Source organism: Scleropages formosus, chromosome 5 (genome assembly GCF_900964775.1).
Source record: "Scleropages formosus chromosome 5, fSclFor1.1, whole genome shotgun sequence".
NCBI lineage: Eukaryota > Metazoa > Chordata > Actinopteri > Osteoglossiformes > Osteoglossidae > Scleropages > Scleropages formosus.
Genome location: NC_041810.1, coordinates 15078137 through 15294257, shown reverse-complemented (window position 1 = coordinate 15294257; position 216121 = coordinate 15078137). Strand labels below are relative to the sequence as shown.

General features: G+C 43.5%; 6 protein-coding genes and 1 non-coding gene across 8 annotated transcripts; 2 read left to right on the top strand and 5 right to left on the bottom strand.

Annotated features, from left to right (window-relative positions):
* Positions 1 to 35027: 35027 nt before the first annotated feature.
* tmem271 (transmembrane protein 271) lies at positions 35028 to 36266 on the bottom strand. Its single transcript, XM_029252440.1, has one exon. The coding sequence runs from the start codon at positions 35855 to 35857 to the stop codon at positions 35066 to 35068; it is 792 nt and encodes a 263-aa protein (XP_029108273.1). The 5' UTR covers positions 35858 to 36266; the 3' UTR covers positions 35028 to 35065.
* A 16189-nt stretch (positions 36267 to 52455) lies between these two features.
* Positions 52456 to 61296, bottom strand: fnta (farnesyltransferase, CAAX box, subunit alpha). Its single transcript, XM_018759576.1, has 9 exons — positions 61111 to 61296; positions 60534 to 60619; positions 59552 to 59666; positions 58171 to 58275; positions 57901 to 58027; positions 56145 to 56293; positions 55870 to 55932; positions 54685 to 54856; positions 52456 to 53090 (listed from the first exon to the last, which is right to left on the bottom strand). The coding sequence occupies exons 1-9, from the start codon at positions 61242 to 61244 to the stop codon at positions 52941 to 52943; spliced, it is 1101 nt and encodes a 366-aa protein (XP_018615092.1). The 5' UTR covers positions 61245 to 61296; the 3' UTR covers positions 52456 to 52940.
* A 358-nt stretch (positions 61297 to 61654) lies between these two features.
* gstp1.2 (glutathione S-transferase pi 1.2) lies at positions 61655 to 65371 on the bottom strand. Its single transcript, XM_018759568.2, has 7 exons — positions 65230 to 65371; positions 64017 to 64052; positions 63717 to 63823; positions 63234 to 63321; positions 62801 to 62904; positions 62528 to 62629; positions 61655 to 62011 (listed from the first exon to the last, which is right to left on the bottom strand). Coding segments are annotated over exons 1-7 (627 nt in total). The 5' UTR covers positions 65231 to 65371; the 3' UTR covers positions 61655 to 61822.
* Positions 65372 to 70828: 5457 nt separating this feature from the next.
* Positions 70829 to 70900, bottom strand: trnap-ugg (transfer RNA proline (anticodon UGG)). The gene has a single exon. It is a non-coding gene; the product is annotated as a tRNA-Pro (tRNA).
* A 1609-nt stretch (positions 70901 to 72509) lies between these two features.
* trpc3 (transient receptor potential cation channel, subfamily C, member 3) lies at positions 72510 to 93162 on the bottom strand. Of its 2 annotated transcripts, none has more exons than XM_018759565.1 (12): positions 93008 to 93162; positions 87624 to 88389; positions 82993 to 83178; positions 81551 to 81715; positions 80570 to 80786; positions 76829 to 77062; positions 76411 to 76675; positions 75321 to 75516; positions 74767 to 74976; positions 73843 to 73932; positions 73656 to 73731; positions 72510 to 73346 (listed from the first exon to the last, which is right to left on the bottom strand). In XM_018759565.1, the coding sequence occupies exons 1-12, from the start codon at positions 93160 to 93162 to the stop codon at positions 73204 to 73206; spliced, it is 2703 nt and encodes a 900-aa protein (XP_018615081.1). In that variant the 3' UTR covers positions 72510 to 73203. The 2 variants fall into 2 exon arrangements, with proteins under 2 accessions (XP_018615081.1, XP_018615082.1); XM_018759566.1 differs by lacking the exon at positions 93008 to 93162 and adding an exon at positions 88546 to 88667.
* A 6969-nt stretch (positions 93163 to 100131) lies between these two features.
* On the top strand, positions 100132 to 164032 carry kiaa1109 (KIAA1109 ortholog). The gene is given in 87 exon segments (XM_018759655.2): positions 100132 to 100285; positions 108079 to 108193; positions 108895 to 109011; positions 109505 to 109583; positions 110336 to 110400; positions 111358 to 111532; positions 111626 to 111707; positions 112114 to 112307; positions 113085 to 113164; positions 113255 to 113402; positions 114423 to 114579; positions 114975 to 115053; positions 115201 to 115292; positions 115629 to 115746; positions 116889 to 117044; positions 117555 to 117652; positions 117949 to 118130; positions 118529 to 118635; positions 119096 to 119280; positions 120082 to 120291; positions 121677 to 121814; positions 122953 to 123129; positions 124168 to 124296; positions 124751 to 124870; positions 125415 to 125695; positions 126390 to 126637; positions 126867 to 127095; positions 127183 to 128014; positions 128331 to 128401; positions 128808 to 128981; positions 129196 to 129316; positions 129487 to 129633; positions 131143 to 131270; positions 131396 to 131598; positions 131829 to 132026; positions 133559 to 133776; positions 134071 to 134222; positions 134434 to 134584; positions 135042 to 135194; positions 135411 to 135636; positions 135742 to 135890; positions 136344 to 136563; positions 137134 to 137295; positions 137684 to 137859; positions 138340 to 138515; positions 138961 to 139667; positions 139887 to 140135; positions 140509 to 140602; positions 141324 to 141374; positions 142190 to 142396; positions 142502 to 142740; positions 142982 to 143226; positions 143304 to 143409; positions 143652 to 143749; positions 143853 to 144038; positions 144701 to 144869; positions 145322 to 145533; positions 145911 to 146109; positions 147009 to 147068; positions 147226 to 147452; positions 148646 to 148702; positions 148704 to 148777; positions 148978 to 149101; positions 149451 to 149560; positions 149936 to 150020; positions 152078 to 152328; positions 154031 to 154231; positions 154481 to 154661; positions 155236 to 155431; positions 155749 to 155910; positions 156158 to 156297; positions 156465 to 156633; positions 156774 to 156971; positions 157233 to 157409; positions 157724 to 157861; positions 158105 to 158308; positions 158431 to 158504; positions 158506 to 158585; positions 159406 to 159563; positions 160112 to 160304; positions 160753 to 160970; positions 161104 to 161355; positions 161568 to 161771; positions 162052 to 162252; positions 162381 to 162515; positions 162757 to 162922; positions 163485 to 164032. Coding segments are annotated over 86 exon segments (14814 nt in total). The 5' UTR covers positions 100132 to 100285; positions 108079 to 108096; the 3' UTR covers positions 163702 to 164032.
* Positions 164033 to 165621: 1589 nt separating this feature from the next.
* Positions 165622 to 171850, top strand: adad1 (adenosine deaminase domain containing 1 (testis-specific)). Its single transcript, XM_029251739.1, has 11 exons — positions 165622 to 165873; positions 166528 to 166722; positions 166843 to 166980; positions 167756 to 167954; positions 168484 to 168674; positions 168873 to 168996; positions 169138 to 169308; positions 169399 to 169631; positions 170013 to 170244; positions 171252 to 171384; positions 171696 to 171850. Exons 2-11 carry the CDS (start codon positions 166548 to 166550, stop codon positions 171807 to 171809), a joined length of 1710 nt encoding a protein of 569 aa, XP_029107572.1. The 5' UTR covers positions 165622 to 165873; positions 166528 to 166547; the 3' UTR covers positions 171810 to 171850.
* Positions 171851 to 216121: the final 44271 nt, after the last annotated feature.

The window sequence follows — 216121 nt, the reverse complement described above, 5'->3', positions numbered from 1 at the left end:
AGAGGTTGCACTTCTTCCTTCATCCTGCAGCTTGGGCTCGACAGCAGACGTCTCCCATGTCGCCATCATATGCGAACGTTGGACAAGCAGGCCTTCGGGAAAGGAGGGAATTCCTCGGCCGCTTTCTTCCAGGGCGTCGGTACCACGCTGTTCCCAGCCTGGGGTCAGCGGGCCGCGCTCCCTCAGCGAGTCCCCTCCTGTCCGCCGTCCGTACCTGCGGGACGTCACGGCTGCCTGGCTTTGCGTACCGCGTTGACGGGGATCCGGCACCAAGCGCTACTCCCCCCGCCTGTCATCAAACATCTGCCACCACATCTGCTCACTGTAAGCTGTCCCGCTGCCATCATCGTGCCGCTCGGACATCACGCCTCCGCGCACCCGGTGGAAGGAAAGCCCCTGGCAGGATGGTGGGAACACGCGCCACTTGGCTCCGCCTTCTTTCTGCCAGCTTGTGGGCTCACGGTGGCCCTGCGGCTGCCAAGCGGAAACCCCCAGCATCACCAGGGAAAGCGCAGCTTTTGTTGCGTGCTGCTTTAGTTCTCCCTCTCTAGGCTACCCTTCACCTCCGTTGATGCTGACCCTGCAAAGGTCAAAGGTCCTAACTGCTAAGTAAATGACATTTTTGCTGGGGGGCCCTGCTGAGCACTTTTTTCCAAAACAGCTCACAATGTGAGGTTTGTGCGTTGTTACTGAGTAATTTATCCATTTATACAGCACAGTCATTTTTACTGCATCAGCTCAGGGTAAGAACCCTGATCACTGGCTGGGGATTCGAACCCGGGTGTCTCGAGTATAACGTGTCGTCTCTAGTCGCTGCTCCACCTGTTCCCCCGGGAAACATAGATGCCAAGATCACCATTATAATTGAGTTCATAGACGGAGGTTAAAATGTGTACACATTTACTGAAAAAAAAAAAGAAAATCTTGTTGCATTCATTTTTTTTTTTTTAATTTTTTATATAATGATACAGCTGTCCTTTTCAGTGTCTGCATTACTGGATAGGTTACTAGCAGAGTCAGTGTGTTTCTGTTTATAATGTGGTAATTATCATTTTATCTCCACTCTTGTTACCTTGCTTACAAACAGATTTTAATTAAGCAAATCAAACCATTTCCTTTTGAACTTGTACACCCCCCACGGAGAAAACGGTCTGTTTGTCGTGCACCACAGGAGTCGGGGTCAAACGCTGCGGCTGAGTTTTCCCTTCAGAGGGCTCATGTAACAAGTATCTGGTTTGACGTTATTTAGCTTCTGAGCAAATCTTAAACTGCTGCATTAACTGTTTTTAGAACGTGTGCCGTATCAGAGGACAGTACATTACCGCAGTAAATTCTCCCTCGTATCATGGTCCAGTAAACAAATAATGAAATAATACCTCGTTCTAGTAATAAACAAAATTAATTAGCAATTAATTGTGGATAATGTCACTGACAGAGCAACAGCATCATGATCGCAAACCAACGGAAATGATCTTCAGTTTTTAGAGGCGCTGTAATTCCGGGTTATTGATGGGTTTTGTGGACAGCGGTGATAATAAACTGTGGCCTGGCTGTCTCCATCGGGTCTTTCGCTGTATTTAGCAGCACTTACAGCCATCACCTTCTAGTTAGAAGGGCCTGGGTTCAAATCCAGCTTCGGTACCCTTGATCAAGGTACTTACCCTGGATTGACATAGTAAAAATGACCCAGCCGCTTAAATGGGTAAATCAGTACATGGCCCAGTGTAGAACCCCAACATTGTAAGTTGCCATGGAGGAAGCTGTCAGGTGAACAAATAAGGGTGTGTTTAATTCAGCGCTCTATAAAAGGGAGGAGGTTCAATCAGAGTGACAGATCCCACCCAGATTCCTGCAGGAGGCTCAGAGCAGTCGTTTCCCCCCAGAGCGAGGAGCTCCTCCAGCTGTGCACTTTCACAGAGTCGCTGTGCAGCAGTTCCAGCGCATTGGATGATAGCAATTAAAATTTTTTTTAATTTTAAATCAAATATTTGCCATTTATATTTGTCACCACAATTCATTAGGATATAATACCCCGTATAATATCTGTCTGCAGTATGATTAATAGTTAGTCAGATGGGGAAAACAACTCCTAATTATACATGTAAATATTGTGCATCATCAGTAAGAAATGTTAATTACAGCTCATAAGACGATTCTGAGGGTTGTTTTGTGTCTCAGCGAGCTCACTGACGGTGTTTCTTGTTTTATGCACAGGTGTGGCACGCTCATTCTCTCCCAGGCCTCCTCGCACCGCGCTGCACCGTGCTTCCCCCCCGATGAGGATCGCTTCGATTCACTTGAGCCTTTCGGTTGAACTCAGATGTTCCCGAGTCGATGTACAGACCCAGTAATTACTTTCTTCCCCACGATTCGGTGCGATACATGTTCCGGGCGTGTGAATTGTTGACCTGCGGATGAACGCCTGCATGTCCGCGTCACCGTGCGCCGCTCTGCGGTGCCCCGTCCTCCCTGTCCATCTCTTATTATGTTCTAAATAGAAAATTAATTCGTTTCTGTCGAAAGCACACTCGCAAATGAGTTATTTGACTCGACAGCTCCGAACTGTCAGGAGAGCTCAAATATGCTTCCGGAGGCGCGCTTGATAACGCGTTCGGCCTTGGTGAAATCCGAGCCCGGAACACGATATAAGCCGAGTGAAGTCGCGTTTAGTGTTCGTCCGAGGGAAACGGAAGGACGAAAGCGTGTAGCGGAAAATCCCGGTGTAAGAAATGTAAGCCTTGGGCAATTTCTGTGAAGTGTGAGAAAGTTAAATATCCCAACGTGGTGAGAGACGGCAACGCGAAGTCTGGTCCATAATGGATGCTTCGAAGAGCTCCTGCACAGGGCCATTTAATTACTGTACATACGTAGGCACGGCTTAATTACATACACACGAGGTTTTAGCCCGACGCGCCCTGTAGATCCCAATTTAAACAGCGTTTCAAATCACCGGTCGTACCCGGATGACGCGAGGCGTGAGGCGGCAGGCGTGGTAAAGAGAAGAGTACCAAGGATCCTATTCGCTATGGATACCGTGTGAGGAGGCCTTCCAAAATAGGCTTGTGTCAAGTTTTATACCATAATGCAAATTCTTTCGAAAGAATTTCAGGTATAAAAGGGTTTCGGTGCTGCGAGCGAATGGCAGCCGTCCGCAGGTTACGGTCATCTTGGGAAACGACAGGAAACTAATGCGAAGTAGCAGTAATCTGTCTGCGGCACTGAAAAAACTCTTGCGTCCTGATGCTGGGCGATGCCGCCAGGGCGATGCCGGCATGTAAATCGTTCCTCGGCTTCAAGAACAAACAGCGCTATTCCGGGGCACGTCTAATGCCAGATCTCCTGGAGGTCTCACGCCCCCCGATTTAGCAGGACCCCGCTTGTTTCCAGCAGGGGTCCAGACTCCGATTACTGGCCAGCACTGTTTCCATGGTGACCCCCAGCTGCAGGTCAGAGCGCTAATTCCTGTTTTGATTAGGTAGATCAATAGTGCTGTGATGGGCATAAATTAGAGAAAAGTGGAGGAACCGGCGTGGGGGTCGGGGCTTGTCAGTGAAAGATTGATGCTGGCATATGAACCTGAGTCATCTCTCTGCTGGACAAGAAGGAATTTTACTCCATTCAGTCATGGATTTCGTAGGTCTTCCATCATAATGAAGAAATAATAACTGAAAAAGAGGAAGATGCATCCAATAAGGTCAAAAATGAATGAACCGCTTAGTGGCTGAAGGCACAGGTTTGTCACCTGTAGGTTTTTGGGCAACTTTGCAGATGGGACTGTGCTGCAATGCTAAAATTAATGTTAACTGCTCCAGTAAAATACCCTGCTGTGCAGATCCAGCTATTTTAAATCTAAGGTAATTATAGGTAAAAGAGGAAAATAGAAACCACAGGCAGTTATTAAGGCACCGACTCCGTTCTCAGACTAGGGAATCTGCCCCCGTCTCCAGGTAGTTCAAAGCAGGAGTTGAGGGCTCCATTCTAGCCGCTCCGCGGAGACACAATGCGGACCAAAAGATAATTGTGCCTTTGTCACCCGAGAGCTGTAATTGCCTGCTCTGGTAGAGTGACACTGCCACTACCTGTTCCTGTCTCTAGCGTTGAGTAGAGGCCACTCTTCTCGCTCCGAGTCATTGTTCTCGTGGCGATTGATCTGTTTCCAGAGATGGGGGACTTTGTCACTTTGGGAGACAATCACTGGAACAAAGTCATTCAGAGTAAGGGACATGAAGGGCCGCCGGACACATGGGAGTTGGAAGAGTCCAATCCGTCCCTTTACCTATAAAGTGGTAAAATAGAGGGAGGAGCTCATGCACAGCACTGAACACGTTACTCTGCACTTAAGAGCAGAACCACAAATGAGGTTTTTAATCCTGCTACCTTAATGTTGTTTGTATGTGGGCAAACTTAATGGTACAGAAATAAATCACAGACACACACTTGGGGAATATTAGTCAAGCGGTGCCTTTCCTGTGTTATATTTACACACTCTTAGCATGACAAGGTACAAGGGCACATGTAAAAATAAAATGTGGACAAACGAAAGCAGGGAAACAAATACGAAATGCTGTAGTGCAGAAAAGGCAGGTCCTGAGATAGTCTTTTCTCTCTGTTCCCGGGGCCCACTTATCAATCCACACACTTCCTTAACATCCTCATGGCCCACAACAACGAAGGCTCAACTATTCTTCTCAACATTTCATACAGTGTGATGGGGAATGGTCAAAACCTCCAAGTGCTGTGGTGCCACATGAGGAACCAGAGAAAGAACCCCCCCCCCCTCCGTACATAAGATTATGAAATGTAAGAAGTGTGTTGATGTGTATATAATGTACGCATGATGCTATCCAAAAGCCAATAAAGCGAGCTGTTACAAGCACAAAGTGCCGTTCTGCGGGTGCCGAGGAAAAGCTCAGACAAGGTTAAAACAGTCTGAGCCAGTATATTACATTCCTGCGGTGCCTTAACAAAGTGATTTCAAAGCCAGCTACACCGAGTCTCTGGAGCCATGTGAGAGGAATGACTGAGGCCTCGGCTAGAATTTAAAGTGCAAATGCAGCGAACCATCAAGGCGCGTGTTCCGCCTTCCTCAAGTGTTTTTTTCTTTTTTTAAATGTGGAACAAATCAAATGCGTCTACCGAAATCTGCAAAGCCACTTCCGAGTTAACGTTCTCCCTCGAGGCCACGATTTGGTTTGCGGACGCCGCGCGGTTTTGACACCGAACCCATGAATGCCGGCGTTTCTCGTGCGTTCGACTGCGCGCTGCTCTGCCTTTAGCGCCAATGAACGGCTCAGCGGGGCCAGCCGAAGGTTCGCCAAATCACATTTCTTTTGAATTATTAATTTTATAAACAGTACAGGGTCACAGAAACGGTGCGGCGAGAAGGTACCGATACATCCAAAAACATAAAACAAGGGCTCAAGGTCGGAAGGTTAGAATATGTCGCAGGTGTGATCATGAAGCATTGTGTAATAAATTCCAGAAGGGTGTCCCGACATTCCAGAATTAATTGGAATTGCCACGCAAATCAAACGCGACTTTTTTTTTCCCCCAATGCAAGAAAGTGGGCCTTCGATCATGCACATATGCACAGGTGTCTAAGCACCAGGCTGAGGCGTCTCCACAGGGCGGCGTCGCAGGGGTCTACCGAGTATCTACCAACATTTACATCGATTCATTCGGCACACACTTCTTTCCAAAGTGTAACGTTCAACTCAATGATTAAATACAGAGGCCATACCGAAACACACAGTACGTATAGGGATTCGTGCGGCCCGCACATCTAAACGTTTCACGTCACGATTGCAAACAAGTATAAAACGCTATGCGCCGCGATGGTACGATCCCAGGACGGGGCGGGCAGCTCCCATGAGCCTCTACAACACCGCTTCGAGCAAACTGCTTCTGTTTGGCCATGAGAACGCAGGAGATGATACCCCAAAGAGGCTGTTTGGAGAAACAGCGGCGGCAGCAACATTCGAATGATGCGGAAAAAGTAAAGGTGAGTACCGCGGTATTGCACGTACACGCGGTTATAGAAACAGCAAGTCAGTTTTTACCCAGAGAGGGAATAACAAACTGTCAGCTGTAGCCCCATGGCCTAACTGTGTGTGTGGGCGCATACCCACCCGCAATGGTGCCATGTAGTGATATTTGGAGCGTACCTTGTTGCCAGCGTGCAGACGGTGGCCGTGTGTTCCTCTACGCCGGAACAGCCCTCTTTGACTCGTCGGGACTCAACCGACACCCTTTTCACTGCAGCGTTTAGTCCTAAAACACGGTTCGGCGACCAAAAAAGGCCTGCGGAATGAGTCGCGTCGGCTGTTCGTTTGCCGGGAAAGCCGCTGTAGCGGCGTGACCGTGGGAAACGTAAAAAAGCGGAGGGAAACGCGTACTGTGTTTGCACTTTAGTTGCAGGAGAGCCTTCCGAGGGAGCGCCGACTGCTGTTCGACAGAGTGTGGGCAAACAAAACAAATGGCACTACATCACGCAATCAGTGGGGATCTTCTCTGCTGGAAACCATCACGGCAGAGCGCTTTTACAGCGTTTTTTTTTTTTTTTTTTTTTTTTTTTTTTATTTTATTTTACTTCAACTCGATTCCTGCCCTCTGGACGCGGTCCCTTCAGTACGCATTAATTCATGCGCTTCAGCCTCATTTTAAATACAGCATTACCCTTTCGTGCCGAAACGTAAAATCACGCTGTAAAGTCCTCCAGAGTCCCTGTTAAATGTCTTTAATACTTCTAATCAGGTTCTGCCGAGCATATAAAAACCGCTAAATGGAGCCCGTTAAAGCAATGATTTACGTTCGAGTCGACTGTGATTCTCGGAACTGCGGAGGGCAGCTCTGCAGTTAAATGCTAGAAGGCTCGACGCAGTAGTCGGAGTAATTCACGGTTATTCTTGCGGTGTGGCGTCGGGGCCCTAGGCCGGCCGTGCGTTCTGGAACGCGACGCGCGCCACGCGTGCAACTTGAGCTCAGCCGGCATAAAGTCACCAAAGGAGAACTTGGCCCCCGTAACGTGTAGCTTTATATGCGCTATGATTTGGACATTTTAGGGATCAGATTGGAAAGAATTTAAAAAGCTGGCTGGCTCAAGGCCGATTTAAAGATTGCAAAGCATGTAAAGTAGTTAAAGAGGTGTTTGTTTACACAAACCTGCATTTTAAGGAAGGCAGCTATCGGCGATTTGAAGGAAGCGTGAGAATGTGGCCGAAGCACAGCGTTCGAATGAATAGGTGATTAAGGCTGAATTTGAAACAGGTATGAGAATGTGGCGCAAACCTGAAGTGGTGATTGGATAAGTGGGTAATCAATTAGTGTGGTAATCTGGGCAAACTTGTACAGAACTGCAGGAGAGCCTGAAGTAGAAAACAATGAAGGAATGAAAATGCAAAGGCTGGTTCTGTGTAGGAATGAGCCGTTGTGCTTTTTTTTCCTCTTTTTGTTTTAGGTTGCTTAATTTTATTTACCCCCAAAAGGGGTAATGTGCCCATCCAGGTAATTTTTTTTGTATCAACCCCTTATGTCTTTGTGAATCATGTGGAAGAAGGATAATTTTTTAGTTTCATATATGAAATAACTACACTAATTAAAAAAAAAAAAAAAAAAACTTTGACCTAATCATTCTAATACCTCTGCCTTTTACACTAAGGCTTACAGGGCGATCAAAGTCGGAATTAAAAAAAGTCTCACCGATTTGAATTTTTGATTAAACTGTGAAAAAAGATGGAGGATTGTGTTGATTTAATTGCTTCATTTTTTCCATGACAGCAGATTGGGAATATTTATTGAAGAATTCTTCGTATAGAGTGCATTGAGTAAAGGTTTTTTTTTTTTTTTTAACTCTTGTTAAATTCATCAAGGAGCTTAACAAAGAAATAAATTAAGGAGGTTCATTTTTTCACTGTAAACATCAATTTGATATGATTGTTCTGAGAGAAATACAGCCAATGAGAAGTACTTATCTGCATTTTAAAAATACACTAAATGGTTGAGACTCTTATTTCAGAAAATTGCCTGTTATTCCATGACTGACTTGTTCTTCCCTTGAATACTATAGAAAATAAACTGTTTTCTTTATTGATCTCGAGGGCGACATAGAAACAGCATTGTGTGTTTTTCTAGGAAATCTTTTTAATTCTCTAAATAATGGATCAATGTATGAAATGACCAGACAAATTTCTTACAATATGAGGAAAATAGAGAGATGTCTCCATGAATGTAAAGAAGAATTAAGTGACTTCTCCAGGCAGCGCAGTGGTTAGAGCTGTCATCTAGTGATTTGAAGGTCCTGGTTCAGATCCCACCTCCTTCTCTAATATCCTTGGTCAAGGTACTTAGCCTGAATTGATACGGTAAAAATTACCCTGCTGTTTGAATGGGCAAATAATTGTAAGTATCATAACATTGTAAGTCACTTTGGAGAAAAGCAGCAGCTAAATTTGTTCAAGTTCATTCCCTAAAATTATAAGGTGTCACAGACAGACATTTATTTTACTAAATAAAGTTTAGTAAATGGTTATTTCACCTGACATCCTCTCTCTCGATAGTCAATGAAGAACGCTGATTGAGAAATCGTTTACCGTCAGTTTTTTGTACTGGAGCATCTTGTTCCCCTTCACTTCATGAGGTTTAGTTCAGAGTCATCTTGGGCCATGTGGTATTAAAGAGTAATAATACATTCACATGTTTAAAAATTCCTGACTATACACATTTCACATAGATGTTGAATAAAAATTTGGATGTTTTGCTGAAGAAAGCAAACGTGAGGAATGCGATGGGGGAAAATTGAGAAACGATCAAATACTGTAAGAGACGAGGGAGGAAGAAGAAAATTGAATCCATTTGATTCACTGGAGAATGGAAAAAAATTCTATTTGTGCGAATATCTGAGCAGCTGAATGGATGGGAAGGAAATGGGGAGACTATCGGAGGCCACAAATATGGTAACAATCTAAAAGAACTGGGATACCTTCGAAGGCCAAGGGAGCGAGTAGGAGATGCGAGAGAAGATCTCGAAGAGTCAGGGGACAAAAAGTAAATGGGGAAAGTGCCGGAGAAGGATAAGGAGATTCGGGGGGAGGGGTGGGGGGCACAGAGAGGGGACGAGGAGTTCGAGCAAAGAAGGATGAGGAGGGTAAAGAAAGCATTGAACTGGCTGAAAAAAGGACAGAAAAGAAGGTGCAAACACAGAATGGTATAGAGCAGGTACTTAGAAAGATAAAGGATGAGGAACCTTGGAGATTCACTCTGGGCAGGAGACCCTCAGGGCAATTTCAAACTGAAACACACAGCAACGTACAGAATTCTTGTAATACCGTGACACAGAGCAGTAGGAAATGTTTTTTACAGTGTGTGTGTGTGTGTGTGTGTGTGTGTGTGTATATATATATATATATATATATACTATATGTGTTGTAATATGTGCGATATTGCAATATATATATATGCATTCTCAAAAATTATTGATATATATCATCCATATCTCGACACTTAATGTCATTATAATTACCTGTTGTTTTTCAATTGCGGAACAGTATTAATATCTGCTTACTAGTGTGGCTCTGCCTCTGAAATGTTTTTAATATTTTCAAGTACTGTACCTTTAGTTTAACAGATGTATTTAATTTAGTAAAAGTGTATCATTTTTTCCCCCCCCAAAAGTGTCCTTACACATACGGATTTTTTTAAACAATTTTTGCCTACCTGCACACCATGACATTTGCAGAGATTGTTTGGTTTCAGCATCTTTCTAAAAAAAACACTGCAACAGTTTATTTAAACATCCAGGTCTCATTCTGTGTGCGTGTGCGCGTGTGTGTGTGTGTGTGTGTGTGTGCGTGTGCGTGCGCGAGAGAGACACCGTGCCCTTATTATTGTGCATGCTTGTGAAATTTAGTGCAATGTTGTGTAACATAATAACTGTGTGCCAGAGGGCCTTGGCCTGGGGATAGAGGGGCTGGGGGGCTGATGAAGCACTCTGGGAGTTGGAGGCAGGAAGGTCCAGGGGTGGAGTTTTGACTTCAAAAGGAGCGTGAACCAATAAACAACATCTGGTTGCACACGTGGGCAGGATCCTCGAACGCAGGCTGCGACTGGTGCAGTGAAGGGAACTTGGTGCCATTCGGTTATGCCCATCTGATGTCTTAATTTTTAATTTGTCTATTAGACGTTTTTCTCAAAAGCAACTTCTAATGGTTACTATGTAGTGTTATCAGCCCACACACCTTATTCACCAAGGCGACTTAAGTTACACTGCTAGATGCACTACTTACAATGGGCCACTCATACTCTCTCTGTATCATTCACACACTACGGGGGAACCTGAACAGCATGTCTTTGGACTGTGGGAGGAAACCAGAGCACCCAGAGAGAACATGCAAACTCCACATAAACTAAGTGGGCATCAAACCCACATCCTCTTGCACCACCCAGACACTCTGAGGGAGCAGCTCTACTCACTGTGCCACTGTGCCGCTATCTTCAGGCTCAGTGGAGCTGTGAAGGTCCACCTTATATATTTCACTCAACACTTTTTTCTGTGAAAGATTACCTTTTTTGGGGAGAATTAGTATGGGAGGGTTCTGTGCCCCCCCTCCCAAAGCAGGTCTATAAACATTACTTCTGTCCTTGGTGTCGTTTGCCGTCCAGCAGACGAATACTATGCCCAACCAAATCCGTCTGCTCAGTGCCGATTTCTGTCACGGGGTGGGTTGATTTTATGCTTGTCCTGTCTTCTCCTCTCCATTCCATTTGTGAATTAAGCAGCCCCTCTCGCCCTCCCTCGACATCCAAGGATCTCCGGGGGCTCCTCCGAGAGGCCGTAACCTTTGCAATCATTTGTTATGCTGGGGAACTTGCTGTGCTCAAGGACATAGAGCTATCTTCCTTGGTGCGTGAATGAGGAAGCTGAAATACCTGGTTGTGTGCAAGGCCTGGTCTGCTGACAGGTGGCCGCTGATGCCTGAGTGAGAACAAAACCAATGGGACCCTACGTTCAGGGGTGTGAACAATCGGATCTCCAAAACTAAAAGCAGTAGAGCTCACAGGGTTCTCCACGGAAAGCACAAGGTAAGCACCAGCTACCACCTGGTTGCTTCCCTTTTCCTTTTCCTTCAGCGTTGTGGCAGCTGTTGGGTGCACGGAATGCGTGTGCCGTGTTCCAGCAATGAGTGTGACCGTTATCAGCCTGCTGAGTCTGTAGCGTCTTCATGGTGGTGAAGGGTACGCGGTGGGTTCTGTCGTCTTGTTGAGTAACACTCCGATTTCACATTTCGCACCCGTCTTTACTGCCATTGTTACAACCCACCCACGGACCGAGCGTCCTCTCCAAGTCTGGCTCTCTCCAGTCTCTTAGCAGTGCAGCACCTGCTTCAAAGGCCGCATATGCCTGCTAGAGTGAATGGATTTGCAAGGGCAGGAAATCCACTGTAAGCGGCTTTCTCTCATTTTGTTTTTTCTCCCCCAGGCCGCGGATTCCAGAGAGCCGTAGGTTATTACCGTGTTCGAGCCGTCCCGTACCCGCGTGCGATCAGTCTACGGGCGCCCTTTCTTACAACGTAGGTTAGTGTGAATTGCTTTGAATGGAGTCGGCCTCACCTTCATCTGATGTACATTCTTCTTTGCATTGTGGTAGATGCTGGAAAAGCTATCTAGAATGGAGCATGTTCCCATCTGAGCTAGAAGACCTCTTCTCAAGGACTTGACCTATTCATACTCGACCAGTCCACGGTCAGATCCGGACCGCTCTTGAGCAGTCTTTGGCTCTTAGTAAGGAGTCACCTATGAGAAATCCAAGATCCTGACACTCATAATTCCAGCAACACCAGGGTTTTACAGTCAACAGCTTGTCTGAGGTCATAATACTCACTGACGTGTGCTGTCAGTCACATACGAAGCAGAAAAGCCTGTGAGGTATAAGCCATGATCTTCATGAGTCATTTTCCTCAGAGACAGCAGTCAGTCTTACGGCATCCTCCCGGACAGATGAAAACACCCTGGGCCTGCTCCTAACCCTTTGTTTCTTTGCAGTATGCCTAGAAAGCGTTGCCAATTTTGGGGAATATGAAGCTCTTCGGAGTTCCAGAGATCCACTGGCGTCATGAACATTAGCTAAAGTACAGGCAAGAAATTAGCTACTTCATCGTTTTAGAACTCCTTTTTTTGGAACCTGGATGTCCATTCAAAAGAGAAGAATCATCGGTCTGTTTTCCAGACATTTTCAGTGTCCATGTTGTTGGAAATATTTTCATGTATATGTTTATGCCTCTCCTCACCGCTGTATGATCTACGGTGCTCTTCTGGGTGAGCTAAGTCTGATCCCGGGTTCAGCGGATCAGAGTTCTCTTCTGAGTGCTCATTTTGGCTTTGTGTTGGGGACCCGGTGTCTATGGTGTCTATACAACGTTGAATAATTCAACAGGGATCAAAGGTGCCTCTTTGTGTGCGTGGAAAATGGAGTTCGGCTGAAGGTGGAGAGAAAATGTTACCGGCAAAACAACAAGGTAAAGGAGCCAGAAAAAAAGTGTGGGACCGTGAGCTTTTAGAAGAGCCTAACAATGGAAGAAGTCATATCTGAGGCAGGAGCTGCATTTGGGATAGAGAGAACAATCCATTTTTCCCCGATGCGTGTTGAAGAGCCTGTGTTTGTGTGCGAGGACGTCGCTTGCGTTCCCCCCCGACGCGTGCTGAAGGGCCCAACAGTTGCCAGGCTCTCAAAGAGGCTGTGCTTGACAACAATCGTGCCTCAGAGAGCCGTACTCGCTGCAAGGATCTTATCTAGAAAGACGGGGAAAAGGCAGTATCGCGGTAACAAACACGTTTTTGCACGTTATCGCTTCGCACCTTCGGCCGGCGCTGCGTTGACTAGCGCGCTACGAGGTCCAAGGTTTAAAACGAGCGGAAAACGTTTTAAGGATCGGAGCGGGAACGACCGGTGACAGGACTGCGCGTTTGTACGGGCGTGTCGTCGTAGTAGTATTTACCAACGCGAGTACAAGCTCCATTTCATGGTTAGGCGGTGGAGCTTTATTTATGCCTTAAGGCCATGTTTGACAGCTTAGTAATAAGCCCCGCTATGCCAGGAGGTCTTGAGAATCGTTGCGGCCGCCCTCCCCTCGCCGCGTCAGAAACGCCGGCTTGCCGAACCGAACCGGGTCGGTTCGGTGTGCTTCCGTCCGGTTCCCCTTAGAGACGTCTGATCGTGCGAAGCCCTGAATGTCACAGATTAGCTCTGTTGTCCTAGCACGCCGAAACGCCCTCCTTTCCTCTCGCTTCCCACCGTTATTAAAGTTTATCAAAAGATTTGTTGTTCTATTCCATCACGTTCCTCATTTATTTATTTAATTTCTTTTCAGTTCCTTCTTGAAATTCTAACGCTCTCACTCAGAAGACGTCTATAAATTGCATGTGGGACATAATCTTCTGCAGGAGATGCAATATGTCGTTTCGTAACAGTCTGACAGATAAATAATGCTTCTCGGGATGCAATGCGTATAACCTTTGTTTGTGTAAAACCAGTTAGTAGCACACTCCAGAGGGGAAATGGGAAGCCAAAGCCTCCTTTTAGTATGAATACCACATTTTGAAAGCTTATTCGGAGGCCTGTTAGCCCTTCCAGTACAGTTCAGCCTTGCGCACTTCGGCTTTCCAACTAATGAAAGCACTTCCAGTCCAGCGTAACGAGTCGGTCTCCCGGGCACCCAGTACTTCTCCGCGCAGCGGGTGACATACCTGCCTGTCCAGCATGCTGTTGCCTGGCAACCAATTGTCTTTCAGCAGCTGCATGTTCCACCCCAGCTGTGCTAATCAGCATGTAAGCCTGCGGACTGGCGCCAGCCAGTCGTTTCCTATTCATACGGAGCCACAGAAAGCCATGTTAAATCAGCGTGGCTCCCTTGTCTGCGCTAGTCCTGAACTCCAAGCCCCAGGCTCCCGTTGGCTCGGCGCACGAGACACCGAAAAGCAGCGCCGGATGGCCGCGTAATCAGCATACCAACTGGCAGGCCGCTAGGCCGACCACATGTGCCCGTTTCCAGTCACGACTCGCAGCGGGTTAGAACCCGGTTAGTGCTTTAGCGCCCCTTCCACCGTTTTGACTTTAGATTTCCACGGCCGTGCGGGTGCCGCAAGGCTCGAGGTGATATTGTTCGTGCCCGGAGGAGAGACCTGCTGGCATCTTAACCACATGAGGGAACGCGGGCCAGGTGGTGTTTCCTATGCCTCCTCGCCGCAGATAACGCAGCAGCAGTGACTCAGCCCACAGCATCAGTGCAGAGGCACATTTTTAATTGGTTTGAAGGCAGAAAGAATATTCATGTTCCATCAGAATGGTTCCCGTTTCGCAGCACTGAGAGAAGTTGGCAGGTTTGTCCACCCCGAGCAGTAAAGCCACTTCCTTGATGTCTTCCTCCTCTTGGCTTAGTGTCCATGGAGGACCTCAGCTGCTGAGTGACGTTAACCTTACCTGCTCCTGTAAAAATATCAAGACATATAAATAGATAATTGTCTTTATTGGATAAAAGCATGGGCTAAGCAGCAATATGTTGAGTGACAACTTTCACAGGCAGAAGTAACACATATGAATCCCCAGTGTCAAAAGGAATCTAATGGAATGCTCTTTGTACATCTTTTTAAAATTTTATTCGATAGATGGTAAATAGTATGTGCAAAAGATTGCTCTTTTCTTTCTGTTTATGCAATGACTCATCAGGAGGAACGGAGGGGGAAAATACCCAGAACTTGTTGAAATGCAGTCTGGCAGACTTAATTATGCATTGTCAATTGCCAGGTTAATACAGTTTCCAAAGTTCTGTAATGCTGAGGTACCTGGACTTGCTCAAGCATTCGTCAGCAAAGTGAATCCGGATGTTGCGTGAAACATCTCACTGGACACGTGTCATCGAATAGCTGTCGCAGATGACAATGCTGAAGGCAACAACGAGGAGGACTGCAAACATGTACGAAGGGCTTTCAAATTTGTCTCCGGGTTGCCACTAATAATGATATGGTAAATATGTAGTACTGCGTTCAAGAATACGTTGCAGCGGATAGTGTAGCGAATCTCACCTGCTGATGCGGTTCCCCCGATCAAGGCACTTACCCTGAATTGCTCCGGTACGTTACCCAGCTGTATAAATGTGGTAAATCACTACAAGCAGTCCGACACTGTATGTTGCCTTAGAGAAAAGCTAAATGAATGAATGTAAACATTAATGAGCTGTATAAATGGGTCAATAATCATCAGTAGCTCACTGTAGAAAAGTAAGTTGCTTTGGAGAAAAGGGTCAGCTAAATGAACAAATCTGTTTACCAGATGTCCATTTTGATGACATTTTATTATAAGAGTTGGAGACTCCAGCCCTGTGGGTTACTTGTGCCCAGGGGCTACTGAGGGATGGAACTGGCCAACCTCATTGTAGAGGGAATGGAAAAACTCTGTCAAAAATGCCTTAACCCCCGCAGTGTTGAGTCCAGCAGGCCATTTCTGCCCAGAAGGATTCCTCATCAGTCTCCCACACATCAGTGTGGTTTAAAATGGCACTGGACAGCTAGAAGCAGTGATTTCAGCTAAAGAATGAACATTCAAGGAGTTGTAAGAGATTAAAAGATGCTGTCTTGACTGGTTTCCTGGCACCAGACACCCCTGAGGCTCTGAACTCATTCCTACTTAGAACCACAGCAGATTGCTCTTCACAATCTCAAAACGAATGATCCATCCATCCGTCCAGTTAAGCCAAATGTTGCTGTGTCTTCTCAAAAACCATGGTGAACATACCCCGGGGTTGAGGAGCATCAAGCACCGTCATCCAGTCCTGCCTTCGGACGGACCGGGGCAGACGTGGAAGTGAGCTCCGCTGCTGAACACCAGCATCTCTCATCTGCTTTCACTCACCTCTATCTATCTTTCATTGCTCCTCCAAAGCTCTTTTCTCAAGTGCAGAGACTTGAAAAGTAAGACCCACTCGTGGATTATTGCAAATGTGTATTGATTTTTTCAGAAGGTAAGAACAGCACAACACACAGCTTGTTTGCTGGGTATTTTCAGCTGAGCCGCGAAAGAGGAAAAAAACACACAATTAGTGTAAAGTGTATTTTTTCTGGCAGTCGAAGCTTGTTTGTGTGCAACTGAACTTGATTACTTTCTTTACCAAATTGTCAGCTGGACAATTTCACCTGGGGCTTCAGAGAGAATGAAAATGTTGGGCATAAAAATATGAACCTTAACATTCATTTAATGGCAGGAAATGTCTACTCTTAAAAGAACATTAGTGCGGTATTTGTTTGTGTGAATGTAATAGTGCTAAACCGTAATAGTACAGCAATGGATTTCTTTGTTTCTCTTAAGTAGAAAATTAAGGTTTTGGTTTACTGAGATTCCATTAAGGGAAGTGACTGCAGCTCGGAGGCAGTGTAGGGGGGGGATACCAGTGGCAAATGACAGCTCTTAGGTTTTGGGTTCAAATCCCCAGCTGTTTGCATGTTTTCTCTGGGTTTCCTCCTAAAGACCTGTGGTTTAGGTGAGCTGGCAGCTAAATTGCCCTTGGTGTGTGTGTGTCGGGGGGGGGGGGTATGATATTAAAGCAGAGGCCATGGCTCAGGGAACCGACTCGTAGCTCTCACCCATTATGCGACGCGACTAAACTTTGTTCCCCACCACCCGCAACAACTGCTGGCCGTTGTCGTCTTTTGTTACTTGATCGTATGAAGACGTATGACCAGATTAACTCATGCGGAGAGGTGCGTGGATCCTTGGCAGGTTTTCTCCTATTTGGCAGTGGGACACTGCTACTTCAGCAGGTCGCTGTGCCCAGGCGGCACCCACCCCACTTGGGAGGGCACAGCGGAGGGGAGACCACACGGCTGCCAGCAAAGCTCCCGCCAAGCATTTAATTGCTCGGCAGAGGCCAGAAGCAGCAGGGAGGCAGCGGCGAGATGGGAAGGGGTTAGGGATCCCTGCCAGGCACGTGGCTGCTGCCCGCTTCGGTGCGGGAGTTTCGGGGGCGCCCTGAGAGCCATGGCTGTGAACCGAAATTATTACGTGTCCTGCACAGTGCACCACTGCCCGTCAGTATAGCACAAGCAGTCCTTCCAGCTTCCGAGGTGATGAAAAATTAAGAAATTGTTATTGTCTGTCTTTCTAAGGATGACGGCACTCGCACCAAGGCCGGTCGAGAGTGAATATTAGACTGACCAGAGACGCAGGGTTGCCAGAGAGTTTCTTCCTTTCAGCCTCAGCGTATTTGGTCGTTGATACAAGTTCCTTGTAAGAGCTCTAGAAAAAGAACACAGACAATGGTGCATTTGTACAATCACCAACAACTTTATTAGGTATAGCTACCTGGTAACGGGAGGGGTCCTCTTTTGCCACCAGAACAGCACAAACTCATGCCACACGGTTCTTGGTCCATGCTGGCTTGAGAGCTTCACAGCGTTTCTTCGGTTTTTTTTGGCAGCACATTGATTCTGCTAATGTCACATTCTACGTCACGCGAAGATGCTCTGGTAAGAAGTGGGGGCCTCTCTTCCCTCCATCACACACATTTACCCCACACGCTGCATCCACAAAGCCGCCGGCATTGCGGATGACCCCACGCACCCCTCACGCAAACCTTTCGCCCTCCTGTCATCTGACAAGAGGTACACAGTTTGGTCATGAGGACCCCAGTGCTTTGGTAACAGTTTCTTCCCCGAGTCATCGGACTTCTCAATACCTAGGGACCGGACTGACACAAACCCATGAACACGCGCACACACACCCATACTCAACTGAACACCATTCGACTCCCTTTGCAGTTTTTTTGCACTCTCTTAAATTGATGCTAAAACCTAACTAGTATGTTTACATTTACAGTATTTATTGTATATTTGCCTATATTTGTGTTTATATATATATGAATATTTATTGTTTATTGTGGTAGTAGCTCTGAGTTGTTCCTATGTAGCACCATGGTCCTGGAGGAACATTGTTTCGTTTCACTGTATACTGTACCAGCTGTATATGGTAGAAATGACAATAAAACCACTTTGAGTTTTGGGGCTGAGCAGGCTTTTCGAGTAAAGGCACGGTCCTGTTTGCGGAATCATCTTGAGTACATCTGCTATGTGACACGACATGTTATCCTGCTACAAGTATCAGCTGGAGAAAGGCTGAAAGGAAGGGATGAATCTGGTCAGCAACTTTGTAGCATTCATACAATATTCAGGTGGCACTAAAAAAAAAAAACAGGTTCATTCATTCTTTCTGAATCCAGTGTGGGATTTCAAAGCCGAGGGAATTTTTTCTCTCTCTCTCCTCCCCTCCCAAGTCATTCTGTTTTGGTGTCTATGTCCACTTTGAACCTCATGTTATTGTTCTGAGCTCACAGTAGATGAACATGGTCTGCTGGTGCTGTAGACCATCTGCTTCAAGGATCAATGAGTTGTGTGTTCTGAGGTTCTTTTCTGCATTTCACTGTTTTGCTAAGCCGTTGCTTTGCACTTGTGACCTTCGTGTTAGCTTTGACAAGTCTGGCCATTCCGCTCTGACCTCCCTCCCTAAGAGTCTTTTCATACAGGGAAGTGCTGCTGAGTTGATGCTTTTTGTTTATCGCACCATCCTCTGTTAACTGTAGACGCTGTAGGGTGTGAAAATCCCAGGAGTGTGTGGTTGTTTCTGCAATGTTGGAATCACCACATAAGGTACCAGCAACGATACCATATTCAAAACTGTTTAGCTCACACCCACTTTGGTGCTTAATCCAATAGTAACTGAACCGCTCAACCTTGTCTGCATGTTTTATGTGTACCGAGTTGCAGCCACACAATTCATTGTTGGGTGGCTGTTTGCGTTGAGCAGGTGTACCTAATAAAGTGGCACGTGAGTGTACGTTCATTTCTGCCAGAATCACTGGTTGGAGCTGTTAAAGCAACCTTCACACAGCTTTCCTTCCTTTCTCTCCAGTGTCCGTCTGTATAATAAATGCCCGTATCCTTCCGTGTCGCTGTGGCGCATGCGGAGTTAAGGCCGTACATTCAGGACACGTCCTAGAGCTAACAGCTCCTCAGCTGTTCAGGAGATACAGATAAGCACTAAATTCCCTTCCTTCTGAACAGTCAGCTCGTGCACTGAGCCTACGCTGTGAATTAGAGTTTACACCAATGCTGGCTTTGTACCGTTAAAGCCCTGCGAATCCTTGCCAGTTCGCACAGATGTAGGACGCTTGTGATTTGCATTGCTTTCACTTTTTCTGCCATTTGTGCCACACGAGCATCCCTCAGGTTGTCCTGGTGTCCTCAAAGTTCTGACTGCTGCTGTACACTACAGCGATCGCACTCCAGCGACTCGGCTCCCTCGCTCCCATCCGTGCTCCCGGCCGCCAGTCTGGAGTCAATCGGGGCACGAATTGGACCGTCTCCTTGACGACTACTTTAACCTGATGAGTGGCAGACAAGTATATTCCAATCAGAGCAACGTGAGAGGAGATATTTATGTGATCCATCCTCTAAGTCCAACAGATATTCACGCGCTAGAAGACGATCACTGGCACTTAGAGCTGCTGCTAAGCAGACAGTTGTGCATATTGTGTACGTCCCTAGTCCCACTGAAAGTGACAGGAGACTGAAGCCTTTGAACTGCTACTGACTGATATTCCGACAGGTTAGAGCACGAGTATTCTGTTAATTTTGGAACATGCAGGCGGTCGATCATTACACACGTCTCCTTTCTGAGTTGAAATTCAGTGGCTCAACAGGGGACCTGGGTTTCTCCCCATGATTCATGGAGAGGCCTCCCCAGTTTTGCGTTGGCAGGATGCTGCTCACCCAGCGCTCTTTTGGCAAAACAGCACACGGCACAGGCTTTCATTAGCCTCTTATGCCTAGGAGAGAGAAAATGCCCTTAAAGTGATGTACCATGGAGGAGAAAGCAGTTCGGGATCTGCCATCAGCTTCTGTGTCGTTGGGTTCACTCTCTGCTGAGAGCTCCTCACTCCTGTCGCAGCAAGGGCCTGATTACTTGTCACACGCTTGTTCCCATGACATTTAAGGGTCTCCGCGCTACCCTCGTATGTCCGACTGCGACTGCCGGAAGCTTCCGTCAAGGCAGAAACTCGGGACGGCAGCACGGTTTGGTTTGCGGTTGAGCGCCCGTCCTTCAGTGACCCATCGGAGCATGTGTGAGCATCCAAGTACATTTCCATTTATTCATTTAGCAGGCACTTTTGTCCAAAGCGACAAATATTACCACGATATTCCCAACATAGGCGCTGTCTGCTGAGATCCCTTTCTTCCAGCTCGTCTCCGTCTGAATGTTCGCTCCAATTAATAAAAGCTTATTTCCTTTTTTTTTTTTCCCCTATCAATTGCATCATTGTAGCATGTTTGTCCTGCGGCGTCATCAAGGACTTTCACATAAACGGGCGCCATGGGCTCTTTGTGATGGGTTTCATTTTCTTCAGGACTCTGCTCGGAGCCACAGAGAATCCGAAAACCCCAAAAAGTCTCACTGGTTTGCAAATAACTGGAACGCAAAGTATACCGACTTGATCTTCTGGCGTGCTGCCGCGTTGCCGTCCCACCAGGGTTCCAGACTCGAAAAGGAGGGAATATTTGGAGATGACTCGTGAACACATTCCAGCGAACTGCATTTTAAGATTATCCGGTGGTTCCAACTGGGTGCAGCTCTGTGCTGCTTAATTACCACGATGTGCCCAACATAGGCGCTGTCTGCTGAGATCCCTTTCTTCCAGCTCGTCTCCTGCTGAACGTTCGCTCTAATTAATAAAAGCTTATTTCCTTAAATTACACTTCTGCCTGTTGCATAAAGATGTTTTTTTTTTTCCTCCTGATCTGTGTGCCGAGGGAATTAACTGGAAGCAACTTCAAACAAAAGAAGGAAATGCATTTCAAGCAAATACATTTCTGCTATTTTCTACCTTGCAGAATTATTTATTGTGTATAATTTTCTATTTTTTTTTTTTTTCCCCCAGACCTGAATCCTGCTGGGATGCATTTACGTCGTACGTATGCTGTGAAACGTGGGGGTCCGCGTTTTGGTTCCATCTATGATATTTCTATACTCGTTTGACATTCAAGCGCAAGTGTGAGAAATAAAGACAGTTTTCTGTGGAAGCGAGAGTCTATTGTTGCTCTAGCTCCTTCTTTTCCTCTTCTCTCGTTTACATTTTGCAGAGGATGTTCAGTAAAAATAAGTTACATCGCATTATCGTTTCACCCATCGTTTCTTTTCTTCTGATAACGAGAGGCCGGACTTTGCCCAGCATTTTGGGTGCGACGTTTCCTCGGCAACCGCGAGCACGTCGGTGTAACAAAACTGCAACGCGACGACTCCTGCCGTGTCGTGCGTTTCTGTAGCAGCTCTGATCTGCAGCGTGTCTCAGTAAACTGACCTTCGCAGAGAGTAAGACACCATGGAGAGAAATAATCTGCAAATGGGGCCGTGCCGACTTGGGGGAAGGATTTATGAGAGATTGGTTTTTCATTATTTGCAGAGAGGCCACTTTGTGCCTCCCCCCACCCTCCTGTATTTAGCGTGTGAAGTGAAGTAGAAGTGTGACCTTCCGTAATTGAAAAACAAATCGGTTGTGATCCGAGCGCGTTCGGTGAACCTGTCCGTCTTGGCCACTTCTCACATTCACGATCACAGATATTACAACTCATTAACTGCCAGGATGCGGGTTCACGAGTCTAGAGATTTCAGTTTGTACGCTACTTGGCACACTCAAACACTGATGCTGAATTTTTAACTCCAGCAATAAATGGTAGGATTGGCATAACTTAGATTTGCTCAGCATAACTTGCAATTGTTTACTCATTTAAACAGCAGGGTAATTTTTACTGTATTTCAGCAAGAGTGGAGTTCACACTCAGGACCTTGTGATCACAAGTAACCAGTACACTTCCTGCTGCCTTTATACAAGTGTTTAATCATCATTATCAAAGTATTAATGTATTAATATAATTTTATTAAAGTATAATCTATATTCTAAATAGCAGCACGGAGCTACAGCAAGTAGCGCTACCACCTCACTGTGCCTGTGCTGTCTGGGGGTAGGTTTGAATCTGGTTCAGTCTGTGTGGAGTTTGCATGTTCTCCATGTCTGTGTGAGTTTCTTGCGGGGGTGCTCTGGTTTCCTTGCACAGTCCAAACACATGCAGTTCAGGTGACTTGATCAATCACAAATTTGCTCAATTTGTGAGTGGCAGTGTGTGGGTACACTCCGATGAATTGGCATCCTGTCCAAGGTGACCCCCCCCAGCCTTGTGCCCAGTCATTCCTGGATAGGCTCTAAACATCTGCAACCCTGATCAAGATTAGCAGTTAATAAGGATGGATGGATGGATGGATGGATACTAAATATTTCAAAACTTCCTCATTCGCTGTCAGAAATGTCTCGTTGGTGGGGAGCCTATCCCGGATGCATAAGGAGCAAGTCTACAGAGCACACCCTGGACGGGACACCGGCTCGCTCGCACACACAGCGATTTAGGGTCAGGTGTTTCGCTACAGAAAAACATACGTCGATGTTACGTTTGCGCGTTGCAAAATGAATATATAAGAAGTGTCCCACTTACACTGTTGGAACGGACTGAATGTACCACGAGTGGGCTGGAATGTTCGGTTAGAGGCTGTGAAATGTAGTCATCTGCTTCCTCTTCTCCTTTAAGGAATGTTTGATTCATTAACTGCATCTATTACTTAGTGTAAATGTCAAACTTCGTAGGCATCCACATCGTTTCCCCGGTGACCATTATTTTTGCTCTCGGTCTGTGCTGGCCGAATTTAACTTTGATGCACGTTTCCTCCCACAGCTGATCTGTTTTATTGGCAGTGATAAACACGAACCTTTGTTTTATTAAAACCGCTTTGCTCTGCTCGGCCCGTTTCCCCATCTCTGGCAGCTCCGAGAAAGCTGAGCGTAGAGGAGAAACGTAAATAATGTCAGGCAGGAAGCTCAAAGTACCGCACGTCGAACCATAACTTAAGACCCATCCCACATTAGCAGTTGTGATAAAGCACCGATACTTCTTATACTTGACATTGATACAGTTGGTCAGGGTGAGGGACTGGGGGTTAGAGAGATCCAGAGAGGTTGACTCTGATAATCACTAGCATTTTCTTTGTTCCGTTTATACTGGGCTTTCTCACATTCTTTGCAGTCAGTTTAATGTTGGGGTTCAGTTGCTGTTGAATTGAACTTCAGGCTTTAAATCATATGTCCTTATTCCCTTGTTTCGATGGCATTTTGTCTCCATTGCTCCGCGGACATCTTTTGATTAGAGTGACTTCTCGGAGAAATCTTTTGAGGAAAAAATCTTGGACAAACCTTGAAGAAAAATAAACGAAGCTGATGGCAGGAGCTGCATTGTTGCCCGTGATGAGCCAGTTAAACCAGGGGTGATGGTAAAACTGTCAGTTCTGGCACCTCCAGTTTTATTTTTTCTCACCAACAGACTGTGTTTTTTTTTTTTTTTTTTTTTTTTGGAAATTTCATCCTCAGGACCCAGATGCACTTATATTCCCGTTGGTTTAGTTGTTCCCACAAATCCTCTTGTGGAGAGTCTGGGTCACATGTTCTGGTCTTGGGCGGTGGACCACTGAGTCTTCGCTGTTGTGGATCCAAGCCCTGGCAAATGAAGACCAACGGCTTTTAAGTCCACTGGAGCTCTTCCAGACACGACTCGCTGCAACAGCTACGCTTGGACAAATGGATATGTGTTTGATGAAAGCCTTTTAGAGGTATTGATTTTATTTCTTGCAAGTGTTGCAGAATTTTACCCTTGAGGTATATTAGTGCTGGGGAGCTACATTTTGGAGCCACTTTTAGGTACTGCCAGTTAAACACTTTTTGAGTCCCCCCCAATCCCAGATTACCTGTTGGAAATACTGATGACAAGTGGTGAGAAGAGCTTTCATTTCCTGGTGTCTTCATCTAAGTCATTAAAAAACAGCTACAGTAAATACCAGTTATCTTCAGTAATAGTGGTCTGAGGTGGAGTTTTGATAATTTTTTTTTCCACCAGGAGTAATTATTGGACTAATTAATAATACTGTGGTGCACTAGTGTCCCATCCAGTGTATACTCTACATCAAATCGAATGCTTCCAGTACAGGCTCTTTACCACTGCCGCCCTGCCATGGACAAGGGGCTTTTGAAAGCGAGTGAGTGAATTAATGAATGAATGATGGATGTCTGGCTGATGGATGAATGAATTATTCGCCTCTCAGAAAGCCAGGTCAGGCAGCATAAATCAGAGCTTTACTTAGTATCAAACCCTTTGCCAGGTCTCAACATTCCCCCAACATTTTGAGAAATGCACCAGCGCAATCCCGCACCATTTAATAAGGACACTTCCCATAAAGGTACCTGGGGATGGATTGGCTTCATCTGCAAGTCAGCAAATCTGGTTCAGGCGATGTGGAGCGTGATTAACCTAATGCACTGCTCATCCAAAAAAGCCTCTCGAACGACAAAGAGCTCCGAGTTTTAACCTATCATGAGTTTAAAAAAAGCATATCGCGCAGCTAATGGCTCCCGCTCTATCTTTAACCCTGATATGACTTTGCAGCAAAATCCTAATTATGGTTATAAACCCTTGAATCTGCCTACCATTAAGTTCTGTGTTTCATTTTAGGACAATTCAATTGTTAGGTCATTGTGATCTCTGGGAGCCGCGATTCAGTGCGTACTGACGGCATACGTGCAAAGACGCTTAACGTCTGCATGTTTTCACATTGACGTATAAGAGCCTGTGTGGTTTGACAGAGTTGCGCGTTAGGTCTGCTACACACGCACACCAGGGCAACTTGGCTTACGGCCATAACATGACTGGGCAACACAGTGAACCAAAGCAGTCAAGATTCCTGGGTGGGCTGACAAATACAGTATTACCTCATTCCCCTGAATGACAAGCCACGCCCACTGGGAACACATGACAGTGCATGGATTTTGCAAAATGCACCTGTTCTTGTTTTTAGTGGCAATATGAAAAGAGAATGAGTAATTAAAACGATGCCTACATTTCTAACGGTGGCACAGGTGAGGAGCAACTGTGAAAATGTGTGTAAAGAGCTGAACGTAATGAGGTCCAAAGTACCAGTGTGAATAAAGTAATTCATGCAGCTGACACCCCCTGCACTCAGTCCTACACCCATTATGCAGCTTTTGAATGTTGATGCCTTCCCACTTTTTAGTTTGTTTTCTTCACATTTAGCTTCCCATTTTAGTTACTTGTATATGCTTTTGGGAGGGACAGAGGGCAAATTTTACATTTTCCTGTTTACTGTTAAAATCACTGTGGGAAATATATTCATATTGCTTATTACAACTAAATTTGCTGTAGGCAGTAGACAAAAAAAATGTTGGTTTTTGATATCTTGTATCTTTTATTTATACTATAATTTTGCTTCCACAAAGTGGATTAAAAACAGAAAATGCCCAGTAACTCGGTGAAAACCACATACAGAAGGTGGCGTGACCCAAGGAATATATAACTGTATATAGGGAACAGCTGTCACAAACAAAACGCAACTTGGAGCAGACAAGAAAAATCGTGCGCTGTGCCGTAAAATGACTTTGCTGAGCATCCAGCTCAAAAGTGATCGACAGAGATGAAAGTCGCAAGGCAACTGAAAACTTTGCGAGGGGCGAACGCTGCCCCCCACCCTAAGTGGAGCGTAGCTATGGTGAAACGGCACCACGGGAGGATTTAAATCATGCTGTTGGAATTCCAAGTGTGAGACAATGGGATCAAACCAGCACGGCGGAGAGGTGTGGGAATCCGCTGCCAGGGAATAGATAGCGTGCCCGAATTCTGCCTTTCAGCCCCAGCCAAACCGAAAACACATGAAAGTACGCTCTTCTGGGCGTCTCATAGCGTGCTGCTCTCCTCGTAGGCTTTCCCTTAACGCTTCCATTATGCAACGGGAGAGGCGAGTCTTGCGTTCGACCAAGTACAACTCGGCTCAAAGCGTGCGCTGTAGGGAAGTCAGCCTCATTTTCCTTATTATGAACATTCTGGTTTTCTTTTGTTGTTAGATCTGTCAAATATTAATTTTTCTGCAGGAACACACTGTGGCTTATTAGCCTGCGCTGCCTACGTCCTGCTCTTACTCTACTCGCTATGGCGTCTCCGTTTCCAAAACCAAAGCTCAGCTGAAGCCCTGAACTCAAGTAGAGACTCGGGAGGAGGATCCCACTTTCCTCAGATGAAGGAACATCTCGAGCTGCAGCGCTGACATGTACTGTCTATTATATGGCACCATTACCAATGATGCAGTTTAAGAAATGTGCAGTGAACCTACAAAAAAGACTTATTTTTGCTTACGAGGCAGTAAATTTCAGTCATTTAAATCATGTTGAGTGTCAACAAAATTTTTCAAATCGCGTTATCTGGAGCCGAAATGGCTTCATCCCCAGTTAATCAAAAAGAGGAAATATCCTGAAGTTTAATTTCGGGTCACGTAGAACCATCACTGTTTTCCAAGGCAAAACACCTAAATATTTGTGAGGCGCTTATCTTTTCGTGAAATAGAGATGAAACAGACAAGCAGTGAGAATATTTAGCATTCCGCGTGTTTAGCTCTGAGAAGAGGAATTAATGAAAAAAGAAAATAGCTGATTTAAAAAAAAAAAAATCTTTTCTTTACTCCCCCCCCCCCCACCTCCTGCCAGCCAAATTCAAACAATTATTTACTGTGTTGATAAAATAGCAGAAGTAGTTGAGTGAAAGATGAATATCATTTGGAGGGTGCAAAGCACAGTGAGATTACCCAGGAGGGGACGTAACTTGTTAAAATGAAGAGATCGGCAATAATTAAGCTGAGTAAATAAACAAATTTTCTCAATAGAAATGTAATCCTTTAGAGGTGAAGTAAATCACATTTACTAACAGTCTGCTATTTCCAGTTAATATGAACCATCCATCTGTCTTTTCAACTTAAACCAGTTTATTCGCATTTACCGATCACATGTACAGCACTTTCGTTTTGGTCAGAGGCCCACAGAGCAGCTAGGGGATTATGTGAAATTAATCCCTCCAAGGTGGGATACAGTGATAATGTGTCAATGACATCAACCGATCTCCCATGTGGTGTGGTGATATCCATCAAATTGCCATGGGGTTGTGACTGAGTCCCATCTGAACCAGCTAAGGCAAACCAAGTCGTAACACTTACACGGGATAACTTGCCAAGGATCATAGACAAAGACAAAAAATGGCAGGTTTGAGACTGATGAGCACAAAAAAAAATGTTTGTGACGTCCACGGCAAGACACTCAACAGACCAACCCTAAAACCCTACTTGCACTTGTCTGACCATTACATTATGCGCGAATGACTTTTAATTTCCTTTGTCACTACAACTTCTCAAAGACCATTCTCACATCATCATTTCACGTACTACAGAGCCAAACCTTGATAAATGACCGCGAGTCATTGTAGAGAAAGGCTTCTGGCAGGAAGTTTACAGCCGTTTCTGATCCGCAGACCCCACTGATGGTAATATCTGTCCTTGTGAGTCTACGGCTCTTGTCAGACTTGGCGCTGACTCTTTGTGGAAAATGTTTCTCTGTTATCTTAGATATGATGCAACATGACTCAGGTTTTTATTAACCTGAGAAAAGGAACCAATAGTCAGAGGACAATGACACAAATACTTGAGGTACGGAAACAGTGGACCGTTTGTCTATTCTGACTGAGACACACTTGGCAACATTCTGTGCTTTCCTCCTACTCATCACTACGTAGTAACTTGGATCTTTCGTTCAGAAGCATATATTATCACTTACACTTCTACTGAGTGTCAGTTTAAAGAGAAAAGACCAGCAGAGTCATTTTCTCACTGTAAATGTGAGCCACAACAAAATATGTCTTTCATAGCTGTCCACTGACGCAGCTCCCTATGATGCGACGCAAATCATTGACTCAAGAAGTTTCAAGATAGGCCAGTGAATATGCTGGAGTATGTTGGACATGGAAAATCTTCATAAATCTAGCAAAGGCAATACTGTAAGGAGGTATCCATTTCTCTGAGTAATTCCCTGGACAACTACATTAGTCGTGACCTCATGTCTTTGGCAACAAGAACGTGTCTCTTTGCACAAGTCACAGTTGAAAAAATAAGTAATCCTAAAAGACAACTTTGTAGACGGTGTGCTGAAAAAGTATTCAGACCCATTAAATGGTTCCTAATGTTACTGGAATATATTTTTTCCATTTTTTCATTGCAAATTCCGATACCCAAGCAGAAAATGTATAAAGGCAAAAGTCAATGAACTGAAATACACTGTTTGTGTAAAAAGTCAACAAAATACCCTTGATATTGGCCTCTGCCTGTGCAACACTAAAGTCAGTTACATTTGTTCAGTCTTCAGAGGTCGTTAGCGAGGTAGTGAACCTGGTGAAAACCTGAGAAAATGGCAAAGAAGAATATGTAAAGTTAGGTGATGAAAACAGATCATGGGAAGGATACAAAAATATCAGTACTTGAGCATCTCAGTGAGCAAACACTGGATCAGTAACAGAGAAACTGCATCAAACCACCCAGACTCCACCTGGAAAGACTCACGCTCAATCCTCAATACCAGAGCAAAAAGCAGACTTGTTCAGGGAGCCACTGAGCAACCGCCAATCACTCTAAAAACACCTACAGAGTTCCGTGGCTGAGAGTAAAGGTGTATCAGTGCACAATATCAAGCGCTCTGCAGAACACTGTGCTGTATGACAGCATGCTTAGAAAGATACTGTTACTCAAAAAGAACCTTCTCAAAGTTTATCTCGAGTGTGACAGGCATCAGGAGAATGATCCAGCTGAGATGAAACAGATGAGACAAACATAGTTTTTAGACACAAAGTGAACATTATCTATTGCCCATGAGTCACACCCATACAGCGATGGTGGTGGTAGTATCATGTTCTAGGGTTGATTATCACCAGCGAGGACTGAGCGTATCATAAGTCGAGGAAAAAAGGGGAAAAGTACAAGAAATAAGAGAAATTCAGATTTCACAAGGGCAGTAGCTCTAACACAGAGCCAAAGCCACACTGGAGTGTGTCAAGAATGAGATGGTAAATGGCCCAGTCCATGTGTTAGCTTCAGCAAGGTTCTGGGTTACAGTTTGAAAACTGCACTCCACAAGTGCTGTCTGAGAACTTCAGACAGCCTTGGGCAAAACCGAGCTGGTAGACACCTCCTGCACACGAGGTCAAGCTTTCATTCTGGCTCTGAATTATTCATATGTATGGTGTGAACATTCATTCATGTTCATTTCAAGTTTCTGATTTGCTATAAAGTAGCTTCTGACAAATAGCGATTTTTTTCTGAAACTGCGTATGTGCGTTTACAACGAAAGGATGCACTGAAAAAGATATTCAACATTTATATTCCATCCACATTTCAAAGCTTTCAAAGGGTCTAAATACTTTTGCAAAACACTGCATATAAATGTAATCAGCAAATAACCACCTAGAAGGCTAAAGATTGCTTGTAAAAACTAGCTAAAAAAAAGTGACTATTAAAGCGGAAGCTCTAAGATGGTGATACTTTAAGTTGTAGTATGGGATTATTACCTAGAAGCTTTAAATATCTGTATGAAAATTATTTTTGTCTAGGCCTGGGAGTCTATTACCGCTGTAAATGTGCCTTTGTTACTTTACATGTAATTTCTTCTCACATCAAGTGATACACAGTAAGGAAGATCCTGATTATTTCTTTCCATACTCCATAATATCTTCCTCCCCTTGACAACACCTGACAGGGATGTTCTGAAACTGTTTCTAAAAAGACCTTTCAGCATAATACCACATTCACAGGCTTATTATAAAGGAGTTCAGGATTTCAGTGATATTATCCTCCTCCTCCCACACACACATACACTCACACACTCGTTCCACCATGTGAAGTGGGTGTAGTTTACGGTCACCGTCTAGGCCTTTGGAAAAAAAAAAAATTGAATTACAGACAAGCTGCGAAACAATTATCACAAAGCAAGAATGGTGAAAACAACCAAAGGGAAGGGGAGGAAAAGACAAAGTGTTTCCCTCATTTCATGCTGAGCTGTAAACGCGCAGCAGCCCGAGTATCTGCTCCAGAGCTCGGGTTTAGGCCTGTGATTTGCATTCTGGGAACTCTATGCTACTGCGGGTCAGGGGAGGCAATGCATTGATACGCATTCAAAATTTGCTCCACCGTGGTAAATCCCTTTGCTGCCTTGGTTTAATTCAGGCCCATCCTTCAACAGATCTCTGTCTGGTCAGCTTTTATTCATTGTTCATGATAATTATTTATTTGCTATACCAGATGCCCTTGTTAAGAGTGACTCTTCGAATCCACTCCCCTTACATGTTAAAAATGTCCCAAATATGTGTACATTTTTCCCATTCTCTACTGCGGTGGATGGCAAAACAAGTGTCCCGGCTCCCATTCTCTTGATGGCAGGGCATTACCGAGCTGAATCCGCACGGCTAAACCACACACAATTTCTGAGCGGAGTCATTAATCGATTGGTTCACATTTTCACTGAACTAGGCACGAAGGGTGTTTTTATTAATGTGGAAATGCAGAGTAGTGCCTGCGTTGCTCCTGGGCATAACAAGGCCTTGTCTGCAACATGCACCCATTCCAGCCTTGATCAGCTCCATGGCTTGCAGACGAGCAACAATGATCACACTCAACCAAGCTGAGACTTGGCAAAAATGCCACAGTGGTACAGAGTTCTGCTTGATCACAGCTGAAGCTTGACTGAATTGTTTTTCTTTTCTTTTTTTTGCTTCATCCTCAGGCTAAAGGGAAAAGTAGCATTACAGACAGCAGTGAACTTCAATTTGAGCCACAAATCCTTCAGTCATGCGCTAGAGAGCTGATTCTGAAACGTGAGACCCGCTAGCATAATATTTAACGATACAGATGGATGACCTGAAGGTTGCTGGTTCAACTGTTTAAGCTGTTGAGAATGACACACATTGTCCAGTATCATATCCTATGCAGGCTGGGAAAGCAGCATTTAAGCAACAAATGAATGATGCCATTCTGTTAACACAACCTTCAGAAACTGCAAGATCTTTAATGTTCAAGCAATTGGGGGCAGCAAGGAAGTTGTTTAGGAACTTCATCTAGCAGGGAGCCTCAGAAGCATTATCCTCACAAAGATCTTCTTTAAATATACAGGTATGGATAGGGGAGGATGCGATGTAATCTGCTGTACAAAATGCATCAAGTTTCACTGTTGCCAGGCATATATTTTGCATGACTGGGGTAGAACTCCAATTCGAACCGCCATGTCAGAAACCGCCAGGAAGTTCTTGTGCAACTTCGAGGTGTGTTTCAGGCTGTTGGCTTCATACAGAATGGAGGACGGCCCAACTAACCCTAACCCTACTGGGACGATGCGCTTCTCGAGTATCCTGTCATGGCCGTGCAACTTGAGATGGCCGTGTACTTTGTAAAGATCACCAACTCTGTGACCAGAAAAGCAGCCCCACACCATCACGCTGCCATCCCCGCACTGGGCAAAGGAAGCACACAGGCACAACCATACCCTCACTCACTCTGTTTTTTGTAAAAGCTTAGGAGCTTGAACACATATTTGAAATTTTGACTCATCGATTTACATGAAAGTTTGAAAGCAAACCGTGTACTCAAACTTTTGACTGGTGCTTTGAAGATCCGAGTCGTAAAATGTATGTATCATGTTGGTTTACTGTTTGATTTGTACCGTCTCCAGGCCGTTGTAATGAAAGGGAAAAACTGTCAACACTATAGCATAAGGATCGATAACGGGAAAAACCGTCTCAAGGTAGGAGCCTTAAATAATGCAGAATATGACTTTAGAAAATGTCGCTCTTTCAGACATTCCCTTGACTGTAAGAAAAAAAAAAAAAAGTACATTTCCTAATACTCTCACAACCTTTCCAAGCACAAGAAAAAGGGTGGGATTCGCACTTTAAGTTAAATTTCACAAAGTAGACAAACCGCAGAATGAGATTCATTCAAGCTGTGAACTGAACAAATAAATAAAAGATGAGGCTATAAAACAATTTACAGCATTACTTCAACAGCTGGCTTAATGCATATATATTGAATCCAATTTAGGTGTAGTCCCATATTAATGTTTCATGAGAGTTTGATGAGAGAGAGATATATGAAGCACAAGTGTCGTGGCGAGAAAATCATTTACCTCCATAGCATTTAATTTCAAAGAGAGGCGTAATTCTAAAGGAGCTTTTCTGCAACCAGGGGACATTGGACCTGTGCTTCAACTCTGAGGTTAGACTGTTGCTTCTACTCCCAGCTGTCGGTACAGTGTCCGGCTGACCTCTCAGAAGGCATGGCTTCTGGTCCCTCTGCTGGAGCGCCAGTGATGCCACCGTGCTCATCAAGGTGCTGTAGGAGAAAGGCACCTGCTGCTTGGCAACCGCCCGAGTGCCACTTGAATGCTGACAGGTGCGGGGGGGGAGGGAGGGGTTCACGCTCTAGTAGACACTGGTGCAGAGCGTGCTGTCGGAGGGTGGTGTCAACAGCTGAGCACTCGCCCTCCGGAGCGAGGCTGGCAATTCCCAGCCGATTCCTTGTGCACTGGAGTAGTCGAATATCTTTAGGAATCTGTTTTCAGCTGGAAAAATTGTAAGCTGAGCCCTAGCTTCCTGAAACAGCCACTGAACCGCGGTATGACCGTAACTGACGTGAACCATCGCGAACGTGATCTTGTGTTTTACGTGTTACGAAGTGGACCTGTGTTCAGTCGCAGGCAAGGGTGGGTTTATGATACATAAAATCAATTTCTTTCACATGTCTTTCTTAGCCATCAGACACAATTTCCACACAGCCGAAAGTCACCGCAGTTCACTACAGCCAATTAGGTGAGGGATGCTTAGGGTAGCGCTCTATTGCGCCTATCAGCCGGGACACATAGGAAGCCAGTCTCGTGTTTATGATTCAGAGAGAATTTAATTATCATTTTTGAAAGCTCCTGGCATGTCCCTTTGAAAATGAATTAAAAACAGCCCAATACATTTTTTGTCTTGGTCATTTCAGTAATTGCAAAGTGCATTGGGTGAAGACAAAAACTGAATTACATTACATTAGCTAAATTGCACATTAGTGGAATTACCATAGGGGGAATACGTTTCTTCAAAAGACGAAATCTTCCAGTTATTCCCCCAAAACCAAAATTAAAGACCCTCCCCCTCCCCCTCACCTCGGTTGCATCTCCACTTTGCTGTCTAGAGTTTTTCGGGGCTTGTCTGCATGTGCAAAAACAGAGATTCAACTGAGAAATTATCTCACGCTCAACGCGTTTCTAACTTAATCCTTCACACTGTGGTCCTTAGTGTCTGTGCATGGCACGTTTCACCTTCCGAAACACTCCCCTTTCTGTTCTTTCGTCATCATCAGCTGAAATTTTCCCATGAGTTAAAACCAAGAACATCTCAGCAGCAGCAGCAGCGGCAGCAGCAGCACACATCAGTCTTAGGGATCACATGCAATCAGGAGGCTTTGTGGATGAGGTCTCGCTTTTGCCGATTTGATTGCTGACAGGGGAGGTGTGTTTTAAGAGGTAATCTTTCATGCCCCTCGTTCCTTTAAAATGTTTACCATACAACAATAAGATATGTCGAGATATTATTATGTGGACTATAAAAAATAAGCAGAGGCTTTGGCCAGAGGAGCACCACTGAGGTCTCTGTTGGCCCAGAGGTTCAGGCACATTGATCGTGACAATCACTATATTTTCCGACATCTTAACCCTGCTTTGAAAAGCACCCTTCTCACCCCTTTGGGAGCATGTTGTCTTGCAGCCAGTTGAGCTTTCTCAGGGCACAGTTCCTCCATTAGTAGGCTACTTTTGCTCAAACAGCTGTTCATTCATACCATACTGTACACACAGTAAAGCATGATCAAAATAAGTCGCGGTGTAATTAGTTAGCAGTGTGCAGTGGTGACATTTCAAAGCGTTTTACTGTTGGCGCACGAATGCGGACTGATGTGCTGTATTTAAACTTTTTCTGTGCCATCTTCCCAGCTTAACAGAGCACTTGAAAATGCCGAGTGAAAATATACTTGTACGCAAGTCATCATGTTTGGTGGTTGCTATTCATACCCATTTCATTAGGTGTTCCTAGAACATATGCAGCATTTTATATTACAGGTAAAATCAACATTGTCCAGAGCAGTTTGATCCACACAGAAAAGATCTGAGTCGACCGGTATTGATAATGCCAAGCTTGTTTGGGCAGTACCCTGGTGTCACAAAAAATAATTTAAACAATGGCTTTGTGCTTTGCTCTACTCAACATTATTTTACCAGAGAAAATTGTACTTCCTTATAGCTGACTGGAGGATTTTTCTTTTTTTTTTTGGCTGTATTTTTTACTGTAATTACAAATTGGGATTTGTCTAAGGGGAAATTTAATAAATTTAGTCCATGTAAATTTAATAACGGATAAAGACAAATCGGAAAAATAATCATCACTGGTATATTATTAATAAAAGTGCAGTGTACAGTTATATGCTAACAAGTAGTACTGGTACACACTTTTATTAATAGCTTAAAAGGTATGTAATAATATGAAATGAAACTACACATTATTAACAACAAACCTTATGGTTGGAGAAAGTGCAGTTGTCACAATGTCCCTTCAGTATCTGCCAGCATGTAACCCTTTGCTCTGTGCATTTTCCTTTGAAACGTTTGCTGTCTTTGCCACAAGAATGAGAGCATCCCGGTAAAAGAAAGTCTACTGCTGCAACAGAAGCAATCATACTTTAAAACAAAACAACAAAAAAAAATTAGGATAATAATAATAATAATAATAATAAAAGCTACCCACCCTGGGAATAATGGACATGTGAGTGAGATTTCTCCAGTTTTGTCTCATTAGTTAGCAGTTCTGGGTGACACTGTGACACAAAGGTGGTTTTAATTTCACATGGACATGACTTGGTCCAGATTTGAGAGGGAAATCCAGAGATTGTCGGGTTTCGCATCCTGCACGTGGGAACTTTTCTTTTTTTTTTTTTTTTCCCTTTCTTACTTTCCTTTCCTTTTCTTACGTGCACCTATCATTTATTACTGCTTTCCCCCGGGAAGATGTCCTCGTAGGCGGGGGGCAGCTCGTTGGGAAGCGGGTACGAGAAGGGGTACGAGTGGTTCAGTTCGGGATCCATGGGGGAGTAACCCGGCAGCTCGATGGACGGGTGCCCCCCGCACTGTACCTCCACACCCGCCTCGTCCAACACGTGGAAGACCCCCAGGTTGATGTAGGACACGGGCTGTAATTCCGACACGGGGGGGTCCTGCTCCTCGGTGAAGAGGATGCCCCGCGCGCCCTGCCTCTGCGCCAGCCTCCTCCGGTAGAACTGCGCAGTCTGGTACCTCTTGATGATCACCAGGTTCAGGAGCCCCAGGAGACACTCGAGCGTGTTAAGGATGGTGGACACCACCAGACCCCTCTGATAATCCTTGAGCTGCTCGCAGATGGGATTTAACCCTACGGAGTCCAGGCAGTAGTGGGAATATTTGCGCTCCACCAGCGACACGGTGTCCCCGTCCACCACCGCGCCCGAGAAGGCGGTGAGGACCCCCAGCATGAACACCAGGACGCCCACCAGGAAGAAATTCCGGCTGCCGGGCTTCCCTCTGCAGCAGAGCAGGGCGAAGCCCAGCAGCACCTGGCCCAGTCCCACCAGGATGCCCGAGTAGAAAGCCCCCGCGGCCGTGCCCAGGTGGAAATGCACTTTGACTCTGGAGCCCAGAGAGAAGCACCTGAAGCCCACGACCACGGCGCTCATGGCGCACAAGAAGAGGAGGCTGCCGGACACCACGGTGCACAGTCCTTTCCCACTCAACTTCATTATATTCCTCCTCTGCCTCTCCCGCTCCTCCTGCCTCCTTCATCCTCCCTCGTCCTCCTCGTCGGCCCTTCTGGAAGAGCTGTCAGATGGTGACATGATCCGCCGACGCCGGATGCTCTTCAGCACGAGGACCTCCCGAGCGTCCGCGCGCTCTTCCCCCCCACCGCCGCTCCCGTCGCTCCCGTCGCCGCCGCCGCCGCCGCCGCGTCCACCACGCCGATTAATTATTGATGGGGAAAGGGGGCTCCGTGCGCAGCGCCGACTGCCGAAATCCGAGCCGGAGGTGCCCACCACCCTCATGACCCCCACTCCCCCAACCGCAGCCCCTCCATGCGAGCATCCGCGCACAGAAACGAGCCCGAGTCGGAGGAGAGCGCGCCTCCGTATCGAGCGTCTCTCCCACTAAAAGGTCTCATTTCCCACTGACATCATTGAGAGCCCGAGCCGACTGCCGAGTGCGCGCTGCGGGAACGCGCAAGAACTCAGTCTTGGGGGTGGGAGTGCGGGAGATTGGAGGTGGGGGCTGAAGCTGGACAGACTGGACAGAGATGGTGCGCCGCGCGCCCCGTCTCTCTCTCTCTGTGTGTGTGTGTGTGTGTGTGTGTGTGTGTGGGGGGGGGGGTCCGTCCGCTCGTGCTGTCCACTCGGGAGTTTGGCTCCCACACACAACTTGAACGCCGTTCACGCTCGCTGGCGCGCATCTGTGGCCTCGCTAAGAGCCTCCAAATGTAACACCTCAAGTCGGAAATGTGAGAAGAGATGCACACGCACGCACACACACACACACACACGCGGCTCAGCCAGCGATGTAACGCGTTTCTCAAAAGTATCCCTGTTCCGTACTTTGTTGTGTAAACTCTATTCTGACAACGAAGGGTTAACGCAAAGACACCCTCCTCGTGTCCTTTACTCTTATCAATAAAACAAACATGTTTTCTATTATGTCTTATAATCAAACTGCGCGCGTGTGTAAGTTAATGGGAATAGTTTTCTCCTCTCAGTTTATTTCCCCAGTAAATATCTGGATTAGCTAAATGTAAAAAGTATCCATTTGCCATGATTTCATCTGCCTCTGACTTCCTTCTCTCTCTTTGACTTTGTGGATCGATTTGTTTCACAGACTTGCTCAACATCTTATTCCTAAGAACACAAAAGAAACGTTATGCAGGGCATTTTAGTCACTTAAAATGTTGTATTTTTAATCAGGATATTCAATATTCCTTTTAAGGAAATCAATAAGGATTTTCATAATTTATGCTGCCTTGTAGCCAGACATCAGTTTGCATTTTAGTGGAGGAGCGAGTCCAAAAAACAGAGAGTAAGGAGTATCTTATAAAATTAACGGGAAGGAATGAGCTGCTGACTTTTAAGACGTGCGTTCCTGGTGTTGGTGTAAGCGGAAAGGCGTGGGGAATGGAGAAAAGCTGGGATGACCGGTGCTGTGCGGGGTCTGCGCAATGCCCCGGTACGCCATGAGTAGCCGGACGCCTGGGGAGCGCCAGCCACAGGACGCCAGTTACACGCTTGCAATTGCAGGATTCCAGTTACAAAATGCCAGCTGTGCTGTGCCAACAGCAGCAAGCGAATTGCAGGGTCGCTCGTAGTGTCACCCCTGTAAGTCGCTTCGGACGAAGGTACTAAATAGTAGTAATAATCTACAGGAAGGAGTATTTCACTCTGTCCTTCTCTCTTCGGGCAGTAAAATGATGGTTGCAGCATTATTTGCGTTACAGTTGGAATTAAAAAGGAGTGAAGGACCGAGGATTGCAAGAGCTATCGAAGTCTATATCCGGAATATGGGGATCTTTATTTTATTCAGTGGCACAGTTGGGCTCCGTCAATGAGTCCAGACCCTATTGAATGGTGCGGAAGTGAATTATCGTGGCTTTGAAAAGAGTTTATTTGCTGTAAGTCCGGCTTAGGCGTTCAGCAGGCAGGCAGATCGCCATCGTAATTTATTAATAAGATGCGTAGCAGAAGTTTTCATCCAAATGGACGTGGATTTAATCTGTTGAAATGCATCACTTCAGAAAAGATACCTTGTCCCGGGCGACCACAGGTGTCAGTGCTAGATCATACTTTGTACGTGTGGAGCGGGGTTTGAACCAGCAACCTTCAGGTTATAAGGTCATGCCTTTAATTGTGCTGCCACCTGTTGCTCTTTCCAAGCAGCAAACTGTAAGTACTTGTGGTCTTGAAACAAGCGTTCTCATTTGCAGCCACCAGCTCAGACGTGGTGCAGGAATCCAGGGCTGCGTGTGGTCAGAAGGTGGGGGTCGGGGGGTTAAGTCCCAATCTGCGGTCGTTGGTCCCACATGCATTCCTGTGCTGCGTAGACCCTGCAGAGCAGCGGCGTTCATCTCCTGTAGATCTCCGCACGCGCCCCGACCGCTGTCTGATGTGCAAATGATTCATCTTGTGCTGCCACTTCAGAAAGGCAACGTGACGCGCATGAGCAATGTGAGAGCATCCTATTTCGGGGGCTGCTTTGTGCCTGACGAAAAGTGATGCTGGAGGGGGTGTTTGGAGACAGAACGGGAGCGTTTCGCACACCCGTGCTCGGGCTGCTGCTCGCATTGCGAGACTCGTTCTGCGTGAAAAAATTGCCTTTGTGGCACTTCTGATTTGCGCGCGGCTTCCTGTATGTGCTGGAGCCACGTGAAAAATGTCAAACTCATTACGAGGCCAATGTTTCCGACAGATCTCATTATGCACGGATGCTGTAATGCATCGCATTGTTTGCGCACTGTTTTTAGAGATCTGCAGTCTGCAATTCTTCATTTTGAAGGGGTGCCCTCACTATTTCTTTTCCGTTTGTGACTACAGTGCACGGCTTATCGTCAGAAGCAAAGCTCCGGGTAGAATCAGGTGAATCTTTTTCAAAGGGTGTGTTGCACCCTATATCCTTCTGAAAACAATCATTCACTTTGGCCTCCCTCATTAAATATGCAAATACAGTGAACATTCATTCATATCAAGAGCAGGCTTCTTTTTAAGAAAACTGTAACACAATGGCAGTACTGTACTTGCTGATTAATTTACATTTATTCACTTAGCAGATACTTTGCTCCAAAGTAACTTCCAATGAACTCTATGTAGTGTTATGAGCCCACACACCTTATTCACCACGGTGACTTACACTGCTAGATACACTACTTAGAATGGGTCACTCATCCATCCATACATCAGTGGAACACACTCTCTCTCTGTCACTCACACACTATGGGGGAACCTGAACAGCATGTCTTGCGACTGTGGGAGGAAACCAGAGCACCCAAAGACTTACACTACTAGATACACTGGGTCACTCATCCCTACATCAGTGAAACACACGCTCTCTGTGTCACTCATACACCTGAACAGCATGTCTTTGGACTGTGGGAGGAAGCCAGAGCACCGAGAGGAAACCCACACAGATGGGGGGAGAACATGCAAACTCCACGCAGACCGAGCAGGGATCAAACCCACATTCTCTCACACCACCCAGGCACTGTGAGACAGCAGCGCTACTCACCGTGCCACCCGATATTATTTACAGCATGGAGCATAACAGAGCACTCGCCTTGCAAATGTCAGGTTTATATCCCAACTCCTTCTGTGGTCCTTACCTTGAGTTGATACAGTGAAAAGTACCCTGGTGTAAAAAGGGGAAATGACTCTTGACAAGCAGACCTAGCATTTTGGTTAGTTTGGAGAAAAACAGTCAACTAGACAATAATTACCCGTATTTAGCGGATTTTCTTTTTTTTTTCACGGACATGTTTCCCTACATGAAGCAGTGCTCTCTTGTGTCCCAGACAACCCTAAGTATTTAGTAGTACGTTCACCGCTTGTAACCTTCACTTGTCGATGATGTCAGCTGGAAGCATTCCAGTATAAAAGAACGCTGAAAATTAGGTGAAGTAGGAGGGAGGTAGCAGGTGATGTGATGGGCGAAAAAAGCCGAACAAAGGATCCAAAGGCTGCAGCTTTAGCCCTACCTATCGCTTCTTTCGCTGAAGTCTTGAACGCGGTATTTACCCTGACGTATCAGATTTGTTTAATCCGATATCACGACATCACTCCTCAATACTCAGGGACTGGACTGACACCGGAACTATTGTCCCGTTTCAGTCATTCTTGTAACGTCTAGCACTGTTTGCACAAGTCTTGCCAACGTGCACTTTATGTAGTCTGCGTAAGTAGCTTTGCGTTTTACGTCGCGCCACGGTCCTGGAGGAACGTTGTTTCGTCTCGCTGTCTACTGTAGCAGCTGTACACGGTTGAAATGACAAAGCCTCTCTTGTTGTCGATCTATTATCAAGCGCTTTTTTGCGGACGCTTCTGTCCAGCGTGACCCGCCGTGTTACCTTGGGGATGATCAGCTTGACAGCGATTTACCCATTTATACAGCTGGGGTACCGTGTGCTCTGTCAGTTAAGCACTACAGCAGGAAGATGCACTTGAAGCTCCTGACTGCAAAGTAGCAACCTCAACCACTATGCCATGTGCTGTGCCCAGAAATGACAATAAGAATGTGATGAGTTGGGGCAGACTGTACTCGTATACGCTGCATACCGTATACGGCGAAACAAAGTACGGACCGCCCGTCACCGGAGCTGCTTCAGTAGTTACGGGCAACTCCGGCGAAGCATCGCGGAAGATGTGGCAAAGTCTCCCATTTCAATAATAGCCCCTTAAACGCGCAGAACACAAAGTTTCGGCTGGTGAAACTAACAATTATTCCCACTGAGCACATAATCAGCAAAATTAGCTGCTGATCCTCACGTCAGATTGATTTGTAAGCGCCCGTGGCGCATCATCCAGTTGCCCGGCACTTGAATTGTCTGTCTCAGACTACTTTGATCTTTATCTGGAGATGCGGACTGTGATCTGACGACAGCCATTGTTCCACTCTAATGTGCTTAATGCTGCTTGTCATTGGGACATCAGGACGGGAAGGAGTTGGGGGATGTGTGTGTGTGTGTGTGTGTGTGTGTGTGTGTGTGTGTGTCTAGGAGAGAGAGAGTGATTTTCTCCAGCCGAAGGGAGCACAAGTCAAACTCAGCCAACAGGCCATGCAGATTCTGTCATTGTTCGCTGACATTTGAAGCTGGAGCATGTTCCAGAGACAGCTGGTAAACAGGAAGTAGGGAGAAAGATCAGAGATGTCCACCGCCCCCCCCGCCCCCCCTTCCCCATCTGCCTTCACAATAGAGGGGCCTTGTGCAGACCAGCTGCACCGTGACTCGGGTCCAGCGGGAAACGCGTGCGCGCTTCTCCATCGCTGGGTGTCAACCGCTGCACCGTAGCCCGGGACGCGAAGCCCGTGGACTCGGCCGAGTTCCGCCGCTTCCCTGGCTGCGCAGATTCCCGCTCGACAGCAGCGGCATTGTATATCTTACACGCTGGTGTTATCGTACTTTAAAAAAAAAATCTCCCCGTTAGTTGTTTCGCAGTCTGTTACGTGCCAGTTTTCTCCATAACTTCGGCGGTTTTTGTACACGTGAACGTTTATTATTGTCACGCACTGCTGTTTCCGCTCTTTTGAATTCAGACCAGAAACAAAAGAGACAAAATCTTGCTTGGCATCCGTTATGACCCGTCTGTTGCATTATCTTATTTCTGCAGTTTGCTCTTCCTAAACAGTTACTGTTGCTGCGTTAGAAATGACTACTTGTATTTTTTCAAAAACGATGCATTGCAAGCTAGACGTGAAAAATAAAGGAAATGTGTCCAATTGTACGCCATATTTGGAAGAGGGCTGCACTAAGTATGCCGAATGGATTTGAATCCTCAAAACAGGGTGTATAAACAGTAACACTCAAAAGTTTGATTGAACTTTGCTGGAAAATAGTTGGTTTCCAAGACTCCTTCAGTTAACAGGTTTGATGAGGAAATGATGCTCCATCTTCCCAGCTGTTCCCAGAAATGTAGGACACTTAGGGGTTGCTCTGCGCTCATTCTTCTGTCCCGTTTGTCCCGTTGAGGTATCGGCCAGGTCGCCCAGCTGGAATTACACTTCTGAGTGCCATTATTTTAGTGGGAAAAGAACTGTTGGGCAAAGACTGATAATGAAGCAGCTCATAAGTTGTGTTTTATTGTTGTTGATCTGGAGATGGGTTGCCATGGCGGCAGAGAAACCTTCTTTCCATTAAACATCCAGCTAAGACTGTCGTGCTCCTTGGTGCCGACGTAAATCAACATGTTGACACATTCCACAAATAGGCTCTTTCCTGAGTGAGGGGAGATGTAGAGGCGCCAAGCGGTCAACAATATGAATTGCCTGGCTCAAAGAGTGCCTCTTTCTAGGATATACGGGATCCAGCCTCTTCTCTGTGCCTTAAACACGCCTGTTCCTGCACTATAACTGCTATCCCTTGTGGCCGTACCATCTTCTCCTTCTGCGTTGGGGGTGGTGTGGGAACATTTGGTTCAAAAGTATCTTTTTTAAAAATGATTTTCCCCTCTGCTTGATGGTGACCCAGTAGGACAGAGGAAGCTATTTGGCCGACATCCCCAGGATGACCAAGCAGTGCTCTTAGTTAGGGGCAGGATGGGGTGCTGTTCCACCGCAAGCCATGAGGTATGATCCTCCAGGGTCTTGTCCACCTATGGTCAGAGCTTCTGAAGGAAGCTGATCTTCTCTCTGTCATTATTTCTTTACAGATGATACCTTTCGTACTCAGCATTCTTCACTCCATTCAACTGGAACAACAAGCATCCACCCCGTTACCAAAACTGATTGTCTTCATAGGTTTGAGGTTGATGTTCATGTAATTGGCTTGCATCTTGTTAAACACGCTAAGCAGGAAACCACATTGGTAAGCATGACAGCAGGCATCAGAGGAAATGATGGAAAAGACAAAGCGGTGTCACATCAAGTTCAGACTTGGTCTTGTAGCTGTAATTATACATCTGGAGACTATCGTATTGTTAGGTGATCGTACCCAGAGGTTCTGCATCCCTGAAACATGACTGGCATTCCTCCGCTTGGTATGGGATCACCTCCTAGCGGTCTGCGAACAAGAAGGTGTTCAGAATAGATGAGTGTAAGAAGTTGTTTAATTAGTGCAGGAGTGAATTTGAAAACGTACAAAAGGGGCGGATGGGAAGAAAAGCCCACAGCGAGTTTAACTGAACGCCACATCTCTATTACCCGAAGCCACACAGGCCATTTGAAGAGTACATTTATCCAGGGGTGGTTAAGCAACTAGTCGGCCTTGGAACCCTCAGTGCTATTTCCTCCAGAGTTTAGGCAGGCAGGTTATTTCTTCCTCAGTTCATTGCCTTCCACATGCTGTTGAGCACAGGCCTCCTTCAAGGCCACATTTAAGCCCTCTATACTGTATGTACCAGCCTGACGACAAGGTGCGAGCCTTTGAAAAACAGACGACACCCTCCGGACCAGTGTGTGTTCCTTTCCACTTGGTAAGCTGAAACAGAAGAGTTTTGTCTCTTTCAAATCACACAACAGCCTGCGATGCGCTGTAGCACTGTTTGGGAGGAAGACCGTGAGGAGAGTTTCCATCGTGAAGCCCTAGCTGGCATTTGGGCAGTTTACTAAAATTACAGTTGGAGATCTCTGTGGTTTGAGCCCTGAGGGTCGTGGAGTTTGTAGGTCAGATGGTTTGCAGGTGCAGGATGGATGGTCATAGGTGCAGATGGAGCACCCCCCACCCGCCTCCTTCAGGGTCCCGAGCTGCTGGTGGAGGGGGGGGGGGGTGGAGAAAATGCAAATTATGAAACATTAAAGAGGTTAGTGAAAGCTTATGCAACACAATGATTGATGCCAGAGGACATCAAACAAGTTCCTCTTAGAACTTCCGTAAAAACATCATTTAACATCTTACATTTCAGGCGTTTTAATGAATACCATTTCCGCTTCAAAACTGTTTCATAACTGCATTTCATAACATCTGTTTTCTTCAAGAACTTGCTTGTTCAGTTCTTCCTGTTTGCGCTGGAAACCCCAGAAGGAACCCACTCGCTTTAAGGTCCCCGGCGCCCGAGAATTTAATTTGCAAAGAGTCAGTAAGTTTGCGGTACGCCTAATGTCCACAGACTCGAGGGCACAGTTTACCGCCGTGCCTCCAAAGTGCGTAAAATTTAAATAATGACAGTAATTTCAGGGCTGCGCAGCAGCAGGGACGTTCCTCCTGGGGAAGGAGGCAGTAAGTTGCGCCCTACTGCACAGGCCGGTCTCCCCAGACTGCCCCGCTCTGCAAGGTTTCGCACGCACGGCACTCTGGGAGTCCACGCTGGAGAGCAATAAGTGTTCTGTCTAGCGGTCTCTGACGTGAAACGGAGAGGAAAAAGGAGCCAAAGCTAACAAAACGCAGGAAAGGGCGCGGGCGAAGGGAGCGAGTAAATGAAATTACATTTCCGAGGGAAAGGAGCCAGCGCTATGTGTGATTCGTGCGAGGCTGAGCTGTTTCGCACAAAAGTAATCTCATTTCACATTTCACGTCGGAGAATGATTTTCCGCCGCACGTCATGGCAAAAAGATTAAGTCTCCCATTGTCCATTGGCGCATCAGCCACCTGGATTTGCGCGAACGACACTCGCGCTCTTTCCCCACGTCTGATTCGTCGGCACTCGCAACCCCCAGGGCGCTTGTTCCCCAAGACGGGTCCCGGGCGGAATAAGTCAACTGAAGGAAGGCGTCCGATTTCACAGAGACAAGTTCCCAAAAAGTCAGCGTTGGGTAACGGTTTACGGGCACCGCGACAAGGTGAAGAGCGCGCCGCATTTGTCACCTGAGAACTCATTCCCCCGCTTGCTCGCTCCTCACTAATGAGGGACTCTTCATCCGAGCCTTGCCTCGGGGTCGCTAGGCAACCGCATCGCAGTCAAGTTTAAAGACGGCGCAAGGATTCTTTTGTAAAGTTTGTGAGGAAAACACAAGCGACGAGTGCAGGCCCCCACCCTCTCCACCTCGTCCTCTGCGGTGCTTATTAACAGTGTGGCGAGCGGCACTGTCAAAGTGAACGACCGCACTTCGTACGGCAAGAAAATTTTTAATAATGAAATAATCCAGTACAGGAAGTAGATTGGCCATGTTTGTAAAATAAAACCTTCACTTATACAAATACACGCACACACACACACACACACACACTATGCACATCGTTCCAGGGAGGCAAAATCCCAGGACAAAAAAGAAATTGTTGTTTTAGAGGGATTTAAGGGTAATACTTAAATCACACCAATGTTGCCCCATAGAACAGAGTACTTATGCATGTAATTAGCAATATATTTATTTATTTTTTTATATTAAGCATATGTTTCACACAGTAATACTGTAGAAAGGCTCAAGGGGCTATACTGAAAATGCCTTCACCTAGCTTTCTGGGGTTTCAGGGATGTAGCCCAATAAAAAAAAAAAAAAAGTTATACTCTTTAAACATGCAGGTGATCTACAAATTATTTAGTGAACTGACTTTAAGATCCTGCAGACCGAACGGCACTTCTCAATTCAATATCCCAAAGATACCGTCGGCAAAGACCAGTATGTATTCTTCCAGAAGTGAAGGTCTGTCTGTGTTTGATATTTCATCAGTTTAGACCTTGACAAAGATGTTCTCCAGACAGTTGTGTCCTTTGTCTGACGGAGGGATGTGGAGGAGATTAATCGGGACGAGCCGATTGAAAACGCCAAAGGCGCGATACGAGCCGACAGCGCTTCGGAAAGCTGTCGGAGGGGTCCTCGCCTGCCTTCGGCACCGGCCCCCGTCTGATTGACGCGTGGGGTCCGTCCGTTGTCGTATCAAGGAACCGCCACTCTTGCAAATGACAGCTGGCAGCAATAAAGCGCAAAACGTGGACTTCGCGTGCAACGCTTTCCGAAACCCCGGAGACACCTTCGGAAATCCCCACGATCGGCAGAGGTGTCAGCAGCAGGGCCCGATCTCTGTAGCCGTGCCTCACGCCTAATAACTGGACAAAGATTGCTCTCGCGATGACCTGCTGGTGTGATATTCCGTTTCAAGCTTTGCGGCGAAGAGAGGCGGTAGCTGCCGGTGTCATTCTTGCACTCGGCGCGACTCTAAGCGCTGCCCGGGGTGAAAGTGACACTACGCCTGTGCGACCGCGATATTGCCGGCATCACTCGCGTTCTCATGTCAGAACAGCGTTGTCGTCTCGCACCCGCACCTGTCTCGCACCTTCCTCCTCGCTCCCACACCCATCCCGGATGCGGCGCCAGTCGCCGTACTCTTTGGACTTGTACTCCCTGACAGCCCTCAGCAGCATCTCCCTCTCGAAAGAGTCGCCAAATGTGACATTGTCACACCGAATGTCTCAAAGTCCTTAGTGAAGTTTCAATGCAAGACAAGCTAATTGTCAGCAAACAGTTGGGTGACACGGTGGCACAGAGAGTAGCGCTGCTGTCGCACAGCGCCTGGGAGGTGTGAGAGGATGTGGGTTCAGAACTCTTGTGGAGTTTGCGTATTCTCCCCGTGTCTGTGTGGGGGTACTCTGGTTTCCTCCCACAGTCCCAAGACATGCTGTTCAGGTTCACCCATAGTGTGTGAGTGACAGAGAGAGTGTGTTTCACTGATGTATGGATGAGTGACCCAGTGTAAGTGATGTATCTAGTAGTGTAAGTCACCTTGGTGAATGAGGTGTGTGAGCTGGTAACGCTACATAGCATTTGTTGTAAGCCACTTTGGATAAAATCATCTGCTAAATAAATAAATGTAAATGTAATGTAAGTTGGGGGCGTGGTGGCGCAGTGGGTTGGACCAGGTCCTGCTCTCCGGTGGGACTGGGGTTTGAGTATCACTTGGAGTGCCTTGAGATAGACTGACATCCCGTCCTGGGTGTGTCCCCTCCCCCTCCAGCCTTATGCCCTGTGTTGCCAGGTTAGGCTCTGGCTCCCCGTGACCCTAAATGGGATAAGCGGATCAGAAAATGTGTGTGTGTGTGTGTGTAATGTAAGTTGTCAGAGGATGAACTGAAAAAACTTTCGCTGAGAGGAGGAACTGATGCTGCTGGCCCTGGTAAACCTGTTAGTGGAACAGGAACCATCTGTGATTAATTTGGCCAAAGCACTTGGGCGGCAGCAATAATTAAAGAAACAAAAGGCTCCATGAAGTGTGAAGCTATCTGATATGGAAGTCATCTCATGCCCATCGATCCAGCGTGGAATTGTCTCGGGAGTGTGTCTCGTTGCTGGACAGCGGTCCTTGTGCGGCGCCCCCTCGTGGCCTTATCACCCGGGGCACCTGTGTAGAGCAGCAGGCATCATTAAAAACGAACACTTCGCTGCAGTGCAGAGCGGAGCAGATGCCAGTCTCTCGCCAACATCTGCAGCCTGGCCACCTGGGCACCCACATCATCTGGAGAACATCAGCGATGCTTTTCAGTCTGCCAAAAAAAACCACAGAACATGTCTTATAAAGGAGATTTATGGGGGATTTTGATTTGGTTCTCAGAATATCACACGCCAGTTCTGTCCTCTTTTCCGGTGTCTCAGGATTATGCAGCGAAACAGCGTCGATGATTGACAGTCCACCTCTCAGGAGAGGCCTGCAACATCCCTCCAGTTCCCACCTCCACCTGTCACCACTCATTTTTTTTTTTACAGGAGGGAGAACTTATTATAGAAGTTGCTCATTAATGATGAAGTCAAAGTGCCAGAAATGGCATCGGAGAACTTTGCTGTTCTTTTCCGCGACGCGTTTCCGTTTTCCTTGGATTTCGCTCTGCTCCGAGTTGAGAGGTTCGGACATCTACGCAGCACCCGACGGCTCGCGTTTAATTGCGTCGCTCAGCCAGAAGAAAAGCCGTAATCCCATTCGTTGAGCAGAGGGCTCGCCCGTCCACAACAAAAGCTACGGTGTGCCGGGCTGGATTTCTGGGCACAGATTAAGCACAGTCCTGGCCGAAAGACAGGATTTCCGATGAAGAATCCCGTCGACAGATCGGGCTTAGTCTCCACCCAGAAAACTGCCGCTGTGTGATACCTGAAGTTTCCAGCCCTTTTTGCGAAAACATTTTCTTATTATGAAATTTGAGATGATGTTGGTTGCTTGCTGTATAAGACTGATGACAGAAGTGTGAGGGACACCAGTCAGAAATACCATATTCCGCCTCATATACGGAGATGTGAAGAGCTGGTCTCCAGCACAACATCGCTGTCCAAGTACGCTGAAAAAAGACACGGCTCTGGCTTTGTTTGGCCGCACCAGGTTCGTGTTTTCTGCAGATTCATCAAACCTACTGGACTTCCGAGCTCCGAGAGACTGTTGAGAAACCCCCGTCCCGCACCGGTCGAGGGGCCCTCGGATTGCTCCGTTAGCATCCGTCTGGAGCAACAGACTGCCTCTCTCTGCTGTGGTATCCTGTGCCCTTGGCATTATTTCAACTCCACTCAATACCGTCTCCAGAGCTGCACCCACAGGTGACCGTTTTATTGCACTTCTCAGGGAAAAAAAAACACATGGGATGAATCCCTTGTCCTGGCTTCTCATTAAAAATGGATACAGCGAGTTCCGGCAACGTTGGGGCCCTTCAAACAGCAATTCCCGTACATTAGTGCTGCCTTCCGCCGTGGCTGCTGATGTTCGATGCTCGGCCTTTAATCTGCACTCTCGTATCCCAGCTGGGCAATACAGAAATCTGTAAAAGGCTCCTTCGGCCTGGCCTGGTTCCAGTCCCTCCCCACCTCCCGGAAAAGCCAGCGGCACTTGCGCATAATTGCGCGGGCCATTGGAGACGTAAAGCAGCCTGCGCGGGTTAGGTGGACACCAAAATGACATCAGACAGAGACCCCGGGGGGGCCGGGACATGGACCGCGACACGGCGTGAGCTACAGGAGCGATGTTGGCTCTGATGGAGAGCATGGCCAACCGGAGCCACAACGGAAAGGCAGCAGAAAGTTGGAGTCCTTGAGCCACTGAGTGGCCCGTCTCTTCCAATTTCTCATCAAGCGCCGCAGCCGAAAGGGCTACTAACTTGTGAGAAACGTGCCTAGAATCATCACCTTGTTATTTCTGCTACGATCGTGAAGTTACTGTCTTGGTAAGGTCCTGCCGAGGAACCCGTACTGCAAAGTGCTTAATCCGGATTGCTCCCATAAAGTATATCGCTCTATAAATGGGTACAGTGGAAAAATCACTTTGTGAAAGTGTCAGCTAAGCAACAAAATAGTAGCTGGAATTAGTTGCAGTTCTGTGAATGGAGGTTTTGGTTGACAGCAGAAAGTCAAATGTTACCTGCAAGTTACAGAGCTTGGTTTTGGTTTCCTTTTTACTGTAGGACTATCCTAAGTGTAAAAGTGACCTTTTTTTATTATTATTATTATTACTATTATTTAAAAAGTGACACCAAGGGCAACTTCCGCCTTCAATCTGCTGAAGTCCTGTCCCATTACTGTATGAAACCCAAAGCTTGATAGGGCAGCCACTTATCAGCTGTGATCAAGGCAATATAAACCCATTACGGCGCAAGGCAGACATGCCGTATCTTCAGGCCAGGCTGCACAATACATTTCCCCATATAGATTAGTATTGATCTTGACGGCAGAGCCGTAAAATCTTTTTATATAACTCGCACACTGACCGATACAGCTTTAACATCACAGTATGACACCTACTGTTACTTTAGTGTCTTCGGCAATTCATACGAAGAAGGCTTCTTAAATTAATATAGGCCCCGAGACACAAGTGTAGAAATCCATTATGGTTTCCAGTGCTTTGCACCTATGGTTTTTACAGGCCATGTGTTTTATCCGCAATTCCTCTCATCAATCAGGTCTCTGTCCAGAAAGTTCTTTAAAGAATTTCAATGAGCACCACACAGTTAACCTATTTTTTTTTTTCTTTCTTAACAAGAGGTGCCTGGAAGGGCAACTGGGCCACCAGAAGCAATGCCTAAAGTCACGAGTTCTCACCTGCGCAACAGGCCCTCCATTAGAGTGCGAATTTACTAATGTTCCTTGCCGACGGCCTCCTGCTCCGCCTCCACGTGGGCAGAATCTGCTCAGGCACGATCGATGCAAAGCAATTTCAAAATCCACGAGCGTCTCCTGAGTGATTATTCGAAGCATAATCCCATTAATGATTGGGGTGTGTTCAGTTAGGCGGCGCCATGATAAAAGAGCCAGGTGTTCTCGAGATCTAGTACATCATGAACAATAATAAAGTACGAAAGATGTACTTTTTATCCATAAATAATAAGCGTTCTCACAAGTGAATACCCAAGTCGATTGTTTTATGTCTTGGTCCTGGACATCTTTATCTTCACTTCTTGCATGCAGATACGCACAGAAAAGGAGAAAAGAACAGAAATGCCTAAAAATACATTATCAAGAGCCTAGTAGGGATGAAGGCGGAGGAAATCTGCATCATACTCTGCGGTCCAACACTTCCCGTACAGTTTCAGTGATGTTTTGTCTGGTGACGGGAAGCCATGAAAAGGAAATGACTTCTTCCAGTTTGTAAGGGGGCATTTTCATCCTGGAATATCAAAAAATAGGAGAAAACAGTGTCTGCACCTTAGGGTTCTCCACATCCTGTACAATGGCATCGTATTTGGCCATTATATGACCCGGCAAAGCAATTATTGGACCTAATGACTCAGAGCTGGCTGCCCTTACCATTATGGGTGCCCCAGCATGTTTAACGGCTGGCAACAGATATTATAGATTGACGGTATCCTTTGGCTTTCTCCAAACGTACACCCACTCGAATGTAGGGAATGGGGTGAAAGATCGCTCAAAACAACATATGATTTTTTTTTTTTTTTTTTTTTTTTTTGTCCCCAGTGCTCAGGGCTCAAGGTTTGGTGCTCCTTACATCAGCTTAAGGGTTTGTGCATTGAATTCAAGTGGTTTCCGAATGGCAGCCGTGCCATGAACCCCTGCCTTATGAGGCTTACCATATGCAGTTCTTGGTGACAGTGGGTCACAGAAATAATTTAGTTTTGGTCATTTTTGAGGTTGTACTTTTGAGCATTTAGCAACCATCCCATGAAGTGTGTCTGTCCTTGTCTGGGAGAATTGTGACAACTGCTCCTCTTTGCCATTTGTGCAAGTTTTGCATATGCAGTCATTTTTGTTAGGCTTTTTGTGAAAAATGTTCCTGCAATTCGGGCACTGACTAATTGGCCTCTTTGAAACTGTTACCTAGCAAACTAATATCATGCTGCTTTGTAAACTCATACTGAAGTGCTAATAGTTAGACCTCTTTACAACTGACATACTGTAAACTGCCAATCAACCTAATATGACTCACTTTTGCAGCTGCATTTGTAACTTAGTTATTGCAAGGTTACTTTGGGTTTCTGATATTTTGTCTACTTGCTATGTGTTGTTTGTGTTTTATACTAAAAATGTATAGAAACAAGGTATTACTGGCAAAAGTCTGATAGTGTAGAGACAGTGAAATGGTGAACTCATTCAGTGAGGGTTGTTTCCAAGCTGTTGTCAAGCTGTGTGGCACTGACATAGTCCTCGATGAAGGGGTACAGGAACACTCTTCTCTCAAGAACATAGTGAGACACTGGCTTCACAAGATCTAAGTGGCCTGGGCAGTATCAAACCTAGAACCCACCATAGCGTGTTCAGAAAACTGTACCGATCTCTGGTGAAGATGAGCAGAAATGTGGGAGGGCAGAACTGTAACGTAGGCTCAAAGTGGTCAGGGTTCGAATTCTTACCAGGTCGACCAAAAATAAATGCAGCAAGTGGCATCATTTGTATCACCTACACTAAAATTGCTCTTAAAGTCAGTATCGAAAAATATAAAAAAAATTTGGGAGAACAGAAAAGGTAGTGAGGAGATAAACAGATGGACAATTACCACTCGAGAGCACTGCCTCTCATCCACCAGGCACTGCGCAGAGAAGTGGAGAATTCTTGTTTTTGAGGCATGTACAGTGTTGAATCGCGGCTCACTAGGACACTGGCACCCTCCCAGCAAACTGTTTTCTGTAGCGCGAGTTTCCGTTTGCCGTTAGCATAATGACTGCAGTCAAAAAAGCAATACGCCTTACTCCATAAGGCTCCTGCTGAAATCACTGTAGCCAGGTCTACTGCAGCGTTTCCCATAAGTCTCCGCTTCCGCTGTAGCGGCTACGGGACGGCTCTTGGGAGAGAAGTGTGTGTGGGAACCAGGACAGTGAGTGTTTAAACTCTTAACCAGCAAAGACATGGCTTGTTATCCTGTAAGTACTTAGATTTCAAATTCAAATAGCACCCTGGGCAATCTACATCTTTAACACCCTAAGCTTTGTATAGTGATAACTATTTATTTCATTTCCTATAAATTCATACTGCAAGATTTTACTGGCACTTGTCTCCAACTAGTTCAGTTGTTAGCTTTAAGGAATCTGCTGGAACTGCAATAAAGCACACCAGATATCCCCAGTCACATCTGAACGGCCACTTCCCGATCCATTATGGCAACACTTGCTAATTAAAAAGCAGTTTGTTTACAATTGTCTCGCAAAGCATCATGAGACAGTCAGTGCCCTAATTACAGATGCTTCCCAAAAGACATGCTTGGTGACAGACGTTTTGTTTAAAGAATCATGTTCACAACCATGACACAAAACACTGAGGAGAAAAAAAGGACAAAGACAGCAGTTTCATCTGAAACCATTATAATGAGGTCTAACATACAAAAGACATGGTCTAAGCAGTGCGGTTTGTTTACACATTCGGTTGACAATATTTTGGTCTATAAATTAGAGCCCTATTTTAGAGTCTGTGATCAGGATGAACTGAAACCACAATAGTGACATTTGCTCTGACCAGTTTGAAAGCCTGCTGCCATTTGCATCCCTTTCAATTTAAGACACCCCCTACCAACAACCTAAAGCAACTGGGCTAAAACTGATCATTTTGTTACTTCTGATTAACAGCTCTGGATTTGTTGAAATCTTCTTGTCTGAATTGAGCAGAGGTTGATTTATTATCATCAATACTTTAGTTTGCCCCTTCCAGCACATAGGTGGTTAGGGTATTTCCAGGGTGGTAAGGATGGAACATTATCTGTTCAAAGGGTCAGTTGATACTAAAGCACCTTGCTACATTCCCACTGCGAGAGTGGGGCCAGGGCAGGGCTGAGAGGAGGCAGGGTGGGCTGGGCAACACCCCTTAGTCATCACTGGCTTTCTCCTTGGGCTCATCAGACGGAGGGACAGCAGCACCCCTACTGGTGCCAAACTTGTTTTGCAGGGAACAGGCCACGTAGCGCCAGTATTCTCGACGGATAGTGTCCTTCTCCCTGGCCAGGAGTTCACAGAGCTGTCGAGGCATAAAGGGGTGGGGAGGAGAAGAGAAGCTGGTGTCAACCATCTTCAAACAGGTAGTGCTAACTGCTCAGAAGAAAAGGGAATATTCCCTTCTCGTACAGTAGGACTTTTCTTAAAATAGCAACAACTGCCCAATGGCACTTGTCCATTCACATCATAGCACCCCTTTACCACAAGGTCACTGTAGAAGGCAGATATAGTATGTAAATATTCAAGCTCAACCAGCTGCGGAATGCAAAGAGAAAATCTATGGTATCTCCTAAGCCATTGACAGAGAATTCAAGAAGCACTTGGTGATTCCTCTCAGCTGTCTGAAAAACATCCATGCTGTAAAGGAGTGTGTTCCACAAATCTGTTCAAAGCATGTGCAGCACGCATTCTCAACATTAAATCGAGGACATCCTTCCCTTTTTCATTTATATGCAACTTAACTTCAACGCCATGGCTTATTAGGGCTCCAGCACTGCTGTGTTTAACTGTAACAGTATCCACATTGATGATTACAAGTGCATATGAGCAGTTTCCCCAAACACAACGGAAAAGGAAGCGTCTTCCCAAGAAACCCAATTAAGTCCAACATGTACAGGAGAGTTTTTATATCTCCAAAACAGAGGCAGCATTGCACTAGTCAGCGGTGCACCATCGCTTCTGGGACAAGGCTGAAACAAGCAGGAATACATTTCTATTTCATTTTTCCACAGAATGCATTTTCAAATAAGACGTGAAGGTTCCCTGAATAATTCTGAGTGAAGTGTCGCATTCGTTCCTGTACTCCGTGCCATCAGGTTGTAGCTGTTTTTAAAAACTAGCACTGTTAAAAGCTCCACAAACTGGAATGTTTTCTACTGAGAGGAATAGGAAGTTGAATGCTGCCATGCTGAACCTGGGTGTCCTGCACAAGTGTGGATTTCAGGGATTTCCAGAGGTCATCTTCCTCCTTGTTACGAGGGAGAGTGAGGTTCATCTTCAGGGCTTCTGTAAATCCTAATTAGAGTCCCTAATCTCCTTTCTGACACCACTGAGCTCTAACTGGGTCATTCTACAAGCCCATCACGTTAGCCCTGAAGTATCAGCAACAGCAACACCTCGAGGGAGCCCAAAGGGCGCTCAAACATCAACGCGAACGCAGCAGGCCAAAAGTTATTGATGACATTCTCATGCAGGCAGGGAATGATTAATGCAAGCACTCTTCCGTGAGGTTAGAATTAGCCTAGTGGAGCTCGACAGCATCTTTGGGTCAGGAGAAACGAGCTGTGACAATGACTGCCTAGCTCAGCAGGACTCAATCAAGACTCTGGAAGGCCACTACCCTTAAGACCTACTCAATGCAAAATCACTAAACACGTTTTGTTTATTCAACATATGGACAGGACATGGTACAATATCTAAATGCACCTGCCAGCTAGACGCCTGCCTGAAAATGCTGCAGAGCAACTACAGCCCCTTCCATTGCACAGTTGGTAGCACCCCTCTCAGCCACCATGTTCAGTGCTTTAGATCAACCTGTAGTGAACTACAGTTCAAGGCCTAGGTCTTCCCTACAAATATATTTCACCGCAACAGAACAGGACATTCCTGGTGCTTACCTCTATCACCTTGTTGAGTGTGTCCTCCTGGCTGGTACCACCACTCTCCAACATGTCCTCATAGATGTCCACCAGAAATGCCATCAAATAGGGTGAGCTGTTGGCTTTCTGCAGCTCCTGCACCTGCTCCAGCAGGCCCGTGTATGCGGAGATGCCTCGGTCCTGCAGGATCCTGAAGGAGTGGCAGTTTAACAATGTCATGTAAATAGAGTGGACTTAAAGGAAAAAAAATCCCATCATTCAGTGTAGCTTGAGGGCTTATAAATATGCAGAGTCTGTTGTCCAACAACCCTGAACTGCACCACTTGCTGCAGAAAATAATTAAAAATAACTAATACGTTAACCTTACATACAAGACTGCACTGCCATAATGTATTAAATTGAGTCCCAAGACTAATCTTGTTCTAAAATGCTGATCTAAATGCATTATAAAAAATTCCTTTACCACTTTGGCTGTGAAGCAAAATGCACTTGTGGGTGGAAGGCCCATCGTTCCAACTGGGCCCAACATGGATATACCACTTTACAAATACAACCCAGCCAAACTAATGATTCCGTATCATTAGAAAAAAGAAAACTGCAAGAAATCCTTAAAAGCTGAATTTAGGGCTATTTTAGTTTGCTCTCAATACATTTGAATCACAATATAAATGAGTCATTACCTTAAATGATGATTGTATTTTCTCAAGAGGATAATTACTTAACTCTTAGCTGCCTTAATGTTCTACACATGTTACTTCTGGGAATGATTTGCTAACATGTGACATTATTTCTAAGCTGTACTGAAGGCAGGGTGACCAGACACTTGTAGTGAAACATCAACAGTCAAACGAATCCAACTGAAGTCGCTGAGAAAAAACGTCAGAAACAGCACGCACAAGAATAAATCAAAGCATCTCGCTTCTTATGGCTAATTCTCACGCCTCAGTTGAATGTATCCCAAAAAAACACCATAGCCCTCACAAAAAAGAAAATTATTCAGTTTGTGGATCCAAAATAAAGAACTACTCACTGTAGCTAGAAGAAATTGTCCACGCAAACACTGATTGTTATACAGCAAACGACTGACCTCTACTGGCCACACACAGAATTGCAGTTCCCAAAAACTGCTTCTTAGCCATGTGAGCACAACTTCTTCAGTGTTCAATGAGTTTGATATGGAGAAAAGCAAAAAAAAAAACATACCCTTTTAAATAATTCCATGCGCTTTCATTATGAGGAGCCTTTCTGACCTGTTCTATAGTGTACCTGTTTAGAGAAGAGCAGAGTATATGAAAACAAGGTCAGGGATCATAACTGTACAACAGACAGCAGCCATGCAGTGTACAAGTGAAAGTAACACTCTACAAAAAAAAAAAACAAGGTAGAACAAAACCATTATGAATGAGACTATGTGTACTTGAGCTTTGTGTGTAAAGTGTGGTAAATCCTGAGGTAAAGCAAGGCTTGCTGGTACTCACTGCACTTCTCTGTCCAGCACTGCTGGCTCTGAGTAGCCTGTGGTGTGGGAGATCACAAAATGTCTCTGGTTCCAGGCCGAGTTGTTCCGCACGTCTTCTTCCAGGAGCTGCTCCACGTACTCCAGTTCACCGTCCCACAGGTTATAAGCCTAGGCAAACACAGCAAGACCCCCCCAGATTATATCACAGTAGAATACATCAGTCTGCACAGCAAGTCCCCTGGTTCCACCTATTACTGAGTGCACTGGCTCCTCAGCTTACAAACACAATTGGGACCAAAATTTTTATTTGTAATTTGATTCATTTGTACATCCAAAATCACTTTTACAGCTGTTTCAAACTACATAAAAAGCAAACTCATTTTAAATAATTCAATGACTTTGGTCTGGCAAAAAAAAAAAAAAAAAAAAAAATTGGTTACTGTTGCTCTGCAACAAATTCTATAAAACACAGAAGTGAGGAAAATGCAATAAAAGCTGGAAAATGTTTTCATCTTATAAAATTCATGACTCAACCATTTGTAGCACAAGGAACCAGCGTACATCAGTCTACTCTCAAGTTCACATCATCGCCGAAAACATCAGCCTCCCCATTAATATTCCGTGTATACCAACAGGTATACTTCCTTACAACCGAAGCCCCAATTATACATGTCACAAGTTACACAGTATCATTCACAGTTCAACAGAAAAAAACCATTCCTTACAGTTTTTTCCAAACGATGCCTAGAATAAGTCGAGCCTCGTAAAGCCAAGGGATAGAGACGCACGTTTGGTATGCATACGGCGGCTCTATGCCAAGTAATGTATTCGACATAGGCCGCTGAGTCTCAGGAGCACCGCTCACCCCGCACAGCACCGCTGCCAATCATCCGCACCCCAAATTTCACATTTCACTTTTCCACTGAAAGGGCACCCCCAACCCGGCCAATGTAGCCGCGTGAGATTAAATTTTTAAAGCTCATTTGCACTTAGAATGCAGTGGCAGGCAAAGGGGAACAGTCTGACCAGCTAGGGCTACGTGATTAGTAATGCAATTCAAAAACCTTCCAAATGAGGAAGGAGAAATCCAAAGTACTTCAGCTACTACAGGCATTGTTTAGGGAAGACATGGGTGCTCAAAAAATGCTGCTGTGAAGGCAGGAGGTATGAGGGAAGAGAACTCTAAAACATAAATAATGGTACCAAAGTACAAAATCACTGAATATGATCATTTGTTTAAAAATATATATATAGACACAGTATACATGCTTAATGCTAGAAGACTATGATAATCATACTAGCTCCTAGTGTTATGAATATCCAGCGGTACTTGTATTTAATGACAGAATTTTTGTGGAAGCCAGTATTTTTTAATTATAGTTTTATCTGAGTTTTTTTTTTTTTTTTTTTTTTTACAGAGTCTAACCTATGAATTAATGAAGGGACCTTTGTATTATTAAGCTTTTATTGGCTGACTGAGCTGTAAAAGTGACTTTGCATTAACAAACATAAATTACAGAGTTCAAGTCCCATTTGTGTTTGCAAGGTGAGGAACCAGTCTACTCAGTCTGTATCTGTGCTGCATTAAGTCCAGCTGGATACTTTCACAGCACAATTCCAGTTAAGTGCCCCGCACAGGTACAACAGCTGGTAACCTCATGAGACTTCTTACCGCTCCCTCTAGGGTAGGACTATTTCTTTTGCCACTGTGCTACTGCCTGGCACATGGCTACACTCCCGTAGCTGCTTTATAACCAACTGATGGGGATCACTACCTGGATGACCCACTGTCGGTGCTGCCAGGCATGGTAGTTCTTGGCATCCTGGCTGAGGATGTCTGCAATGAAGTCTAGTTCCTCAGAGGGGTCGTTCAGCCACTCTACCACCATGCGCCTGTGGTGCCTGGGGGGGCATGGCGAAAAGAGATATCCATGAGCAAACGCATCACATCTATCTGTGTTAACTTTAGCACCATTGGTAACCAAAGTAGTGAAACCACAATGACCTTGACTATTTCGGGACAATGGCAGCTTATTGCCACTTACCATACTTGGTAGTTCTTAGGCTGGTCCTCAATGATAGCTGTGATGTACTTCATCTCCTCTCGTAAGTCTTTGTGCAGAGCCTGCAGCAAGACTCGGCGGTAGTGCCTTTGAGGTTGATGAAGAGTGAGATGAGAAATTACATCATTGTGGATGAATACCCTTTCATACATCTCTCCACATGGGAAAAGTTTTAGTTCTATTCTGCCATAGTCTAAAATATGAAGTTAAAATGTTGTCTAGCAGTTTGGGTGTGATGTTTGGGTGCTGGCAGCATGGCTGATGCGTGAATAGTGCTGATGTCTTCTAGCACCTGGGCTGTGCACCAGGATGTTTGATTCCCACTCAATCTTGTATGGAGTTTGTATGCTCTCCACGTGTTCATGTGGGTTTCCTCTGTGTGCTCTGGTTTCCTATCACAGTCCAAAGATATGTGTTACAGGCAACTTTGTAACTAATTTGCCCTTGCTGTCTGTGTCTGTCAACATAGCTCTGGTGTTTAGATAGGTGAACGACTATAGGGAGTAAAGTATCTACCATTGCATTCCATTAGCAAGTCACCTTGAATAAAGGGGATAACTAAATACCATGTAGTATTCTTTGTATGTCCCTTTGGAGAAAAGTGTCTCCTAAATATCAAAAATGTAGAAGGCACTGTTGCACAAATGAAGAGCCAGGCTCTGCTCATATTCAGTTGCTAAGTATTACTATTTGTATGGATGAGTGGAGCCACTGTAAGAAGTTTATCTAGCAGTGTAAGTCACCTTGATGAATAAGGCGTATGGGCTGATAACACTACATGAAGTTCACTGGAAGTCGCTTTGGAGAAAAGCGACTGCTAAATAAATAAATTTAAATGTACTATTTAAAATTATCTCTGCTGTGTCCATCTAACTAAGAGTATAGATGTTATTTAATCATTATATACAGTATGCACAGTATAGATAACTTGTGGTTTATCTCAATAAGAGGTTTTTTTTTTTATTATCCACCACCAAATATTAAATATTGTCCTTTTAACTGGGGCAGCACCGTATACATTTATAAATGACATTCTGATGAGTTTTGGTCTTTTGTCACGGGTATCAATCAGATCGTTGACAAAATAGGAATTCTTCACTAGATGTTGTTTTTGTTTAACCTCCCCCAACTACCTGGCATTCTTCAGCTGACAAAACTGTAATGTTTGCTTCTGCTTATGAACCAGAAAGTAGATTTTCAAATTATACCAGTTTGCAGGCTTCAAACTTCCCATATTTTATGTATATGACTCACCAACATAAAGTTCAAAACAAATGCCCCAGAAACAACAATTTACACAAAGAAATCTCACAATGCTTAGAAGTTTCTTTATAGCTCAATGAACAATCTTCCACATTCTTACCATACTGTGTAATTTGCAGCATTTAGTTCTATTGCTTCTGCTGTCAGGCTGAACGCTCTTTCACTTTTTTCATCATTCTTCAGCACGGCTCGGAAGTAGTTGTACACATCTGTGACTGCGAGAGCAGGGGAAGGTACTCGTTAAACGAGGAAAACCGCTGTGGTATGTAAAAAACACAACTATGACAGCCAGACCTGAACATTATAGTCAATACTAAAAATCATATTCTAATAAGCAAATAAACCTCATGACCAGAGGATATAGAGTAGCTGTGAAAAGCAGAATTTATAACCTCATATTTGCTGGGTCACAAGAGGGGCCCTGCTGTTGTACTCTTGACAGTGACCTGACCTGAACTGCTGAAACAATAATCCCTTGATCTACAAATGGGTGAAACTAAGTTACACTAGATGAAAGTGTTAGCCAAACAAACTTAATAATAATAGGGTGGCACGGTAGTACAGCAGTAGCATCGGTGCCTCACAGCTCCTTGGATGTTTGTTTAGCTATGGGTTTGAATCTTGTCCAGTCTGTTAGGAGTTTGTATGTTCTCCACATATTCAGGTGGGTTTCTGACATTCCAGTTTCCTATCAAAGACCAAAGATATGCGTTTCAGACGGACCGGTGACTAAATTAGCCTTAGATAGTGCATGTGGGTCTGTGGTTGCCATGCAATGGACTGGCATCCCATCAGGGGTGTACCCTGCCTCCCACCATATGCTTCTGGCATAGGTTCTAGACCATTGCGATGCTACATAAAGACAAACCGTTATCAACAACGAATGAATAAGCAATCATATTAATACCAAATAGGCACTGACAGAAAAATAATTGTGCTAAGCAGGAGAGCCTTCCACACTTCTGTTATATGCCCACAATAGTGGTGAAAGACAAAAGGAGTTGCACCACGCACGGGGTACACATAGCACAAGCGTCAGCGTAACTCCACACGGTGTAATGGCTGGAAGGTGGAACTCGTACACTTTTCCGAATACGCGATCTTCACCACGGGACTGGGGCCATCATCCTGGGGAACAGGTTCAATGTCTGCCCATTCCTTTCGGTCTCTGAAATGATGAGATTTTAACGGTTTACAGTTCAGTGTCTTTCTGGTGTGAGGAGTCTGATAAACATCAATGATGATCATGTACCCCACAATATACAATTAATGTAAAGAACCTGATTCAGTAGCTATTCTTAAGGTTTAAAAAAGATTAATTAAAGAAATAGCTTCAACAAGAGGGATAGTAGTCAGGACACTGAGTTTCCTCCAAGGTTATATGATACTCATCTATTTAATGATCACGTCGTTTCCACGAGTTTCGTCAACTCACTGACAGTGACTGACTGGAGCACAAGTCAAAGATGAGATAACAGACTCGGCCCGGGACAGAAGAAACGCATTTGACAGAACAATGTTGTCTTTTAATGGAACAAACCTTACTTAAGCAACTACTGTAAAATAAAGCTATTAAAATATATGTATACACACTCGGTGTGACACTGTGTGCTAGAGTTTCTGAATCAGCAGGCTGCAGCGCCGCCCGTTCTCACCCACCTGTAAAAGACATATCCTCCTTTTGACTGACCTTCTCCATAAAACTCGAGTTCCGGCTCGCCATCGGTCTCCTCTTTCTCTCTAAACTCCTCCTGCCCTCCAGACACTTCTGCGGACGTTTCTTCTACCGACATCTCGCACTACACTTCCTACCCCGCAGCGACTTCTCTTACTTGTACACAAGCGGATGTGGGACAGATAATAGGGAGCAACGTGTACGTCACTTCCACTATTTTCTGCGAATCATTTCTCGAGGCACAATGTGGTGTAACAGTCTCAGTTGTCGTACCAGGAAACAACGTTACTGGAACGTTGGTTGTCAATGGTTAAGCTACCAGAAAGTCCATTGAAAATCAGCTCTGTCAGTGAATAAAATTAATGCTTTCTATTTAAACATTCAGCATTCGCATACATCTGTATCCATTTACTTGACATTTTCTCTACTTTGAGTATTAATGGGTACATTATTGCCTTTGCTTTTCCTCCCAAAATCTCCAATTCCCACATTAAGCCACATTGCACAGAAGACCCAGAAAAGAACTAGTTTACCTTCAAGTACAATTTATTTTAACAAACAAGGGTTGTCTTTCATACAAGAAGTGAAAGTATGTCAGAAACATAAAAAGCGGCAGAACAGACTCAAAAAGTAGCTGTAACTGATGGACTAATAAACAAATGCACAGTCTTGAGGTGAAATCTACGTGAAGGCTGATCACTGCTTTCCGTTGCCATTGATGGGCAGTTTCTTGTAGGCGTCAGAATCCAGGAAGGCTTTAATTCCGGGACGAGCGCTCATACTTTCCACAAAGCTTTTCAGCGCTGGAAAGGTGTCCAGGCAGGAAGAGCAGAGAACCAGGTGGTTCAGCAGCACTTCAAAGAGACTGTAATCTGCAAAGGAAATCTTAGAAGTGCAGAAACGTGGTGTTGTTAATTAACTACTCCTACATTGCTTACCCGATATTTGCATAAAACACAAGTCACAACTGAACCATGTATGAAGCTGGATATCTTTTACTGCTGCAGTTCTGAGGCCAGTCTATCCTTAACCACTGCCTTATGAACTGCAGTCTGGGAATCAAAGTGGTTTTCATACAAGCATAGGATGTCAGTATTAATGTATTATCTGAAAATAGAAGGTATTATTTTAAAATATTGTCTTTGAGCCATAACAGAATTGCCCATTGATTTGATTCTGTACACAAATATATTTAGAGCAGTAGACCATTTATTTAAGGCTTCTCCAAGCAACAGTGAAAGTTAACCACATATACTCAGTTATTGTTAATACTTTCAATGTATAAACTGTAAGGTGCTTGACATACGCATGAGTTTATATCACCATGTTTTTTTGTTTCTTCCCAAAAATGATTTTAAAATGTCAAATAACTGCTTTGTTTGAAACAGAAAGGCTAACTACCTTGCCCCCAATGAGAAAACCGCTCTTGTTTTTAGCCAGGACAGCCTCGAACTTTGACAGGTGCCCAGGCAGGTCTTTGATGTACTGGTCCTTACCAGTATCCTACCAATGATAAAGGAATGGATCAGTACGATTACCTCCATCAGGGGAAGGGGAAAAATAAAAAAAATGCGAAGAGAATGCCTGTTTGAAGCACACAAAATGAAAAGATTACTGATGTGAAATTGCAAATCAACACTCGCTGACGTCCATGTCATTTAATCCTGTACTTACATAATCCTGGTAGATGAGTTTAATGTATTTTAGTCGAAGGTCCTCAACACCATCGTTCATCATGTCAATAAGAGCCGCCTCTTTGTCATCACTCCCAGCAGCCTCTGTAAATGTTTTTTTTTTTTTTTATTCCCCTTTACTTGAACATAATTCCAAGCAGATACAGACATCAACAATGAGGCATGCTGATGATTTTCTCAAATTTTACTTTGGCACAAGTGCAACTGATCTTACGAGTAAACTGAATGTGTAATTGTTTTTTCATTTGTACAGGAATACTCTAGGTCTTTTAGAACAGAGTACTTTGTGAATACTGACAGGAATTTCTGCCTTCTAATAGAAGACTTTTTTGGGGAAATTTGCCTCTTATAACCAGACAGATAGTGGTAATACATAAAACCAGAAAGTTCTCTTTTTAAAAAAAAAAAATCACCATGTTTACGACCCAGGTGTCTTAGTATGGCATTGGACTGATACAAAACCAAGTCTCCATCTTCAAATTTGGGCAGCTGTCCAAAAACCTGCAATAAACAATAATTCTCACTATAACTCTCATATCTTTATTTCAATAAATTAAGCATCACAAATTTATGGCCCTATAAGCTGGGTTACAGCAAATATGAGCAACACCCATTTTAAGATCTCTAGAATTCTGGTTCCCGTGTACTGAAAAATAAATTATGAAGCAAACTACATTTCTTGTGGCTATAATTTATACTCATGTTTCATTGCTGCCAAAATGATCAAATGCCAGTGCAATTTAAAAAGAAAACAGCCCCCTGGCAGGGATCAGTGTTCTTATTTCAGATATGCTCTAATACGCTCTAAAATGTATTTGTGCTTTTAAGTGATCTCATAAAACGACACTGAACGTTGCGGCTCGACAAAGGGGGACTAATTCAGCGTTTCTACCCACACAGGTGGCTTTCAGGTCGCCCTTCATCCACTCGTCAAAGACCACCACTTTCTCTTTCCATTCCACACCCTGATCCGCCATCAAGATCCTCATGGCACCGCATCGCCCTGCAAACACACTGCGGTGACCGTACCGTCGAGGCGTGCAAGTATCCAGGTAAAGCGGCGGAGGGTGGAAATGAAGCAAGCAAAGCATGCAAACAAACATTTGTACTTGTACTGCTTTAAACACAAGGGCTTTTGCTATAGCCACAGATTAAAATAGTTGCTCAGATCACAATTATTTGACGTCATCACCCACCTCGAACGGGAAAGTATGTGATGATGTATGGAGGCACTGCAGTGAAAGAAAGAGGGAGGGGAAAGAAAACACAAAAAATTACTGTGGATTGAAGGTGAACATATGTGGCATGTTACCGATCGCGGCATTCAGATTCATTCAGAAGCACCGGTGTCCCAACTTGCAGCGTTTCACCCTTGTTTCGATCGCAAACCCTCCATCGAAGCGGCGCCAAGTCTGCAAAGATGGCTCTGAAAATCCCAGATGGAGGTCAACAAACCTTTTGGCGCAAACACACAGCTGCAATCCACCCTCAGTGCGCTCCGTACGATGGGCACCAATATTGGGAGCGTCACTCAAATCACACAAGATTGCCTAACAAACATGCAGAGGCACGAGAAGAACTTTGCCACTGGCCCGTTTGTGCCCTTTCCCTCTACTGCGGCACAGTTCTGCAACAATAAGGCCAACTTATTATTGACTTGTCCGAGCGGGGTCGCGGCGAGCCGGATCCTAAGCCGGCAACACGGGGCGTAAAGCCGGAGGGGGAGGGGACGCACCCAGGACGGGACGCCAGTCCAGTCGCAAGCATTAGCAAGGCACCCCAAGCGGGACTCGAACCCAAGACCCGCCACACACAGCGGGACCCGGCCACCACCGGCACCGCCCATACACTTACAATGTACATAATACTTGATAATCATGATTAAATAAACACCTGGTTAGCGTACTTTTATCGTGGTATAAAAATTATACTGTAACTTCTTACAGCCTCGAGTCGATGCAGCAGAGTAGCGACGCGTGAAACACGAGATTTATGACGCTCCTGCAGTGCTGGCGTAACAACACCAGCAGTGTTTAGAGAGTAAACTTTTTTTATATAAGGAGTACTAGACTAGTTAGAGAGAACTCCCGTTTTAACTTTACTACAATGCTCGCAACGCCGGGTCCGCTACCAGTTAAACCGCCATTACTTCGACAAAAACAACGTCGAAGGCATTAAAAATAGCGACTAAAACGTCTTTTTTTTTTTTTTTTAAATACCTTACTGCTTACATAACTCGCAGTACCCGTTACTCGCCGCTCGGCATAAACGTTGGATGAGGACCTCTTGTCTGTAAGGACGAACTTGAAGGAATTCGTTGTTGAAATAAACACATACATAATGATAAATACTTAATGTTCGAAAACCACGCATGCACCATTAAATCGACACATGCGTTACATAACTTACTCTCAAATCTTGCAAGTACCTCTTCCGAGCGCTCATACGAAGTGCGCGAGGCAGTCCCTGAACTGTAAGATTTATAAGAGAGCGGTAGCGCGCGCGCAACTCCCCCTTCGACCGCGGGAATGTTGCCCCGAGGTCAGTTGCGTCACTAGCGGGGTCTGGACCGCACAGGGTCACGCCAACCGGGGGGGGGGGGGTGACGACACCAAAATGACTGTCGATAAAATTTTTGTGCAGTGTTTCAGCAGAAATTTCTTATTTTTTATAAAATAAAATTGTATTGGTTATAACAACAAAAACATTTATCGTAAGACCAGCTCACATGTATCAATATAGCTACAAGGCTATAGCTCTGCGCTAATTATTTACTTTCTGAACCCTCTAATACGCTCCGCTCAGAGCTCTCGTTATTACCCAATTACAGTGACGCTTCGAATCACGTGTTTTTGTAGTCGCAGATTTTGTCCAATTTTCTGGTGTTGTAGCGACAATATTGTGGTAATTAGTATTTGTGAACTTAGAATAGCGTTAAAATAAACATAATTTTTATTTGCTTCTTAAAGGTTTTTACTTCGAATTCTTGTTTTCTTATCGAATTTTTGCTTTAACCATGAAACTAAATAAATTTAGGCTGTGCGTATCATTGATATTGTAATTTAAAGGTGTAATTTAAATTTTGCTAGTTTATGTCACTACTACTGCCATTACATTCTGTGATATAGGGAAATTACAATTTACGACTAATATTAGTACAAAAAAACATACGATCTTGTACGGGAGGAGGTCCGGCGTGGGACAGGGGGGGGTGACGCCACTGCCCGAAGTCATAAACTATTGAGGAACAGTGGAACAAGTAATGTATTAATTATTAAACTAAAGGACATGAAATATTAAAAATTAAACTGAAGAAACAGTACATCGACTAATTAATTAATAAGCATAACAATAATATGTCTTATCAGTCGAAACCATAAATTATCATTTTATTTTTGTTTCAAACGATGTTCTTTCTTTGCTTTTTTTGTATGTTTTCTTTGCTTCTTCCATTTTCGCTACAAGTATTTATGCTTCCATAAACGGTGGATGTAAGCGGCACTCTCATTCGTCACAAACCGAACATGTGGAATCTCACTGGCCGATTACCGAATATGTGGAATCTTATTGGTCGATTACCGAACATGTGGAATCTTACTGGCCGATTACCGAATATGTGGAATCTTATTGGTCGTTCACCGAACATTTGAACCCACTCATTAGCACTTCTCGTCCTCTGCAGGAATGAGGCATTGAGAGGGATCATTTTCAAGTATTCATTCATTGTGTTGTGCCAACAGGTGCCTTTATTTTAAAACATTCCACAGCTTTTGGTTAAAAGTTGTATTGTAATAGTAAGTGTTTATTCTTAGTGCTTAGTGATTTAGCTGTTGTTTTTCTCCAATATGACTTCTAAGTTTGCATACAAGCCTAGGGTGAGGTAAGCGCCACCAGGTCCACTCTTGGCCTCCACTTACATGCTTTGCACAGCAAGGGAGGCTTTGGAAGTGGTTTACCATTGTCTTCTTCCCCCATATACCTTTGGACTGTGAGAGGAAACCTACACGGACACATGGAGAACATGCAAACTCCACACACTGATTGGGACCCACATTACATGGTGCACTTACAATCATCTATTTATGTATATATTTGTTTATATAGGCAGTTTGATTCACTACTATGCCACCTACTACCCCACATGTGTTTAGCTGCATTTTCATATGAATGTGCCATGGAATCACTTCAAGGTCCACACCCAGGTGTAAATTAAAGACAAGTGTTTGGCTGAGAGAGGGTTGAAGCATGGTTTCTGGTCAGTTGTGTGTATGGGTTTAAAGAACTTTTTTGGGGTGGGGATCAATACACCAGTCTTCTTGTTTTCTTAAATAAAGAGATGCTGTAGCAGAACTTCAGGCAATTGTATCTGCTAGTGAAAAATTTCTGCAAACTTATTATGCATCAAAGGAACATGTCTATAGCTGGAAAATTCATTCAGAACAGAGAAATAATCACACACACATTGTCTGAACCGCTTATCCCGTATGGGGTCACGGGGAGCCGGAGCGTAAACCGGCAAGACACGGCGTAAGGCTGGAGGGGGACTGGACGCACCCAGGACGGGATGCCAGTCCGTCGCAAGGCACCCCAACCAAGACCCACCGGAGAACAGGACCCACTGCACCACTGTGCCACCACACCCCCCTGAGAAATAATCAGTATGACACCAAATTTATTTGAAATGTCATAACTGCTCAGTGCTGTGTGTAGGCTGTTCATTGCTTCCCTTTGGCATTTATAGGCCTTTTGTTGTATGCTGGATCTGGAAGCAGGCGCTGAGGCCAGTCCGAGTCATCAGTCACTCCATGTAGGCAAGAGTGGCTGAGGACCTGGTGGACCAGCAGCACTTTCAGAAGACCAGGAGATCTGCCGGGGCGAAGAGCACAGTCCCTTAACTTTGAGAGGTCCAAGTGTTCCCTTGTGGTCAACTCGGTCCCTAATGCCCTATTGACCAGAGTTATAGGGCAGTGCTTATCGGGCAGTTGTAAACACACTTTATCGAGCCTGCAGAGTGAGGAGGCTGGTACCTTGTCGCCAACAAGGAAGCCCCCTTTATTGCAAGCGAGGATCCCCATGTATTGGGAGAAGTCTTTGGAAAGACACTCGATGTAGGCGTCTTTTCTAGAGTCCTGGGAAAAGCAGTAAATGGCCATGCAGTTATAAGTGCATGGATTGGACCGAAACCTGTGTCTTAAACTGATTTCTAAAATGGTTTAATTTAAATATTTTAAGCAGCCTTAAATTTTATCAAATTACAATGCCCACAAAGCAACAAAGACAACCTGTTAACATGTTGTATGCTCTTAAGTGGTTTCATCCTATGTAATTGTTCACTTACTTTGTGCAGGTTCCCAAAAAGTGAGCGTGTGAGCTTCCTGTCTGTAGAGGGTTGAAATGAAAAGCTTTACTTGAGCTGTTCATTTTTCAGGCAGAGTTTTCTCCCATCGTGCAATGATGAATGTTTAGAAACTATCCAGGCAAATTCATCCAAAAGCGAGAGGTTGCGCTGATTTATTGCTGTGTATCTAGGCAGGCATCTGTTGACTTAACAAGGCTTGACAGTATGTCATCATTCTTGCAGAAATGGGGTTTAAAATGATCCTGCAGAACATTTTGCGTGTAAATCAACAGTGGTGCACCTGCAGAGCTACAAAAGGTGTGGCTCTACATAGGAGTCATGCTTGTGCACGCTGTTAAATATATTTTTATGATACAATGTTGATAAAAGTAGTATGAGCCTTAGTAGAATGAGTACATTTTAAAATTATACTTAATAGCAGTGTACAGTCAAAACATGATTCTGAAAACTGTTTAAATCTTTTCCTCAAGGTCACTTACAGTGTTTGGTTTGTACATTCAGCTATTTACCCATTCATACAGCTGGGTAATTTTTATTGTATCAGTTCACAGCAAGTACCTCAATCAAGGACGCTGCAGTAGGAAGTTGACTCGAACCCGGATCTTTTCATTGCATGGTAACACCAGCCACTACCTGCAGCACTTAAGTTGTAATGTGCCATGGACCCTGTTCTTTTTCCTTTTTAGTGTCATATTCCTTCTCGTTGTTATTTTTGTTTTGTCTAAGCAATAATTGCCTTAATTTTACCGCCCTTCTTCTCAAGTCGTGTTAATGACTTTGTTATTGACGTGTGTTTTTGTTTTTGCTCTAAATGAAAGACAGCACAGATTTGCTCCACTAATTCAAAAACTTTGCTGCTGTTGGAGGTGGGGGGCACGGGGGCGCGGTGGGTTGGACCAGGTCCTCCTCTCTGGTGGGCCTGGGGTTCGAGTCCTGCTTGGGGTGCCTTGCGACAGACTGGCGTCCCATCCTGGGTGTGTCCCCTCCGCCCTGAGCTGCCGGGTAGGCTCTGGTTCCCCGCGACCCCATATGGGATAAGCGGTTCCGAAAGTGTGTGTGTGTGTGTGCTGCTGTTGGAGCCGTTTGTTTGCTGCGGAACCAGTGTGTGAGAACGTGACCTCAGACACAGAGCGCAGTACGACCGACCGCACCCAGACCTTAAAGGAAAGGTTTTGCAACAGACTGGCACTCGAAATTGGAGAAAATGTCAGACAACAGTCTACATTCCGAGGGTGAAAAACAAGCACAAAAGGAACTGAAAGAATATTTTCAAGACTGAGGTATCCGATGCTTATCAGGCCAAACTGAATAAATAAAAGCCAACATTTGCTGCTATAAGGACAGCAGTCAAGAAGAGGTTGCTGTTAATGATATTTATATATAAAATATGCTTCCACGACATTCCTCATATTGCCTAATCTATTTTGGCATGTACCTCAATAAGGAAATTATTATTTTACAGCACACTGTGAAACAGTATTTACATTATGTATGACCTTCACACGATACTAGCTCATGTCAGGGAGGTGAGCCGTCCCTTAATTTTCACTGTACCTTGTTTTTACCACATGTGCAGCTGCAACTAATCCAGAGCACAGAGCCAAGAAGTGTATCTGAGATGCAGGGAGTATCATATTATCAGTATCAGCCGTATCGGTATCAGCTTTGGCTTTGTCCACCTCCTGCTATGGTGTTCATCTGATATGCGGCATGATGTGTGCAGAAAACCACAGTTCCTTTGCTAGGAAGTGTGTGTGTAATAAATACACACATTAGGACACAGTGAGGCCTCTGACATCAATGCCATGATTAAAAAAAAAAAAAATCTGAATACCAGCCGACCACACCGACTGGTTCTTCTCATTCTGATGTATTATTAACTCTCCTGCAGTTTAAAATCTTTAATATATCAGCGATTCAATGTGTGAAATGGAGGATTTAGGAGAAAGAGTACAGTGAAGTTGGGGAAGTGAGTGCAGACATTTATAAGAAACTATAAACTATACAGGTGTCAAGTAATTTAGACTTTGGTGTAATTTAGATAAAGTCTGTGCACAAATAGATGAATTATAAAATTAAAATAAAATGTGACTCATAGAGGGGGGTGCGGTGGTGCAGTGGGTTGGACCGGGTCCTGCTCTCCGGTGGGTCTGGGGTTTGAATCCCGCTTGGGGTGCCTTGCGACGGACTGGCGTCCCGTCCTGGGTGTGCCCCCTCCCCCTCCAGCTCTTTGCCCCGTGTTGCCGGGTTTAGCTCCGGCTCCCCGCGACCCCACTTGGGACAAGCAGTTTCAGACTGTGAGTGAAAGTCATATAGACATTTTTGCATCGTATTGATTCTTATATGTTTCTCAGCATGGCTCATCTGCTTTGTGGATGAACTGTAATTCCAAAAATATGGAAATATGTCAGTAACTCTACTTTTATAAATGAGGTATTTTCTCTTACTTTTAGCAGCAGTGCTATTTCACCCAAAGGGCCTGTGGAAGTTCAGCCCCAAAAAGTGAGGAGAAAGCTGCATCAATGACATCTGTGGAGTGGGCCTTTCAGGACATTCCTCCACAGTAGTTTTTGGTGTAAGCAACTCTCAGGAGCTTCAGTAGGGGTGTTAAAGCTGCTTTTTCAATTTAAATAGCAAATGAAAAGAGCCGGGCTCGTCCGGGATTTGAACCCGGGACCTCTCGCACCCAAAGCGAGAATCATACCCCTAGACCAACGAGCCACATGCAGGGCCAGATCCTGTTCTGCACACTGTGTCCCTGCAGGCCATGTTGGCACATCTACAGGGACAGCCCTCAGGTCAACGTGTGGTGCCCCCTAGTGGCTGTACGTTGACAGGACTTCCTGTTAACATACAAACCGCGCGCAGGGCAGAAAGGCTTTAAAAACCCAATTTAAGAACAGGTACCATAGAATGAGGATCAGCACTGATGCAAACTTAAATGAAATTATGTACCGGTGTTAAGGTATGGTCCACATGTGTGCTAACTAGATTTGATTTTAAATAATTACACTAGCTTAAAGAATGACCTACTGGCCATCGCAGTGCATCGAATAATTTTGTATTATCTGTACAGAAAATGGGGGGGGGCAGTGGTGCGGTGGCAGGGCGGGTTTGGCCGGGTCCTACTGTCTGGTGGGTTTGGGGTTCGAGTCCTTTTTGGGGTGCCTTGTGACGGACTGGTGTCCCATCCTGGGTGTGTCCCCTCTCTCCCCAGCATGGTGCCCTGTGCTGCCCGGTTAGGCTCCGGTTCACTGCAGCCCCACTTGGGACAAGCAGTTTCTGTGTGTGTGTGTGTGTGTGTGTGTGTGTGTGTGTGTGTGTGTGTGTGTGTGTGTGTGTGTGTGTGCAGCAAAGCAACATAATTATATATCTGAAGCTGAGGAGTCTATGAGGGTTCAACATTTTGTCTTAACCCATAGAGACAGAGTCCATCGTATGTGCTGTTGGCTCCACAGCTGGATTTTGTTTTTTTGTTTTGTTTATTACAATGGATTGTTTCCGTCATCATTGCTTCCCAAATGTGTCTCAGGCAGGAGCTTTAGTATTCTCACATAACCTTGGTCATACACAGAGCAGCGTGCCCTAAAAAACACCATATTTCACAAAGATAATTTTTAGGTTTCGTTGTTTACACAGAAAACAGACTAATGTTATAATGATATTTTCATAATTACATTTTTAGTACATCTTAATGCAGTTCAAAGGCTTCATGATACCTGAAATTGCAATAAAAGTTCCAGCGAGGACGTTCACTCACATTTTAAATGTTTTTTTGTTATTTACAAAATTGTGAACACATTGTTTTTTTACTGATTATATTCCATAATTACAGATTGAAGATTACATGAACTGACATAAGAATTTAAAGTTTATTTTCTTCAGAAAATGGGCACAAAAATGCAACAGCTGCAGTGATAGAGACATTGAATGAACACTGCAAGACTATTATTATTCAGCACTGGACATTTCTTAACTTTTATTGTTTACAAATTCCAAAGGGAATACCTCATGAACAGAAAATGTAGATAAATGGTAGATGCGTTCATGTACATTTAGAGTCAAAATGATAATAAAAATTGTACTTTTGTTCCCTACCATTTCTGTTTTCTCCCATACAAAGCAATAAACTATATTTACTGTACAATTTAAAGGTGAAACTTTATGAATATTGTTCAAGCTTTAATAATAAATCATTTTTAAAAGCAACAAGACTTCTCAGCTTGAAAGATGTTCAAATGATTAAAAATGTAAGATGTTCTTATTGAAAATAGAATGTAGAACTGATGACATGTTTTAAATATTGGAGATATGTCTGGAACAGCCAGAATTCACAGCACGTTTGCCAGTCAGTGGGCATGTTTTAATGGCCTGTTTCGTAATGTAAATAATGTACTAGTTATTATTTAAATGTAACAAATTTGCTAAAATTCTTTACCATGAGTTTGTCATAATGAAATGTATGATTATCAAAAATTTAATTTATTTTACATAATGCCAGCAAATCAAGCCCATGTCTTCATTCATTATGATAGGCAAGGTATCCATAAATTGAATGTAAATAATGTCACCCCTTATAAATTTATAGACCCCTTTTTATTCTTTATTAATCAACCAAGGAGCAAGTTGTTGGTTTCCAAAAGAGAGTATTTATTGCGGTTCAATTGTGCTTATCTTGGTGCGATTCACACCTAGTATTAAAAAACACATATAAGACATGGCTTACAGGAAACATATGTTACCCATTAAAAAGCTGGCAAAAGTACATGTTGATTTTCTGGGTCGAATTTCTTTGCATTGTACACTTGGGAAGTACAGAAGAAAATAAATAGAAATCTCAAGACTGAAATGGTAATAAACCTGCAGATGCTAGAGCACAGAAGAGATGTGTTGCAACGAGTCCTCTTTGTAGGGATTTAACGTGTGTTGCCTCATCAAGCTGCGTGTGTCATCTGGAGCATGACCTACAGTAGTCGAAGATACCCTGCTGTCTCCATGCCTGTGCCCCCACACCCCTGCCACTGTCAGTCGCTGCTCCTGACACTGATGTTGAGCTTCTCGCTAAGCTGCTGGATGAGCTGAGACAGCTCCTCCGTGGCCTGGGACTTGTCCTCCAGGAGCTCGTACCGCAGGCTCGAGATGTCCTGCTTGATCTCCTTGAGCTCACCTGAGAAGGGGGCAAAATGAGAGAGACACAATGGAACGCAGAGCGTTTCCCCTGTCCATTTTCCTTGCTCATCCAATGGCGAAGAGTTTGGAGCCGCACATGTTTACATTTCACTCACTGGATCAGCGCTTGAATATTGACATGATCTGAAAGTTTACTGCTAATGGAGCCTTATGGGTGAATTAATTTTTGCCTTAATATTATGACCATTTCACAGAATATCTTAGTTTACTGAGTTTTACTAAGAAGCCCTTTGGTTGAACGAGGTAATCTAAAAAAGGAATCAGGAGCCGTCAGAAAAAATACTACCTTCGTTAACTTCATCGTTCTCCTTGTCGACTTGCGCCTTCAGCACATACCGCTTGATGAGACGCTTCATTATTTGCTGTGAGAAGAAAAGAGAAAATTTGCCCAAGACGACCTGTTATGTCAAAGTCATGGTGGACTTTTAAAGAAGCGGGAATGATATCGGCCGCCCGGGATGAGCAGTCCTTGCCTGGTAGCGCGTGGGCTGGTGCAGGATGCTACTGAAACTGTTCGACTCGGTCACTCGCAGGCTCGACTGGGTCTGACCAAAAAGGTTTAGCTGCAACCCAAAAACCAGGATTTCACAGGCAACTCAGAGCCAAGCCAGGTTTCCAGGTTGTCGCACATGTGCGTTGTCACACCAAGGACACAGGAGGACATGATGGACGACGGGTTCAATGACATTAGCCAGTGTCCCGAAGCTAGAACATCAGCAGTGATTTTGAGGCACAGGGTGCTCGATTCCTTTAAATAAGATGTAGAGGAGGGAAAACGGTTGATAATATTGCCCGAGGACTTGATTTCCTCAATTTGGTCGACATCTGATGAGAAGCTGAGGGGCCCGCTTGATGAATTTGTGCTCTCGTGGCCTTATGCCCGCAATGTTCTTCCCACAAAGCCATTTTGGCCAGAAGATTAGAGCTGGGCGGCAAAATAGCAGCAGCGTGACACGTCTGATTCAAATGTCTGTGTTGCTTCTAGTTAATGAGGCACCACATTTTGCTGATAATTGCGTATAAATTGTTTCAAGTCACTGGTGAAGGTCTCAGGCCTCAGGGCACAGGCTAATGACACCTCACCCTAGCCTTCCTGCATAATGTTCTTAGACATTATTTAAATATCAAAGCAAAGGTGATAATGAGGATACAGTTATTTTTTCAGCACAATTAAACAAGACCAAACTCTTGTGATTGACAATCACACATTTAAATTGTGTAAACAATAAGGCACAATAAGCAACTGTGACAATAAGCCAGTCGTCCACACAAAAGGCGTATTAAAAGGACAGTAGCAACATTAGTGTCATCAGCAGTGTGATTTATAGTTCTTCTGGATCATTCTGACAGTTCTGATTCATTCAGACATGGACCTGTGCAATCATCTGACCCCTTACCCGAGATTTGGTGTGGTCCATTCCCAGCTCCACGTCCTTCCTGAGCCGCTGCCGGCGACACCTGAGCAGGTCCACGGCCCTCCTGACAAACTGGAAGAAAGACTTTGGGCTGGGCACGATGCTGAAGGGGGGCGGCAGCGTTTTCCCGTTGTCAAAGTAGGATAGCCACAGCTTGGAGCGTGCAAACTTCCACTCCACATCTGCGTCGTCCTGCAGGAAACCAAGGACCGCTGAGTTGGTACTCTGTACATCAACCATGGACAGTTTCAGACTTATTTAAGTATCTCCAAAGCACCCCATCAGTGCCTTTGTATGGCAGAAAAATTCTTGAAATACAGCCCATTTGGATATGGACTTGAACTAAAGATTTAGGTTATAATTTTAAATCCCTAACTTCAAAATGCATGACATCGCTTTGCATAGCTGGAAGCGAACCGTGTCATTAAGAACGCGTGCCGACAGTCCAAGTCACAAATTCCGAGTGGTTCAGTATCTAAGAAAGGTAGGCTGGCCAAAGCCGCGTGAAATATGCGAAAGGCATCAGGTTGGGTTACCTCAATCTCCTGGTAGGAGCTGTTGATCATTGCGATGAGCATGTTGAGGAGCACCACCACCATGGTGACATTGTATATCCCATACAGCACGTATCCGATGTTCTCGATGAACTTGTGGTCGTACTTGAGGACCACGGAGGACACCTCCGAGAGCCCGAATATGGACCAAAAGAGAGTCTTGAAGCTCTCCTCAACTCTGAAGCAGAGCAGGAACAAAGCGCACAGGACAGGAATGTGAGTTTCATAACAGTCTATGCAGGTGAAAATGGTACAAAGTAAAAATGAGAATATGATTGAATTAGCATGCTCTCTGCTTCTCGTATTGCATTTCTGCTCTTGTAATAACAGAGAAACATTTCAATACTGACTGATATTTCCATTCTGGAGAAAATGCACTTGTGCAGTGGCAAGAAGGACAAAAACACACGATTGTAATCTTTTAATAACCTGGATACTCAGCGAACCTCTCCAGTTCATTTCCTTTGTTCAGTTCTTAACTCTTATTTGCTGTTTATTCCTGAGCATCAGCGAGAAGCTGCTGGGGCGAAAAAATCTAAACTGGAAAGGCTTTTAACTAAATTAATTGTAAAAGATTAATGCAACTGATGTGCAGCCTAAAACATGCAGTGGCTCTTTTTAAATTATGGTTATTCATTTTACTTCGGGCAGTTAACCTTTCTATGCAGAGGCGATAATTTTTTTCAGGCCCATTAAATACTTGTTTGCTTCTTGCTGGATTCTTGGAGTGGAGGAGATGCTGAGCTCCTCATTTTTCATTTGTAGACCCGATTACAGATTGCACTGTCAGGGACGGTGTAGATGAGATGGGGGAGGCTTCCTATTGCCACAAGTTAATCTCTGAGATTGTTATGTCACAACTGATAAAGAAATTATAATTCAAGCCATGCATCCTTCAATGGCTGTGGTCTGTATGTGGCAGCTGCTCTAAGTCATCCTCAAAGCAATAGTGATCAAATTCCGTCTGGGATTTGCCGAGGAGGTTGAAAAGACGTGATCAGACTTCTGTGCTGTGTTGTACATGAAATCGAATCTTGATGTGGCCAAAGGGGCGGAATCTCAATGCACTCACGTGGTGAAGGCAGAGTTCACCTTGGCACCCAGGTAGTAGGAGTAGAGGATGAACATGCCTATCATGAAAGCCAAGAAGACCATAATGAAGAGAACCATGAACTTAAAGATGTCCTTGACAGTGCGACCCAGGGAGATCTGCAGCGGTCCAAAGCTCTCGTTGGCGGGCAAGATGTAGGCGATGCGGGAGAAACTGAGGACCACCGCGATGGCGTACAGCCCCTCCGAGATGAGCTGGGGGTCTGATGGTACCCACTTGTCTCTTGCTGGAAGTGAAGAAACATCTGTCAACATTATGTCACATGAGCTGAAGTATAACACAGATGAATCTGCCTTTGAAGCTCAAGGAAGAGCTATACTTAATGCTTAATTAAATTAGTTTCTTAGCATCCAGTTCTGGGCAGATGGGACCCTCTTACCGTAGGTGAAGTACTCAACATCCGGGGGGAGAGTCACCAAGGAGAGGTCCTCCACGTGCACCTTCTCATCCACATAGCGCTGGGCTTTTCTGGCCTGGAGGAAGGCGAAGAGGCGAGCCGTGAAGGCGGCGATGAAGATGGAGAGCATGCCGAAGTCGAGCACGTTCCACAGCTGCTGGACATACTCGCGAGGGCCCTCGTTCCATAGCTCCTTGCACTCCGACCACATCATCCCTGTGAGGGCAGGTGGTTCAGATCTCTAAAGGTGTGCTGCCATTGCGCTCCAGTCTAACGTCCATCAATGACAATCATTTTTTATGAGGTTGTCTTCTTAGGAATAATGTCAGTGCAAGCACCCTTCTCAACTTACTGGCTTTGCAGAAATGTACCAATTTTCACAGAGCTAATGACAGAACACAAACATTTCCGAGTTAATCAAAAGTGCATTTTAAGGTGAATTAAATGTTAAAATTTCTGAATATCATTGAACTCGTTCATCTCGATGGGATTTAAAGCTTTGATCCTGTCTGGCAAAGTAGTGTAAAGATAAGATGATCCATGTTCATTTTCCTCCTGGGACATCCTGTGTGACAATTCTTTAATAAGAATTCCTCCAAAAAATATATCTTTTATAAATGTATTATGGCCCAAGTAATTTGCTGTCATGGTAATAGATGAGGCAGCATATGCGGTATCTCATCAGGTGCCTGACTGTGGATGTGTTTGAGGAACTCCTGGCTGCTCTTTTCCCCCTAAAGTAGGAACTGGAGTCACAAGGCGTCACGTGAGTCACGAGTGTGAAGCATATGGCCAGAACTGACTGTAATCCAGAGGGAATCACTTTACAATAAATTCCTGTTCCTCACAATAATTTTCATTTCAGTGTGTTGCTTCCAAAAACCCTAAAGCAACTGTAGTGAAAATTGAAATTCAATAATGTTGGATGTGGACACATATATTCAAATGAACAGAAACTGCAATAAGACCATATTTCTAATAACGCTCTTGTTTAATGCAGTGCAAAGAAAGCAGCAATTTAAATGCTGGTTTGAAGAACTCTAAAATTCAGTTATCCTAGAGCCATAATGTTTTTGTCAGTTTAATTATGTTTGGCAGTGAATTATTCCTGGTTAATATAAGTTCATACTGGGTGGAGTAGCAGAAGAGATGACCTTATAATTTGAGTGCAGTGACGTTCCCAAATGGGTTATCAAACGGAGCCCTCGGGTTCGTTCAATAAACACCTTCGACGGTTGGCCTCTGCCCGCTGGGACCCTGTACGCAGCGTAAGGCGTGCTCCCCCCTCGCCCCGACATCGCACTTGACAAGCTTCACAAGACATCAGTGCCGCAAGCAGCCGACCGTGACAAAGGAGAGCGGAGAGTCTGCAGGCCAGGCTCGGCTCTCCGTTTTGCGAGGTGTGGAACTGCATCTCGGTCATGTGTTGTCCTATGTGAAGCAGGTGTCACATGCTTCTGGTGGCCTGTCTGCACTGTGGCTCATATCCAAACAGTTTCAGGGCAGAAAAATCAGTGCATTTTTATTGACGCATAAACTTTGTGTTTTAAAGCTTAGCAGCAACCTAATGAGCAGAGTGTGCTATAAACTGCGGTATACTATATGTAACTGCAAGTTTCATTGTTTTACTTCCCTGTAATAATGTTGCAGGTTAAATCAGTGCAATTTCTCTATAATGTGTTATGGGGTAATGCATAATGTAGCAGTTAGAGCTACTTCAAGGGATATGGGTTTAGATCCATGCCCTGCTGTAGTACCCTTGACCAAGGTACTTACCCTGATATAGTGAAAAGAAAATTACCAAGCTGTACAAATGGATATATAATAGTTGGAAGCTTCATGACAGAAGAACATGAACTCATTGAGTTAATAATAATAACTGGTGTGCTGTTAGCAGTTCCTGTCATGACCAAATGCACAATTTGTATTTTCTATGAGATGTATGTCGCTTCGAAGAAAAGCTTCTGCTAAATGAATAAATGTAAATGACTGCTCAATGCCACATATGGGAGCTTCTGGTATCTTCTAGGATGCTGTCTGTTGGAGATGACTGACATTTGTCATGATGAGAGAGACCAAACAGCAGAATAGCAGTCCTTCTTTTCTCATATTCAGAGATAAACCCAGGCTGATCGGCATAGGCTGATCTGTGGATTAGGGTTAGGCTTCTTTCTTTACGCTCTATGTGGAACTGGAAAGCCATATCGCAGATGGGGGCTCTTGTTTTTTGCCATGTCCTCTGGGCAACATTGCACTAATATTTTCAGCTACACTTACCTTAGCATAATGACACATAATGCAGAATAGTTGTTTATGTCACTTTTGTTATACAACTGAATAAACAAAGATGAATGGGACCTTTAAATATTTAGCACACAGTGCTGTGCATCATGCATTATAAATAACAGGGCTTTTCACACCCACAGAAGGAATCGCAGGCTGATTAAAGGAGTGCGAACTCCTTGTGGAGGTGACGGAAAACCATGTCTTGTTTTGCAAACCGTTGAATTGGGCCATACCCGGTCAGCTTTGACACACCACTCTAGCACTCAGACAGCCCGGTTGAGGGTAAGAATTAACCAGAATTCAGGTGCAGAACTTGGAAGGATTAGTGGATCAGCGATGTCTTTGAAAAGCTTATGAAGATGCTCCTTACCAAAAGTATTTGGTCTGCACTAGGATATAGTTTAGTGTAGTGGTGCACAGGTAGCGCTGGTAGTGTACCCTACCTCATTCTCTGTGCTTCTGAGTAGGCTCTGGACCACCGTGACCATGCACTGTGCAATCGGTTAATAAAAATGAATGAATGGATGTCGCATGATGTCATCCTTATTATGAAATTATTTAGAGTATGCCATAGCATAGGAAAGGGTGGAATGTCACTGAAAGAAGCCCAGTGGGGACACGACTGTGTGATTCTGTTCTGCTTTGTCCCCAGCGCTTTGATCGCAAAATATACCATGAACAGCTTCCTTAAGATCCAGTAGCTTTGATTCCTCAAAGGTACCCTCTGTCTGACTCAGAACGTGAATCTTGAGCCCATAAATACTCATTGAACCGTTTCTTGAAGGCCTCTGAGGTTCCAAAACAGTTTAAATACAGCAGAAGACACCCAGATGACCTCTATCAGTTAGACCTGCCATTAACAGCACTAAGGCTCCCATACTGTACTTACAGTGTAATGTAGAATCCCAAAGCTTTTCTCAGATCTGAACCATATGGTTGTCTAAGACTGATGAGCCTTTCAAACAGGTGTCTGAAGCATTGAAGCACAATGAATATAGCTAACTCTAAAATAATTCTAATTGTTATTCAAAAATGAAATACCTTCAGGCCTGTGATAAGGCATTCAGGATAGTTTTTAGTATGCAGAACAGAGACTCTGAATATGAATGTCCCTCTCAAAATGAGAAGAGTATCTGAAACGCAGAGACCAGTATGGCCGAGGCCTGATTGAATTTATGACTCAGAATAGCAGATCCATATCAGTTAATAACATTTACATGTATTTATTTGGCTGATGTCCCAGAGTGGCCTCAGGCAAAAATATGAGGGGTAGAAATAACATCAGTCTGTTGCTCTGAGTAACAGGCTACCATTGGAAACAGCACTGGTTCAATGGCCAGGTATAAGTGGGCAATGCGGAGATGGAAATTCCACTAAAGACTCCAACACGATGACAAGGGTCATGATACTGAGGAGTACGATGGAGTATTTCGGTACCTGCAACCCACACCATGATGAGCATCTCTGTCCAGCTGAAGCGGGTGGTCTTCACCCTGAAGATCTGCGTGGGGTAGTCAGTCACAGTGACGTTGGGCAGCGTGGCGATGCCCTCAAAGCGGTCCGAGGCATTGAACACCAGCAGACATAGAAAGATGATGAAGGAGGCCGCATGCGCTACAAACTTCATGAAGGGGCTGCGGAGGACCCTGCCCAGCTGGAGGGCAGGGCAGAGAAAGGGAGGGGGTGGTTAAAATGGAAAGGCAGGGCACTGAGCTCTGTGTTAAGGTCCAAATACAGTATTACTTATTTTCGTAGATTATAATAATTATTATTGATTGGACGGCTACTAGCGTAGTGGTTAGCGCTACTGCCTTTGGACCCAAAGGTCACAGGTTTGATTCATACCTCCGAGTGTAGTAACCAGCTGTATAAATGGGTGAATAATTGTAAGTTGCTTTAGAGAAAAGCATCAGCTAAATGAAAAAATCTATATTGAATATAGTATTAAGTAGTACAGTAAGGCCCGATCCAGTAGCTGCATTCCAATTTTCCATGACATCAAGATCCAAAGTCTTGCGTTTTGCCTTTTCCTCCCCTCGTCTTACTGTGGGTTACTTCAGCTTTTCTATTGTGTATCTCAACCGTAAATGAACTGTCAAAAGGCGTAGTCCTGCTGGTCCACGAGAGGCCAATTCGAGGAAGCTGCCAGGGCTAGTGAAGCAATTTGTACCTGACCCTGAAACTTGCTGCTTGTCTGTGCTTGCAGGACTTGTATTAGTTATATTCAATACATTACGCATAGAAATGTTGTCGATTGTGACTTTTTGCTCTGAAATGACATTTTAATGAGCCTCGACCTCGCCCAACTCATCGACAGGAGGTGCTATCCTGCTCAGCTGTCCTGTTTGTGAGACTGCGTGCTGCAGACCGTGGTGAAGGGAGGACCGGCTCGGGAACTGGGGAGGGGGGCTCTCATACCTTGCTGCATGGTGCGAACCAGTAGCCGACTGCCAGCAGCGGCAGCCCCAGCGCCACCAGCAGGACCACCAGGCACTTGATGGCGACAGCCTGCTCCCTCAACCCAGCCAGATTCTCATACCAGATGGTCAGCAGCTGTTGCTGGCAATTGGGGTGGGCCACAAACTGCAGGGAGAGGAGCACTGAGGCAGGGTCTCGGGGGGCTGCACACAATCAGGCTAAAAGGAGCAGATGTACCGCGTGTCAGCCGGCTGCATGTCTAACAAGGGCCAGACGGTTCGCCTCTTAGTCTGAGGAACCAAACCATTTAGTCAAAGATCACAAACCCTGAAATGATGAGTGCCGCAGGGAAAACGTGGGGGCAAGCACAGCGGGCAGCTGTAAATGCAGACCCGGTGAGTCGGAAGGTCTCAAACAGAGTCAAATAACATCTTTCGCAGCCAAGACTAACAGTGAACTTAAGGCCCCCCGTGAATCACAGCTATTGCAGGTTAAATGGCACAGTTGCGGCGTACTTGGAGGAAAACTTCACAAATTCACTGTGGAATGAAGAATGCAACATCTCGGTCAAGATACTAAATAGTTAATTAAATTAGATAATTAACAGCACTCGTCTGCCACACATAGCAAGGTGTAGGAATATCTCGACCAAGAAAGTAAATAAACTGTCTTACAGTGCCTCTTGGGACTGTGTCGTTTTTTTGTATGTCTCTGTCTGTCTGTCTGTCTGTCAGCAGCCATTCACATCCAGTAAGCTCAGGGACCATGGAAACAACCGGCAAGAACGAAATAGGAAAATACCTATTTTAGCTGCTGGGATAGCCTCTGTTCTGTCATAGCTCTCAGATGGACTACCCATATGTACTGCTGACTTCTGTGTGTAATATAAAATTATAGCGCTTTGAAGAAAGCAGCACCTGGTTTTAGTGGTTTACACTTTAGCCGATACCTCAGTTGACCTCTATAGCCTCAACCCTTGGTTCACTAAAAAGTAAGCGGGTCTTGATGTTAACAGTCGCATTTCTGCTCAAAGTGAGAAGATTTGAATCCCTTTGCACAGGTATGATGCGGTCAGTGGCTTTGGGGACTGGAGCAGATTGTCTTACATGGGAAGTTCAGCCATCAGTTGACTGCATAAAAGGGGCCGGTAGCGTCATGGCCATTCATTCATTCAGAGTGCCTCGAGACACCGTGTTTGTCTTTTGTAGATGTGACCTTCATCACGACTGGATAACTATACACTCTCTCTTTGACCTTGTGACTTTCACTGCTTCAGATGTTCCCTGTATTATTGATCTAAGGTTGTAATGTGTCATAATGACAGCATATTCAAAGCTGCATATTACATCTGCAAAGCAGGTCTGGACAATGGAGTAGGCAGCCATGACTGGCTCATTTTCAGCAATGTCAGTGAGGGACTAATTGACCGGGACACTGCTGACCTTCTTGACCTCGTACTTGATGGCCAGCTTGACACGGCTCAGGAGGGTGCGGTGGGTCCGTCCCTCGTCCAGCTCGGCGCTCACGTCTCCGTTCAGGATGGCCTCCACCTCCTCCGTGTCTCGACACAGGTCCAGCACCCCCACTACAAAGTCCTTGCACTGCATGGACAGCTTGCGGTAGTCGTTCTGCAACAAAAGTAAGCGCAGAGAGCTGTAACAAGGAAAAAAACATCCGCGAGCATCAAGCACATCCATTTGGATGACCCTGAATTTTTTAGCCCTTTGTAAATCACTATTTTAAGCTTAATTTACACTTACTCTCTTAGCAGACGCTGTTCTCCAAAGCGACTTACAACGGATACTATGTAGCGTTACTAGCCCACACACCTTATTCACCAAGGCGACTTACACTGCTAGATACACTACTCACAATGGGTCACTCATCCCTACATCAGTGGAACACACTCTCTCTGTCACTCACACACTATGGGGGAACCTGAACTGCATGTCTCTGGACTGTGGGAGGAAACCAGAGCACCCGGAGGAAACCCATGCAGACACGGGAAGAACATGCAGACTCCACGCAGACTGAGGGGGGAAATCGAACCCACATCCTCTCGTACCATCCAAACGCTGTGCCACCGTGCCGCCCTGTTTTGTTTGTCTGTCTTATACAGATAAATGTTGGTTACTGGAGCACACGTGCTATAGAGAAGAAAAAAGATCTTTGAGAAGTAGTTTATTGCAAGATATTTGAGAACAGCAATTCGGATGCCTTTTGATTGCTATGGAAGCACAGTAAAATAAATAAATAAATTACAAACACACCCCAAGACCCTGATTTTTATTCTCTATAACACCGAGGGTAAGACACAGACCCCCAGCAGCACCAGGTCCACCAGCGCTCACATGATGACACATAAGCCTCCTTTAACCTACCCATTTATCTTGTCGTTCCCTTATTTTACATACCAGATTTTTTATTGAACTTTTAAAAGTGCTTTATGCCTGTGGTTTTTGTTAATGTTTATAGTCATTTTTGTCCTCCAGTTTTTACTCCAATTTTATTAGGGGTTCAGAAATATTTTAGCCCCCAACATTGACAGAAAACAGCTTTTGATACAATATATCACAGCATAAAATCTGCTCTACTTCAAGACCCAGTTTATGATACTGCTGTTTCGTTAGTGTTCGTGTCGACAGTGTTAACGAACCTTATGTAAGAGTTAAAATGACACCATTTAGACACTGGTTGTAATTTGTCCTCAAGTGCGTTTACAGCTTCGGAACCTGAGCACATTTATCAACGCCATGAGCTCATGTGCAATTGCTTTGAAAATATCTTATATAATTCATGGATTCACAGTGATCCTACTGCACGGAACACACTCCTGATGAAATAGTCCTGTTTAAGACAAACCACATTGATTAATCAATGTAGCCAAGAGAGTCTTCCTGGCAGTTAGGGTCGAATACCGTGCTGAGGACCATGGGGGTCCACCTTTCTGCCCAGAACAGAGACCGGAATAGACCCAATAGATCATGAGAGCACAGGCACCACAACCACCACATCCTTGTTGTGACTGGACTGGTTGGTCCATTACAGCTTAATCTGACCGCTTTCATCATAAAAATATATTCTGTGCTCGGAGAGAATATTTTTCATGGAATATTAGACCAAAACAAGAAGCAAAAGACGACACGTGACGGCAAGCAAAACTGCCGCCCATGTCCACACCACGAAACATTTCCGTGATAAGACGAGATTGACAAGATCGTTTTCATTTCACAAGTAGTAACAGCTGAATGTTTATGACTACAAAGATAAGAAACAAAACTTTAGGTTAAACAATCAGAAGAATGAAGGTGACAGCACTGTACTTTTACCCACAGTGTACAGTGTTTGGGACCTACAATGACTCGTGCATTATAAGTGCCTCCAGCTAAGCTCTGTGCGGTAATGTATAAAAGACACTATTCATTGTCACCGTTTTGCAAATGGGATTTCAAATTATGTAGTTTCACCTGAAATATATATCGTGTTGTAGTAGAGCGTGTTGGCATTCTTTGCTAATTTCTCGTTCGAATAGCAGCTAAGGGGCTCCGTGGCACAGCACTGCGTGGTGGAGAGGGATGCGCTTGGAGAAGTACTCATTTGTTGGAAAGGCGTAATGGGGCGAACTGCGCAGAGAGGTCACGCTGAACTGGAATTCTGAAATGACCTGTGCAAATTAGTCTTGACATAGCTGTTTAAAAGTGGACTGTGGTTTTTTTTTTTTTTTGCTACCGCAGTAAATGTGGGGAGCAACATTGTTTCAAGGCAAACATCTTTACTTGCAGTAATATTTTGAAACATCTGCTTTCAAGGCAAACATCATTACGTTTAATGTCTGTTACTGTGAGTGAATGAATCCCACGTAGAGGAATACAGAAAACACACACACACACACACACACACACACACACACACACACACACACACAGACAATGTCTACAATTGCTTGTCCTGAGCCAGAGCCTAACCCGGCAACACAGGACGCAAGGCTGGAGGGGGAGGGGACACACCCAGGACGGGACGCCAGTCCGTCCCAAGGCACGCGAAGCGGGACTCAAACCCCAAACCCGCCAGATAGCGGGACCCGGCCGAACCTGCTGCACCACCGTGCCCCACACACAGAGAGCATAAATTAAATAATAAAGCAGTTCTGCTTAAAGTCACATGTCAAATAAGTGGAGGGAACATATCTGGGGGTGACTGACAGAGCCTTAAAAAATGACATAATGTAAACAAATGCACAAGTCCAATCTACCCCATAAGAAAGAAATCTCTTCCAGGAGTTATGGCTTCAGTCGCACATTAACAAGCCAAGGCTATGAGCACTCTGCAAAATTATATGATGAGTTTTTAAAGCACAAATTTTGTGATACTACTGCAGAAGGAATTCTAACTGCGGCATCAATAGGCGAGTGATTAAAAAAAGCATACGAATCATATTTTTACATTTAGCTGAAAATTTTCTCCGATGCAACTTACAGTGGTTTACACAGCATTCTCACACACATCTACACGCTACCTGAGATCTGTATTTATCTTGCTCAGATGTACAGCAGCAGGAGGTGGGATTTGAACCCGGGTCCTTGTACAAGTCAGTAGCCCTATATGGACACGATGCTACCCGCTGCCCATGCAACGTATGTATAAGGGAAAGTAAAAAGCATATCTGCAATAATTTTTTTTTTAAATATAAATTATTGCAGATACTTTTTGACTTACCGCATAATAACCAAAAGGTTCAGCACTATTTTTAATGAGACAACAAGAGTGCAAAATCATTAAGACAAGAGCAGATGACGCAAAGGAGTTCTTTTTTTAATCACTGTCAGAGCAAGTGGGTGAAACTAACAACCTCTACACACTATCCAGAGGTCTGAAGTGGAAAATGTTGTACTTCACTTCTGAAGATGACTTTAGCAAATTAAGGTGAACCAGGTTCGGGGACAAGCATCTTTTCGGGCTTGGCTGTGTCGGGGATGGGTCTGTGAGGATGGATGGGCTAGTAAACAACCTCCTGCATCCTCCTCTTCTCCAGGGAAGGCTTCTCATCATTATATCCACAGCATGAGTCAGGGACCACTGCTGAAACCTGGTACCTCTGCTCAAAATACTCTCCTCCTCACAGCATTCCCAGCATGCATCAAGGCAAGCTGCTCTGAAGGATACCTGATGTGAAGGAAATAATTATACTGGATCCCACCAACATGTCCACTGAATTGCTGTGTCCCAAGGTTAATCACAGTCAGGCACCTGCACGAGTGTCCCAAGTGCTTTAAAAAGGGAAATTTCAATCAGAGTGCAGTTGGCATCTCCATTCATTGGCAAATTGTACAGCAACTTTGATGTTTTTTCACCACAGTGAGCACAGTTGCACGTCTTTCAGCAAAAATACCGTACAGAAAATGTTTCTGAATTACCTGGGTAAAATTTTTCTCAGATTTACTACCAGAGCCGAGGCTGTGAGTGTGCCATGGGTGAATTGGGCTGTGAAATCACACTTAGGGCAATGGGCACACAAAACATTAAACAGCTGCCCAGGAAAAAGGAGGTGAAATGGACTAGGGGGTAAATAATTAAAAATTTAGGTGATAGCATAGTCCAAATCCCTAATATATATTGCTTATTTTCCACTAAAGCCACTTTGCCATTCCCATTTTTAACATTACAGCAGACTCCAAGGACCTTCAAAGTAGCACAGGACAATATCCCCATGCAGTAATGAGCTGATTAGTAAGTGTGACGCACAGTAGCAGCTTAATCAATATTAACACAGGTTTGAGGTCACATATATTTACAAGGGGAAAGAAACTGTTTCTCTTTGGTCCTGTCTCACACACACACACACACACACACACACACACACATATACAGCACAGTAGCCCTGGGCTTTGGCGGCATGTTATGAGCAATGAATGCAGGCATGCTTGTCCACAGCTCACACTGTACCAAGGATGCTTTACTGCAACAGCTGCCGGTTGAATCGGGAGTCACAAGACAGTTCTGACACAGGCATCAAAAAGTCGGAGGGCGAAAAAAGCAGAGTGTTGGCTTGAAAGAGACGAGGCCTCCATCCTACCTTAAACTCCTTCTCGATGTTGGCCAGCTTGGCGAGCTCATTGCTCAGCTCCAGCGCAGTGTGGACGGGGTCCTCGCTGGACAGGGACAGGTAGGCGGGGCTGGCCAGTCCACGGTAGGCGTTGATGCGGGAGCGCGAGTGGCTGAAGGGGTCCTTCCTCTGCTTCTCGGCGCACTCGGCGCACTTACAGAAGTAGTCGTGGGGTCGTTCGATGCGCGCGCCCCGCGTCAGCAGCATGTGAACCACCTCGTACTTCTGGCAGTGGGCGGCCAGGATGACGGGCGTGATGTCGGGCGAGAAGCGCGTGCCGTCCTCGTCGTACGAATAGAAGTCGTCGTCCCGCAGCTCGCGGGGGCTCTGCGTCAGGCGGTCGCCGGTGGCGAAGGACGGGTGGTTGAGGATGGCCTCCACGATACGCACGTAGCCTTTGCTGATGGCCAGCAGGAGGGCGTCACCAATGCGTGCCAGGTTGTCATGCTTCAGCAGCAGCTCGGTCACCTCCAGGTGCTCGTTGCCTACGGCCAGCTGCAGAGCATTCTGGCCCATGTAGTCCACGCAGTTGACGCTGAGGGTGCGTGACTCCTCCAGCATCTTGCGCACCACGGGGATGTTGCCGTACTCAGCAGCGTCCAGGAAGCGCTCCTCCTGAGAGGTCAAGCTGGTGCTGCGGTTGTTGAACATGAAGGCCGGCCCTCGTACCGCTTGCCTCCGGCCTTTCTCGCGCATCATGGTGAGTCTTCGCTGAGCGTGGTGGTCTTCACCGGACCTGAAAGGTTGGGAGGAAAGACGTTAGTAACCAAGGAAGCTAAGGCAGGAACTCACACTTAAAACAGTTCACAGTATTCCACTGTAAAGGGTGGACAGAATGTTCTGGAAAGCCAGCACTCAACAAGCACTACTTGACCTCAAGCCCATTACGTACCATCTGCAGCCCTCGGTGTAAACTGAATTCCGCAGCTCAGTTTAGGAGATCAAAGGCTGAAAAAGGCAGCCTGCCTATGCTACTTTCTCATTTTCACATCCCAATTGATCCATTCCCTCCTGGACGGCTTCTCCACACACTCACTCGCAACGCTCCCCAAATCCCAAAGCCTGGAACAAGTCCATGGGCCATGCAGTGAGCCACCAGGCTGCCAGGGGGAAACCCTGCAGAGAGCACATGTCTAAAGCCATCATGGATGGCTCTTAATGAAACACAACCAAGGGGGTTCGGTGGCAGGAGACGCGTTTCTGTGCCAGGCGTCCAGGCTTTAGCTTGAGCTATACTTGATGCTTCAAGGATAGAATGGTATGTGCAGTTCCACAGGTCAGTATTTTAAAATGGGGGAAAAACTAAGTTTTTAAAGTCTGAAATGGCTCAGGAACCAGCCTGAAACTTTCAAATATATAATTTCACACAAAACTAGCTGCGACTGCTTCGTTTCAACCTTAACTTAATGTGGGAAACTGCTGGCGAAAATTACTGAGTAATTGGTCTTCCGCTAATTTCCGGTTATCAAATTCAAATTTTCTTAATTTCATGGATGATTTCATTGAGTCAAGATTTAACTACATACTACACACAATTAAATACCCTGAGACTTCCTGAGTTATAAAAAATGGTATGTTCATTCATTTTATAAGTTAGCTATATTCCTATATTTATGTGGTACTTGGTTGTCATATTCAGTTTAATAAACTGTTTGTCCACAGTTAAAGTGCAGTGCTGGTGCAGAACAGCTGCAGGAACATGGGTTATGGAAGTGCGCTATTACTAAAACACCATAAAGATGCCATAGCAGTTCTAAATCTCCTGGGATTTATTGATAGACTGGGTGTTAACAGATGGTTAGGGTTAAGGCTGATTTGTGGGAAGACCCACAAATTCAAGACCCTATTCGGAATTTTCATCTTCACCCAATTACAGCATTAACTGTAAGGAAAAGGTTAAAGAGGACAGAACTACTGAGATCCCAAGACAAAGCACAGGCAGCCAAGGACTTTCAAAAAATAAATTTTCTGCCGCTTTCGGAAACGATTGGCTGCAGGAGGCAGTCGACCCGTGAGGAAATAAATTCCGAACGGGTATTCTGGACATCTGGATGACTCGCTGGCTGAGCTTTCTGAGCGAGAAGCCAAGCGATCAAACACTCAGCTGCACTAAAACTCTCCCATGGATGGACATAAAGTGCTAGCTCATGTTTTCACTTTTTGTATTTGGGGGTGAAAACAACACATGCTTATGAGGCACACTGAAGGCAAACCTGTTGTTCCCCTAAAACCTTTTAGGAATCTGTTCACAGTTGATACCACATTCTTCCAAGTCACGGTCAAGACTATAGCGACACCCTGCTGGATGGCTGCAATTCCTTCCTATCTGGTCTTCCAGCCTGCAACATCAAGTTTTTTCAACTAATCCAGAACGCTGTGTCAACAGTTGTTTCACCTGCCAGAGCATCCCTCTCTATCTCTGTACCTCGTCTCTCTCAGCTGGCTTCCTGTGGCTGACCTTATCAAGTCCAAGACTCTGGTTGCCTACAGGATAATGAAAGGGTTATCACACTAAAACCTAAAGGAAATTATTTCTCTCTGTACTCCAACAATAGTGCTGCTCTCCTCCAACTCTGGCACCTTGGTTTTCCAGTACATGAGGAGTCCCAAATTGAAAGGTTTTCAGTTCTTGATTTAGGGACTGATGTTGTGGAACAGACTCCTTTAGTCCCTCAGAACCCTCCCAGCATTCAAGACAGGTCTCAGAATACATCTGTTTCTCCCTCAAGCTCTTAACTGACACGTAAAGTTTTTTAACACCATTTACTATGATTGTCAACATATTTGATTTTTCAATCTCTTCCACAGGCAGTTATTTGATTGGTGTTCATTCATTCATTCATTCATTCATTCATTCATTCATTATCAATACTTGATTGTCCTGTGCAGGGTTGTGGTGGTCCAAAACCTATCCTAGAGGCATAGGGTGCGAGGCAGGATGGTACATCAGTCCATCCCAGGGCAATCAGACAGACATTAATGGTAATTTAGAGTCATCAGTTCAATTGAAGCACATGTCTTTGAACTATAGGAGGAAACCAGAGCACCTGGAGGAAAGTTTGATTGTCGATAACAGGGATAACATGCAAATATCACACAAACTGAGCTGGGTTCAAATATGCACATCAACACACTGCTCAGAAGCTGTGAGGAACCAGGACTCCACAATGTTCCGCTGTGTTATCCATTGCCCTTAGTGTAGTGTGTACCAGCAAAACGGCATATCAAACAATCAAACTGTGCTTTGATAATCATGTGTTTGTATCTAAGCTCTTTGTCACTGAATGCACTTTTGTTCATTCTGAATTGTAGGTGGCTTTGAAAGAAAGCGCTTGCTGAAGGGATATATGTAAATTTAAGTGTGACAGAATATGGGCCGTATACCAGGATGAGTATCAAATGCTTAAAAGCATGTGGTAAAGGCATAGATGGATGGGACATATTGCAAGTGACTGCAATGCATTGGCTCAGCAGCTGCAGCATGGGCCATAGTGACCAACTGCTACATGTCCCTTTCATCCAGGCACAGATTTAAAATAGCACAGAGGCACACCGCTTTACACAGCTCTCCTAATTAAGTGCGGGAGCACAACCGAGGCAGTATCTCTGTGCTCCAGCCCAAACCTACAAGGGCTCGTAAGTGTTTTATCCTGCACCTCAACCTCCACCCACACATACACAGAAGAGGAGCAGCAGTTTAAGAGCCCACTTTTCACATGGCCCGAAAACAACCACTCCATAAGCCAGTTGGTCTGTGGATGAGATGATGAGAAAAGGTTCACTAAGGATGGAGTCTGACCACGCGCATGACCCATGATAAATTCTACATCCATAAAATATAGTTCTCACCAAGCTTTGGCAACCCGGCCACCACCAGAGCTCCAGTAATTCACCTCCTCGGCTCTAGAGAGTGAAAACATACGAGCCTCGACTGCCCAGCCAGCAAACAGTCGGATACGCACCGCTAAATCACGGACGAATCGCTCTCATGCGTAACAGCACACGGAGCTCCCAGGGGCCCCATTCCCCAGCTCCTGCCAGAGCCGGCGGCCTCGTCGCTGGTTTACTGCACAGACCAAACCTGTTTCTTACATGCATCAAGCTTCCAAGGGCAGAACCTAGAGTCATCACTACGGCACGTTTATTAATCTGTAGCGGTCATGCCTTTCAGAAGCGATTTAAAGACAATTTGCATGTGTATCAATTGTTGGCTGAGTCATTGCCATTGCCGGTGACGCTGTGGTCCTTCTGCTCTCTGGTTTCACCCACAGTTCGCTCGCCGGAGAGCTGCAACGCCAGATGTGCCTCCATGTGTTTCTGCTCTCTGGAACATCTTTGTCGATTCTTCCTCTCATTGCTCACATGTCAATTGAATCACTCAGAGCAAATCTTTGATATCAGCCCATTGTATTACTGAACAGTGGTATTCTTGACCTTTTTCAGCGGCAGGTACCTCTCTCCTCCCCAGCGATCAGATAGATTGTTACATTTACTGGAGATGTCTCATTATTGTGTTGTGTAACTATGGAAAAACAACTAATCATTCAATTGTTCTCTGTCTAGTAGAGCTCTTATAGGTATTTCAATATTTTTGAGATCAGTGAACTAATCTGGCATTATAATTATTTTTTGTCTTTAATGATCCTTTTTGGTCCCTTCAGTCCTTAAAAACACGTGATGAATGTTCCACAGCTGGCAGTGAGAAAAATGTAGCCAGTTCTGATGCAGCAGTGTCACACATATGGTTAAAATAAGTCCAATATGCTTTAGGAAGAGGCATAACTCACTTTTACACAGAATGCATATAATAAGAGAGTCCCAGTAGTTGTAGGCTGTACTCTCCGTCCGGCGTCTCTTCCTTCATTCATATGTTTTACCGGCTCATTGCAGCACTTTGGATCCGTAAACAACAAGCAGCGCTCAAAGACAGCAGGTCACGAATACAGTAATTTTACATGCAATCAAGGAAAAACGGTGTTTTTACGGCCAGGTACCGCCTGTAAGGACGATCCTCTGAAGCCGACGCCTCTCCGCTGGTTGGCGCTGAAATACCGGATAAAACGTCTTATTTCTAGGAGCTGCAAACTTTGGGAAACGCAAATCACAATGACCGCACTGCCTCTAAATGCGTTCAATGTCCCAAAATTCCCTCTTTTAGACCGAAGCAGAAATAGTCTCGCATTTGGACAAACTAAGCCGCTTAAGTTAAAGTCCACTTGGCTTGAGTGAAGAACGAATCGGATTTTACGCAAACTAAGTTGACAGGAGAGACTCATTTTCACTGAACGGTGTGAGCGCTCGCACCCCGTACTCGTCTCGTGTGTAAAAGCGGTATTACTGGGTACGGTACTCACATGCTGTACTCATAGTACCCGGAGAACTCGTGGACAGTCCTCACGGATCCCAGATGATGCGCATCGACTCCTCCGTTCTCCTCTTTGCGCTCCTCCTGCGCCTCTTCGCGTGGAAAGGAGACGCGTTTCTGGCACCTCCCGCCCTCGGATGACATGACCTGCACACCACCCGGGGATCCGACCCTCCAGCGCCCCGACAGCCCTGTTCTGGGCTCCGATCCTCCCCCAGCTGTTGTCGGGTTGCCCAGTAGGTGCTGAACCCTCCCCGCGCGACTGTGCGCAGCTCAGCATCCGGCAGATCACTGGAGTGGAGTTGCAGGGGATGCTGTGTCCAGCCCTGCCCGTGCTCAGCAGCAGAGCATCATCTGTATCATCTGTATCATCATCTTCTTCTTCACTGTCGTCATCATTATGACTGTCATCCTCACCATCTTCATCTCCTTCATCACCATGGTCGCCACCGTCACCATCATCACAAGGTGTCAAGTTCTTCAGCTCTTTGCTTTTGTTTTTAGGTTGTAGATTTAGTCTAATATTGCTGTTATATTTTACAACAATTATGCAGTGTGTAGAAAATATGTCATCTACCTTGCTCTTTCAGCTGCACAAATCAGTTTTCAATTAAATAGACTGCAATTTGTTTTAAATGGAACATCTATTCAGTAAACACGACAGACAATGAATGAAGGAAGGACATGAGCAGCTGTCTTCTGCACCGTATGGTCTTTCTGATCAAATGCTATGATGGCCCATACAATGTGATTTGTGATTCTGTCCACCCAGGGAAGCCCTAGGGATTTAGACTCCCTGAGACTGGCAGTTCCCCATGGGCTCCCCAGTGAAGTTATTCTCAGAGTGAGGAGTAGCCTCAGAAAGGGCAAAACCCATGGTGCAGATACCTCACCTGAAAAGGGATCCGTCACCTGGAGCGAGCTTTTCGTACACTGCTGGCACCAGATATGTGGTTCCCAGTTCAGTGCTTCCAGTGCACTTTCCATAGATGTGCACTGTGTGCACTGTCAGCTGCAGTATTGTCACAATCCAAGTCCTTTGTCCCAGTTTGACAGGACTGTGGTCTTACAGATGACAGTTACCTTACCAGGGGGTGTGGTGGCCCAGTGGGTTGGACTGGGTCCTGCTCTCCAGTGGGTCTGGGGTTTGAGTCCTGCTGGGGGTGCCTTGTGATGGACTGGCGTCCCGTCCTGGGTGTGTCCCCTCCCCCTCCAGCCTTACGCCCTGAGTTGCCGGGTTAGGCTCTGGTTCCCCGCGACTCTGTATGGGACAAGCGGTTCTGAAAATGTGTGTGTGTGTGTGAGTTACCTTACCAAAATGTTTTTTGTTCATACTGGTTTTTGCAGCATGGGTGGCTGGTGGTGTCGTGGTTTGGGCGGTTGCCTTTGGCTCTGGGGATTGCCGGTTCAATGCCTGCCTCCAGCTGTGGTGCCCTTGAGCAAGATGCTTGCCCTGCAATTGCTCCAGTACATTTTCCCGGCTGTGTGCCTGGGTACCTATAGTTGTGGCCCTGTGATGGACTGGCATCCCGTCCAGGGTGTGCCCCCTTCAGCCTTGCGCCCACTGTCTCCGGGATTGGCTCTGGCTCGCCACGACTCCACTCCGGATAAGCGGTTGTTGGAACTGGTTGCTTGCTTTTTGCAGCATGAAATGGGCTCACTTTTCATTTCATTGGGACATCTTTCTTATTTCTGCAAGGTGTGAAGAAAGAAGTCATGTTTTTTTAATAAAACATCATAATGAGCTATAGTATTTTTGCCTTTTTTAGCTTTCAACTTCATGATTTATATGTATTGTAAATGTCACTAATATGCTGGTAGTCAGTAACTTGCCTACAGTGGGATACGTGTGACATGCAAGCAATTCAATCACAGACAGAAGCAGCTGAACTAGGAGTTAAGAGCAGGTGTATACACCACTGGTGATTCTCGAGAGACAAACTAAACAAACTTGTACGTTGAAACAATGACATGAATTAAACAAGCAAAAACTTCAAGGAGTGAAGGTAACTATTCTGGAAAAGAGGGAATGAAGGAGAAAGTGGTACATTTGGTTTTATCATTGAAAAGATACAGTTTGCAAAAACAGTTTTAGCATATCCTTCTACCAGAGGTGGGAAAAATGGCAATTATTGAGTTTCTTGTATTTAAGACAATTTCTGGAGAAATTGCACTTTTCAAAGTAGTTATTAGCAACAATCACACACACACACAAACACTAACCGAAGCTGCTTGTCCTGAGCGGGGCTGCAGCGAGCCGGAGCCTAACCCGGCAACACAGAGCGTAAGGTTAGAGGGGAAGGGGACACACCCAGGATGGGACACCAGTCTGTCACAGGGCACCCCAAGCAGGACTCAAACCCCAGACCCACCAGAGAGCAAGACCTGGCCAATCCCACTGCACCCCAGTTAGCAACAATGCTTTTTACTTTTATGCAGGCATATTTGTAAAGAGAAATGTACTTTCCCATTTTTCTTACTTTTGATGTTTTTTAAAAATAATATTTAAACTTCATGTCCATAAAACTGATTGAGTTGTTTTTGCTGAAACCCAATAGCTACACCCCCTAGCTGTCAACTGGCTGCTTCTATTGATTTCATTGGCTATAACTGGCTGTCAATGACAGTTTCCCCTGAAAAACAATGAAGTCACTCGCACTGCAACCCAACAGCAACACCTGCTCGCTGTCAACTGACTTATTCATTGGTCGTCAGTCATAATTTTTCTTTTCATTGGTCAAGGGTAGCCACAACAACCACAAACTCTTTTAGGGAAGTATAATTTAGAAATTCCAGCAACGGCTCTACTTTCGCTTTGGAGGACTGAGAACCAGGAAGTAGCTTCTGAGTTGTTTGGTTTGGGGTGAAAATCCATGTCCTTATGTTCATTTTATAGTTATGAGAAAAATGACCAGTTATAATGATAATTTTCCATGTAGCCCACTCCTTTACTCAAAAAGAGTTTCAGCTACCCTTTTCTACAGCTGGGATATATGTTATTGGAGCAGTTCAGGGTAAGTGCCTTTCTTACAGGCAAAACGGCAACCTTCGGGTTACAAACATTATCCGTATGTCCCCAATACCAACTGTCACACGGCTATGATTGTCAGCAATCTTGTGAGACTAACATGGCATACTGAGCTGTGCATTACCATACAGGGTTAATATGTTCTCTTTGCAATGCGTTCACTGTTGATTAATCAGTCTTTACTGCTATGTTTTGTCCAGCATTGACTGACAACCTGGTTCATTCATGGGTAAGGGAAGTGATGGCAGAACTGAGGAAAAAACACAAGTTTAAAAAATACTCAATATGTTAAGTATATTTTTTTGTGTACTTTGAATTTTATGAGTTTTCCCCAATATTTCAATTGCTCCCACGTTAGCAATATTTTTCCTTAAGTGCTAAAACTCTCTATATATATAGTATGAGCTGTTGCTAGTGGTTTAAGCCCTTGTAACTGAAAATGTAGTATAGTTTCAAACAAATTCTCAAGTAAAAATATCACCAAAAGATCTACTCTGAAAATAGTAACATAACTGATTTTTTCTGAAATTATTCTTTTTCATGGGGGCGCGGTGGCGCAGTGGGTTGGACCGGGTCCTGCTCTCTGGTGGGTCTGGGGTTCGAGTCCCGCTTGGGGTGCCTTGTGATGGACTGGCGTCCCGTCCTGGGTGTGTCCCCTCCCCCTCCAGCCTTATGCCCTGTGTTGCCAGGTTAGGCTCTGGCTCCCCGTGACCCCGTATGGGACAAGCGGTTCGGAAATGTATTCTTTTTCATTTTACATAGATTTTTTGGAAGAGGGATACTTGTACCTGATTATGTTTTTAAGTAAGAGTACTTGAATATTGTTTTGACAACCCACCACTGCCTTCCTGTGACATTTCTGACACTTTTGCCTCTGCTCCTTTCCAGTTAAAATAGAAGTGAAACGAAAAGTAAACAAGAACAGTTGTCTTCTAAGTAGGAACTGTACAAAAAGTGCTTTGCACCTATAGTTGAATGCCCTGATACAAATCAACACATCTGTCCAAATTCATCTCAAGTCCAAGACTGATTTCAGTCCTTCTTGGGATTTTAGGCTCACTTACATGCTTAGCACATATGATCACATTGCTGTATTAATATGCTGTACATATTGCATATTTTTATACCAAAAATATACAGCAGAATCTAATTACTTTTAATCTTCTTAGTAGATTTTGTTGTAGTTTTGTGGAAAAATGAAACATGGTAAAGATGTAAGCTGCATTTGCATCGATACAGGCCCATGCACAGTACACACACACACACACACACACACACACACACACACACACACACACACACACACAGACTGGAGCCACTTGTCCCGAGCGGGGTCGCGGTGAGCCGGAGCTTAACCTGGCAACACAGGGCGTAAGGCTGGAGGGGGAGGGGACACACCTGGGGGGGACGACAGTCCGCTGCAAGGCACCCCAAGTGGGACTCAAACCTCAGACCCGCCAGAGAGCTGGACCTGGCCAAGCCCACTGCATCACCGCATCCCCTCCCATGCACAGTAATTCAATGCAAATAAGACTCACCTCTGGCTCTCCTTATTTGGTACTGAAAAATACAGTAATGCCTATTTAAAACAGTTTCCAGTTACTCTTGTTTATTCCCATGAATATGTCTCATTGTCATAAACTTTTAGCGATTTGCAGTCACTGGCGAACTCTGTAGGTAAAAAATCACAAGTGTTCTCTTTAGTCACCTCCTTCCTTTAAAAAATAAAAAATAAATTTGCTTCAAACATATTAAACTTTGGAGCTCATTTATTCATTCAGGAAATGAGTTGCTTTCCAAGAGTCCTCTTGTTGTCTCAGAGTATCCTTTAGAAAAAGTCTGGTTTGTTCTGTGTAGAGCTTCCACTCCACAGCATAATGCACAATTCTCCACTATGGGAAAAATGGGATAAGTGACTGAAGGGATAATCTTGATAATCCTCTCGATCATACCAACCTCACACTGTACAGTTTGGAAGGTGTTGGATTTTATGGTGAGTTAACACTTTCTGCCAGTCAGTAGGGTTGAGTACTTTGAACATGTGCTGTGGATGCCAAGCTAAGCTGCATGACTGAAACATTTTCGATGACGAAAACGTTGCTTGAGGGCTAGTCTTTTGGTGTTTGGATACTTTGATTAATGATCTCCACAGATCCACTGTAACAGATCCCGTATGCATCTAGCAACGTTCATGCACTTCATGAAACCTGTTCTGCTCAGGTCTTATAAATAACCTTGCAGCTTGCAAGGAGTCAGCACCACACAAGATCGGGGGTAGCAAAATAAGTGTGCCATGCCTGTTGCCTACCTTCTGTATCATGGCCCAGCATGAAACCTCATCAAGCCAACTGCATGCAGATGTGGACACTTCATTAACACTTAAAAGGGCTAAGGGGCTGGGCTGCCATGGAAGAGAAAAGAAAAATTGCTGCATCAGATAATATGAGGAGAACAAGGAGATCGTTTTGTGTTTATGGAGGAACTGGTCAAGAAGAGGCCTAAGTTTGGTTTTTCTATGCCAAATCTATAATTGGTAATCTATGAAAAAATATATGGCAGTTTGGTCCATGTTCTAAGTTCAGTGCTCAGTAAAAAGAACTGGACATTTCTGAAGATACTTTAGTTGCATTTACTCCATTTGTGAGCTGATACTACAATATATTCCGTGTGTTTTAATAAACAACAGTTCACAAAAGGTAAAAATCCCACTGAGAGGAAATAACAATACTAAAAAAACTGGAACACCATGTGTATAACCAAACCAATATGCTTATATGGGTGAAGTTTTTTTTTAAAGAATAATTTTGGAGAGACCATTTTCATGATGGATGAGAACTAAATTACTTAAAGGAGATTACTTACTGATGTACGGCACTATTATATGAAGCTCAATCAACAGTCAGTAAGAGGATCCCTTTTTTCTGTGTAGAATACATATAGCTCAAATTTCAATTAGTTAAGTGTTTTTAGCAATCAATAATGTCCAGTAAATCATCATTGAAATTAACATACATGACCAATCAAAATTCTGTAGGCCTATCTATTAACATAATTTCACGTAGTGATGGGGAGTTTCAGAACATGGACAAAGGCAGATAATAATAAGTTTCACTAATGCATCACAGTGAGTAAAAGACATCACTTTTTGTGCGGCACTGTTTTACTGTGAAATAATGGCGTCCCGTCCTGGGTGTGTCCCCTTCCCCCTCCGGCCTTACGCCCTGTGTTGCCGGGTAGGCTCCGGTTCCCCGTGACCCTGTAAGGGACAAGCGGTTCTGAAAATGTGTGTGTGTGTGTGTGTGTGTTTTACTGTGACCAAACCAGAGTAAGGAGATATGATGTTTTAAAATGTTCACGGTTAAGAAAGCGTTGCCATTCACTGCAGCACACATTCATTTGGAATTTTAAACAGATTTTTTTTTTTTTTTACTTTAGACATGTTGCAGTGGTTGAAGAAATTGAATTTTCCAGTGATATATAATAATAATAAAAACTTGGGTTTTGCGGGAAACTCAAAAAAAAAAACTAAATCCAGTGATATCAGCGGAGTTTCAATTATCTAAAAATAACAGCTGCGTGACCCAGAGAATTTTATACAACGACATTCAGCCACTGTGCGCAAAACACGCCGTCAGAACCTGATACTGCTCTTATCGGACAACATTAAGTTAACACTTAAAGCATATTTTCTGGAGAATAATTGTTTTCATGTGCTTTGCGGGATGATCTATAATGGCTTTTGTCATAGATCTATGGACAGATGGACTGATTATCTATTATTAAATATATCAAAACCAATAGTTTTCGTTTAACTTGTGAAAATAACTCAACCGCCACTTTGCATGGCTCGACTGCGCACGTTCACCACCTGACACTCGCGCACAGCGCATCTCGCGCACGTAACGGAGAGCTCTTATTGGCTGCCTGAGCTTTTTTCCGAAATATTACTGGCTGTGACTGTCACGGTCGATATCGCGAGCATGTGAATGATTTCGCTAAGGCAGTCGGTGATTGGTCCCCTTTCCCGTCCTTGCATCCTCCGGATTGGTCCTTCACGCAGTCCGACCAGAAACTCGCGACGGCCCTCCGAGAAGGGTGTAAACAGTGTAACCGCAGGTGACAGTCGGCCTGTTTCTGTAGGATTTAAAATGTCGCCTTCATGAGCGGCCCAGAGAAACGACACGCCGGCGAACAAATCAGGCGGGAAGATGAGACGCAGAGTGTCGTGCGCGTGACGAGGTGGGTGTGATATTTTTGCGTGGTTTTTTGTTCGCTCGTGCCGTGTGCGCGCGCCGCGGCCTGTCTTGAGCCGACGCGCCGGCCGTAGCAGTGGTGGTGCTAGCGGAGCCCCGCTGGGCGCTGTCCGGGGATGGGCTAACTGAGTAATCCCGTTCCTTAGCGAACGGGCACACACACGTCCCTCTGCCTTCTGAAATAGCCCATAACGAGCTGTGTAACACAGGACCGGTGTGAATGAATGCCGTGATGTTACAGGCGCTTGCTTTGCAGCCGCCGGTAGTCAGTAATGGTGAAGTCCCTTCACACGCTGTGCTTGTGGTGGAAAAAAACTACCGCGTGATCACGTTGCTCATATTTACATGTACACTGTCAATGTGACTGTGTGTGTATGTATAGCTGTACTGCTGGTGCATTCGATGACCTTTGCTTTGATGAAGGTGTGAATTAAGTGGTGGAATTAAGTCTGGCACATGATGATATTGCCTTCAGAAATGCTCTGAAGTCTAGTGAGGATAAACTATGAATTTAGAAAAGTAATATCATCTTTGTAGCCACGATCATGATGATGTTGTCATTCTCTAGGGCCCTTGCCTTTCTCGTGTTCCTGTTAGATGTCATTCATTGTCTTCATGACAGGTCTTTTCTCTGAATCAACCCCCCCCCCCCCCCCCCCCCCCCCCCCCCGCTAGTAGCATTTATTACATTTACATTATTTATTTATTCATTTATCTGACACTTTCCTCCAAAGCAACTTGCAGTGTCAAGCTACTTACTTAGCCTTAGCTCTAACCGCAGTGTGGGACCAGCTGTAACTTACTGAAAGGGTCCTGAGAAATGGGGCCCCAGGAGGAGACCAACATAATACTCGAGTCAGGGCAGCTGGTAGTCTTGTGTTTAGACCTGCTGCCTTTGGACCCAAAGGTTGCAGGTTTGAGTCTTGCCTCCAGCTGTTGTACCCTGATACTTACCCTAAAATTGCTCCAGTAAAAAAATTACCCAGCTGTATAAAATGGGTAGGTAACTGTAAGTAGCTTAACACTGTAAGTCGCTTTGGAGAAATGCATCCGCTAAATGAATAAATGTAAATGTTAGTAAGATGTCTTTCTTGTTCCGAGCCCTGTTGGTATGACATGTCATTCTCTTCATGCAGCGCCATTGTCACAGTCCTATATGGTAAGAGGTGCCGTTCTTGTCATCGGGCTCTTTTTCCTGCCTTCCTGTTACTTAAGACATGTCATTCTCCTTGTTGGGCCCTGTTGTTCATGGTCGTGTTAGTAAGATGCCTCATTTCTCAGGACGTTGTAAGGCATGTCATTCTCCTAACGGGGCCTTTTTCTCCTGATCTTTCTTCTTCTTTCTTGTTAGAAAGATTTGCCATTATTGTTGTTTTTTCTGTTTCTGCACAGGTCTCTACAGGTATTTGCTGCACGTAGCTCTTGGGATACCACTTTGGCAAGCCCTTCAAAATTTTTGCCTCCTTGTGAAAGAAACTTGTTACTCATTTTACATTAATTTTTTTTTTAGCAGACACTTTTCTCCAAAGCAACTTCCAGCGAGCTCTGTGTAGTGTCATTAGCCTGAACACCTTATTCACCAAGGTGACTTACACTGCTGGACACACTACTTACAATGGGTCACTCATCCATACATCAGTGGAACACACACACACACACTCTCTGTCACTCACACACTATGGGTGAACCTGAACAGCATGTCTTTGGACTGTGGGAGGAAACCGGAGCACCCGGAGGAAACCCATACAGACACAGGGAGAACATGCAAACTCCACACAAACTGAGTGCAGATCGAACCCACCTCATCTTGCGCCACCCAGGTGCTGTGAGACAGCAGCGCCACTCGCTGTGCCACCATGCCACCACATTTTGTCTTCTTGTCTTTTGTTTAGGCAACTAGGTGTTCAGTGCTTTGAGATTTTCTTTGACTTTGAAAAAACAACTTCAACAAGTCTTGACCTAACTATATTTTATGAAAGTGAAGTGTATCCGGTACATACAGCAGTGGTAAATTCAGCATACCTTTCTACTTTCATGAGCTTAAACTTCAGATTGAACTATGCCTTTGTACGTTTTTCCTGTTCGAATGGACTCCGCAACACAAGGGGATAATGGTCTTTAATCCATGAAACCATAATTCAGTTCCAGCATCTTTTCTAAAATTATGAAGTTCTTCCAAGAACTGCTGATGCAATGAGCTCAGAGCAGGTGCTTGGCACCTGTGCTTATACCGCTCTAAAGACAAACATTCCTTTCAGTTTCATTTCATGTTTGTCTGCTCAGTGTCAGCATGAGGAGAACTGATAGAGTCCAGTGCAAAGAAAAGTTTTAAAATATATCTTTTAATTTCTGTGCTTCTATATGTTCAGCTGTGCTCTTACCCTTTAAAATCAGCAAAGCCCCTGTATCCCCAGGTGCTCTGTTCTGTCTGGAACATTCACCAGACATTTGTTATATATATTTTTTTGTCTGCTGTTGCAGGTAACAGTGATTAAGGACGTAATGCCAGGTGACGTCCCATGAGCAGAATCAGAATGTTTAATAAGAATGATTTAAAGCACCTGTAATAATGGATGATGACAATAATCAGAGGAAGAAATATATCACTTCAGACACCGAGAAGAAAACCATTTCACTGACATTTATCATAGGCAAAGTATTCAGTGCCGGTTCAAACAGAGATGTGTTCCAGTGATATGGCAAAATACATCTGACATTTTTTGAAGCTTCTGTAGTTCTAATAATCTTTTAGGGCAGCTGGACATATGTTATGCATTGCAAGTCATGTCTTGTTGCTTAGCTAGAATGTTATACAGCTGATAACAACATTTTAGGTTTAAGATGGCCAGATTGTTGAAGTTGTTATCCACTTTTGCAAAACATAACAGCTGTTTTAACAGAACTTGTCATATGTCAAATTTGTGTTAAAGGATTGTACCAAATATTTCTTTTAATACATGTGTAACTCTTTGAAAAACAGTCTGTAATACTATTATCTGCAAATTACATTACTTTCCTTCCCCAGCCGGTCGGACAGCAGCCTTTGAAAATGAAACAAAAGACAAATAACCGAGCTGATTGTATTGCCTCTTAATGGCCGTAAACATGGGTGTGATGTGTGACCTTCAAAAATACGGCTAACTGCTCATCTGCTCAGCTTTCATACATCAGTTCTGTTCTGCTCATGAGAAGGATGGTCCATTTGATTTGCTGCTAAAAAAAGTAGTAGTGAATATCATGGATGAAAATGCAATTATGAATAACATTTTTGTTTTTTTAAAAAAAGGTAGCTATAATGTCAGTCTCGTGTTTGGTTTAAAAGTAAAAATTGAATTATTGTTCTTATTTTTTTCCTATTCTACAATTCAACATGTAGCTCAGTGACAAAAGACACTGACTTGTAAGTTGAACACTGCTGATTTGGTCCCAGCTCTAGGACCCTTGAAAAACATCTCAAAGTGTCCTTGGTCATCAAGTAGCCAACCTGTCTAATTGAAGAGATTTGGAATTTCTAAAGCTGATAACCCAGATATGTGATAATTCTATGCCATTGTAAAATTGAGAAAATTAAGACATAAGCTTGCATGAACAGGTTTTGGTAGCATAATTTAACAATTAGATTATAAATGGAGGAAATTGTTTTAATTGCACCTCATGGCTTCATGCTTATAGGGTTGAACAGAACAGTAGTAGAAAGTACACAAGGTGCAGTCAATCTGTTTCTGTAATGAGCTTCAACACTTGGTTGCTGACATGTGACTTGTAGCCTGTAGCTATGGAATCATGCAGCAATTCAAACAGTCCTCTCCATTTGAAGATGCTTTTAGGGGCTTTGTGGTGATAGGCAGTAGACTGGGAAGCATATCTCGCAGGGTTTATGTCCTAGCTTCCCATTAACCCACATAATCAAGTCAAAGACAGTAAGGCCTCATTAGTGAAGCCACACTGAGGTGAAGAGCATTTCTTTGTAAGTGAAGTACCTTTGTGTAAAACAGACCTTTTCACAGGAGACCCTGGCCTGCTTGAAATTTTGCACATTTGTACAGTTGGATGTTGTACTGGGGCATTTCAGATTAGCATCCTTGCTCAGCAGTATTGTAGCAGGCCCCCTGCTTGGATTTGACTACTATCATATTACACATTTGTACCCTTAACTACCATGCTAGTTCCTTCTCTGTGATTGCATTAAGTTTATTTATTTATTCATTTTGCAGATCCTTTTCTCTAAAACAACATGGAGAAAAAAGTGCATTTCACAGCAGACAGAAGAGTTACAGACACGATTACCCAGCACAGTCAGTTTGTATGATACCGTTGTTTTTTGCCAGCATATATTACATGAGTGGCTGCCCATAGAATCGAAAATGCAAAGGTGAAAATGACAGACGTTGTGATGTTTGTGGATTTAGTAACTAAGCAAAGAAGTAGGTCAGAAAGATGCATTTTGAAGAGATTCAGCTGTTCAGTCCATTGAATTGGGAGTCACTGCACTGGTCTTCACTTCCAAGGCAACACAGTGTCTCGGTGTGTCAGTATTAGGGTTAAAAAGCAGGGTTTAATCAAGCAGTGTTGACATGTAAATGAAGACACAATTGCCAGGAATATATAGTTCATGCATCCACATTCTGCATACATGTTTGTGCCCTATTTGTTTTCATTCATTTGTACAGTCTTTGTATGTTGTCTTTGTCTTTACCTTCACTGCTTTACATCGGTGATCTTTCTCTAAGGTAATGCTGTGCGCATGTAAAATTTGTCTCGATTTGCCCAATATGTGTGCATTTTGTAACAGGGCACAAGCTTGTATTTATGTAGGTTCTTGATCTCCAAGACTGGTATGTCACTCCAGCCACAAGCTCTTGTTATTGAGAACTGGGACTCTAATTACAGTATTTCATGTGAATCTATTGTATTGGCCAAAAACATTCCCCTTTGTTCTTTTTAAAAATTTTCTTTTAATTGTCAAACTTTCAATTAATTCAAATTCCTTATGCCATTGAGTGACATCACTCTTTATGACTCCATAACACTGCTGCAAGTGATGTTCTTTGCACCGTGATTTATGAAAAAAGGAAATATTAACATTAAGCTTGAAGTAGTTTCAATGCTCTGTTTTCAGTCCAGGCCAGAGCTGTGTCTGGGTGTCTGCTCCATCCTTTTCCCTCAGTTGACTTAATCCTTAATAATGCATTTTTCAAGATTTATGTTTGTTTTGTGCTGTGTATGTGTTTAAGATCTTCTGCAGTGTTGATTTTTTTTTTTTTTTTTTTTTTTTCCTTCAGAGGTCACGCACCACGAGAAACAATATGCATGATTAACCACTAGTTGAAGCCAGAGCAATTTGACTGGAAACACCCATATACGCAACAAGTAATGAAATTATGTTGACATCCCTGCTCTCGAAATCACTCTGTACGATGTATATTTTGAAGGTCATCTCTGTACTTAGGAGAAACTGTAATCTTGTCATTTTAAAGAAACAAGATGTGAAAATACATTTGCTGTTCTCACTGACAAAAAAACAGCATATATAGAGAGTACATATATGGTACAGTAATAATATTCATGGAACTTTACACTTCTTATAAACAATTTTCTGTACAGGTAATTTTTCTCACTAATCATTTCAGTAATCATTTATCTTGCTGTTGGACACCCGATCAAATAATTTAAGCAACAGCACACAACTTGTTATGGCTTATTTCACCTATGGTCCCATTATTTTAAAGACTGAAGTCTTGAAATCCTTCTCTTTTTATAAATGTTCCTGGTCGCTTCATACCGTTGTCAGCTCAACTTTTGGATCTTAGTAGTAGAAAGGCCTCTTCGTGATACATCACAAGTTGCTCTTGTTTTTCCAAAGTTGAACAGATCAGGAGACAGCAGCTCAGCTGAGGTCTTTGCCATTCTGTCCAGAGCAACTTTTTAGTTTTCATTATTTATCCTGTCCCATGTTGTTGGATTGGCACCATATTAATGAAATGTAGAAGGATGGCTTTGAAGAGAATAGCTCTCGATCGACTGTCTCGGAGCAACTGTTTCCAATATATCTATTTCGCTCTTTTGTGTTTTGATGTCCCTCCATCTTGTTGCGATTGCTTGAGCTTCTCCATTCTGCCATTGCTGCATCCCTTCCACATTCTGTCTCTGCTGTGTCATGTCTGTTTAGCTTCAGTGACTCATCTTGAGCGATAAAGGGACTTGATTCTGGCTTTTGTCATTGATTCTGTCAACGTTTTTCTCTTTCTATGTATGTGGCACTATAATGTTGGCTGTAATCTTTGGCATTTGTGTAGGCAGTTCTTAAGTGTGTTCACAGGGAGAGGATAACTGGCATTACAGATTTTTGCACCCTGGTATAGTATCAGTCTGAGAAAGAACACTCTAGGAAAAAGTAACATTTCTCCATGGCTGTAATTGGCTATATTGGTAACGAGTCCTTTAGATTTAGATTTGTACCCTTTACCCATTTTTGTAACTGTGTATTTGATAAAGCAATTCATAGTATGCACTTTCATCAGGGACACCGCAGTAAAGTTTATACGGGCAGTCCACAGGTTACGAAAGTCTGACTTATGTTCAACCGAAAGGTACGAACCATCCCCCGTAAAGCCTACTATATTAAAAATTTGAGTTACATACAATGATCCCTACTAACAAACGGGCGCTACTTTTGTTTTTACCCTCCTAACCATGGCACCAAAGCCTAAATGTGATGCAACGGATGGTCATGCATCAAAGAAAAGGAAAAGGATCACAACTGCAACTAAAGTGGAAATAATAAAGCGATCAGAAAAAGGTGAAATGCCAACAAACATTGGAAAAGGGAACCTTAAACTTTGTTTTTTATTTTTTTATGCGCACACACACACTTTCTTTCTTTCTCTCTATGATAAATACTGTAGTGGTCACAACCACGCCCATACCTCACCCAGCAGCACCTGGCTTCAGTTGAAGCACTCGGCTATAAAAGACACTTCTCAACCTTTTCCTAGTTGCGGAATCTCACTTGCAACAACCATCTCCTCTGTGTTGTCAAACCTACCTTGCTTTGCTCTTCAAAGTCCCATCCCTCATAATTCCCCAGTCCTATTCCAAGGCTCTTTGATAATGGCCTTGTCCCTCGACCATGATTTCGAATCCTCACCTCTGTTCAGTTCGCTGATCGACCAACTATTCGCCCATCCCCGACAACAAGAACACATCTAGTCCTTTGTTCAAAGAACATTTTCATGAACTAAGTGGTTTGTGTCTTTAAAACTTTTTTTGTAGTTTAGAGAACTGCTGTTAAAGATAATGTGCATTTCAAAGCAAAAACAGTGTCTGATCCTACAAAGATATAGGCAATGATTTCGAACGTTTCAGCCAGCATTTTGGGTTTCGTGAGCAAATTTTGTATGCTGTGGTTCATACAGATGTGGCAATCATAGCTGCCATGTCATAGTGACATTGTGATTGGCTAACTGGTGTGAAATCTTAGTTCTCCTCCTGTTTGTGGGCAGGAAGGAAGTGAATGTGATTTAACGGTGCAGAGGAGTAGGTGATGCCACACTGCACAGTTTTGGGTTATAGGATGCACCTGTAGTGTAAATAAGAATATAAATCACAGAGTAGCAGCAGAAATGTCCCTTCAATAAGTAAGCCGACAAAGCCCACCACAGCGGTCAGTTGATGTGCTGACAAGAGCTATACACAGGAGATGGCCTTTGTTTCCATATCCACACACTGCTGTGTGTCTTATCCAGCTCTCACTGCGCTCTCTCCTCCTGTCTTGTTTAGCACCAGTGGCTGCTAGCCATGGAGACCAAAGGGAATGAAACCACCTTCCTCAACTTGGGGGACTTGGACCACTACCTTGTGCAGAGGGACTCTAACTTTGTTTGGCTGCTTGTGGGTGAGTATTAGAGTCGGAAAGTGGCGTGTGAACGGTTTGCTGAACAGAACAGTGTTGCACAAATTGAGCCGTCTTTTCCTTCCCTGTGTGAAGTCAGTACCTGCCTGTCAGGCAACCACTGGACCTTTCTGTTGGCTTCTTGGACTCTCTCAGTTGGGTTTGTGATTCTGTTTGTTCCTGTAGGTAATTCTGTAGTGTTTGCCTCTTGATGGATTGTTGTTACGTTTGATTAGAATGGTTCCTATTTGCATAAATCAGAGTTGGCAGTTGGCTTCACTTCTGCAGTTCCACAACCACCATGTAGGGATTAGTGTGCCTTATTTATCACCACTGTATACTGGTCGCTGTAACATGAGTGTATTATCTGCCTTACATTTTAAGTTTCTCATGGTGTTCCTCTCCCTGTACATCCTGTTCTCCTTTCTCCTCTATGAGGCCCTAACCTTTTACCCTACAGATTCAATAAGATGTCACGTCTGAGTCAACACCACAGAACTGTTCATATCACTGTCGCCTCTCTGTACTCCTTTTCATCATCTTCCAGCATGACAGCTAGATGCCGCTACCACAGTCTCTTCCTGTGGCTGCTAACCATTCGTTGCCACTGTGCCCTCTTTGATCTGAACTCGACCAGTTCTGAGCAGGCCTGGTCCTGTGGTTTACTTTGCTATGGGATTCCTTATGAGCTCATTCTCTTGCAGCCACGATCCTGTCTTGTGGGTGGATTATATACCTGACGTACTACAACTCCCGCAACATCGGCCTCATTCTGACCCTGATCATCAACCGGCTGTACAAAAATGGATATTTTCACATTGGTGAGTAGGGAAATGATTTCATGAGATTGATTTTACACTACAGACCATCGAGCTGAACTATATTACATCATATATACCGTATCTTGAGCACAATCTAATGTGGTGAAAAGTGGAAGGTAATGCTTGAAATGTTTTCATATTAATTTGCTTGACAAACAGCTTTTACTGAAATTGTGTCTTGTGGTCATATGGAGACACAAGGGAAATATGTAAAAAAAAAAAAACAAATGCACATGTTTCTTTTATAAAGATGTTGCATGATGAAGTGTTAAACAGTGTATTTGTTCAGGAAAATAATGAGTGTTTACGCCCACACACAGTACCTGTGTTTGAGACACATGGGACACTGGGCGTCAGATGGAAAGTGACCATCTTGAATCTGATTGCGTTATCACAGCATGTGAAAGCCTTTTTGTACTGGCAGGTTCTCAGTAAGGTAAGGCAGGTGAATGGCACCACAGGAAGAGGTCACATGTGATTTACTCTCCCACAGGCTCCTTTTCCTTCTCTGTGCTGTCTGGGAAAGTCATGTTTCGGGATGTGTACTACCTCAATGAGGACATGTCCATTCGGTAAGGATCAGCCGGAGACATGGGTGTGAAGAGTAACTGGTACCAGGAAGGGGTTCTCGGAGCTTAAATGTTTGCTGAGTTGCCCTATTGGTTAATTTAATGAGCCCACAGTCTTTCTGTGGGACAGTTGCTGTATTTTCTAACTATTTGGTATGAGCTTCTTTTCAAATTCAACTTGTTTTTATTGTCATTCCTCTATATAGCTTGTATACAGTTGAACGAAATGTCACTTTTCCGGAGACCATGGTTCAACACGGAACAGGAGTACAGGACAAAACAAAAAAAAGGGCTGTACTGAAGGCAGTTTTTAGTGTATGGAGTCATGCTGGGTTAGCTGTTTGTGACTGTTTGACTGCTTCTTTTCTGTTGTGTGTGGTTTTCAAGGTGTTCAGTGCCTTCTCATCTATTGTGATGCAGTTCCAGTAATTGCAAAATTGATTGATAGTGTTTTTAGGACTCAAAATGCATCAGTGAGTAGGCATGTATTAAATGTGTCTTGTGGAAACCCTTGTTAAATCTCCATTATATCCCAGGGAATGGGCTGCTGCAAATGAAATCATTTCATCAAAATGGAACTCTCATTTTTATTAACCTGCTGATAGATTTATTTAAAGTAGACTCTTTTGTAGTTACTGATGTGTACTGTGTGGCTTTCACAAGAGATGACTTTGTTTCTAATTTTCCGTCTTCACAATGAGTTGTTTAAAAAGAAATATTGAATTAAACTTGTATATTTTGCTTTTTAATTTCAGGATTCAGGATGGTTTTCTTATATTCCGCTGGTGGAAAATGTATAACCCAAAACAAAAGCAACATGGTGAGAATGTTGTTTTTCCTTTCTAATTTCCTTAAGTGTTTTCACTACATGAGTCTCTGCAGTCAGTTGAACCCATTATGAGAATTAATATCATAATGGATCTGTTTATGAAACTGAATGCAGCTCCTCAACTATATTTGGTTCCAAAGCAATAAGGGACAAAATTAGACATTTAAATGGAATAAAGTGTATTTTAAAAGAATAGCAATTACTGAAATTATAATTTCATTGTGTTTCCATATGGTAATGTTATGTAAATAATAATATGAGGTGGAAAGGGGTTACCTTTTTTTGTAATGAGTGTGAAGGAACTGGCAGTGTTGCTGTCTGTTGAACAGGTGGGATAAATAGGAGTTATTCCTTCTTTAAATTTAAATCAAGTCTGGAGCTGCAAACTAGTGACACCTTGTGGAAACACTGCAAAATCTGAAACCTGTGCAGTATCTTCTGTGTAACTAGCACAGGGATACTTCACTTGTGATACACTGTCTCTTGGGGGATCTGTGAAGAACAGGGTTTGGAAGTAACACAAAATATATTAAATTTTCTTACATGTACTACTGTGCTGTCACAGTCTATGACAATTTAATGCAAAGGTCATTTCAGTGCAGTTAAACTGTAACCCGGAAGTGAACAAGCACTTGTAGATAATGAGTGAATATTCTCTGAATGTATTTATGAACACTTCTACAAGAGTTGCTGTAGCGTTCATGAGATTGTAAAAGGGGTCTAGAAAAAGTGAAGAACCTCTGAATGGGCATTTCAGTGAGCTTGAAATGTCTTTTCCGGCCAGCTTCTAAGAGGTGTGGTGGTAATTAATGAGCCTATGTAAAATTTGACTTAAATATGAAATACAGCTATACTGCATTCTTGGGTGTGTGGAAGGGTCAAAGTTGCTTTATGACAAGGTGTTGTGCTCTTTCTCGTTGCTGACCTGAAAATGTTTTGTGTTTTAAGACCCGAAGGCTGAGACCAGACTTTACATCACTGTGAATGGTTTTGAGTTCCATGTGTACAACCGGACAGACCTGTACGCACGGCTGCAGGAGACTTTTGGACTGGATCCAACCCTTTCATCACCAAGAAAGACTGAAGAAAAAGGAAAAGATGGCAGGGAAAAGACACTCAAGAGGTAGGTGTATGTTTTAATGAATGAAAGGTGACCATGTACTTCATTCAACATATTTGTTATGAGATGACACCAAAACCTTTTTTGTTTGTTCAGTGTAAACATCAACACAGAATCACAGGACCCAGCATCCTCTTGGAGGTCTCTCATCCCCGTCATCAAAGTCAACATTAGTACTGTGAGTACCACTGTCCTTTTTCAGTCATTGTTAAGGCATTGCAGTGCTCCACAGATATGGACTCCATTCCTCTGAATCCTTTGTCAAGACCTGTCTAGAAGTCGTCCTCTAGCAACATTGCTAAAAAGAGCCAAATATATCACACCCCCAATTCTGTTACAGTGTGAGTGAGTCATTCCAGATAGGCCTTGACTAGAAAGCAGATTTTTCCTGGAAAGATACTTGATAGTGACTCATACCTTCTTAGTTGTCATTCTCTTAATGGTTTCTGTTACAGGGCTGCAACATGTCAGAGTCTGCTTTCTGGTGCAGAATTTTATTCCATCTTTTCCCATGTTAATTTTTTATCCCACTTGTACAGAAGTGTTGCACAATTTTGCAGACATCCGTCTTTGCTTTGGTTCAGGGCCGGGTGGCATTCGGGAACCACTATCTGCCGCAGACCCTGTGCCTGAATTTTGATGACGCCTTCCTCACTTACGCTACCAAGCCACCCTCAAGCCGCCTGGACCAATACATGCACATCGTCAAGGGCACATTGGAGAATGTGCGGGTGATGCTGGTGCCTAGCCCTAGATATGTGGGGCGGCAGAATGACGAGTAAGATCATTTCGTTTGACAGTGGCAAAGGTGAAGTCTGGAGATGGTCTTTAGATAGCCAGTGACAATGTCTTCTTTTGAGAGAGCCCTTTCTGAGTAAAACGCAGCATCATTCTGTCATGCATCTGCAGTTATTGTCTATACATAAAATGCATTTCTTGGGTATTTGTGAAAGGTTGACATACATGAGCTAAAGGAGGAAGCAGCAGCTGTAAGTTCACTGTCAGAAGCCAGTTGCCAAAAGCAGTCACATCAAGCTGTACTAATTTATGCCAATGGCAAAACAGACTCAGCTCACATAGATCAGGAATGTCTTTGGCTTCTTGGTTCTTAAGCTATCCAAGTGAAGCAACCGGACTTGATGGAGACCGTCAGCTATGAACATAAATTACCCTAACTTACCAGTTGAAGCAGCACTGGGCAGATTTTCAATACATCAGCATTAATGAGCAAAGATGAAATGGATTGGAAAATAAACTGCACGGTACAGTAAATTGTACTTGATGGAAATTACTGTAGAAGATGCCTTTTAGAAGTTGATGTTTACTGCAGTAAAGTGTCTGTTCTCCTCAGAATGAATAGTGTTCAGCTTTAAATTTGATATTTATTGTCCTGCATAAGCTTGACAAGCGATGGACCACTTAAATATATTTTAGTAGATTAGAATTGAAAATAAAAGTATTCAGATTGATTCAAAATGTTTCCCATTTTTCAAAATAGCTTTCAGTGCACTGTGAACATTGGAACCATAACATGCAGTTAATCTGTTTCCTGCAGGCCACCCAGACTGATGGGGGAGGGTTTTGTGGTCATGCAGTCAAACGATGTGGACATTTATTACTACATGGATGAACCAGGTAGCTGTACATGATTGCATGTGGTGTGCTTGGTATTACAATTTAAAGTCAGAGTGGTGTAATTTATGGATTTTATGCGCGTATGTTTAGGCCTGGTTACGGAGGAGGTGGACAATGGCGATACAGAGACAAGCGGGGAAGAAGACAAGCTTCAGGACCTCCCTCCATGCTGGGGACTGGATGTCGTATTTGGGAAAGGAACCGATTTCAACTATGGGCCCTGGGCGGACCGGCAGAGGTGTGCTACCATCTCTTTCCCTCACCTGCTCCATCTCCACCCACCAGTTCCCTCCCAGTAGCATAGACACCAAATCGTAGGATCTTCACAACAGCAACTAAGCCATTATTTATGACGGGTTGAAATGTAGTCTCCTTCCTTGTTTTTGTAAGCGGGTATTGACTGGTGCCCCCAGCTTTGTAGGGTGTAGGCTGTGAACTAATGAGAAGTTGTCTTTATAGCATCCCTATGACAAAGAGAGAAGAGCACACTTAAGTTAGGAATTCCCTTCTCATTGGAAGCTGTTTACTCAATTCTGCAAGCTAAGTGAAAACACTCGGCTCAGTTAGGTACTTAAACTGGCAAACTTATGACATCCTTTCTGCATTAATGTTTTATACTAAGTTATTGCTGAAATTCAAGTTACATGTGAAATGATTGTTCCCTTTTTCTCCTCCTCCTCTAATGTAACTAAACTTATTAAATGAATTGGAGATGCCTACATTTACATTACATTTACATTTATTCATTTAGCAGACACTTTTGTTCAAAGCGACGTACATCTCAGCAAAAGTACAATTTATGCATTACATTAAGAGAAGGAGACATAGCTGCAGACATGAAAGTCTCAAGCAAACCTAGTTTGTTCCCTGCCACTTGCTGCACCGAGGTTCATCGTCCAAGTAGGTGCATAAGACACAGGATAGACAAATCCCGATACCCACACCAGTTTTTTTTTTTTTTTATTTTTATTTTATCAAATATTATAAGATACACAAATGAGAAGTACAATACCAGAGTAGTGGCTGAATAAAGGTTTTATCTGGGGATGCTTCTGGAGTTACGATGTGTGAACAGTTACACCATAGATGAGCTGGAGATGCCTAGGATCCATTGTGTCTGACGCATGCTTGGTCTTGCTCTGATTTGGTATTCTGCCATTTCTTTAAACATGCCGATGAAAAAAGTGGCTGTGTCTGTCTGGTGTTGCCAGAAATGTGATATAAAAAGAACTCAGAACTTATGAATGTTTTCTGACAGGGACTCCCTGTGGAAGTTTTTCCTTCCAGCAGACTACCAGCCCATGAAGGCCACGGAGCCAGCTCAGCCTGGGCAGCCACGGCAGATCTTGGCCTTTGAGCTGCGTATGAACATCATTGCGGATGCCACCATGGACCTCCTTTTCACCAAGAACCGGGTTAGATCTCCTTCTCTCAGTGTATATCTCCTACAGCTTTTTACATGGCTGCTGCTTAGTGCAGTAAATATTTACCTGCCTCTGAAGAGCCTATCTCTTAATGAGCCACATCTGTCTGTTGGGAGGTCAGTCCCTTTCTGTTAGCTGTAATCATTCTTTGGAAATAGTTGTATTAAGCTGTCAACCTACTAATCTTGAGACTGCTACAACTGTTCTTGTCACTTGTTGATGTATTTAGAAGATTAAATGTAACATTGAACCCAAAAAATACTCAGGAAGACTTGGAGTTGTGTGTTTGAATCTTCAGTGTTAATGAGTGCATTTAAAGACTCGAGCAGAGGAGAGCGAGGCACACAGCCCAGGATACTGATGTACGTCACCTTCTGTTCACACAGGAAACCAATGCCATTCACGTGAATGTGGGGGCAGGGTCCTACCTGGAGGTCAACATCCCCATGACTGTCGGTGAAAATGGTGAGTGCACAAGGACTTTATTTTTCAGTGTTCCAAATTTCAGCTTTTGCAGCTAGCTGAAGTTTTATGTGCAGTGCTTCTTTGTTCAAGTGTGTGTGTATGTGTGTGGTCCTGTTCATGTTCTGAAATGCTTCTGTCCTGCACTAGGTTACTCCACCTCAATCAAAGGGCAGCTCCTACATGTAGACACCACCAGCAGCATGCAGTACCGGACCCTTCTGGAGGCAGAGATGCTCGCTGTGAGTGCTCTTTCTGCGCTTTTTTGTGTCTCTTATTCTGTGAGAAGATGTGATTGATGGTTATAGGTGAGTGGGAGAACTACTGGCTTTGTGATTGCCTGGAGCTTTAACTTTCAGGTTCTGCAGCCCTTCTGTTATTCAGAGTTCAGAGTCTCTGATCCTTTACATAGTGGATACACTTGTTTAGCTGTTTTCATTTTTACCTGATATTTAAGTGTGAAGTTAACTCTTTTTGCGGTTTCCAGAAGTCTTTGTAGCAAGAACGTGTTTAATGCTAAAGAACATGTAAGACTCTTACGTGAACGAAATGAGATGCATTTTCACTGTTTTCTTCAGTTCCACGTCAATGCCAGCTATCCTCGGGTGTGGAATGCGCCCCAGTCCTGGCAATGTGAGATTGAGGTGTACAAGGCCACATACCATTTCATTTATGCTCAGAAGAACTTCTTCACAGGTGAGAGGCAAAGAGGCCAAGCTTCTTGGTGTTGAGTACTCTGACATCTTTCGAGGTAGGACTGGTTTTATGGGCATGGAGCTCACTTGTGAGTTCCTGGTCTGTTGTGGAATCAGTTGTAAAACGGCTAATAAGGTTTATGTTACCCTTCACATTGAGCATTACTGTTTGATAAAGAAGAACATTCTCTGGTTGTGGAAATTATGCTGTTGACTTTTAACAATAAAATTCTGCAGAATGTCTTTGGAGCGGGGGGCGGCATGATTGCCACCTCACAGTGCATGAGTGGTGCAAGACAACGTGTATTCGATTCCTGCTTGGTCTGTGTGGAGTTTGTGTGGAGTTTGTGTGTTCTCTTGGTGTCTGCATGGGTTTCTTCTGGGTACTTCAGGTTCTTCCCACATTTCAAAGACATGCAGTGTAGGTTGTTCTGTGCTGTCAGATTACCTGTAGTGTGTGAAAGAAGGAGTGTGTGCAGGTGTGACTACCTTGTTATGGACTGGTGTCCTGTCCAAGCTATACCCTCTTTATCCATGTGCATGATGCTTCTGAGGTTGGCTCTGGATCTCCACAACCCTGCTGACAAGTAGCTATTGAAATTTGATGGATGGGAGACTATTCTTTGTTTTAATTTTGTCAGTAAATTATAGTGTGTGCCATAAATGGTCTCGCACTGTTGTCAATTCTAAGCAAAGAATGTATTGAAATGAATGCAGTAACATGAAATGCATTGTTCATTTGAAAAGGGAAAGCCATAATCATTACTATACAAGTTAACATCGAAACATAAGCGATTACAACAGCAATCTCAAAGGTAGCCTCGTTTGAAGTGAGAATTGAGGCGTGTTGACACCGTCACTGTCCGATCCTTCTTTAGATGTTGTTGTAGCTTTGGACGGCTTTTGACTACTTTCAGCTGTGCTCAGGATTTTCAGCCGTCATTTGGAAAAGTGAATCCTTTGTAAATTATTCATGGCAGAGTCATCAGATTTACTCAGAGGAGAAAAAATTGTCTCACAAAGAGAATCCACTGTATATTATGGCTGTGCTTTAAGGTCCCTTTTCTGTCTACATGTCAGTGTTGTGGGTCAGCTGGTCTGATCTTTTATTAATGTTTTTTTTTTTTCCCAAATCTTGGTCAGACTTGATCCAGGACTGGGCAAGCGACAGTGTTCCTGACATTTACTCCTTTGTCCCGTACTCCTGGAAATTCAAGATGTTCTTCCACCAGTTTGAGATGATCTGGGCAGCCAATCAGCACAACTGGATTGATTGCTCCACCAAGCAGCAAGAGAACGGTGAGAGGAGGCTGCTCTAAAAGCAGATTAAACTGAATCATGTTAGTGAGTTCAAGCTCACGTGATACAAGCATCACTTCACAATTCTTGAATATATCATGTAATACTTTTTTGCAAATGACAATGCTAATATAAATATGCAAATATGTTTTAACCGGATGTCTTTTAAACCTTAGTCTGACCGTTTTAGTTTGACCAGTAATGACTCATAACACATGCACAGTTTAAAGATAATGAATCTCCTGCTGCTATACTTCATGCCTTTCAAGTAAGGTTACTACTGACTATTATTCATTTAGCAGATGCTTTTCTCCAAAGCTACATACAACTCAGAGTAAAGATGTTAAATAGGTAGTTAATAAGCTACTGAAATTTCAGCTTGACTGAGGATTTGTTGAATGGATAGATATTTGACAGCATATAGCTCTTCACTGAACTCTTCCACCTTCGTTCTCTCTCACACACAGACTGTCAGTATCAAAGTAACGCTTCTCTCTTCTTGCATTGCAGTTTATATGGCTGCCTGCGGGGAGACCCTCAATATTGATTTCATGTTGCCATTTAATGAGTTTGTCCCAGCCACATGCAACACTACATTTTCTATGAAGGTATATATATTTAAAATGTATGTTAATAGAATAGTGCCAATGCCTTTTTTTGGGTTCCCCTCCCTTACCCACTATGATTTACTTTAAACTCTCAGTACATATGTTAGTAATCTTAGTATTTCCTCATGGTATCACACAGGCATATTTACAATACCGCCTGGAATTTCTGGAAAGGTGGATTGTATAGAATTTCTAGAGAATTACTTTTGTACTACACTTGTTTGACTGTTATCTATGTTGTAGTTGAGAGGTATGTGTTTAGATGAAGCAGTTTAACCATCCCTGCCTATGTCTAGGCAGAGGACACGGACCTGCGTCTCTGCCTGCCTGACTGCCACCCCAGCAGGTACCCACTCCTCACCTTAGCCAAAGACTACCAACCCATCAAGAGCACCCCTGATGCTTCTAAGTCCAGTGAAGGTCAAGGAGCTGCAGCAAAGCCCAGTAAGCCCTACTGGAGGAACATGACCCAAATTGAGTGAGTCACACTTTTCCCAACACATCCAGTTGTATTAAAATGCAAAATTCTTAATCCTTCAGACAAAAAAACATCTTATAAACAATTTCTTAATGATGTGAGCACAGCTGGTAGCGTAGTGGTTAGAGCTGCTACCTTTGGACCCAGAGGTCGAAGGTTTGAGCCTCACCTCCAGCTCTAGTACCCTTGAGCAAGGTACAGGTACTTACCTTAAAATTGCTCCAGTAAAATTATGCAGCTGTATAAATGGATACATAGTTGTAAGTGCCTTAACATTGTAAGTCGCTTTGTAGAAAAGTCTCAGCTAAATGAATAAATGTAATGTAATAATAATGATAATATTAATATTGACAACCAGAATGTACTGCCATTAATGCTTATGCTGTATGTCTGTCCAGAGCTGGCTGGGTGGACTGCTGGAGTGTACCCACTTTTCTGCTCATCATTGACTACACTTGGCACCCCATCTACCCCCAGAAGGGCCAAGATCAGCGGAAACATTCCTGTGAGCCTTGCTTTACACCCAGTCTCATCATGTCTTCCACTTTCTGCTTCATGAAAGGTCTTTATTGTGACCATTCATCCCTCATGGAAATGGCAGGCATGTAATCTGCTGCTACTGAAGCATCTGATGCTGATTTGAAGATGCCAAAAGGGCAAAAAAAGTATTGTGTTGGGCACTACAGTCTCATTTTTACTATATCTGTTCCCTTTGATGGCAAGATCATATGTAGGCTTTTGGGATGTAAAGGGTTCAAATTGGGGGGGGCAGGCAGGGAGGGGCTGGTGCAGAAGTATATGGAGCGCTAATAAAACATTCTTCTTCTTAGAATAGGGAGACATGTGTTGTCATTATACCTGTAGAACTTATGGGAATCCTTCATTTTGTTGCTGATTTAACAAGAGCAGTCTCTACCAACGTTAATTTGACTGCTAATTTTTATGAATTCTACCTGTTCTCCCAGTGTCCGAGACGGACGAGTTGTCTGTTATGCGGCCCCCCAGCCGCGCAGCCACCTCCCAGTCCAGCAGGCTGCCAACAGATCCCTCGGAGATGCCCCCGGACTGCCTGCGTGTGGAAATGGAGCTGTCTCCTGACTCCCAGTTGATCCTCTATGGGCCTTTGCTGAAGGCCTTAATCTCTGTCAAGGTGCCCATTTTCCACCAGTGCTTCTTCCCATAGCTTTCTCTCTGTTGTGACTAATGGTACCTTTTATCAATGTTACTATTATTATTTTCTTTTACAAAGCAATTTTTCAAGCCTTTGATTTAGTCACTCAGTGGCCTGCTCCCATATCAACTACTTCTCTGTGTAGAAATGTCATATGCCCATGCTGTTATTGCCTAAAGTGAATGCTTTATTTTGGGATGGCCTCACACAGAGCAGTAAACTGAAGAGGTTAAACAAGTCATTAAATGCAGCAATATAAATTTTTTTATGGTGTTTGGTTTATGATGACAAGGGAATAAGTGATTCAGAGAGTTATTTGGGCAAGTAGTTTATTCCCCAAATAGGAAACTATAACCACAGCAATCACCCAGCTATAGATCAGTGCTTAGGAAGTGATTTTCTCTCTGCTACAAAAGCAGTTTACCAGACTCAAATGTCAGCATCCATAAACTGCCTGGGCCTTTTATTTCATTCTTCCAGTCTATGCATTCTGTCTTCAACACAATGTTTTTTTTTTTTTTCTTCCAGGTTTGTAAATTATACAACATTAGTCCTGGATCCTGTAATGTCATCCCATTTGTAACTGTTGTAAAACATTTCTGGTTTGTTGACCTACATCGCTGAGTGCCATTAAGGAGCCTTTCCACAGGATCCAGTCTGGTCATTTAGAAAGAAAAATTTAATAAAAATGCAGTAATTGCAGTGTTTATGAAGATGTTCCTGTGCCGTGACTTCTAAAAATGAAGCCGCATTGACAGTAAGCTATATCTTATTAACCAGGAGAACTACTTTGGAGTGGATGACATGTACACGGATTTTGAAGAGGTGGCCAGCAGCCCTGTGCTCTCCCGTTCCGCCTCTTCTGGCTCGGGCTGGACATCCCTGGGCATGCCAGATAGTGAGGGGCGGCCCACGCAGCTCCAAGCCCTCAGACCCTGGGACATCACCGTGCTTATCAACCTGTACAAGGTGCATGGCAGGCTACCTGTGGTAAGTGTCCTCTTCCCCTTTCAGCTGCTCTTCTGAGTTTTTCTTTTTTCCCCCCTACATGTTCTCACTAAAGATTCAATGAAGTTTGCCTGCCATGCTTTTCCAAAGAGTGTTTGCAGAATAGGGTGGTTGTTCAGGCGTGGGTTTAAATCCAACTCTGTATGGAGCTTGCAAGGGTTCCTTCCAGATGCTTCAGTCCACTCCCAGAATCCAAAGATGTGTATCAGGTGAATCAGTGACTCTAAATTGCCCTTAATGTGTGTGAATAAAAATGTGGTGAACTGTTTCATGCTTTATGCTTCTGGGATAAGCTCTGAACCACCATGATCCTTCATTGAACAAGTGGTTATTGATATTGAGGGGTGGATTTTTGCTTAATGAATCCCTGCTCGGTAGGAGTTTTATTATGCATCCCTGTTTTGTATTAGTAATTTGCAAGTAACATCATGGATAAACCATCACTTCCACTTCAAGGACCCAGGTTTGAATACCCCCCCCCGGTGTTGCTGGAGTACTTTGAATAAGGTACTTACCCTAAATTGCTGCAGTGAAAATTACCCAGATGTCTAAAAGGGTAAATCATTTTAAGTAGCTTAACTTTCTAAGTAGTTTTGAGAAATGAGCTGGCTGAATAAATAGTGTCTCTATGTAAATAAATATGTCTAATGTACATACTGTATCTTGGAAACGTTAAGGTTATTTCCAGTCTCAGCTGTGTTTTGGGGAAAAAAACCCATTGCAAGGAGTGTTTATACAGTGTTTGCTGGTTCTAAATCAAGGTGAATTTTAGGTTCAGAATGCTATTCAGGTGTGATGTGCATTTCATAGATCATCCCATCCCACTCTGCAGCCTCCTGCTGTGAATTACCACCCTTTGCCCATGTGGCTGATTTGTGAACAGTACCCAGTTCTGCATCAGCTCCCTGGGATGAGGCTATAAATTGGAGCTGTAGGTGGGCTAGGGTGGGTGTCCAGACCAGTGGGATTGATAGATGGTAAAGCCAGAGTAAACGGGCATTCAGTTGAATCATGGCTGCATTTCTATCAGAAACTGAATTGACTGGCCATTCTTTTTGAATTTTTTCTGTCTTTTTTTGTTGACCAGGTTGTGTCCTGGAGTGATCAGAGTGTGTAGTTATTGCTCTTTTTATTTTCATGCTCTTGGATTCTCTTCTTGTATGTTGTGTTGGTGGGTGGACCTACAGACTGTTTATTGCAGTGATATTTGGTAAAACGATAAATCTTGCATCAGGGTTAGGTGGTCTGATGAAAATATCTTGGTATATTTCAGGCTGAAGTCTTTCATCAGCTGTAGTTCTGCTGTCAGAGACTTTTACTCAAGGCACACATCATAAAAAATAAACTTATTTTTATGCTGCCTGCAGCACTGCAGTAGTGAGGGACCTGAATGCCCAGGGGGCTACCTGGAGCGCCTCTGCTTCGAGATGAAGAAAGGTTACAGGGAGACCCTTTTGCAGCTGCTGCTCTCCCCCATCCATGTGTTCGTCAGTGACAGCTACCAGGTGAGCGGTACCAGGAGATGGCACAGGGACATGGCATGAACTGCAGTGTGAGCAAGCAGTAAAAGGGCCTAAAGCATGTTTAGTTTTAGGTGCTTATGTGTGAAGTTGAGCCCCTTACCTGACCTAGCAAGACACACCTGTAAATGAATCAGACATTTTATATTTTCTTTATATTGGAATCTTTTGTATTTAAACATTTTATTTATTGACTCATATTTTAATATCTTGTACATGAAAACCATTTCAGGTACCTGCAAACAATTTTGTGAGGCAGGAATGTAAACATCAGGTCTAATTGTGTCCATTCACCCCTTCGTGAGATTGCCAACGCAAAGGTGTGCAAACTCTTCATTGCACACTTTCAGTATATGCCTTGGTGATGCGGTGTACTGCGTATGCTCATTTTTCAGGGGCTGTGCACTTTTAAAATGATTTAAAAATAACTGTGACTCATAAACTATTCTCTCTTAATTTAATTGCATCTATCTTTGAGCATTCAGATGGAATGGGAGTTGATCAGTGAATGTCCATATTTTGGATATAATGTGGCCTAATACAGCACAGGCTGTCTGGGTTGCTCTCTATAGCATTAATGACCCTTCTAGAGAACAACTGTAACTACAGGCCCTGGTGTTAAAGTGCACTGTAAATTCTGAATCAGAGGCGCCCTGTTATGATGCTTGTGCTTTACATTTTCACTCTATAATGTGATGCTTCATTTCCTCATATCTATGGCACTGTTAACCTGTCCCCTGATTCACTCAGTTTTGCTGTTGGACATCAGAGGTGAAGCAGATGTCTTAGGATAGGGTTTACTTCTATTGTGACTGACAAAAAACACTCACAGTGAACTAGTACCTTGATTAATTGGGACTCTTTGCTTCTTCTTGAGTGGCCTCTGAGTTTCTGACACCAACTCTGAGTAGGCCTGGAGAGTTTACCATGAGAATAATTCCAGAAGTTTTTTATTGACTGCTTCCTAAAAGAGGAATAATTTCCATCATTGACTAGGTGGACATCTTCACAAAGTGTGGGAGTTTTAAGTATAAAGAAAAGGGTTGCATGGTCTTTTGTTTATATTCAGTTCTCTCCATTCTTCTCTGTTGGTCAGCCATGATATCCCAGTCTTTCCCCACAGCGCCAAGCATCAGGCAGCTTGCTACGGGATGGCCATCTGAGTCTGTCAGGCCTGCAGATGCGTGCTCATGCCATGTTCTCAGACGAAGGTCTGCCCCCGGGCAGCGACACGTTGGAGTACGCCTGGCTCGTTGATTTTCAGGCAGGAGCTCTCACGGGCAAAGTCACTGTGCCACAGGTCAGTCTCTGTTCAGTCTCCATTTTGCATCTTCTCTCCCTGTTGCCAGTTTTCTACTAATGTGTTTCCACAGATTTTTTTTTTTTTTTTTCTCCTTTCCTTTCTAATCCCAGAGGAGTTTTTCTGAAACTTCAGAGGCTGGGCTTGACAAAATGTCATTATGGACAACTTCAGTATCATGCATGCGTGCAAGGATGGACTGGCTGGCTCAGGTCCTGTATGGGAAATTACAAAATAATGGGAAATGAAATTGAAAGCACACTGAACCATAGAGTGAGACTTCATGTGAGTTTGCCCAGTAATAACGTAGCAGGAAAGCTTTCTGAAGTGGCTTTGCTTCATTCCTCTCATGGCTGTTTTTATTTTTTCCTGCACAGTACATTCCTCCTGATGTCTTGGTGTTTGATTTTCTGTGAACCGGCAAGTTTGTCGTTTTGATCCGTTTCAGATATGATGCAGGGCAGTAAAACATCATGGTGACAAATACTGCTGCTCAACACATTTAATACAGCTTTAAAGATGGCAGCTATGGGTTTTGCATAATTAATTGGAGAATAATTAGAGCACAGCAAAATTCACAAATCATTAAATGGCTGCAAACCATGCATGGGCCCCTTTGAATGCCATTAGACGGGGGGGGGGGGGGGGATTCTGAAGCACGGCTGTTTTAAATGAAGTAGACATAATGATCTATGTGTCCCTTCTAGTGAATGTTCTGTCACAGTCTCTTGAAAGTCATTCAAGGAAGAGAAGTCAGGGTTTGCCTCGAAATCTACCTCCTTGAACGCAGTCCAGCTGAATACCTATGGTATAAATGACTCAGGAGGTTTCCCGCAAGAGGAGGGACAGGTTGTTTTAACATTTGTCTTCAGGTGCATCTCCTCCAGGAACACAAGTCCATCACCACTCTTCAGATCTACTCGTCAGGATCCACAAGATCCAAAACTGTACCTTTAGATCCTACCACTCCTGAGTTCTGAGACTTGAGGGTTGCTCATTGACCTCTGATTTGACGTTAACCCTTCACATTCTGTGCAGCTGGCCAGCCTAGCAGAGTGGGGCGAGGCTTTCGTCTTCCACGTGATGTCTCGCGAGTTCCAGCTGGAGCAGCCAAAGTCAGAGGTGACTTGTCAGCACGGGGCGGACCGCCGCCTCTGCGATGCCAAGGTGCTCAGATCAATCAATTATCCACTCCACTGTCTTTTAATCTATTGATTCTGAGCAGTTTGAATGGCCTGCTTGGAATACATTTGGGGACTGTATGTGCACTGGCTCCTTGCCTTGGAAACACAGTAACTTAATATGTGCATTAATCCAAATTCACTTTACCGCTAAGTCATAAATGTAATAATACTGGCGTCCTTTGTTTTATTCACTACGTAGGTTCGGTGAAAACCTCAGATAATAAATTTTTAAAACACTGTAAAACTGTTATTAACTTTCAGCCACATTAAAATTAAATCTAATTTAAAATGACTGAAAATAAAAATACATCCTCCCACAAACTCCAGTTCTACCCTGTTCATGACTGATTTATCACCTAAATGTGAAGTATTTATTGACCACTTGTGTCTGTGCGTGCTGTGGTGGAACTAATGGGGGTGGGTTTCCTGACCTGCAGCTGGCCTCGCTACCCGGTCCCTGCCACACGTCAGAGGAGCTGAAGTACACGATGACACGGCTGTCTGTGGATGGGGTGGACCTCTTCGTCGTCGAGCTTGGCTGTGCTGCCAACATAAAGGTTCTCTCACTGCTTGCTCATGCCAAACTTTTGACTGCCTTCTGTGTTTGCATCTGCAGTCTCATTTAACTGAAGAGCTGTAAAATATGCTGTACAATTATGTTAGTTTCACTGCACCTTTGAACATTTCCTCTGTTAATACCACTGCAGCGGCACTTTTTGAAACGGCAGATATGTTAGGGTTTGCCGTGCTGCTAAATCTGCAATTGCCTGCAAGGAATGAAATTCAAAATTTTAAAAAAGAATTCTGAGCTGCTTCTTGTTTTAACCCTTTCCATGTCTTTGTAGATCCAGTTAATTATACTTTTATTCATCTGAGAAATGGCATTTGCAAATTTTCACTAGAGTAAACGCTTGTTAAAACTTGTCTGACAGCTGTTAGTTTGCTTGTAAGCAACTTCACAGTGTAAAGTTTCAAAAAAGCAACTGTATATCATAGTATAGGAACACATAAGTACAGAACTTGCACGTTCTAGTACTGCTATTCTTTTGCTAGTATCTGGTACATGAACCCCATCTGTTTACTCATTCCACACCTTTGCAGACCAGCGCCATCCGACTGGCCAACTGTAACCTTCATAACCAGGCTGTGGGGGAGGGTGTGAGCGCCGTCGTGCAGGACGTGCAGCTGCGGCAGTACATCGAGCAGCAGGATGGAGGGAGGCTGGGCCTGCAGCCCCCTCAGATGCGCCGTCCTCTCTGGCTGGAGGCTGGCTCGGTGATCTTTTCTCTTCTGGCAGCAGATGCAGCCCTTGCTGCTGACCACCCGCTCAAGCACGAGGCACAGAGACGCTTCTTGGAGCTTCACGACACTCGTACTAAACGGTCAGGCCCGACTTCACTAAACAGCTGCTGAATGTCTAACGCAGTGTGTTTTCAAGCAGTCATCCCTGCTGTCTGACCACTAAAGTATTTGGTGTAGTGTGTTTCAAAGTAATCTGGCTTTACTTAATAGTTTACTAAATGTTCAGTACAGAGTGTACACTAGGTAGTTAGCTAAATGTACACTGAACACTCACCCTAATGATACACTCATTCTCCTGTTCAAGTTATGATGGCAGCTGCTCTATATTGAAGTCCAGTATACAGTTTCATGCCATGTATTACCATCAGTGTAAGTGATGCACACTTCTATCTGGATTTTCAAGAGGTGGGCTGTGTTGATCAGCAAAGCGAGTGAGTGTAGTGTTTCAACAGGTTTTTCCACTATGTGTAAAACGTGGTGTATTTCTGAAAATAAATAAATTGTAGTATGTCGGGATCAGGTTGTTTTGTGCTTGGCAGGGCAAAAACAGGCAAATAGTCTACCGAACTCCAGTTAGGTCATGGGTCACAGGGAGCATTGGTGGTTAAGGAATTTGCAGTCACAATGTTGTCTGTTCTGAGGCAAATGTGGCACTCTAATTTATTAACAGTGGGTAAGGTGTGTGAATTGTGTAAATGAGTACAGTTGCTCAGGATGGAAGCATCTCAAGGCAGCACAATGATAACTAATATTAACAGTCGTTCCTTTTTTCAGGCTCTGGTTCCTATGGCCTGAGGAAGCAGCAAAGAGGCGCAGCAGGGGCCGATGCGGGTGTTTGGGCGGCTGCCGTTTCTATGGGGGTTCAGCAACAGGCCTGGACTTCTTCCGGCTGGAACAGGTGACTCCATCTAGCAGCTCGGCCTTTTCCAGCTCCAGCGCCGAGTCTGACATGTGCTATGGCCAGTCACTGCTCCGACCCAACGAGTGGATCATCACCAAGGAAACAACCAAGCTTTCCGAGGGTACGGTGTCCTGCTATCCTGCTCCGAAACTTCACCAATTCAGCCCCTTCCTTTTTTTTATGGCTTTTGTTGTATTGTGAATTTCTCTGATTTGGTTACTTAAGTGTTTTCGGTAATAGGTGGTCTGCTAAAGTACGGTTGCTTACTTTCCATCTTATAATTGTATTTTGTGTTGCTGTGTGATGATAGCTTGTTCTTATCACTTCTTCTCTTTTCTCTTTCGCTGCAGGGAGGTGTAATGGCCTGAAGCGGGAGGGGCGCCCCCCTGTGCTGGACCTGGAGAAGAAGGGTCAGCATTTGAGCCTGCAGGTGCCCTGTCGCTCTCATAGCTCTGCGTCCTCCTTGGAAGAGAACAGTTCCTGCAGTGCCACACTGCCTCTGCTGGCAGGAGAGAGGGACAGCGCCTCATCCAGTGCAGATGACACTCCAGTCAACAAACTGGAGGACAGCAGCAGAGTGTGAGTCACACAATGCTGGTGCTGGGGTAGTTCATTCTTTATTTTTTCTTTCCTGGTCTTGCTAACAGGCTTATCACCCCTTCACAGGGTCCCCGAGGAGCCCCGCGAGAGCAAACCTGTCTCCCCTCTCCGGTCACCTCTGCGTTCTCCACTCAAGCGCCAGTCCTCTGTTGGCTCTGCCCTCCTGGGCAGCACCAAAAGCCTCTCAGCAGCTGCATTTGGGGACAAATCAGGGCAGGTGCCACCTGTTGTCGGGGGGTCTCTTGGTTGCGGTGCGTCTCGCAGCGATGAGAATGCACTGGATTCACCTGGCCAGCGGCGCAGTGTCAGCTCTTTCCCATTCACACCTTCGGCTGACTCCAGCACCTTCCATCAGTACCGTTCTGTAGACTCCAGCATGTCAGTGGCGGACAGTGAGGCCTACTTCTCAGCTGCTGAGGAGTTTGAACACACAAGCGGTGACGAAGGTCCCGGCACGTTTCCAGGCAGAAAGAGGAAACGGAGAACACATGCCCAGCAGATAGACTACAGCCGCAGCTCTATATACCACAGTGTGGAAGGACCTCTTGCCTATGCCTTCAATGGCAACTTCGTCACAGAGCCTCGTCTTCCTTCCCATCAACCACCCATCCCCAGCCATGCTTCCCAGACCTCCTTTGTTTCCGCCCTGGGTGTCGAAGAGGAAGGCTCCATTGAGGTGGAAAAGACCCCCCAGCCAGGATTGCTGACCTCTGAACCCCATGTCATGGCATGCTATCACAACTATTTAGCCCATTATCAGGTCTTTAACTGGTCTGTCAAGCAGCCCACCAACAAGAGGACATCAAAGTCCTCCCTGCACCGCCCATTGGATCTTGACACGCCCACTAGTGAAGAAAGTTCCTCTTCCTTTGACCAGCTGTCCATACCCACCTTCAAGGTATGAATGTGTCACATATTTTAAAACAGAATTTACCACTCTGTAGTTTGGGTGTGTCTCTCTCTCTCTCTCTCTCTCTCTCTCTCTCTCACACACACACACACACACACACACACACACACACACACACACATATGCAGACATTCATTTATTCACTCAACTATGTAGTGTTACCAGCTTGTGCTGTTTGTTTTTGGACTTTGGGAGGAAATGGGAATAACCATAAAATGCCAGTTAACAATGTTCAGGCAAATTTTTCAGTTACAGTACAACTGAAATAATAGGACTTTTCAGTTTCACGTTGTTGTGTTTGTAGGTTGTAAAGCCTGGACTCGCCGCAAGCGCTTTGCTGGATAGAAGTGTTCCTATGATGGGAGACTCAGAAAGGTAAAATTCACAATGAAATCTATCAGTAAGTTGAATTCTAAGCTGAATATTCAGTGGCACTACTCTGAAGGTTCAAAAGGTGAACCAAAAATTAAGCAGTCATAATTTAAAACCTTCAAAGGATTTGTAAACAGTAACAATATGATAGTAAGATCACTGTTGTCTCAGGCCAGTGAATTTGTTTAAGAGATTTTTTTTTTATGGCAATACTCAACACACCCGGCAACACAGGGCGTAAGGCCGGAGGGGGAGGGGACACACGGGGACAAGCGGTTCAGAAAATGTGTGTGTGTGTGTACTCAACACACCTGACCATGAATGTAGAGTGTGTCCCTGGAAATAAAATTGGACCTTTCTAGTCCAGTTACGTTGACTGATACCTCTCTGTGTGCCTCCTTGCCTATAGCACCCCGTACACTCCTCTGGAGTCGAATGGAGCAGAGACCACTGATGAAGAGACTGCAGCTGAGGACTGGAGCGTGGACCAGCCACTTGCTCAGACCAGAACCACTGCCATCGTGGAGGTGAAGGGGGCTGTCAATATAGTGCTGACTCCCCTGGTAGCTGAGGCATTGGACAGGTACAGTTTTCTGTAAACACTCACCCACAGACCGGCCATCATAGAGTTTAAATGTGGCAAATCAACATGAAATACTGTTTACTGGTGTTCTGCAATGTGCTCTTGAGCGATATTTGTTTCTGTCTTGTTATAGGGCGGGGACTTTTGCTGGTGATTTCACTGTATTTAGAGTAATAGACACATTCTGTTTTTTTTTTTGTTTTTTTTTTGCCAGATACATCCAAGCAATGGTTCATTTTGCCAGCGTCCGCCACCCAGCATCCATTCTGGATGACCTACATGCAAAAGTGTTAAATGAAGCTTATCAGATCAGCAAGTCCACAGTATCTGACTCTGTGAGTGCTAAGTGTGTTATAGGCTAAATGTTTAAAGTAGTCACTTTCTGTTTGGCTGCACAAACACACGTAATGATGTTTTATTGACTTTCTCAGATGTTTAAATTTTTGTATTGACAGAATAATAAATGATAAGATAGCATTTGATTTTTTTATGATTGTTTAACCAGAGCGCAACAAAGAATGAGCACAGGACGTCAAAGGTGGAGAACCAAACTCTGGGGGCTATGACCACTGCTGCTGGTCAGACAGACCTGTCAGCCAAGCAGGACAATGTCAAGATTAAAGGCCTCCAGGCTAATGTGTCCATTCCAAAGGTAGGGCCAGTCTCCTCCTAAAGCCAAACCCTGCCCTATCTGGTCACTAGCCAATTTCATTACATTTGCATTTATTAATTTAGCTGATTTTTAAATTTTTTTTTTTCTTTTTTTCTAAAGCCCCTTACAATGTTATCTACAATTATTTACTTGTTTATACAATTTTATTTTCTGCATCAATTTAGCATAAGTACCTTTCTCAGGATGTGGGGGTGCAGTGGTGCAGTGGGTTGGACCACAGTCCTGCTCTCCAGTGGGTCTGGGGTTCGAGTCCCGCTTGGGGTGCCTTGCGACGGACTGGCGTCCCGTCCTGGGTGTGTCCCCTCCCCCTCCGGCCTTACGCCCTGTGTTGCCGGGTAGGCTCCGGTTCCCCCGTGACCCCGTATGGGACAAGCGGTTCTGAAGAAGAAGACCTTTCTCAGGAGGAGGGTTTCTTTCTCTTGGAGGTGGGATTCAAACCTATGACTTTTGCGTCCAATGGCAGCAGCTCTAACCACTACACTACCAGCTGTCCCATTCATTAAACCTGAATTAGATCTCAGTTCCTCAAAATGGACAAAGGAAGAATGGGGCAGAATTTGCCACTTAGGACAACAGATAAAGGGTAACTGCTGTACTTTGCATTTTATTGTGGAATTAGGGAACTGTTTTTGTGTCATGAAGATGCTGTAGATGTGATGGGACATAAATCTCTGTCACACGTTATAGGTTGACATCATAAAGGGCAATAATTCATTTTCATGACAGACCTGTAGCAGTGGTACTTGGTGTATCTAGGTCCCTTTGAAACCATTAAATCCCAAATTGTGCAAACTTGATTCAGTTCAGTTTTTAAATGGGTATGTCAGCTAAGTAAAAGCCAAATGGTACTTTCCTGTAGCACAAAGTGATATACTAAGGGAGTCACAGTGAAATGCATCCATGTTGTGAATTAAATGCAATTGGTTACACTAAAATTTTTGTTGTCTCTGAATGTATCTTTCCACTAATTAGAATGATCTGGAGTAAACTTTATCAAAGCTTAATTGTGGTTGTTTGGTGCAGTTAACCAGAATCACACACAGATGTACTAACGTTGTTCCTCAGTATGGATAACCTTAAACTGGATGGGAATACATGAGAGCTCAGCAGCAAAAGCGGCGGTATAGCGAGTTTGACCAGGTCCTGCTCTTTGGTGGGTCTGGGGTTCGAGTCCCGCTTGGGGTGCCTTGGGGTGGACTGGCGTCCCGTCCTGGGTGTGTCCTCTCCCCCTCCAGCCTTGCGTCCTGTGTTGCTGGGTTTGGCTCAGACTCACCCCGACCCAACTTGGGACAAGCGGTTTCAGACACTGTGAGCTGTCTATGTGCGTGTGTGTGCATGTGTGTGTCAGCAGCAAAAGTATGTTGAATTCACCTTCATTCCTCGATACTATGGGGGTTCTTTTTTCTATCTGAAATGAGAATGACTTCACTGGATTATAATGGTTTGTCTTTCTGTACAGTGTAAAATTGGCTGTTTGTTTCTTTCCAGGTGAACCTGTGTCTGCTTCAGGCCTCTGTGGACGATGCCTCCCCTTCCAGCAGCAGCAAGATGGTCACCCATGTGTCCTTGGTAGCCTTGTGTTTCGACAGCATCGCCACACAACTGCGAATGAACCGGTAACCATCCTGTGCTGGGTCTGGGGTTAGGGTCCATGGCAGCTTCACAGTGGCCAGTGCATCACAGCTTTCTCCTTTTGGCACCACTCCAATGACGCATTCTTCTTCATCCTCACTCCCTTCAGAGGCATCGTGGAGGAAGGTGCCAATGCACCTGAGCATGGCAGACCTTCTGTGGCCTTGGAGAGATATGCAGCTGCCACCAAGATGCAACCCCAGTCATCTGGCTCTCTGCGTTCCAATGCTGGTGTTGAGAAGGGCAAGGAGATGGCTGCCAAGCTCAATATCCACCGCATCCATGGCCAGCTGCGGGGCCTGGACTCCCCAGGTGACTCCCACATTATTGTTTGGTAGTTCAACTCTGGGGGGCAATGTTGTGTAAGTTGGGCAGTCAGGAGGATCAGTGGCAGAGATGAGTACTTAGCTTTGGGAAGAAGCAGTTCTTAAGGTCTGTCTGTGTGCAGAGATTCAGAGGGTGCTTTAAAAGTGGGTTACGAAGAGCAGTTTTTCGAAGCCATTCCTCCTTTTGTGCATGTGTTCCTTTGTTCTTTTCCTCAGATATTGGCACTTGCGTCATCACAGCCATCCCTTTTGAGAAGTCCAAGGTGTTGTTTAACCTAGAGGAGCTGGATGAGTTCACTTTGGTAGATGAGACAGAGCCCTCAGGCAGTGCCGACTCAGCACGCTCTGCCAGCAGCCTGGAGAAGTGGGGCTGGATCATGTTTGAGTGTGGCATTGAAAACCTCACTGTCAAGGGTGAGCACTGTATTCGCTATGCGATTCATTCGAATTTCACTTAATTCTGTCATCTTTGTGCAAATAGTTCAGCCTGGGCTCAACTGTGTGTTATTAATACTTGACTTTACAATAGGAATTCTGCGGTCGTCTCTGTGTCTCCGCTACATGTCCATTGCGTTGCATTCTTTTGAAGAAATTGTCACAAGTCATAGCTTCCCTTGCTTGACTTTGAACAACTAATCCCCAATCACTCCAGTATGTTGCTCGTCGAAGAGATTTGACATAGGAGTTTTAATTAACCTCAGCCTTTGTGAAACAAAAACTTATGTGATGAGTCATTTAAACGCCTGATCACTGCAGTCATAATAAAGGAGATACCGGTGGATTTTTGTCAGAGTGACATTTTGATACGAACCCAAGGCGGTGTTTGGCGTCACGCTGGCCTTTTTTCCCCTCCTTTTTAACGAGTTCCACATTCTTCACAGCAATTACATGTCCTTCCATCATCACAAAGCCAGGCCTTCTGCTGTATCACCACTCATTATCCTGAATAATCATTTTTCATGCTCATATGAATGTAATTTAGAGGCTGTGCTGCCACTAGATTGATGTGTCCCTACAGCATTGACCTTTTTGAAGGTTGAGTTTCACATGGAAAGTCAGCATGCTTGCATGGCATACTGCAACTAAGTGGTATTGTGCAGGCAGTGATCAGTCCTTGTTCTACAAAATAAGCATGTTCTTTCCTGCTGCTCAGTTGTGTTATTCATACATATTCTCTTATTGATACTTATCAACCTGTGTTTTTTTTTTTTTTTTTTTTTCCCCAGAAGTAAAGGAATGATCAGAAAAATTGTAATTCACCATATAGAAAAAGAGAATTATTTTTATTAGGAAGCCTTTTCAGGAAACTTAAATGTTTAACACAGCAATACTTTGCTGATTCACCCAGTAATCCTTTTAGTCTGACAAAGTCTTCTTACAAGGTCTGAAACCACTCTTAAAAAATATTATTGAAAAACCCCCTGACAGTGAAGTGCTCAAGGTGGATTGCACAGGGAAATACCTGGGAGTTTGATTGTGGCTGTCACAGAATTCGTTCCAGTCTAATTTTGTAGTGGGACGCTGGATTAGCACTGTAGCTAAATGGGCTTCCACTGACACATTGCAGTGAGAATCACACACAATCAGCATTTGCATTTAGTATGCTGGGAAGGAGTCCTTGTAATGTTCATAGCCCCACGCTTTGAGCAGTCCATATGAGACTGTGAGATGGAAAATCCTGCGTGGCAAAATACCCATTTTCTCATAGTTTCGAGATATCCTTCGCTGTCGTGAGTCGCTACGGCCGTTAATTTTACAGCTGCAGTGGAATGAAGTCATTGACATGCTTCGCTTTGTATGATTGAGTAGAGTTGTCTGATCTGGTACTAAACTAATACAGGCTGTTGGCCAGCAAGACACTCATACTGTCAACTGTACTTACATCTTTCTTCGGGCCACAATCATGGAAGTGACTCGCTCTTTCATTCTCTTGCTCATCCCTGTAGGTGGCCGCCAGTCGGGGGCTATGCTCTTCAGTGCCTTTGGTGTCATGGGCAAGGAGAGCACAGCGAAGGGTGGTACCTCCAAGTCCTCTGGTTCGCAAACAGGCAGTGGCTACAGCACTGACGTGTCAGATGACAACTTGCCGCATGACACCTCCAATGCCACCGCTGCCACCAGCCCTGCCTCCGACGCCAATGGGAATTCTGACTCAGACGAACAGGTGGGTTGCTATGGTGCTGTTCAGACACTCGAACTGGTGCTCTGTGAAGATAAACAGTAAACTGGTAGCAAGAAATGTCACATCTATGTTCTGAAGTTAATTGTTTCAATGAGACGAGCTTTTATTCGTGGCAAAAATATACTAATACATGCAGGGCTACAGGTTCAAAGCCATGTTCTTCAACTGCATGGCAGCTACTTTACCTCTTTACCACTTAATAGCGCTATTAAATACAAGATGTGTTTTGCGAAAAAGATGTTTAAGTGCATCCTGTCACCGATCTTCTTCCTGCAGGATGAGGGAGTGGAGTCAGATGACTTGAAGAAAGACCTCCCCCTTGTGCCCCCACCCCCAGATTCAAGCAGCATGAAGCTCACCATCAAGGAGATCTGGTTCAGCTTTGCCGCACCCACCAATGTGCGCTCACCTGACTTGGCCATTTCCAGGTATGCATGCCTGAAGGGTGGAGCTAGAGACTCTCAATCTGCTTCAGGAGAAAAATGCTTAACATCTCAGTGTTCCGTCCTTTGGTGTATCCCTAGGCTCAGGGCTGAAAACCACTGACATAAACCATTATGAAAATCATTATACATGTTGCATTATCTGATAGACAGTGGCTCGGTGACCCCCATCGTAACATACTGCTGTTTTCCACAGGCAGTTGAACCTCCTGAGTACAGCGACGCCAGCTATAGGGGCCTGGCTTGTCCCCATAGACCAGCTGAAGTCCTCACTTCACAAACTGGATACTGAAGGCACTCTGCGCATCTGTGCTGTCATGGGCTGCATCATGACAGAGGCACTGGAGGTCAGAGACCACAGCATCCAGTTCTCACTGGTTCACTCAGTCTGCTGAACTAAACCACTTTTCTTTTTTTTTTTTTGTCACTTTGCAATTCACCCATTTTGTTTTCTGAATGATAGTCATTATTTTACATTATTAAGAAAATTTTTTTCCAGTATTTATTTTGTAAGCCAATAAATACTATTAAGCACGTTCCAGTTTCTTCAGGTTTTTTTTTTTTAAAGAAACTGTAGTTGAATACAAATTAAATGAATAGGAATATATATAGTTTGTAGTCTACTTGTAGCTACATGTTAATTTGCTTTGATTCAGGTTTTTCTTTTATTCAAATACTAAACAATTATGTAGTTTCTGATTAACTGGCTTTGTAATGAAACATTCTTTTTCAGCAAAATAATAACATTGAGATTTTCCTGAATTAAATTGTGCAGCTTTTTTTAAAAATATTTTCTGACTGCAGAAGAAGAGCATCCACATTCCGCTGCGGAGCAAGTACAATCGAGTCACCAAGCGGGCGCGGTATCTCCATGAGAATCCATCCTGCTTGCTTTGCAACATCCTGCACCGCTACTTGCAGCAGGCTGACTATGGCATCATTGAAGAAGCCACCATGGTGAGCTCTGTCGCAGGTTTCGAGAGTCCACTCCTTTGACATCTTGCTGCTTTTACTTCTGCCATGTGATCATAATTCACAACGCCTGCACTGTACACTGTAAATAATGAAAGCAGCATGCGGTGACATGATTTTGAAGTTAAGCTTCTCCCTCTTCCATCTGATCATGTTAGTCTGTTTAGTTTGACAGAATGTTGTGCTTCCCTTCCCAACCAGAGCGATGGCCTACCTGCACTGGTGACGCTGAAGAAGGGTCTCGTAGCTCTGGCCCGGCAGTGGATGAAGTTCATTGTGGTGACGCAGGGCTTCAAGGCCGTGGGTCTCATGCGGCCTGCCCAACCAGCTGCTCCCAAGGAGCCTGTGGAGCAGAGTCTGGATGAACCAGGTCCTGGTCCCCAGAGCGACACCAGTGCTGATGGAGCCGAGTTCGAGTTTGATGCAGGTGGGAAGACAACAGAGCTGTGTAGAAATTTGCACTACTTCAATAATTGTTGCACATGGAAATTGTAATGAATCTGTTAGACGGTCATGATGCTTCCTCTTCCAGCTACAGTGAGTGAACACACCATGCTGTTGGAAGGAGTGTGCACCCGGCCATCCCAGACAGGGGGTACTTCGGGGCATGTCACCGGCTCTGAGATCATGAAGAAGCTCTCCAAAGCTCACAACCACAGTGAATCTGGCCTCAAAATAAAGGTGTGTGTGTGTGTGTGTGTGTGTGTGTGTGTGGAGGTCCTCAGCATACCTCTGAAGCACTCAGTCCTTGGCATCCATTCATCCACTATCAGTAACTGCTTGTTCCACACAGAGTCTCAGTGGTACAGAATCTTGAAGCATAGGGTGTGAAGAAGGGTACACCCTAGAGGTTGTACTAGTCCATCACTGGGCAGTTGCACACATTGACACACTAAGGGCAGAATACAAAGACTCAGCACAGACTAAGTGAGATTTGAGCTCGAGTCCAAACCAGAAGTCCTTGCAGTGTGTGGTTCCAGTGCTATTTGTTGTGCTAGCAGGACACTATTTTGACCGTTTGTGTGAACACATTTTCTAGTTATTTACATACGTGTTTCTGTTTGAATATATACTAAGGGCATGTTGCCCAGTGTGTTGACCCAGGACTTCCAACCACCAGCTATCTGTTCACAGGGGTCGCACCCGTACCAGTCCCTGAGCTACACCAGCGGGGACACCGTTGTCGACTCGCCAGCTCATGCAGGGCGTGCCCCCCCTCCTCCCAGGGACAGTCCTCGAAAGGAGAGCCTCCTCAGCTACCTGACCGGCAGCTTCCCAAGCCTACACAACATCCTGGAGGGCACGCCGCAGAGGGGGGCTGCTGCGGCCAAGAGCAGTTCTCTAACGCGAACTGGTGCGAGGGCGCAGGGGATGGTGCTTCAGACTAGCTGTATATATTTTTATCCTCATGATCCATCAGTTTTACAGTGCCTTGTTAGTCTGTACTAATGGCGTTTTTCACTAGGGAAACTGCTATTGAGCTGTCCTTCTGAACTCTCTAATATTGAGCTAATTTCAGTCTAAAGATAAGTGGTAGTTATTTGTATTTGAAGCTTTTATGTTATCCATGCTTAACACTCTTTCTATTTTAATTTGTTTTTTGTATTTTTTAGAAGCACAAAACCAATTTAAGACCCATTATACTAATTATTTGGTACTTAACAATTTGCCATTTGAGGGACTTTCTGGTGCATTGTAATTCCTCTCATAAGATCTAAGAAATGTATTTTAAGATAATGTTGGAATGGGGTCATATTTTACTTGTCTACTAAACTAAGATGATACTTCAAAAGATGTCATCTCTTTGTAATATAGATGGTTTAGTGAAAACTCTACATTAGCATACATTTTGACAAGAAAACTGTGTTTTTGGGCATTTTTATGTTTTTAAAAATGGCCTAAAGTCAGTTTTCTCTCTCCGCAGGCAATGCCATGGGCTCTGACTTACTGACAGAGCACCCCCTTCTGTCTGAGCCTTCCTCCGTCAGCTTCTACAACTGGATGTCCCATGCCGTCGGGAACCACGGGGGCAGCACCCTGCAGGAGTCTCCCATGAACCGCTCCCAACACAACAGTCTACAAACTGGTGAGGGACCAGGTCTGGCATGGACCAGATGAGGAAGGAGGCAGTTCTCCATGGGTTTTCCTTGAGCTCATATTTTCAAATGGGACTATTTAAATGTTTACTGGCAAACTGACTGCCAAGACAATGAAGGCTCAGATTTAGCCGCACTGAGCTCTATTTCAGAGTAGTCGCAAGTCAGCTTTGATAACCTAAGTTAGATGAGAGGGTGCAGTTTTGAAATTAGTGTTTCTAGTCTTCCTAGTACAGAGAGCTTTCCTCAACCTGTTTTGTGATTACCGTGGGAGTGTCGCATCTATTTCATTCTGGGAAATAATTTTAGTTTTGAAGTTAGTTAAAATGTTAATAGCTTCAAGTGAACAACAGGCCCTTCCTTCTTGCTACTCTTCAGGCATGGCATACAACCTTCCTACCATTCCATCAGCGTCAGATTTCAACGGGGTGCTTTCCAGTGATCAGAACACATTGGACGGCACGCAGTCTCAGCACAGCACCAGCCAGGATGACATGGCCGACGTTGAGGAGGGCAACCAGTGTCCAGTGGCTGTGCAGCTGGCTGATGCCCAGGTTTGTTCTGCCACTCATCTGTCAGTCTGACAAGTCTGGTCCTTCCTATAGCTTGAGAGAGAATATGTTGATGTCCTCAGCAGTTTATCTAAATGCTTATATCTTATAGGTAGATGTACTACCTCATGTTCACGACATGGCTGCCATGTTTTCTGTAGCTCTTCAAATTCAATTCAGTTTGTTTTTATAGAGTGCTCTTCTCACGCAGTGACGCAGAGCACTTTTTTTTCTGGAAGAAAACACAAAGAATCAAATCGTAAAGTCACTTTTTTGTAGAATGCAAGGTTGTTCAGACTGAGAGAAAATTGTTTAAATTTTGTTAGCTCATTCCTCTGAAGAATGACTTTCTTTGCATGGTTGTGTTTTCCAATATGGACATAAGGATGAGCCTGAGCAGGGCAATTTTGTTATGTTTGGAAGAGCTCAGAGTCTTCCCATCACTTGGTGATGCCAAAGTCTTCAGTCTCGTCCCTTTTTCAGGTTGTGTTCAAACCTCTGCTGACCCAAACTGGGATCCAGTCCCAAGATGCCACTCCTCTCAGCTACAAGATGTACTTTGGAGAGCATCTGTCTCTGTCTGGGACATTGGAGTGCCTGCGAGCAGACATTGTGGACTCAGACACGGCCAAGGAGCGGAAAAACAAAAAAACAAGGAGGTAGGTTTTCCCAGAGCTCACCAACACGCCTAAAATGACCTCATCGTACCATTGTACCCTTGAACAAGGTACTTGCCCTAAATTGCACCAGTAAAAATGGGTAAATAATTGTACATGCCTTAACACTCTAAGGAAAGAAATAGCTAAAATGACAAGTGGTTGTAGACTCTGTGTGCGTGTTTGTGTGTGTGAGAGAGAATAAATTTAAAGGTCAGTGTTCGTTAATACTTTGATTGTCTGCTAATTTTGTTAAAGGGGTCTCATCTGTTTTTTACTGAGGAGGACAAAACATGAGTGAATCATCACTGAATTGCTTTAGCTGGGGCAGTTGATCTAGATGAGTATTAAGGAATGCTGTGAGTTAGAAAGAATGAGACTTAAATTTAGAGATGAGTTGTAAATCCTTGTGTGGATTTTAGTGATGGTTCCCTCTTCGCATTTCCAGACAGGGCACTGTGAATCTTCCACCTATGGAGTTCAAACCAGCACTGATGATCGAGACATTCAGTCTCAATGCAGTTGTTATGGAGAAGTACATGATCACACCCCAGAACTCTACCGCCCTTGCCTTCCACGACCTCAACCGACGGCACTACAACACTTTCCACTGCAACTTCACCATCTCGTGCCAGTCCATCAGCCAGTACGTGGACATGGCGCTGGTGCGGCTTATCCACCAGTTCAGTACCATGATTGATGACATCAAAGCAACACACACTGATATTAAGTTGAACCGCTATACTGCTGGCTCTGCCTCACCGACACCGACCTTTAAAGCACGCGCACCTCGCGACTTCCGCTCCTGCGAATTCAGCCGAAGCTCACGTGGTAGCCTCAACGGAACCCACCGTGGCAATAGCCAGCGAGGCAAGCGACCCACGGGCCCAGACCTCCAGGCCAGGAGGGAGACACGAAGCAAGAACCCACTGAGCCGCACAGACCGACGCACCTCCAGACTGTCTCGCAAGGGCTCCCGGGATGCAGCTGACCACACGACTGTCCAGATGGACGACTCTGACTCCATCACTGTGTCAGAGCAGAGCGAGCCATCGGCTGAGTGCTGGCAGAACATGTACAAGCTGCTCAATTTCTACTCGCTCATCTCAGACCCCACAGGAATCCTAGAGAAGTCCTCACCTGATGGCCTCCCAGGTAGACCCTCGTTTCATCCCCTTCAACTCTCTGCTGAAAGACTACTGTGAAGCACTTAGAAGATTTTCTATACTGTGTAGAGACTTCAGGTTTTCAATTTGGGCTTGTTGTGTGGAGAACAGTAGCCACAGCTTGTTGTTAGAGACCTTCTGGAATTGGATTCTGCATTATTGTTGACTCATCATTTGTCATAATGGAATGTGTGTTATCCGCATGCAGAGGGTGGGCACAGTCCGTCGGAGCCCGTGTGCCGAGTGGTGTTTGAGAACGAGAAGGAGCCCTCAGACGCTCCCCGGACAGGCCGGCGACGCAGCCTGGGCAGTGTGGATGCACAGCATGTCACGCTTATCGTGTTCGGGGTGGGCATGGTGAACCGCACCCACCTGGAGGCCGACATCGGTGGTCTCACCATGGAGGCGGAGCTCAAGAAAATCCATGGAAGCTTCACGCTCAAGGAGAAAATGAAAGGTGAGTTCAACAGTATACACTGTGCTGATGGATGGCCATAGGTTCCACACCCCGGTTACACAAGTTGAGGCTGCGGTTATGATCCTTCATGCTGCAGTAAATCCTCTGTGCATTTCACCTGCCAGTGTTATTTCAGAAACATTCAGAAACACATTAGCAAATAGGTGACCCCCAAAGAATGCTGCTGTGTTATAGAATTGTGTGGTGCAGTGGTGTAGCAAGTAGCATTGACTTAGAATAGAGTTTGCATGGATAGGCAAAAGAGATGGAGATGAAGATGAGGACGGGCGGGCAAATTTTGCAAATTGAAAAAGGGATGTCAGCTGAACGTGGGGTAGTCCTCACTTGGCATTTGACATCACTCTTCCCACAGATATACTGCACCAGAAAATGACAGAGACGTGTGCCTCAGCTCATATTGGAGGAGTTAACATAGTGTTGCTGGAGGGGATCACACCTAATATTCAGTGAGTACCACTTAATTTTCCTTCTCTGATTCCTTGACAGTTACTCTTACAGAATTTAATTTTGGTTAATCTTCATATTTTATAGACTACTTTGCCTATCTACTTACACGCAATAATGTTTACATTGTGGCTGCATATGTAATTATTTTTATTATTAAGAACTTTGACTTGATTAGATTCTGCTCCAGTACCTTAATATTATATTAATGATAATCCATGTTACAGTTTAAAGTTTCTGAATGTATATTGCATTTTAAGAATAACCTTGTGTTTGGGAAATAAATAAATATATACATGTAAATGCATATAGTACTTCATATTTCTTGGCAAGCATGTCCAAATTGTAAGTTCAGTTTTCAGGATTGTTTGTGTGTCTGTGTGAATTTATTTCAGCAATTTGGTGATGCTTTTTCATTTTTATTTTTAAATGTGCAATTAAAAATGTTATCGCTCGACTTTGTTAAAAACAAGCTGCCTGGTTCTATATCTTACTCCTTCTTGTACTGCTGTTCTAACATTATGGCTTGCCCCTTTCTTGATTGTAAGAGTAACAATAGCATTTAATGGCACTTGTGGAAGTAATAACCTCAAATTTATTAATGTATAGTTGGTGAAATGAGGGTCTCTGTGGTGCGACAGAGCACTGCACGTGCCCTTGCTCCTCACAGCTGGTTTGCTCTCTCCTTGTTTCTCTGGCATTCCCTCTGACCTGCTTGAGTAGACTGGAGGATTTCCCCACATCTCCCACCTTCACGGTCAAGCAGGAGTTTCTGTATGTGACCACAACCGCATTACAGGGCCCACCCTCAGTGGCCTGCCTGTATAGATGTGTGTTTGCTGATGTCCGTCCACCTGACCTGTCTAACAATCCCTTGCCCTGCTGTGGATTCCCCCGATAGATTTTTAAGTGAGCTCAGCTGTGCTTAGTGGTCATAGAAGCCAACACACAACTCTATAGGGCTGCAATGGGGTGGTCCCAGTTCTGTAACTCTGTGGTACAGCTTGAGTTCTATGAGCAAGGAACCTTAAGAGCGGGTCATTAAGGATTCTTTTTTTTTTTTTATTTATTTTTTTAAAAAGCTCACCACACAGGGAACACTACTCTGAATGAATGTAATAACCAGTATATATATATATATATATATTTTGTGCTTAGAACATCAATCAAGAATTTAGCAATCTGTTACTGAATCTGAAGAACTGGTATGAGTATTTTTCAAGATTTCCTACTGGTTTTTCCCTTCTTTTCTCCATTGTTGACCTTCATCAATGTGTGACGCATAAGCTTGTTCCCGTTACAGAATGTAGTACTTAACTGTACAGGTGTTTTCCAGTTTCCTTGTGTACTGCCGTGTATCGTGCTCATTTTCTGTAACATTGATTTGCTCATGTTTCGTTGGAACACTTGCTCTGGAGAATGTGGCATTTGCATTTTCATACATGTTGTCCGTCACAGATGGACGTTATATGTATAACATGGGAATGTTTGTTGGCTGCTTCACACAGCTGAGTGGTATGGAGACAGATGTGTCTGCAAGAGTCTCTAACCCACCCCTTTTCTGTCGTCCTCACTCTTGTGCATTTTAGGACGGTGGTGAAGTGCAACATTGCAAAGTCCCAGGCACTTTACAGTGCCCAGCGTGGCCTGAAGACCAACAACGCAGCTGTCTGCAAGGTGGGCGCTATTGCTATCGACATCCCCCAGCACCCTGCCACTTTGCACAGCATGATGGTCCGCAGCTCCCACCAGCTGTCCAAGCAGATCTCTGACCTCATCCGCCAACCTTCCTCTGCGTAAGTTTACTGTTACTCTTTCAAAGTGCACAGATACCAGATGTCTCCCAGCTTCTCTTACAGCAAGGTATGGTGTGCTTTTTTTTTTTTCCCCAACCTTTAAAGGCCTCCACCCAACCGGGAGGATACCCCCACACCACTGGCTTCTGACAAGGCATCCTCCAGCATCAGTCAGACTCCAGTGGAGGCCACCCAGTTCCCCCAGTTGCCTGAAGGCCTGGAGAAGAAGCCCATTGTGCTTAAATTCAGTGCAACACTGGATGGCATTGCCATTGGGGCAGCACTGTTGCCTTCGCTTAAGGCAGAGTATAAGATGGGCCGTATGAAGAGTCATGGCATGACTGGTGAGACGCCCATGAACCCCCTTTCCGCTGGACCATGTTTGTTTCTTGTAGATGGAGAGTGTGTATAAGCAAGGCTTTGTTGCATACGTGACAGATATCCTTTCCTGTATAGCCTTCATCTATCAGTAATAATACTACTGTTTACTGCATTTTTTCATGTAATTCCAGAGAATTATGTTTTTATTGTGAAAATATTATGTGTTCAAGTTTCTCTGTTATTCCCACTGCATCCCTTCCTCAGGTGCACAGACAAGGTTCACATTCGAGCTGCCCAACCACATGCTGCGCTTCACATCTAAGGTGTCCCCTGTGGACTTGTCCACTGGAGCCCCATCTGCCACCCTCACTATGCCACCCGTCACTATGTCTGGAGAATACATCATGGAAGAGCATGAGAGTCACTCAGACCAGGCCTCAGCCCCTGATGACTTTCCCAGCAAGCAGGGCAGCTACCTGCAGGGCAACTACCTGCGCTGTGTGGCAGAGGTAACTGTGCATTGCAGTGCTGCATCAGTACTTATTCATCCATGTCTAGTGTTTAATCACAGTCTTCCTGTTTACAGATCGGCTCATTTGAGCACAATCTGACTACAGACCTCCTGAACCATCTGGTGTTCCTCCAGAAGGTCTTCATGAAGGAAGTCAATGAAGTCATCCAGAAAGTCTCAGGTTTGATAGTGCATGGGCACCTTCCAAATGAACAGTGTGATCCCTTTGTGTTTCATAGCTTTATTTTACCTTTGGACTTTAAATTTTCTTCATTTTTACTAAACTGTCTGGTTCTTTTCCTGATAACCACAGATTCCTTATCAGAGTTTTCAGTTGACTGGGGGTTCTCAGACTTGACACTTGACTGGGATGCAATAGTTGGTAAGCTGGTGTTATATGGCAGAAACTGACGTGTTCCTCAGGTGGGGAGCAGCCCATTCCTCTGTGGAATGAACATGATGCTTCAGCAGATGGAGACAAACCCAAAATCCTGCTGTATTCGCTTAATCTCATATTTAAGGTACCTGTACTGCTCTCATTTGTTCATAAGAGAATGTCTATTGTTACAAAGCGTGATGAGAAGGACCCTTATTTGATGCTTTTGTTGCATGTTGTCCCTGCAGGGCATCCAGATGACAGCCACCACACCATCTATGCGTGCAGTGAGGCTGGAAACTGGTCTGATTGAGTTGGAGCTTTCAAACAGGATCCAGAACAAGGCTCAGCCTGGCAGCAGCAGCTACCTCAAGCTCTTTGGGAAGTGCCAGGTGGACCTGAACCTGGCACTGGGTCAGATTGTGAAGCACCAGGTGAGCGGAAGACCTTTTCTGTTTTACAGATTTCTTATCCATCACTGTATTGTCCTGCCATTATAACTTATAACTTGATTAGCTATTTAGGCCTATGTCCCAGAGGCTGGATTCTTGAATTGATTTTTTTTTTTTTTTAGATTAAGGTACTACTCTGTTAGCAGTCTAATACATTTATACTTAGAAGTTTTCCTTGATGGAGCTGTGTGATAATACCACTATAGCAAATAAAAGTAAAGTTTTATTCAGCAGATCATTGAACAGCAGTTCAGCACTCAAACTAGCACTGGGTAGGCAGGGCTCCCTGAACAAAAACAATACATGCCTTAAACACAATTAGAGTGAGTGCCACCTACTAACAATTTCTCATTGGTCAGATCATACTGTGTTTACATATCATGAATGTAGTTATTAAAACAAAGCTAACACTTTGCAAAACATGGCTCTTTGGATGAAGGCATGGTGTGTTTCTGGGGACAGAACGAAGACAAAATATGAAATCGTGAACATCTTGTACAGGACAGGGACACAGGGTAAAAGACAAGATGGAGCCAGAGCGTCTGGTAGCAGGAAGGGCATAGCGGCCCTGTGTACGTGATCGTCGTAGTCCACATAAATTGTTCTCTCGCATGATATGTAACATGTTTCCTGTGCACCTGCAGGTGTATGAAGAAGCTGGCTCAGACTTCCACCAGGTGGCGTATTTCCGGACACGCATTGGCCTGCGGAATGCCCTACAGGAGGAGATAAGTGGTTCCTCAGACAAGGAGGCTGTGCTCATTACCCTGAACCGACCCATTGTTTATGCCCAGCCCGTGGCCTTTGACCGAGGTCAGTATTTGATTACATACAGCACTTCTGGCCTGGAGAAATCCCGTCTCCCAGGATGCTTTGTGTGCTGGTGACAATGGCAAGACAGCATATGAATATGTACATATTATGGCAGTTACTCTGCATAAGGCCAGTGAAGTTATGCAGCACTTGGCACTGCATGATTTTAGCAGTTGCTCAGAAGAATGTTATTTGTCATGATCTTCCAGCATCACCCCGTTTGTATCTCATGACAAATACTCTACAAATTCAACAGCATTTCTTTCGGTGGCATTTGAAAGCAGCTAGACTCTGTGACCAATGTAACTTCTCTTTGTATTGCACTGGAAATTCAATTAATGCCAAGAATTTAAATTGTCAGGTTTGATTATGTTAGGACATGTCTTGTTGGAGCATGTCAAAGTGATGTTTGTTATGCAACGCTAATAGGAAGCTGCCAATTGTATCCACAGCGGTGCTCTTCTGGTTGAACTACAAGGCAGCGTATGACAACTGGAATGAGCAGCGGCTGGCATTGAACAAGGACATTCACTTGGCCACCAGGGAGGTGGTGGATAAACTGCCTGGTATCCAACAGACCTCCGCCCAGGCCTTCAGTACACTCTTTCTGCAGTTGACGGTCAATGACCTGGGCATCTGCCTACCCATCACCAACACTTCCCAGGTATGCCAGGGGATACCTGACACAGCATGTGGAAACTTCCTGTTGGCTGGTATCAGGATCATTCCAATGTCATGATGTCTGATTCCATAATTACAGATCATTGTTAGCGATGTATTTTAAAAATGCATATTCGTTTGGTGTTACATTTAAAATTGTTTAGCCAAGGTTTTTTGGATGTGGTCCACTGGAATTTGTAATGGAAGTTTATATGTGCTGGTAATTTAAGGTATGCAGTACCACATCTTAATCATGCTACAAATTAAATTGCTTCCCCCTTTGGTGTCCTTAGAATGATCAAATTATTTGTTTTTGTTGGCTTTTGGGTTAGTGGCCTTCTTGGATAAATGCGTTTCTGCTGTGCCCCCCACCCCCATCAGGGAAACCACAGCATGGACTTTGATACAGGCTCGGCCCTAGTTCTGACCATCGACAGCACGCTCATCACGGCCTGCTCCTCAGAGTCACTGGTCAGCAAGGGCCACTTCAAGAACTTCTGCATTCGTTTTGCTGAAGGCTTTGAGACATCCTGGGATGACTGGAAGCCTGAAGTGCGAGGTGACATCGTCATGAACGCCTGTGAGTTTCTCATAGTTACAGGAGTATGTATGTGTGTCTTTATGGAGGAGAGGTGGGGTTGTTTGGTATGGTTTTCTGCAGGTAGACCGTGTATCTTATGGGGTATTTTTAATCATTGCTTAACAGTATATGAGTTAAATTTACGTGTACATTTATTCATTTAGCAGACGCTTTTGTCTAAAGCGACGAACATCTCAACAAAAGTACAATTTATGCATTAAATCAAGAGGAGACATAGCTGCAGACATGAAAGTCTCAAGCAAACCTAGTTTGTTCCCTACCACTTGCTGCACCGAGGTTCATCGTTCGAGTAGGTGCATAGACACAGGATAGACAAATCTTGATACCCTCCCACGAATTTTTTAAATATTATAAGATCCACAAATGAGCAAGTACAATGCCAGAGTAATGGCTGAATAAAGGTTGTATCTGGGGATGCTTATGGAGTTACGATGCGTGAACAGTTACACCATAGACGATCTGAAGAGATCTTGGGTGAAGTGGATCTGGAAAAGGTGGGTTTTCAGATCCTTCTTGAAAACGGACAGAGTTTCCGCAGTTCTGAGTGACAGGGGAAGGTCATTCCACCACAACGGACCCAGAACCGAGAACCTCCGAGCTTTGCCTTTTGCGCGCGGGACCACCAAGCGAGCAGAAGTAGATGAGCGAAGGGGCCGGGCTGGGGTGTAACGGTTGATCAAGTCCTGTAAATAACCGGGAGCAGTTCTATTGATGCATTTGTACACAGTAACCAGGGTTTTGAATTTGATTCGGGCAGCTATGGGAAGCCAGTGCAGAGAAATGAGTAGAGGAGATAATGGGAGTGCTTTGGCAAATCAAACACAACTCGTGCAGCAGTATTCTGTAGAGTTATGTTTATATGTGTATTCTTCCATTAGGTGTTGTCCCTGATGGCACGTATGAGGTGTGCTCCAGAACCACGAGTCAGCCTTCAGCAGGTCAGCAGATTATACTTCCCACACAATGATTCTCACTCCCAGCAGCTTCATTCAAGGTCTATTGGTGTTCAGCTTTGGCTGAGGAATTTAACCGTGTAGATGTAGTCAAGGGGCCTCCTCTGCTCTCTTGTGTGAACCTTGCTGTTTAACCCCACAGACAGCAGCAGCGCTGGTACCTGGACGCTGAACGTTCTGTGGAAGATGTGTGGAATTGATGTCCACATGGACCCCAACATTGGCAAGCGTCTGAACGCCCTTGGCAACACGCTCACGTCATTAACTGGGGAGGAGGATGTGGACGACATCGCTGATCTTAACTCCTTCAATGTGGCAGAACTGTCGGACGAGGATGAAGTGGACGGCGGATCCCCAACAGGCCATGTGGTCGGTGTCCGTTTCTTAGTGTCCACAGCTCTAACATTGGCCATGTTCCACTTCCCCCTCTCTGTCTCGCTGTCTTCTTGGTGATTATCTTCACCATGTTTACTTTCATTTTCTTCACCCACTGACTGCTTATCTTCTCAGGTTCACATCCCACCAGTAACTTGGCGAGTAACTTTCCTTTCCATGTTGTTTCTTCATCGATGTTGTGTAGCACTTTTGTGTGTTTTTTCATTTTAAATCAAGAGGTTACTGAATAGCAACATTTCTACTGTAGAATCCTTCCTCAAACTAACACATTCCAATCCTTTTGTATTCCCTTTTTAGGAATTTGAGTACTGTGTTTTGAATTTTCTTGAGTCTTACCTTTTTGTTTCTTAAGCTTTCTTGTTATGGATTTTATGGTATGTTGCTTAGAACAGCTTCCAACCCATTTATGGAGGGTAGCCAGTTGATGAATGTGACCGCTTCTGGCCATTGTCAGATGGGGAAATTTCTGAGCTGGACCTCACTTCCAGCTCCACTTTTTCCAGCACATGGATGGGGAGTCCAGCCATAGGCCTACACTCAGGAGGCGCCTGGTAAACCACCTCCTGGGGCTGACCCCTAAAACTCAGCGGTTCTCTGTGCCCGTCGAGTACCTGAACGCATCGGTCGTCTCTGAGAGTGTCCTGTCTAGAGGCAGACGGGCCAGGGCTCCCCGGCCACTCTCATGGGGATGCGTATGTAGACGATAAATCACGGTTGTGCTCTCTCTCCCTGGGTGATGATTGGTGTCCCATTTTAATTGGCACTCCTCTGTCTCTCACATGGTGGCCGTTTCCATGGGGTTGTGACTTCTTTTTCTAGGTGACATTTTGTGCGGTCAAATCAGTGAAAAACCGAAGAACATTAAGCATTCCAAGCCTAGAAATTTTGAAATGGCTTGTTAAGCAACAGTTATTTTTTTCACTCCTGTTTTTCACTTATTAGATCAAATAGAGTTTTAGCACAATTATAGTTTTTCTTTTGTTAATTAATTGGGAAAAAATGTTGAATAACTTGTTTACATCTATTTTTTAAATCTTTCTCTTCCTAGAAAGTGTCGTCTTATGGTGTTGGTGACAGTCATGTGATTTGGCATGTTGGGATCTAGTTGAGAAAAAAAAAGAAAAGAATAAATACTGAGATGTTCTTTTGTTAATATATCCATGCAGGAACCCATAGATCACAAGCGCCAAATGGCTGTTGTAAACCAAATCAATGAGGCACGGGGGGCGCAAATTCTCCAAGAGAATAGTGGATATCAGAGAGCTGAATGAGCAAGCCAAAGTCATTGATGACCTCAGGTAAAGTGGAGAGAGTCCTGTACTGTGTTTTTTTTTCCCCTTTTTGTTAAAATGCTCCCTCTTAAGAACCATTTTCCAAAAAACAGTCTATTAATGTGCTAAATAGCTGATGATTATTGTCCTTATTACCTTCTTTACTGTAACAATCATCTCATTTTGTGTCTGGTACCAAAATATCTGTGCTTTCTGTGGCCAATCAGGAAATTGGGTGCAAGCGAAGGAACAATTAACCAGGAGATCCAAAGGTACCAGCAACTGGAATCTGTTGCTGTCAATGACATCAGGAGAGATGTAAGGAAGAAGCTGCGGAGGTCGAGCATGAGGGTGAGCACTGATTACCTGGAGACGATTTATTCTCTAAGAAACAAAACACTGCAGTACAAGAATCAAATGATCCAGTTTTACTTACTAGAACAGTTTTTATTTTTTTTTTTAAACATGGTAAAAAACTGCATATATATATATATATATATATATATATATATATATATATATATATATATATATATTTTTTAGGAGTCTACATTTTTTTTAATAAATTAAGGCTTGTTGAATTCTTAGTTATGTAAATCTTAGTTCAAGTTTTATCAACTTGTAAAAATAATTGTGAAAATATTTAGTCAAAATAAGAATGCAGTTTATCACAATTATATTTTGCCTGCTTAATTAACAGGCTGCATCTCTGAAAGACAAGTGGGGTCTGGGTTATAAGCCAAGCTACAGCAGGTCCAAGAGTATATCTGCAACTGGAAGAGCACCCCTTTTGAGGGCAGACCGCACAAGGTAAACCTTCACCTTTGTGGACAAACAGATGTTCAGCAGCAAGGTTTCCAAGACGCATTTTGTTGCTAATGCTTTGTATTTATGATTACATTTACATTTATTCATTAGCAGACACTTTTCTCCAAAGCGACGTACATCTCATAGAAAATACAATTTGTGCATTACATTAGTAGAAAGATAGACATAGTTGCAGATGTGTGATTCTGAAGTTAGTTTCTTTTTACTATATGCACCAATGTTCATCACATGAGTAGCTGCATAAACATGCATGATTAATGCTGTAATTAGTACAATTTAAATTAAGGTCATATTTTACAGAATGAGTTTGTTGTTATGAAAGGATATCACTAAAGGGTCCCTATCACTATGGTCTAGGATCGGGGATGGAGAGGACCTCCCCGAAATTCGAGTGGACACAGCCTCCCCAGGACCTCGAGTGACTTTCAGCATCCAGGACATGGTACTGTATGCCAAGACACAGGCGCACATATATGCAGGCACACAGTATTGGCTACACAACTCTTGCTTTGATTAAAACTGTCTTCAGTTAAACTAAGCAACTTAAAGAAGATGACGGTTTGCTGGAGCCAAGTACAATGAACAGAGGTCTAGCTGAAAAATACTGCTGTACATGCAAGCCTGTTTTGCTACAGGTTTGGTATTTGCGCATTTCTCTGTCCGCAGCAGAAAATTAAGCTGTTTAATTATTTTGAGTTCTACTGAGTTGGTACATTGAGTTGTTTTGTCAAGTGTTGGTTCTTTACCATCTATTGAAGAAGTTATCACTGCACAGCAGTGTGGTTCATTTGTGTTCGTACCCTTTATTCTTAAATATCTAGCTTAAAAGATTGTTTAAAGTGAAACCCTTTTAGTAGAACTAATTGGCCCATCTCATCATGGATTCACTGAGGAGCCGCATCTTTCTTTTGATATCAGTTGTTCTGGTTGCTTTGACCTCAGACAGACGTATCATTTCTTCATTTCTCTTCCCATTTTTAGTGTGTCATTGTGATACTGTCTGTGTCTAGCATAATACACTCATTTTTTTAAAATCAATCCTGCTGCTTTGCATTTGAGAGGAATTACCCTTTTTGGATCCTTTTGAGCATCCAACAACAGTAAATCCAAGTAACTACTCTGCTTCATTTTATTTCCATCCAAACAAAGAAACAGATTAATCATTTGGACGTGCCTGACCACCCTGTCAGTCCAGGAGAGTTTGTTTTCAAGGTATTTGTAATGCAGGCACACCAAATGAAATCCACTGAATTGGTGTTGCTCTGTAACTAAATTCACTTTTCCTGTTCAGAAAATGGGAATCCATCTTTACCCAGAATATGCAAATTCACTGTTAAGGAGTATGCAAAAAATGTCTGGCCATCTGGAATCCAGTATTTTAATAAATTTAGTCCTGCACATTAGATTGGTTCTTCATTGGTGTTTAGCTGATGCTTTTCTCCTAAGTGACTTTCAGCATTAAGCTATTTACAGTGATTTGCACATCAGTACAGCTGGGTACTTCTCACTGTATCAGTTCTGGGTTAGTACCTTGTTCTCAGAAGTACTTCAATAAGATGTGTGATTCAAGCCTGTGTCTTTCCAGTACAAGGCGGCAGCACTAACTGCTACAGCCCGGTTCTCACAGAGTCTTAGTATAACACTGTATTTCAGATTGCTGATTAGATGTGTAATTATAACGTGGCCAGTGCAGAAAATACATATTCCGTAATTCTGAATTTGCATTTGTTTGCTCATCATGGCATCCTGTAAGCCTTTTGCAAATAAACTTGTTCCTTCTGTGACCTTTCTCCTGGATGCTCTCTGAACTGGCCTTATGTATCTGAACTGCTGACCTGAAAGGCCACTGCTGCCGACTTTTCCTCTGTCACAAGGTAGACAGGACATTTTGGGGTTTCTTATCCCATTGATCTGTTTTCTGGAAAAGAGAGCTGGGCACTTTGGGAATGGTTTGATGGGGGAACCTGCTTGCAGAAATTTGCCTTGGGGGTCACCAGAGACCAAACTGGTTATCATTTGCACGCGGGTGTCTTTGTGTAGATGAGGGGTCATCGCTAGGACTTCCCCCACATTCCATCCTCTGTCCCAGTGCTTTTGTCTGCTCAATGAAACGTGCTTGCTCCTGGGAAAAAAAGGAGAGCTGTGCGTTCCTGCAGGTGTCAGCCAAGATTGTAGCTAAGTAGACTAGAACTGGTATTGCAGAAATAATAAAGCTACAGGGAAGATTATTACAAATGTTTGGTATCTCACATTCCTGAAGATACATTTTCTGCAAAATTCTACTATAGCTTTTCTTTTCTTTTTGCACATTGAGAAAATTAGACATTTTGGAAGAAATTTAACCCTAGTCATCCTCAAATTATTAGAGACAGAGCTACAGTTGACTTGTCTTGGCTGGCACCAGCTGAGCTGCACTTTGTGGTCCATGGATCTGCTCTGTGTCTTCCACCAATCCGCCCTGTAATCCTGCCTTTCTCACTTCTTCCATGCGGCGCTCAGTTTCCCGAGGAGGCGGAAATGGAGACTTTGGCCGCCTCCGCTGACGAGCCATCACCTCATGCCCATTTCCCATCTGTTAGCGACGGGCCGTGCTCGGTGTTCAGTGCCCCTGGCACCCCTGCCGTCTTCTCACCCAGCCTTCCCTTCCAGCCCGAGGACAGCAGGCGGGGCGACACCTCGTCCTCCTCCTCCGATGAATCGGACGAGGAGTACAGCAGGGAGACGCAGCGTGGCTACAGCAGGAGGCCCATGTGAGCGACTCCCCTTCCTCTGTCTGTGCGATGGGCTTGGGCAGCTTACAAACACCCTGAGGTGCTTAGTGTTAACGAGTGTCCAGCCCGCACTGAAAATGGCTCACGGCTGTCCACGTTCACGTGCATCGCTGGCGGTTTGGTAATATCTCTATTCAACAGTTACTTGCTGCCACTTCACGGTGCCTGGGTGGTGTGAGAGAACGTACGTTTGATCCCAGCACACTTTATTTGAAGTTTTCATGTTCTTCCCGTGTTCACGTGACTTTCCTCCGGTCCAAAGACATGCAGTTTAGGGGGATTGGTGATGCTAAATTGCCTGGAGTGAGTGAGTTAGTGTGCATGTGTAACTCCCCTCTGTGGACTGGCTTCCCATCCAGGGTGTATCCCACAGGCTTGCGCCCAATACTTCCAGGATAGGCTCCGTTTTATTGCGACCCTGCTCAGGATATGGGGTTATGGATGTTTGATGGATGGATATTTACATTTACATTTATTCATTTAACAGATGCTTTTCTCCAAACGGACGTACGTTTTATAGAAAATAGAATTCATGCATTACATGAGCAGAAAGAGAGACATAGTTGCAGATGTGTGATTCTTAAGTAGCTAGTTTGTTTCTTTCACCATATGCACCAATGTTCATCACATGAGTAGCTGCGTAAAACTATCAGAATATTGATGATTCCTGATCACCTTCTTAGTAATTTTTTTTTGAGATACATATAAACATTTACATTACATTACAGGAGTAGCTGCCTAAAGGATTGATCCAGGCATGATCAACAGTTCTGAGTGAGAGGGGTAGGTCATTCCACCACAATGGAGCCAGAACTGAAAACCTCTGTGCTTTACTTTTCGCATGCGGGACCAGCAAGCAGGCAGAAGTAGAAGTGTAGCAGGTGATCAAGTCTTGTAAATAGCTGGGAGCAGTTTTACTGACGCATTTGTAGGCCATAACCAGGGTCTTACATTTGATCTGGGCAGCTATTGGAAACCAGTGCGGAGAAACGAGTAGAGGAGATACATGGGAATGCTTGGCAAGTCAAACACAACTCGTGCAGCAGCATTCTGTATCAGCTGCAGAGGTTTGCTGGCAGTAGTGGGAAGGCCAGACGGGAGAGTTGCAGTAGTCCAGACGGGATGTCACCATGGCCTGGACAAGTAGTTGCGCAGAGTGTGTTGTGAGGTAAGGACGAATCCTGCACATGTTATGCAGGATGTATCTCCAGGTCCGGGTTGTGGCTTGGATGTTGATGAGAGAATGATAGACCTGAGTCTATCATCACTCCCAGACTCTTAGCTGAGGAGGCAGGCAAAATGATCGAGTTGTCCAGTTTGAACAAGAGCTCATGACAGGAAGACAGGCCAGCTGGGAGATGTAGGATCTCTGTTTTGGAAAGACTGAGTTGTAAGAGGTTGACTTGGATATCCAAGAAGTGTTTTACATGTCTGTGTACAAGTTCCTCAGTCATGTTTCAAACTGCCCCTAAATATCCTTTTTAAGATGGAAATTTTATTCAAGTTTCCTGACCTCAGCTAAACAGTAGCTCTTGTACAATCTTTGTGAACTCTGTGAATTATTATGAATTACGTTAAGATATTTCTTTATAGCTAAGTTCACATCACACTTATGACTACTGGCGCAGTACGGTATCCCAACCCATGTACAAGCCAGTGATGTGATCCCTGCTATCCACAGGCCAGCCTCTGGCTTCGCTGCCGTGAGCCAGCTGTTTGGTGAGGGCTGGGCAGGAACTCAGAGTGGCCAGGGCGGGACAAGCTCGGCTACTGAGCGCAACATCGACTTTGAGCTGGATGTACGTGTGGAGATAGACAGTGGCAAGTGTGTGCTGCACCCGAGTCCACTGCAGGGTGAACATGACGAGGTCTCCCTTAGGAGGTGAGCTTCCATCAAACCTTGTTACATCTGGAGGACAGATTGTCTATAAACAGTAACACTTGGTGCGACTGCTAAGGAATCAGTCCTGTTTACTGGTGTATATGGTAGAAATTTGTGTGGCGATAATAAAGATTTTTGCCTTTTTTTGGTTATTTCTTTCATAAGAGTAGTAACAGCTGTTTACAAGGAATTAGAAATGACAAATAAGTAATAAATAGAATTATTGTTATTTTATTTTATTTCATGCAGGAGCTGTGACCGCAGCTTGAAGAGTCTGGATCGGGAATCCCCACCGAAGAAGAAGAAACTTCAGCCCACCTACCCGTCCACGGCACACCTACTCACTGGAAAGAAGGGGCCTTCCTCCCTGCAGACCAAGCCTAGTGACCTGGAGACCACCGTCTTCTATATTCCAGGGGTGGATGTAAAGGTCTGTGTGCATCAGAATGTCACATCTTTGACATGAAATTGTTGCACACTTCAGTTAAATAATATGCTAAAGTCACAGCTGGCAAATATTCCTGTCTTTACTGGGCTTCCTCCATTTTTGCATACATTTACATTTATTAATTTAGCAGACGCTTTTCTCCAAAGCGACGTACATCTCAGCAAAAATACAATTTGTGAATTACATTAAGAGAAAGAGACACGGCTGCAGACATGTGACTCTTAAGTAAACCTAGTTTATCTTCCATTTGATGCACCGATGTTCATCGCTTTAGTAGATGCATAAAACGCAAGATAGATGAATCCTGATAACCTCCTAACAATTTTTTAATAAGATACACAATCATACAATTTTTGCTTAATTTAGTGTAACTGTTTAAAGACAAAAATAATCAACCTTAATGATTTGTGAAATGTGCGGAGACCACCTTTAGGCATTAAACTTTGCACAAATGTAACTAGCTCAGAAGACATTTTAAGATATCTTTTATAGCTTATATCTTATTAAACCCTATCACTGAGCCCTAACTATGTGAATGCCTCTGTTGCCACGGCAGCTGCACTACAACTCCAAGACCCTGAAGACGGACTCGCCGAGTGTCTCACGCGGCTCCTCCCTGCCAAGGACCCTGTCTAAAGAGTCCAAGCTCTTTGGTATGAATGACGCCGATAGCAACAGCGCTCCTCATCTGAACCCAGCCCAAAACACGACTGACCCGCTCCTTTCCTCCCTTCCCCCACCTCCCCCATCAGGTACAAGTGACGTCTGTTCTGCCTGCATGCCTCTTACCTGTTTTTTGATCGCTGGCTGACCCAGCCACAACCCAGTCACTGCATGCTGGCATAGTTATTTCCAATTTGCATGATTGATAGTAGTTGTGGAACCCATACACTTCAGTTTTCTTTAAATGCCTTTTCAACTGATGGTTTATCTTCAAAAAATACCCTGGCTTTTTTATTTTTATATTATCTATTGTACTGGTCTGTGTGATTTATTTGGCATGTTGTGGCTATCCTCGGGCTGCCCAATAGAGAATTGATTTGAGAAGATTACCTCTTGCTGATTGCAGTTAAAGGAAAGAACATTAGTGGGGTGAAGATGGCCAAGCTGTATGCCTGGGTGGCCTTGCAGACACTGCCCGAGGAGATGGTCATCAGCCCCTGTTTGCTGGACTTCCTAGAGAAGGCTCTGGAGACCATCCCCATAACGCCTGTGGAAAGGGCCTATACTGGTGGGTCTGAGGCTGCAGTCCTGCATATTTCTCCTAGGAGACACTAACCGCTCATCTGAGGGGGTGACACTCTGAATCCCCCAGCATAGAGCTTCACCTTTCATTCATTTGTACAGCTGTGTGTTTCTACTGAAGTATTTCAGATGAAGTAACAAAGTCAAAGGCAAGCATCCTGAAAGCTGAACCCACGGCTCTGAGCTCATGAGTCCAGTTATTTAATCTCTGTGGTGCCATTTGCTCCCTGCAGCCATTAGTTCCCAGGACGATGACCTGGGCCAGTTTGAGCCGGTGGATCCTCTGGAGGAGTCCACCACATCTCTGGTGTCTTCATCCACTTCGGCTTATTCCTCCTTCCCTGTGGATGTAGTGGTCTATGTCAGGGTGCAGGTACTGTTTGTAGCTTTCAAACATATAATCCCGCTTAATCCACAGATGAATGAGCTACAGTACCCTTGTTTGTAAAGTGCTCATATGGGGTCTCCTGTAATACATTGTGTAAGCAGTGCAGTCAGGGTAAACTGTAAGGCTAGTCTTCCTTTCCATGCCCTCACCAGCCATCACAGATTCGCTTCAGCTGCCTGCCCATGTCCCGTGTGGAGTGCATGCTCAAGTTGCCCTCCCTTGACTTGGTGTTCTCCTCCAATCGTGGTGAGCTGGAGACCCCTGTGCAAACTGATGGTTCTTCTCTGGCTCTTACTGTGCTCAAAAGCAACACCAGCAAAGGTACCAACTGTTGCCTTCAGTAATTCTTTGAATATTTCTTCTTTACACTGTTGAATATATGATGACAGATTAAAACCCAATCGTAAACTTTCACAGAGCACTGGTGGTGGATGTGTAATGGATATACACTCAATCCACAGGGTCATCCCCAGGTAGCCCGATGGGCCGCAGCAGGCACAGTAGCAACCAGTCGGACCTGCCAACAACAGCAACGAGCCCTGCGAGCTCCTCGGGGCTCAGTTTCACAGCCTGCATGTCTGACTTCTCGCTCTATGTGTTCCACCCATACGGCGCTGGGAAACAGAAGTCTGCTGTCACAGGCCTTCCTCCAGCTCCAGGTAGGGGTTGGATGATATTTTGAGACAAAAACCAATGTTTTATGTGGTTTTTCAATTCAAATGTCAAAGAAATCTGAAAGAATGGTTGGTTGTATGATATAGTAAGTGTAGATGGTTTTACATTGTGTTGTAGAGATGAAGAAGGTGGTTGTTTTGTTGCATTGGAGGTGCTTATGTTGTGGAGATAGAGGAGACATGGCAGGCAGGTTGCAGCTGTAGGATGGATTCATCCTCACCTGCGATTTCCCTTTACTGCTGCAGGCTCAATGGGAGAGGAGCCATCCTCGGTGACTGGAAGGAAGGATTCGCTTAGCATCAACCTGGAGTTCGTGAAGGTCAGCCTGTCCAGGATGCGCCGTACAGGGGTGCCTACTTTCATTGATGGCTTCACTCCTGGCAAGGGGGGCAAGACGGATACCACGCTCATCAACATCTCAGGTTCTGCCCCTGCTGCCAACATTCACAATGAAACTCTGCTTATAAACAGAGAAACACATAGTGCACTAGTGGTCTTTTGTGTTATTTTCCCAGATTTTAAAAAAACGAGAAATGTGCTTTTCGTTAACTGTGGCTGTGACACATGTTAATTTCTACATTTACATTTATTCATTTAGCAGACACTTTTCTCCAAAGCAACGTACATTTTATGAAAATACAATTTGATACATGTATGAAAGATCAGGCAATGAAATCAAGTGTTCTGTTAATAAGCATTGACTGGACTTTGTGAAACTGCATGGCTCCCCCCACAGCCGTGTGTGACATTGGTTCAGCGTCCTTCAAGTATGACATGCGGAGGCTAAGCGAGATCCTTGCCTTCCCCCGCGCCTGGTATCGTCGAAGCATTGCCCGTCGCCTTTTCCTTGGGGACCAGACAGTGAACATGGCCTGTAAGATTTGTATAATAACCATATCCTTGGAAACAGAGTGGCAGAACACTAACATAACAGTTAAAGTTGTTTTTGTGTGTCACGTTGAATCAGCGTCTTGGCCCAATGTGTATAAATGGGGAAAAATACCATGCAGTAGCATCTCCTTTATTGATCTCTGTGAAGCAGCTGTCTGAGTATTGAGTCTTCAGGGGTTTCCTTCCATTCTTGCATTTAGTCTTCTTTCTTTTATACTTCCTCCAGCATCTGTCCCTGGTACCCCTGAGTCAGCAGAGAACGGCACCCAGCGCTTTTCCCCTGAGGCCTCACGGCGGTCCCACTGGAGGCCAGGGGATCCTTTAACTCCATCCTCTCCCAGCGCATTCGGAGAACACACCCTGTCCCATATCAAATCCCCTGCTGCTGCACGCTCCAGGAACATGTCCGATTCCTCGGCCTCCAGGAGAGGTGGGCTTGTTGACATTTAGTCAGTGTGGACAAAGAGTCTTGTAAGACTGTTATGTTTCAAGCTCCAGTGAAGTCCCGTCCCTGAAATAAGTATTCTAAAAACGCCTGAAATCCGCTTCCAGATTCTGTCACCAGGACATCCACTCCATCATCTACCAAGAACAATAAGCCAGGTGGCCAGCAGGGGGCACCCTGGGGAGACTCTTGTAGTGTTCGCGATCAACCTCAAGCAGCTCAATGTGCAGATGAACATGAGCAACGTCATGGGCAACAACACGTAAGATACATACACGCACATGCAGCTGCATTTCTCTGACAAATTCACCTGGGGTTTTTAGTCATGTTGCTGTAGGTATTTGGTGCAGCTGCAGATGACAGCATCTTATTTAACTCATTAGTGCAGTTTTTAAAGTAAGGCAGTTAACTAATTGGATAAATTACTTGGTGCCGTGAATGTGGTTTCTTTTTATTCAAAATATCCACAAAACAGTTTTATGCAAATTGAGGCACTGTATAAAGTTATCCCCTAGTTTAAAATTTATTTTAAAAGTTCAGGCTGGGGGAATTCCACTGATTTAAACTGTTGTGCTAAGTTGATATGCCATGCAGTTTACTCTTAAGTTCTGATATTTGTCATATGGCTGAGATAAAATAACATTTGGGAGGGTGGACTTTTGGTAACAACTGTTGACTGCAAGTAATCATTTCCAGAGATTGGGGATTTTATCAGCTTGTGCCCCCCGTTTTACCCTATTAAGTCCGTTCTTTTGGAAAAAGTAACGTGTTTTTTTTTTTTTTTTTTTTTACACTAATAGGCAGAGAAACGGCTTTGGAAACTGTAGTTCACGCTTAGTTAAAAGACCACACTGGAAGTGTAACGGAATGTCTCAAGCACCGGAAACATGGTAGTTAAGGTCTCAGACTGGTCTATCATTGTACTCTTCAGTCCTTATATATGAGGTGCTTTTTGTCCTCTACAAATGGGTAAATATGTAGAGCTGTATAAAGTTGTATGTACCCCAAAGCAGACCCCAGTAGTTGAAAAGCTTACAGAGCAGAATTGAAACGTCACCCTGTTTTATCTCCACTTCGGCCAGGTGGACTACCAGCGGGCTCAAGAGCCAAGGCCGGCTGTCGGTGGGCAGCAACCGGGACCGGGAGATCAGCATGTCTGTGGGACTGGGGCGGTCCAGACTTGACTCCAAGGGGGGCATCGTAGGTGGCACTATTGACGTGAACACGCTGGAGCTGGTCGGTAAGCATAATTCTGTTTAGAGAAGTCGGAACAAGACATTCTTTGATTAGATTATAGATTATTCCAGTTTAACACACTTAATTAAGTATATTGTCATGCAGTTTTTTGTGTGTTTGTTTGTGTAGCTGCATATTGTGAGTATATTTATAGTAAATAGGTACATTACCATATTCCAGTTTGTTTTCTTAGTGAAAGTGAGCATGTAAATGTTTTACCATTCAGGGATCTGGGATCACCAGTGGTCTCATTTCTTGTTATGAATCTTTGGTATGACTAATAGTTGTGGTATAAGCGGTACTGTTCTCGTATATTTGTTGTCTGTGGGGGCGTGAGACTGAGTTCCCGGAGTTTTGCACCACCTGTGGGTGTTTGTTCCAACATCTCAAGCCCCAGGCACTTCACTGATCCTGCAGCCTTTTAGGTTGCATAAGTTTGAGAATGTAACACCCTGTAATTCACTCTGCAAAAGACATGCTGTGGAAACCAAGGCCCTGGGGGAATCTTTGGGTTACTTTAAGGGCACTGATGACCACAACCTGTCATTTCAGCACACATCTCGGAGCATCCAGGCCAGCAGCCCAGTCATAAGATCCAGATCACCATGGGTTCCACAGAGGCCCGAGTGGACTACATGGGCTCCAGCATCCTTATGGGCATTTTCAGTAATGCTGACCTTCATCTGCAAGATGAGTGGAAAGTCAACCTCTGCAGCACAATGGAGCCCAGTGTCTCTGAGAAAAGGTTCTCTTTGAGGATCAGTGTCATCCTCCTTTCACCCCCTTTCTCACACTCAAAATACTACAATGTGCAAAGAAATGCTTTGAGTATTATTGATGATGATGATGATGATAATAATAATAATAATAATAATAATAATACACTAGTTGATAGTACAGATAAAAATAATGGCGTTAGTTACCAAATGGTTCGTTTTGAAGTCCTAGGACAACAAAACCTTAGTAATGCAACTGAACTGCATCAAGAAACAGATAAGCTAAGTGGGCAAAAGTTTGAAACTATAACAAGTTGCTCCAATAAAAGTATCTGCTAAGTAGGTATATAAAATAAAACATTCAGAAAAAGACACACTTAGAATCTGTTACATTTATCCAAACCAATATGTATTAAGCAGACTGCAGAACAGATGTAAAATTAAATGTTTTTACACCTTCCTTCTCCCCACTTTTAGTGAAATCTTTATCCATGGTGATCTTCAGTGGGACATCTTCCAGGTGATCATTTCCCGTTCCACCACACCTGACCTCATCAAAATTGGCATGAAGCTGCAGGAGTTCTTCACTCAGCAGTTTGACACCAGCAAGCGGGTCCTGTCCACATGGGGTCCTGTCCCTTATATGCCACCAAAAGCACCAGTTGTCAATGTTGAGAAGGGCGCTGCTGAGCTTTGTAAGATTTTGTTCTATTGTTTCAGCTTATGTTTTTTCCAGTGACAGTGTTCTTCAGGGATGCTTGGCTACTTAAATTTGTAGCAACATGAAGCCACTGCTGATTGAGACTTGCTCGATCTTATGATTTTCAGATATGGATGCCGCCCACCATCGCCACTGGCCTAGCGTGCTGAAGGTCATCTCTGGGTGCCATATCTCCCTCTTCCAGATGCCCCTCCCAGAGGACTCTGTGCAATTAGGGGGTTCCATGAGTCTCCATGGTAACCACATGACCCTGGCCTGTTTCCATGGGCCAAACTTCCGCGCCAAATCTTGGGCACTCTTCCACCTGGAAGAGCCTAACATTGCTTTCTGGACAGAGGCACAGAAGATACTGGAAGAGGGTAAGCCAAAAGTTTTCTTATTTTGTCAGAAAAAAAATTCTGTAATGTTAATGAAAAAGGTGCAGTATTCGTTCATACTTGTCTTTGTTTATTTCAAATGTAATGAGATGTTAATACAACAATTCATCTGTAAATCTGCTGTGAATTTTTTTTTCCTCTTTATTTCAGGCAAGTTTAATTTGGAAATATAATGTGTTGCTCTCCTCCCCCAGGCTCTTGTGATGACTCCACGTACATCGTACAGACTCTGGACTTTCATCTGGGTCACAACACCATGGTCACCAAACCATCCGGTGCTTTTGAGAGCCCCATGGCCACAATCACCAAAATAACACGTCGGCGACATGAAAATCCCCCACATGGAGTGGCCAGCGTCAAAGAGTGGTTTAGCTATGTGACTGCAATGAGAAATGAAGGTAACGGTTCTAATTTCATGTCTCCTTATTTTGCTTCTGAAGAAAGTATTTCAGCTTTGTCTCATTTCAGGTGAATCTTTGGCTACTTGGTGTGCTGCTTAGTCACTGATGTTATCTAAGCAGTCAGGGTTATCTTACTTCTTGTATTAGACACGTACTTTTGATATTGCTGATTCGTTAAGGACCTACTTCTAGCAAGACAGATCTTGGACTACTTATGTATGTATATAATAGAGAAACCTAGTCTGTTGTCAGTACTGCAGTCGCCCTGGTCTTGCAGACCTAAACCACCTAAGGAACGTGGAAACCAGTGCCAGCACTACAGAGACTGGAGTGGCAGCCAAGTCACTCAGCGAGAAGAGTGGCTTCAAAGGGTCCTCCAGCTACAACCACGAGTCGGAGACCATCTTTGCTCTGCCACGAATGCAGCTGGACTTCAAATCCATCCATGTTCAGGACCCCAAAGAGCCCTGTCTTACAGGTAAATGGCTGAGCCCCCCTTCAAAGATACTCTGCACAATCAAGCGTGCAAGTACAAGTAATAATTAAAGAAGGTTCCTTCAGGGATAATTTAACTTGTTAAGCTTGTTTGCTTATCTGTTGTTTCAGATGCCAGCAGCAAGCCCAAGGTAGAGTGCAGCGTGGTGACTGAGTTCACCGACCATATCTGCGTCACCATGGACGCAGAGCTCATCATGTTCCTACATGACCTGGTGTCAGCGTACCTAAAAGAGAAAGAGAAAGGTAAGGCACGCCCCATGTGGCCCCTCAGTAACGCATCGTCCTGTATGGGTTTTAGCGTTGATGTCAGGAGGCAGCTTGGTTTCATCTGAATGTAGTAACCGGTGCCCCCAAAGGAATAATATGACTTCACAAAATGAGGACGTTGAGGAAAGCAGTGTTTACTTACAAGGCTGGGGTGATTAGTTAAATGTGGAACTGCACACAGCTGTCCAACTGCACACTTCTCCAAACTGCCCTGCAGCCCTCTTTGCACCCCGGGTGCTGTCAGCTCGACCTGGACAGAGGAGCCCCAGCGCTATCCACGACAAGAGCTCCACCGAGGAGGACAAGGAAGATACGACCAACTACACCACCGTGGACTGGAGGGAGTTCCTGTGCAACACTTGGCATCTGGAGCCCACTGTAAGGTGAGGCCTCATCAGTACAGCATTTTTGGACAAGAAGGCTCGGGATTAAATTGAGGAGACAAGATAGACACTGGCCACCTTCTCATTCGCTATCACACACTTCACTGAAAGTGATTTGTCAGCGAAGTGAGGCAAGTCACCTCGAGCAGTACCACCACACACATTTAAGTGAATCAAAGATACGTTCAAGACGTGTGTGCACCAGCTGTACAAATCAGTAAATCGTTGTAGGTAGACTAACATTGTAAGTCACTTTGAAGAAAAGCATTAGCTAAATGAATAAATGCAATGTAATGTAAAACAATGGAATAAAACTTTTGACTTATGGGTAAAATAGCACAGGTCGCACAGGTTAGCACAGTGACACATGGCTACTGCTGGTGCCTTGCAGTGCCTGAGTGTTGCTTTTGGGTTTCATTGTGGGTCTGTTTATGCAGGGTTTGCATGTTTTTCTGTGGGTTTCCTCCTCTGAAAAGTGCCAACTGAACTGCCATATTCAATAACCTAGCGAAAACCTGAGAAATAACACCACGTTGACCTTTTCGTCCTGTGCACCCTTCAGATTAATTTCCTGGACTGGGCGCAAAATTGACCCTGTTGGTGTGGACTACATCCTCCAGAAGCTGGGATTCCACCATGCCAGAACCACCATTCCAAAGTGGCTTCAAAGGGGCGTGATGGACCCCCTGGACAAGGTCCTCTCTGTCCTAATTAAGAAACTGGGCACGGCCTTGCAGGAAGAAAAAGAGAAAAAAGGACGAGACAAGGAGGAACATTGAAAAGTTCAACATTTACCTGTGTGTCACTTTATGAAAGCCTAACAAAATGTGAAAAAGCTCCATGTATAGATTTTTTTTAAACAAACATGAAACACTGTACTGTCTCTTCACTACTGTACATTGCCATTTTAATAGGCACGCACATTGTTTATTGCCCAGCTGGGTGAGTTTCAATATGTTTACGAAAATGCATGTTGCCATGGAGGGTGTTAACATACAGTGTTGCAAATTGCTGTAATATGTATATTTTGATCATATTAGGGTAAAATTATATTTCTGCTTAGGCAACTTTTTTAATTATGTGCAATAGACTAATGTATATAAATGACTTTCATCTAATGTGAACTAATTGTTTGATTTCTTAACATAATAAAATTATTCATTTTCATTTGTATACAAGATTAAAAACCGAGTCAGCGTTTTTTTTTCAATTCAGTTCAATTCAGTTTGTTTTTAGAGCGCTCTTCTCACACAGTGACACAGAGTGTTTTAACACAGGCATAATGCAAGAAAAACAGATACAAACAAAAAAGACAGTTGCCTAATGAATACCATAATAAAGTACTTTTATAGAGCTATAAGTATGCCTACTGACCACCGGGGAAAGGAACAAAAACTCCCAACTGAAGGTCGAGGGAGAAAAATACCTCTGGATGTCCACGGGCCAGTGGTTGCTCACCCCTCCTGGGCATTCTAGATAAGTAACAATTGTAAGCCAGTTTAACAAGTAATAATGATATTGTTGCTAAATGGTATCTTGGATCCCCAGCTCAGCATGGAACATCTCGTTCATCATGGCCGTTGGTCATCATCTTCAGTCAGCATGGAATTCATCTGTCACCACTGGCTGGCCTCCTCAAGTCTTATGTAGTGAGGCAATGCTCAACAAGAAGAAAGAACAGAGTTAGTAATTTGTTAATTTATTATGCATTTATATCACGGTAGTAAAAAACAACCAAGGCAAGTGGAATTACATTACGAGGTGGAATGCCTGAGTGAACATGTAAGTATTTAGTCAGGATTTGAAAACAGAAATGGATGGGGCATTTCTGACAGTAACTGGTAGACTATTCCACAGTTTAGGTGCTCTATACCTAAGGCACGACATCCTACCGAGGTCTTATTTATCACAGGTACTTCAAGGTAACCTGCATCTAATGAACAATCTCTAAGAGTCAATAATCTCACAAAGGTAAGCCGGAGCAATGCCATGTACTTCCTTGTAGGTCAAAAGAAGGATTTTATAGTCAACTGTTAATGCGACCGGGAGCCAATGTAATAATTTAAGTACCGGTGTTATATGGTCATACTTCCTACTTCTAGTGACAATTCTCGCAGCAGCATTTTGTACCAACTGTAGCCTGGATACAGTCTGGTATGGACAATCCGACAAGCATTACAGTAGTCCAGCCTGCTTGAAACAAAAGCATGAACCACTTTCTCGGCATCCCATCCACATAGGAATTGCTGCAATTTAGCTATGTTTCTTAACCGAAGGAAGCACGACTTGGTCAAAGCATTTACACGAGATACAAATGACAGATTTCCATCCAGCAGGACACCCAAATCCTTGACACAATCTGTAGCTTAAACAAGCGTCTTCTATGCCAAGATCATCGTGTGCCATGATTGGCCCAGCTCAAAGTGGATTCTTAATACAAGTCCCAATAGTGAAAAATAAGGTTGACAGGAAAGGAAGAAAACCTTTATTGCACCTGGACCCTGAACGGATACAAATGTAAAGGTGCATACAGTGAATTTCACTGGGGGCCCGGTGACTGCGACGACATTTTTCCGCGTATGAGAGACAAGGAGCAGTGGGCGCACGAGACACCGCTTTTGGCGCGATTCTGTTCAGTGGGCGGAGACGGGCGGATCTGATTGGCAGGCGCGTCTATATCATATACCCCCATCTATCGGCTTGGAAAGGATTCCTCCGTCGGGGATAGATAGAGCTGATGAGGAGTGTGGTTGCCGGGGGTATTTAATACACCTGTGTAAGTCACTGACGTTCACCCACTAGTCTGAGCTTGAAGAGTTTTAATACTTTGAAACGGTACACACTTCCGAAGTCTTTATTCTACCTCAGCTCAGCAATTTCTCGGCGGCGGAGCTGCTGTCCCTGTTGAAAGTCACGTCGTCAGTCAGAACAGAACGGTTGAACGAAATACGGTTGGTGCCTCATATGTTAATGTTAGCCCCTTTAAAACTTGTTTAGACTGGTTAACCCAGCGGTAGACTGCTTAAGTCGAGTAAGTATGTCAAAGGAAATACGTTGCTGGCGTTTTGGACCAGTTAAATTTAAAGTCGAGTCAGTTTAGCCGCTCTCTTCAGCTCACGTCAGAGAGACGGGTAGACTAGTTGAAAATTTGTGTTGGAGCAGTTCAGTTCGTGTTTCTAACACATGACATGCACGATTTAAAAGCACGTTTGTCTGATTTAATCAGGCGTTAGAGCCAGCAGGTTGCTGCATTTTCGTTGGCGTCGAAGGTAAGGGCAGCAAGTGTGTGTGTGTGTGTGTGTGTGTGTGTGTGTGTGTGAGAGAGAGAGAGAGAGAAACTTGTAACTACTAAGTAGCGGTTGGTGTGATGATCCATCTTCCGTGTTACTCCTCCAGTGACTCGCCAAGTTGACTCAACAGGTTGTTAAAATACTAAATAGTGCCCTGGAATCGTTAATTAATTCATTGGTCCAGATCAGGTGTTGATGGGCCCTGTAGACATGATTTGCTCCTCTCATTTATCCGAACTAGCAGTGTCTTTGGCTTTACATACATGATGTAGAACACAAAGACTTGTGACTTACTAAGATTACGTTAATGCACAGGTTCGCATTGGTGTTTGCTAATGGATCGAGGACACATGCTCTGCGATGCCCAGGGGACCGGCCTTTCTCGGATCTTGCGAAGGAGTATGGTGCTCTCGGACCGTATCGGTGGTCCTCGGTTTCCTCCTGCGAAACTGGAGGAAACTGTCAGCAATCCATCTCTTAAATGCAGCCAAATGAGGAGGACTGAAATGTGTAAGTAAATAAATTGTAGTGTAGCTAAATGCATAAATACATGGGATGCAGTGCATACCTACCCCCTCATCACCTCTGCCTCTAAATGCTCATTTGACATTAAGACGTTCCTCTTTCCAGACCCTCGAACTCCAAAAGTCACATTGGCTGAGCTTATTGAGAGGTACAACAGGGGTGAGACCCACGCTGTGACGGCCTTATACCAGCTGTGCCAGGTGCAGCAGTTTCAGGTACAGCTCAGAGAGACCGTGACCACAGGTAGGGTGGCATCTCAAACTTTGTAAATAGAATTTACGTGAAACTAGATAACCGGTCAGCCCACAGTTCTTGTCTTAAATACATTAACACTGTGGCCTTACCTTGTCACTACAAGGTGGACTGTGTGAGCTGAGCTTAATATGGACTGCACTAAAATGTATGTATGTTCCTGTGGCATTATGTAATTTCCTACTGGATGAATACAGTTTTTATGTATATAAAACAGATCTTGTAGAGGTTTGCTGAAGTTTTTGCATGCTATCAGTATAATGTGAAAATGCAGAATAACTATAAATCTGCATTGACATTGTATGTTTTGATTTGCTCTGTGTGATGATGATGCATTAAATCATATTCAGCTAATTGCTGTGACCAAAAATGTTTCAATGTTGGTTCATATGACACCAGCATACACATGTTCACAGCCAGTTTATTGGAGAGGTAAGTTATATCCAGAAAAAAAACATTTGTTTCATTAAGTCTGAGATGGCTCTACTGCAGTTAACACTAATATATGTCCATGTTGTAGACTTCTTGTAATGTTTTTTTATATCCATTTTGTCATCACAATGTCTTGTTACCTTTTTTAAATTTATTCAGCTAGTGATTCTTTTTTACAACAGCAGTGCCTTTCTGATATTTAGAAATTTTGCAATCAGTTATTAGGCAAGTTCCTTAACAGTCTTGCCTTCTGGCTCTTTAACCCCATAAAATGCAAAAATTGCCTGGTCAGCCAGGTGCTGTTCCTTTTTCACACACATTGCTTTGTGTGCAGGTAATGTTAGGGGTTTTTTGTTTGCCTTCTGTGCTGTGATCGATGGGGTGGAGTACAAGACTGGAATGGGAAAGACAAAGAAGGAAGCACGTTCCAGAGCAGCCCATCTGGCCCTTGAAGACCTCATTCCAAAGCTGGATCCTCAAGCATATGCACATAATGCCTCTGGTAAGATCCTCTCACCTGTTTTTCATTCTGAGTGTGTAGACCCTTGTTATAAATAAATATGAAACATTCACTTTCAGTGGGTTTTTTTAAAAAATAAATCTCTTCTCCCCCCAACTCTGACTTGAGCCATGGATTTGTCTGTCCCTGTCCTGTTTGTTCTGTATCTGTGACATGCAGATTTTTCAGCATCTAGACAACTAGAATAAAGACATACTGAATTACATAACTGGTAGCCTTAACTAATTTTTCACAACATTAATTTAGCAAATCATGAAACCACCTGTTTTAGGGTTTTCTCTCATTTTGCTTTTTTTGCAGATTTTCCCCCTTCACTTGTCAGTTGGAGGTGCTCACCAGGACCAGATGTCCATGCTGAGAAGGTTCTCTGTGGTACAGTGTCCCACATTCTCTATTGATAGTTGTGTGCTATTGAGTCAGTGTGAATAGTGCTTGTTCCTTTCATGTTTTTGTCACCTTTTTAAGTTAAATGTGTTAACCTAACAAAATCACTTAAAGGGTATAAAAGTTTTTTTATGGAAAGCAAATGTTCACTGTTTTAGGAAAACATGTAAAACACTCAAGTATTTTACTTTTTTTTTTCCTCCCCCTCTCTGTGAACCAAAAGGGAAGAACAACCCCCTTAACGAGCTGATCTTGGAGGCAGTGAAGGAAAAGTACAATAAGCTCATGGGTGGTTATCCAGAGTTTTCCAGTTGTGGAAGCACCCTGGCTGCATTTGTCATTCAGTCATGTAAGTATGCCCTTCATTGCAATCAGCAGACTGCATATGTTTTCATTTAAGGTGTTCAGAAGCTCCTGTTTCTGAGCCAGTGTTATTGTGGCCTGTACCTCTCGTGTTGTTCACATTAAAATTTAATCAAAAGGTAGTCACTGGTGTCTCATGTTGTATGAAGCAACTGATTAAGACTGGTTAATTGTACTCCTACAGGTACAAGGTTTGACGTTGTGGCTATTGGAACAGGTGATCATAACACCCGAGAGACGGTGGCGTCTGATGGGCGACTGCTTCACGATGCCCATGCACTCATTACTGCACGTCGATCTTTGATGCGGTACGTAGAGGTGATGTGATACCTAGTAGTGGTGATTTCTTGCTGATCTAATTTTGCAGATTTGTCAAAACATTTATCAACTTATTTCCATGTTTCTTGTACCAGTGAACAGTTTTTAATGCATTATTATGGTGTTTCCAGGTACCTATACAGACACCTTCTGCTGTTCTTCAGTAAAAACCCTGTCCTAGTGGCAAAATCAATATTTGAGCAGGATGGGAAGACAAAGCTTCTTGTTTTGAAAGGGAAAACAACCATCCATCTGTACATGAACCAGCTTCCAAAAGGAGCAGCCCAGATGTCTTCACGCTTGTAATTTTTAAATCGTACCCATTGCAGATGATATTCTTGCTTTGATCTTCATGTCTATGTATCGTGCTTTTGTGGTGGTCTTTTTTACAGGTGTCTAAAACCTCTCTCCATCTCCACCTGGGAGGTGAACAACCAGATGGGTTTACACGTGGCAGTTGAGGGCAATGTGTTCTCCACCTTCTCCTCTAACCTTGATCAGATGTCTTCTAAGGTGGTGAGCATGTCGGCTAGTGACAAGCTCACCCAGTGGCAGGTGCTTGGCTTCCAGGGAGCCCTGCTGAGCCACCTTCTGGAGCCCATCTATGTCAACACCATCCTCATAGGCAGGTTGCCACAACTATTGCTATACTTACCTTTCATGAAGAGTCCTGGTAACGGCTCTTGACCTTGAACATAAATGTCAACACCACTGACCCAAATATGTGTTCTGATTTGTACCCATCTCCTTTCTCTTCCTCTTTAAAAAAGAGGCAAGTTTTATAATAGCCTGCTGTAAAGGCATTTAATGTCCTTGATGGAAATCAAGTTGATTTGACATTTGTGCCAGCAAAATTTTATAGTACAGTTTGCTTACAGATGTGTATTATTCCACTACGTCAAAGAGATGGGTTTATCCATATAAATAGTTTTTAACCACCTGAACTCCCTGACCGAATAATTTGATCTCTTGAAGTAATCTGAATTTTTAAATCCCCCCCTTTAAGGGGATACCAGCTGCAGTAACTTGAGAGGCTTGGAGTTTGCTTTGAACCAGCGGGTAGATGGCATCATCTCCAAGCTACCCATGTATTACTGTGCGTATCGAGCTCACGTTGGCCTGGTTCCAGCTGTGCACCCAACCAGCACTGGAGGTCAGCGATCACTCAGCATGAACTGGACCCAGGGCGACATATCATTTGAGATAGTGGATGGCCTAGTAGGCCGCTCCACTGTGGAGTAAGTTGAAAGTGCAACATTAGACCCTAGGATATTAGGCTTTTTTTTTTTTCTGTCTCTGCAGCACATCCCAGTAAAACACAGTAACTGCCTAAAACACCCTTACTCACCCTAAGTGACACATGGTAGTCTTGCTATGTAGTGGTATTGGGGGTCAATTTGAGCTAATGTAGCAGCTAGCTGTTTCTGAATTTGGCAGGGGTTAGTCAAAGGTAGGGGAACACCATTCTACAGTTAACAGACTAAGTACTGCTTTTTTGTGGACCTATAAATTTTAAAAAATAATGTAGCTTATCAGTATTGCATTTCAGCTTGTCTGGTTTATGGTTCTTAAACCCAACATAAAGTAGATGTACCCACATTGTTTTTGTGTTATGCAGTTACTTCTGCTGTAACATGGTACCTATGAAACATTTCTCACACACATACATTGTCTGAAACCGTTTGCCTCAAGCGGGGTTGCAGCAAACCAGAGCCTAACCCCGGCAACAGAGAGCACAAGGCCGGGAGGACACGTTCCCGGGGGGGGGGGGGACACACAGGACCGTGAGAAAATTCTTTAATGCTCTTGCAGCTGTAGAGCAGGGCAAAATTAAATGCAAAACTTGCAGTGTCAAACTAGTGATGAAAGCCTGCTTGAGTGAGTGTCATGTGCCCATTCCTCAGACACACATCTTCATCAGTGATATCCCCAATTGGATTGTGTTTACAGTTTGCATTTTATAAATTTTACTGTTTGTTCTGTTTGTCGTAATAAGAGTTGACAGTATTGGTCCTTCATGCGCAGCCAATCATCTTGAAAGCCCTTAGTAGTGTAAATGTTTAGGCTTTGTGTTGTGGACTTCATAAAATGTACATGACATATTTCTCTTTGGGATGTTTAAAGTTAATTGTCATGTTTTAATAGCCCTGTGATCATACAAGCCTTTCATTGATCTTTCACTTAAAGGCTTTATTGGATCAGTTGGTGTCTTACTGGAATGTCTTGATCGATTGTCTCGTTTCAGCTCCCCAAACAAGAGCTGTTCTTCCTTAGCTAGCCGTCTTTGCAAAGCGGCAATGCTTAGTCGCTTCAGCCTTGTGACCAAGGAGTCACAAAGAGTGGACCTCAGTAAGGCTGTGTCCTATCGGGAGGCAAAGGTAATCAAGTTTAATTACTTGTCCCTTAAATTTTTCATTAGGAAGTGCTCCGATGTCCATCTAACTAATAGCATTGTAGTCATTTGAGTTTGACAGTTCACCCTCTTGAAATTGTATGGGTAACTGAAATGTGCGAGTATCAGAAATTTCTGAACTGGACCTAACTTCACATCTGTAGTTTTAAGAGCAACTTCTAAGGTTTATGTAAAAAATGTTTTGCTGCACACTGAACTAATATAATCTTTGAAAACTTGGTGGAACAGTTGTCCTGATTTCTTTATGGACACTTCATTATATATCTTTTTTAATAGATGATGTCAAAGTCTTACCAAGAAGCAAAGAATTTGCTCAAGTCTCACCTGAACCAGAAAGGCTATGGTTCATGGGTGGTGAAGTCTCCCATCAGTGATGGATTCAGTGCCTGATAGCAGACACTTGTCAAGGTCTGTGGAGCTCACCAGAGAAATAAGTAATACTTAATGACAATGGTCAAAAACAATATAAGCCCTGTGATATTTTTTTCCTCCTCTCTTTGCTCTCTGCTGTTTTTGTTCCCACAAATGCTTTGCAAAGGTTTGTTTTATGTACACAAGGTTAACATTTTCAGACATCGCTGTGGCCTTGCACGTGTTTTTTGTTAAATTCCTGTTTTAAATGTTTCGCAAGAGCACAAATATTTGAGTTTACAAAGTGTTCTGCTCCTTTGCTTTAATTAATATGCACAGCATGCATTTTAGGAACAGACCTAACGGGTCCACCCTCTGAAAATATAACTTGTGCCTTTTACATCTCATTTCTGTAAACATATAGGAAGAATGTTGGTTTGTTGTGCATGCTACCTTGCATTTTAGTGTGCAATGCATGTCATTACCTTGCGTAAATAGTGCTTTTGAAGTGACCTGTGTGCTAATCAGATTACAATATCTTTCTCCCTGTGAGATACCCTAATATGTATGTACTGGTTCATGTTTTTCCTTTGTAATTCATAGTTTTGTGTATTTTCTGTTCTCATATAGCTGTTCAAATGACTCGAACCTTTTTGCAGTTTTTGGATCATCCCTTGTGAGTTGAAGTGGCTATGCAGCTTGTAACCATTTAAGCATATACTGCAAATAAGTGATTGACACCTGCAATGTACTGCTGATTTTGCTTTCATGTCACAACAAAGCCTGTATCAGTTCTGCATTTTTTTTTGAAATTCTGGCTAGGTGTAACTGCATGCACAGACTGCAGAAACGCATCACACAGCAACTTAAAATTTAAGTACACAGCATAAGTAAATAAAGCATTTGTGTGCTATCTTACATGTGTCCTTTTTTAATAAAGCAATTCAAAATGGAGCTAAACAGGATGGATTAATGTCATTAATGAGGATAGAATAAAGTATGCTTTACCAGTAATTTAGAAAATTGTTTTAAACGGCGTAATTATGGCATGCAAAATTCTGTCATTTAAAAAAAAAAATTCTAGAAATTAAATGTTGGAAAAAGTACCACTTTGAGGCCTATATTACAGCTTACCCATTCATTTCAGTTTATTTTTATAGAGTGCTCTTCTCACTCAGTGACAGAGCTCTTTAAGACAGGTACAAGGCAAAAAAAAAAAGTTTACTACAGACTATTGTAATACAATGCTTTTACAGAGGTAAAAGTATGCTACTAGCCATGGAGGAAAGGAACAAAATGTCCCAACTGAAAAACAAGGGCGGGGGGGGGACCTCTTGGGGGAGCATGTGTCAGTGGCTGCCCACCCCTCCTCGGCATTCTAGATTAAATAAGACTTCTAAGTCAGTTTACAGGTAACAATAGCAGCATTGCTACATGGTAGCTTGATTTCTCAGTTCAGTAAGGTACGTCTCGTCCATCACGGCAGTTGGTCATCTTCAGTTGGCCTGGGGTGCGTTTGACTGCTGGCTGGCTTCCTCAGGTTTTATTGTAGGGAGACGATGCTTAACAAGAAATTGTTCATTTCTAACTTTAAATTTAATATGCTTTGGTATAGAAGTGGGGAAAACGAACACAGCTAAGTGGAATTACATTTCGAGGTGAAATGTCTGAATAAATGTGTAAGTCTTGAGAACCAATTCATTAATCAATGACTAAAGACCTTGTATTAAGGCATTGTGCATATTCTGTTGACTTGTTCATAGGCACACCACAATTCAGCCTATATTGGGTGAAATGTTCACTCCCAATAGTTAACATCTGAGTTCAGTGTTTATTTTTTTTCTGAATTTCGTGTCATCATGTAGTGTCTGTGTTCTGAACATTTGTGCAAGTTACCACAAAACTCTTGTCTGGTTGGTGGGAACTCTGTCCATGGCTCCCATGCCACTAAGGGTCCTAGCAATTCTACGTTATACCCTTTTATTCTTGATGCACTGTTTTTGTTCTTCAAGAAAACTCAAATTCACGGTCAAGGCACAGTTTCATCGGAAGGACCGAATACTGAAATATGCGTTGACTTCTGATTTTATGAACTTTATAAAGAAAGCCTCCAATTCAATCATTTGTCATTCAGAGACATACTTGAGGAGGTACTGTACTTGTACCCAGTATGGTTCTTCACATTGGTTTTTGCTCAGATTAGCCTGAATTGTGCAAGTAGTAGTTGAAAATGATGGAAAGAGTGAAATGTAGGCTTAAAAGCATTTTTTCCCCTGGTTGACATGTTCTAACTCAAAATGGTGCTTCCATCTGTGGTTTGTACTGTGATACTGGCAGTTAATTTAGAGAAATCCATTGTGAATCAATGGAAAAACATCATTGTATGTCTAATCTTTTGCTCAGAATATGATCTTAGAAGTGATTATTATAAGCGACATTAAATCATGAGTATTAATGTGCTTTTCAAATGCCTGAGATCTGTCCTGGTTTTGTGTGTTTTTATGTGGCCACGTTACTGTTAATGGCTTTTATTATTGTCTCTTGTGAGACAGTGCTGAATTTGACTTTATTTAAAAATATTTAAAAATAAAAACTTATTTTATTTGCTCAAAGGTTCAGACATGGGCATGCATTCATCATTTGGTGGAATGGAAATTTTAAATCATGTTTCGAAAGGTGCGTTTAGATGTGGAAAACCCACAACTTTAGTGACTTCTCATTACTGTGAAGAGAGGAAGAACGTTACACATTTCTCGCACCACTTTCTCACACATGTCACCGTGAATATTTAACCATGTTGTATTGTAGGTTAGTTTAGCTGTGCATTGTTACCATCAAAACCTTTGGTCATTTACTCGTTAACCTTTCTGAAACTGATAAAGCCTTATGGCTGCTGTACAGGTCGTCAGTGCTTATAATTGTTTAAAATCTTGTCACGTTCATGGTTAACCTTAAAGCTTTGAAATATTCTTGTGTTCATATTTTGATTGGGGTTTCCGTTTAGAAGTTTGCTTATATGTCTCAAACGGGGGCGCAGTGGCACACCAGGTTTGGCCGGGTCCTGCTCTCTGGCAGTTCTGGGGGTTCAAGTGCGGCTTGGGGTGCCTTGCGATGTACTGGTGTACCATGCTGGGTGTGTTCCCTTCCCCTCTGGCCTTGCGCCCTGCGTTGCCGGGTTAGGCTACGGCTCGCTGCGACCCCACTCGGGATAAGCGGTTTCGCACACTGTGTGTGTGTGTGCGTGTGTGTTATATGTCTTGACATTGCTGTGTCAATGTACACACACACCTGCATGTTTTCAAGAGACAACTAAGCAGAGAAGTTATGAATTTTGATGCACCCTGTATATAAACGTTTCTAGTAATTTCCTGCTTTATCCATTTATGTGGAACTCAGCAATTTATCTGTATAGCTCAAAGCATACCAGACCTCAAAGTTTAATCAGAGCAGTCACATGGAGTTACCACAGTTCTGAAGATAAACAATTGTCACATCCTGTTCATGCAGTAACCTGTGCTTATCTTCCTTTTTCCCCAGTATATTGTATAATGAACAGCTGGCCAACTGTCTCAGTGACCTCATTGTGGTACTGATGTCAAGCTTCGTGTTGAACTAAAGAAGTTTATTTCATGTTTGTGAATTATATATACTACTGTAAACCCTTTGATCTGTTTTTATTCAGTTCCTCATTTCCAGAGATGTAACATCTGTATACTCAGCAGTAAGCATTAAAATAGTACCTGCTCCTTTTTAAAGTATCAGTACGTTAAAAGATTATAATTTCTAAGCTGTTGAGTCATTTACTTTACTCTTAGAGTTGCTCTTAGCTTTTGATCCCAAACATCATTTCCTGTTCACTAGAGGTGGGTCAGGGCCACCAAATGCATATTTGTGTGAGGGTTAGAACTCTCAAAACAAACGTGCTGGTATTTTTTTCAGTCTGACTCATGTCTTTGAAGTGGTGTACAGGCTAGCGATACTTGAAGGCGGCTCCAAAATGTGTGTTTACTACGAGTGCAATCAAGTCTCCCATATGCTCACACTTAGATGGTTCACTGCTTTCCTGTGCCTGTAGCTTAATCAGAAATGTTGCAGGATTCACAACAGTTCAGGAAATACATGCAATGCACAGGTCTTTAATTCTGTTGTTGCATGCACGTATGCCTGCCTTTCTTGATTTGACTTGAATATGTTTACTTTTGATGAACAATGGCAAAAAAAACTATAGATTAAACAAGCATAGCATTTGTGAATTTCATATTTACGGTTTATCTGCTGCATGTTTTTGCAGTGTTTGCTGGGTCATATTGTAGCTCATTACTTGTTTTCAAATTTACATGCTGCAAGTCCTTCAGGAAGAGCTGCAGAGTTGTACTTTGACAACTAACTTATTTCGTTTGAGCACAGCAGTGGTACATGTTCTTGTTTTGTAGCTTTAGCACAAAGTTTAAGATTAAAGAGCAGACTAAATATAAATACTAAACCATTCAGGGTGGCACTGGAACCAAGACTGAAACCATGAGTTTTGCACCTGTAGCAAATTTGTGTCACCGTCACCACATGTTAGTAGTCTTTGCAGGCGGGAAGCTTAAATTGCTCTAAAATGAAAAGCAGTCGCCTGTGGATGTTCTTAAAATGATTTCCTTCATGCAAGTCACACATTAATCATAGCAGTTTATTTAAAAGTTGTCAAAATATAAATACATATCAATAAATATCAAATTAAATAAACAATAAATAGATAATTTATGATTTAGAGCTTATAGCAAAATACATTCAAGTAGTTAGAACTGACATTGAGAACTGATACGCAAGTCACTTAGTCCAAAAAAAAGTCAATTAACTGATACTAGTAAGTTTATAAATAAACTTCATATTCTTCACCACATAAGACATAGCTCTTAGAACACCCTTTTAAATTGGACATCAAGGTTGCACGTATTTAAGAAGTCACAGCTGCAGTTTAAAAATTTAAAAAAAAAAAAAAAGAAAAAAAATTGAAATTCATCCATTTTCACTGCATCTTAGTGAAATACTGTCACCTCCTTACTTTTGACAATGGCCACATGTTCCTATATGATAGGTACTACGGAATTGGTAAACCATCAAGTTAATTTAGTTTTGTTAGTTTTCACTGTTTATCTTTTCCATCAAGGTTTTCAGAACTTTCTTGAAGTCCTCATAGGTCTTCCTCTCATTTTGCTCACAGGTGATGTTAGAGCATTTCTCTGGATTCTAAAGCAGAGGACCAAGGATACATCAGTTACAATATGTTTTTCTGGCTAGAGGTAAGACAAGGGTCATGTTCACAAAACATTTCAAAGCTATATCTCTCTAAAACAGCATTCTTTCTCGTTCCATGTGAGCCATGCATATGTTCTTGAATACTCACCATTTTGTCCAGTGATCTTAAAATGTAATTCACATTGTTCTTTGAGGATGTACAGTTTTTGGCAGTCTCCATTTGGACTTTCATGCAGCACAAAGCTGCATAATTAGAGGAATCCTGCAGCACAGAGAGGGATGGAGAGATGCTTAAGTCCTCTGAAAGAGCTGTGTAAGATCTGGGTTCTTTGGTGCACTGCTCCCCAAAGGTCTGCTCGCTACAGCACCGGTTGAGGCACTTTAAGAAATGATACAAAGCAACGTACGAGCTACTAGGATCTGACCGCTGTGCGGTCTGCACCTTTCTGAGCTACTAGCTTTACTTCCTGTGCAGATCTTTCATCCTCTGCATAAAAATTCAGTGTGTCGAAACAGATAGCTTTTCAGTGCACAGTGTTTTGGAGTGCAGTGTAGAAGTGTTAAGGGTTTAAGAGTATATGAGGAATGCATCATAATAAAAAGAAAGTAATAAAAGCAAAAAATAATCTCTGTACAAAGAGCACATTATCATACTGACCTTTGGTGGAAGAGAGAAGGTTACATTTTCAGGCTGTAACGAGAGATTATTACATAAGTGTTACTGCAGTGAAGAATGAAATGCACACTGACAGATACTGATATTAAACAGATTCATTCAAGGCTAGTAAGGTACTTACACATTTCACATTGTCCAGCCTTTTCTTGACTTCATTTGTTTGAGCTGCTGATAAAGCGATAGACTTGGCTTGCAGTCCGTACAAGAAAGGAAGCACCAGACAAAGGGCCACAAATAAACTTTGCATGTTGTCTGTGAAAGGAGTCTTCTCTGAGCTTCGTCAATGTCTGGGTTCAAGGCAGGCGTTTGTGTCATCTGGTAGCACACAGTATTTATACCATTTGTCTGGAAAATTAAAGGGTGGGTAGAAGTAAAAGTTCAGATATTACTGATTTGTGCAGAGAGAGAGCTGGCTTTTTTTCTTTGATGACTCTTTGGAATTTCTAGAGCTGCTGTAGGATGGTAAAATCCCTCTTGTGTCCCACACTTGCACTGGGTTTGTGGCTGAGGTTTTTTTTTTTTTTTTTGTTCCACCGTGCACTGTGACTCTCCTGTCGGCCCAGCAGCGCGGTCCTCACTACGTTGACCTAGTCAGACCCATTCTTCTGCATGTTTGTGTTTTTCACTACTATGCTATTTTTTTAACCCCATTTTTCATTTCTCTTAAAAATTTTCTGGGGCTAGCATGTTATTCACAGAATTCCATCAATTTGTTGGATTCTGCAATTGTGTCTCCATGAAGTGTCAACTCTGAAAAAACAAAAAGATTGTGACAGAGTAAGAGCAATTGTGTAATGCCAAAATTAAATAATTTTATGAATATATATTGAGATAAAACTTGGGACAATGTTCTCATGTTCAGTGGAAGTTGTACTGTAAGTAGCTTTTCCAGCTTCTTGCGAAAGGCCCTTCTGCGTTGCCCTTGAGAAGAAGTACATCACATAAAGGCAATGTTAAGCTGTATAGCTGCAATCTGAGTTTCTTTCAGTGTTCTTGTGAATTTCTTCTGGGTGTGGTGAGACATTTGTCTTTTTGAAGAAATACAAAATACAGCTCACTTCTGTTGTGTATTGAGTCTTGTATAAACTCAGGGAGAAGTGTTAATGGGCCACTCTTAAGAGTAACTTTAGGTTAGGGTTTGGTTGGCTAGTTATGTATATTTGGGAGAACATTACATTTATTCATTTAGCTGAAGCCAGAGCAACTTACAATGTTACAAAAGAAGAAGAACGGTCCATCGTTTCTCATTCTTGTGTTCGTATGCAATCTATACACAAAACAAAACACGATAACTTCCATTGCTAAAACTGAGCTGCTCTTAGCAGGATTCAGTGAATATGTTAGTGTTTGTGTGGTACTCCTGTCCACACGATGTCCGATACCCCGTTAGACTCGAAGCCTTTGGGAATTGTCTCCGGATCACAGCCAGCTTGGCTGGATGAGTGGCTAGAAAGTTACTCCGCTCATTTCTTGACTTGTGTCTCGACCAGGAATAGGACGCAATAGGACGTTTGGAGTGTGCATTGTATTTATTCCAGAATGAAGTTTTCTTAGTGAGTAGTTTGCCCAAGGGCTCTCTGTATTTCATATTTAGATACAATTCCTAGGGAAGCATACAGAGAAGCATTGTAGAGAAGTCTTTATGGGTTTTGGTGAAATGTGTGTTCAACATATGGTCATGGAGAACTTCTCCATAAATCCAAAGAAAACACTAAGGTTTCCGGAATGAGTCCTAGGATGGGTGTGGATCTGCTCATTTTCATTACATCCCGGTTCATCTGGCTGATTTTGTCCAGAAATCTGCAGACAGATGACCCACAGAAGACCATTACTGACACTAAAGATGAGGTGAATATTTAACACTTCGACAGGTAGCTTCCTAATCAGATTTTTTGCCAAAGGTCTTGTGATTCCATCACGAAATCACTGTATTTCCAGCACTAGTGTCATAAGGTTTTAAACGCACAATGGAACCATAATTGTTGCCATAGCAGTTCTCTAGTGTAGAAGTTGCAAAAGACAAGATTCCTCTGACTAGCATTTTAATTGCTAAAAAACTGGATTGAATCACCACATCAAGAAAGCATACGGGGGAGGGGGGGGCAACTAAATGGGGTGAATTTTTTTTAAATTGCTTTTTGCAAATTTTTCTTTATAAATGTCTAGAAACCTTTAAAAACTTAGTGTTGGAATATTTTTTTTTTCTTCCTGCCAGTTTGTGAAATAATAGCAAGGAGAATTGTGTATGGTTTAAGTGATTCTGTAGTAAAATTGACTGATTTCAGCTGTGTCCTGTGACATATGTATGTTTGTGTCATTGTGTGTCCCATTCATAAAAAGATTACAAGGTGAATACCACAACTTCTAATTAACTTGACTCACTTCAGTCAAGGTGAAGAGCGCTGAAGTTTGTCAGATGTGGTGCTGCTTGACTTTGGTTCTGGACAGCCCCAGTGTACTACCATGAATGACATGTTTATGAAAGAATGCATTGCACAACCCCATATTAATAATTTTTTCCATGTACAACTTCTCTGTTTAATGCTACTGCATCTCTTCGGATTTGTTCTCAGTTTGTTGGATTTGTAGGTTATATAGTACCATTTTTATCCTTGAATGGGTTTTTGGAATCTGAATATTCGTGGTTTACTCTAATGAATTGCTCTAATTGGTTAAACTGTAATCACTTCATGTGGACTTCAGGGTGGTCTAGCACAATGTTTTGATAGATGACCTAAATCAGTGCCCCTCAAAACACAGGACCTCCAAGAATGCAGGGTGTTTGTGCCTCTCACAAACAGGAAGGTGGTTTGTGGGCTGACAGCTAATCGCGTGGAGTTTCTGCACCAGCACCTTAACAAAAGTCCCCTGATACAGGTCAACTTTCCTCAGCCCTCGTCATCATTCAGGTGGAAACATTCTGGTGTGAAACATGCGTGAGCCTTAGGAAAACTTTTAAATGGCTCATTATACTCTTCCTACGGCCTGTACGGGATGGCTGTTCAGATGGCCTCAAAGTAGTTTTGACTTAACCACCAAAAAGGTTCTTTGTCCATCTACATCTTTGATGCTTGTTTGTAGGCAGACATTGATGTCGTCAGACAATAGAGTTTCTCGTCAGTCCATAAAAATAGTTTCATTCTTATCTGTCTTCTTTATAATGACATAACTGTGAAGACCTGTCATCCAGAGAGGTCATCTGAATTAACCACTTGATGGCCACAGCCCTCTAATAAAGTTGCCACAGCAATTTCACTAAAAATCTGATAGGCCTCAACATGTCAGAAGTTTTTCTTTTGGTTGGAGTATTCAAGATTTGAGTAAGCATAGACAAGTTTTGTGAGGAATAAAACACTTCTCTGATAACATGTGCAATAAATATCCCAAGATTTACCTAAAAATTGAGTGCGTCTAATCTAGATCTAGAAAAATCTTAGTTTGGAGAATTAATCCTTACAATCTGATGTTTTGCCAAAGCTCATCTTGCTCAAGCTTGCAGATATGCAAATACCTGTGACCATAGCTGAGTGGAAGTCAAGATCATTGTGGTTTAACTAAGGCATTACAGCAGCTCTCTAGTAGCTCTGCAGCGCTACTATGAAGATTATCTTTGCGATAGTCTTTCAAGTGGTGAGAAGGAAGTCTTTTTTTTCTTCCACATAGTATCACAACAATGGACTTCTATTTTGCACACAATGGTAAAACAAAAGAGTATATTTTTAAAAAGTAACTTAATGGCTTACATTTTGCAGAGTAGGTCTTTTTTCCAAAAGTGATGCATAACTGAGCAAACAAAGGGCATTTCACAGCAGAGCTTTCGATACAGCCATAAAATTGTCAAAGCACTGATTATTTTTCTGATGCTATTATTTTTGCTGGCACATATTGGCTGCCTGTTGAATTGAGTGTCGAGTAGGAAGTATACAGAAATTGTGATGCAAACTTATGTAGGCATTAGGAGATGAGAAGCAGGTATGAAAGAGACCCTTGAATGCTGGAAGGGATTCAGTAGTTCTGAGGGAATTATTGATGGGAAACTGCTTTAGTAGTGCAGTTCAGCTGCTGTTATATGTGTAATCAATGAATTTTTTTGCATTTGTGTGTCACTGGATAAAGACACAAATATGCAAAATAAGAACCTTTTTTTAGATGGTAGAGCCCTGAATGTGGTATTTGGAATGATAAGCTTACGAAAATGTTCTGTGCACATGTTTATCCTTCATACGCTGTAACAGGGAGTAAATTCCCAGAATTTATTTATTGTAGGCACTATTTAAAAATGTAGACAATTGTTGGTTTGCGTCCTTGATTTCATTCTGCCTATTTTCTGATCTGGGATCTGTGGTGTGCTTTGCAGTAGCATGCTGGAAAGGAAAATTTACGTACAAGGCTTTTTAAAACTCAGAGCTGCCCGAGATGTGGTTTTGAAAATGGAAAGAGGCGAAACTGCCTTGGAGTGACAGGCAACACTCTTTATTCTGAGTGTAGCCCCTATGCAATTTGTTCCCATGTGTAGCTGGGCTACATGAGTAAGACAGGGGTTTTCCCTCCCAGAATGCCTCACCTGTTGTCACTTAGAAGCACATGCAATTACATCATGTTTACTGCATAAGGGCCACTATTTAATCCTAAATAGTGCCTTGCCATATTGTTGAGTTTCAGAAAAGGCTGCAAGGGGACAAGTCCAAACCATGGATAAAATGCCTAGCTGTTGAGCTGCCAACTTCTTACTCAGATACAATATATGATGGTAGGGGCATAAAAGCTTGCTACCCGGGGGTCCAAAAATATTAGCAATAATCTTCAGTGAGGTTACATATGGAAATAGGGAAGAGGAGAAATTAAGTTTACTTGGGGTCAAATTAGTTATGACAGTATGTCACGGTATAATATTTAAAAATGTTAAGGGAAGAAGAATGAAACACTTGGAATTTTGGTGGTGGAGCATGGTGTCACTTCCCATGCAGTTTTTCCATAGCGACGCTGAACACAATTGGCGTTCTCACGACAACTGGAGCAATGATCAGCCTCACCCTGCTTTGGCATATCTGCTGTGTAGGTGGAGAGCTTTCGCCCACCCCCAGCCTCCACCGATAAGCGTCAATGACACCAGCACCCTGACAGGGCTAATCTGCTCACATCTACGGTGAGCTTCTCTAAAGCAATCACCTGATATATATATCTTCTGTATATGTGTAATTATGGACAGTATCCTACAGACACATGTAAAGTACCATGGAAGCATATGATTGGACAGATACATGCAGACATTTGTTAATGCTTCAAAGGTTCTTAGAAATTAAATATTGAAATCTTAATGTACCCGCCTCTGACGGAGTACAATAATAATTTTCTCTATTTCAGTTGATTTGAAACTGAAGGGAATGCGTTAATCACGACACTTATAGTGTTGCAGTTTGTGTGGTAAATGACACGTATGACTTCCGAATACATGAACAACAACAAAATATATTGATTTTGAAAATAGTATTTGCGGTAACCAAGAGTTAAGAGTTTAAAACTTCAATTACATGAGAATAAATGCTTTCAAAAATACAGCTCAGCAGGCCATTCCCATTCCCATTCACAGTGCACATATGCATTCTCTAATCTCACTGAATTGTTCTTGTCTTTGATGCGTAGTCGAAACTGGTGAATGGCGTAAGTTTGAAACTAGTTATACGTTAGTGTGGTTGCTGTTTTTGCTCCAGCAAAAGCTACATATGATATCAGAACTATAAGGCTTATTTCAGTGAAGGGCCTTGCACAAGAGAATCATGTATTAAAAATAAACTTTTGAAATATAATTTTTTTAGTTTAAATATGTTTCCATTGTTAGTAAAAAAATATTCTGCACTCAAACTGGGCGTTTTGATCACTTATCAATTTATGTATTGTGTGTTTTGAGGCTCATCATTGAAGGCCTGATGCAACTGTTTCCTGTTTGTAAAAGTTTCAGTCTTAGTACCTGAAAAGCTTTTTTTTTTTTTTCCCCCCCTATGCTCTACAAACATTACAGAGGATTGCCCATACTTCTTAGTGTCTTCTGCTACCTGCGAAGTCCATGCTCTTAATGCACTTTACTCCGCTTTCTAACTTTTAGGCCTCATTTGTACCATCTGTAATTTGTATGACCCAAATTAAGTAGCTGTAGAAGTTCCCTGTATATTGCAATGGTACCGGTGAAGTGAGAATTTTTTTCTGATGATTTTTTTAATGCGGTCATAATGCTAGTTGCATCAGTTGTGTCAAAGCAAGTGCAATAGCTGCATGATTTTGGATAGTTTCCAATCCTAAATAATCCGGCTGTGAGTAATCTCTGCCAGTTTACACCCACCACATGCACAGCATGCTATCCTGTGCTCTGTTGGAACGTAGTCGGATTTTTTCTTTTTTTTTTTCCTTTTTTTTTTTTTTTACAGAATATGAAATGCAAATGTCCACTTTTCCTGATATAGTAACGCTACAGGATGGTCCCTTTGCATCCTCACAACTGAGTTCTTGTTCACACCACAATGGGAAGAAGTGGCGGTCTGTGTAACGCGGATGGGGGTGGAGTGGAACATTAGGTGTTATTTTGGGCACAGTGATGATCGAAAACCCTCTCTGGTCATGTGACAGCAGCATCAGCGTTTTGCATCTCGCTGAACCTCATTGTACACAAGTGAAGCACGTTTTAGCGTTCCTATTTAACTCGCATGCTGTCGGCTAAGTTGGATGCTGTAATGATGAGAAAATATGAGCAACCAAGAAAACAAAAGTTTAACAATGTAGAGTTGTTCTCAAGTTGATGTGAAGCTTTAGAGGGATTCCTTTTTTAGCTGCCAAGTGACTGTTGAGACAGCTTTCTCACAAAGCGTCATTACCAATTAGAGGGAGTGAAAACTTTTGCTGAACAAGTTTATCATATACAGACATCCCTCTACTTAGGTAAATTTCACTTGCGTAAATCTGGATTAACCTAAAAAATTCCTGGCATACACATTATTTACAGATAACACTTACGCTTAACGTAGTTCGGTTGATATGTGTAAGTCGGCATAGCCAGACAAGGCAGGAAGCTGAATCTTCCCAGTTCCCACGTGTTTTGAACCATGAACGCATCTCCTCTCGTTAGTGTAGTGCTCTCTTCCACGTATTTTTTACCCATTTCATTATTCACAATACCTGGTGGTAAACATGCACTTGAAGGAAAAGGAGAACCCTCTCACAAGCATACAATATGTAATATGTCTGACATGTACCAGAGAATTATATTGTGTAATTTTTTTTATTTTATACACGTTTGCAATAAATGCCTAGGCTAGGCTATGTTGAATAGTCGGGGAGGAGGGGGAATCTGACTTGCATAAGGGGTTGAAGAATGGTCTGTTTGTGTAAGTCAGGGGGTGTCTGTATTGTCACTCCTCAACTTAAGAACATTTTTGGTATCAGAAGACTGTAATCACTTTTATCCCTTGGGCACCATCAGTAAAAGCTTAAAAATATAGAAGTCTCTCAATTTATTTGCTTAGGTTCTGTAAAATACTTTGATGTACATGTCATCTCCATAGAGATAAAGCAGCAGGTGGCTCAGTGGTTATCTCTTTAGACTCAAAGGACCTAGGTTCAAATCCCACCTCCTGCTGTAGTATTCTTGATCAAGGTAGTTACACTGAATTGATATTGATATAGTAAAAATTATCCAGCTGTATTAATGGGTAAATATCTACTATAAGTAGAATATAATGCTGTAAATAAATCATCTGAATAAATAGAAGTAATGTAAGGTTTTCTGGTTTTGTGTCTTTTTGGTGGTGGGAATAAAATAGTGACATTAGTTTAAAAAAAAGTTTATATTTCATGTTAAAATGGATTATGTATGTTCTCTGCATCATATGAGATTATAGACTAAGATAAGAAATTACAGTATTCAAAACTTAGAACCCTTTAATGCAAATATATGACATACTGGAATTGCTTGTGGTTCAGCTTCAAACATGAAACACAATATAATATACAAGATGGTCAAGAAAAGACAGTAACAATATACAAGTCACAATGTGTAAATAAGTAAACAGGATCACAGACACAAGTAAAGAGGAATGGAGTTAGATGTGGTGTAAATATAGACAAGATTTAGGATGTACCCAGAAGTGGTTGGGGGTGCACCTAGTTGATTTTATTGAGGAGATGGATGGCTTCAGATGCTGCGGAGATGGTGTGAAGTCCGAGCAGCGATGGACATGTAACACCACTTAGGTGACAGTTTGATGAAGAGGTAACGGCTGGGATGGGTGAGATCCACGGCAATCTTGCCAGCTCTCTACTTCACCCTGACGCTGAACAGGTCATTTATTGGTGATAGCTGAAAGCCAGTGATGTTCTCAGAACCACGTACCACTCGGCGCAACCTAGTTTTTGAGAAGGAGCAGCTAGGGGGAAACCAGATTGAGATGGTCAAAACACTCATAATTATGGTTGTGTACAAGTTGATCAGGATGCGTTTGGAGATATTGAGCTGCCTGCGCTTTGGTAGGAAGAATTGTCTTTGCGGGACTTACCAGATGATGGCAGTGGTGTGCCTGTCCCATTTAAAGGGTGTAGTAATGATGGTCCAAAAAAATGCCAGGCTGGGGTGTGATCAGGTAAGAAGAGGTACTGGACACCAGTTTTAGCGACACAGTGCGACGTCTCCCGTCTTTCCTCAGTCCATCACATACTATGGCTGTACTTTCAACCGATAATTTGGGAGATGGGTGCAGCCGCACTCTTATGTGCCCCAAATATTTCAGATTTTTTAAACTCATTTTGCCAGTCTGGTGCTTATTCTTACTGTGTTACCTGAACAAATTAATACTAAAGCAACTGTTTATTGCAATATTCCAACTATTTCACTGAAATGGTACCAGATAGTCCCTCAGAGGATGAGACATGTACTACACCAGATGTGTGTTATTGGATAAATGCCATTCCTAGTAGCACTTTGACTTCTAACCCTGACAGCAAATGGGCAATGACTGTATAGAATCAAAGTGCAGTAACTTGAAAAGTTTTTTTTTTTTTTTTTTTTTTTTTTTTTTAAAAAAAAAACCTTACTGTATAGTTTTCATTCACCTACATTTTTGTTTGTCTGTTAACTTGAGTGTTTAAAGTGGAGTCTGGGTGTTTTTGGTCTCTCTTTATATAATGTGGTTATGAGCGGTCATTTTACAGAAACAACTCCTCAATGTACAAAAGGCTCAAGAAGATGAGCCTTATTAAAGTATGAGTTTTTGCATATAAAGGACACAATGCCAGCACACACTAGAATGCAAAGTCTTCATAGGATTGACCTTGGAGAATAAATGGAACATATTTGTTTGAAAAAGTGAATTATAGTTTCAGGAAAAGTATACCTTGAATACATTTCCCAACCTGAGTGGGATGTGAAAGGTTAGGTTTTTTTCTTTCAGTTTGTATGATTTGTATGATGGGAGTGGGGGAACAGAGTAACATTTTCCGTTGGTCTTCCTTGCCTCTTCACATGCTGAGTGGAAATTGGCACTTGGTTCATTTCTCTGAGTAATCTGGTTATCATAGTGCTCTAATTGCTGCTTTTTAGGTGTAGAACAAAACATATAGACATTTTTGGTTATTTGCTTGCTTTAATTTTTGATGAACTTCCCGTACTAAAATACACAAAAACATGGAGGTAAAAATTATTAAAGTAACATGGCTTTGGATCAGAGAATGCACCAGTCAGAAAAGTAACCTGGATTTAAAATAGTTATGTAAAAAAAACTTTTTCTTGACCAATTTAGTGTAAATTCATTTAAGCTCGGTTATGTTGTTTTCAGTGGGGGAGCGCAGTGGCGGAGCGGGTTTGACTGGGGCCTGCTCTGCGGTGGGTCTGCGATTCGAGTCCTGCTTGGGGTGCCCTGTGGCGGACTGGCCTACCATCCAGGGTGTGTCCCCTCCCCCTCCAGCCTTGCGCCCTGTGTTGCCGGGTTAGGCTCTGGTTCACCGTGACCTCACTTGGGGCAAGCAGTTTTAGACTGTGTGTGTGTGTGAAGTTTGTTTCACATTCAACACTTAGCAGACTCGAGGCAGTCTTTTCTACTGCACCAACCTATAGTGGAAAATCAGCATCTTTAACCGCAGTGGGAATTCTGCATGTAAATGCAAGGGAAATTACTCTCTCCACAGCCGTACCAAACCATGTTGCCATGACCACGTGTGAACAGCACACCACAGACACCCATCTTCATATTCTTTGTTCGTTTAGCTATGGTACATATTCTGACATAAATACACTGTCAAAGAAGTCTTTACACATGTTTGTCTGGTGGTACCCTTATCCGTTCTGCTGCTATTACATTTGGTTCTGAAACTACAGACGTAGTGTCAAATTTCCCTGATGGTTCCTAGCAGACCTGAAGTCTAACCCAGAGATGTTGACCTTCCTGGTTCAAGTCCTCTTACAGTTTCAGATGGCTGTAATCTTATGGTACATCAGACTTCTTTCCTCAAGGAAGTGTCGTCCATTACGTAAACCTTCCTACCTTTATTTTGTCATGAGTCACTTGGAAATCGTTGCTCTGCCTGCCTTCACCACTACGTGATGTCGCTGTCTTGTGGTGGACCACAACCACTTCTTGGTGGAAAAAGTGGTCCCTGAGAAGCTCTGTGTTCTTCTTCAAGTTAATCTTTTGTGATTATTTAAATATGAACTTGCAGCTGCTTCTGATGCGTGTGTCTTTCTTTAGATGGAAATTCTGCTAAATAACCATTTCTTAAAGTAAATGGGACTTAGAAGAATATGAAGCAAGGAATCTACTAAATATATTGCACAAAGAATGTGCAATATTTGCAGTTTTAGTTTTTAGTTGTCAAATATTGTTCCCAAAGCTCAGTATATCCTGATTAATTTGTAACATTTGATAGGTTTAATGTGATACGCACTGTATTAATGTAAATCTTTACAGTGGAACCAATTGTTTTCTCCTGAGCAGAAAAAAATAGAACAGAAGAGCAACGCCGCAATATTTGTGCATTTCATTCCTGATGTATCGTTATTGTTACGTCCCTGTACAGGGACGTTGCCCTGATATTTGCAGGGCTGCAAGTAAAGCAGTGGTTAGAACCTCGCTTTTGAATCAAAGGATCAAAGTTTGAATCCCTGCTCATTCTGTATTGTCCTTGAACAAGGTTTTCAATCTTATTTGTTCCAGCAGGAATGAGCTCTATGTATGAGCTGGTATATAATTAAATAGCTTAGTGTATAAGCCCAGTACTGTAAGTTGCTTTGGAGAAACGTGTCAAAGAAATGAAGAAAATGTCATAGATTAAAAAGCATGTCCGTCGTTGGCAACGCATAGACTACTCTCTGCGGTCAGACATGTCTCAGCAGTTCCTTTGACAGTATAAATGTGCACAACAACCTCAATAATCAGCAGATTCTAAGACAGGTGTTGTGGTTCGCTGTTCACATGTGGTCTTGGCAGCACGACTCGATACAGCAGTCAAAACAGGGGTTTCCCTCGCAGCTCAGTGCAGAATTCCCACTGTGGTTATTGTACTGTGGCTCAGGGCAAAATCTGTTTCCCTATCTCCTTGACTAATCTCCCCATTTCCACCTATCAGTAGATTTAGCACCACACAATTGTGAAAACACTGGATTAGCTATGAGAACAGTTTACAGCCTGGTATTTCCTGAGTGTCAGGACTTCCCTCAAAGAGCTGCTGACAAAAAGTTTGCCAAGGTTTATTGCAACCACTTCTGGCAGTTTATATCATTGTTGATCATGGTTTTGTAGAGTTGATGACTTATAGAAAATACAAAGAGTGTTTTGGGAAAGGTCAGAAGGCATCGATATTGTATTATTCATCTCAGTTTAGACTTTTTCAACTCCAATTCTTTGTATTCCAATCTGCTTCCTTTTCACACTGCCAGTCAGGTCCTGTGCACCAGTTGGACAAGTCATGAAAGTTACACTCTTGGCAGCCACAACAGAGCCACATGTCAGTAGCCTAGTTAGCCAATTAGTAGGCTCATTCTCCAGAATAATGCCGTGAAATGGACCGGAAAGATTTGCTTTGCAAGCGCTCTTGTCCCATCCGCCCCTCAGCTAGCATAGCATCTCGTAATTCCGGTATAAGCTGCACTGAGTGAGTGAGTTTACAAGCAGTGGGCTCCAAGAGACAGGGACAGGGGACATCTCAGCTGTGTTTGAAAATGTCATTTCACTTCAAGCACTTCGATGCCTTTCTTCTGGGAGTGCGACTGGGTGCAAGCTGGAAAGGTGTTCACTGAACCATTGAAAAAACCTTTCACAAAGTTTTATTTGCCTCCTCTGTGTTTTCTCTAGATCCACAGCTCACATTTACTTTTTAATATAATTATATAACATGCGGATATGTATGGATCAGAGACCCATTGTAAGTAGTGTATCTAGCAGTGTAAGTCACCTTGGTGAATAAGGTGTGTGGACTGGTAACACTACGTAGTATCCTTTGTAAGTCGCTTTGGAGAAAAGCATCTGCTAAATAAGTAAATGTAATGTAAAGTGTAACATGAACTGATTACTCTTACACATTTGGGTCACTTGTGTGCATATTTGGAAGCTCTGTATTGCTCCTTTCTCTGTGTTGCTCTGTGTTTGCTGTGATGCAGGACTACTTTGTTCTGTTGTCAATCATTAAAAGACAGGGAGCATGTCTTGATCAACCCACTTCATCAGGCACTTTCTCAAATACATTAATTGCACAGGAAAAAAAAGCTGATCTGCATTTTTAATGATAGTCAACAAGCGAGAATCTTGCAGTGCAGTTTTCATGAAAATACCTGACTTGGTGGCCTCTCGTCTGAAACTCCCAGGTGCAGGTGGAATTTACAGATGTAAGTGTGGTTAAGAGTGTGACTTGTCTGTAGGTACCTACTTGAGGAGCTTGCACCTGTAGTGGTGTTGATTGTGGTGAGCCATGTAGTTCATTACACAAAAACTGGCTGTCTTAGCACTTTTTTTTTTTTTTTTTTGCTTTGCTCTTCACGCACTTCCCACAGTGGTTTTAGGGTAAACCAAAACCTTAGGGTCACTGTATTTTCTGCCTTACATTTTAACAATTTACCATGAATGTCAACAAAACACACTGGTAATCTTTATGTAAGAGTGTTTTATTCCATCAAAAATTTCCCATCATAGCTCTGTGTTGAGTAAAATGAACATACTTTCTATGTCAAAGGACGGTATAAATTACATTTATTCATTTAGCTGACACTTTTCAATAAAGTAGCTTAGTGTTAAGCTACTTAGTTATTTGCCCATTTACACAGCTGGGTAATTCTACTGGAGAAATTTAGGGTAAGTACCTTGGTACTTATGAGCACCTTCTACTGGATGAACTAGTTAGTATCTTGCTCAAGGGCACTACATCTGAAGGTGGGATTGGAACCTGCGACCTTTGGGACCAAAGGCACTAGCACTGTGCTACCAGCTGCCATTTGCCCCTGACTATACTGGATTTTATGCTGAAGGCAGAATTAGGGGAGAATTAGTTTTTTGTCAACATTTAGCTTTTGGTAATGAGTAAAGAATGTAGTGCCTATATAGTCTCTCTGGTACTGGGCAGAGACATGAGCTAAATGCTAGTTCATTTGTTAGAATATTTATTTCTGTGTTAATACTCTGCAGAAACATTTATAGATTAACTGCATTGCATTTTCAGAATTGATTCATTAACACTAGATGACATAGTGCTTTAAATCTGCAGTCTGGGTCTAGATGTGGGTTTAAATCTGGCTCCAACTATACCAAGTTTGCTTGTTCTCCCTAAGTTTGTGTGTGTTTCCTCCAGGTGCTCTGGTTTCCTCCCACAACCAAAACGCGTGTTTCAGATGAATTCTTTGCTAATGGACCGGTGTCCAAAAATGAAATCGCAATATAGATATTAATCGCTGTTGGTAGGAATGACCTCAGGTAGTTCTTAGGAGCAGTGCAACTGGCCCAGTGTGTTTGCCGAAGATACTCATGTGTTGTGTTTAGCCAGGATGGTGTGTAGTGGAGGGAGTAACTGCCCCAGTTTAGAGGAGTGTGTTTAGGTTTCTTTTCTGTGCGGCACTTTGTCCAGAGGGTCTGGCCTAACTCCTTGTGCTGAGTGAGCCTTCTTCATTAGTTCGAGTAGAAATACCACTTGCCCAGCATACAGCTGCATGGAAGACTGCATCTGCTACAGGAGACTGGTAGAGTATCTCCAGTAGTGACCTGCATACTGCAAAGGACCTGAGAGGTACACCACTACAGCCAGTAGTGCAACAGGTAACAAGGGTGTTTTAGAGTGCCTTAATTGTCTATTCAAGTGTGGGTTTGAGTTTGCATGTTTTATGCGTTTTTGGTATGGGTTTTCTCCAGGTGCTCTGGTTTCCTGCCGCAGTCCAAATACATGTGTTTCAGGTCAATTGGTGACTGTAGATTGCCTGTACTGTGTGAATGTGTGTTATTGCCCCATGATTGTCTGGTGCCCCATGCGGATTATACCCTGTTGATGTGGTCTATACTCTCAGGGTTGGCTCCACAGCACCGCATGAGCAAATTACATTCACAGTTATTTAGTCACTTTTTTCCGTGTGTGTGTGTGTGTGTGTGACTTCCAATGAACTCTATGTAGTGTTATGAGCCCAAACACCTTATTCCCCAAGGTAACTTACATTACTAAATACACTACTTACAAAGGGTCACTCATCTATACATCAGTAAAACACACCCTTTCTGTCACTCACACACTATGGGGGAACCTGAACAGCATGTCTTTGAACTGTGGGAGGAAACCGGAGCATCCGGAGGAAACCCATGCAAACACAGAGAGAACATGCAAACTCCACACAAACTGAGTGGGCATCGAACTCACGTCCTCTCGTACCACCCAGGCACTGTGAGACGACAGCACTACTCACTGTGCCTCCATGCTGCCCAGCTGTGAATTAGAATAAGACAGGGGGCTTTTTGTCACCACTGCTACTTCAGTGGTTTCTCTGTGCATGGAAATAGTTTGTAGTGTCTTTTAATGACCACTAGGGGTCACTAATAAGCAGTACCATTGCCTGACACGTATACAGGACTCTCCACTATTCTGGCGTTGCCCAGGGTGAGAGGCGGCGGACGGGTGTGGGCTTATTAATAGCCCCCCAGTTCAGCCGCCATGTGTTGGAGTCTACCCCGGTGAACGAGAGGGTCGTCTCCCTGCGCCTTCGGGTCAGGGAACGGTCTCTCACTGTCGTTTGTGCTTATGCGCCTAGCGGCAGTGTAGAGTACCCGGCCTTTTTAGAGTCCCTGGGGGGCGTGCTGGAAAGCGCTCCCACTGGGGACTCTGTCGTTCTACTGGGGGACTTCAATGCCCATGTGGGCAGTGACAGTGACACCTGGAGGGGCGTGATTGGGAGGAACGGCCTCCCTGATCTGAACCCGAGCGGTGAGTTGTTATTGGATTTCTGTGCTAGTCGCGGTTTATCCATAACAAACACCATGTTCGCGCATAAGGGTGTCCATTAGTGCACTTGGCACCAGGACGCCCTAGGTCGGAGGTCGATGATCGACTTTGTAGTCGTTTCTTCTGATCTTCGGCCATATGTCTTGGACACTCGGGTGAAGAGAGGGGCTGAGCTGTCAACTGATCACCACCTGGTGGTGAGTTGGATTCGATGGCGGGGGAAAAAGCTGGACAGACCTGGCAGGCCCAAACGCATAGTGAGGGTCTGTTGGGAACGTTTGGCGGAGGCCCCTGTCAGAGAGGTCTTCAACTCCCACCTCCGACAGAGCTTCAACCAGGTCCCGAGGGAGACTGGGGACATTGAGTCCGAATGGACTATGTTCCACACCTCCATTGTCGGGGCAGCAGTCCGGAGCTGCGGCCATAAAGTCTCCGGCGCCTGTCGCAGCGGCAATCCCCGAACATGGTGGTGGACACCGGAGGTAAGGGATGCCGTCAAGATGAAGAACGAGTTCTATCGGGCCTGGCTGGCTCATGGGACTCCTGAAGCAGCTAACAGGTACCGGCGGGCCAGACGGAACGCGGCTCTGGCAGTCGCCACGGCAAAAACTTGGGCCTGGGAGGAGTTCGGTGAGGCCATGGAAGAAAACTTTCGGTCGGCCTCAAAGAGATTCTGGCAAACCGTTCAGCGACTCGGAAGGGGGAAGCAGTGTTCCGCCAACACTGTTTACAGTGGAAGTGGTGCGCTGCTGACCTCAACTGAGGATGTCCTCGGGCGGTGGAAGGAGTACTTTGAGGATCTCCTCAATCCCTCCGACACGCCTTCCGTAGAGGAAGCTGAGGCTGGGGACTCGGAGGGGGACTCGTCCATTACCCTGGCTGAAGTTCTGAAGTTGCTGAGGTAGTCAAAAAACTCCTCGGCGGCAAGGCTCCGGGGGTGGATGAGATAGATACTCTATCACGATGGCGCCGCGAACGGCCGCCTCGGTGTGGAGCTCCACAGTTGTTTTACTGTTTTTGTTAGTTTGCCCTGTCTTTAGTTATACTCCGACAATCAGCTTTACCAGGGAAGAACTGCTGAACATTCGGCAGTACACACCACCCGACATTTTACTGGTTTTCGACTATTCTGACGTTTTGCTGGACATTGTAGTCGGAGGTGCAGCGGCGCTACTCAAGCGCTCCAAGACGCGCAAGCGTGGAAAGCGAGCCGGCGCGCTTGTCAAGCTCCGAAAGCGCAACAGCGCTGCCTAGTATCCATCTGGCGAACCTCCGCTCCTTACCCAACAAAATGGACGAACTTTTCCTCCTGTCCCAAAGAAACAAGGACTTCTTAAACTCTGCTGCTCTGTGCTTCACGGAAACCTGGCCGAATGAAGCCATCCCGGACAGCGCGCTACATCTGCCGGGCTTCCAGCTGTTCAGAGCGGATCGCGACGCGGAATCAGCGGGGAAATCGCGTGGCGGTGGGACATGCTTCTACATCAACGAAAGGTGGTGTACAGATGTAACAGCGTTGAAGAAGATGTGCTGTCCCGACCTAGAAGCGCTCTTCATCAACTGCAAGCCTTTCTACTCGCCGCGGGAGTTTTCCTCGTTCATCCTCGTAAGTGTTTACATTCCACCGCAAGCGTGCGTGAACGCAGCGCTGCAACAGCTGGGCGACCAGATCACTGACACAGAGCAACAACACCCGGACTCTGTTATAATCATTCTCGGGGACTTTAATAAAGCAAAAATCTCTCCCGTAAACTGCCAAAATACAGACAGCATATTACATGTCCCACCAGAGACAATATTTTGGACCACTGCTACACCACAGTAGTAAAGGATGCATATCACTCTGTTCCACGGGCAGCTTTGGGGCTCTCTGATCACTGCCTGGTTCATCTTATACCGACCTACAGGCAGAAACTGAAATCAGCTAAAGCTGTAATAAAGACTGTTAAAAGATGGACCGAGGAAGCAGAGCAGGACTTACAAGCCTGCTTCGAGTGCACCGATTGGAGTGTTTTTGAGGCTGCTGCTACCAATCTAGATGAGCTCACAGACTCTGTAACATCATATGTCAGTTTCAGTGAGGATATGTGCATCCCTACCAGGACTCGTTTAACATACAACAATGACAAACCGTGATTCACTGCAAAACTCAGACAGCTTCGTCAGGCCAAAGAAGATGCCTAGAAGAATGGGGACAGAGTCTTTTATAAACAGGCCAAAAACATACTGGCAAAGGAGATCAGAGTGGCTAAGAGAAACTACTCTGAAAAGCTGAAGAAACAGTTTTCAGCCAACGATCCTGCATTGGTGTGGAAAGGCCTGAAAGACATCACAAATTACAAGACACCACCCCCCGGCACCGTGTCAACTCAACAACTAGCTGACGATTTGAATGAGTTTTATTGCAGGTTTGATAAACCCTGTCTCACACCCTACACCCATTCAGACCCTCTCTCCACGAATCAATTAACACCTCCAGTAACCCCCACCTTCCCCCCTCCTGCACCTTTGATCTGCGAAGAGGAGGTGCGTCGGGTCTTCGTCAAACAGAAGACAAGGAAAGCACCAGGCCCAGAGGACGTCTCACCGGCCTACCTAAAAACCTGTGCTGACCAGCTGGCCCCTATCTTCACAAAGATCTTCAACAGATCACTGGAGATGTGCGAAGTTCCTTCCTGCTTCAAATGCTCCACCATCATCCCCATCCCAAAGAAACCCAAAATCACAGGACTTAATGACTACAGACCTGTCGCCTTAACATCTGTGGTCATGAAGTCACTTGAAAAACTGGTGTTGGACTACCTGAAAGACATCACTGGACCCTTGCTGGACCCCCTGCAGTTTGCTTATCGAGCAAACAGGTCTGTGGATGATGCAGTCAACATGGGACTACACTACATCCTGCAACATCTGGACAAACCAGGGACTTATGCGAGAATCCTGTTCGTGGACTTCAGCTCAGCCTTCAACACCATCATCCCACGCCTCCTCCTGTCCAAATTAACCCAACTCTCCGTGCCCACCTCCATCTGTCAGTGGATCACCAACTTTCTGACAGACAGGCAGCAGATAGTGAGGCTGGGAAAATTCTCATCCGAAACTCGCACAATCAGTACTGGAGCCCCCCAGGGATGTGTGCTCTCCCCACTGCTCTTCTCCCTGTACACCAACGACTGCACTGCTAAAGACCCCTCTGTCAAACTCCTGAAGTTTCCAGACGACACCACACTCATTGGCCTCATCCGGGATGGTGACGAGTCTACTTACAGACAGGAGGTCCAAGAGCTGGCTGTCTGGTGCAGTCATAACAACCTGGAGCTGAACACGCTCAAAACAGTAGAGATGACTGTAGACTTTAGGAGAAACACCTCAGCATTATCCCCACTCACCATCATGAACAGCGCTGTGGCAACAGTGGAGTCATTCAGGTTCCTGGGCACCACCATCTCACAGGACCTGAAGTGGGAGCCCCACATAGACTCCATTGTGAAGAAGGCCCAGCAGAGGTTGTACTTCCTTCGTCAGCTGAGGAAGTTCAACCTGCCACAGGAGCTACTGCTGCAATTCTACTCCGCAGTCATCGAGTCTGTCCTCTGCACCTCTATAACTGTCTGGTTCGGCTCAGCTACGAAATCAGACATCAGAAGATTACAGCAGATAGTTCGGACTGCTGGAAGAATCATCGGCACATCCCCCCAGCTCTCCAAGAACTGCACTCGTCCAGAGTCAGTAAAAGGGCTAGCAAAATCATTCTAGACCCCTCACATCCAGGCCACCTCCTCTTCAAACCCTTGCCATCTGGCCGGTGCTACAGAGCACTGAGCACCAGGACAGCCAGGCATAAGAAAAGTTTCTTTCCTCAGGCCATCTGCCTCATGAACAGCTAAATCCCCCTAAAGAGTAAAACAGTGCAATACACTATGCTATTTATATTTATAACTATTTATCACATCATATCTCTTACTCACACGCCCTTGCATTTGTATAGAACATACCTGTACATACAGACAATGTCTAGGGACTATTTTTGTATATTGGGTACTTTATATTTTTATATATTTTTTATCCTTCATTCACATATTCTATTTTCTCATCTGTGTTGTCACTGCCATTCTGTCTGTGCTGTGGAAGTTTCTGTCACCAAGACAAATTCCTTGTATGTGTGAACATACTTGGCAATAAAGCTCGTTCTGATTCTGATTCTGATTCTGATCCGCCCCGAGTTTCTCAAGTCTCTGGATGTTGTGGGGCTGTCTTGGCTGACACGCCTCTGCAGCATTGCGTGGAGCTCGGGAACAGTGCCTCTGGACTGGCAGACCGGGGTGGTGGTCCCTCTTTTTAAGAAGGGGGACCGGAGATTGTGTTCCAGCTATAGGGGGACCACACTCCTTAGCCTCCCTGGGAAAGTCTATGATGCCGGGGTACTGGAGAGGAGAATCCGACCGATAGGAGCAATGTGGTTTTCGCCCTGGCCGTGAAACACTGGTCCAGCTCTATACCCTCACTAGAGTGTTGGAGGGTTCATGGGAGTTTGCCCAACCAGTCCATATGTGTTTTGTGGACCTGGAGAAGGCATTCGACCGTGTCCCTCGTGGCATCCTGTGGGAGGTACTTCGGGATTATGGGGTTCAGGGCTCGCTGCTATGGGCTGTTCTTTCCCTGTATGACCAGAGCAGGAGCTTGGTTCGTATTGCCAGCAGTAAGTCAGACCTGTTCCCGGTGCATGTTGGACTCCGCCAGGGCTGCCCTTTGTCACCGATTCTGTTCATTATCTTCATGGACAGAATTCCTAGGCGCAGCCAGGGAACGGAGGGTGTCTGTTTTGGTGGCCGCAAGATCTCGTCTCTGCTTTTTGCGTACGATGTGGTCCTGTTGGCTTCATCGAATCAAGACTTACAGCGTGCACTGGGGAGGTTTGCAGCCGAGTGCGAAGCGGCGGAGATGAGAATCAGCACCTCCAAATCCGAGGCCATGGTTCTCAGTCGGAAAAAGGTGGATTGCCCCCTCCGGGTTAGGGGGGAGTTGCTCCCTCAAGTGGAGGAGTTCAAGTATCTCGGGGTCTTGTTCACGAGTGAGGGAAAAATGGAGCGGCAGGTTGACGGACGGATCGGAGCGGCGTCCGCAGTAATGCGGTCATTGTACCGGTCTGTTGTGGTGAAGAGGGAGCTGAGTCGTAAGGCGAAGCTCTCAATTTACCGGTCGATCTACGTTCCTACCCTCACCTATGGTCATGAACTCTGGATCATGACCGAAAGAATGAGATCGCGGATACAAGCGGCGGAAATGAGTTTCCTCCGCGGAGTGGCTGGGCGCACCCTTAGGGATAGGGTGAGGAGCTCGGTCACCCGGGAGGAGCTCGGAGTAGAGCCGCTGCTCCTCCGCATCGAGAGGAGCCGGCTGAGGTGGCTCGGGCACCTGTTCCGGATGCCTCCCGGACGCCTCCCTGGTGAGGTGTTCCGGGCACGTCCCACTGGGAGGGGGCCTCGGGGCAGACCCGGGACACGTTGGAGAGACTACGTCTCCCGGCTGGCCTGGGAACGCCTTGGGGTTCCCCCAGAGGAGCTGGAGGAGGTGTGCGGGGAGAGGGAAGTCTGGGGGGCTCTGCTTGGACTACTGCCCCCGCGACCCGGTCCCGGATAAGCGGAGGAAGATGAATGGATGGATGGATGGATGTCTTTTAATGACCACTAGGGGTCATTAATAAGCAGTATCGTTGCCTGACACGTATACAGGCAGTCCCCGGGTTACATATGTCCGCCTTGCGTACAACCCATAGTTACGAACCACCCCTTTAATGAACGGAATGTTTTTTTTGTTTTTACCCTCTTAACCGTGGCACCAAGGTGTAAATGTGATGCAAGTGATGGTGATGCATCCAAGAAAAGGAAAATGATCACAATTTAAACTAAAGAGGAAATAATAGAGCGATTGGAAAAAGGTGAAAAGCCAATGAAAACTGGAGTTTCTTTAATGTTTTTTAGACCTACACACACATTCTCTCTCTCTCTCCTCCTGTCTCTCTCTATTAGAAATACTGTAGTAACATTTGTTGTTATTGTTGTTATCATAATTATTAAATTATATTTAAGATGTTTTAGCGTATCAAAGTATTTCTGTAATGTTTTTTATGCATAGAAAGGTACACTATATAGTAAGATGAACATTTGACAAAGTGATGATAGATGCCAGCCAAACTACCTAACTCTTCCCACTTACATCAAAATCTGACTTAAAGACAGACTGGAGACAAGGAACTCGTTTGTACAGGTAGTCCCCAAATTACAACTGTTATTCTGAGGGCTGTCGCACAACATTTCATTGTATTGTATTTCATACAATGGCAAAGTATCTCTTGTCATCATCTCATCTCAAATCCCAGGATCTTTATTGTCGGTACACAAGGCAGTGGGCGAGATTCACGGTCGAGGACAGGCGTGGGTCGTTCGATGCGCAAACATAGGTCTTGGGGAGAATCTGATGTCGTCGCCTAGGAGGCGATGCCTGAGTAGGGAGCCGTGGATGTCAGGAGCAGGAATGAGAGATTGAGGAGAATGAGGGCCTTGGAAGGGCGGCTAGGTTGTGGTGGGTTCACTCGAGAGCGCTGGAGAGATGGGTTTCTCAAATGGGATTCTGCAACCAGGGTGTGCAGGTGCGGCTTCTTCACACCCCGCTGCTCTGATTTCAGGCAGGTGCGGACGTTCGTGGCTAGGTTGTGGGCGTGACAGTCCGACCGAAAAGAACTAAGTGTTTGTCCTACCTCGGGCTCGTGACCTGACGAACTGCTGTTGACGCGCAATGTTTTGATGCGTGTCGTAAAGTAGCACCCTTTTGTTATTATGAACCATTGTATGTACAGTAACTCAAATTTTTATTATAATAGGTTTTACGGAGGGTAGGTCGTAACTACGGGTTGTACGCAAGTCGGATATTCGTAACCCGAGGACTGCCTGTACTACCTTGCCTGTGAATAGTCCTAGCTGTCTTTAGGAGTCAGTGTAAGTCCTTCTGTGTGGATATCATATGTGCTCAGTACCATGTTAATGGTTCAAATATTTAGATTTTCCTAACTATAATGTGCCATGGCTGAGTCTTATGGAAGAACAGTACACATGCAGGAAATATGGATTTTTAGCTGCAGTTAAAATGGATCACTATAATGTTGCTATTAAATGTATAGTGCAACGTACTTGTATCTTGTCTTGTAAATTGTGTTGTAACCCTCTGTATTAACCACGCGGTGGCAGGGTTTCATAAGGTAATGAAAAAAAATCTCTGTTCCTGACACCTTTGTCATAAGGTTCTTTTACTAGCCAGTAGGTGGCAAAATCGTAAAGGCTATTGCCTTGCAATTTGAAGAGTCCCTGTCAGAATCTCAGGTAGCAACCCTCAAGGCAATTAACCTAGACTGGTACAGCAAAAATACCTCGTAGTGTAATGGGCAAATCATTGTCAAGTTGCTTATCTAACACTGTAAATCATCTGGAACAAAACTTTAAAGTAAATAATGCTTAATACTACTACAACTTTTAATATATAAATATTTAAGGCCAGCCATCCTACTGTCTTTTAACTCTCTCCAGGCATACGTTCAAATCAGCTGGTACAGGTTTTTCCTGCTGCCACTATTAATTTGGCCCTGAGAGTGTTAATCTTGCTAAATTTGCTGTACTAAAGCAAAATTAAAGTCACACTAAATGCATTTACAGTACATTTCCATTTTTTTCGTTTAGCATTCACATTTCTCTAAAGCGGCATACGCACAGGGTAAATTTTACTTTAGTAGCTACCTTCAAAATTCACAGTCAGATAAGACACATGACAATCATGACAGTGTGATTCATATTTCTGAAGCTGCTAGGGGTTCAGGAGGGAAATGGGTCTGAAAGAGATTCTTGAAAGGGGGAGGGGTTTGCCTGTGGGTTTTTTTTTTTTTGAGACTTTTTATGAACTTAGGTTCTCAGTGAATGGGTTATAAGATTCTCAAATACAGGAATTGCTAATTGTTTTCTTAAGCATTATGCATTAATATCTCCATATTTGCATTAATCCAAGCACTTTTAATATTTGAGTAATCTTAATTTGTATCATTTGACTTTTTCCTTCCTGTTACCAAGCTTTACAGCTACAATTTCATATTACTTGTTGACTTATTTCATGCACTGAAAGATTATTTTTGTGGTGACCTCAGCTGCACCCATTCAGCATGAACTAATCAGGTTCTGAACCAATAGCAGAAATGGCTGTAAGTGGATAGAGGGGAAAAAAAGACCCACAGAGCAGGTTCTCCCATGCATTTACACACCATCAATCTGAGTGAAAAGGATTCAAACATCAAAAAAACAAGCAAAACTCAAATTATTTCAAAATGATTTATTAATAAATAGTCAGAACACAAGAAGTAATAAAAATAATAAAATAAAAGGCAGTACTTAATATTTTGTATAATGATACAAACAGTATATCTCAGTATGAGATGAGATTTCATTAAATAGGAAAACACATTTGTTCAAATGTACATTTTGAGTTGCCAAGTTCCTTATTTTACTCCAACAATAAATACTTAAAACAGTCAGGGACAAGCAGTTGTAGACATGTTGTGTGTGTGTGTGTGTGTGTGTGTGTGTGTGTGTGTGTGTGTGTGTGAAAACGGACAAATGCATAAATGAGAATACAAAAATATCAAGCTATGAGGAAAGGCAAACAGGTTTGTGTCAATTTGCAATATTTAAATACATAATAAATACCTGCACATTTAATATGTTGTCTGCTAACATGATTCCAAGTTAAACAGTCATGTCTGCAACCAAGCAGACAGTGCGGAAGACTGAACTAAAACCCACGGTAGGATTTTATTCTAATTCCTTATTTTTCACACAAGTATATTTCTTAGGTACTGCAACAGAAAAGTACTTAAAACTCACGAGGAAAAAATACTTCTTAAGATTCTCTGATAAATAATGAATAAATAACAAAATAACTTCTGGTGTCACTTCTGTAGTAGTGTCAGTTCTTCATCCTTGTCAAACGTTTCACTTTTCTCCTTGAACCAGTCTGACGTTAGTCTGCGGGAAAAAGCAAAAGCTTTGTGTCATTATTTCATCCAAAAGCACAACTTACATTAACTTGAAACTGATCATAGTTCCATTGATATAATGCACAAGACTTTGTGTGCCTTGTGATGTTACTGATTTCTTCAGCCATGTTCCATGAAAAAGGCATCTAAGATTGTTGTGGATATGTCATGGGCTGATCTGTTTTGGGGGAAAAATTGTTGACTATTTAGTCTATTACATCTCAAAATTTATTTTCTGTCATGTGAATCATCTATGAAGATGACTAACACTCCTTTATATCATAGTACAGTCATCTCTGAGATAGAAGCGTTTGACTTAAAAATTTGAAGTTAGAAAGATCATTATTTCACACCACTTTTCTGTTTGCACTTAAAAGTACCGGGAGGAGGTAGCAACTCCGTGTCAAATAGTCTCTCTCATCTTTCGGAAGCTCCGGCTTTAGGCTCGCTGGTGAGGCATGTGCACTGCAGCACACCAGGAGGTTGTCTTGGCAGTTACATTGTGGGCACGTGTTTTGCCGGCATCTGTCTGCACGCCGTCTAACTTGTGCTCTTATTTTTCACTTCAGTGCATCGCGGCTACTGCAAGTGGGGGAGCGCTGCGAAGAAAGCGGAGATGCAGACGCATGCATGCACGCACACTAGCGACGACTGAGAGTCACCAGTTCATCTGAAACACGGGGAGAACGCGCACGCTCCCCACAGACTGAGCGCGAATCGAACTCTAGTTGAATCGCGCGGCCCAGGTGCTGTGAGACATTGTGTCACTTTATTTAGTGAGTGCAAATTTGTTTGCATTGCTTTCATACGTTGCTTTTTGTCTTTACTGTCGTTTTGTTTTTTGCATTAAAAGTTGAATTATACATAAACACTATTATATGTTTTGTGAGTGTTTAAGTGTACGGAATGTAGAAACTCGCGAGCTTCGTGAGTACAAGTAGATGTACGTGTTGTAGTAGTAGTACTAATAATAATGAAGCCATAAAGTGTTTTAGAGTAATTACTGAAAGGGAACTGGTTTGTTGTGTGGTATTATGATAACTATTGAAGTAGCTGTCCATGGAATTTGGTGATACAATTTTAGCCTAAATGAGTATCACTTTTGGGGGATCAGGAACAAATAACTTTTACCATTGAAATGAATGGTGATTATGCCTTAGAGTTCTTGTTACTAAATTTTTTTTCAGGAATCTAACGCCTTCTTAAGGCGGAGGAAGATTATATATGTCTGATTATAGCATTAATATTAACATCTTCCATGCAATGCTCAAAATTTACTTGAAAATATAAAATGTCTAAACTCAGTTTAATTAAATTAGTAATGAGAGAACAAGTATATGAAAAGGGATTGATTGGCTGTATGCATAAATGAACCAAAAAAAGTGTGAAATACATACCTTTTGCAGCAAAATTTCCAGTTCTTTAATGAACTCCTTGCTGTTCTTCATAGGGTATGAATCACAAGCTGCGCAGTTCGCACCCTAAGGGAGGAACAGAGGAAATGTTAATGGCAGCAGCATTTTTAAATTAAATTAAATTCAGTGATTAATTTGCAAGATACAGGGACTTATGTTCCATGTACATTTTGTGCTGCAAAGGTCAAACTTTCTAATATTTAATTTAATTTAAAAAAATCTCAAATGTATATAAACATAAACCAGATGCTTACCTGCGTTCCATACTGATTGCATGTGGATGTCACTGCTTTGAGCTGGAGTTGCATGTAAAAGTTGCAGAAAAATTAATCAAAATACATTTGCTTTAGTTTGTTAATTGTAAAAATTCCAAATTTTATTTTACTTACGAATTTCGTGCTCTTTAGGTTCCTGGAGAGTTTTTGCTGGAGTTTCCCCTGGGTGGTTTTTAAACGTTGGACGTTGGCACTGAAGCACGGCAGTGCTGAAAGGAAGCAGCATTCCTGTGTGAAGAGGAGCAAGAAACACACACGTTGAACAAAAAGGAATCTCTGGATATGGTATCTGCTGGGCGTGGCAGTACGGGGAGAACACTCCTTAAGTGATAGCATACCGTTCTAAGGTGGGGATGAGCACATGTGGGCAGCATGTATTTGCAAATTCAAAGATTTTCCTTCTCCCAGCCTGATCTGAACATATTTTAGTCTTTCCATATACAAAGTGCTTTAATTTTTTTCCCCCTTCAAAATAATAAATATATAGATGTAAAGAAATATAGCACATTTCCGTTTACTGACTATGAAGTTTCAGCGCAAAAGTCACTTGCTGAGTCATTAAAATTCATTTCATGGCTGTCATCTAGAAAGTAAAGCACCCAGCACTGAAAAGAACCCGTCTGGGAACTGTTTGCTACTGTACAGAAAAAAACAGCACAAGCTGTGATGTGGAAGCACAATGTAGAAATCATTAGTGGAAAATCCTTTACCAAGGAGGTATGATATTAAACCATAGAATAGTGTATATAAGAAGTTATATTGAAAACCAATTTTTTTCACTTTGCTAAACTAGTTTTTACTGAACACCACCTACAGCTGTACAGTTTTCACTACAGCTTCTCTAACAGAGGAAGTAGATGTTTACTTCAAATTAGAGGTGTATAACATCAAACCTTAAAGGGATACTTTACAGCTATAATGGCAGATCTATTTCGGACAAAATATTAAATTAAACAGGTCAGTTAGCTGTGAAGAATATAGTAAACACAGCTGAGTTTTATGGTAAGAAAGTAACGGTTACTTCTTACAGCCCCTCCCTTCATTTTCACCATAGAAAGTATATAATACATAACCTGTTAAATTGCAATTAAGTGTTTTCAGTTTGACACATCGGAAGAGAAATCCCAAGATTAAAGACTAAGCACAGCACCATTTACTGTAACTAGTCCTGCTTATTTAGACATAAATGAGGTGTTTTTAAATGTCACACTGTCATTTTTGAGTCACTCTCTTAGCAGTTCTCTTTATTCTCTTATAAATGCTCTTTATGGGAATTGAACAACGTGATGCTTCACTCTGTTCATATGGAAGAATAGCCACTTCATGACAAGGAGTGCAAGACAATAATCAAACTTAGTCATTCCAACCTAAAGCAGTATAGGTGACTGTGCCATCTTCTCTTGCTATGCATCATTACCGTTTACATTTATTAATTTAGCTGGCACTTTTCTCCAAAGCAACTTACAATGTTAAGGTCACAATTGTTACATGCTTACGATCACTTACCCATTTATAGAGCAGGGTAATTTTACTGGAGCAATTCAGGGTAAGTACCTTGCTCAAGGGTACTACAGCCAGAGGTGGGAATCAAACCTGTGACCTTTGGGTCCAAAGGCAATCACTCTAACTACTACACTACCAGCTGTCCCACATTACCATAATTGTAAACAGTCCTATCTGTAGTCAGGCAAAGGTTGTTGATAAATATGAATGCAAAAATATGTCTTGCCAGTGGTTAAATTTGATTTCTCAATGCAAATTGTTTTGCGTGAAGAGAAAGCTCTGAAATTCAGTGTTATACTTTAATAAGCCAGATGCAACCACAGTCTGTGTTTTAATTCTGTCTCTCCATTGTGCATATTAATTTCTTTTAGGTTCATGTGGGTGCAAAACAAACAATGAGTCATTGACTTTCTAAGACAATCTCAGCAGCAGTGTCATCCAGTAAGGCCTTACACTGCAGATTTTTTAAATCCCTTCAGAGGACATCAAACCATCAGTTGAAATATTAAGCTACATCAGTACTATAATCCATCAAATAAAAAGGCAAAGAATTTAAAAAAAAGTAGAACTTACGTCAATGTCTCCTGAGGGCGTGTTGAGCAGTAGGTCATCGTGCTGCAGGAAAGCATCGAAAACTGTAAATGTTGCACTGAGCCAAAGTTAAAGTGAGTGAAAGACATACGCACACACAGGAGCCGCTGCTTACCTGCAAATGTTTTCTGAGAAAGTTCAGCTCTGTCAATACTTCTTTAACCTTCCTCGATTCGTCGCTCACGGAGCTGCACGTCACTATGGCGACTGCAACAGCGATAAGGTAACAGACAAACAGCTTCATTATCACCTCTGAGCTTCTTCTGAGCTGATGTTTTCAGAAAAAAGTGCTTATCAGAAAGTATACCGACAGCATTGTACAGGTGAATACCTTTCTTATATATACATATATCCAGCTGGACACAGGAAGGACACTCCTTCAACATTGGAAAACGCCGTAAAATTATGAATGAGTAATTCTTTTTTCTTTTCCAGTGGCGTGGGGGAGGGGGGTGCGGATGCGACTGAAAACATGAACTTTCTGCACATCGGGCAGGAAAGTAGAAAAAAGTTGTGATTTCCCATTTTCAGTTTTAATCAGCCGACCGTCTCTGAGCCCCAAACCAAAAGGTAAGATACCTGAATGTATCTAAACAAAAAACTTTTTTTTTTTTTTTGGTTCACTATCTGTGGCCTCCCACACAGCCTGCTAGACCTACCTGATGTCACATCAACAATAACATGCAATCATTTGAGGACTACCACAATGACTAAGTTGCCCAGGCAGGTGCAATTTTTCTTTATTCATGATCAACATTACATTTTACAGAGGCTGGGTGTCTTTTCCACAGAGAAAAGATATAAATTGGTCTTGACATAATAGACAAAATTATCCTACTTGGAAATAAATAAGCAAAAATAAATTGACCCATAGATATATCACACACACACACACATATTATCTGAACCGCTTGTCCCATACAGGGGTCGCGGGGGACCGGAGCCTACCCGGCAACACAGGGCGTAAGGACAGCAGGGGAGGGGACACACCCAGGACGGGACGCCAGTCCATCACAAGGCACCCCAAGTGGGACTCGAACCCCAGGCCCACCAGAGAGGAGGACCTGGTCCAATCCACTGCACCACCCTGCCCCCATACCTCTATCACTCTGTTGCAACTCAGATTCATGGTTGTTTTGACAAGAGTGAATTTTACTGAAAATTTTAGCATGGGTATTTCAAAAGGAGTCTTGGCCCCAAATACGTATTAGATGAGAAATAAAGTGGTGCAACGTGTCATGTTACTGTAAAACAGCATAAAGTGTGTTGTACAGTGTGAGACTGGCATTGTGGCCAAACCGTGCTGCAGTTTGGTCGCAGTGTAGGAGGTGCCACATGGCGGCTCTGCAGGAGGGCAACACGGAGCTGTATGTAGAAACAGCTTCACGTACATTTACGCATCTGGCAGATTGCTGTAAGGAAGGTCATGTCCCCTTGCCACCCCTGCAGTCTCTGAGATCCAAATATAAATATTGAACTTGCATGCCAGTTAATACCATGTTTGCTGGTTTTAATTAATTGATAATATATGCAGAGTTTCCAGTACAGCTGCTTCATTCACACAAGCGAAAATGTACAACTTCGGGTCATAGTTTTTGGGTCTAATACAACAGGAAATACTGATTATGATTTAGTAACTTCTTTTTAACTTACATTAGGATAACCTTCCATATTTCAATTAAATATGCTGGCAATTATTTAAACAGTCTTTTTAATCATATAGGCAATTTTAGCAGAGTTAAGCATTTTCAAAAAATGGGGCTACGCAAATATTACTGAAAGTGCATAAATATTTAAAATGTGTCTGAAATACGTGTTTTAAGTCTTACTCGTTCCTACTTCTGAAAAACCTTTTCCTACTCTAAAAACATAATGCAAAAATGAAAAACCTTTTTTTTTCCCACTTCTCTTCCCTGCAGAGTCATGATGTGGTGGGGAATTTTTGAAAGAACGTTTTATGGAAAGACGTGAAGGAACAAGAGAAATAATCGATTATGTGCGTACATACAGCTGCAGCAGATAAGTGGAAAACGGAGTAATGGCCGCTTAACTGATAAGCAAAAAGCTGTAACTGAAAGAAAAAAAAAAAATTAGGTTGTACGTCACATCCACCGTGCTGTGTTACAATCAGATTCAGATACGTCCTTATAGGACAATTCTAGAATAAACCCCTAATATGGAGTTCAGACAATAATCTTCTGATTTAAAGAGCTCTGTGACTTCCACCACGTGGTTCCATTTGGCCTGAAGTACAAAGTTCTTTGAAAGAGGCCCTACGGGCTTTCTTATCAGATGACAGTGGAAGTCCGGGCTGTGACTGAGCCCGGAGAACCCCCCCCCACGCCGAATTTTCTGTCGTAGCACAAAGGAAATTGTGGGCGTGACCTGGGCCGTCAAACTCTACTCATAGCGCATAATGAGGATCCATCCTCTTTCACTCCGCAGTGTCATCAGATGGGAAAAGCCCCCTGTGACTGATCTGTGGGATTCTGCTGTCAAGCATCTAATGACGTGCTAGTGTGATGACATAGCAACTACACATCTATTTGTCATGTGTCTTCCCACTGGCTTTTTATATATCTGATTAAATATCAGTCTGACTGCTCAAGTTTCCATAGTTTTTAAATTAAATTTTAAATGATAATTATTGGACTGTGTGTGTGTGTATTATACAACATATACATGTTTTTCATTGTGTAACCTGGGCCAGAGCTTGATTCCTCTGAACCACTTATGAGATTAGTACTATATACACTTGCTCCTCACCTTCCCAAAAAAAAGTTTTCTTCAATACTCTTTTTAATATGTCTGTAGTCGAGTAAACTCAACTTGATTTTACATGCCCGTTTCACAGATGGACTTAAAGCACACATAAACAGAAGAGGAGTGTGAGCCCGTTCGTATGTATTCAAGGAAAGGAAACAAGTCAGAGCAGGTATCTTAATAAAGGTTATTACATTGTACATTTGCTAAAGACATATTTTAAATTAATTATCTGTCGTGTATTTTCAATATGGAGCCATAGACGTTCTGCCTATTTTAAGATAATTATTCATCATCATAAAATAAATCTCTTTTTAGCTCTGAAAAGCAATGTTTCTGAGTGACTAAGCAGTGAAAATGATAAAGAGTGGGTGACTGCACAGAAGTGTTTGTCACCATTTTCTTGAAAATCAGTCTTCTCGTTGGTGCCTTGTTCAGCCTGAAACAGCTCAATATTTGTAACTTTCACAACAAATTCGGCATTTATATTTCTGTTTATCCATCAGTTTTTATTTTCTTTGTTTTGACTGCGTTTTAATTGCTGGCTTTGAATGTTATATAAGTACGTAAGATCGAGCGTTGTGTATAACAAACAAACAACAAAAAAAATTAATGCAAATCTTAATTCCTTCACTAATTCTGCGGGCCTTTCATACTATTTCGTGTCATGCAGGGTTTTTCGGTTTCGCGCCATTGCAGTGGAGAAAAGTGTAAAACGTGTTTGTGGCCTTAACGAGTTAATGTTTACTATGCACTGTACAGCCCACTTACAGTTCTGGAAGCGCTCTACATGACTGCTCTTTGCGGAGTTGCACGGGCACGGCTTGCACGTTGGCCGAGGAGGAAACCTGGACTCCGCACAGAGGCTCTGTCAAAACATTTACATTCTCACTGAAGTTGTTAAGCAAACCTATCTACCCAGTGTGAGTCTAAATGCATCAGTGACAATAAATGTATTACTTTATATGTATATATATTATATATTATATGTATATAAAATTACTATTATGATTACTGCTTTGTAGCCTTTTAATTCTGGGGACATTGTATGATTGTCTTGGAGATTTTTTTTTTTTTTTTTTTTAATTATGTGAAATTAGATTTTTTTGTGAGAAGGCATTTTGCTTTGATAGTTACCTGCGATTTGACATCAGTAGGACCATATTAAAACAGCTAATCTATGTTTTGATGTTAAATATTTATTAATTCTAGTACTTCATTACAAATACCTTCTTATATATACATTAAAAGAGAATTTCTGTTTTGGCAGGGGGCATAATGACTCTATAAACTTTTCAATATAATGGTAATGCATATTGAACCTAGCAAATTAAAAAAATATTCATGTATTCACAAGCATTGTTTCTGGAGCTGTTGGTATGCAGTAAACATTTGCGTATTAAAAGATGGATAGCTGTTCTAATATGACACTGTTATTGAAGACTTCGGGAGTATCTGGTGTGTTGCAGGAAACGGCGTATGTAAGTGTTGTGATTAAGAAAGGATGGCGAGCACCTGCCTGTCACAGATTTTTTTTTTCTTCCCTAAATGATAATGGAAGAAAATTAGTGATGTGAGGTGTACTTAAGACATAAAGCTGCGTGAACATGTTGTTAGGGCAGTGCTTTGAATTGCTCATGGAATTTGCTGTGAAAGAATCTGAGCATCATGCTGCCCCAATAAATTCATCAGGCAGCAATACTTTCAGGATTATTCAAAGCAGTGAAAAAAATGAAGTACAACTATTGCCATTTGTTACGGTAAGAGTACAGGAAAAGGAAAATTGTAGGTGGGGGATGGCCTCCTCGGGTTGTTCGGTGCTAATGGGATTTGTCGATGTCACCACTCGTGCATCTTCAATTGTACCCTTTCCTTCTCATGTTTTGTCAACGCAGAGACCCTATCGCTCCATCGCTCATTTTGTCCTAGTTTCACAAATAAATAAGGGATTCCATGTTTGAGTGTGAATGGCTCTTAGCACTAAAGCTTATCTTGATCTCTGATTTCACAAGCAGTTTTTGTAGCACATAAAACTTTGCTCAAAACTCAAGAGGTTTGTAGAAGACTTGAAGACTTAACTGTTGAACAAATGAATGTTAAATGTGCTCAGCTCCTTTCAGCATTTTCTTCATATAAGTTCTAATAATTTGAAATTTGACAAGCTCATTTGCAAAGACTTCTTATTTATTGTCTGAAAGTATGAGAGGTGTATTCTCATAATGGCTGGAAATTTGTCTGTATTACTCTAAGTAAGAAAGTAAAAGGGCCAAATTTCTCACTTCTGTAGAAGCTTTCTGTGAAAGATGTTTGTTATGAACGAATCATATCAGTGCCATCAAATCATTTCAGTAGTGTTTGGTTTTTGTCATCATATACCAGACATTCTTTAATGCTTTCATGGTAATTTAAAAATACATATTACACATTAGTCATGTATATGCCACCGAAATATTATGTGATTAGCAAATTAACCTAGGACACTTGGATTAGTACATTTGAACTCCTTTAGAGAAAAACAAGTCTTAAAGTATAGTCTTTGTAACATTGTTTTAAAAAGTGGTTTATCTGCTGCACAGAGTATGCAATTTCTGCAGTAGTGTAACTATGCTAATTACATCGTAGGTACCTTGTTTTGAGAAGTGAAACAGTTACTGGTGAAAATGTTTTTGGACATTGTCACCTTACAGAATACATGTTGTGCTGAATGCATAATTAGGCATTTTATTTTATATGAATGCAAAGTGAAACTGTTTACACTCAGTTCACATGTCTCTACAGTTTTCTGGAAAGTAATTCAGATGTGTTAGTTTGTAAGCATTTAAAAGTTTACAGGTTTTAATGCAATGAGACATTAATTTTACTGTCCTTCATGTTTTTTAACTTTCCCAATAATGACATTATTAACATGCCTTGGTTTAATAATCTGTTCATTTACATTTTTAAGTAAAAATGCTGGTACCTTTCACAGAGTTGTGTAGATTTAGTGTTGATTAGTTGTCATGCTGATGGTACTGAATGTGTAATCATGTTCCACATCTTGTGTATGTGTTTGTGTGTATCTATGTGTACATAATATAAAACATGTACATGTATTAGAATTCTACAAAATTATTACATTGGAAAATTGCAGACTGCCTTCTAGTAAAACATGATTTGCTGTAAAATTTTAGTTATTACAGTAACAAAGTCCAGTGTCTTAGGATGTCTTTCATAGCACTGCGTAAAGTACATTGACATGTGAATACCTGCAGAGCGATCTGTTGAAAATGGCCAAAATTATACAGAATACATTTCTGAAATAGATAACTCCAGCTCGCAAGTAAAGTTCTCACTTTTGTTAACCGTTTGTCCAGGTCAGGGTCGCAACAGTCCAGTTCATCACAGTGTGGCCGCTTTTTGGTCAAGTACTGTATTTATTTTTCACAACGTGTGAAGATTAGTTATTATATGCATTTTTAAATTTATATTTTAATGTGTGATTTCTGTACTGTTAGTTCTCCCTGATCACCTTCAGTCTCAGGCTTTGAAAATTATTACATCTCAAAATGATCTGACATTGATTTGAGGTTTTAAGTTTCAAAGTTAGTGGAAAATAATAATGAAACCTCTCAGATCTGCGCCAATTCTAAGTGTAAACTCTTATATGTAATATTAGTGTGGATTCAGCCTTTGACCACCAGCACGCTACTCAGAGTTGGCATTCGTTCTTTGAAGGCTTGTGCCTCCGAGTCACACTGCTTGAACTGTATGTTGCACTTAATAGTAAGGCATTTATTAGCAGATGATTGTTCTAGGCCACCAAAGATTGTGACAAGACCATATAAAACATACTGGTGTCTACAGCAGGAAAAAAAACACACAAAAGGTAGCTCAACATACCCCTTTGCATAAGATTGAACATCTTAATAAGATGGGATAAGTAATTTGATCAGAAGTAGTACAGTAGTAGTGGGATACAAACCTGGATCATTCAACTGCAAAACAACACCTCTAACACAGTTGCATTCACTAGCGGAGAAAATCCACAAATTTGAGTTTTTACTATGTTCAGTTGCACTGTTGTAGAGAGACCATTGTGTGAATCATTAGGGTCGCAGTAACTGTCAAATAGTTATTAAATTGACACTGTCGCTCTTTAACAGCAGCACGTACTCTTTTTAGTGGAGGTCTTCGCTAAAAGCTGGGATCAATGGACCAATCAAACAATGCAAGTGTTACTGACTTGAGTGTTGGCTAGCTTTAGTGTTGAAATTCGTAGTTAGACACAAAACATCTTTATGTGGAGAATAAGAGCAAGTTGGGTTCATAATGTTTTAATTTTTCTTCTATTACACCTTTTTTTTTTAAATTACATAAGTTAAGAAGTTCAAAAGTACTCTTTGTGTCCCATTTATGTTCAACAACAACCAGATGTTTTAATAGCATGTTAATATGTGGTGATATGACCTTAGTTTGTTTTCATATTGAAGACACATCATGTCAATAGAAAAAATGCTGCATTATTCCTGTTATACAACCATGACATTTGCCAGTTTTTGAATAAATGATCAGATTGCAAGATGGAATAATTTAAACACCAATGTCTTTTTTGAGAAAACCTTGAAAATGTAGTTACTTCAGTTTGTCAACAAACAAAGGAGTCCATGTATTATAAAACTGTATAGCAGAAACATTATTTACTTTTAAGTTCCATGTCCTGTAGTAGAACTGTTGACAAGAACATTCTGCACATACCTTTATACTGGTGATGCCATCAAGCAAGAATGTGAAATGAAATGTATTTAAATTGTGGGCTTTTACATGCATTTTGGAAAATGCTGTCACATGGTAATAATATCTAGTCTGAAAACTAGACCAATGAGCAATAGTTTCATGTGATAACTGTGTTCTTTCGCCTTTGCAGCTGACCTTTAGAATTTAACGGCTGTCCTCACTTACACATACAGTATAAGCTATTGGGTGCATTGATTTTATAGGAAGAGGGCAAAGAAAACTGAGAATGTAGGAGTCTGGTAACTGACTTCAGTGTAATGTCATCAGGAGTAGAGGGGAATAACATTTTGCCATATATGAGTAAATAACGATCTGAATAAGCGAATAACTGTAAAACAGAACGTGTAGCGGAATGGTCCTGGTTTGGAGGCCTTGTCTCACATGCCGGATCTTCTCGGTGCAATTTTGGCTGCTTCAATTCAAAAGTGTTTATCAAAACAACAGAAAACTGCATTACAAACTAGGCTTACGCTATATTTCTGTTATCTGCAGCTCCTGTTCATATAAGTGAAAGGAGGTGATGTGCTTGTCTCTTTGACCATCTCTGAAAAACCCAATGGTCAAATGGGAGGTAAGCTCAGAGTTAAGAGGAATTACATGCTTGTTTGTGTGTGGATGTCTTTACAGAGCAGTTCAAAGTGTGACTGCTGGTGTTTTTTAGCCCTGCACCCACTACCAGCATTTCCGGCCTAACACTTTCCCTGACTGCGTTGCTGGGGTGACATCAGCGAACCGCAAACTTCTCAGCTTGCAAAATATTTTTTGCAAAATTCAATACATTTAATAAAATAAACAAAATATTATTCCACTGCTGTAGGCAACGTTCTTGTTACACCGTACTGAGTAGCTTCAACATTCAGTGTAAGTATGGGCAACATTTCTTAAGTAAGGTGTGACAAGAACATTGCCTATAGCAGTGAAATAATATTTTGTTCATTTAATTTCAAAGAAATACTCAGTAGCTTCAGTACTCAACTTAAGTATGGGCAACGTTTCTTGAGTGTTTCTGTGATAATGTGCTTCGGCTCTTGCCGCTACATAATTTGCCAAAGACAGTCTTGTTGTCATAAAAAATGCAAAGTATACTAGAGATGATTAAGAAACGGTTGAGGAGACCAGGACTGTTGTGCTGCAGAAAGGGTAGCAATGCATATATATGCTCTTGTTTTAAGGGACATTTTACTCCCCCCAGTTTCACTATGATCAATGTTCGGAACGTTTTCCCTGACCAGCCTGACGAACAGGAAATTTTCATATCAGCAGACGCGTCTCTTGAACTTTCCTTGATGTACCTACACATTGTCTAGTAGGAAGGCTAAACGACCTGACTAGCAAAGGATAATGTAGCCATAAGAGCCCCTCAAAGTTATAAGATAAATTTGATAAATTGAAAAGCCAGCCTATATTGCAACTGACTATAGTGTTTTTAGCTGCTTTTCCCAAGGCTTCTGGGACCTCAGTAACCAGTGTTTGCCAATTTAATGTTTTAAAATTTACTGGCTAGGGATTGTTTTGTAAATTGGACAGTCCCAAAAAAATATTTTAAAGCCCCAGTGTTTGACAGTTGGCTTATTTAGGAGAATTAAAGTGCTTTCTGTGTGACACGATCATCCATTTACCAGCTGTGACCTCAAAGAAAGTGGCTCCAGCGAGATATGACTCATGGAGGTTCTCTAGACATGACATGAAGTCTTTGACACTCAGTGCTCATGTCAGTGCAGCAAGATGGCATAGTTGGCTAAAACGGGAAGGAAACGGTAAGGTACACACAGTGACCTTTATGGAGACATGAGGTGCCAAATGCACCATAATTCACTTGAGTACATTCTGTAAGATTTAAATATTCCATATTCTGTAAATCAAAAATAAGATGTATAGTAGTTAGAAGGGGAAGTTTTCTTAATTATAATGAGTAGTCCCATCTATAAACATATGATACACCTGAGTGGGTTAGGTGTTTACATTTTACAGTCTGAGCTCTTGCTGCATTTTCCAGACTCTGACGCACATGTCACTGTATTTTGTTTCAAATTTTCCAGTGCGTTTTCTTACTGTTACAGCCAGCCTATCTTTGCTCTGGTCTGGGAAGGTACTCTCTGCACCTACTGTCACCTATTAGTGGAGTTCTCCACAGAATGCAGTAAACGGCCTGTCCTGGCGTAAGAAAAGCAGTGCAGTCAAGGGTCATTGGGCAAGCGGAAGTGATACCGCACATGTCGAGACCTTCAATTTGTTGTTAATGAAAGTATGTAAAGCACTTTCACTAGGAGTTTTAACGTTTCCCTGCGTAGTCAGGATGTGTTGGTGCGATAATGAGCTCACGGTTAGCCTGCTGAACTGTCTTTAGCAGCCCGGTGGTTTACTGTACCAGAAGAGCCCCATTTCTGTACAAAAACTCTTGCATTATTGGCTTTTTTGATTATTTGATCCAGTTCAGCTGCGTATTATTCACTGACGCTACAGAACAAAGCATTAAAAAGATGAGAAATGTGTCCTTTAGTGCTGGCAGTCAGCAACTTGTTGGCCCCTGATGGAATGAAGGGTGAATCCCCATATCCCACCCCTCCCAGCAGAATGGTGGAGCTCAGATTTGA

Bases quoted from the DNA above. Each gene is read 5' to 3' on its own strand.
- tmem271 (XM_029252440.1), bottom strand. From the start codon at position 35,857: ATGAAGTTGAGTGGGAAAGGACTGTGCACCGTGGTGTCCGGCAGCCTC.
- fnta (XM_018759576.1), bottom strand. From the start codon at position 61,244: ATGTCGGTAGAAGAAACGTCCGCAGAAGTGTCTGGAGGGCAGGAGGAG. The intron at 58,276-59,551 runs GTAAGAATGTGG...TCAACCTCAAAG, and splicing joins GCTGCAAATTACACAGTATG to GCACTACCGCCGAGTCTTGC. The intron at 54,857-55,869 runs GTATGTTTTTTT...CCACTCCTTCAG, and splicing joins GCATGGAATTATTTAAAAGG to GATCCTGCAGGACCGAGGCA.
- adad1 (XM_029251739.1), top strand. From the start codon at position 166,548: ATGGATCGAGGACACATGCTCTGCGATGCCCAGGGGACCGGCCTTTCT. The intron at 166,723-166,842 runs GTAAGTAAATAA...TCCTCTTTCCAG, and splicing joins AATGAGGAGGACTGAAATGT to ACCCTCGAACTCCAAAAGTC. The intron at 171,385-171,695 runs GTAATCAAGTTT...CTTTTTTAATAG, and splicing joins TGTCCTATCGGGAGGCAAAG to ATGATGTCAAAGTCTTACCA.
- trpc3 (XM_018759565.1), bottom strand. From the start codon at position 93,162: ATGTCATCCGAGGGCGGGAGGTGCCAGAAACGCGTCTCCTTTCCACGC. The intron at 74,977-75,320 runs GTAACCCAACCT...GGTTTCCTGCAG, and splicing joins GCTCCTACCAGGAGATTGAG to GACGACGCAGATGTGGAGTG. The intron at 73,933-74,766 runs GTAAGGGGTCAG...TTTGGGTTGCAG, and splicing joins TGGACCACACCAAATCTCGG to CTAAACCTTTTTGGTCAGAC.
- gstp1.2 (XM_018759568.2), bottom strand. The intron at 62,630-62,800 runs GTAAGTACAGGA...TATCATTGGTAG, and splicing joins AACTCATCTACCAGGATTAT to GATACTGGTAAGGACCAGTA. The intron at 62,012-62,527 runs GTAGTTAGCCTT...TGCACTTCTAAG, and splicing joins GTTTTCTCATTGGGGGCAAG to ATTTCCTTTGCAGATTACAG.